A 288,358-nucleotide genomic window follows, 5' to 3' on the forward strand; every position below is an offset into this window, starting at 1 on the left:
ATATATAGAAAATTCTCACCCTCTTGCACGCTTTTATCGTGGATCCCTGAAAAATGTTTGGTGAGAGTCCTGAAAAAGTTTCCCTTATATACAGGCCTTGAGGAGAAGAACAGCAGGTGCATAAAACCCACCTACACACTTCTCCCTGTCTACTGTAAGAAATAAAAGCCTGAATATTGCAGCTGGGGGAGGCCACCACTGTCATCTTCAGGGCACTGGGTAAAACCCATCCCAGCTGGGAAAGTCAGCAGAACAAACGTTTTCCCCTGGAGAGAGCGCAGGAATGCCGTGATGGGATCAGGACTACAGCTGGGGGAGGGAGCAACGAGAAAGTCTTACCCAGGAGTACAGTACTTGCCGGAGACTGACACTTAATCAGAATTAAGATAACGTCCTCCTTGCCTGTCTTGCACCACCGAAATAGCAACGTGTAGAGTATAAAGTAGCAGTGGAATGGCACTAGGATAGCTGTAAGAGCACAGAGACATCCAGTGAGAAGCACAGCACCAAGGGAAGAAGGAAAAGCGAAGGTGGAAAGGCGCTGAGTAAAGCCCTCTGGCAAACCAGCCCGCACAGTACACACAAGGCAGCACTACAGGATTTTGAAAACGATAGGCTCTCCAGCAAGGAGAGTGGGCTGAGAAAGGGGCCAGAGTCTACTGGACAGCGCCAACTCTCCCTTCGCCTGCCAAGGTCGCTCATGAACCTTCTAGGAAGACAAGAATCTGGCCTCCCTGACCTTATGAAAGTATGCTAATCAAATAAGGAGATAAAACGTGCTTTATTGGCCGGGTACTGTGGCTCACGCCTGTAATGGCAGCACTTTGGGAGGCCCAGCCTGGCGGATCACGAGGTCAAGGGATAGAGACCAGCCTGGCCAACATGGTGAAACCCCGTCTCTACTAAAAATACAAAAACTAGCTGGGTGTGGTGGTGCGGGTCTGTAATCCCAGCTACTCTGGAGGCTGAGGCAGGAGAATGGCTTGAACCTGGGAGATGGAGGCTGCAGTGAGCCGAGATCACACCACTGCACTCTAGCCTGGTGACAGAGCGAGACTCCGCCTCAAAAACAAAACAAACAAACAAAAAACAAGCAAACAACAACAACAAACAAATGTGCTTTATTTAACAGCTCCCTAAGTAGCTTGCCGTTGGGACAGAAGGCCTGTGGGTTTCTATTGTTACACTATTGATGTTTGTTTTTCTTTGATGAAACATGATTTTGGTGTCATATTCAAGAACTCTTTCCTTAGCCTAATTTTCTTATTTTTCTAAAGGTTTTATAATTTTGCATTTTACATTTAAGTTTACAATCCATTTTGTGTTAATTTTCATATAAGGAATACGATATTGACTGAGGTTATTTTTTTCATATGAATGTTTCTTTGTTCCAGAATAGTTTGTTAGAAAGAATATCCTTTCTCCATTAAACTGTCTTTGTAACTTTGCCAACAGTCAGTTGACCATATTTGTGTGTGCCTATCTCTGGACTTTCTATTCTGCTATACTCATCTGTGTGTTTATCTATTTGTTAGTACATAAAAGTCTTGATTACTGTATTTTGCTATATAGTAAAGTCCCACAAGTGTTATGGGCATGTCTGTGTGGGAGGTGGACTTGCATAGTGTTACTCAGCACACCATACATGGAGAGGAAAAGTCTCCCAACTTCTAATCTCTTGGCTCCTGCTTTTGTGCTTTTCCTACATCATTTACTCTTCTGTAATTCACCTCATCTATTTTATTTTTCTTTTAATGCTATTTTACTGTGGTAAGAACACTTAACATGACATTCACCTCGTAACAGATTTGTAAATGTACATTATTGCTGATTACAGGTACATTGTTGTACAGCAGCTCTTTGGACCTTATTCTTCCTGCTTACCTGAAACTTACTGCCTGTTGATTAGGAATTCCTTTGTTCTCCCTCCACCCAGCCACCATTCTACTCTGATTATATGAATACAACTATCTTAGATATCCTACAGAAGTGGAATCTTGCAGTATTTTTCTTTCCATGACTAGTTTATTTTACTTAGCATAATGTCTTCAAGTTTCATTCATGTTATTGCATATTTCCATATTTCAGAATCTCCATTTTTTTTTTTTTTCTTGAAATGGAGTTTCGCTCTTGTCGCCCAGGCTGGAGCGCAATGGCATGATCTCGGCTCACTGCAACTTCTGCCACCCAGGTTCAAGCTATTCTCCTGCCTCAGCCTCCCAAGCAGCTGGGATTACAGGCACCCGCTACCATGCCTGGCTAATTTTTTTTTTGTATTTTTAGTAGAGATGGGGGTTTCACAATGTTGGTCAGGCTGATCTAGAACTCCTCACCTCAGGGGATCCACCCGCCTCAGCCTCCCAAAGTGCTGGGATTACAGGTGTGAGCCACTGCACGCGGCCAGAATCTCCATCTTTTACAGGCTGAATTGTATTCCATTGCATGTGTATTACACATGTTCTATATCCATTCATCTGTCAATGGACATTTAGGTTGTCCCCACATCTCTCCTATTGCAGATAGTGCTGTAACGAGCATGGAAGTGCTAACATCTCCTCAGTATCCTGATTTTAATTCTTTTGGGTAAATACTCAGAAGAGGAATTGCTACATCATGTGGTGGTTTTATCTTCATATTTTTGAAAAATCTCTGTACTATTTCCCATAATAGTTGCACCATTTTATATTCCCACCAACAGTGTGCAAGCGTCCCAGTTTCTCCACATTCTTGCCAACACTTGTTGTCTTTTATGTATTTATTAAATTTTTTACGAGCCGTCCTGACAGGTGTGAGAGGATATTTCACAGTGATTTTGACTTTAATTTCCCTGATGACAAGTAACATTGAACATTGTCTCATATACCGCTTGGCCGTTTGCATGTCTTCTTTAGAGAAATGTCTATTCAAGTCATCTCCCCATTTTTTAACTGAGTTATTCATTTTTTGCTATTGAACTATAGGAGTTCCTTACATAATGAGGACATTAACCCCTTATCGGATATGTGATTTGTAAATATTTTCTCCTATTACACAGGTTGCCTTTTTATTCTATTGGTTCCTTTACTGTACAGAAGCTTTTTAGTTTGATACTATCTCACTGGTTTATTTTTGTTTCTATTGTTGATGCTTTTGGCATCATAGCCATGAAATCATTGTCAAGACCAATGTCATGAAGATTTTCTCACTTTCTTTTAGAAGTTTTACAGTTTCAACACTTAAATTTAAGTCTTTAATCCACTTTGAGTTGATTTTGTGTATGATATAAATAGAATGCAGCATTTTATTTCAAATAATCTTTTAAAGAGGATTTTAAAAATCAACAAAAGCCATTTTTCACGACATATGAAACATCTGTAAAATAGTAAGTTAAAGCTAACAAAGAAAGAGAAAACAAATGGCATCAAGTGTTCATCAGCGAAATTTCAGTACATCTGTTTTAATCATTCTGGATAAATAAGAAATAATAACCATTACATAAACATATAAACATTTTCACTATCTTTTCTGTATATGTCAATATCACACCTACACAATTTTTCCTGCTGAATCTACAATACTTTATGGAAATTACTTCACACATAGAAGGGTTTTTTTCCTCACTACCAGATATATCCTTAGCTATTGCACATGTATATGTGTTTCTAATAATTAGAAGTTGACAGAATTAAACACTCAAAGTGCATTTAATCTCATAAGACAATGTAATATTCCAAATGCTAAAGAAACAATATCTTTCTTATGAGAATGAATAATTCAAAACCACAATTCCCAAATTAATATCTAAATTCAGTGCAATCCTAATCATATCAGCAGGATTTCCCATAGATAACTGTTAAGAACAGAATATTTGTGTTTCTTCAAAATTCATATGTTAAAGCCCCAGTTACCAATCTGACTATATTTGGAGATACGGGCTTTATGGGGATACCTAATGTTAAAGGAGATTGTAAGGATGAGGCCCCAATCCAGTAGAATTGCTGTCCTTGGTAGAAGAGATACCACAGAGCTAACTCTCTCTGTCTCTCTACCGTGTGAAGTCACAGTGAGAAGGGGCTTTGCTTTCTGTGAGCCAGGAAGGGAGCCCTCACCAAAAACCAAATCAGATGGCACCTTAATCTTAGACTCTCTCAGAACTGTGAGAAATACATTTCTGTTGTTTAAGCCACCTAGTCTATGGTATTTTGGCTGTGGCTGACTGAGCAGACTAATACAGTATCAATCAGCTATCTCTAACATTTTTTGTTGAAAGGAAAGAACTAGAATAGCCAAAAGAACTTTGATAATGAAGGACAAAATTGGAGGGCTCACACTAACTGATTTTAAGGCTTACTGTAAAGTTACAGTAATGAAGACTGTCATAGTACCGACAAATGGATAAACACAGAAATGAATATAGCAGAATAGAAAGTCTGGAAATAGACAGACACAAATATGATCAACTGACTGTTGACAAAGTTACAAAGACAATTTAATGGAGAAAGGATACTCTTTCTAACAGTTTTGCAACAATGAAACATTCACATGAAAAAATAACGTCAACCAATATCTTATTCTTTATACAAAAATTAATACAAGATGGATTATAAACTTAAGTGTAAAATGAAAAATAATAAAACCTTTAGAAAAATAGAAAAATAAGAAAATTAGGCTAAGGAAAGAGTTCTTGGAAATGACACCAAAATCATGCTTCATCAAAGAAAAATTGATAAATTAGACTTCAACAAAATGAAAAACTTTGTCACGATGAAAAGTCCTGTTAAGAGAATAGAGACATAACCTACAACCTGGAAATAAAATATCCGTTAATTATATATCTGACAAATTTGGTATTTTATTTGGAATGTGTGTGGGAATGTGTGTAAGATCTCAAAACTCAACAATGTTTCAGTTTTTTAAAAAAGGAAAAATGGGTAAAAATTTGAACAGACAAATCATTAAGGAAGATGTGTAGATGGAAAAGAAGCACAGAAAAGACGTTAAACATCAATAATCATTAGTTAAATACAAATTGAAACTACATTGGCACACCATTACACACTTATTAGAATGATTACATTAAAATAAAAATGATACTATCCAATATTCATGGGAATGTGGAGCAATAGAACTCTCCTAAGTTGCTGCTAAGAATTCAAAATGGTACAGTCACTCTGGAAAATAGTTTGGCAGTTTCCTATAAAGTTAAACCATAAACTTACCATATGACCCAGAAATTGCACTCCTATGTATTTACTTTAGAGAAATGAAATTGTGTATTCACATGAAAACTTCCCCCTTGGTTGTATAACAGCAAATTCTTGTCAGAAAACTGGAAATATACCAAATGTTCTTCAATGGGTAAATGGATAAACTGATGTACGTTCATACAACAAAATACAATTCTGCAATTTAAAAAACGTGAATTATGGTTAGACACAATGTCTTAGTCTGTTTCTGCTGCTATAGCAAAATACCTTAAACTAGTTAATTTACAAACAATAGAAATTTATTTCTCACTGTTCTGGAAGGTGGGAATTCCAAGATCAAGGCATCAGCAGATTTGATGTCTGGTGGGTACTGTTCACTACTTCCAACATTGTGCCTTCTTGCTATATCCTCACATGACAGAAGAGGGCAAAAAGGAAAGAGTATTGCGTTCTCACATGGCAGAAGGGATGGAAGGGCAAAAGGCACCAGAACACTCCATTCAAATTCTTTTATGAGAGCACAAATCTATTATGAGGACAAAGCCCTTATGATTTAATCACTTCCTTTAAAAAAAAAAAAAAAAAAAGCCCACCTCTTAATACCATCACCTCGAGGTTTAAATTCCAACATAAAACTTTTAGAGAGATGCATACATTCAAACCAAGGCATGCAACAATCTGGATAAATTTCAAGTGCATTATGCTAAGAAAAAGAAACCATACAAATGATTTCATACTGCGTACTGACATGTATGTGACATTCTGAGGAATAAAACCAACAACAACAAATTTTGGAATGGAGAATAAATCAGTGGTTGCCAGAGGTGAGGGGTGGTTGAAGATGGTTGAAGGACTACAAAGGTATAGTATAGGGGAAGTTTGGGGGAGAAGAGGGAATCATCTTGATTCTGATTAGGTGGTGGTTACCGGACTTGATAAGTTTGTGAAAACACCCAGAACTCTACACACTCAAAAGAAAGTGAATTCTAGTGTGTGTAAATGTTTTTAAACAAATTTTAAAATATACCTTTAAACAAACAACAAAATATCATGAGAATGTTCCTAGTTCTCACCCCTGCCCTGATGCCCCATAGATGGAACACTTGTCTTCATTCTTGCTTCTGTGGACTCTATTCCCACATCACAGCCAAACTAATCTTTTGACAACATCAATCACATTTCACTTCTCTGCTCAAAACCCTCCAAAGGCTCCCCATTTCATTTAGAACAAAATCAGAGTCCTTAAATGGTCTACAAGATCTTTTATGATTTGCTGTACCCCACCCTCCTTCCTATCCTGCAACTTTCCCTTGGAACCATTCTCTTTATTTCCTCTGCCTGGAAATATCTTCCCCAGATATTCACTCCCACCATCCTTTCCTCAGTGATCACTATCTCAATAGGGCCAAACCCCACCACTCTGCTTCATGCTAAAAGTACCCAGTACTCTCAACTCCTCTGCTCAACGTTTCCTTCTTAAAAGTACATGTCGCCTTCCCTTAAACCAACTCATGTACTTCTATGTGTCTTGTTGATTGTCTGCCTTCTCCTAGGAGAACATATAAAATAAACAGGAGGGCAAGGGTCTGTGAATGTTTTTTATTCACTAATGGAATCCAAGTACCTAAAAAAAAAATCTGCCATTGAAAAGGAGCTCTATAAGTATGTGTGGGCTGAATAAATAATTGAACATTGTGAAAACCTATAAAGTTTGCTAGGAACTATAAGGATGTATAAAGTAATCCCTTAAAGACTTGTACAAGCAAAATTATATTTGCCCTATATGACCTGGCGCTTTCACTTAAACAGCCATGGCCTCTTCTAAATGGCAAGATTTAGAATATTTCTATTCTAGGCCCAGCACTGCATAACATCTTAAACAAGTTGTCTTTTCCCTAGGCCTGCGATCTGTTCTATAAAATAAAGTATTTGAAAAAAATCATTTCAAGTTCTGTAGACTTAGTAAAGGTTCATATAGACTTTGTACATTAGATCTACCTCAGAAACCTTTATAAAATACAGATGCCTGCACACTATCTCTAACAACTCTAACTCAGTCAGTCTTTGCAGGGCTTAAGGGTGGATCTATTGACGGGGTTGAGACCCACTGACCCAAAGAACGTGGTTCAGCCATGTTCAAAAGCCATCTTCCAAAAGTGTACGTTAACGTATTCAGGTGCTTACTGTTAAAAGCTAAATGTTGATCACTAAGTTGATCATATTCAGATGTGTTCTGTTGACTTGATCAGTGTCATCAATGCTGCAGACCCTGGGGAGGGATATTAGGAGAGTAGCCATAACTAGACTATGTAAGGGCTTCTTGCCATTTCACTGCTGCCTCTGAGCATACTGGCTCCTTAAGCTGCTAAATAAATATCACATCTCACTTGTTTCTTCTCTATGCCTATATCCTTAAAGTTAAGTAGGGCATTTCCTTATGCCCACACAGGTATATCTTAGTCATTTTCACCTACTCTTAGAAACTGTTCAGGCCAGGCCGGGCGCGGTGGCTCAAGCCTGTAATCCCAGCACTTTGGGAGGCCGAGACGGGCGGATCACGAGGTCAGGAGATCGAGACCATCCTGGCTAACATGGTGAAACCCCATCTCTACTAAAAAATACAAAAAAAACTAGCCGGGCGAGGTGGCGGGCGCCTGTAGTCCCAGCTACTCAGGAGGCTGAGGCAGGAGAATGGCGTGAACCCAGGAGGTGGAGCTTGCAGTGAGCCGAGATCCGGCCACTGCACTCCAGACTGGGCTACAGAGCGAGACTCCGTCTCAAAAAAAAAAAAAAGAAAGAAACTGTTCAGGCCCTGTACAGTAATCCCTTCAAGTTCTATGACTATCATTGAATCTTTGATATGAAACTTCAGAATTCTTACATTCTAGCTCCTCACACCTCTTCCAGAAATCAGAATAAAATCTACTGACTTCTGCCTCTGTTTTGAGACCACATTAAGAGAACAGCACCTGCTGCCCTCTGAAACCTTGAGAAGCTCAAATTCTGACAGCTGCCAACCAGTATGATCAGGCTAATTGCACCACCCCTTTCTGCTCTCAGAATTGGTAGAAGCTAACATATTGGAGAGCAATGCCACAGGGACTATCTGAGAACTTTGCAAAGCTGAGAAACTGGAAAGAAAATTTCAGTCAAACTAATGATTTGAAGAGTTCCATAATGCCCTATTCTCCACTTGTTTTAAAAAAAAAAATAATTCCAACTGTTTATTTTAACATGTAGCACAAAAAGTTGCAACTATCTTCCATTAATTTGTTTGAACCTCATTGCTTAGTTGTTTTGGCAGGTGCAGTGATCATTGCAATTGTGAAACACAAGAATGTTCTATTTTGTTTTGTAAAGTAAGGCTCTGGGTCTCAGTAATCAAAAATTTTTAGGACTTGGAGTGTACATAGACATTTTCCTTGTCTCTTGGTAAGGACTATAATGTGTGACATGTAAATTACAGACTGAACCACTTCCCTACAACTGTACTTTATCTCCTGATAATTTTTTCCTTTCTCTTTTCTTTATTTTTAAATGAAGAAGTATATACTATACCTGTCAGATATCTTGGGAGAAAAACCTCAGTGTCAGTCAGTGATCCGTACTATTATTTGAGATAGTCATGAGGACGCTATGAGGCTTACAGAGAATGGTGGGGAGAAAGTGGGAAGAATACTATGATGCTCAATTCTCAGATTTGTGCTCAACCTCAGAATGGATTGTGAGGTGCAAGTTTTAGCTGGCCAAATCCTACACGTGGAAGAGGGAAACCATCACAAAAAGACAGTGTGCACCAGCTTTCTTTGTACCTGCCAAGCCATCGAGTTCCTCCTTAATTTAGGGCTGATTCAGAAGCTATTCCAATAACCGTTTGTTCCCCCACCTATTGGCCACATTCTTCTTTGCATATCTTGCTTTTTCTGTCTGTAATGAATGTAAATGTTCCCTTTTGAGAAATATGTTCCCCACCAGCCAATCCAAAGTTACCCCGCTGTCTGTAATTTATACTGTACATTACTATCTAAAAGTCTCCCATTTACTCTGCGCCCTCCATCAGAAACTAAGCTCTGGCTGTGCGCAGTGGCTGAGAACTTTGGGAGGGTGAAGTGGGCAGATCACCCGAGGTCAGGAGTTTGAGACCGGCCTGGTCAATATGATGAAACCCCGCATGGTGGTGGGTGCCTGTAATCCCAGCTACTGGGGAGACTGAGGCAGGAGACTCACCTAAACCCGGGAGGCAGAAGTTGCAGTGAGCTGAGATCATGCCATTGCACTCCAGCCTGGGCAATGAGAGCAAAACTCCATAAAAAAGAAAAAGAAAAAGAAAAGAAAGGAAGAAGGGAAGGGAAGGGAAGGGAAGGGAACTAAGCTTTGTGGGCATAGGCAAGGACCTGGCACTCCTGTTATTAATGCCTCCCAGTATGCACTCAGATGAAATAGTACCTGAACCATGGAACACACTCAGTGAGTACTCTGGTCTGAATATTTGTCCCCCTCCTCACCCCTACACACAATTCATATGCTGAAACCCAATCACCAATATAATTAGCATTAGAAAGTGGGGCCTAGGGAGGCAATAAAGTCATTCTTTGTGAATAGAATTAGTGCCCTTATAAAAGAGGTCCCAGAGAGACGCTTTGTCCCTTCCACCAATGTGAGGATGCAGAGAGAAGGTATCATTGTAAATGGAAAGCAGGCCCCCACTAGACACTGTATCTGCCAGCACCTTGATCTTGGACTTCTGTACCACTAGAACTGTGAGAAACAAATGTCTGTCTTTTGTAAGCTACCCGGTCTATGGTATTTTGTTGCAGTCACCCAAATGGAGTAAGACAGTGAGTATTCATTGTTGAATAGCGAAAACATGAATAGACTTTCCTTCACTCCAAGGAAAGGAGTGAAGGAAATCAACAAGTACAATCCTGTAGAATCTCCAAAGCAGAGGGATGTGGGCCCAGAGACAACCTGGGAATCATTGCAAAGCAGGGAACATCTAAGAAACAAGAATCCTGGCATGGATGTGCAATTGAGACATACGGCCTTCCTTCCCTACCCACCATGCTGCCTACCAAAATGGCTGATCATGGTAGGCAGAATAACAGAACCCAAAAGACATTCAGACAGTCATGCTTCAGTCCCCAAAACCTGTGAATATGTTACCTTACGTGAGCAAAGGGGCTTTGGTGATGTGATTAGGTTAAGGATTTTGAGATGAGGTTACCCAGGATCATCCAAGTGGCCCACTCTAATCATGTGAACCATTAAAAGTGGAAGAGTAAGGCAGAAAAGTGGGCCAGAGATATACTGTGTATGAAAGACTTCACCCACTATTGCTGTCTATGAAACTGGAGAAAGAGAGAGGGCTAGGAGCTAAGCAATGGGGCTGACTTTAGAGGCAGGAAGTGGCCACAAGTTTACAGCCAGCAAGAAAACGAGGACCTGGGTCCTACAGCCACAAGGAGCTGAGTTCTGCCAATCACCTGAATGACCAGGAAATGGATTCTTCCCTAGAGCCTCCAAAACAACATAACCTGTTGATACCTTGATTTTAGTGTGATGAGAACAATAATGAACTGACCTCCAGAACTGTAGGATTATAAATTTTATTTTGTTTTAATCCACTACATTTGTGATAATTTGTAATAGTCTGATGAGAACTATAATTAACTGACCTCTAGAAATGTAAGATTATAAATTTTATTTTAAGCCACTAAATTTGTGGTAATTTTTTATAACCGTAATAGAAAATGAATACACTGATCACAAAAGCCTTAGATCAGAAAAATATAGTAGAATGAAATGTAAGTAAAACCAGTGTTCCCATATGGTACAATGTGTATACTTAGCATCTCACCTCACTCTACCCCTCTGCTGCCAAGATTTCTCTTAGGAAAAAAAAAAAAAGAAAGAAAGAAATAGACCTGGATCGTTTAGAGTTCAACTTACAATGGTGTTGATCTTTCAGAGAATTCCAACAAAATGGAGCAGTTCTATTATTATTATAGTCAGGATCGATTTTATTCTATTATTCTATTCAGGATTGATTTTAAAGCACTGAAAGCATTTTAAAATATTGATGATTGTTTCTTTAGCAGCAGTTATGCTGCAACATCTCTTTATTCCACTGTGGCTAAGAGAGGTTTGCATCAGCCTGTGTGTGTGTGTGTGTGTGTGTGTGTGTGTGTGTGTTCCCTTTCTACTTATCTCTAAATTCCCATTGATTATGGGTACTTGGAAGGCAATCATTTTCTTTCTTTAGTGAAGACAGCATAATCTAGAGAAAAATCTTTAAATTTTTGTATAGACCGTGCACTTACTTTATGTAATATTCTAGTTGACCATATAAAAGCAATATTTTCTTTCTGTTTTTTAATTCAATTTTTACTTGAAATTACTGTTGTTTCACATGCAATTGTAAGAAATAAAAAAAGCAAGCTTATATACCCTTTACTCAGTTTACTCCAATGGTAACATGTTGCAAAAGCTATAGTATAATATTACACCTAGGATATTGACATTAATACAGTTAGGATATACAATATTTCCATAACCACAAAGATCTATCAATCATGTTGCCATTTTATATCCATATCCATTTCGCTTCTTCCCCACCCCTCCTTAGTTTCAGCAATCATTAATCTGCTCTCCATTTCTATAATTTTGTTTTCTACAAATGTCATATATATAATATATATACATTTATTATATATTATTATATATTTACATAGTACATGTATATACATATATTATATATTATTATATTTACATTCATATAACCACCTAGATTACTATTTTCACTCAGCGTAATTTTCTGGAGATTCATCCATGTTATTTCATGTATTGATATTTTGTTGTTGTTTTTAATTGCTGAGTAGTATTCCAAGGTATGGCTATACCAAGTTGTTTAACTATTTGCCAGTGAGGGATGTCTTTGTTGTTTCTAGGTTTTGATTATTACAAGTAAAACGGCTATAAACATTGGAGTAAGAATATTTCATGGACAGAAGGCTTAATTTCTCTGTGATAAATGCTCAGGAGTACAACTATGGGGTCGTATTCTTCTAGCATGTTTAGTTTTTTTATGAAATTGCCAAACTACTTCAGAGTGATTTTAATATTTTATATTCTCAGCAGTAATGGATGAGTGGCTCAGTTTTTCCCACAGCTTTTTCAACATTTGGTTGTGGAAATATTTTTAATTTTTGCCATTTTGAAAGGTATAAAATGAAATATTGTCATTCTAACAAGAAACAACACAAAATTAAAACTTACCTAATAGTGATATTGGTCATCTTTTCCTGTGCTTATTTGTCATCTGTAAAACCTCTTCAGTGAAATGTCTGTTTATATCTTTAACTCATGTTCTAGTTGGATTTTTTTTTTTTTACAGGTGAGTTTTGAGAGGCTTTTAAAATATATTCTAGATGCTAGTCTTTTGTCAAGTATTTAATTTCCAGAAGTTTCTTCTTAGTGTGTAGCATAATAATGTCCCAGAAATTTTGATATATTGTATTTTCATCTTCATTGAATTAGATGTGTTTTTTAAATTTTCTTTTTGTTTTTTTTTTTTGAGACGGAGTCTCGCTCTGTCGCCCAGGCTGGAGTGCAGTGGCCGGATCTCAAGCTCCGCCTCCCAGGTTTACGCCATTCTCCTGCCTCAGCCTCCCGAGTAGCTGGGACTACAGGCGCCAGCCACCTCTCCCGGCTAGCTTTTTTTGTATTTTTTAGTAGAGACGGAGTTTCACCGTGTTAGCCAGGATGGTCTCGAACTCCTGACCTCATGATCCGCCCATCTCGGACTCCCCAAGTGCTGGGATTACAGGCTTGAGCCACCGCGCCCAGCCTTAAATTTTCTTTGACCTCTTTAACCTATGGATTATTTAGATGGGTGGTCTTTAGTTTCCAAGTATTTGAATATATTCCTCTTATCTTTCTGTTCTTGATTTCGTTTTTGTTCTCATTGTAGTTGGAGGACACACTGCATATATGATTTCAATTATTTATAATTTATTGATATTTCCTTATTGCGCCCAAATATGGTTTATCTTGGTGTATGTTCAGTGGACACTTGAAAAAAAAAAGTGTATTCTATTTTTAGGTGGCATATTCTATAAATGTCAATTTGATCCTTTTGGGTGATGGTGTTGCTGAGTCTTTCAATTTCTCAATAATTTTCTGACTAGTCATTTTATCAACTGTTGAGAAAAAGTGGTTAAAGTCTTCAGATATAATTTTGGATTCGTCCATTTCTTTTTTTAGTTCTATTATTCTGTTGTTTTGTATGTTTTGCAGCTCTGCTGTTTCTGTGTATACATTTAAAGTTGGTATGTCTACTTGGTAGATTGACCCTCTTGTTATTAAATAATCTCCCTCTCTGTCCCTGGTAATTTTCCTTGCTCTGGGGTCTATTGTATGTATATAAATATAGCCACATATGCTTTCTTTTAAATAATGTTTGCCTAATATATCTTTCATTACACTTTTACTTTTAATCTTCCTATAGGGTTATATTTGAAATGTTTATTACAGAGACCACATAATTGGGTCATATCTTTAATCCACACTGCCAATCTCTGTCTTTAAATTGTTCTATTTAGACCCTTTACATTTAATGTAATCATTGGTACATTAAGCTCAAAATTGACAGGGTTTTATTTTGTTGTTTCTGTTTGTTTTCTCCCTTCTTTGTTTTTGTTTCCTTTTTCCTCCTTTACTATGGATTAATTAAACATTTTTAAAAATTTTTAAATGATAAAAATCATTTAAAATGATTAAAATAAAAAAATTAAAATCAATAAAACCAATTTTATTGATTTAACCTACATTATTTTTGAGCATATCTATGTGCATAGCTTTATAATTTCTATACATGCTATCTATGTGTATACATATGCGTGTATGTATATATATGTATATAAATTTATAGTTTATTGGTGTTGGTCAATTTACCAGTTTGAGTAAAATGTATAAATTTTACTTGTCTTACAACCTTTACCCTTCTCTCTTTAATATAATTGTCTTAAATGTTTTATCTATCTACATTTAGAACCATATCAAAGTCATAATCTTTCCTTTGATTTTCAAATATAGTTTAGGAAACTCAAAAGGAGAAGAAAATTCTGTTGTATCTTTCAAATTTTTCCTACTGTTTTCTTCTTTCCTGATATTCTAAGATGCCTGAAACTGTAAAGACAGTTTCATTGGTGTCTAGACAATTTCCTTTAGTCATTCTTTTAGGAGAGGTCTGCTGGAATCCTATACCATTTTCATCTTCATTTCTAATGAGTATTTTTATTAGACATAAGATTCTGTGTTCATAGTTCTCTTCCTCCACACTTGAAAAATGTTGTCAATTACTTCAGTACTCCATGGCTTCTAGTGGGAAATTCACTGTTTTTGAACTATATTTCCTTTATGGGTAAAGTGATGCTTCTCTCCAACTAATAAAACAATTTGTGTTTTATTGTGGTTACTCTATTTTCACTTCTAAAACCTCCCTTTAGTTTTTCTTTACATCTTCTACTTACATTTGCTTAGATTTTTTAGGAGTCGACTTTCTTTTTTTATTATTTGTTTATATTGCTCATTAAATTATTTTTATCATGTCTGCTTTAAAATCTTTGACAGATACATTTAACATCTCTGTCATTTCCATGTTATTAATAGTATCGATTGATTGTTTTTTGTATGTGGATTTTCATTCAGATCTGGTTTTTAATATGACAAATAATTTTCTATTAAAGCCTGCCTAATTGGGGCATTATGTCAGAACATTCTGAATTTTATTTAAAGATCTGTTTTAGATGGATTCTCTTGACACATCTCCTGTAAGGCAAAGAAAATAAGGGCAGCACTACCTCATCACTACCAAGTGGGGGTAGAAATCTGGGCTCCTCACTTGGCTTTTGTTGACACTTGAAAAACAGGTAGTGGTATTCACTACTGTGAAGCAAGGGTGCGTGGGAGTTTAGGCGACTCACTAGGCCTTCACTGATAAGAGTGGTAGGAGTACCTAGTTCCTGCTTCCCATGCGGCCTTCTGTGATTCGGAGTGGGGAGCAGGGGATACACATAGGGCCTTATTACTTCTGAACTATGGTTTTTGACTCTCCACAACAACTCCCCTGACACTGCCTCAGTGTAGAGTGGAAGTGGGGGAGTGCTCATTACTGCTCTGTCGATATGAAAGTACAAGCTCTATTGATACCAAGGTGAAGAAGTGGTACTGCTACTCCTTGTTAGAACTGAAAGTCCTGGATCCCATGGAACCAGCCCAAATGTCCATCAATCAATGAGTGGATAAAGAAATTGTGTTATATATATATACACACACACACAATGGAATACTACTCAGTCATAAAAAGGAATGAATTAATGGTATTTGCAGGAATTTGGATGAAACAGGAGACCATTATTCTGTGTGAAGTAACTCAGGAATGGAAAACCGAACATATGTTCTCACTTATAAGTGGGAGCTAAGCTGTGAAGACACAAAAGCATAAGAATGATACAATAGACTTTGGGGACTCAGGGGAAAGTGTGGGAGGGAGGTGAGGGATTAAAGAGTGCAAATTGGGTTCAGTGCATACTGCTCAGGTGATGGGTGCACCAAAATCTCACAAATCACCACTGAATAACTTACTCAAGTAACCAAACACCACCTGCTCCCCCAAAAATCTATGGAAATAAAAAACATTTTTTAAAAAGGCTTGGCTCCCTACTTTGCCATCATGCCACCTGCATGTGTGGAATGGGAAGGGGACTTCATTATTTCTGTGTGGATGTGGAAGTTCAAGCTCTTCTTGGCACCATCATGGGGGAAAGGAGACATGAAGAGGAGAGTGCGGCCAGTGTTTGGAGGGGATGAAAGTCCTGGTCCCTACTTAGTTTTCTTTGACACCACCTGGCCCAGGGTACTGACTTACATCCTTAGAGCCTACAGATGGTGAAATGTAGCCTTCCTACTTGGCCTTTGATGGTGTAGTTGAAAAAGGGCCACAGGTTTTTTTCTCATGGTGTTTGGCCACAGGGGAGCTATTATTGTGTGTAAATTTTCTGTCTTGCTAGGCTGCCTCTTTCCTGATCCTGTGGCTAGAAAGAGGAGTCCTTTGTCAAGGCTTTTCCTGTCTCTGCCCCTTGACATTTCTGGGTTGTCATCTTCTTCAGCCGAAGTCTGGGAGAACCTCAGGAACTCATCATTATGCCATGTTTTGAGTCCCAGGATCTCTAAGGGTCTGTATTCTTCTGTCCACCTTTTTCTCATGCCTGTTTTATAGATAACCTCTGGGGGATTTTGTTGTACCTACTAGGAGGAACAGCTAAAAGTACATTGGCTCAACCTTCCCATTTGTGGAAGTCCCAAATTTTATTTTTAATTTGTTTTTTAATTGGAAAAAGAAACAGATTCCACAGCGCCCTCATCTTAGCAGATACTTGCTACTGTCAGTGCCTTTCTTCTTAAGACAACTCTCATTTTTGCTCAGGGAGATAGCCAGCCGGCAACTGGGGAAGTTTGTGACAGCTCTTCCTCCCAGGTTCCGAGTGCTGTCCTCGGAAGGATGGCCGCTCTCTTAGGTTTTGAGATTTCTGTGTGCGCACACGGTTCTAACAGAAGAGAGAGAAGACTAAGTCACAGTTAAGCAAAATGAGTTAAAGAAACGTGAAAACCAAAACCAAGAGAGAAAGTCCAAATAAAGGGAAAAGACTTGGGGTGTCAAAGAGAGCATGGTTCTGAGTGATCGACCATAACGTGATAGACCACAAACAAAAATGAAATCCAGACAGGAAGCCAGAGGAGCGGCTCGCGACCAGTGGGGAGTGTGGGCACTGCTAGGAGTGAGGGCGTGAATGTGGGAAAGTGGGTGATAACTTCAAGGCTCAGATCTGCTGTATGCCAGAGAGAAAGGGAGGGGAGACCGACGGCGGGTGGGGAAAGAGACATTGGGTCTGGAGTCACCTATGTTTCTGGGCACGAATGAGCGGTACAGCAGGATCCTCGAGCACCTGAGACTGGGGCCTGCCCTGCAGGAGGCAGGAGCCAGGCAGAAAAGTGGGAGCGTTGGCCAAGCGCTCCTGCAAGATCAGAGAGGACGGCGGGAGGGGACAGCGGGCGGTCGCAGCGCACAGAGCTTGCCGGCCAGGGAGGAGCGAGTCTCCGTGGGCGCCGCCGCCGCCCCAGCCTGCGCGCCTCTCTCCTGGCGCGCGCCAGTCTGCCACTCTGGGAGCTGGGTCCTAGCACCACAGACTTATCCTTCGCCTGCACTTTCCGTCTTTCTTCTCTAGGCGCCCATCAACAATGGATGGCAACTCCCTGCTCTCTGTACCAAGGTAAGACCCGCTTCTTTCTATGCCCAATATCATGTCGATCAAACTCCGTTCCGCGTTGTGAGTCGCTCACCAACTTGCCCCAGAGTGCTTCGGTTTGCACGGGGCTCCCAGCGAGGAGGCAGGGGTCACTGCACTTGTAAATAAGTCCTGTCCAGCCTCGCTGGAGCTACAGGGGTCCCTGTCAACTGCCCCACAGCGCGCGATGCTGAGTGGGGCCTGTGCACTGGAGTGGGTTGTGCACTGGGTTGGGGGTCAGCCCCGTGCCAGCCTCTAAGGCCCAGGGACGGAGGTCTGCTCTGCCCTGGGTGGAGCCAGGAGCCGGACTTTCCGCCGACACAGCTTGGAGAGGTTTCACACCTTGTGAGGAGCCAGATTCCAAGGTCTAAAACAGGAGGGAACCGGGCTAGAGCAAAGTACCCCGCTTTCCGTCCACCTTGACCTGGGCGGGTGTCTGGGGCTGCTGGGGTGGGGAAGATCGTCCCTCACTCCCGACCGCCACCTAGACTACCCCCAAAGCGAGATCTTAAGGTTGGACAGAAAAGACCTGGATCCCCTGCAGTCCCACCGTCCTCCGCCGCCCCCACACTCCCTGCCAGTCTGCGAGTTCCTTCTTTAACACTTTTGGCTTTTCTCGTCCCCACACCGGGGTAGGTCAGGGACGCCCCCCTAGGGGCTGCCGGGTGCCAGTAACGTGTTTTTTGGGGCGTGTTTCTTTTTCCTGTTTCTTAATGCCCCTGTTTCGCACTCCTTCTAACTCAGTCTTTTGCGAATTTAAGAACCCGAGATTTTTATGTCTTCCCCATAAACGTCTGGGTGAATCGGAGCGGTGGTGCTGCTCCTGCTCCGCCAGTTGGGCAGGTGGCCTTTGCGCTCTTTGCGCTCGCTGGGCGCGGAGCTTTCGCGCCGGGAGCTGAGGATGCTGTTGCTCCCAGGTAGGGGGTGCCCCGGCTGCGGCGCAGCCCCACCTCCCCTCGGCATCGGCTTAGCGTGGCTCTTGGAGCCATCCCTACTCCCTCTTTTCCCCAAGCAAACAGCTAGGTAGCTTCCAGAGGAGAGCACCAGGCCCTAGAATAAACACGTTAAGTTCGGATTCTTGGAGAGCAGTAAAACCCAATATGCACTGGCCAGGGCACACATGTAGTGATACTACATTGCCAAGGAGCCGAGATGCGGTGGGAGGGGAGGTGGGGGTGGCGGAGGAGGAGAGACTGCTTTCCAAAGGTATTGAAGGCTGCCATCTAGAGACTTGAATTTTTTGTATTCCGCGATGAAATAACGCTTTCTCAGTTCCACAGGCACTTCCTCCTTAAGCGTCCCTTCGCCGCGGGGGTAGCAAATGCTTCCGAAAATGCCCGCGGTGGTTTCTGTGCACCCCCCTAAGTAGCTCTTAAGTGAAGTCCCAATCTCCACCCTCCCGATCCCTGCCCCAGCCCAACAGGGTCAAACGACCACCACTAAGTCTTCCCATTTTGCCGATTTTTCTGAACTGAAAAAAAAAATTGCCAGTAATATTTAAGCAAAGGCATTAAGGTGTTTGGAAAGTCATGTAAACTGGAAGCTGACTTTCTCCACCTATCTATTCTACTGTCTAGGGCAAATGGTCATTAGAATTGAAATGGTGAATTGGGTGGTCCTAATAATCTTCCAATAGAGATTTTTGATAACAGATTGATTGCTTTAATCCGGTTTTACAGAACAATATAGCTGTGCCTGAACCCTGACTGTATTTCTGTTCAAATATTGAAACATTTTCTAAATTACTAGAAACCATTGTGCCAGTAATTTATTAATATTATTTCTGTCTCAGTACTATAAAATGACCTTATAAAGAGCAAAGCAACTCCGATGATATTGCTCTGTGTCTTGTAGTAGCCTATTAAAATGTTAATATAGGTTTAATATCAGCTGCAGCAAACTAAGCTTTTTGAACCTGGCTTTTTATTCACCTATTTCCACAAATCAGCGTAGCGATTTCGGGTATTTTCTTAGCATTCTTAATCATGTAAATTAACTCCTACACATGAGTTGATTCAATCCTCTATTTCATTGTATACAAGAAACATCATTTCTTTTCTATAAGACTTAATTGAAAGCCATAGGGATTAGTATGCAAAAAGTAAATTAAAATTTTCAATGGTGTAGACAAATCATGTATTAGTCATGCTACTTGTTCACAAAACATTGCATTTTAAAGAACTGATTATTGACTATTCTACGTAAGCTTTTCGAAGAAAACAACAATGATTAGCAAATATCAAATTGTTACTGGTCAAGGCTTGTGATGTCCAAATCTGAAAACATTTTTGGTATCTAATAAAATTAAGTTGGTGGTTATAAATCATTGTTTCTCTTAAGAATTAGAAAACAATTTAAGACATTCTACTTAATAGAGAAAACAAAATGATTTAATAACATATTGAGTTAGTTAGAGAATATATTTTTATGTTGGCTTTTCCATTTTCTTAGAATTTTCTATTAAACACAAATATAAATAACTGAAATTTCAATCAAGCAATATTCTGTGAAGATTGATGTTAAAACTGAATGTGACTCATATACTTCAGAAACTGTAAAACATGTTTTGTTTTTAAAGGAAATGTTTCGGGTTCTTTGAGTTTAAACTGTATTCCCTTCCTTCTGTGAAAACTCTAATTCATTTTTACTATGAATATTTTCATTTTTAAATGTGCAGTAAGTTATGTGGATTACATCACAGATTTCTTAAAATCACTGATTATCAAAGCTGGAAGGTATCTTCCATAAGGAAACCAAGCTGTGCAGAGATTAAATGTTTCCATGTTAGTTGCATTATAGACCTGGATGCAAGTGTTTTCTGACTAGTAGTCCAATTCAAGAAAAAAAAAAAATTTAAGGGAGATTTTTTTAAATCTAAAAGCTTTGATAGAGGTTCTTTAGTCATCTATTTTATGGAAAATTGATTTGATTTGCTAAGTCACAAAATTAGATATTAGAAAAACAGAAAAAGAATCAAAGGACTTCCATCCAGTCTGTTCTATAGTACACTGTAATACAATGCAGTAGTTTCCCCTTACAAAAAAAAGTCAATTTCACTTTTGTATTGGTAACTAGTGTGTGTATAGTAAGGTGTTATCCACTGTTATCTAATATATTAAATTATTTGATCATCACATCCTTGTGAGTCAATTATGATGGATATTATCATCTCCATTTCCTAGCTGAAAACTCTGAAGCAAAAGGAAATTAAATAAAGCAAATAATTGTATTAAAAATCCATATAAATTGTATGTAGCAGAGCTAGGTCATCCACAAAATTTTTCTGCCTTTAAGTCCAGTTTTCTTTCATGTACTGATTGAAAATCCATACTTTATTTTAAATGGAGGGAAAAATAAATTCTGGTACACAATTTGGACAAACACTGATATCATCAGAACACACGGAGGCAGCCTAAAAGCAAGGAGACCATCTTTTAAAGCCAACAAGTGCTAAAAAATAATCTTTCTTAGCAAACAGAAATAGTTTGTCACCTTGACCATATCTAAGCTTGAATTTGAGTGTTAAGAGAGTTCCTTGCTTTCTAAACATTTGCATTGTTATACTGTATTGCTTTGTTCTTTTTGCTTGGTTTACTGGATTCTACTGTAATAATTAAATGTTTGTATGGCACTTCAAATGATAAGATCAAAACTCATCAAATGTAAACTTTTGAAACAATAATTTCTATTGATTTTCTCCATGTGTCATAATGTATATAGGCTTCCTGTCATTTTGTTTTAACCAATCCAAAGTTTAACATGGACACATTTCACTAAAACTCATCAGAATCTCAAGATGTTACCTCTCAGTATGTTAGTTCCAGGAAAAATAAAATTGATTTTTTAAAATGGAGCAAACAACCCAATACTGTATACTAGACCATAATCTTCCATCACCAAGTTTTTATAGAAAGGTTAACTGATTTTAGATTTACACAAAAGGAGAAATTTAAGAGTACATTTAAATTTCTTTGTCCTATTTATGAAAAACTTTCAGAAAAGATTAATCCATTGCTCTTAAGTTGAGGAACAGGGACAAACATGAAGTGCTGCCTGAAGAGTACACTTTACTTCATTCTCTGTTTTGGAGTGCACACTGTCCTCAAGGCCAGCACTGAGCTGTGGGCACCTTCCCCAAGTCTCAATCTCTTCTCAGGGTAACACTGCCCAAGAGGTACAATTTCCTATAGAGAAAGGAACTGGGAATTAGAAAGTCCTGGTGCCTCAAATTCTGAGAGTCCACTTTGTTGCTGGGTTGTGGATACTTGGTTAAGAGACTGGAATTCTGAAGGCAATTCCCAATAGAAAAAAAAAAAAAGAAGGCTTAAAAGACCAACATTAAAACTACACCTTAGATACTGGCAAGTTTGATGGGCCCTTTACAATCTTCTCATAAATGAATAATTAAGATATATTTTGTTTTACAAGTGGCCTCCTTTGGCTAGTGCTACTCATTTGAATTGTTTCTTGGTGTTACAGAGTTACAGCTACAAATAATGGTAAGGAGGGGAAGAGGAAACAGTGATGAATTATATTTGTTTGTTGATTTGTTGTTGTTGTTGTTTTGTTTTTTGCTTTTGATTTTGTTTTTAAGATGGAGTTTGACTCTTGTTGCCCAGGCTGGAATGCAATGGCTGCATCTCTGCTCACTGCAACCTCCACCTCCCTCCGGGATTCAAGCGATTCTCCAGCCTCAGCCTCCCAAGTAGCTGGGATTACAGGCATGCGCCACCACCCCCGGCTAATTTTGTATTTTTAGTAGAGACGGGGTTTCACCACGTTGATCAGGCTAGTCTCCAACTGATCTCAGGTGATCTGGCCCGCCCCAGCCTCCCGAAGTGCTGGGATTACAAGCGTGAGCTACGCGCCCAGCCCTGTATTTGATATTTGGAGATCTGGTGCTTAGTCCTGTTCTGAAATTAATGGCTGAGAATGTCTGGTCAAGTTACCCGACCTGTTGCTTCTCTGCCTCCTCCTGGTTGTGCTGACCTGTATCTTGGATATATTTATCTTCTATGTCCCTCTTACTTCAGTCTTCTGTAATGCCACAACCTGTATTGTAGCAAGGACTCTCTCTTGGGTATGATATGGATAAATGTCTTACTCTCTTGAAAGAGGCAGGTGAAATCAAGGAATTTAAAAGAACTGAAGCAACACCACCCATCCGAAAGAAAGCTTGTCTTCGAGAATTGGGCTTTAGTGTTTTTAATGTTCCCCCAGAGGTGGGAAGCAGCATTATACTGACAGAAACTCTTTTTGTAAAGAAGACAGCACAGTAATTAAGATCCGGTTCTGTCACATATTAGTGATTGGTTACCCACTCTGGGGTAAAATGCTGACCTACTCTGTGATTTATTTTCATCATCTGGGAAATATGAAAACTACTTCAACCATTTGAAAGGATGTGAGGCTCCAGACAGTATTATGAAGTACAAGAAATAGTCTTTAGCCATTGCTTCCCATCATACTGAATGAATTCTTCTAAACATGATTGTTTCATGACAGATTTTTAAAGTTGATACTGGTCAATAGCTCACATAACTCAGAGATAAAGTTGACTTTATCTAATATTAGCATAGATACCCTTTCTTCCTTTTGGTTTTTTTTTTTTCTATCTTTTTAAAAAAATCTATCTATCTCTTCAAATGTAAGTTGTTTCTTATAAATACAGTATTGTATCTTACCTTTTTATCTCATCTAAAAATCTCTTTTTTTAATTGATATGTTAAGACCATTCACATTTGTTAAGATTGTAGATAGGGATAAATTAGCTAGCTATTTTCTATTTGTGTCATATGTTTTTTATTCTTTTTAAAAATTTCTGCTCTGCTTTGGGTTAAATGAGAATTGTTTTGTGATTCCATTTTACTTTCTTTATTGATTTATTATTTATCTTTTGTTAAAAAGTGTGTGGTTGCTCCAGGATTTAGAAGATGTTTTTTATTAAGCAGAATCTACCTTCAAATTTTAACATACCAGTTCACATCCAGTGTGAGGTTTTTACAAGGGTACATTCTAAATTATCTCCTCTGATCCTTTGTGCTAATATCACCATGTATTTTATTTTTACAAATGTCATGAACACACTATATATTTTGCTTTAAATCACCAGATATTTTTAGAACAATTAGAAATATGAAAAAAAGCCTTCATTTATTCCATTTCTGACATTTTATTTGCATACATCCAAGTTTCTGCCTGGTATTAACATCTCTTCTGTCCAAAGAGCTTCTTGGATCTGTGACTTCATGCCTGTTACTAATTATGAAAAAAAAATTCAGCCATAATTTCTTAAAATGTTTTTCCTATCCTGTTCTGTTTTTTTCCTTTTCCTTCTAGAATTTTAATTGCACATATATTAGAATACAGCTCTTAGATGTTCTCTTCTAATTGTGTTTTTGTTTCCTTTTCTTTTTCTTTTTTTTTCTTTTTTTTCAGATAGGTAATTTTTATTGACCTATCTTTAAGTTCATTGATTCTTTCGTTGGCTGAGTTCATTCTACTGATAAATTTATCAAAGGCATTCTTCATCTGGTTACCATGTTTTACATTTTTAGCATTTCCATTTAGCATTTAGTTTTACCTTATAGTGTTTATCTCTCTGCTGTAACTACTCATGTGAACTCGCATGCTGTCTGCCTTTTCCATCAGAACCATTTCAATTAAACTCATGATTTGTAATTCTCTGCCAAATAGTTCCAACATCTGTGCCATACCTAGGTCTGGTTCTGTTCGTTGCTTCATCCCTTAGAAGTGTTTTTCTTTTTTCCTTGCTTTTTTCATTAGGGCTTGTAATTTTTTGTTGAAAACCAAAAATCTTGTGTAAAATAGTAGTATCTCCAAATGGAAACTGGAAGTCAGCGTTATATTCCCATGTTAAAGATGAGGAACCAAGACTGAGAAATGTTAAACGACTTGTCGAAGGTTACTCATGTATTGAGTGGCAGAGCCAGAACTTGATCTCTAGGATTTCAAACTCAAAGTATAATGTTAACTTCATCACTGTCCCTCTCAGTTTTCTAATGCCAGTCCATTTCCACTCCGGAGTCCTGCAAGACCTTCTCATGCCACATAGCTTTGTTTATTTCAGACATTTTTCACCCCATATTCTAAGAACGTCATTGAAGCATATGAGATGCCTGTCATGATTTTACTATGTAATCTCAAGATATCACTTTCTTTCTGACTGTCTTTTAATTCAGTCTTTCTCAAAATATGGTCTCTGAATCAAAAGCAGCTACAAAGATGGGTGGATGCTATAAGAGGCTTTGATACGCCACAGGAAGCAATGGAAACATAGGGAGTGACAGCCAACAAAGTTTAGCGTGTGAATTAGAAAGTTTGTATCTGTTCCCAATAGAGCTAAGAATTCAGATACTAAAGCCTCTACCTGCACACCAAGCCACATTTCTGCTTGAGATAGAAGAGGTGACATATTCTGCCACATGGTTTAACAGAGTTTTTCTCCAAAAACAATAACAATAACATGCAGACCAATGTGCTTCCTTTTATTCCTTTTAACTACATATTACGGAGTCAAATTATTGAAATAGTGTCTGAACGTGTTAGAGTAGCCATGGTTTTAGAAGTACAAGTTAGTTCAAAAAACATAAAGGTATCGTATTGCTTTTCAATAGCTGCTTTTAAAAATTGTCAGAAAATGAGTGGCTTAAAACAATGCATTTATCATCTCACAGTTCTGTAGGCCAGAAGTCTGACATAGATCTCACTGGGACAAAGTCAAGGTGTGGCCAAGGCTGCATTCCTTTCTGGAGGTTTCGCAGGAGAAATAGTCTCATTGCCTTTTCCAGCTTCTGGAGGCAGTTTATATGGCTTGCTTCATAACCAGCTTTCCCCATCTACAAAGCTAGCGATGGATGGTTGAGTCGTTTTCTTCAATCACACCATCTGACTTCTGGCCTCCTCTTCTGCCTCCCTCCTTCACTTTTAATAAACCTTGTGGGTCACCTAGATAATCCAGTATAATCTTTCTATATTAAGATCGGCTGGCTATTAAACTTAATTCCATCTTGAACTTTGATTTTTCTTTGTCATACAATGTCACATATACTACAAGTTTCAGAAATTAAGATATGGACATCATTGAGGGAGTTCATTATTCAGTCTACCACAGGCATTAATTGAACTAAAAACTGATCATCCTGGCCATCAAATGACACAAGAAATTCTACGAGGATTAATTTCCGTCTTATTTCTTTCTCCTTGTGTCCTTCTTTCTTTATTAAATAAAAGGGAAGAGGGACAAGACTATTTGTTCGTCCTCTGAGATATGTGAGTCATTCAGTGTGCCTGAGCTGAAAGAACTAAAGGTTATTCGAGAACATAAAACCAGACAGATCAGGATGGACCTGGAAACCCTACCAAATTCACTGTTTGGCACATGTTTATTGCAGTGGTCATTAATGCTATTGAGCAAGTTTTCCAATTGTACTCATAAGCATAGGGCAGGATTGTACTGGCTCTTCTCCTTGGTATAAAACATAGTGACATAATACATTTTGACCAATGCAAAGTGCACAGAAGGGATACCTGTCTCTTCCAGTGTAAGTGTTAAAGATCTCATGTGTGACCTGCTGTATTTCGCTTACTTTCTGCCGTGGTGACTAACAGATTTCAGACTGTGGCTGTTCCAACAGCCTGAGTTTCAGAATGAGGTTGAATTGGAGCAGAGCCCCAAACTAGTCCATGATGGACACGTAGCATGAATAAGAAATATGAATAAGTCTTTGTGGTCTTAATCCCCTGGGGTTCTGGAATTGTGTGATATTGCAGCATAACCTAGCCCATCCTGCCTGATCCGGTTACCCTCAGGGTTGAAATGGTAGGTGATCAGATGGACTTTGCATTGGCTTGTGAAGATTTCCAGAGGATCTCACAGAACTCTGTTTTTGCTCTAGACCTCCAAAGACCCTTATCACTACCTAACAACATATAACTGGACGTATTGATACGAGAATGAAGTTGGAAAAAGGGAGAAATGAGTCTCACCTTGAGCAGTTGTGCAAGTAGTCAGGAGGTATGTCCTGTGGACCAGCTCCAGATAATCCCAGATAATCACAATAAATACCATGGCCTGCAGGCTTCTCCTCCTGGGGACATGGAGTGTGAACTGGGAATCATACTTATCTTGTTATCAATTCACACATTGCACATTTCACAGTACACAGGCTGCTGCTATTTAGGGATGGAATGGTGTTGTATCATATATGGTTTTAACTCTTGCAAATACAGTGCGACATGATCATTTTCCTTTTTTTATCTTTCATCTCTCTTTCATCCTCATATGATTAAAAATATAGTAAACTTACATTTAACTTACACATTTATTATATATTATACATTCTTATATAGGATGTACACACACACAACTTTATAAGATTTTTTCACAAAATCCAACATACCATAATTTCTAAGCCTCTTAAGAGATTTTCAAAGGTTATTTTGACTCCAAAAATTTTCAAGATAAACAATGACATTAGATGCTAAACCTCACGTTAGATGCCTCTGTGCTACACAGGGTTGACAAAACACTGATTTTGGTAGCATGTCAACAGAAGTAAGTAAGAACAAGATTCAAAAGTCAATTGTCAGGCAACATTTATTGAGCAGACACTCTCTCCTGACACCTTCAAGACTCTCAATGGAGTAAGAAAGGCCCAGTTCCTGCCCTCCTTACATTAACAGTGTGTGGGTCCAATTGCACAGTGGGTACAGCTGGGGCCACAAATCAAAGGATGTAAAGAGGCATGCTAGAAAGTAGATACCCAGTACACCAGGAAGTTGACACTCATTCCACTCTGAAATTAACTTTTCATTTCTTGAATGATCTCTCGCAAATGAACCAAACTGATCAGTCCTTCTCTTATTTAACTCTTCGGAGCATTCGACATAATTGGCAGGTGACCCCAACTTAAAAATATTTCTTCCTAAGAAGAGACTCACCTATACAATATAGGCAAACTTATAAAAAGGTAAGCTTGGCTTTTTAAATAATAAGTGCTATTCTCTATGCTGGGAAAATGGGAACCCACTGGATATGGGATATTAGAATTACTTGAGTGCAGGTCATCTTTCCCCATCCCCTTCCTTTACAGATGAAGAAACCAAAGTCAAGAAAACTTAAATGAATTACTCAAATCACACAAATATTTAGAAATTAAGCCAAGAATAAAATGATATGCAACAGATTGTACTTAAGACTGCATTGGATTTACTTAAAATAATAATAAATCTCTGAAACAAAACTGGAAGCACTTGAAATTTTCTGGTACAGAAAAACATGTCTGTCAACCATGTCTAAATACCTTCTTTACTTTTCCATAAGAAAAAATAATGTCTATATAATTTCTCACCTCCTTATTTCACTTCAGCTGCCAGAAGTCCTAGAAACAAATTCAAAGCTCAATTATAACAACAGTGTAGAAATTTATGACCTGAATATCTGTGTTCCTTTTAACCATATTGACCTCTTATTATAATTTCTAGTATTCTTCACCCTGAGTTCTAACTTACGTTTTTCTACTTTATTGCATATATCTTTTCTGTTAACTATCACAAATTCCTAGAGAAACAAGATGGAAAGGAGATATACCCCAGTGATATGGTAAGCTTGGTTCTAGAACAATACAATAAAGTAAATATCATAATAAAGTAAGGCACACTTTTTTTTTTTGTATTCCAGGGGATACAAAAGTTATGTGTACTCTATAGCGTCATATATAAAGTGTGCGATCGTATTATGTTTAAAACCACAATGTAGATATCTTAATTTTAAAAAACTGTATTAAAAAACTGGTAATAATCATCTGAACCTTCAGAGAGTTCTGATCATTTTGCTGGTGGCGGGTCTTGCCTTGACATTGATGGTTGCTAACTAATCAGGGTAATTGTTGCTGAAGATTGGGGTGGTTGTGCAAATTTCTTAAAATAAGAAAACAAAAACGCTTGCTCCATGGATTGGCTCTGCTTTTCACGAAAGACTCCTCTGTAGCATACTATGCTGTTTGATAGCATTTTGCCCATAGTAGAACTTCCAAAATTAGAATCAATCCTCACAATCTCTGTCACTGCTTTATCAGTGAAGTTGATGCATTTAGGATACTTTATCAATTAAGTATTCTAAACTGTTTGTGGTCATTTCAACAATATTCACAGCATCTTCACCAGGAGTAGGTTCTATCTGAAAAAAACAATTTATTTGCTCATTCGTAAGAAGCAATTTCTCATTCATTCAAGTTTTATAATGAGATTGCAGCAATTTAGTCATATCTTCAGACTCCATTTTTAATTCTAGTTCTTACTATTTCTATCAAATTTGCAATTACTTTAGCCACTGAAGTCTTGAACCCCTCAATGTCATCCATGAAAGTTGAAATCAGCTTCTTCCAGACTCTCATTAATGTTGATATTTCGGCCTCCTCATGAATCATGAATGTTCATAATAGCATCTGGAATGCTGAATTATTTCCAGAAGATTTTTAAATTTACTTTGCCCAGATTCATCATAGGAATCACTATATATGGCAACTATACCCTTGTAATTTTTTTTAATTTTCAAAAATATGGAATGCTTCAAGAATTTTCATGTCATCCTTGAGCTGGGTCCATGCTAATCTTCTCTGTATCATTCTAATTTTAGTAAACGTGCTGTGTGAGCAAGCGCAAAAGGTACTTTTTAAATCATAAGACTTGAAAATCAAAATCACTCCTTGATCCTTGGGCTACAAAATGTTATGTAAGCAGGAATAAAAACAACGTTAATTTTCTTGTACAACTTCATCAGAGCTCTTGGGTGACCAGGTCCATTGTCAATGAGCAGTAACATTTTGCAAGAAATATTTTTCTAAGCAACAGGTCTCAGTGGGCTTAAAATAAACAGCAAACCATGCTGTAAACAGACGTGCTATCATCCAGGTTTTGTTCCATTTACAGAGCATAGGCAGAGTAGATGTATCATAAACCTTAAGGGCCCTAGGATTTTTGGAATAGTAAATGAGTATTAACTTCCACTTAAAGTCACCAGCTGCATTAGCACTTAAAAAGTGAGTCAGCTTGTCTTCTGAAGCTTTGAAGCCAGGCATTGACTTCTCCTCTCTAGCTATGAAAGTCTTAGATGGCATCTTGTTCTAATGTAAGGATTTTTCATTTACATTGAAAATCTGTTGTTTAGTGAAGCTACCTTCATCAATAATCTTAGCTAAATGTTCTGGATAATTGTCTGCAGCTTCTCCATCAGCATTTGCTGCTTCACTTTGCACTGTTATATATGGAGACAGTTTCTTATCTTAAACCCCATGAACCAACCTCTTCTAGCTTCAAACTTTTCTTCTGCAGCTTCCTCACCTCTTCCAAACTTCATAGAATTGAAGAGAGTGAGGGCCTTGCTCTGGATTAGGCTTTGCCTAAAGGGAATGTTGTGGTTGGCTTGATTGTGTGTTCAGAACACTCAGACTTTCTCCATATCAACAATTAGGCTGTTTCTTTTTCTTATCATTTGTGTATTCCCTAGATTAACACTTTTAATTTCCTTCAAATACTTTTCCCTTTGCATTCACAACGTAGCTAACTGCTTGATGTGGGAGGCCTAGCTTTTGGCCTGTCTCAGCTTTCAATATCTCTTCCTCACTTCATCATAACCAGTTTTAGATGTAAGGTGAGATATGTGTGATTTTCCTTTCATGTGAAGACCTACAGGCCATTTTCGAGTCATTAATTGGCCTGATATCAATATTATTTTGTCTTAAGGAATAGAGAGACCCAAGGAGAGGAATAGAGAAGGGGTAACTTCCAGTCACTGGAGCAGTTAGACCACCATTTGTCAATTAAGTTCACCTTCTTGTATTGCCATGGTGCATGTTGTCCTAAAATAATTACAATAGTGACATCGAAAATCACTAAACAGATCACCATAATAGCTGCAATACTAGTAATGACAAATTTTAAAATATTGCAAGATTTTCAAAATGTGACACAGAGACATTAAGGGAACATGTGCTGTTTGGAAAAATGGTGCCAGTAGGATTACTGGATGCACAATTTCCACAAACCTTCAATTTATAACAGTATCTGCAGAGCACAGTAAAGTGCAGTAAAATTAGGTCTGTCTATATCCATTATTAAATCAATCACTGTATCAATCAATCATTTTCTTTAAAACAACAGAAAAAAATGATTTTCTTGTGGCAAGTTGAAGCTCATAAAAATTATGGTCTATTCATATTTAATTTGACTTTAATCATAAACTATATATAAAAAGTTGTAAGTAGTTTCTTTGAAATTATTAGTGCATTAAAGTAAATAAACTGTTTTTTTTTTTTTTTTTTTTTTTTTGAGACGGAGTCTCGCTCTGTCGCCCAGGCTGGAGTTCAGTGGCCGGATCTCAGCTCACTGCAAGCTCCGCCTCCCAGGTTTACGCCATTCTCCTGCCTCAGCCTCCCGAGTAGCTGGGACTACAGGCGCCCGCAACCTCGCCCGGCTAGTTTTTTGTATTTTTTTAGTAGAGACGGGGTTTCACCATGTTAGCCAGGATGGTCTCGATCTCCTGACCTCGTGATCCGCCCACCTCGGCCTCCCAAAGTGCTGGGATTACAGGCTTGAGCCACCGCGCCCGGCCAATAAACTGTTTTAAAATAAATATATAATAAGATAGAATGCTAAAGTTTTGTTGGATATTTTCCTAAATTATTCATTAAGCATAATATTACATATACATTTTAAATATGTGTGTATGTAAGATATCAGTGTATACTAAAGGTATTAATGTACAAGAATGTCTTTTTCTTTTTTTTTTTTTTTTTTTTTTTTTTTTTTGAGGCGGAGTCTCGCTCTGTCACCCGGACTGGAGTGCAGTGGCCAGATCTCAGCTCACTGCAAACTCCGCCTCCCGGATTTACGCCATTCTCCTGCCTCAGCCTCCGGAGTAGCTGGGACTACAGGCACCCGCCACCTCGCCCGGCTAGTTTTTGTATTTTTAGTAGAGACGGGGTTTCACCGTGTTAGCCAGGATGGTCTCGATCTCCTGACCTCGTGATCCGCCCGTCTCGGCCTCCCAAAGTGCTGGGATTACAGGCTTGAGCCACCGCGCCCGGCCAAGAATGTCTTTTTCAGTTTGTACATTTTATACTTTAGTGTATTTTTCTCAGATATTAAAATGAATTAAATAATATAATAGGAACTTTAAAATATTTAATACTACTTCCAAAGATACTAAGAGAATTGATTATTTCCTTTCTTTATACTTCAGTGTTAATGTAAGTTACATAACATACCTTATTTCTTTTTGTCCTACAAGCCTATAATTTTGAACTAAGAACATAAAAAGAATTCAGTAAATTACTTTTGGTAGACTGCATATAGGATTAGACTTACCCATTTATTTTCACTTGAGTACATAATTCTTCCACTTAATTTACATAGACAAATAAATTAAAGAATTTATCTGGGTAATTCAAACCAAAAATAAAACTCAGATAAAAATAAATTAAGGACTCATGGAAGTCAATTTTCTCTAAGCAAAATCTTGGCCCCACATAATGTGTTCATTGCCTACTCATGGATTTAATATATCCTGAATATTTTTAATTTTTACTTCAATTTTTTAAATAATTGAATCAACAGTGCTTCAAAATAGTGATTAAAAAGGTACATTGACTTCACTTGTGTTAATTATCAGTCGATCGGCAATCTGAGCTGGCATTCTGTTACACTGTTAGTATTTCTATCTTTGCAAAGGTGAAAATTATGTGATGACTTCAAGAGAATCAGCTAATATAGAAAATTAACTGCAGCTTCATCACAGGGATCATTATAAAAGTATCCAAGAAGAGATTCGGCATTCAGAGAACATCCTAACTAGAGAAGTTGTTATCACAACTGATATAGTTTGGATGTATGTCCCCACCCAAGCCTCCTGGTGGGAACTGATTGGATCATGGGGCTGGGTTTTCATGAATGGTTTAGCATCATCTTCTTGGTGCTGTCCTCATGATAGTGAGTTCTTGCAAAATCTGGTTGTGTGAAAGTGTATGGCACCTTCCCCTCTCTCTGTGGATCCCGCTCTCACCATGTGATGTACAAGCTCCCGCATTGCTTTCTGCCATGACTGTAAGCTTCCAGAAACCTCCCTAGAAGCACATTCCAGCTCTATGCTTCCTGTACACCCCACAGAACTGTGAGCCAATTAAACCTGCTTTCTTTATAAGTCACCCAGTCTCAGGTATTTCTTCATAGCAATGCAAGAATGATACAATAACGATAATAACACTCAGCTCTTACAGATCACAGTCATTCATCATGCAGAAGAAATGTGTGAAAATATTAATGATAACTTTTTCCTCAGTATTTTTATTGTGTCAAAGATACTTTCCACAGGATGAATAAGAACATATATAAAGAATGAGGCAGGAAAAGTGAAGATATGATCCAAGTTTTAACCTTGAAACTTAATTATATAGGACTGGTATGGATGATTGAGGCTGGGCAAATATCAGGGGAATAGCTTACTTAACTTATTTGAAAGGAAGAGATAAAACCTAGTGACTTGAATGTAGTCTTCACTATGTGAGGGTACATAAAACCTGGAAAAAGACATGTAAAGTAAATTTACTATAGGGAGGTCTAGGTGTCATACTAAATGGTGAACAAAGTTAATATGTTTGGGCATTTCTCTTTCAAAATGATATAAGGGAAATTAGTTCATTTTGTCAATACTTTTTAAGTAAATATGAATTATGTAATAAACCAATAATGAGTTATGTGTTGATTAATAGATCATAATTTTCCCTTCAAAATTGTATGTAAACATGGCCCTTTGTGTCACAAGATCATAAGCGCCTCATAAACAGCCTTATCAGTTTTGCCAGCACTCCCTTTAATTCTTTGATTCTCGGATCTGTCTCTTTGAGGCACCTATCATGTCATAGCCCTCATGGATTTTCTTTTCTTCTGACATTAACTGTTCTCACTCTGCCAGACTCATTTGGTGGTAGTTTGACATGTGATTAAAGAGTTCTCTAATGTCACTTTCTTCTTTTTTTGGAAATCTTTCATCTTCCTCAAAGTTTGCCATTCTAGTTGATTAGCATTTTACTTAAATAAAAGTCGCAACCTCTTAAAGTATCAACAGGCGACAACCACCAAATATGTTGATGCAATGGACAGAGAGACATTCAAGATAGGTGGGGTGACAACTTTACTAGAAACTAATTGTTAAATGTTCAGTACATTAGCTAATACAACTTTTGCTTTCTTACACAATCTTGTAATTGCAGAAACTGGCTTAACAATAACAAGGACATCTGATCTTTTGGGGGACAATCTGCAATCACTTTAAGTTTATCAGATTTTCTCCATGGAATGACATTGCCAAAAATCATTTTTATTTTCACAAAGGTTATCTGTAGAGGAGTGAGTTAGCTCACTAAGCAATGCAGGTGCAATTGAATATTTCAAAAACTCAATTCTCTAAGAAATGTTCTAATGAGGTTAATATTACAGAGGTCTTTATGTTTCCAAAATACCTTACAATTATTATTCTATTTTTAATGCACTGGTAGTTATTTCAACTGAATGTATGAAAGGCACCAAATGGTGTTCCAGGAAGAAAGTAGGCCCTTGATAAATATCAATACCCTTCTCTTCCCTTTGGATAAGACCACAGTGTTTCAAAGTCTAAAAGACAACACATAGATCAATTGGATTAGAACTGTGTAGTGGGACTTCTAACAGTGTTTGAAGTGGCCAGAACTTTGGGGAGATGGATACATGTCTAGTCTCTCAGAGTTACCGAGTCACTCATTGACCCCTATAGTGGGTTCCAAATGCCTGTGAGGTGGATGAAAAAAAATGCTGCCACAGAAACAAGTCTCTTTACAGAGAGTTAAGGTCTAATGTAAAATAGATATAAGCCTTGGCGAAAAAGAATCCATTCATTCTTTTATTTATTCAGTACTCATGTTGATCCTTTATTATATATCGGATAAAATCAGCTGATATGCAATAATGAACACAAGTAGCGTCCGCCCCCTTCTCATGGAGCTTTGGTACCAATGGAGAGAAAGACAACGACATCAGCGGACATATAGCAAATTGAAAGTGTGCACCAAGGAAAAAGAACATGGTCTTTAAGAACATATGACAATGAACAAGACTTAAGCAGGAGAGCAAGGCAGATTCTCATGAGGAAGAGTGCTCTGGCAGCGAGACCGGCAGTTGGAAGAGTCCAGAGGCAGGAGAGCAATTGAGCATTTAAAGAGCTCTAGGTGTGTGCCTGAAGTACAGGAAATGAGGAAGAGACGAGTGACAATGAGACCTGAAAGGTAGGGGCCAGAATAGGTTAAGCCTTGGGGATCTTTGGGTATTCCTCCTAAAATCAATGGGATGTCATTGATGGTTTTCAGCATAGAGGTGGCTGGAAGCCCTAATTCATGTAAAGGTTGTAGCCCAGTGTGTGGCATATTGTAAATGCTTCATAAACAGAAAATGTTTCTATTGTAATAATCACTGTTGAAACTATAATTTCAATACCACAATCTTTGGGTGCTGTATTAGTCAGGGCTTTCCAGAAGGACAGCATTAATAGGACATATGTATACGTGAAAGGGAGTTTATTAGGGAGAACTGACTCACACCATCACAAGGCGAAGTCCCATGATAGGCCATCTGCAAGCTGAGGAAGAAAGAAGCTGGTAGTGACTCAGTCAAAGTCTGAAAATCTACAGACCAGGGAAGCCAACAATGCAGCCTTCAGCCTGTGGTTGAAGGCCCAAGAGGCCCTGGCAAACCATTGGTGTAAGTCCAAGAGTCCAAAGGCTGAAGAACCTGCAGTCTGATGTCCAAAGGCAGAAGGAAGCATCCAGCCCGCGAGAAAGAAGGAAACTAGAAGACTCAGCAAGCAAAGTAATCCCATCTTCTGCCTGCTTTGTTTTTGCTATGCTGGCAAGCCAAATGGATGGTGCCCACCCACACTGGGAGTGGGTCTTCCTCTTCCAGTCCACTGACCCAAATGTCAATCCCCTCTGGCAACACCCTCACAGGTACACCCAAGAACAATACTCTATTAGCCATCCAGGCATCTTTCAATCCAATCAAGTTGACAGCTAGTATTAACCGTCACAGGGGCATTCCTGGGGAGAGCTAAGATTACAAGATCACCAGAAAAGTGTTATTCAGAAGTGGCAACTGTCGTTAAGATGGCATTTTAAAAGCATCTTATTGAGTTTCAAGGACGTCTGGAAACAGTCATCCATCAGGTTGATCATATGTCATGCAAATAAGAAGGCAACCCAGAGTATCCCAAAGGGCTTCTTCATAATACTCGTTGCTATATTACCATGTTCTCAACTGCACATAGCAAGGGAGGTGGAAAGACTGCCTACACCTACAAACACCCATGCTGACCTGTGCACATTATAAATAGGTACGATAGATCCTCTTCAGTATTATGGAGGAAAAGAGGAAGAGGGATAAAATAAGGAGTAAAAGAGAGAGAATATGTAGATGGGATGAGGAGGAGGAGCCAGTAGTAGGTCACTTAGTACCTTAGTCTGCATCTTGCATAATGAGCATCAAAGCTGTTGCAATTCAGTCAAAAATTTTTTCTCCCTAACATTTGATATGTGTACATTAAATAATACATAAATAAAATAAATTTCTTTATTATAATTAGATCTCTCTCTCTCTCTCTCTCTCTCTCTCTCTTTATCTCTCTCTCTCTCTCTCTCTCTCACACACACACACACACACACACACACACACACATCTCTCTGTCTCCCTGGATCCCCATGCTACTCAGTTGACTTAATAATTGCAGTCATTCACTGGGGTACTGCAAAAATCTAAAACCTACCAGAAAAACATTGGGTGGTACTGGTAATCTCCAGCCTGTCATTGTTGCTGCTGATATCCAGTTGCTCATTGATATGCAATCGCTTTCTGCTTGCTTTAAAAGTGGGATAGCAAGATTTTGTCTGAGAGTCCCAGTGCTTCATGATTCTGTTTCTGTGGCTATAACAAAGCCCTTCCTCCCAGTTTTGCTATGTAGTCATGGCACTGGCTTTAAAAAGGGCTTTGTGGCTGGGCGCGTGACTCACACCTGTAATCACAGCACTTTGGGAGGCTGAGGCAGGTGGATCACCTAAGGTCAGGAGTTTGAGACCAGCCTGATCAACTTGGTGAAACACCATCTCTACTAAAAATACAAAAATTAGCCAGGCGTGGTGGCGCATGCTTGTAATCCCAGCTACTCGGGAGGCTGAGGCAGGAGAATCACTTGAACCCGGGAGGTGAAGGTTGCAGTGAGCCAAGATCGTGCCATTGCACTCCAGCCCAGGTAACAAGAGTGAAACTCTGTCTAAAAAAAAAGAAGGGCTTTGTTTCCTCTCCTTGTGTATTCTGCCAACCTCTGTGTCCCTCCCATCCTGTTACCTCTCAAAGTCATGTTAACATAGCAATATATAATGTATGTGTGCTACATAATCTCTGTTGTCAGTATTAACAACTAGTTTCACTGAACTCTTTTCATTGTATATTGACAACTTGAATAGCTGCATGAATATAATTTAGTAAAAATGTCCAAACCACTGATCTTGTTCAAGCTTAACTAAGATAAAGCTTACCAATCAGTAATTAAGGGGAAGGATCCACTTGATTTGACCAATTAGAACACTTCGAATATGAGACATTTCCACAAAATATTACTTATATCAGAATTGATACCTGAAATGTAACTATTAAGAAATTCTCTAATTTAGCCCTTTTGATTCTAAAATGCAGATATAAAAAGGCAGAAAGCATCTGAAGAGTTTCTAATTCTGGAGATCAACCTGTTTCTCCAACCTCTTTTATTTGAAAGGAAAGCACACGGAAGCAGCAAACCTCAGCCTCTGAAGGGGCCCAACTCCTGACTCTACATGGCTCAAGGGTTATTTCTTAGCAAAGAATATGTATAGCTTACAACCAACATATATCAAAAATAAAAACAAAGCAAATTCCTGATAATTGGGAAATACCTTCTATTTTCTATTGACTCCTTCCTCGGGGCCATGATTTTTTTGTTAATAAATCGTACTTCTGAAGGAATATGAACTTGAACGATGCTCTGATTCAATAACACAATAGATAGAAAGCCTAGGAATATTTCTGAATATAGTACTGGAAATCCTGTAGCCAAGGTATTTCAACTGATTACTGCATACTTAATAGGACGTACAAGCTTGGAGTCCAAGGTGGCAAAAACAAACCAAACATTTCAATCAAGGGCAATTTGTAAGAGTGGATTAGATGTAATGTGGATTTGTACTTCTAAGCAGACATCTATTTTATTTTATTTTATTTTATTTTGTTTTATTTTAAGTTCCAAGATGCATGTGCAGCATGTTCAAGTTTGTTACACAGGTAAACGTGCGTCATGGTGGTTTGCTGCACCTATCAACCCACCACCTAGGTATTAAGCCCAGCATGCATTAGCTATTTTTCCTGATGCTCTCCCTCCCCACAGCCCTCTGATAGTGTGTATTTTTTCCCTCCTGTGTCCACGTGTTCTCATTGTTAAGCTCCCACTTTTAAGCGAGGTTATGCAGTGTTTGGTTTTCTGTTTCCTGAGCAAATATCTTATGAACCTTTTTTCTTCACTGATGGCTGACACTCATGTAGCAAATGAAAATTCAGCCATTACATTATGAGTAAAATATCATTGTTTCTAGATTGGGCCAACTCAGTAGCCTCCCACTTACATCTACTCTGAACACCTCAAAGGTCTCATATGAGCTCACCCTGTCTTCCTATCCAGGCTTTTCCTGACTTTCACATTCTCTCACTGTCTATGCAGTAGCTAGACTGACTTACATTTAGTCATTCCTGCCTACTGGGTCTCTTCACCTAGATAATTCCTATTCATCCTTTATAACCCAGATGCCCAGTGAAGCTTTCCCTGGACTTCCTTTACTAAGTCAAATCCCTGCTAAGTATCAGTGCCTCACAGTTAATGGAAGTCATACATTTGTACTTGTTTACGTGATTATTTGTTTAACACCTGCCTTATTCACTCACTGTGAGCTTGTTGAAAGCAAGGTTCATCTAAGTTTTGTCACTCTTGTATCTACAGTGTCTCATCGCATTTGACACAACGTCAGACCTGACAAATGTTTGTTAGACAAATAAATGAAACATAAATGTTATCTGGGCCAAGTTTACCTGTGAGCACAGAGAACTTAGATGCCAATATCTTATTTGGAAGGCCAAGAAAGTCAGTATAAGGCAAGGGGCGGGCCGGGCGCGGTGGCTCAAGCCTGTAATCCCAGCACTTTGGGAGGCCGAGACGGGCGGATCACGAGGTCAGGAGATCGAGACCATCCTGGCTAACACGGTGAAACCCCGTCTCTACTAAAAATACAAAAACTAGCCGGGCGAGGTGGCGGGCGCCTGTAGTCCCAGCTACTCGGGAGGCTGAGGCAGGAGAATGGCGTAAAACCCGGGAGGCGGAGCTTGCAGTGAGCTGAGATCTGGCCACTGCACTCCAGTCCGGGCGACAGAGCGAGACTCCACCTCAAAAAAAAAAAAAAAAAGGCAAGGGGCACTGAGTCCAGAGCACTGAAAATAAGCATTTATTAACTCACAAATTGCAGAGGTTTAAAATATCTTGAAAAAGTACACCTAAAAGCAGTCATTGTCCCATCAAGTATCTTTGATTGGTGATATGATTCAACTGTGTCCCCACCCAAATCTCATCTTGAATTGTAGTTCCCATAATCCCCACATGTCATGGGCGGGATCTGGTGGGAGGTAATTAAATCATGGGGGCGGTTACCCCGATGCTGCTGTTCTTGTGATAGTGAGTGAGTTCTCACAAGGTCTGACGGTTTTATAAGGGGCTTTTTCTTCTTTGCTCGGCACTTCTCCATCCTGCCATCATGTGAAGAAGGTCGTGTTTCCTTCGCCTTCTGCCGTGATTGTAAGTTTCCTGAGGACTTCTTCAGTAATTTGGAACTGTGAGTCAATTAAACCTCTTTCCTTTATAAATTACCCAGTCTCAGGCAGTTCTTTACAGCACTGTGAGAACAGACTAATACAATGGGTATATAAAAGTTTACCCCTAACCAAATAAATACATTATTTAAGATATTTAAGATATATATTTAAGACATTGTAAGATACTCATATACCTAGCTAAAGAACATTTAAACTTTATAATCATGGGGAAGACGAACATGAGCCATGATTGGTACAATATTCCACCTCCCTTGCTTTCATGCCAGGTTCCACTGACAGCATCAATTCTCAGGTTCATTAAAAACACCAAATTAAGCTGAATTTCCTCCACTCTAATTTGTATTTTGGCTGGTTTCTGTCTTCTTCAAAGTGATAGAGGTTTTTCTGTTAAAGACCTTGTTTGGCAGCTGAGGGTAGGGAATGTCAGGTTCCCTTGACTTCCTCTCCAAATGAACAAGAAGCTCCTGGCTCCAGACTCCTAGCCCCAGACCAGATTCCTAGTAGCAGTCAAGAAACCACAGACTGGTCTGGAGGGAGATTGCAAAGACACCCTTACATAAAAATTAGTTCCACAGACATAGTGCTGATGACACAGAGGTCAGATACATAGCTCTCTGTGGTTAGAAACTACAGCAGAGAGGAAGGGAAGGGCTTGATGATTGAAGCCCCCTGTAGTCTATAGAAGATGATCTTAATATGTCCCTCAATTTGGCCAAACTTCACATAGCTTCCTGACTCTGGGCACAGACCTCCATTTCCTTACAGCAATTTCTTTAGAAAATGTGTAATTGTAAGTTATTTCTTTAACCTTTTGTGACATAAATCCTTTTAAAAGCCTCTTTTCAATTTTATAACCCAGGAATGTCTTTCTTTAAGGATCCGGGAGCCAACTCCTTGAAATGCAAACATGCAGGGAGATGGCACCCCATCTCCCAGTTTCTGCGGGAGAGTAGGAGCCTAACTTCTGTGGGTGCATTGTTTCCAGTTGTAGTTTTACAAGCTCCTCCTCTCATGAAGATATGAGAAAGTTTACTTTTCCTTTAGATAAGACCAGTTAGCAAACACAGATGGCCTATGGTTTTCATTCCCACCCCCAACCCTGCTCTTAAAAACTCCCCTAATCTTTGTTTAAGCAGAAATGAGTTCTGTTTCCCATTTAAGAAATGGAGTTCTCCTCCATTGCAATAGCCTCAAATAAAGTCTTTCTTATCTATTTAACTTTGGTGGAATTTTTGCCTTCACACCATATTTAGGAACCTGGACTGTGTCTGAGTTAGGAGAGGCAGGGTGGGACAGCAGGGGAGAGCTCAGACTGGGAAGCGGATGGACCCTACAGTCCAGACTGGAACCCTGACTCCACCACTGCCTATTCATAAATGACTTCATCCCTCAGTCTTGGTTTCTTCATCTCTGCCACGTAAGGAGGGACTGAATCCATTCAGTGATATTAAGAACAGAAAGAAGGGAGTGGAATGCAAGACATATTTGAACAGCAAAATTGGAAGTATTTGGTACTTGACTGCGGTGAGGGAAAAGAGATTCTAGGGTAAATTCAATTTTTCTTTAGTTTAGATAATTTGGGCTCATTGTAATGCCAAAAACTGAGCAGCAAAGTCCTAGGGAAAGGCAGAGCAGGCTGAAATAAGTTGCATTTGAAATAGACATGAAATATATAGATGTGGACATCCAATAGGCCATTGGGTATTCAAATCTGAAGCTCAGGGGAAAGATCTGCAGTGAGAATATAAATGTAGACTGAAAATCTTAGAGGGATGAGATCACTTGGGTGAATTGGTTAAGAAGAGCTCTCACTTTTTCATTCCCAATTCTATTCTTCTTGAATTTTGAAACTTTTTCTATTTTTCTTATTTTCCCAGTGGGCCCCAAGTTCACACATAGAATTGACCACAAAATTCGGTGTCTCAGACTTTGACCTTTCATACTCCCAAGGACATAACTTCAGCTTATCTCTGGTTCTTCCCACTTCTGGCTACTTTAACCACTTCCAGACTGGAGCTGGGATGTAACTGCTCTCTTGGCACTACTGTAAGTGGTAAAAATCACATCGACTATGCTAAAAAAAGAAATAAGCAAATTACAATTACAATTATCTTACATATGTGTATTTTATTTTCACACAGCCTCTCTGGTCTTAAAAAGAGCAAAGTGGGTAAAGAATGCAGATAGTGGACAATTTGGGCAATAAATTGGAGCTGTTTGAATGTATGGTCAACATTGAACAGAATGCCGATGAATTTCACTGAATAATGGCTCAGTTCTCCATGCTGCTTTGCTTGAGTGCACAGTCATGGAAGAAATGAATCTGTGTGTTGTCCATTCTGCTGCATACTTCTTGACCTTTTCCAATTGTGTCAGTCACAGTGAGCTTCATTAAGCTTGACATGCTGTTATGCCCCTGGCATTTCCACATTGGTATCATGCATTCTGCAGCAGGCTAATAACCATGGCTTAATAAAAAGTAAAACTATCGAAAACTCAGTGCCTTGTTTTCTTGGTGACATTTATTTTTTTCTTTTAAGACTTATAATTATCCAACGTAAACAAAACAACTACTACACCTCTGTGGCCACCTAAACAGTCTGAAAATATTTTGGCCTCTGTGTTTTACTTCTAAAACTCTCCAATGAAGGCATTCCCTGCAATTGTGAAACAGACTCATGTACTACCCATTAGCTTTCCTCCATAAGCTTCCCCTCAAAACGACACCTCCTTTACCCCCAATCTCATAAACCAAGGTAGTAGAAGTGCCTGCAATGAAACAAATAGACTCAGAATCCCTCTGAAAGAAAAGTCTATTAAAAAAACAACTAAAAAGGAGGAGTAACAGATGTTCTGTTGCTCATTATTCAGCGCTCCGTTCCATTATTATTAATTGGATCCTGCTTCTTTCTTTTTGGAGGCTGTGAGTAGAAAACTTTGGAATATTCAGATATACATTCAATCTTTCCAATTACTGAATTTTTATTTCCGTGATATTCAATATACAGCTCTCTGAAAACATGTAATTTCCTTTTGGTGCTGTGTAGGCAGTATTTTGTAATGGAAAAATCCCAAGTCACAAAATCGAAAGACCTGGGTTTTAAGATCATATTCTATGACCTACTGTGTGACTTTGGCAAAATTAGTTGACTACACTGAATGTGTATATTAATGTTTCCTGACCTGATTCTTACTATTTGTGTACAAAGAAAACTATCAGCTTATGCGAAAATATTTACTTTATAAGATATATAAACTTTATAAGATATATAATATTCAAATGTTATTTTCCTTAATATCTTGCATATTTTACTTTTATTTATTTTACTGCTTTTCTGTCTCTCTTCTCCAGTACAACATAAAGTCGATGAAGGTAGGGATGTTTGTCTGCTTTATTTACTGCTGTATCTTGAGCTGCTTGCACAGTGCTTGCTGCCCAGTAGCTTTATTAATCTGTTCTCAAGCTGCTAATAAAGACACACCTAAGCCTGGGTAATTTATGAAGGAAAGAGGTTTAATTGACTCACAGTTCCACATGGCTGGGGAGGCCTCACAATCATGGCAGAAGGCAAAGAGGAGCAAAGCCATGTCTTACATGGTGACAGGCACGTGCAAGGGACCTCCCCTGTATAAAGCCATCAGACCTCATGAGACTTAGTTGCTATCATGAGAACAGTACAGAAAAGACGCACTCTCATGATTCAATTACCTCTCATGGGGTCCCTCCCACAACACATGGGGATTATGGGAGTTACAAATCAAGATTAGATTTGGATGGGGACACAGCCAAACCGTATCAGCAGCTATTTGTTGAAAGAATAAAAGAATGAACATGTGCACAGATTCCTACTTGGTTTTATAATTGCTTAGAAAGGATTATGTTCTTTCTGATTGTTGTACTTTTAAGTTGCTTGTGGAACTGTTAGCAAGCCATAAGAAAGTCATCCCATTTTGATTGAGTGTTTCAGGAGAAATGAAATGCTTGTGTATTTATAGATACTTCGCCTTAGAAAATGAGGAGCTCAGAAGTAAATTTGAATCAGTGACAAGAAGGCCCGGGACGTACAACCATGACGATTTATTGTTGCACTGGTAATTTTGCTTAAAGCAATAAACTTCATTCCACCTACAATGGAGAAGAATTGGGCCAGTACATTAGGAACACTAATAAAAATAAAGCATCCTCTCGGTTCCTACGGCTATTCTATCACAATTGGAATGTAACTACATGTGAAACATATGTCGGATTTGGGGGGCAATTATAATGTAAACACTAAAAGTATATATAAAAGATCTTATTACAAAGTAGGTTTTAAGGGAAAAATAAAAGAGTCTTGTTCTCTTAGTTGTCACATCTTAGCTTAAATCCTTCACAAGGGAAGACATTTCTAACCACAACGCTCTTCTATATAGGACACATTCAGTTCCACTCTGCCTGGAAGCTGGCTCATAAACTGGATGACCTGCTGAGCTTTCTCCCTGAGCCACAACAAACGATAGCTCCTTAATTTTGAGGTTTTGCTTTATCCTCTTTGCCTGCATCACATAGAAGCTCTCTTGCCTGTTTGCAACTACAATTTGCAACAAATATTACATTTATTGGATTTCTCTCAGAGATATATGTATAGCACTTTTGGACATTTTAGTAATAAAAGAATCATTGTTTTAAAGTACTAAGACATCTGGAAGTCTCTTTACATGATCACCGAAGTTGGACTTGCTCACTTTTTGCTCTTAGTTCACTTTTCTCAGTGGCATCTAATGAGGCAACAGAATAAACCTGCTATGCCAATGGCTATATTGTCCTAATAATGACGAAACACCTCATCTGCTCAGCCTCAAGAAAATTTCATGCTCTGCTTCCTCCATAAAAGATGAAATGTGGTTTCCAGGAACAAGTCAACAAGGTTTCTTGAACCTTGACTATTTGGAAATATATGGAGTTATAAAACTTGAAACACATACTTATATCTTATTTGGTTTACAGTCTTTTTAGTGAGTAAACTTTTTCTTTTCTGTGATTTATATGAGGGCATAATGCTTAAGGTTGCCATTAATAATAGTTGCATATAGGTTATGGCTATTTAATTATCTCCGTTTCAATTATTTTATTACTTGTTACTTTATTAATGATCTACCTTTAGAAAGCAAATAATTCTTACTCCATGAACTGTTGTCTCACCCCCCCCCAAAAAAAATGCACAATGGTAACTGCTGAATGAATAAAAAGGGTAATCATTGTTATTCATTAAAGAGACATACTGGTACCATCTCAGGTCTTGATTTCATCTTCTGAAAGAAAATGAATTGGGCAAAGGTAGAGCTAAGAACTAAATAAGAAAACTTTCAGTGAAACCACAATAATTGAGATTAACTTGGATGAAAAAGTATAATTAAACACCTTGCTAATGCCTAATGGTACTTGGGAAATGCATTGTAATTGGAAATATAACTTACACAAAAAGGAGGAATGTTGCTATACAATGTTTTAAAAATGACTTTCTTAGGTGAGTTAAATAATAACCTTTGTGAATGGGTAATGGGCTTAAAATAGTTTATTTACAAATTATACAAAAATATAATTTAATAAGTAATATTGATTATTCTAATTTCTAAAACGCTGCCCAAATTAAAACTACCATTTTTAACTAAATTTTTTTTCTTCAAATATGAAAACTAAGGGTCATCCTATAAAATCTCTCTAATATTCTTTACAAGTTAGGAATGTTTTAAATGTTGATTTGACTCACATACTTTTTCTCACGAAATGGAAAATGCAGGTATATTTTCCACTTGTAAGCACAATGTCTTTAAATATTATAGCTTCGGACTTACATGAAGACTTGCATATTGTCTGTCGTTTTATTAACTATTTATTTATTTTTGGTTGAGTGAATTTATGTGAGAAAAGAGAAAGTAGATGGTTGATTCTATTTTTCATTTTTGCATCTCATTCTAAAACCTGATCATTTTTAAGTTGCTTTTTTAACTGAGCGAGAGTGAGGAGTCATCAAAGATTGACATCCTATTTGCCATCCCTCTGTATCCAACTACTTCTGATACTTTCTGGGAAGCTTTTCAGGCAATAGGCCACTTCTTTCTAATTTAGTCTTTTCTGCTCACAAATATTATTAAGTCTCTCTTATGCTATCCACATTTTTCTTTAAGCCCGCTGGTGCTATCCTTCTCTGTGTTTTTCCCAACACTGTCAGATAAATGTTAAATGCCTGTGAATTTCTGTTTCAGAAATGTGACAAAATTATTCATCAGTCCTCTTGCTGAAAATGACTAAAATTGCAAAAAAAAAAAAAATTAACATTTTAAAAGTATTGAAAAGTTGATAAGAAAATAAGGAATTACTGGCTAAATATCATCAGACCACCAAAGACAAACAGAAAATCTTAAATATCAGCCAGAATAAAAGATACGTTACCTTTTAAAAAAATAATTAGACTGATACTTGACTTCACCAAAACAACCATGGAATTCCAAAGATAATAAAGTGATACTTTCAAGATGCTGAAGGAAAATAATCACAGTTTAGGATTCCATATCAGTGAAGAGATCTTGCAAGAATAACTAAAGATATTTTTATATAGACAAAAACTGAGAAAGTTACTTCGCACTGAAGAATATTACACAGGATTTACTTCAAGCCAAAGAAAGACAATCTCAGATATGATATCTGAAATACAAAAAGAAATAAAGAATGAAGAAAGTTTTAAATATTCAGCTAATCTAAGCAAATAATGATTATATAAAACAATATTAATACTAACCTATGGGGTCAAAAATAATAAAAATGTAGGCAATAATGTAAGTTAGTAGAGTGCATTCGTCCATTTTCACACTGCTGATAAAGACATACCTGAGACTGGGTAATTTATAAAGAAAAAGAGATTTAATTGACTCACAGTTCCACGTGGCTGGGGAGGCCTCACAATCATGGTGGAAGGTGAAAGGCACATCTTACGTGGCAGCAGACAAGAGAGAATGAGAGCCAAGTGAAAGGGGAAATCCCTTATAAAACCATCAGATCTCGTGAGACTTACTACCACGAGAACAGTTATAGGGGGAACTCCCTCCGTGATTCAATTATCTTCCACTGGGTCCCTCCCAGAGACATGGGAATTATGGGAGCTACAATTCAAGATAAGATTTGGGTGGGGACACAGCCAAACCATATCAGGGGAGTTAAAGTGTTCTAAGATCCTTGTATTTACCAGGAGGAGGATAAAAATGTTAATTAGATTTAGAACATTATAAGTATACATGTTATATTTTTAGGATAACTACTAAAAGAAAAAAAAAGAAGGTATAACTTCCACACTAGGCCAAAAAATAACAAAACTTGACTAATGCAACTGAAGAAAGAATATAAAGAAGAGATGGGATCATATGAAAGCAGACATTAAATGGACCCAAATATATCAGCAGTTACATTAACAATAAATGAACTAAATGCTGCAAATAAAATGCAAAGATTATCAAGTGGATTTTTTTAAAAAATTAAACAAAGTAAGAGATATTTGAAATGATGAAATACTAATAAGTATGGAAAAATATATATCATCCAATGGCTAACCAAAGAAAACATGCAGCTGGGCAAAAGGAACTTTAAAACAGAAAGACATTGCTAGAGATAAAGTATAATGATAAAGACCTACATTGCCAGCAAGATATGCTATTTTAAGTTTCTATTTGCCTAATAAAATTGCCTCAAAAATAAAACAGCAAAATCAAACAGAATTACAAGAAGAAATTATTCAAAAATTTATTAAGAACTTTAAAGATTTGTATATCACAACCAGCTTAACTTAATGTACCTATATGGAATACTACAACCAAAACCTTCAGAAAGTATATAACATTTATAGAAATTGGACATGCATAGTGGAGAGTAAAGCAATTCTCGACAAATACCAAAGATTAGTGTCATGTAAAACATGTTATCTGAGTACAATACAATTCAGCTAGAAATAAAGACAAATTGAAAATTTCTAAATGAATAAAAAATTTAAAATACCCTTTCACTAGTATACAGAGCTACAAAACTGTAATGAAAAGTAGAAAGTGATTTGAATTTAAAAATAATAAAAATTCCACATTTCAAAACCTGTAGAATGAAGATAAAGCCATTTTAAGAGAAAACATATAGCCTTAAAAGTGTCCTTTTAAAAAAATAAATAAAAGGCTAAATATAATACTAAATATAATAAGTATCTATCCTCTGAGATTTTAAAAACAACAACTAAATAACTCCAAAGAAAGTAAAGAAAGGACAAGATATAAAGACCTGAAATTAATACAGGAAAAAATAACCAACCTTGCAACAGAGTGAGATCCCATCACTACAAAAAAAATTTTTTAAACTACCTATGCATGGTGGTGCTTACCTGTAGTGTCAGCTACTGGGAGGCTGAAGTATGAGGATCTCTTGAGCCAAGGTGATCGAGGCTGTGATGAGCCATGATGGCACCACTGCACTCCAGCCTGGGGGACAGAATGAGACCCTGTCTCCAAAAAAAGCAACGTAGACTATGAAGAATAAATGAATCAAAAGTTGGTTCTTTGAAAATGCAAATCAAATTGACAAATGCCTAGTATCCTTAATTTTAAAAGAGGAGTAGAAGCTCATAAAACAATGACAAAAATGAAAAAAAAAGTAAACATCATTATAGATATTACAGACAAAAGTATTATTAATAATATAATATTAAAATGCTATGTTGATACATAAAAATAAGGTTTAGATAAAACAGGCAATTTTGAGTACAAATATAACTTACTAAACTAACTCAAGAAGAAGTGGAAACCACGAATAGTCTATAGACATTAATTTGATTCTGTGATCAAAAACCTTCCAACAGAAAATTTCTACTCCCAGATAGCTTTGCAGGAGAATTCTGCTAAATATTTGATAAATAGGTAATTCCAATAGTATATAAATTATCCCAGCAAGTAGAAAAAGAGAAATATCCTGAATTAACTTGACAGGGGAACAAAAGAAATATAGCAAGTCTCATTCATGATCAGAGGAATAGATGCCCAACCAAAATATCAGAAAGTCAGGTTCCACCACATATGAAAAAGATAATATTATTATAAAACTCAGTTTATCTCAGGAATTCAAGCCTGGTTTAACTTTAGAAAATCAACTATTATAATCAATCAAATTAACAAATAAAATTAAAGCACTAGAAAACCACAAATAGACAAGAACTTCCTTAACTAAAACAGTATCCACAGAAACCTAGAGCAAGCATAATACATGGTGGCATAAGTTTAAGGATTTTTGCATTACTCTGTTCCACATTTCCTGAAGGTCCTAGCCCAAGCAGGAAAGCAAAAATGAGAAACAAACAGTAAAACATTTAGAAAGGAAGGTACCAAAACTCTGAGCATTTCCAGTTTATTTGATTGTATACATAGAAAATCAAAAATAATCTACAGAAAAATTATCCATTATTAGCCTGAATAAATAAATTTAGGATGTTTGCTGAATATAAATCAGAAAATTTACGTAAATAGTATTTTTTCAGATGAGTCACAAACAAAAAAGGAAACCATTTATAATGCTATCAATAAATATGAAATTTCTAGGAGTAAAGCTAAAACAAGCATGCAAGACCTTTCCAGAGAGAATTATAAATGGCTTAGATTGGAGATCCTCTTCTGTGACTACAGATGGTTGCTCCTTCATCCCTGATGGTCTCTTCCCCAATCCCTCCACACAAGGCAGGTATCCTGCCTTTATGTCTCTGATATTTTACTACCTTAGTTATTCTCTGGCATTCTCATTTACACAGTAAAATTATGTTGAATTTAATGATGTACCAGTGACTATCAGGCAATGAGATGCCAAGATAATTTTGCTGACTACATCTTATTCACTTCTTGCTTCTATATACATTGATATTGATTTTTTTCATAATTATAATGACTTTCTAGCTTTTGAGATTTGAAGTAATATCCTATTGATATGCATGATTTGCATTGCAAAAAAAGAACTAAAGCATGCCTTACAGGTAAGCATTGTGTAGAGACTTAGTTAAAGTAAACAAATCATACAAAAAAGCTGAAATCAATGCTCATAAACTATACGGTCCTACAATTCTCTCTATTAGAATATTAAGCCTGAGAAACACGAAGTGTGATTCTTACCCAGATATTCGTAAAACAAATTGGAAAGCCCTGAAAGTTTTATCCAAATGATGTAAATTACCTTTTTAATGCATCAATTATATAAATCTCAATCACAGACACAAATCCAGCATATTACCCAAGACAGATGTTATCTGGAAATACACCTGCAAACTTTTAACTCTTTCCTGAGTTTTAACAAAATTATTACATCCTCACCATCTAGCTACTTGTGTTCTTTGTAAAACAGCCTGCTGAGATCTGCATCTTTCCTCTTAAATCACACTAAAACTTCTGTTTCTTTTTTTCCCCCTACCCTCTCCTCTCTTGCTTCCTCTCCAAATCTGCTGGTGTTTGTAACTCCCTTATTGTGGTTGTGGTCCTCTCCGTCAACCATGTGGGTAGTTGAACAAAACTCACCTACCTGCCTCTCTGCTACCTTGCCCACCAGGAGACACTCCCAGGAATCCAGGTTGGTTGAGGGGTGTGGGGTCCAGGGGATTATAAAGCCAGCTCATGATCAGGGTCTCCTCTTCCATTCCAGCATCCCATGAGCCCTCTGGGATCCCAGGTCTCAGGTTTTGACTCTGCCCTTGCAAGCTTCCTTGTTTAGGGTTCTTCAGCCAGACAGTAAGCTATGCTGCACACCTTACCTCTTCTTTACCATCAAATGTTACCCATTCTGTGCCCAATTCCCCATCCTGCTACCTTCTTCTTGCTTAGATGACTGTAAGAAATTAGGGATTTCAGCATAAGACTAGACAGGTGGCAGACAATTTTAGTTAGGCAGAGCATTTCCATTCCTCGAATGTCAAAAGGAGGATGGTTTTCTACTTGCATGGAAACCCAGGACTGGCAGTGTGTTTGGGGATACCCCTCAATGACCCAAGTATCCCTCTTCTCTCAACAAGAGTAACCATACAACCCGGTGCAGCCAGCGAGGCGGCTTCTTGTGCAAAGCCTCACTCGTGTCTGCATTGCTCTTCTCTGGGCTCCAGTATCTCAATGAAACCAGAGGACCCCGAAGAAAAACAGTTCTAAAGACAGTTAGCATGGGACAAAAGCATGTTGTATTCTGTGAGGACAACAGGGCATCCAGGAAAGAGCACAGGCTGGAGTCAGTTTTGTCTAGGTTTGGATTCCAAATTAAGCCTCTTGATTAACTGTGCAACTGAGTAAATGCCAAGCTTGAGTCTCAGTCTCCTTAGAAATATAATAGGGGAATAGCACCTCCCCTCCTGTGATACTGTGAGGTTTTAAAGTGGCAAATATAAAAATCCTGTCACAATGACTAGGGCAAAATAGGTGCTCTAAAAAGTATGTTTATTACCATCGACTGAAGTTATCTATTGGGGCCCGTGCCGGGGGTGGTGGAGAATGAACAGACACAAAAGACAAAGACAAACAGAGAACATGGCGGCCGCGCCTAGAGCCTCCACCTCACTTTATTTATACTCCATAAATCCCACGTCAGCAAAAATAACACAATGCAAAACAAACTTTCTGCACCCAGATATAACCTTCTGCTTAGTTCCTTGTCTCTAAGTTCTTTCTTATTTTGTCTGCCTTCTTGGCGCCTACTAGAGCTCATTAAAAGTTCAACTAGAGATACTGTCCTTGACTACTGGAGTTCATTGAAAGTGCAACTAGCTAGAGATACTGTCCTTGAGCCTTATCTATTCTTAGCATATTATTTTCAATGGCCCCTGCATTTCCCCCTTTTTTGTTTTGCCTCAATCTTAGAAAGGTAGCCCATACTTATTCTTGTTTTTTCCTTTGTTTTTGGATGCTACAGAGGGAGCATCGGGTTACCAGGAGAAGTAGACTTTATCCAAGCGCCCAAAGCAATATACTTCCAGAGATTGTAGAAATCCATGTTTTCATCTGGGTCCATGGATTAAGAGCAGCAAGGCGTTGACCCAGCTCCTGCATAGTAGCTGCTCTGGACAATACATGTAGTTGTTGTCAAAATGCTTCGGAAATGTTTTGAGTGAGTTCTTGGATGTCCAAACTAATATTTTTATGACCTATTAATAATCTTCGGATTTCGGTCCAATTCTGAGAAACATTAAAAGGCACAGGTGTTACGCAAAATTGAGTGGAGTTCCAATCACATTGCAATGTTATTCGAGCACTGAGGACAGTGAGCTGATCTCCAAGCCACGTTAAGGCTTGTTCCACGTTGTCCAATCTTTCAGCAAGTTGGGAGTCAATGTTCCGTTGTTGCAGCCACAACCGGTGAGATTGTTCGTGCCATTGCTGTACAATTCAGCATTTTGTATGCTTTGATGTAGCGCGAGCCCTGCCACAGCTGCAGTGGAGGCAATGGCAACAAGGCTCATCACCAAGGCAATTATAAGTCCAAGGGCACAACGGGTCCGCTGAAGGGAAGTCCAAATATGAGTCTCAAGAGGTGATGCCCCCCACGGTCGCGTAAGGTTGACAGGTAGCCAAATTTCCTTACGAGCCCTGAGGATATAAATATCCCCCGTAAAACTGCGCCACCAGGAATGATTGAGGCAAGACAAAAATGTACACGTATCTTTACAATTAACAATCCCCGTATCATTATCCCATGTTAAATTCCCTGCTAACAATAGGTAAGGCTTTCGGACACAAGCAATAATATATCGGGAAACATTCCGATGTAATTGAATATGAAAGGGGTTATTCGGGTTAGAAAGATTAAGGGACATATTCCCCACAAAAGTACTAATGGCATCACCTGCAGCTAATAACTTGCAAAGATGACTTTGTACTTGTAAAGAGTATCTAAGATGAGGCATAGGTGGCGACAAGCCTCCTTCACGCCATACCAAAGTTTCATTACCGTCAGCAGCAATACTTTTATTTACCCGGTGCCACTTCAAAGGTATGTGACTAAATTTTGTTTGAAAATCACCGTGCACACTCCAATCAATTACTTGCAGCCCATTATATTCTAATAAAATCCGGGGCTTAGTTCCCCGACAATGTTGCCACTCCAATACCTCAATATTAGGGGAAACCTCTGGAACAGGACAAAAAGGTAAGGAACTAGGAATAGTCTCATTAATATATACAGTATGATTATGATGAAAACTTCTAGTTACAATAATAACAGTATTGGCAGCCACATGGCTATGATTATAGTGAACAGCCCAAGCTTCATGCGATTTCCGGAGACAGTGAGGACTATTTGCCATGCAAATCGGAAGTCCTTCCACTCCAAATTGGTATGTGCTGTTTATTATTCCCGTTTCCTGTTCTATGTTGTCCTTGTCCATATAGGGGGACGGCATCCAAGTAGTGTCATTGGTGAAAACCTTAACTTCCGCCTCCCCCCAGGTGACTCCCTGATACAAGGGTGGAAAGGGAATATAAGTCCAATATTCATACAAAGCCTCACTAAGGGAATAAGTCCCCCACTGAGGCACATCCAACAAAGGAAGAGATGCATGCTGAATCCAGTTTTCTTTTCAACAGGGTTTCAATCGCCTTGTAGGAAACCACTCAGGTCCGCTCCCTGTAAGGACAAGAGCATAGCCCCGTCCCTGTTTTAGAACTTGCCCCTGTGCATACTTACCTTCTTCATTAGGATACCAAACCTTTAAATTGTCGGCGGGGACTATCGCTGAGGGAGGTGAGGAAAGATGAGTTACGGCAGCAGAGTCCTGCAATTGTCTCCATTGATTCAAAAAATTTAAGGTAAATAAAACCTTTAAAATCTGATTTCTGGGGGACTCATTTCCGCCTTTTTTGTTTTAGCAGTTGAGTTTTTAAGGTTAATTTTGCACGCTCAATGATGGCTTGACCTTGACTGTTGCCCGGGATACCGGTGAGATGTTGAATATTATATTGCTGTAAGAAAACTTGTAACTTACTAGAAACATAGGCAGGGGCATTATCAGTTTTAAGTATTAGAGGAATGCCCATGATGGGGAAACAAGCTAAGAGATGAGTAATAACAGAATCAGCTTTTTCAGATGGCAAAGGAGTTGCCCATTGAAAATGAGAGAGAGTATCAATGGTATGATGAACATACTTTAATCGTCCAAAAGAAGGGACGTGTGTGACGTCCATTTGCCAAATCTGATTAACTTGAGTACCTCGTGGATTAACCCCAGGATGAAAAGATGGAATGCTCAAAGGAGCACAAGAAGGACAAGCTCGAATAAGAGAACGAGCTTGTTTACGAGTTAAATGAAATCGTCGTTGAAGGCCAGAACTATTAGTGTGATGTAGAGCATGTTCTTGTTCTGCAGCCTGTAGGTGGCCAATTAAAAGCGAATCAATCTGAGCATTACCATGAACTAACGGTCCAGGAAGTTGAGAATGAGAACGAAGATGAGTGATGAATAAAGGAGCTCGATGTTGGCTCAAAGTAGAAGACAACAAAGAAAAGAGTTTTTGAAGAGAAGAAGTAGCACAAAGAGGTAGAGTGGCTTGAGAAATATAAGAAGTAACATACACGGCGTATTGAGAATCACTAACAATGTTACAACCGGTGGAAGGGAAATCAAGTAAGACCATGAGAATAGCAAACAGTTCTCCCTGTTGCACCGAGGGATAAGGATAAACTGTAACTCGAGATTGATGAACACTCCAATATCCAGCTTTACCATTGCTACTAGCATCAGTAAAAAAGGTAGGGCCTTGAACAGGAAATAAAGATATTGGTGAGAAAGGCAACACAGAATGCTGTCTAAAAAATGAAAAGAGCGGAGACTTAGGATATTGGGTAGAAAATTGTCCGACAAATGAGGCACAAGCAACTTGCCAAGAATCAGAAGTGGCAAGAAGATAAGCAATCTGACTATGAGTGAATTGAGAGATAATGAAGGAAGGATTTCCTCCCCAGAGTTGTCGACAGCGATGCCGTCCTTTGATGATCAATTTAGCTAAACGATCAATATAAGTAGTCAAGCGTTTAGATGTTTTGTTGGATAAAAAAATCCATTCTAACGGCTGATTTGTTTGATGAATCATACCTGTAGGAGAATGTAAAGTATGAAATAAACAAAAGGAAAGGGGAACGTCGGGAAGGATATAATGTAGATGGGCCTTTTGAAGTTGTTCTTCTACAAGCTGGAGTTCCTGTAAAGCCAAAGGAGTTAAATGATGTGAGCTGTCCAAGTGACTGTCTCCTTCTAGAATAGAAAAAAGATGTTGTAACTGATATGTTGGTATTCCTAAAACAGCATCCAATTAATATCTCCTAAAAGCTTTTGAAAGTCATTTAATGTTTTTAAATGATCGCGTCGAATTTGAATCTTTTGGGGTCGAATATTTTGCGCTCCCAAGGTATAACCTAAATATTGAATAGGAAAATCTATTTGAATTTTTTCTGGGGCAATATTAAGTGAGTATAAAGAGAGCTGCGTTGGTAAGGATGTAAAAGCATCTTGCTGCTCTTTTTTGGTGGGTGCGGCAAGAAGAATGTCATCCATATAATGATATAAAAGAACAGAAGGATGACATTTTCGAACAGGATTCAGAGCTCGATGGACAAATTCTTGACACAAGGTAGGGCTGTTTAACATTCCTTGAGGTAAAACCTTCCACTGATATCGAGAAAGTGGCTGAAAATTATTAAAAACAGGGACAGAAAAGGCAAAACGCTCACAATCTTTTTGATCTAGAGGAATAGAAAAAAAAATCTTTTAAATCAATAACCATAAGTAACCAATCTTGAGGAATCATAGAAGGGTTAGGAAGGCCAGGTTGTAAGGATCCCATGGGTTGAATACATGCATTAATAGCAGGAAGATCTGTCAATAGTCTCCATTTACCGTTTTTTTGTTTGTTTGTTTGTTTGTTTTTGTTAATCACAAAGACAAGGGAATTCCATGGAGAAGTACTAGGTTCTATATGACCTAGGGATAATTGTTCCTGAACCAAGTTTTCCAAGGCCTCAAGCTTCTCACGTGTTAAAGGCCACTGTTCAACCCATACAGGAATATTAGTTTTCCATGTCAAGGGAAGGGCTTGAGGCTGCTGAACAGTGGCTACATGTTTAAAGATTTTTCAAGGGGATTGTAGCCCATGCGGAACATCATATTCTTGGCAGAATTAGAGACATGAGGAATAGAAACAAAAGCTCCAAATTGTTGCAATAAATCTCACCCCCATAAATTTAGGGCAATAGGAACAATATAAAACTGAACTTGGGCCACTTGACCATCCGGCCCTCGGCAATTTAAGGATTGAGAACTTTGATACACCTCAGAGGCGGAACCTAATCCTGTAAGAGAAACAGCAACAGGCTGTTTAGGCCACTGCAAAGGCCATTGATCAGAGGCAATAATGGAAACGTCAGCTCCAGTGTCGACCAAGCCCTGAAAAATTTGTCCCTCTACTTCGAGGGGAAACAAGGGTTTTTGTTGAGTTACTAAAGTTTCCCAAAAAATATGTTTACCCGTGCTTCCAAAACCTCCGGTTCTTTCTTGCCTCCGTGAAGGAAACTGAAAATAGGGTAGTACAAGGAGTTGTGCAATTCGCTGCCCCTCTTTCAGGGATATAGGTTTATGAGCCTGAGCCACAATTTGAATTTCCCCTTTATAATCAGAATCTATAACACCCAAATGAACTTGTAAACCCTGTAAAATGCTACTACTGTGTCCTATAAGCAATCCAACAGTATGTGGAGGTAATGGCCCAAAAACACCTGTAGCCAATTTAACAACTCCCATTTCTGGGGTGAGTTCAACAGCCTGTAAAATCACCACATCAGCAGCGGCGCTACCGGAAGTAGCAGAGAAAAGCTGAGCTAATGAAAATTGGGGGTTAACATTGGCTGACTGGCCTGCTGATGCTGGACCCCTGAGCTGACTGGAAATTGCAAATGAAGAGGGCTTGTATTGTTGTTGGGGCCCCAAGCTGAAGGGCCCCTCTGCAAGTTTCCGATCCGGAGGTGAGAGAATTACCGTTTTTGTCCACTTTAGAGTGACATTCATTAGTCCAGTGTCGCCCTTTGCCCAACGACGACAGGCTCAGTAGGAAGCTTTTTAAATTCTACTTTGGAGGAGTCACTCCTATTAGATAACTTACGGCACTCCTTTTTAAAATGACCGGTCTTTCCACATTGGAAGCAAACTCCCTTTTTTCCCATGAATGCCTTAGATAAAGTTCCAGCAAACAACTGAGCGTTGTAGGGAGCCCCTCTCACTCCTGCACAGGCTCTAATAAAATCTTCTATTTGTAAGTTTCCAGCAGCCTTTAGAGGACGCAACAACCTCTGACATTCCTGATTAGCATTCTCAAAAGCTAGTGTGGTTACCAGGATTTGGCCTGCAGCCCCACTACCCACAGTCTTTATTACAGCATCTTGGAGCCGAGCCACAAAGTCAGGATAAGGTTTGTTTGCGCCCTGCAAAATCTTAACAAAAGACAAGGCAGTTTTTCCTGATGGTTCTACTTTACACCAAGCCCTTAAAAAAAGTGCTTTAACTTGTGATAATGCCACGTCCTCAAGTCCAGATTGAGCCGCTACGGTAGCAAACTGACCAGTGCCTGTTAATTGCTCCTCTGTAGGTCCTGGAGGATTTCTACCGGCATTGCGGCGGGCCTGCTCTTTGGCATCTTCCAGCCACCAACTGCGTAGCTGAAGCCACTGAGAGCAGTCCAAAACAGCCTTCCCCAAAGTCTCCCAATCAAGAGGCAAAAACAAATTCTCAGAGGAGAAAGAATCTAGAACCCCCATGACAAAAGGAGATTGAGGGCCATAATTAGCAACAGCTGCCTTCATTTCTTTAAGAAATTTAAATTGAAGAACATTATACTGCACATTTATACCCCCTTGAGGAAATTGGTCATTAGGACCAAAAGGTTGCCTAATAATGGGGAACAATTGTAGAGGATCCTCATCCTCTTGAGAATCCAATACCTTAATTACAGCTTTGGCAGTAGAAGCAGGAACAGCAAAAACTGTGCCTGAACGAGGCAGCATTTCCACCTGCGGTGGCCGTGGCGGTGGGGGAAAACTGTCCTCCTCCTCCGCCTTAGGTACTGATGGGGGTGGATGAACCACGGGAAAAGTAAAAACAGGAGTGGGTGGAGGAGAAGGTTGGGGGGGAGATAACTGCAATTGTAAAATTTGTTGTAACAATTGAACAACCAGCTGAAGCTCCTTTTGAATTTCTGATTCCTTTTCATGAGACACATTATCACACAAAGGACCTTCTCCTTCAGTTACAGAATTATCTAAAGGAGGGGAAACGGCTATCGGAGACTTCAAAGACTCCTCATCCCCGCCTTCTCCCTTTTCAGAATCTGTCTCTAAGAGCGCCAAAGCCTGAGTAATAGAAGCACAAAAGGCCCACAAAGGTGCTGACATTACATCGCTGCGCTAATGCGCTTGATGAAGGGTCTTAACAACCTGTTGCCACTCTCGCTTATTTAATTGTACTTCAGTTTGATATTGAAACCAAGAGCAATGTTGTTCCACATGAGCAAACAATTTCCGCAAAGTTCTCTCTTTTGCATCAACCCTAATCGAAAGTAGAAGCCCTTGTAATAATCTTAAATATTCTGAGGCCAAGGAACTGGAATTCCCCATAATGAAAGCTTAAGAAGGTTCCCCTTAACAATTCCCGGGTTTTACCCGCTCCTAGGGGGTTCCCCTTCTTGTTCCCCACTACTCACCCTGTGCACCCTGCTTGCTGCGCCACTTATTGGGGCCCGTGCCGGGGGTGGTGGAGAATGAACAGACACAAAAGACAAAGACAAACAGAGAACATGGCGGCCGCGCCTAGAGCCTCCGCCTCACTTTATTTATACTCCATAAATCCCACGTCAGCAGAAATAACACAATGCAAAACAAACTTTCTGCACCCAGATATAACCTTCTGCTTAGTTCCTTGTCTCTAAGTTCTTTTTCATTTTGTCTGACTTCTTGGCGCCTACTAGAGCCCATTAAAAGTTCAACTAGAGATACTGTCCTTGACTACTGGAGTTCATTGAAAGTGCAACTAGCTAGAGATACTGTCCTTGAGCCTTATCTATTCTTAGCATATTATTTTCAATGGCCCCTGCATTATCTCCCTTTGGTAACAACAAATCTTGTAAAGTGAATCGTATGATTCCCACTTAACAGATGAGGCACCTGAAGCTCAGGGAGATTAAGGAATTTTCCCAAGGTCAAACTCATAGAAGTGACAGTTGGGACCCAAGTGCCAGTCTTCTGACTTCTGCATAGTATCTTCACCACACCTTATGGCATAAGAAATTTTCAAACTTTGACATATTTATATCAACTGCCAGTCTTCTCAGGTGGCATATAAATTTAATGTGTAGATACTGTTAGACATTGCCTCATTAATTCTACTGGTTTTAAATATTGCAATTATAAACCACATGCATCTTGTATTGATTTTTAAAAAACAGAAAATATGAGATTTCCACTCATGGTTTATATGTATGATTTCTACTTATCTGATAGATTCACTAACACTGGTATCTCAGGACTATAGACTCTCACAGACAAAAGCATGGAGTTATAATTAAAAGATCATCTTTTTTAACTTACTTAAAGATAAATCACATGACTTTTTAAATGGTACCATTATTGACCCTACCACATTTATGGAGCACTGACTAATTAATTGTCAGGCATTGCACTAAGTATATTGTGGAGTTCAATAGTGAATCAGATATTCTTTTCATCTCAAGAACTAAATAACAAATTTAGAAATAAAATATGTCAATTTCAACTCCACTTAAATTGGAAAATCCCCCTTCCTTCAATCTAAAATGCAAATGTGCCTTAAGATGGAGATTGGTACATATTAACATTGAGGGGTGAAGATATATTTACTGAATTTTATTTTTATAGATATTGTCTCCAAGAGGAAGAAAAAATCCAATTCTTTGTCAGATGTATAAGTAGCTTACTGGCACTATTCACAATAGCAAAGACATGGAATCAACCTAAATGCCCATCAAAGACTGGTTAAAGAAAATGTGGTACATATACACCATTGAATATTATGCAGTCATTAACAAACAACAAGGTCGTGTCTTTTGTGGGAACACGGGTGGAACTGGAGGCTATTATCCTTAGCAAACTAATACAGGAACAGAAACAAAATACTGCATGTTCTCACTTATCAAAGATGAGAACACACGGACACAAAGACGGAAACAACAGCCAATGGTGTTAATTTGAGGGTGGAGGAGGAAGAGGAGCAGTAAAAATTAACTGTTGGGTACTGGGCTTACTTCCTGGGTGATGAAATAATCTGTACACAAACTCCCACAAGTTTACCTATGTGACAACCTTCACATGTACCCGCAAACCTAAAATAAAAGTTAAAATCATGTAAGTAGCTTGCTAGAGGATTTTTAGGACAGTGAAAATACTCTCACTCTGTTTAATACTATAATGACAGATATATGTGTCACTTTTCCAAATCTATAGAATATGAACCATGGGTATTGGGTGATTATCATGTGTCAATAGGGATTCGTCCGTTGTAACAAATGCACCACTGTGGTTGGGGGTATTGACACTGGAGGAGGTTGTGTGTGCAGGAGCAGGGGGTACATGGGAACTCTCTGGACCTTCCTGTTAAATTTGCTGTGAACCTAAAACTGCTCTAAACATAGTTTTGAAAAAAAAAAAAAAAAAAGAAAACCAAACAATTTCACTAATGCAAAAGGCAAAAACAAAAGCAAAAAAATCTGAGGGAAGAAAACCTAAGATGAAAAATATGTCTGGGATGTTTGTTATCCAGGGGTCATGTAATTACATATTCTCCAGGCCAATGATTGTAATGAAAAGGAGTAGGCTCACAAGCCACACTTTAGAGGGGTCCTAAGTTCGCCAATTACTGCCCAGTGTAGCCCCGTTGACCACATTTTCCAGAGAAGACAGAAACTCAGTCTTTGGTAGGTACATTCTTTCAGTTTTCAATTGTTGGCAGCTAATTTAAAATATTTACTACTGTGCAGGCCAACATGGCTCCCCTTTCTCAGTTCTGTTTATACTCTCGTTGCTAAATGTTTTTGATATAAAACTGTCTCTATTTTAAGTTTACTGTATTTTTATTTATAATTTTTTAATATCTAACAAGCTGTACTTTTTAAAGTCCTAAAAGGAAAATGCATTCATGATGGGAATTAAGTTACCTAAATTAAGTGGAAATAATCTACAATTGTAATAATAGAAACTCAAGGTACATTCTGAAGAGCCATTCACTGAATCCTAACATGCCTGCCAAAATGAGAGCCAAAATCGTCCAGGCAAAGTTATCCTCCCAGCCCTTTGTTAAGGAATATTCTTTAATCCCATTTCAACATACTGAGTGTTCAGTTCTTCTTTAACAATTTTTCTACAGGGTTTGGATATTTTTAAAATACTCCCAATAATATATACTAACTGTATAGAAACTATAGAAAGGGACGATCAATCCACTAAAGGGCTCACGTGGTGGTGGGCACCTGTAAACCCAGCTACTAGGGAGGCTGACACAGAAGAATTGCTTGAACCTGGGAGGTGGAGGTTGCAGTGAACTGAGATCGTGCCACTGCACTCCAGCCTGGGTGACACAGTGACACTCCACCTCAAAAATAAAAATAAAAATAAAAATTAAAAATTAAAAAAAATTTTTGAAAAAAAATAGAAATGACCTGAATGGACTTGTATTTTTATCATCATTATTATCATTTTAGAGACTGGGCCCAGTCCTGTCGCCCAGGTTGGGGTTCAGTAGTACGATCATGGCTCACTGCGGCCTCAAACTCCTGGGCCCATGTAATCCTCACACCTCTGCCTCAGAGTAGCTGGGACCATGCCATGAGGCTCAGCTTTTGTGTGTGTGTGTGTGTGTATATATATATGTGTGTGTGTGTATGTGTGTGTGCATGTGTGTGTGTGTACATATTTTATATGTACATATATTTAATATGTATGTATTTTTATTCATGGAGACAGGGTCTCATTATGTTGCCAGGCTGGTCTTGAACTCCTGGCCTCAAGCTATCCTCCTGCCTTGGCCTCCCAAAGCACTGAGATTATAGGCATGAGCCACTGCACCTGGCCCAGTCTTTTATTTTAAAATAATACACCCATGTCAATAGCTACACAGTGTAATATTTTACACTCAACTGTGTTCATTTAACATGGGAACATTTTCCCATGACATTTTTTAGGGCAAAGAGGCATCATCTTCATGTCTGTATACTAACCTTAACAATTTACTTATTGGGGAATGTATGTCTAATTTTTTGGTTTTTTTCTATTAAGAATAATGAATTGAATATCTCAGTGTGTAAGTCTTTCGTTTGGTGTCTATCATCTAAAATAGATTCCTCATGGAAAGCATTGCTAACAGGCATGCATGGATAAGAGTTGTGGAAAGTATGGACAGGCTGTTTTAAAAAATGTCCTATGAATGTGCATTCCCAGAAGCAATACGCAAAGCAACACTCTTTTTTTAACTTTTATTTTAGGTTAGGGGGTACCTAACCTAAAATTAAGTTAGGTTTGTTATATAGATAAACTGGGGGGCTTGTTGTACAGATTATTTCATCACTCAGATATTAAGCGCAGTACTCGGTAGCTATTTTTCCTCGTCCTCTCCCTCCTCCCACCCTCCACCCTCCAAAATGCCCCAGTGTGTGTTGTCCTCATCTAGGTGTCCATATGTTCTCGTCATTTAGCTCCCACTTACAAGTGCTAAGATGCAGTATTTGGTTTTCTGTTCCTGCGTTAGTTTGCTAAGGATAATAGCCTCCAGCTCCATCCATGTTCCCACAAAAACACATGATCTTATTCTTTTTTTCTGGCTGCATAATATTCCAGTAACATTGTTTTGATTAACAGAATACTATATGTTTTCTTAATTTCAGAGAGCAACAAAATTCATTCCTTCACTTATTTATCAACAAAGATTTCTTAAAATGTACACTCTGCAAAACAGTCCCTGCGCACGTCTGAATGGTGTACACTCATGCTCTTCACATGCAACTACGTTTCTTCTTGCTCCTCTTTTACTCCCCTTCACTTCATTATACCATTTTTGTTTTTTGTTTTTTTGTTTTGTTTTGTTTTGTTTTGTTTTGTTTGAGATAGAGTATTGCTCTGTTGCCAGGCTGGAGTGCAGTGGGACGATCTCGGCTCACTGCAAGCTCTGCCTCCAGGGTTCATGCCGTTCTCCTGCTTTAGCCTCCCGAGTAGCTGGGACTACAGGCACCCACCACCACACCTGGCTATTTTTTTTTTTTTTTTTTTGGTATGTTTTAGTAGAGACGGGGTTTCACTGTATTAGCCAGGATGGTCTCAATCTCCTGACCTCATGATCCACCCACCTCGACCTCCCAAAGTGCTGGGATTACAGGCGTGAGCCACCGCGCCCGGTCCGTTATACCATTTTCATATGACTGACTTTAAATGTAAATGATCAACATGAACGTCTCAAGCCAGAGTTCATGTCCAACCTTCAGTAACATTTCCTTAATTCAATTCCATTTGGTGGCGTTTGTGATAAGTGAAGCAGAGCCTCCACAGAACCGTAACTCCCGGAATCCCTAGAAGGAATAATTTGCCAATCAAATTGAGAAGGCAAACAGAAAAAGAAAAAAATACATTAAATACAAATAGTTATATACATTTAATGTAATCATTAATTTTTTGCCAATAAAACTAACATTTTAGCAATACAACTACTTTTCTCTAGAAACACTTTTAATTCATGTTTTTCACTAATATCAGATTAGTCTTCTGTAAGCTTTAGAGCTTTGCTTTAATGATCTCAATATTTTCCCATGATAATTGATGTAAAACTTCGCATGAACAGGTTGCATCTTTGTATAGTCTTAGAATAATTGATTAAATTCTATGTTGTCTTGGATTTTTAAAAAAGCCTTTGTTATTCTTCATTTTATAATATAATGATAATAGTTAAGAGTCAGCAGAAGAATAGAAATTTCTCATTGTATATATTCTGGAATCCTAGTTCTAAGAAAAGTGTCGCTATAATAAATATTTATGCAATCTATTCAAAAACGTGCATATATTAATGTTGAATATCCAAATGTGCTGAAAACCTATCAAGGAGACTCTTAAGAGTGAATAGATTTACAGGGCTTAATGTGGTATTATTTCTCAGTTTCGTGTTAAGTGCTTACCTGTGCTAGGTGCTACATGACTCCTCTACAGGAAGTAACACCATAAACCACCACAACAGTCTCATTACAAAGCCTCTGTTATCTGCGTTTTACAGGTGAGAAAACTAAGGTTTAGAGCGGGTTGAGTAACAGATCCAACTCCATCTCTCTAGTAACTAGTAGAAATAGAACTTGCCCTTAGATTCTTGAATGCCAGCACACTAGGAACTGGCTTTATTTAGACTCATTTAGATGACATGGTCACAGAAGCAAAGAATTAAAAGGAGTGTTAGAGATCACAGTGGAAAATAACATGGTGTTGACAGCAGCAACTGAAATCTTAGATCTGTTATTTGGCAGCAATATAATCTTGTCGTATTAGGCTGTTCTTTTGCTATAAAGAAATACCCGAGACTGGGAAATTTATCAAAAGAGAGGTTTAATTGGCTCATGGTTCTGCAGGCTGTATAAGAAGCATAACACTGGCATCGGCTTCTGGGGAGGCCTCTGGAAGCTTCCAATCATGATGGGAGACAAAGAGGGAGTGGGCATGTCCCATGGCAAAAGCAGAAGAGAGTGAGAGGGAGGTGCCACCCACTTTTAAACAGCCAGGTCTCAGGAGAAGTCACTCACTATTACAAGGATGGCACCAAGGAAATGGTGCTAAGCCATTCATGAGAAATCCACCCCCATGATCCAATCACTTCCCACCATGCCTCACTTCTAATACTGGGGATTATAATTCAACATGAGATTTGGGAGGGGACACATATCAAAACTATATCACTTGGATTACATGTTAACCTCATCAATCCTCAGTTTCTCGTCTATAAAATGGGTATAATAAAATTAGTATGTAAAGCACACTCTAGAGTGCTCAGTACCTGCTATGTATTAAATGAGGGTAAATTCTGTTAGAAGTCATATAAAGAAGATTATATATCAGAGTAAGGCACCTGCCCAAGTGGTTTGATGGAAGAACACAGGAATATGAAGCAAGTATGGTAACAAACATTCTGAGTGTACCTGAACTACGGTCTAGATTTAGCAGAATGCAGTGATACACATAGTGTGCTTTGACTATCTGAAAAATAGATACCTATTTTTTTTTTAGAAATAAATAACTCTAGGCCGGGTGCAGTGGCTCACGCCTGTAATCCCAACACTTTGAGAGGCCAAAGCGGGCGCATCACCTGAGATCAGGAGATTGAGACCAGCCTGGCCAACATGGGGAAACCCCATGTTTCAATACAAAATACAAAAATTAGCTGGGCATGGTGGTGGGTGCCTGTGATATCAGCTACTTGGGAGGCTGAGTCAGGAGAATCGCTTTGAACCCAGGAGGTGGAGGTTGCAGTGAGCTGAGGTCACGCCACTGCACTCCAAGAGCCTAGGCAAAAGAGCGAGACTCTGTCTCAAAAGAAAGAAGGAAGGAAAGGAAAGGAAGGGAGGGGAGGGGAGGGGAGGGGAGGAGAGGAGGGAGGGAGGGAGGGAGGGAGGAGAGGAGGAATGGAGGAAGGAAGGAAGGAAGGAAGGAAGGAGGGAGGGAGGGAGGGAGGAAGGAAGGGAGGAAGGAAATAAAGAACTCTAGGGATAAATATTTCTATAGTAACCATCTAGTGGTATTCATGTAAAAATATGCACATATTCATGCAAAATTAACTTAGCAGCAGGAATGTGTACTTTCTATCTTACATTAGAATAATGTTTTTATACACATTATTTGTAGGACACACGTTTTGAAAAAATTCCCCCATAGCCTTCATTAAAAATGAAAGAGAAAAGAGAAAAAGGCTAAGTCATCATGCTCACTTGATTGATCCTTTTTCAGAATGAGGGATTATAGTTGGGGTCTTGGGAAAGCCTGAGATTGTGAAAGAGCTTTTAAAGATATAAAACTAGTAAATCTGCACAGTGATCAAACCATAGGAAATAACTTGTTATTGTCTCCTTAATGAGAGATAATATATCAATTTACAAAGCACAGATTGTTCAGTAGGTGTTATTTATATTGTTATATGATCTCCAATAACTTTCTGTTTGGAAGTACAGCTGTTTTCTTCCATTAGGAAGTTTACCATTTGATTGCCTTTTCTACTATAATCCAGATATTTTATATAGTAGCTGCTTAAGAAGAGATTTCACATTTTACTGCATATATCTGATAGACAGCATTGCCTAAATTAAAAAAGTATTAATTGAACAATATTCAACATAATGTTTTAGAGAAAACATTATACTGGCTATTGTTGAGAAAAGATTTCAGAACTGAAAATAGGGAATTTATCTGCTGTTGATTTTTACAAATTACATTGCAAATGAAATAACAATACTAAATAGTGTCTTTGTTTTTCATCTTCTTTTAATAATCAAGACTGAACTAGAGGATAGTTAAATTTGAAGCCATTCTTTCTTCTAAGAATAGGACACTTGTTTTATGATTAATAATGAATGACCTGTTTTATTTTGTTTATTGCCACTTACCAATACCTCAAAAAGTGAAACCCACACTCAGGTCTGCAACAACATTTTCACCAATCTGAAGACAAAAACTGTAATAAAATTTTCTCACCCATCTTTTCTTGAAAAGAAATCCTGGATAATTATTCCTGGATAATACATCACAGTTTCTCGCTACACTGTTACAAAGCCCTTTATTTGAAGAATCGTGGTTAAAACAGAAATATAAAGGGTTTTCTTGAAGTTTATTTGGGAAAATTAAAGGTTGGGCCCTTTATAACATCATTACTGCCTTGGTTATTTTTATTTTACTGGTCTAGGAGATTAAGAAGGCTGGGATTTATTTTCCAGCTATGGAGCCACCTTTAAGTATTGAAACAGGACATACAATGATAGCTTCTAAATATTTTCAAGGTTTGATAATGGTTTCCTATGACACATTTTCTAAAATCCTACAGAATAAATGATGATTTTGTAGGTCTTTCAGCTACCAATGAGTTGGTGACATATTTAATTTGAATGAATGACATGACATGTCCGACCTAGGAAAGAAAGAAAAAACATAAACTTCTTATCTAGGAAATGAAACCAGAAACATGTGCACAGCAGTAAATGAAAAATTTTGCACTGGATGCATATTTACATTGGTAAAACAGATGTTATGCAAGCTATTGCAGTAGGAGAGAGAGCTGTCAGTGCAGAACTGAGGTTAACTCCTAATACAGCAGGGACTAGTGGGTATTTATACCCCACAGGCAGAGTGAAGGGGTGAGTGGACAGAAAATTACTAAGAAGGGATGTCAACAGTAGGGGATTCCAGCCAGGAGCTGTGGCTCACGCCTGAAATCCCAGCACTTTGGGAGGCCAAGGTGGTTGGATCACAAGGTCAGGAGTTCGAGACCAGCCTGACCAACATGGTGAAACCCTGCCTCTACTAAAAATACAAAAAAAAAAAAAAAAATTAGCCGGACACAGTGGTGTGTGCCTGTAGGACAGGAGAATCACTTGAACCTAAGAGGCAGAAATTGCAGTGAGCAGAGATCACGCCACTGCACTCCAGCCTGGGTGACAGAGTGACACTCTGTCTCAAAAAAAAGCAAAAAACAAAAACCACACAGTAGGGGATTTTTGCTAAACTGTCCTAACAGGCTGCTTAGTAGACAGGCCAAGGACTTTGTTATCAAAAGTGGGCAGATGAGGAAGTTGATCAGATATTTGGATGTGAGAATTCTTTCTAAACATCCAAGTCTAAGTCATAGCAGGATTCTTCTCTACAACTGGCTCAGAGGCCAAGGTCCAGGCTTAGCTGAGAAGATGTCTCAAAGGAGCTTGAGGAAAGTTTGGTTAAGAAAAGAGTCTTTGTCAAGACTGGATAGAAGAGGAAGATAGAAGACACTAACCCCTCACGTGATGTTTTAAACAAGTCAGTTTTTGAAAAATTGACCTAAACTTCTGGGCTTCATGTAACAGGTAAATTACTTTGGATGAGGGTAAAATAAGAACATTCACTTGAGAGAATCTTCATTTTGAACTGTTTAAAATCTGCTTGAATATTTTAAAATCCTCTCAATTTTTGGTTGTCATATGTTGTTAAATTGATTTTAATGACAACAACTCAATTCCTTGCTCAAGATCTCTTCTGGTAGCTCTGAGTTTTACTTTTTTTCTGGTGTTGAGATTAAAGGATTTCATATGAAGCTCAAGAGCAGATATTCCTAATAGGGTTGAGACAATCAAATGAATTATAATTACTACATTTTACCAAGAGGATTCTTTAAGGAGGGAGAAGACAAGAGCCAATCTTATCTTTAAGAAATCTGTTAAAATGGTTTAACTTTACCCTGTGTTTACTTGACATTTTAGCAAGCATAACAGCAGAATCTCTTTTCATTAGAACTATCCTGGGAAATTCTTTAAATTATCTTCTCAGATGTGGCTTATCTCACCATCTGTCAGTACTGCAGAAAATTTAACACTCAATTCAAACGCTTGTTTGTGCCTAATCTTTTGAGGTTAATCAGGATGCCCAGAAAGATAAGAACAAACAACCTCAGTACGAGCTTGTTGGGCATCTCCCACTGACTGGCACTGTCCTGTGTCCTAAGTGATCCCCTGCCCTTTTAGAACATACAGCCTAAAGTGGAAAGAGACAAATATTACAAAATTATGTGGCTTTTGGACAAGTGCTAAAGCAAGATATGGCTCAGAGTGCTGTTGGAATACACAAGAAGAGTGTCTCTCTCACTTCCTGAGTTGGAGTGGGGTGGGAATATGTGGGTGGGAACGAGGCAGGAGTGTAAGTGTGTTTGTGTGTGCGTGGGGGTATGTGGGAGAGGAGAAGTGGCCTCCTTGGCAAGGGGAAGGGAGAAGGGAGGTGCCAGAGGTAATTTATAAGCTGAGACCCAAAGGATAGAGTAGGATTTATCAAGAAGGGAAGGTGAGGACTAGGTAGAATATTCCTAACCGAAGTAATATCATGAGGCTATTACACCCAGGCCTCTTTATCTATGTTTGCCCAATCGCTTTTACTCTGATCTATTTTTCTCAGTATCACAATGATGTCCCACAGCAAATGGAATGTGAATTCAATTGAATATGTTATATAAGCATTTCTCAAACGCTAATGGATGTATAAATTACCTAAGTTTAATGTCAATATGCAGATTCTGATTCAGTAGTTCTGAGTTTCTGGGTGTCCAACAAGCTCCCAAGTGACACCAGTGCTGCTGGTCCATGGACCAAACTTTGCAACGCAATGTATGGACAACTCAGTTTCCAGTAACTGAATACAACTCTCTCTAGGGAAATAACTGGATATTCCCTAGGCTATTTTCACTATTAATGTGACCTACTTAATCATATTGCATGAGTCACTGCAGTGGTAGCAATACGGTGGCAACATAGCATCTCATTTATTAATATATGAAACTGTTCTATAAAGAAAGCTGCTTTATAGAAATCTGGTTTAACATCACTACTTCAAATTCGGCTTCATACCTTCTTTCCCGTCTTTATCTACATCCTCATTGAAACACACTTCACAGTTTCAGCAGGAAACCAGTTTGAAAGGTCGTGTTTAATAAATATTGTCAACACTTGTCAAAATCAAAGGAAAATGTCCCAGGGAAGAATTTGCCTCCTTACCCATTAGGAGCAAGTTATAAAGCTGTCCCGTCTCTTGACAGCAATTCGTTTAATGTCAATTTCAGCTCATTTTAATACATGCATGAGTTTCATATCACTGCCATCTCTGCCTCATCCTGTGACAGCAAATGTTCTGCTTCTCTAAAGATCAAGGACAGCATTATTGTAAATACTCTAAAAATTCTCTCTCCATCCAAAAGGTATGGGAACAGATTGGGCCATGTTGTAAAGTCACCTATCGGAAATGCACACCTACATCAGGTGCTTTAAAACATAAGCCTACCTACATTTTCTTTGATATTAGGCATCATTAAAACGATATACAATGTGTTTCAGAAGATGCATTTGTTTTAAATGTGGGTGCAGTGGAGCTGCATTACACTCGTCATCTAATAATGCATTAATTTTTGCCCCACCATGTGACTCAACTACCTCATTTAATACTCACAACAATGAACAAATATATATGTGCATATATATAGTTAAATTTATTTGTTAATGCTATACAGGCTTAACATTAGAACAAATGGCATCAGCCTTGCAGGCAAGCAAAAAAACTTTCTAATTCCCTTCCATACCTTCGTTTTCAACTAGGATTTTACAGTCATCTTAGAGGCAGAAAAACTTTCATACCAAGATATCTGTGGGTAGACTTGTCATTACTTCCTCCTATTAGATGAGCTCAGCAGTTCTTAAACTTTTGAGTGCATAAAAAGTACTGTAGCAGGTTGTCTATCTAAAGCTATAAATAAAAGTGCTTTACGGGCAAATATGTAATTTTCAAGGCTGACCTTTTAGTTTTCTCTATTTTTACATTACCCCAAATTTGGACCTAACTATCTCTTCCCAAGTTAGATGTGATTTCCTTCCAGAGTGACCAGAGGCTGTTGAAGTGCTTTTTTGCTTTTTGTTTGTTTGTTTTGTTTTGTTTTGTTTTGTTTTTTGTTTTTGAGACGGAGTTTTGCTCTTGTTGCCCAGGCTGGAGAGCAATGGCGCGATCTTGGCCCACCACAACCTCTGCCTCCCAGATTGAAGCGATTCTCCTGCCTCAGCCTCCTGAGTAGCTGGGATTACAGGCATACACCACCATGCCCAGCTAATTTTGTACTTTTAGTAGAGACGGGTTTCTCCATGTTGGTCAGGCTGGTCTTGAACTCCTGATCTCAGGTGATCTGCCCGCCTCGGCCTCCCAAAGTGCTGGAATTACAGGTGTGAGCCTCTGCGCCCGGACTCAAAGTGATCTTTCTACAATGTTTCATATCTGGAAGGAGCAGCCTGAGGTCTGTGCCAGCCTTACTTCTCACTTTGCCCATTTCCTACTCCTGCCATCTCTAGCCTCTAAAAATCACAGGAGATGTCTTAGCACTGGCAGTAAGTCTAGGGATGGCCTACATGGAATAGATCTACTAGCCCATCAAAGCTGCCTGGAGGACACAGTAGCAATAGGACACAGAGCTGTGGGACCCTATGTCCTGTCTCCCTGAACTGTACACAGGGCCTTGGCTGGCTCCTAGTAGGAGTCATATAACTTGACTTAGAAGTCAAGTTTTTATAGATCAAAATTAGCTTGGTGCATGGCCTTATCGTCCACATGTAAACTATTTGGACCCTAACAGTAATAGCCGTTTGGCCTTTTGGTAAAAGCCAAACTGTCCTGTGGACAAGAAAGCATTCAGAGAGATGTCCACGCTTGGGTTTGAAGTAAATGGCAGCCTAAAAAGTTATAGGCCCACATTGTAGGAAACCTGTAAAGACAGGGGCTGAAAACTAGGTCATCTCTGATATTTTGCCAGGTGACTTCCAGAGCTGTGAGGGAACCACAGACTTTAGTCCAAACATGTCATTTATAAATGATGAGACTAAGACTCAGAAAGGCTATGTGGCAGAATAGGTCGAGATTGGCAGCCAGGAAATGTAGCTAATTTCTTTTTCTTGCTTTCTTCCTCTCTTTCTTTCCTTCTTTCTTTCTTTCCTTCCTTCCTTCTTCCCTTTCTCCCTTCCTCCTTCCCTCCCTCCTTCCCTTCCTTCCTTCTTTCCTTCCTTCCTTTCTTCCTTCTTTTTTCTCTCTCCCTCCCTCCTTCCTTCTGTCTTTCTCCCTCCCTCCTGCCTTCCTTCCTTTCTCTTCCTTCCTTTTCTCCCTCCCTCCCTCTCTCTCTTTCTTTCTCTTTCTTCCTTCCTTCCTTTTTATCTTCTTTCTCTCTTTCTCTTTTTCTTTCCTTCCTTCCTCCCTTCCTTCTTTCCTTCCTTCTTTTTTTTATCTTTCCTCAGCTAAGCAAAGATAATATGGATGTTATCCTTTCACGTACATTAGGTTCACTCTAGCCCTCAAGTGACAATTGCTCAAAAAGTAATATATAAAAAATTCTAACAAAACAGATTTTATTTTAATTACTCTGTGCAGATTTTGCCTGAATCTATGATTTGTTACACAGCACAGTCAGTAGTCATTTTTTAAAATGTCATTCCATAATAATGGAAATGCCAAAAGGCTACACTAATGCCCTGTTTGACTTACGGCTAATTGAAAATTGATTAATTTAGTGCTTGAAACATGAGAGTTATAGGTTAGTTAGAAATAAATTGTTTGTTTAACTGATCTTTTATTTGGCACTTGTTTTAAGAGAAAACATCTACCTTTTGCACTGAAAATTTTATACAGAACTATCAGATCGTATTCCAAAAGTATATGTTAATGAATTGTACATTGTTCTGTGTGGACAACAACAACAAAAATTAAACATACAGACTTAAGCTATCAGTACATTTTAAAAGTCCAAATTATTATATTTTTAGAAAAAAATATTTAGAAATGCATATAACATTTAGAGAGTTTTTATATTTAAATGAGGTTCAATTTTGAGTTTCTAGTCATATTATTTAAAAAATTTGATAATAATTTTCATTTTTATCACGTCTTGAAAACATAAAAGCAATTTTTTTATTTTTTATTTATTTATTTATTTTGTTTGTTTGTTTGTTGTTTGTTTTTTGAGACACAGTCTCACTCTCTTGCCCAGGCTGGAGTACAGTGGCACCATCTTGGACTGCAACCTCCACCTCCTGGGTTCAAGCTCTTCTCCTGCCTCAGCCTCCCAAGTAGCTGGGACTACAGGTGTGCGCCACCAAGCCCCGCTAATTTTTTGTATTTTAAGAGAGATGGGGGCTTCACCGTGTTGCCCAGGTTGGTCTCAAACTCCTGAGCTCAGGCAATCCACCCACCTCAGCCTCCCAAAGTTCTGGGATTACAGGTGTGAGCCACCACACCCAGCATTGTTTTGTTTTGTTTTGTTTTGTTTTGTTTTGTTTTGTTTTGCTTTGAGACAGGGTCTCACTCTGTCACTCAGGCTGGAGTGCAGTAGCATGATCTCAGCTCACAGAGAGCTCCACCACCCAGATTCAAACAATTCTCATACCTCAGCCTCCTGAATAGCTGGGATTACAGGCACATGCCACCACGCCTGGCTAATTTTTTTGTATTTTTAGTAGCAACAGGGTTTCACTGTGTTGGCCAGGCAGGTCTCAAACTCCAGATCTCAAATGATCCGCCTGCCTCAGCTTCCCAAAGTGCTGGGATTACAGGCGTGAGCCACTGTGCTCAGCCAATTTTAAATATTTTAAAAATGTTAATACAACTCTGTGTGTAGTCAAGCCCATCAAGATTTGACAGAGCTGGCAAGGAGGCAGGGGATGTAGGTCTATACTTTGGAGACAGAGAATTTGAGGAGCTATCTCCAGCCACAGAGATGATAAAGAGATTACTTGCATTTTCTAAAGTTTACACTTTTTTTTTAATGGCACTATACTGAGTCCAAATTAAAATTATATTTTACCTCCACTTTAAAAAATAAAATGACTATTTGTTATGTGTTGATGTTTTCAGAGCTGGATTAATGTGACAATTGAGAAAAATGTATTTGGGTTTTATAACCACTTGCTTAAAAAAAGATGCTAACAAGGCTAGTAGTCAGACAGATGCAATTACGTCCTTCAAAGCACTGTGGAAGGCATTGGGTTGCAGTTTTACAGTCACAGTAGGATCATCTATAGTGGTTCCACCAATTATAAAAGTGTATGCAACAAAGAAATATCCATTTCAGCAATGGGATTTGCAGTGTTTAATGCAATCTGAAAAGATGATTTTTGATACACCACATTGTGATTTATTCTTTATTTCTAAATATAGAGATGACTCACTGGAATGTGTTTTTGTGTTTTGGGTCACAAACAGCAACTTGGAGTCATCACGGATGTATGACATTTTGGGACCGCAGCAGGGCAGAGGCTGTGGCAGCTCAGGAGGCGGCTCGGGGAACTCCATCACTGCCTGCAAGAAGGTAACCTTGGCTTATGCCACTTTGTTCTTGACTGTTGAACTTGAACACTCATTTAATTGGAAATTTTAAGCTCTCTTCCTAAAGTAGGAACAACAATAAAAACAAACAACAAAATGATCCACAGTTAGCTTTCCCAAGTAAGCCTTGATAACATTAAATTTTTAATTTATGGAAATGATGAGAAAATTCAGGCATAGAAAATTATAAGCCTCCACTGCCTTACTACCTCAACCCAAGACTTTTCTCCAGTACTCCTTCTTAAACTTGGCCATGAATGACAGGTTCTTGCATCTCCTTTCAGAAAAATGTTCATGGGTTTTGAACGAGTCACCATATTATATTAAGTTACCAAATCTGTATCTAAGAAAATTTTAGGGCTGTTTTGCTTTTGATATTTCCATAAAACAAAGGGTATGCTGGGATTCTTTTACTAAGAAAAACAGAATTGTATTTTCTAGAACATAGACTTAAGAGCTGATTAAAAAAAAATTATGCTCTAAGATACTTGCAAGAACCCTTGAACAACATAAAATCATAGAATCTGACGACCTCATTTTTCCAGCCAATCAGCACTAAGGCCCCAAAACTTGAAGTAAAATGCCCACAATCCTAGTTCCCCATCTAATGCTTTTGTCACTATTTGATGCTGAATTCCAGGGTAGTATATGTTTTTTCTCATCCCAATTCAGAAGCAATCACACTGAGTTATTTCATTTATTGCAAAAATATTAAATTATAAAAAAGTTATAGATGTAAATTAACACAAATTCTGTTACTAAGCATATTGTTTATGTGTATGTATTGTGTATATATGTAATATACATTATATACATGCATATATATACACATATATGTATGTGTGTATATATATATACCCAGTTAAGCAGCATTAATAATTCTCTGCTTTGTGACTTTTGTATAAGTTTTTAGTTTTCAAGTATTAGAGAAATGAACAAATATCTGTACTAAAAATATACTTATAACAGAAAGGTAGCATTAAATATAATTTTACAAAAGTATTTCCATACATTCATTCATAACCAAATGTGAAAAACTTTCTAATTAATTAAGGATTCTTATTAGTACATGTTGTATGATCTATTATTCTTTCTCCTCTTATAAATTCCTGCAAAGGTATTGGTGCTATAAATTCCACTTTTTGATGAAGGAAACTAATGCACTGTAATTCAAAATGATTTCAAGTTATTCATAAAAGAGCTAATAGTTTATAAATTGATTTATAAAAGAGGTCTCCAAGCCTTAGGTATACTCTGTTGAACTCTGTAACTCCAAATTATAAATGCTTCATCATAATCTGTACCTTTTACAGGGGTAAATAACTTTTAGCTTATTCTAATTTTTTAAAATACATATATGTTTACCGATACAAGGTTGCGTGGTATTTAAAAGAATTGAATCCAGACTGCCTGAATTTAACAGCCAGTTGCATCATTACTTGTGTGATCTTGAGCAAATGACTTTACTTCATGTCTCAATTTCCTCATGTGAAAAATGAAGAAAATAGTATTATCTATTTTGCAAGATTGAAGCGAGGACTCAATGAATTAATAGATGTGAAATGTTTACAGCAGTCCCTGGCACACTTCATGCACTCAAAATAAAGATCTCTATCACTAATATTACTCTACAGAAGAATATTATCAGCAAGCATACAGTCACAGAAAATAATTCCGTACAGGTATTACCATTCCTAGAGAGTTAGGGATTTATGATCTGTTATCTCAGCTACAGTTATTTCCCTGGAAAATAGGTGGTCACATTTATTTCTTTAAAAAAAAAAAAAAATCCCATCTAGAAGCTACTGAACTGAAAGGGCTGTTTGGGCCTCGATGTCTACTCAAAAAATTAAAACTGGTGCTGGGTGTGGTGGCTCACGCCTGTAATCCCAGCACTTTGGGAGTCCGAGGCGGGTGGATCACCTGAGGTCAGGAAATCGAGACCAGCCTCAGCAATATGGTGAAACCCCGACTCTATTAAAATACAAAAGTTAGCTGGGTGTGGTGGCAGGTGACTATAGTCCCAGCTACTCGGGAGGCTGAGACAAGAGAATTGCTTGAACCCGGGAGGCAGAGGTTGCAGTGAGCCAAGATCATGCCACTGCACTCCAGCCTGGGCTGCAGAGCAATAGTCTGTCTCAAAAAAAAATAAAAATAAAAATAAAAACTAATCTTTAATTCTAAATGACTTCATTAGCATATATATTTTGCGTGTGTATACATATGTATAAACGTGTAATGTATACATCAATGTATACATTTACAAATAAGAATGTAAAATTTTAACATAATCTGACTCATTTCACAATTATTTCTAGAATAACTATTGGGAAATTTAACATATTAAATTGTCTTTTCTACAGATCACAAATGATCAAATATAGGCAATTTTGTATGGCCCAACCTAAATACATTCAAAACTCTGTTAGATCTTGGAGAGAAATACAAAGATAGATCATAAATGACCCTCATCCTTAATGAATTCACAGCATGGTTTGGGATATAATACTGGTTTCTCTTGTAAAAAGTCAAATAATAATTCATAAGTTAAACTATTATGCAAGATAACAACAGACATGCCTTATTTTACTCTACTTCACATTATTGGACTTAGCAGGTACTGCATCTTTTACAAAATGAAGGTTTGTGTCAATCCTGCATCCAGCAAGTCCATTGGTGCCACTTTTCCAACAGAACATGCTCACTTAGTGACGCTGTGTCACATTTTGGTAATTCTCTCAGTATTTCAAACTTTTCGTTATTATATCTGTTGTGGTGATCTGTTACCAATGGTCTTCGACGTTACTATGGTAATTGTTTTGGAAGCCATGAACTGCACCCAAATAAGATGATGAACTTAATCAATAAATGTGTGTGCTCCGACTGCTCCAAGGAAAAGACATCTTATTAGAGGCTAATGAAGTCGGTAACTTTAAGTGATGGCCAATGCTCATTTACTATTCCAAAAATCCTAGGGCCCCTATGTACTATGCTAAATCTACTACCTGGGTTCTATAAATGGAACAACAAAGCCTAGATTACAGCACATCTGTTTACAGCATGGTTTACTGAATATTTTAAGCCCCCTGTTAAAGCCTTCTGCTCAGAAAAAAAAGAAGATTCCTATCAAAATATATTGCTGTTTATTGACAATGAATCTGGTCATTTGAGATCTCTGGTGGAGACATACATGGAAATTAATAATGTTTTCATGCCTGCTAACACAACCCATTCTGCAGCCCATGAATCAAGGAGTAATTTTGATTTTCAAGTGTTAATGTTTAAGAACTGCATTTAATAAGGCTATAACTGTCATAGATAATAATTCCTTTGATGGATCTGGGCAAAGTAGATAGAAAGTCTTCTAGAAAGGATTTACCATTCTAGATGCTATTAAGAACGTTTATGATTCATGGGAGAATGTCAAAATATTAACATAAACATGAGTTTGAAAGTTGATCCCAACTCTCACGAATGACTGAAGGGTTCAATACACGTAGTTGAAATAACAAGAAAACTAGAATTGGAAGTAGAGCCTGAAGAATGACTGAATTGCTGCAATCTTCTGATAAATCTTGAAGGAATGAGGAATTACTTCTTATGGAAAGAAAGTAGTTTCTTGATATGGACTCTACTCCTGGGGAAGATGCTGTGAAAGTTTTTGAAACGACAACAAAAGATTCAGAATATTACATAAACTTAATTGATAACACAGCAGCAGATTTTGAGAGGACTAACTCCAATTTTGAAAGTTCTCCTGTGGGTAAAATGCTATTGAATAGCAAGCACTGCATGCTCCAGAGAAGTCTTTGGTGAACACAGAGTTCATCAATGTGGCAACATTCATTGTTGTCTTATTTTAAGAAATTGCAACAGCTACTGTAAGGTAACCTTCAGTGTCCACCACCTTGATCAATTAGTAGCCATCAACCTGGAGGAGAACAGCAAATTCTTTTGTTCACCAGCAAAAGAATTACAACTCACTGAAGGCTCAAATAATTGCTAGCATTTTTTTAGCTACAAAGTATTTTTAATTAAGCTACATACTTCTTTGGTTATAATGCTATTTCACACTTAATAGACTATAGTATAATATAGATATAACTTTTATATGCATTGGGAAACCAAAAGTTTTGTGAGTCCCTTTATTGTGACATTGGCTCTGTTGTGGGGGTCTGCGACTGAATCCACAATATCTCTGAGATGTGCCTATGTAAATCAGTGAAAAACAGGTTTTGTTTTCATTAAAAGCTAAGAGCCAAGATCATCCTTAGATTTGCAATAGACATCAGCAAGTTCAGCAGAAAGTACTCAGAAGGATGATCAAGATTTGAATTGAGAAAGAGAATATACACCCAAACTTGGAAAGGGCCGCTACAAATGAATGAAGAAGTCAGTACCTTTCCTGGTCATATGTTTTTTAATATGTATAGCACATTTCTTTCATTTCAAATATTCTGTCAAGCTTACCTAAAAATTGCATTGAAAAGACAGTTTAGTAACCGTATATGCCACATGTCACACACTGTGAGGTTCCCATTGCTTACCTTCTCTTCAAAAGAGTAGTTCACCAATGTTTTCTTCTTCTTTGTATCCAGAACAAAAGCACCCAATAAAAAGTCATTTAATATTGAATGGTTTTATGCCATTATTAATTATTTTATTATTAAATAATACTGCAAGCTAATTCTTTAAAATCTTGTTAATCACAGATTACAGAACAGAGAAAGTGAAGGTCCATGTGTTAAATGCCCATGCAATGTATGTTCTGTACAAAAAAGGCAAAAAGAACAAGGACAGTTACATCTGAGAAGTAGCAAGGCTGTCCTGATAAATCACCACTCTTCACAGTCAATCAACCTTCACTGAGAGTACCATGGATAATTGAAATCTATTGGTAATTCCTCAAACTCATTTCATGCAATCATGTCATCTTTTTCCTCATCAAATCTTTTTATCAGAACTGACATATTGCTAAATTAACTGGTGGAAGCAATAAAACAAGGGTCCACAAGATAATGCATTACTTGGATAATCAGCCTCCGAAAAAATTGCAAATTGACTGAATTTTTTTCATATGTTTCATAATAAATCTCTAAGGGTTTCAGGAATCCTACCCAGACACAATTGCTTGTGTTCCTCAAATTTCCTCTGTAGTATTAGAGAAATATGATCCCTGGAAGCTGCAGCTCTGAAAAAGCCATAGCATCAGGAATGAGACTTTGGTGTGCTTATTCGAAGGAGGAACTCTTCAATATATGTTTCTGGTAGTGAGAGATGGCCTTTCCCCAGAGCTAAGATGACCATACCATACAGTGACAATTTTCATGCATTGTCCTCGTATTTTGTTAATAGACCCCCGTTTGCTCTCATAAGTGCTTTGGTATGCAAAATAACTTATATGGTCATCCCATCTCTGGCTTCGGAATTATCTTTTCTCTCCCTCTCTCTTTTTTAAGATCTAAGCAAGTTAGATAAATTCACACTGAGGTTTTAGTGATTGCTTAATGGAGTGGTGACAAATAAATTATGTTTGCTACTACTATTACCCTCTCCCTTAACTGGCATTGCTAATTGAGCCCGTTGAACCTGGACACGACCTCAGAATTCTACTTATTACAAAGCTCTAAACAAACACTTTCAATCCATCCAAGTTGGAAAGTGAGCTAACCTCTATGTCACGCTAATTAATGTGCACCGAGACACAGGGCCGTTTTAACGTATGCAACATGATTTCCCACAATAATGCATTTAAAATGATATAATTACAAAATACTACAAGAAAAAATGGAAAAGAGCTACTGGGTAGGAAGCCCTAAAGTTCTCCCCCTAGAATCCCTTGAATTGTATTTAACAGAAGCATTGCCTGATGCCCCCATCTCATACAACCACTCCTTCTTTGTTGTTGTTGTTGTTGTTGTTGTTGTTGTTGTTGTTGAGGCATATCAACACCAGGCTGGTGTGCCGTGGCGTGATCTCAGCTCACTGCAACCTCCGCTTCCTGGGTTCAAGCGTTTCTCCTGCCTCAGCCTCCCAAGTTACTGGGATTACGGGTGTACGCCATGACACCCAGCTAATTCTTTTTGTATTTTTAGTAGAGATGTGGTTTCACCATGTTGGTCTCGAACTCCTGACCTCAAACAGGCCTCCCGCCTCAGCCTCCCAAAGTGCTGGGATTACAGGCATGAACCACCGTGCTCAGCCCAACCACTCCTCCTTATAAGACAAATACAACCACCATTGCTAAACCAAATCTTAGGGATTTTACACTAAACAAGCTAAATGATTATAAGTGTCATTCTTTTATATTTATTTAAAACTAGGTGAAAATTCTTCCTAGTCCCTTTATAATAAATAAAAAACTGTTATCTCCACGGCAGCAGTGGGATGTTGCGTATCAAACCTGGACTTGGAATTGAGAGACCTGAATTAGATACCGGGTTTCTCTTCTTACTGTATGTGCTTAGGCCGGTGATGTAACCTGTCTGACTCAGATTCTCTAAGGTTAGTGTGATACTTACATACAAAAAGATTTGTGTACCCCCTTGGCACATAGTTGATGCTCAATGAATATTAGTTCATTCTAAATAAATCATCTTTTAGATAAGGGAAATCTTTATTTAAATGAAATTTTAAAACAGATGTAAATGTAGCATGCAATGTGTCTCCATTATATTGAGTATCTGTTAGATTTCCCTTTCCTCTGAAAGCATTATATTCAATGTAATATTTCCACAACAGCTGGCATTTTCAATCTGTGCTTTACTTAGACTGAAGGTTTGCTATTTGGGATATAGTGGAACCAAGTCTCTGAATAGGATTCCTGTGAGGAAAAACTTGTCGGAGAAAAATCAACACCTGGAATATCCTTCTCTTTTCATGGCATGTTAATTAAATCCGCCTTAAACTTGGACTTATCAAAGGCGGCAGACTGAAAACACTTCAGGTTCCCAGAGGCAGAGTTTGATCTTAATATGACATCTGAACAGCTTTTTGAAGTTTCAAGAGCGTTCTTGACCATGGTCCCCCGCACCCCCGCTTTAAACTGACTTAAATTTGCTGTCAACAGTGGCAAAGATATATCTGAAGAATGACAGAATGGGTGTCCCTGGATGTTTCATTTTATTCTGCAAAATACACTTTCATCTAAGCACATATCTTTTTGATAAGATGTAATTAACGAAAGCAATTTAATTAATGTGTTCAGGCACAGGCATACAAATCGGAAGGCTTTTTCACAGTCTGAGCCATATCTCTGGAGACATTTTTATTAGTCAGAATTTTATTGCTCTTGGACAAGAGCCCCAATAATACTTCTGAGAAGCTACGAAGTACTTTCACTGTGTTTCAAAGCTAGATATTCACATGATGGAAAATAGACATAACATTCTGTATTTGTAGAAGCTGTTTCTCTCAAATAAGCAAGGACCTTACGAATAAGTAAATAAAATTAAAGAAAAATCAGCATTATTGAGCTTATTCACATCGCTATAGAAGGAAGACACAAGAATTTCCCCCTGGAGTATAAACCACTTTAAAGTCTCAAACACTCTCTTCTGATCTAGCAGCCTGTCAGTGGTCTTCAGACTGGTTTCTGACACCAGAGAATGGCCTAGCCAATTTTTGCAAAACAGTTACATGTCCTGTTTTATCACTATTCTGCAAGAGTAATCAGAAGCATTGAAGAAACAGGGATATTTTTAAGACAAGAAATAGAGAATTATCCTACTAAAAGCAGCATTTAAAGAAAGCTAATGTGATCATTTTCAAGAGAATTCCTCAAAACAAAGATAGCTTGCAATCTGGGCTGCCAGGAGGGGAATACTGGGTGGGGATGGGGATAGCGGAGGGGAGGGGAGGTGAAACCAGTGTATGGGGTAGTGGATGGAGAGAAAAAGAAACCTGGGTGAGATCCATTTGGCAGTCAAGATCAGAAGGACTCTTTGACCGTAAGGGCTGAACAGGAGAATGACTACTTAGGCTAAGATATTTATGAGTGGTGGTACATCCAAGACCACCGCGAAGGGGACACTGGGAGACAGAGAGGAGAAGAAGCCATGAGTTTTGATTCAGCCCAGTTGCATCGAAAGAGCCAGCCACATTTCCTCTGGAGGCAGTTTCATTCACCATCTAGGGAAACTTCTGTATGCCCCGAGCCACATCAACATCAGGGTTGTACTGAGGACAGAATGCAAGTAATAAAAGCTTTGATTAAGGGCTCATTTTCTCTTCCTTCAGCAAAAGCAGGTCAAGACCGGCTTCTCTCGCCTTAAAGGCAACCAGGTCCACACAGAAACCAAGAGGTGGGGCTGCCTGTGTTGCATGGAGAGCTCATCCTCTGGAAAGTATCAATGTGGTGACCCTAGGTGGGAAAATTTTAAGCCATCAGTTATGGCTTGTTTTGCAGTTTGAATACAATTCAGTTTCTTATTCTGAAGTCAGTCTGTTTGAGGACTTCTCTTCCGGACTCTGAACTCTACCCATTTCTCGTTGCCTCCAGCAATTTTTTCTGTACAGTGGTGACAGTCCAACATGCCAGCCTTGTTCTGTTCTCTACAGCTCAGTTCCTTGAGCATCCTTTTCACTGTGTGTGAAGAGCCCCTGGAAGGAACCTGCATGCTTTTACTTTTTTCCTTAAAAAAAAAAAAAAAAAAGAAGATCAAAAAGGAGGACTCTGAAAACTTAAAATAGCTTAGAACATTTTGTGGAGTTGAGGCTAATGCTGTACTGCTGGAACTAGGTAAGTGATCTGTTTTTCTGAATTCCTGTGGTCATTACCCCAAGCCTTCTGTATTTTATGTATTAAATATCTCTCCAGAAATACAACGGGTTTACATTGAATATGTCTAATCTGGCATTACAAATTCTCCTTTCTATCTTTGGGTACTTAAAAAAAGACTAGCCAGCCTGCTCCCTATCACTGGCCTCAAGGCCTCTCCTGTTTTCTTTCAGTCCCTCCTGTAAGAAAAGTTCCCAGCACAGTAGCCTGGGGTACACACTACATTCCCCACGTGTCCTCATAGCATCCATCTTTTTCATATCGTGCCAGACTCACCCTTCTGATTAAAGTGCCAGTTTTCAGTCCTGCCAGTGTCAAAGTGGGAAGGAATAACATGGCTCAGATAAATTGGAACACGTCTCTACAAGGGACCTTGTGACTCATGATCCTTTACAGTGAGCCCTCTCCTTTCCACCCTTACATTCACTAGGCACATCTCTGCCTCTTGAGAAGGGAACTCACTCTGAAAGACTCATATCAGGACTCATACTCTCCAGGATGGAAAGCATCCAAGAAACACTTGTATCCCTTCACAGGTTATGGGCCCATCTGCATGCAGTTGTTTCTTGTAGCTTTTTCCCAAGAAGAGGAGAGTCAGAGAAAAGAGAACTATCCCTTTTTTACTTTATTTTATCATTTTATTTTGTCTTGCTTTGTCACCCAGCCTGGAGTGCAGTAGTGTGATCATGGCTTGCTGTGGCCTCAAACTCCTGGGCTCAAGTGATCCTCCCACCTCAGCCTCCTGAGTAGCTCAGACTATAGGTGCAAGGCACCATGCCTGGCTAATTTTTTGTTTTTATTATTTTGTAGAGACAGGGTTTCACAATATTGCCCATGTTGGTCTTGAACTCCTGGCCTTAAGTCATCCTCCTGCCTCAGCCTCTCAAAGTGCTGAGATTACAGACAGGAGTCACTGCAGCCAGCCATGTTACTTATATTTTAATTGCCACAGTCCAAAGGCATGCACCAATACTCAAGAGATACATGGCCATCAAATTCATTGTCCCTTTGTCTAGTGGCAAATTCTGCACTACCTATACTTTGCATACCAACACAAAATAATCCAAAGTCCATGGAAGGCTTTCATGCACTTCATATATTTTCCTACATGTGTGTTTCTTCCTATATTTTCCTTCTCTTAGCATTAAAATCACATTCCCTTCACTGATAGTATAAGTATTATAGCATTATGCTGACTCTAAATAACAATTAATCGGCTGTCCTCTATTTATGTGTCTAACTTGATTCTGCTTAAACCATTGCTGCTCATTCATAAATTATACTATATTTGCATTTCCTGAGTGTATCTGTTTTTGTAACTCTTGCATTTTATACTTGAGACTCAAACTCAGTTACTGCATTCATGTGGATAAAGCTCTGATCAACTTTCAAAGCCTTCTTCAGCCAGCTGACATCTGTGTGATATGACAGAGGTAGTGTGGCTGGATACTTCTTTTTCAGTCATCATCAGTTCCCAAGCTCTAACTCCTCCTCTGTACTCTTATTCTTTTGACAACATTAAGATACAGTGTAGCACCCAGAATACCAGTAATTGAGTGGCACAAGAAAAATAGAGAGATATCTGAGACTGTACAGAAGCCATGCAGGTCATTTCTTGCCATCTTAGGATCCATCCTGGCCCAGGATAACATACAAAGTCTCTAAGTTACATATATGGGAACATAAATTTCAAAGAAAGGGGGGCTTTTGTTCATAAAGCATCTCCATTTTGTGCTCAAATTGCATCCTTATGTGATATTTGTCAGAGATAAATGCTCCATAAAATAGTGTAATCCATATTTATTATCAGAAACAAACTTAGACCAGGTATGTATTGCAGAAAGCATTTCATAGAGAAGGACTCTCGTACTAGAAAAACACAATTAATTTATCTGAAGGTCATTCATTTGTATGTTTATCATGAGATGACAATTTTACCTTTTCTCTTCTCTGGTAGTCTTCCCTCCTACCCACCTTTACAGTAAAGGGAGAGAATGAATGGTAGGCTCACTAATAACCATTTCCTTTCCAACTCTTCCAACAAATCATACCTTTGATCTGGTAAATTCTCCTTGATAACAGAGAATCATTTTGTTCCAAGAGCTAAAAGAATGCCATTATTTTACGATACTTTAAAAATAACCAGTTACAAAATTTCTAAATTTTATTAGGTGTCAATGGTATGAATGTCATGAATACTTTACATCCAACCAAACAGAATTATAGAATATGTTGTATGAATAATAAAACAATGATATTCATACTTTGGAAACCATTTCTCCTTTTTGTCAAAGGAGGCTAATGCACAAGGACTCAGGCAGTCATCCAATAAAATCATCGTTCAGAGAAAAATGTTATCCTAATATTTAATTAAACCTTCTGAGAAATGGAAACTAACTCACTGAGTTTCTGATGCCAATTTTTTTCTTCCATGCAATAATTTTATTTCAATTTTCTTTTATTGTTTCTTCTTAGTAGTTCAGTGTGCTTTAAATAGGCATTACACAGTTGCCCGATGAAATAATGGGAAAGTATTTCTATTCCAGAGTGGAAAACAAAAGACTATAGAATTCTCAGAAAGTTTGCTATGGCATAAGCTAGATCAGCATAAAGTTAAATGTATACAATTAAATGAAACCTCCTGACTTCTAGTCCAGCATGAGTGTGTATGTGTGTGTGTGTACTAGGCTTTTTAACTATTATAAAATATTTAAGTCAGCAATTAAGCATTAATTAAGCCAGTGACTAAACTTTGCAAAATTCTACTAAAAAAGTTTTGTAGACTTTTATAGTGCTTCAAAACATTAGAGAGCATCTGGCCCAGCTCAGCAATGAATTTCTTTTCATTGAAGGATAAAAGATTCTTTCCCACTACTGGGAACCTAAATTTCCCATCACTTCCTCCACCACTCATTCTGCACCAGACATTTACTATCCTTCAAACACACCATGCATACTCCTTCTATGAACCTTTGCTGTCCCTAGTAATCTCTGCCTGGGAGGCTGCTCTGCCCTCAGATGGGAGTGTGGCTGGCTTCTCACTTCATTCAGATCTCTACTCTATGTCATCCTTAGAAAGGCCTGCCAAGACATACTTTCCAAATAGCATCCCTTATTTCCTTATCCCTTTGTCTGGCTTTATTTACTTTCATAGTAGTTTTCATTATCTGACATATATGCTTATTTATAATTTATGCGATTATGATGTGTCCTCCTACAACAGAATGAAAAGGAAAATGGTTTTTTGTTGGTGTTGTCATTCTTGTTTTGTTCACCGGTGCTCCAATTAAACAGTGCCTAGTACAGAGAGCAGGCGCTCAACAAGTAGTTGATTGAAAGACGAATGAAAACTTAATATGGATGGCATTATCCTTGTTTCATAATAGCATTCCAAAGCTAACATTAAATATAGAGTCTAATTAATACTTTTGAATATGATACGAGCCAATATGGAATCCAGGCTTAATTTTTATTTTAAAAGTATCTTGAAAAGAAAAAAGATATCTTAAAATGGAAAGGAAAACAAACCACAAAGAAATACCACTATGCACCTGTTAGAATTACTAAAATAAATTTAAAAGCAAAAATGGACAACACTGAGTACTGACAAGGATACGGGACAAGTTGGACTCTCATACCTTGCTGGTGGAAATGGAAAATGGTAAACCCACTTTAAAGGACATTTTTTCAGTTTCTTATAAAGTTACCATATGACTTAGTAATTTCATTCTTGGGTACTTACCCGAGAAAAGCAAAACCTTAAATTTAAACATAAACCTGTAGGCAAATGTTTATAGCAACTTTATTTATATTTGCCCCAAACTGAAACAACCCAATTTCTTTCAGCTAGTGAATGGCTTTAAAAATAACTCTGTGTATCTCCATAGAATGGAATGCTGCTCAGCAACAAAAGAAAGCAAACACTACTCATGCACATGGTAATATAGATGAATCTCAAACTCATTATGCTAAGAGAAAGAAACAGGTCATAAAAGGCTACATATTATACGACTCCATCTGCATAACATTTTAGAAAAGGCAACATTTTAGGGATACAAATCAAATGAATAAATTAGAATGAAGCTGTAATATTGTCTAGGGATATAAATCAGATCAAAAAATTGGAATAAAGCCAAACTATTGTCTTTTTATCTCTTAATATGTCACAATTTTTTCCCTTCATATGTCACAATTTTTCACTTACTCATGTCCTCTTTTCAATGCACCAATAAAATTTTGCAATTTTCTTTATTCACCTTCTACAGAAAAAAAAAAAGGAAAGGAAAGAAATCATATCAGTTGTTGCCAGGGGCTGGGACTTAGGATACATTTAATTACAAGGAGAAGGAGGGATTTGAGGAAGGTGATGAAACTCTTTTATATCTTGATTCGGTTGCTGGTTATACAACCACATGTGCATTTTTCAAAACTCATAGAACTTTACACACAAAAGGTGAATTCTATAGGAAGGCAATATCTCTATCAAGAAAATGTTACCAGGAGTAAAGATGTCATATTTTGCCAAGTAAATAGATCGAAGTGTCTTAGTACTTGCCTTCATTCCAGTCATCTCTTCTCTATCTTTACCATTCACCATTCAAATCCAATGAACCACTCACATCGCAGTCTTCTTGTGTAAGAAAATGTAACTGAGTGCCTTAGAAAGAGTCTCGAACTGCAACAGGAGCCTGGAGAGTCTCCTCTGAGTGATGCCCATGCCTCTTCCAATGGATTTCTCTGGCTCCCTTTATTTTACCGCTCCTCTTGCTTTTTCTCTCCACATCTCCAGCACACATTTATTAATACTTTGTGTCTCATTTGAAAGTTAGCATCACACTGTCTAAAGTTATCATCAAGTATAGAGTCTAACAAATGCACTTAAGGGATATTGATAAGAGATTTTGCTGTCAAACAGCAAGCAGCTGTTCTGTACCAATGGTATGTAGGGAGAAAAGTGTTGGACACAAATTGAATACGTATATATTTATATAATACTCATGTATACTGGGAAGCGTGCACCTTCCAATATTCTGAGGAAGAAATTTTGTTTGTATTACAAAAACTTCACAAGAACAGAGAAATATTTATATGGGGCAGGCTGTTTCAGTTATATCTTGAGGGTTGGGGAAGAACATTGATGAAAACTTCAGGGGGCAGGTGGAATGATGTGAAAAAAAATGTATGCATCATAAAGGCTATGTGGTAGAGCTGTTTATTAAACTCATGGATTATAGCAGAGTATTTATGGAGGGAGATAATCTGAGACAAAGCCTAGGAAACTCTAAGTTGGGCAAAATGCAGTATCTTAAACATTGGAGTTTAGTCACTGTTTATCAAAAGATTAACAGGAGAGAGCTGAATTAGAATCTGTTCTTTCTTGAATGCTAATTGTTTGGCAAAAAGCCCATAAAAATTTGGGCTCACCCATAGCAAATATTGTCCTTCTGTCTTGTTTTGCAAAACCCAGCTTAGTTTCTGACAGGATTAGAAGGTCCTCAGTCGTATTTATTGGATCAGTTAGTCAATTGCGGTCAAAGTCTTATGAGAGAATTATATAACATTAGTAATAATATTAATAATAACAATAGCTACTCTTCGTGAGCACTTGAAGTAATCAGATAGCATGTGCATTCATTATTTCTAATGTCTGCAAAAGATTCCTCATTGTGAGTAGAAGTACCACCCTCATTTTGTAGGTGGGAAAACTGAGACTCAGAAGTTAAGTGACTTGCCTTAGGTTGAACAGGTCATTAACGGAAAAACTGGAATTTGAAAGCAGATTTGTCTTCAAAGCTTACATTTGTATTCTTTATTTTGGTTTTAGTGAGCTAGATGGATTTCAGAGATAAGGAAGATAGAGAGATGAGAGAATTACAATATGAATACATAGGACCTTTGTGTGTGTCCAGCCTTCCATAACTCCCGTCTCAAGTATCACCTCTGTTTTAGTTTGTTAGAGCTGCTATCACAAAATATGCTAAACTGTGTAATTTGCAAACAACAGGAATTTATTGCTCACAGTTCTAGAGGCTGGAAAGTCCAAGATCAAGGTGAGAGCAAATTCAATGTTTGATGAAGACTCATTCTCTATAGATGGTGCCTTTTTGCCATGTCCTCACATGAGAGAAGGGCAAAAAGCTTTCAAGCCTTTTTTTATAAGGGCACTAATTTAATGCATGAGGGCAGAGCCCTTTTAACCTAATTACCTCCCAAAGGCCTTACCTCTTAATGTCAACACATTGGGGATTTGATTTTAACCTATGAGTTGATGGGGTGGGGTGGGGAGAGAGGAGGACACATTCATTCGGACCGTAACAATCCCCATCCCTTTTATTCCCTATCACGGCACTGTGTTTATTTCTTCATGATAGCCACCACAGTGTATAATTAAGTGTGTACTTCAATGCTCCTTTATTTTCTGTTTGGCTCCCAAGCCAGATTTTAAGTTCCATAAATATGGAGACCAGATACGTATTACTCACTGTTGTATTACCTGGAGAGTAATCCATGGTGTGCACTAAAAAATTGCTATTTTTTAAGTAATTGAAAGAACTTAAGTGACTGCTAATTGTTAAGTAATTTGCTCTCCAAATTAAACTTTGGAAAGCAGACTATAAGACAGGAAATAGATAAAGAGATGTTCCAGATAGCACCGAATTTTCAAGCAAGGGTAACTGGGAGAATTGTCCTGACATCAACTGCAAATAGGGAAGTCAGGAAGTCAGGTTTCTCTTAGGCACTGGAAGAGGGGAAGGAGGGAGTTTGTGTGTAGACATGAATAGTCCAAGGTGACAGCAAGAAATCCAAAAGTAATAATTAACAGGAGTGCAAAAAGTCAAGCTCTACAGAAAGGTTAAACCTGGAGCTATGGATCAGCGAGTCATCCCTCCAGGTTGTAATTAATTCCCTGAGACTCCATGAATGCTAAGGAGATAAGGAAAATGATTGATGGGAGTAGAAAGACCAACACACTGATGACCAAACTATAAGGAATACTTATATTTACCACACCTGGGGAGGAAAAACTAGCTGAAAAGAGACGCATGTCTTCTCCACCTGCCCTGATACATCCAGACAACACAGATCCACCTTTCAATGCTCTGGTCAAGGGCAAAGCCCTTTGCCATCCCTTCCCCCAGGGAGAACTGACCAGTCCATCCTTGGTGATAGCTGACCTGGATTGTCATTGATCAAAGCACCAGAATTTCTTTATCACAGTCAGAGTGTTTGTTCTTCCTCTAGTAGAGTTATCCCTCTTAATATTCTCAGTGCCAACATCAAAAGAGCTCAGTGAGCATTGGTTGACTGATACTGACTGAAGGAGAGTAGAGAAGCAGGAGGAGAAAAATGACGATGGCACATCACGAATAAATAAAAGAAGAGGAATTGTCAAATGTTGTGAAGAGGCCAAGAAAATGTTTGATGAAACAGATATTGTCTAAATTTTCCTGCATTCCTGATACTAATAGCAACCATGTGTCAATTGCATACTCTGTCGAGGCTAGCCCTTTACAAGCATTTTCTCATTTGATGCTTAGAATAAACTTCTGAAATGTCTGTAATTATCTTCACGTAATAGATGTAAACACTAAGTCCCACAGAAGTTAAATGACTTGCCCAAGCTCATTCAACAAGATGAAATGGGATTTAATATCAGTTCTGCCCCCAAACCTCTGTGACTAACCACCGGTCACTGTCTTCTCCAATTTAAATTACTTAAAAAATATTAAGACAGTGCTCAGTGATGTTTGGGACTGTGTCCAGGTTACTAAGAGTCTATTTCTCCCTCTCTGTCTAATCAATACTAAATATCTTCAACTTGGTTCTCTATATAAAAAGAAACATAACTGTAATGTAGAGCAAAAGGATCTTCCTAACCTTATTTACTGCACTCATGAAATTTTAAAAGAAAATGTGCCATTATTATTTCAAATTCGTGAACACACAAAACATTCGTTATTAGCTCTTCATCTAAAATAAGTAAGTCCGTAACTAAAAACAGCAGATAAATAAAGGAGCCGTTGAGAGCCTGGTGAGTTTTTCTCCTTTCGTTCTCAGAAAGCAACTTTCTCAGCAGGGAGACTATACTCATAAAGCCTCAAAATCACTGAATTCTCAAGTACATATTCTTTCTTCAAGCGTTCTTCTTTTCCTTATCATTTGTCTAAGCCATGAAACTAAAAGCTTTTCACAGGCTAAAATTGCTTAACATATGATGCTAAGTGGTTTACTGAAGTCCGCATTTTTATTCTCTCTTGCTTATTTGGCTCTCAATGTATACTATTTGAGAAAGGGAGAAGGAGGAGGAGCAAAAGGGGAAGGGAGGAGGAGAATTACATGATGGTTGGTATAGAAGTGGCCTTTAGATCATTTGCTTTGATTGTTTACCAAAGGCAAAGGGAGGCCAGGAGCTAGTGGACTTAACTACACAGTTAACAAGGAGTCAGGACTGGAATTCAAACCTCCTGAACACACCTGAGCTCAGAGAGAGAAAGCAAGATATGGGTAAATGTATAGACTGGGATAGGGTAGAATCTGAAAATGAGAAACTATATAATTTCAATGGAACACTGCCTTAGTGGAGACTCTAATGTCTGGGAACCTGACTGAAATTCTAGTTCTGCAAAAACTAGATAAATTCTTGATCCCTCCAAGCCTGGGCAAAGGAAATAGTAACTATTATGATAGCTAATGCTTATCGGGCACTTAGGATGCACCAGGCACTGTTTTAAGAACCTTATCTATGTTAGCCTTGAGAATTTACCTCACAAGCCTAGAGATTTAATTCAGCCAATAGTGTGGTTTAGGGCATTAGCCCAGACAGTTCTCAATAAATGTACAATTATTTGGTCAATAATTAAAAATATAAATATTTAATAATGAATCATCTAAATGTTAATGAAATTTATGGAAAAATGTTTAATTATTGATATAATCAGATGAACTAATTTTTAATGATGATAAAATTAAAATTTTAAAGTTACATTTATGTGGCGAATGAATATTCTCACCAAACAAAGAAGCTCTCCTCCAAACATTTCTTCTTAAGCACGGAAAGATTTAGGTTTTATTTTAAATTCCAGTTCCTTATTTTGCTATTTCTGTTTCTTCTAAAGCAAAGATGTGCTTTAGGAAAGATCCACAGTATCCCAGGGAAATGGAAGAGTCAAATAAGAAATCTTCCTAAAATTTTTCATTGAATGAGCAGATCCCTAAAGCACTTGACATTTTCCTCACTTCTAGGATAGGACAGAGCAAGGTCTTTGTATATTTTTAGTTATTTATTTTTAAAATAGGTTCAAAAGAATTAATACCTTTGAAATATCTGCCGAGGACTTGGCAGATTAATCTGTCTGTGCACATTCCTCTGTTAGAGAAGTTAAATGCAGGTGAAATCCCACAGGTAGCCAGCTCTTCTCCCAACTAGCCTCATCTTCAGACAGCCCCTTTCATAGCTCTGGAGTCTTCGCAGTGCGAGGTTTCAGAATGATGACTTTTGGCAAGTCCCCCTCTGCCTGCCTGTGTTTCACCAGGAAAATGTACCCATCCAGCCCACCAATTTTCTGAAACCACCAAGTGAATTGTGTTTGCACTCTGTCCCCTTCCTAAGGCCAATACTGATAAGTGACAGTTGCTTTACTCTGTTGACATACTTTGTTGTAACCATGGTATTATGTGTCCTAAATATATCAGAATGTAGACAAGGGGCAGGATATAATTCTGAGTAGTGAGCTCTAGAATGACTGAGAAGTGATTCTTAGTCAGAATATTTGTTAAACTGCATTGTAAGGCATTATGAACTAGGATGCTCATTTGACGTCTGTGTTTTACACTTGATCTTAGCCAAAAGGCCGAGAAGCGATGATGCCTGTATTTTAAATCTTTTTTTTTTTTTTTTTTTTTTTGAAACGGAGTCTCACTCTGTCGCCCAGGCTGGAGCGCAGTGGCCAGATCTCAGCTCACTGCAAACTCCGCCTCCCGGGTTCACGCCATTCTCCTGCCTCAGCCTCCCGAGTAGCTGGGACTACAGGCGCCCGCCACCTCGCCCGGCTAGTTTTTTGTATTTTTTAGTAGAGACGGGGTTTCTCCGTGTTAGCCAGGATGGTCTCGATCTCCTGACCTCGTGATCCACCCGTCTCGGCCTCCCAAAGTGCTGGGATTACAGGCTTGAGCCACCACGCCCGGCCCTGTATTTTAAATCTTTAATATTCTTATGCACAGAGTTAACGAGTGCTTTATAGTTGGGTGTTCCAAGATCTAGGGATCACAGAAAGGCAAGGAGCAGAAGAAGCATGATAACATCGGTTGGCTTAAAGATAACTCAGTTAGGTGTAAAAGCATGCTTTCCTTTGAGACATTAAAATACTGATAATACTTGCCAAGTAGATTAACTACATTATGTAATTTACATCACAAAAAGTTTCCTGTCTTTCGAGAAAACTGTCACCCCAGAATTTCATTCATAGAAAACTAACTTTAAAATGGAAGTCCATAAGAAAATGTAGTTTTATTTACAAAAAAAATAGGTGCAGATAAGTTTTTGGAAACCTACTCCAAATCATACCCATTTGTATGGGTACATAAGACAGCCCTGTTCAGTAATTTCACATCCAAAGTCAGGCTCTGAACAACTTGGGACAGAAATTCAAATCTCTCTGAGACTCAAGGTCTTGATTTTCAACCTGAAAATTTCTGTAAAGATTCGTATCCTTCAAATAATTCCTACCTCATAGCATTGCAAAAAAGATTAAGTGAAAAAGTAAAAATATATATATGTGAAAATTTTAGCACAACTTCAACATATTCTAAGCATACAAAAATAGTAGCTGTAACTATTAATACTACAAAATGCATAACTAAAATTACACCTTAGACCAGAATACTTGCTAAAGAAAATCTGCCATCACACATCTGAAATATTTTCAGTCCTCTCATTTCAGACAGAAGGCATCCAAAGTTCTATTATCCTTTCAGCCACCTTCAAATAGTAACAGTAAAAACCAAGTTCTGAGAGAATAACTTACCATTTCCATGGTACAGTGTTTCACATATATCAACTCCCTGAATACCCTCAGTGATCCCACCAGTTGAGTAGTATCCATATTCACAGCTATGGAAACTGAAACTCAGGGTTTAAGTCATCTCTTTGAGGTCATCCTTCTACTAATGACCAAGTTAGTATTGCCACTCAGTTAGACCACTAATGTCGCTGCTCTTAAACTCTATTCCATGCTGGAAATAAAAGGGAAAGGCATTTGAATGGTATAAAGGGAATGTGGAGTTACAGCCTTTTTCTGCTTTAAATAAAGTTCATCTGGATCAATGGTTCTCAATGTTTTTTTTAACTCAAAATTCTTTTGCACTCTAAGAAAAATATTAGGGACCTCAAGAAACTCTTGTGTATATAGATTATACTTATTGCTAATTTCCATGTTACAAATTAAAGCTAAGAAAAATTTTTATTCGTTTTATTTTCTAATAATAAAACAGAATTTAAACTAAATAAGAATTTATTATTTGACAAAATAATTTTAAAATAATAACACACTATCTTCTATAGCATACTTTTATGAAAAATATTTGTTTTCCAAAACCAAACAAAACCCTTTAGCGAGAAGAGGTGATTTCAACTCACATGTTTGCAAATCTCCTTAATGTCTGACTTGATACAAGACAGTTGAGCTGTCCTAGCTGCCTCTGCATGCAGTCTGTTGTGCTATCACACATCACGTAGCCTATGGAAAACTCCACGGAATATATACAAGACAACAAGAACAAAAAGAACAAATAACATCTTAGTATTATTATCGAAGTAGTCTGACTGCTGCACTCTCTGAAAGATTTCAGAGACCCTGAGAGGTCCCAGCCCACCCTTTAAGAACCAGTTTAGGTAAAATATTTAAGAGAACTGAAGAAGCTCCCTAGCCAATGTCGGTCTGCAGTAATAATCCAAGTTTATCATTTAACTACTTGCTCATCCACAAAGGGTCTCTTTGTACTGTTCTGGGAAAGAATGATGAAAATGTATTAACGAAAATTCATCATTAATATAATAAATGATATTATTTTAATATATAATTATATTTTATATTATTATTATAAATTATAATAACATTTATCATTAATACATTTTCATTATTTAGGATGAATAATATTACTTATGTAAAATGTGTCAGAATTAGATTTACTTAACTGTATTCAGGGACCAAAAGTAATGTATTTCTATCTTCACAGAAAAAGAGAAGACAATCTTTGTTGTACGAATGAAATGTAATTGAAGTACCAATCTATTTTAGTGTCATTAACCAAACTGATTAAATCTGTTACATTGCTTAAGTGAAAGTAGTAGTCAAGTATTACCAGACATATCCCCTAATAAAACAGAGGGTAGAGGGTACCAGAAAAGCACTGGGAATCTTTAAAAAGATAAAGAAAATGTTATACAATATTTGGCTTTTTTTTTTTTTTTTCTGAGACAGAGTTTCACTCTTGTTGCCCAAGCTGGAGTGCAATGGTGCGATCTCAGCTCACTGCAACCTCCGCTTACTGGGTTCAAGTGATTCTCCTGCCGCAGTCTCTCCAGTAGCTGGGATTACAGGGGCACGCCACCACACCTGGCTAACTTTTTGTATGGTTAGTAGAAACGAGGTCTCACCATGTTAGCCAGGCTGGTCTCGAACTCCTGACCTCAGGTGATCCACCTGCCTTGGCATCCCAAAGTGCTGGGATTACAGGTGTGAGCCACCACGGCCAGCCAATAATTGGAGACATTAGCAGTTATTTATAATATTTCATCTTCAAAATATCTCAGCTCCAAAATATGCTTGTTCTTCCTTGCTTTAAGAATCCAAGCCCAGAATTAAGATATTTGTAAGTCATATTTGGTTTTGTTAATTCATGTGTTCCAATTATTTTTGCCATACCATCCTATTTCAAAATAGCAAATGGTATTTAATGCAATTTGTTTCTTAGTTATCTCTAACAACTTTTAAATTTAACATAGTACCTTAGGTGTTCTAGAAAAATTGTACACTAGTCAAAGCGATGTTAGCAGAACTAAATAAGTGATGAATCAATATTACATCAAAGGAAAAAACCCCACATTTTGTTAATTGGAAATATTTATGGAGTGTGAAAGAACATTAGCACTAAATGAAATTTGACCCCCATCGCCCATAGAGCCATACCCCCAAAAACAATCATTTGATCGCAAATTATGCAAAAGCTACACATTTGACATTTCCAGGTGTTGAATTTGATGAGAGAACATCCATGTTAACATTAATGTATTTCTCTCCAGCTAATTCTAGGTTGGATATTTTATCCATTTTAGATGTGCTATCATCCTGCAAGTTTTTTTATCTAACACCCGGAAGCTCTGAGGAAAAGAAAACACCTACAGGTTTTTTTATAAGAAAAAAAAAAAAAAAAAAGAGCTTAGATAGAAAGCATTGCCGAATAAGCACTGAGTTTTTCTGGGTTCCCCCAGGTTCTTCGCAGCAACAGCCTACTGGAGTCAACAGACTACTGGTTGCAGAATCAGAGGATGCCCTGCCAAATTGGTTTTATAGAAGACAAGTCTGAAAACTGTGCTTCTGTAAGTATACAAAATTCTTGGGATGTTGTGTGATAAAGCAGGGAAACGGGCACAGGTACCCATGTTTAGGACCAAAAGTTTCATAATTCGTTAAATACCAAGTAGAGAAAATATTCCTTTGAAAATACATAACTGTTTTATATGGACTGTTAACAAAATAGCATGTAGATCTAATGCTTCTACCCCCATTTTGCTCATTTTAACAGGTAAAGTTATCTAATAGAAAAAATGTTTATATATTCAAAAATGACTAAGGAAAAGATTCAGAAATAGAATTGTATGATGAGAAGTAAAAAGCCATTCAACAACTCTCTTGTATTCTTTTCAGTATATTTTACATCACCTGCTAGTAGATATTTTCTAATATGAAAAGTGTCTACAAATGTTCCATCATTCTTATATGTTACAGTCATTATTTGAAAACCTTGATAAAAACTTTTCAACCTAAAAAGTAAACAGGTATACATTTTAATATATTGAAGCTGAGCCTTACATACAAAACTTTCTTTTTCAAGGGAAAAGATATTCTTCCAGATAAACAATATACTTCTTTTAGCTTGGAATGTGATTAGACATTGTTGTAGAATATGTTCCTTCCTATAGGTTAGAGAAAGCTATATGTTTCATTTTGATTGAAATCACCTAGCTCTAATGGGGTCATGATTACAGAGATTGGGGGGGAGTGTTTCCAAAGAGGAGAAAAATGTAATTCGCATGACTAAATTGAGAACATCAGCTCCGAGCTATTCCTGGAGGCAAGTTGCATGCCAGCATTTCTGTTAAAAGAAACAAAAAAGGAAGCTGAATATGGGATAGGGAGGCTTTTTATATATAATGAGCAGAACTAAAGAACCAGAACTGGCAGACAGAGGATATTAAACATTTCACACTGTACAAGAAATGCAGAGTCCATTCAATAGATTTAAGTCAATCCCTTTGTTTAGGCAAAGGTTTATGATTCTGCTACTTTAAGTGCTTTTGATACCTTGTGCAGAAAATTAGTTGCTGGCTAGGATTCTTTGGGGAAAACACACAGAATTAAGTGTCAAAATTTTAAGTGATATCTTCTTTGCAAATTCAGTTCTGAGATGAGTTGGAAAATTCAGGCATTTGTGGACACAGATCTCTAGTTACACAGCTATAAATTGTAAAATGGAGAGGAAGAGCTATCAGCAGACACACTTTGGTCAAAGTTGTCATTTGAACAGCTCCTAATAAAAAGTCTCTCAGGAGAACTCACTAAAGTTGAGGCACTAAAACTTGTGCAGTTAAAGGCAAAGAGTATACGTTAGGAGTCTGGATTTCAGAGCTACAATTAGAATGCTAACTTTACATTTTTAGTTCCTTTATAGTGTCAGATGGTATCAGTGTGGTTAAGCTGATTCATCCCGCCTGTATGATTCACCCTATTCCTTCCAAAATGGGAAAAACCTATGCACAAGTAAGAGGTGTATTGGAAGATTCATTTGCTCCCAATAGTTTGTAATAATTGAAATTTCCACAAAAATGAAAACTTGACTTTAAAAAGTTGAACTCATAAAAGTAGAGAGTAGAATGGTGGTTGCCAGGGGCTGAGATAATGGATTCAGGGAAGGTTGAGAAGATATTAGTCAAAGGATACAAAATTTCATTTAGATGGAAGGGATAAGTTTAAGAAGTCTATGGCAGAACATGGTGACTATAGCTAGTAGCAATGCATTGTATTTTTGAAAAATGCCAAAAGAATGGATTTTAAGGGTTCTCAACCAAAAAAATGATAACTATGTGAGTTAATGCATATGTTCATTAGTTCAGTTTAGCCATTCCAGAATGTATATACTGTATATTTCAAAATAGCTTGTTGTATACAATAAGGATATTCAATTTTATTTGTCAATTTAAAACTTAAAATAAAACCTTTTTAAAAGTATCCAGGACTCTAAACCTAAAGGAAATCTCAGGGTCACTGTGAAAAACTAACCCTAATCTCTCACAAGTGTCCTATAGTTACTTTTCTTAATTTCCAAATCCCCTGTCTTTCTGGCCTGGCACATATTTCTAGGATGAGTAGAAGAAACTTGTATGTCCAGAGGTGCACATTCCTGAAGAGAAATTATTACCTACAGAAGAAATAGAAGTAAACCATAGAGGTGATGGACTAGGACAAGGAATTCATGAGCAAAATAGCTACCCAGAAGCAGTGACCAAAGTCATCAAGGAATAAGGACTTAATTCCTTTTCAAAACCAGTTCTCCACATCAGCATGCAAATGAAAGTATAATTTAAAGAGGGAAAATAGATTACATTTTAATATAATATTCTCATTAAAGTTTAATTTTAAGAATAGTTTTATAAAATCATCCCAAACTTAAATGTCTTTACATATAATCACAAGAGAATCTGAGGAACTTATAGCAATTCAGTTATTATTGCTTTGTAACCTGTAACCTGTTCATAACTCTGGGGAGACCCAACTCCAAGTTATTCTTGCTTCTTTAACTTATTTAATCCTGGCCAAAATTAGTAGCCCACATTTTCATATCCAGTTGTGATTGGTTTGGTATTCACTGTAATGAACTTCTGGTGTTTAGATGTGTGGTTTCTTTGATCTCGGTATGTCAGTGGTAGCAAAGTTTCCTGAATTCAAGATTTCCACATAATATTTTTATTGAGGGACAATCTCAGACTTGGAAAATATTCAGGGTGTTGTATGCATATTTCAGTACCCCTGTTTGTTCTCAAGCATCAAATGATGAGTTACAGTCATTTCTTCAGTGGGAAACTGCACTCATTTCATAGTTAACATAAGAAGTCTTAGTGAAGAGCAGTTTGGAGCAGCTAGAAATATGATGGGCATGTGGAACAGAAACCACTATCCAGGAAGTCTGGCTCAGAAGCCCCCTGAAGACATCTTCAATAGTTTTTCAAAAGGTATCTGTATTAGTCTGTTTACATGCTGCTGATAAAGAAATACCCAAGACTCGGTAATTTATAAAGAAAAAGAGGTTTAATGAACTCACAGTTCCACGTGGCTGGGGAGGCCTCACAATCATGGTGGAAAGCAAAAGGCACAACTTATATGGTGGCAGGCAAGAGAAAATGAGAGCCAAGCAAAAGGGGAAATCCCTTATAAATACCTCAGCTCTCGTGAGACTTATCCACCACCACAGGAAGAGTATGGGGGAAACCACCACCATGATTCAGTTATCTCCCACTGGGTCCCTCCCACAACACATGGGAATTATGGGAGCTGCAATTCAAGATGAGATTTGGGTGGGGACAGAGACGAACCATATCAGTATCAAATATAAAAACTGTGCTTATGTGTTTCTAATTAAAGTCTCCTATCAAACAATATAATTTTATTTCTTTTTCTAATTTGCTATTCTGAAAAAATATTTTCATATACTAACCTTCATGGCATTTTTTAAACCTCATTATTTAAAAGAAAGGAAATGAGGAGTAGGATAGTGGAATTGGAAGCCAATCTCCAAAACCCAAGAGCTGAGACATCATCTTGATAGAGGTCCTTCACATAAGAGGTAGGAATTGGACTTGTCAGTACCCAACCTTTTTTTTTTTTTTAATTAAAAGTTAAATTAGGCCAGGCATTGTGGCTCACGCCAATAATCACAGCACTTTGGGAAGCTGAGGCAGGAGAATTTCTTAAGGCCAGGAGTTCAAGAGCAGCCTAGGCGACATAGTGAGATCCCATCTCTACAAAAAATTTAAAAATTAGCTGAGCATGGTGGTGCATGTCTGTAGTCCCAGCTCCTCAAGAGGCTGAGGCAGAAGGATTACTTGAGCTCAGGAGTTTAAGGCTGAAATTAGATATGATCCCACAACTGCAATCCAGTTGGGGTAACAGAGTGTGACTCTGTTTCAAAAAAAACAAAAAAAAAAGCTAAATTAGTTCTACAAAAACCTTCTACTGCTTTTTTTCATTTACAATAATTTAATTTTTGACTTTTCAGAAAACATCTTTTGCTTTAATACTTCATTAACATTAAGTTGACCATTCACATTATTTCTATTCAGAGTTACTGTCAGGATCTTTTTGTACTGATTATTTGAAGACTGCCAGCTATCATCCTCCAAACAAATTATACCTTTATTTCTACCATGCACTTTAATTGATGAATGACAGTTTTTAAAAATGTGTTGTATTTCCCTTAAATTTGTAAATAAGCACATAAAGCCCTCAAGCAGCCTTCAGCATTCCTCACATGATATTGCAAAACTGAGATGTTTTATAGCTGCTCTGTGAGTCTTCTATGCTAATGCAATCCAGTGGGAACAATGACAAAATGATATCTCAGATAATTCGTATTTTATATGATTTTTTCAAATATACCTGAGCCCTATTTGACAAACACCACAGTTGATAAGTTGTTCTGTGGAAGAATCTAGACTCACATGATCAAAAAACATATTAATATTATAATATACTATAATTATAATAATTATATATTATATCCTAATTATAATGATGTAATATATATTTTATTAGAATAATTATATATAATATAATAATTATACATACTATATAACATAATAATTATAGAACTTTGAAAGGACATTTTAAATTACCTAGTGCAGGTAGTTACCAAGTTTTCAAGGAGCCTGTAGTGTTTTCTTCTTTAAAAATCAAGTTTCAAAATTATTACTTCTTTAATTTTAGACTTACTGAAAAATTGCAAGAGGAGTGCAAAGGATCCCCAGAATCCTTAATTTTTTTTTCTTTTTTTTTTGAGACAGAGTCTTGTTCTGTCACCCAGGCTGGAGTACAGTGGTGCAATTTTGGCTCACAGCAACCTCGGCCTCCCAAGTTCAAGCAATACTCCTGCCTCAGACTCCCGAGCAGCTGGGACTACAGGCGCACTCCACCACACCCAGCTAATTTTTTTGTAGTTTTAGTAGAGAAGCGGTTTCACTATGTTGGCCAGGCTGGTCTCGAACTCGTGACTCACCCACTTGGCCTCCCAAAGTGCTAGGATTACAGGCGTGAGCCACCACGCCTGGACAGAGTCCTCAAATTTTAACATTTTTCCACATTTTCTTTATCCTTTTCTCTGCATATATATGCATCTGTGTAAATGTATATAGATAAATTTTTTTATGGAAAATCTTGAGAATGAATTGCAGACACGATGTCCCTTTATTTCTTTTTTTTTTTTTTTAATACTTTAAGTTCTAGGGTACATGTGCACAACGTGCAGGTTTGTTACATATGTATACATGTGCCATGTTGGTGTGCTGCACCCATTAACTCGTCATTTACATCAGGTATGTCTCCTAATGCTATCCCTCCCCCCTACTCCCTCCTGACAACAGGACCCGGTGTGTGATGTTCCCCTTCCTGTGTCCAAGTGATCTCATTGTTCAATTCCCACCTATGAGTGAGAACATGCAGTATTTGTTTTTCTGTTCTTGTGATAGTTTGCTGAGAATGATGGTTTCCAGCTGCATCCATGTCCCTACAAAGGACATGAACTCATCCTTTTTTATGGCTGCATAGTATTCCATGGTGTATATGTGCCACACTTTCTTAATCCAGTCTGTCACTGATGGACATTTGGGTTGATTCCAAGTCTTTGCTATTGTGAATAGTGCTGCAATAAACATACGTGTGCATGTGTCTTTATAGCAGCATGACTTATAATCCTTTGGGTATATACCTAGTAATGGGATGGCTGGGTCAAATGGTATTTCTAGTTCTAGATCCTTGAGGAATCACCACACAGTTTTCCACAATGGTTGAACTAGTTTACAGTCCCACCAACAGTGTAAAAGTGTTCCTATATCTCCACATCCTCTCCAGCACCTGTTGTTTCCTGATTTTTTTAATGATTGCCATTCTAACTGGTGTGAGATGGTATCTCATTGTGGTTTTGATTTGCATTTCTCTGATGGCGAGTGATGATGAGCATTTTTTCATGAATCTGTTGGCTATATAAATGTCTTCTTTTAAGAAGTGTCTATTCATATCCTTTGCCCACTTTTTGATGGGGTTGTTTGTTTTTTCTTGTAAATTTGATTGAGTTATTTATAGGTTCTGGATATTAGCCCTTTGTCAGATGAGTAGATTGCAAAAATTTTCTCCTATTCTGTAGGTTGCCTGTTCACTCTGATGGTAGTTTCTTTTGCTGTGCAGAAGCTCTTTAGTTTAATTAGATCCCATTTGTCAATTTTGGCTTTTGTTGCTGTTGCTTTTGGTGTTTTAGACATGAAGTCCTTGCCCATGCCTATGTCCTGAATGGTATTACCTAGGTTTTCTTCTAGGGTTTTTATGGTTTTAGGTCTAACATTTAAGTCTCTAATCCATCTTGAATTAGTTCTCATATAAGGAGTAAGGAAAGGATCCAGTTTCAGCTTTCTATTTATGGCTAGCCAATTTTCCCAGCACCATTTATTAAATAGGGAATCCTTTCCCCATTTCTTGTTTTTGTCAGATTTGTCAAAGATCAGATGGCTGTAGATGTGTGGTATTATTTCTGAGGACTCTGTTCTGTTCCGTTGGTCTATATCTCTGTTTTGGTGCCAGTACCATGCTGTCTTGGTTACTGTAGCTTTGTAGTATAGTTTGAAGTCAGGCAGCATGATGCCTCCAGCTTTGTTCTTCTGGCTTAGGATTGTCTAGGCAATGTGGGGTCTTTTTTGGTTCCATATGAACTTTAAAGCAGTTTTTTCCAATTCTGTGAAGGAACTCATTGGCAGCTTAATGGGGATGGCATTGAATCTATAAATTACCTTGGGCAGTATGGCCATTTTCAAAATATTGATTCTTCCTATCCATGAGCATGGTATGTTCTTCCATTTGTTTGTGTCCTCTTTTATTTCACTGAGCAGTGGTTTGTAGTTCTCCTTGACGAGGTCTTTTACATCTGTTGTAAGTTGGGTTCCTAGGTATTTTATTCTCTTTGAAGCTATTGTGAATGGGAGTTCATTCATGATTTGGGTCTCTGTTTGTCTGTTACTGGTGTAGAAGAATGCTTGTGATTTTTGCACATTAATTTTGTATCCTGAGACTTTGCTGAAGTTGCTTATCAGCTTAAGGAGATTTTGGACTGAGATGATGGGGTTTTCTAAGTATACAATCACAATCATGTCATCTGCAAATGGGGACAATTTGACTTCTTCATTTCCTAACTGAATACCCTTGATTTCTTTCTCTTGCCTGATTGCCCCACCCAGAACTTCCAAGACTATGTTGAATAGGAGTGGTGAGAGAGGGCATCCCTATCTTGTGCCAGTTTTCAAAGGGAATGCTTCCAGTTTTTGCCCATTCAGAATGATATTGTCTGTGGGTTGGTCATAAATAGCTCTTATTATTTTGGGATTCATTCCATCAATACCGAACTTATTGAGAGTTTTTAGCATGAAGAGCTGTTGAATTTTGTCAAAGGCCTTTTCTGCATCTATTGAGATAATCATGTGGTTTTTGTCTTTGGTTCTGTTTAGATGCTGGATTACGTTTATTGATTTGCGTATATTGAACCAGCCTTGCATCCCAGGGATGAAGCCCACTTGATCATGGTGGATAAGCTTTTTGATGTGCTGCTGGATTCAGTTTCCCAGTATTTTATTGAGGATTTTTGCATCGATGTCCATCAGGGATATTGGTCTAAAATTCTCTTTTTTTGTTGTATCTCTGTCAGGCTTTGGTATCAGGATGATGTTGGCCTCGTAAAATGAGTTAGGGAGGATTCTCTCTTTTTCTGTTGATTGGAATAGTTTCAGAAGGAATGGTACCAACTCCTCCTTGTACCTCTGGTACAAGGTACCTCTGGTAGAATTCGGCTATGAATCCATCTGGTCCTGGACTTTTTTTGGTTGGTAGGCTATTTATTGCCTCAATTTCAGAGCCTGCTATTGATCTATTCAGGGATTCAACTTCTTCCTGGTTTAGTCTTGGGAGAGTATAAGTGTCCAGGAAATTATTCATTTCTTCTAGGTTTTCTAGTTTATTTCCGTAGAGGTGTTTATAGTATTCTCTGATGTTAGTTTGTATTTCTGTGGGGTCAGTGGTGATATCCCCATTATCATTTTTTATTGCATCTATTTGATTCTTCTCTCTTTTCTTCTTTATTAATCTTGCTAGAGGTCTATCAATTTTGTTGATCTTTTCAAAAAACCAGCTCCTGGATTCATTGATTTTTTGGAGGGTTTTTTGTGTCTCTATCTCCTTCAGTTCTGCTCTGATCTTAGTTATTTCTTGCCTTCTGCTAGCTTTTGAATGTGTTTGCTCTTGCCTCTCTAGTTCTTTTAATTGTGATGTTAGGGTGTCGATTTTAGATCTTTCCTGCTTTCTCTTGTGGACATTTAGTATTATAAATTTCCCTCTACACACTGCTTTAAGTGTGTCCCAGAGATTCTGGTGTGCTGTATCTTTGTTCTCATTGGTTTCAAAGAACATCTTTATTTCTGCCTTCATTTCATTATGTACCCAGTAGTCATTCAGGAGCAGGTTGTTCAGTTTCCATGTAGTGGAGCGGTTTTGATTGAGTTTCTTAGTCCTGAGTTCTAGTTTGATTGCACTGTGGTCTGAGAGACAGTTTGTTATAATTTCTGTTCTTGTACATTTGCTGAAGAGTGCTTTACTTTCAACTATGTGGTCAATTTTGGAATAAGTGCGATGTGGTGCTGAGAAGAATGTATATTCTGTTGATTTGGGATGGAGAGTTCTGTAGATGTCTATTAGGTCTGCTTGATGCAGAGTTGAGTTCAATTCCTGGTTATCCTTGTTAACTTTCTGTCTCGTTGATCTGTCTAATGTTGACAGTGGGATGTTAAAGTCTCCCATTATTATTGTATGGGAGTCTAAGTCTCTTTGTTAGTCTCTAAAGACTTGTTTTATGAATCTGGGTGCTCCTGTATTGGGTGTATATATATTTAGGATAATTAGGTCTTCCTGTTGAATTGATCCCTTTACCATTATGTAATGGCCTTCTTTGTCTCTTTTGATCTTTGATGGTTTAAAGTCTGTTTTATCAGAGACTAGGATTGCAACCCCTGCTTTTTTTTGTTTTCCATTTGCTTGGTAGATCTTCCTCCATCCCTTTATTTTGAGCCTATGTGTGTCTCTGCATGTGAGATGGGTCTCCTGAATACAGCAAAGTGATGGGTCTTGACTCTTTACCCAATTTGCCAGTATGTATCTTTTAATTGGACCATTTAGTCCACTTACATTTAAGGTTAATATTGTTATGTGTGAACTTGATCCTGTCATTATGATATTAGCTGGTTATTTTGCTCGTTAGTTGATGCAGTTTCTTCCTAGCATCGATGGACTTTACATTTTGACATGTTTTTGCAATGACTGGTACCGGTTGTTCCTTTCCATGTTTAGTGCTTCCTTCAGGATCTCTTGTACAGCAGGCCTGGTGGTGACAAAATCTCTAAGCATTTGCTTGTCTGTAAAGGATTTTATTTCTCCTTCATTTGTGAAACTTAGTTTGGCTGGATATGAAATTCTGCGTTGAAAATTATTTTCTTTAACAATGCTGAATATTGGCCCCCACTGTCCTCTGGCTTGGAGAGTTTCTGCCAAGAGATCTGCTGTTAGTCTGATGGGCTTCCCTTTGGGGGTAACCCGACCTTTCTCTCTAGCTGCTCTTAACATTTTTTCCTTCATTTCAACTTTGGTGAATCTGACAATTACGTGTCTTGAAGTTGCTCTTCTTGAGAAGTATCTTTGTGGCATTCTCTTTATTTCCTGAATTTGAAAGTTGGCCTGCCTTACTGGGTTGGAGAAGTTCTCCTGGATGATATCCTGCAGAGTGTTTTCCAACTTGGTTCCATTTTCCCCATCACTTTCAGTCACACCAATCAGACATAGATTTGGTCTTTTCACATAATCCCACATTTCTTGGAGAAGTGTAGAGAAAAAAGAGTAAAAAGAAATGAACAATGTCCCTTTATTTCTACACACTTCAGTGTGGAACATAAATACATAAAACCAGGATTGAACCCTGACCCACAGGAATCTTAGTTCAGGCTCTTAGTTCAGTACCCACTGCACCCGTTGTACAGTGGGTACTGAATTAATTATTTGAATATTTATTTAACAATATTTAAGGAGGAGCTGAATGCTATCTACAGAAAAGATAGATGACTTCTGCTAATGGCAGAAGTCATCCAGTCTCTGAGCAAAATAAAGGTCCTATATTCCTCTGGACCCACTCACTTTAGGAAGCAGTTTCAGCATCAAGAGTTACCTGAGCAAGCAGCAGGCTGTGGAGGGCAGTGAGAGGCAGCTCTCAGCCGCTGCCATTCAGGGCTTCTTCCTGCCAACTTCAGCCAGTAACACACTCTGAGAGAGACCCTTGGATAAGTTCTGTTTCTTCCATTTTAACATATTTTCAGGGATTTTCGTGCCCATCCCCCTTAGGTGAGTGCAGAAGGAACCTACTGGGGAGGCTTGCTTCTTAATCCAGCTTTAAAGAAAACAGATAAAGCAAGGCAACTGAGTGAAGCAGAACGGGAAACCCCAAGCCTATCTGGGTAGCCTCCCCTGTGCGGCAGTTCCTGGGGCACCTTAGGAAATCCAGCAGGCCCGGAGGAAACTTTTTTACTTTCAGTCAAATGAAATTTCTACTAAACTTTATCAAGCCTCTTGAAGACAATGAATTAGGTTTCTTTGGTGGATTGAAGGAAAAGCATGTTGGTCAAGAAAAGAGTCACTCATCACAGCAGCCAGGTGACTCAACATCCATGAAGGTTGTGTGGAAGAAACAGAAACCAAGAAAAGTGAAATATGAAACTGAAGTGCAGTGGCTCACACCTGTACTTGTAGCACTTTGGGAGGCCGGGGTAGAAGAATCACTTGAGCCCAGGAGTTCGAGGCCAGTCTGGGCAAAAGAAACGAGTCCCCCATCTTTACAAAATATTTTAAAAATTACTTGGATGTGGTGGCAAGCACCTGTAGTCCCAGCTATTTGTGAGGTTGGGGTGGGAGATCACTGTAGCCCAGGAGTTCGAGGCGGCAGTCAGCTATGATCACACCATTGCACTCCAGCAGGGGTAACAGAGTGAGACCCTTTTCAAAACAAACAAACAAACAAAAAAATAAGGAACTTTTAGTAAACAACTTGAAGGCTAAACTTGAAGTGAATTGCCAAATAATGCAGCATTAATTTAGAGTATATTCAGTAAATATGGTATGGAGTGCAGGCTTTAGACTTACTCCATACATTTATCAACATCTTGGATCCTGAAACTATTAAAGAAAAAGTTTTCACAAATTTACTTGTACTTAAATGTACTCCGAATTAGATCTTATGCTGTAGGTAGAATTCTACAGAGTAAAAATTAAGATCATTGACTTTATTTTACTTGCTCAAATAATTACAATATGTAACAATTAGGTAAGCAGAGCGAGACTTCCAATAATTAATAGTATGAAAAGTAATTTATAGTGAAATATAGGTGATTGTTTATATGACTAATATCATGCAACTGCAGAAACCAATTTTAAAATGTCTATACTTCAGTAAATAACATAAACATAATTTAAAAACCAAATGACAATTGTGTTTTTAAAAAGGCAAGCAATGTATTTGACAAACTCAAGTATTAATCTCAATAAGTAATGAGTTTCTGTAACATGATATGAAAAAATGAAAATTCCAGTAGCAAAGTTTTCAAAAGCCATATGTAAAGGTACAACTGTTAGCATACACATGAGAAAAATAAGCTTCTCTGGTAATCAAAGAGATGCAACTATAACTATTAGACCATTTATTCTGAGTAAGTTGCTCAAGAGCTTTGAAATTATTACACCCAATATTAGTGTAACCAGAGTACAGAGGACACTCAGCAACTGACAGGGGGAGTATAAATTGATAAAGTTGTACAACCTTTCTGGAGGATAATTTCGTAATGTGTTCTACTCAAAGCATTTAAAATGTATGACTATTTATCCACTTCTAAGGATATATTTTAAAGAAATGACCAGAGTTGCATGCAGACTGGTATAAAATATGGTTATGGTACAAAATGGTATATCTAAGCAAACAGAATAGTTCAATTTAGAACCTGGGTCTGGAGTCAGACCACTGGTTTGAACCCCATAGCCTCCCCTTTCCAGCTATGTAGTTTTGAGTGAGTTTAGTCTTTCTCTGCCTCAGGTTCCTTATCTGCAAAATAGAGATAATAATTGTATTTACCTCATAGATTCAAGGATTAAGTGTGTTATCACTTTTAAAATGCTAGAACAGTGCCTACACGCAGTGAACATCAGATAAGTATTCAATATACTTAACAACAGGTGATGGCAAGACTTAAGAGAGAATTTACACGCCCAGCAGTATAGGAATGATGAAATAAACTTTGGACATCTACATCATGAAGACTCATGCATCCTTCATAAACCAGATTTGCAAGAAATAATTAAACACATGGAAATTAAGGCCAACAATGTAACTGTATATAAAAAGTAGGCTACAAAATTGTACATGTATGTTAAACAGCATACATTAATGAATTACATGAAGAAAAGAAAGAAATCAGGAATAACTACAATGATTTTGGCTTGAGTTCCTGGGTGTATGGAAGCTCCTAGTGTACGGAAGGGGAAGACTAAGGAGGGGAACTATGGGCTGAAGCTAGAAAGTGGGGATGATGCTGGATGTCCTTTAGTCATTCAAATGGAGAAGTCAAGAGAATAGTTGAGTGTTAAGCTGGAGTTATTGGCAATATCAGGGCAAGAGATAGACATTTGAGGGTCTTCAGAGTGACCATCAGAAAGTAAAGATCAGCCAACACGGGAGAGTGTGTAGATAGAGAAAGCAGCTTGTGCTGAATTCCGGGCCACTCTCATTAAAAGTGCTTGGCCATTCTCTCAGAGAGACAATGAAGAGCTGGTGCCAATCCTGCTGAAACTGCTCCAAAAAATAAAGGAGAAGGGACTCTCCCCTAACTCTTTCTGTGTAGCCAGCAATACTCTGATACCAAAATCTGGCAAACACACAACAACAACAAACTACATGCCAATATTGCTGATGAACATACATGCAAAAAAAAACCCAACAAAATATTAGCAAACTGAATCCAACAGCACATCAAAAAGTTGATTCACTGCTATCAAGTAGGCTTTAATTTTAAGATGCAGGGCTGGTTGAACATATACAAATCAACTAATGTGATTCACCGCATAAACAGAATTAAAAACAAAAATCATACTATCATCACATAGATGCAGAAAAAGCTTTCCATAAAATCCAACATCCCTTCCTGATAAAAACCCTCAACAAACTAGGCATCAAAGGAACATACCTCAAAATAACAAGAGCCATCTCTGACAAAGCCTCAGTCAACATTATACTTAAAGAACAAAAGCTGGAAGCGTTCCCCTTAAGAACTGGAACAAGACAAGGATGCCCACTCTCACTACTCCTCTGGTACTGGACCTAACCAAAGCAATCGGGCAAGAGAAAGAAAGAAAAGGCCTCCAGATAGTAAAAAAAAAAAAAAAAGAAGAAGTCAAACTATCTTTCTTCACTGATGATATGATTCTATACCTAAAAAATTCTAAAGACTCCACAAAAAGTCTCCTAGAGCTGATAAACAACTTTAATAAAGTTTTAGGATATAAAATCAATGTATAAAAATCAGTAGCATTTCTATACACCAATAACACTCAAGGTGAGAACCAAATAAAGAACACAACATACACACACACACACACACACACCACACACACACACACACACACACACATCCATCTTAGGAGTACATATAACTTTGGAGGTGAAAGATCTCTACGAGAAGAACTACATATTACTGCTGAAAGAAATCATAGATGACACAAACAAATGTGAAAATCATCCTGTGTTCATGGATTGAAAGAATCAATACCATTAAAATGGCCATACTGCCCAAAGCAGTCTATAGATTTAATGCTACTATCAAATTATCAATGTCACTTTTCACACAATTAGAAAAAACTATTATAAAATTCATATGGAACCAAAAAAGAGCCTGAATAGGCAGAGCAATTCTAAGCAAAAACAACAAAGCTGGAAGCATTATATTAACCAACTCCAAACTCTATTACAAGGCCACAGTAATCAAAACAGGATGATACTGGTAGAAAAACAGACACATAGACCAATGGAATACAATAGAGAACCCAGAAATAAAGCTGTACCTCTACCACCTCTGGTCTTCAACAAAGTTAAAAACAACAAGCAATGAGTAAAGGACTTCGTATTCAATAAATGGTGCAGGATAACTGAGTAGCCATATGCAGAAGAAAGAAACCAGACCCCTACATTTCACCATATATACAAAGTAATTGGGTATATACACAAAGGAATATAAATCACTCTATTGAAAAGACATCTGTACTCATCTCTTCATCACAGCACTATTCACAATATCAAAGATCTGGAATCAAACCAGATACCCATCACTGGTGGACTGGGTAAAGAAAATGTGGTGTATATACACCACGGAATACTTCACAGCTATAAAAGGAATAAAATCATGTTCTTTGCAGATATAGATATAACTGGAGGCCTTTGTCCTGAGCTAACTACCACCTGTTCTCACTTAGAAGTGGGAGCTAAACATTGGGTACACATGGACACAAAGATGGGAACAACAGACACTGGAGACTGCTAGAGATGGAGTGTGGGAAGGGGTAACACTTGGAAAACTACCTATCAGGTACTATGCTCAATACCTGGGTCATGGGATTATTCTCACACCAAATCTCAATGACACACAATATACCCGTGTAACAGACCTTCACATGTACCCACTAAGCCTAAAATACAAGTTGGAAAAAAAAAAAAAACAAATGATGCATTTCACCAAAATAAAAAGAAAGTGCTCAGGCAATAATCTACATGTCCCAGGGTCCCCAAAATAGCAAGAGATGATTATTTTAGTATGTAAGCCTTATTTCAAATATATAATGAAATGTTTTATATATCTGGACATTTTTGCCAATAAAAATACAATTAGATGAATAAATCGAAGTATATTTTTAAAACTTGGGTTTTTATACCATTTCTCAACTATTTTTAAAATCATTTTGACAAAAGAGTACATTATTAAAATAGCTCAGAATAGCTTCAAGTTTCAAATTTTATGCAATTCCTGCGATGACAGCAATTATCCTCTGAGGGGAAAACCTGTCAATCAAGAAAAACAATAATAAACAATGTTTCTCATTAAAATACCTTTAAACTTCAAGGATACTGACTACATAATTTTCTATTTCTCTTCAGTAAAATTATTTGTTTGGATTAACATGTCTGTCTTAATCAGTTCTTCCAAAATCTTAGAAAAACTAGTTAGAAGCGATAGCTTAAAAAAGAGAAACACTTAGATTCTCAGGGTAAATTTTTAAAATAGAAGTAATTAAAGATGGATCTGACCAGTGACACCCCCAGGATGTATGTTTTTCTTAGCTTAGAGACTCCAGAGTATTATTTCTTTCTTTTGTAAAAATAAGACAAGCTCACTCTAGAGGTTTGTTAGGAAACGAGAAAGTGCTAAAAGCAGAAGCAAAATTTCTGTCTTTGCAAACTTACATATTGCACTTCTTTATAGACCAGAGACAGCTTTCATTTTATATTCCAGACAACACCCAGCAGCACCACAGCATCTATCATGTTGTTGGACACACACACACACACATAGTTGACCCCTGAACAACATGGGTTTGTGAACAGATCCACTTACGAGCGGATTTCTTGCAACCAAACTCAGATGGAAAATAAAGTATTCACGGGATGCGGTTGTCGTATGGGCAAGCTCCTCCAGGGCCAACTGTGGGACTTGAATATGCAGGAGATACTGGCGTGCTCAAGGGTGGGGAGTGGGGCTTGCGGGAGTGGTGGTTTTGTTCTGGAACCGATCTCCAACGTACACTGAGGGACTTGTATATATTTCTGGTGAAACTGTGATTCTGATAAGCAAGCAGTTTACCTCATGAAAACTCAACCAAGAGAGTGATCCAAAAGATAAAAATTAATCCAGTAGGTATATTTGCACCCAAGTATCCAATTCAAAGTCCTCTATATCTGCCCTCTTCACACTTTGTCTCCTGATTAGCCCTCACTCCCGATCACTGCCCCTTTCCAAGTTTCATTCGAATGCTTGCCATTCTTCAAACATCTATGTTCCTTTGCTCATGTTTTACTCGTCTGAAGTCCCCTGGTACCCACTGGCTGCCCCATAAGTTCTTGCTGATGTTTTCAATCCACTCATGTTCATGCAAAATTTTTAAACATTACTTAACACTTTAAAGCATTTCTTCTTCAGGACAATTCAGTGAGAAACATACTAAATTTTTAAATTCAGATTAACTCCTGGAAACTTACTGAAATTTCCTGCACTTACTTTCTTGGGAACTGACAGCTGGTTTCTCAATTACTTGAATATCATGCTCCTTCAAAATTGCTCTGTCATAAAAGAGAACAAATGGTCATCATTGTTAATGAAAGTGCTATTCACCACTGCACTCTTATATTCTTGCATTAGTTCTCCATCCTATAAATACTTATGTTTCTCCAACTGCCCTTTTAAAAGCAATTAACAAAACAAAGAATATTTTTCTTTACCTTCACTCCCTGTCAAACTGCCACTGTGTCCCTTCTTCTTTTACTACCAAATTAAAAAAAAAAAATACAAAGTATACTACCTCTGCTCTCTAGCTTATGTTTCTTATCATTTTGCTGAAATTTCTCTTGTTAGTGTCACCAAATCTACTGACATGTTTTCACCGCTTATATTACTTAGCTCTTGGTAGAACTGAACTCACACCCCCACACAGCTTCTGAAAATTAGCTATTTTCTCCATGGCTTTAAAAGCACTAGTCTCTCTTTATTCTTCTTCTACCTTTGGGATCATTACTTTTTCATCTCCATGCTGAACTTCTGCTTTCTCCACCAGGCGCTTTAATGTGATGTTTCCCAAAGATCTTCCCAAAAGCCTGGTTGCTTCTCGCTCACTGCCCTCGCTCCATATCCCCAGTTTCAGCCATGGCTATTTATTCATAACCACCATCTCTGGACTGTAGACTTGATGCCCAGGTGCCTATTAGGTACTCCCATCTGCACATGGCCAAAATGTCCTACTTCAACATGGCTAAAGGTAAATGTCCACAAATATGTTCTGTCTTTCAGATTTCCCATTTCTATTGACAGATTTGGAACCTACACGTCTTTCCTATCTATAATCCTGAGAAATACCCCTTCTCCCTCACCCTTCGTCATAAATTGATGATCGCTGTTTTGGTTTTGCAATTCTGGCTCTGTCGTTTCAGCCTCAGCGTCACTCTTTCATTGCTGAAAGCCCACCTGTTTCTTGTCAATATTTAAAATGCAAAAATCAAAAGCAAACACAGAAAAAAAGCAAAAAGACCCCAGCAGCATTGAAAAGTCACTGGTATCTATTTCTCCCGAAATCCTCTGCAGCACCTAATTCCGAGATGTATTTTAAGGTTACCATGAATAACTGCATTCCTAGTTCCCAACTGCCACCCTCAGCATCACGTAATTCCTCCAGGGGCTGCTGAGTCAATCCAGTATCTAATTCAAGACCATGGCTCTTACTTTTTAATTGAACTGGATATTAATTCCAAAGGAGCTGATTCATCATCTTCATCCTAATTTTTTAAATGGCATGCAAAATGCCAGGCCAATGAAAAACACTTTGACATTGGCACATTTTGATATTGGAAACACTCTTACAATAATCATCTGTCAGATCCTAGTGATAGGACCAAAATAAAATACTGACTGGTGAATGTATTTACACCATATGCTAAACAAATAGAATGTACAAGTGTTTCTCTATTCTGCCAAACTAAATGACTAAGCTTCTATTTGTGAAATCGCAGACCCCAAGAGCTGTGATAAACCTGAGAAGATATATTGCCCATTCTACTCATTTTTCAGGTGAGAAAACAAAACAGCAACGAAGAAAAGAGATTTCTCAAGGCCACAGAGTAAATTAGTAGTAAAGCCAGGCCTGAAGCTTAAATCCACTAGCTCTTAGCAGTGAAGACATCACTTTTAAAATATTCCAGTTGGTTCTCCACTCCAAATATTATAATTTTAAGAAAATGTTTCATAAGGTACAATTTATTCATTATAGGATTATCATGTATATCTGAGGCTTAAGATATTTACATTATTAATCCATGCTGAAAACCTAAAATTAGTATTATACAAAAGTACCTAGATATTTAGATTTTTGGTTATTCTCAATACACTCAAGATTGTCACACGTTTGTATCAATTTTAGAACATTTTTATTACTTCAAAAGAAACTCCACTTTGCTTAGTCATCACATCATCACTTCCTAAGCATACCATCTACCTTAGGCCCAGGCAACTGCTAATCTACTTCTTGTCCCAGTAGATTTGTCTATTTTTCTTTTTTTTTTTTTTTTTGATACAGAGTCTCACCCTGTCGCCCAGGCTGGAGTGTGATGGTGTTATCTTGGCTCACTGCAACCTCCGCCTCCTGGGTTCAAACGATTCTCCTGCCTCAGCCTCTTAAGTAGCTGGCATTACAGGCACCCGCCACCACTCCCAGCTAATTTTTGTATTTTTAGTAGAGACAGGGTTTCACCATGTTGGCCAGGCTGGTCTCAAAATCCTGACATAGTGGTCCACCTGCCTCAGCCTCCCAAAGTGCTGGGATTACAGGCGTGAGCCACCACACCTGGCTGTTTTCTCTTTCCATAAATGTGTTTACTCACAAAAATTGAATCATACAATATGTGGCCTGTTGGGTCTGGATTCTTTCACTTAGCCTGTTTCCAAGGTGATTCATGTCATATTATGTATCCATATTGTATTTCTTTTTATTGCTAAGTACTATTGCATTGTGTGGGTTTTATTTATTCATAAGTTGAGGAAGGTTTGCATTGTTTCTACTTTTTGACTGTTACGAATAATACTGTTATAAACATTTACATACAAGTTTTGTGTGGAGATATAATTTTATCATTCTTTGGTATAAACCCAGAAGTAGAATTGCTGGATCATGCTACTATTTTGATCTCCATTTTTTATTTTAAAGTTTATTTTGTTTGATATTAGTGTAGTCACTCTAGCTTTCTAATTATTGCTTTTTGCATGTTTTTTATTTTTAATCTGTATTTACTTTCAACCTATTTATTTCCTTCAAACTCTACTGTGCCTTTTATTCACACCACATAATAGGATATTGCTTTTTATCCAGTATTATAAACTCTGACTTTTGACTGGACTGTTTAATCCAGCTGCATGTTACCACTATTTTTAATATAGATGAATTACAGCTGCCATATGTTTTAGTTTGTTCTTCTGTCATTATAAAGGAATACCTGAGACTGGAAAATTTATCAAGAAGAGAGATTTAATTGGCTTACAGTTCTGCAGGCTAAATAGGAAGCATGGTGCTGGCATCTGCCCAGCTTCAGGTGAGGCCTCAGGTAGCTTACAATCATGGCAGAAGGCAAAGAGGGAGCCAGCACACCGCATGATAAGAGAGAGAACAAGGTGGGAGGTGGGGGTGATCACCCTTTAAAAAAAAAAAAAGATCTCATATGAACTGAGTGAGAACTCACTCATCTTCAATGAGTTGGTGCTAAGCCATTGATGAAGAATCTGCCCCAAACCAAAACACCTCTCACAACACCCTACCTCCAACATTGGGAATTACATTTCAACATGAGATTTGGAAGGGATAAACATCCAAACTATATCATTCTGCCCCTAGCCCCCAAAATCTCATATCCTTCTCACATTGAAAAATGCAATCATCACCTCCCAATAGTCCCCAAAAGTCTCAACTCATTTCAGCATCAACTCGAAGTCCAGTGTCCAAAGTCTCTTCTGAGACTCAAGGCCAAGTTGTTTCCAGCTATTAGCCTGTAAAATCAAAAACAAGTTATTTACTTCCAAGATACAATGGAGGTACAGGCGTTGGGTAAACATTCCTATGTCAAAAAGGAGAAATTGGCCAAAAAAGGGGTAATAGGCCCCATGTAAGTCTGAATCCCAGCAGGGCAGGCATTAAGTCTTAAGGTTCCAACATAATCCTTGATTTTATGTCCTGCATCCTGCTGCAAGGGGTGGGCTCTTATGACCTTTGGCAGCTCCACTACTGTGGCTTTGCAGGGTGCAGTCCCCATGGCTGATATCACAGGTTATAGTTGAGTGCCTGCAGTTTTTCCATGCTGAGGTTACAAGATGCTGGTGACTCTGCCATTCTTGGGTCTGGAGGACAGCAACCCCCTTCCCACAGTTCCATTAGGCAGTTCCTTGGTGGGGACTCTGTAGAGTGACTTCAATCCCACATTTCCCTTCAGCACTTCCCAAGTAGTTTCTCTGGTGGCTTCTGTTAAGGCCTTCTACCTCTAGGCACTCAGGCTTTCCCAAACATCCTCTGGAATCTTGGTGGAAGTTGGCAACCCTCCTTCACTGTTGCATTGCATTCTGTGCACCTGCAGGCTTAACACAACATGGAAGCTGCCAAGGCTTACAGCAGCTTACATTCTCCGAAGCGGCAACCAGAGATGTACCTGGGGCCCTTTGATCCGTGGCTGGAGGAAAGAGGCAGGGATGTAGGGAGCAGTGTCCTAAGGCTGAGCAGGGTGTGGTGCCCTGTACCTGGCCCCTGAGAGCTTTCTTTCCTCTTAGGCCTCTGGGCCTGTGGTGGGAGGGGCTTCCTCAAAGATTTCTAAATTGGCTTCAAGGCATTTTTTCCTTGAATATTAGCATTTTACTTCCTTTTTATCATGCTAATCTCTTTAGCAGGTGGTTCCTCCACAGCCTGCTTGGATTCTTTGTGTACCACTGGGCCAGGCTGCAAATTTTCCAAACTTTTATGCTCTGCTTCCCTTTTAAATATGAGTTTCAACTTTAAGTCATTCCCTTGCCCCTGCATCTAACTGTAGGCTGTTAGAAGCAGTCATGCTGCAACTTGAACACTTCGCTCCTTAGAAATTTCTTCTGTCAGATACCCTACATCATCACTCTTAAGTTCATACTTTCACAAATCCCTAGAGCATGGACACAATGCAGCCAAGTTCTTTGCTAGGGCATAACAAGGGTGACCTTTGCTCCATTTCCCAGTAACTTTCTTATTTGCATCTGAGGCCTCCTTGGCCTGGGCTTCTCTGTCCGTATTTCTGTCAGTATTTTGGTCACAACCACTCAACAATTTTCTAAGAACTTCCACACTTTCCAAACTCATTTTCCTGTCTTCTTCTGAGCCCTCTCAATTTTTCCCACTTGTCCCCATTACCCAGTTCCAAAAATGCTTCCACATTTTCAAGTATCTTTATAGCAATGCCCCACTCCTCAGTGCCAATTTTCTGTGTCAGTCCATTTGTGTTGCCATGAAAGAATACTTGATACTGGGTAATTTATAAAGAAGAGAGGTTTTAATTGGATCATATTTCTGTAGGCTGTACAAGAAGCATGGCCCTGGTATATGCTCAGCTTCTGGTGAGGCCTTAAGAAGCTTACAATCATGGCAGAAGGTAAAAGGGAGCCAGTGCATCACATGGCGAGAGAGAAGAGGGAGTTGCCATACTCTTCTAAACAACCAGGTCTTATATAAACTAACTGAGAACTCACTCATCACTAAGCAGATGGTGCTAAGCCATTCACGAGGGATCCACCTCCATGACCCAAACACCTCCCACAAGGTTCCATCTCCAACATTGGAAATTACATTTCATCATGAGATTTGGAGAGGATAAACATCCAAACTATATTGTCTTAGTACTTCTTATTTTTAATATGTCTCTTATTATGTTTGTTCCTCTACTCCTGCTTAACTTCTTTCTTTTGTATGAAGTGAATATTTTCTAGTGTAACGTTTTAGTTTCTAGAGCAATTTTTACTGTATTTTTAAAATATTTTCTTAGTGGTTGCTGTAATACTTACCATTTACAATTTAACACCCCAGAATACATGGTATACATAACACGTTAGATGTATACCAACTTAATTCTAGAAAGATAGAAATGTTACTTCTAGTTTATGTGTTTTTAATGTTATTAATACTACATCTATATATATTCCTAATTCAACAGTACATTATTATAATTTTATGCCTATTAAAGAATCCAAGAAAAGAATAGAGAGGAAGTATATATTTATTTTTTTTTATATTTACAATTTGCAGGTCTCTTTCATTTTTCTTGTGATTTTATTTTACCTGGTCTCATTTTCTTCACTGCAATACAACTCAGTTCTATCCCCTTTCTTTGCAATGTGTTTGTCAAATGTATTACATTTCTATATGTTAAAGGTCTAAGAATACAACTTATGCATATTCTTTTTAAGAAATTGCTTTTGAATCAGCTAAGAAAAGAACAACTATTCATTTTTCAGCAAGTTTGTAGTTTTTAGATATTATTTCTTTCAAATATTTACTGTTCCTCTCTCTCCTCTCTCTCTGATATTCCCATTGTATGTAGTTGGTGAACTTAAAGTGTGCCACATTTCTCAAAGTCTCTGTTCATTCTATTTTCTCTCTGTTTTACAGGTTGCATATCCCTATCAATCTCTCTTTTAAGTTCACTGATTATTTCTTCTTCCAGTTCAAATCTACTGTTGAGCTCTCCTATTAAACTTTTCATTTAATTATACTTTTCAATTCCAGAATTTTCATATGGCTCTTTTAAATAATTTCTCTCTTCTTATTTATATATTGCTAATCTGATGGAACATTGCCCTCATACTTACCTTTGTTTCTTTAAGTACCATTTCCTTTAGTTCTTTGAACATATTTGTAGCAACTATTTTGAAGTCTTTGTCTGTTAAAGCTGACATCTCACAGTCAGCTTCTGTGGCCTGCTATTTTTTCTTGTATATGGGCCACATGTTCCTGTTTCTTCGCATGTCTCATTTTTTTTTTTTTTTTTGGTTGAAAACTGGACATTTTAGATAACATATTGTCTTTATCCAACAACTCTTGGTACTGACTCCATTCCCTTCTCTTTAGGGCTTGTTTTGTTGTTCCTTAATTTTTCATTTGCTTTGTAATTTGGCTAGGTTATTTTAGTGAAGCCTTTGGTATCATTCCTCAAAGGACATAGCCTTGAAACTTTGTACAGCCACCTAGGATGGCACTGGTCCTAGCATGGGTCTCTTTGACTGTGTCTTTCCTCCATCTTTCTTTTTGCCTGCCTAGTCCATTTGGTATTACAACACTGAATGCTTGACCTCACTATTTACCTGGTGATTGTGCTATCATTGTTTTCAACAATGCCCTGGGGTATAAATGCTCAGCAGTCTGATCCAATTAAATTTCAGCAGAGGTTACTTTTGGAGCTAGCCTTTGAGTTTTGTTCTGAACCCCTGAGGGCTCTTCTTAAGATGTCTCATTCCCTGGTTCTCTCTAGGGCACTAGCTGGCCAATGGTTTAGCGTGCTGCTCTTAATTAACTGGGGCTATTGTTTTTGAGAGAATCCTTAGGCTTGAACTTTCCCAGACTCAGTTTCAAATACACTTAGTTCCTTGAGGAGAGCTTCAGAGATCTCTTTCACAGACTATCTTTCCTCCTGGGCAAACTCCCTGAACCACTGCTCTGGGAACGAGGTAGACTGGTATCCTCTGGTATCCAGTTTGACTCTCTTAGTGTCAAACCTCTTCCCTCGAGCAAATTTGAGTGAGGGTGGTCCTGGCATTCTTACCCCAACATATCTGGGGTGGTACCTCAATCTTATGGGTAGGACCTAGATGAAAAAAAGGAGTCCCCCAGCTTCTTGGCTTCACTCACTAAGGATTTAGTATCTTCAATTTGAAGTTAAAAGGGATGAGAAATGTGAGTAGCCTCTGCTTCCCAGCAAGATAGAGTAATTCTTGATTGGGAGTTGAGGGGAGAGAATGCACCATCTTCTTAGATGCCCAAATGGAGCTTCTGTCAAGTTGTGCTGGGAAGAGGGGAGGCAAGGGAAAGAAGGGAGTGGGTTGTGGTTTAACTTTCACAGACTCTCTCTTCTAGCGGAGATTTAGTCGATTTTCTTGAGTAAATATTTCTTCATTTTCTATATGCCCTTAGTGAAATTTATAGATATTATAATATTTGTTTTCATAATTTTTTGCCAATTTTTTTGTTTCACTGGGAAGCTGGTCCTCAGAGCTCTTCACACTGTTACTGCAGACCTGAAACTCACTACTTTCTCCATGTCCAGTTCTTTTCACTGTATATTACATGCCTGGCCTTTGGAGATGTTTGAGTTTACAACTGAGGGAGGGTTTGTAAATATAGAGTAACCAGTTTCATGTCTTATGTGAGAGGTAGTGTCATATCCTTTAGCATTTAGCCTCCTTGAGGGTATGGCTGGCCTCTCTCATGAAAGTTAAGGCACCTAATGTCAATGAGGAAGAGCATCTCATTTTTGCATAAAGTTAACAAGTGAATATTTGTGAAAAGAGGCAAGACTTTTCTCACCAAAGAAAAAAAAATCAGGGTTCCTTATAATACATGGAGTCCAACTTCAAAAGATGTTTTTGTTAGTCTTATTCTGAAAACCTGTAACGGAGGTCACTTAATGTACAGAGCAGCCATTAAAAGCCTTTTTCAACAGCATTGATTGTTTAACTTTAAAAATGCAATTTCAAGATAAGCCCATGAAATAAATTGTTTGTAAAATGTTGCCCTTAATATGACATGTGTTGACTTGTAATATAATTGTCAGCTAAAAGCTACATAGACATGAAAGGAGAATTGTCAAAGGGTGGTAAATGTTGCACAACTAAAATTGAGTCATTCTCTGTAGTACCAACTGGACAGAAGACCAAATTGTCTATTGATGCCATTCATTTTTTCCAACATAATCATGTTATTGGCCTACAAGAGAGCTTAGTCCTATATCCTTGAAGTCATCAGAACGTTTACCTATTTTCAACCAGATATCCATGGATAAATATATCTGTATCAAGTAAAATTTACTGCAATTTAGTCTAATAACAATGATAAGTCATGTGAGGTAGGTACAGGCAAACAAAAATAAACATGATATTAAAGTTAACAGTGATATTTATTACCACAAATTCCCAAGTGACTTTACTATGTGAGCTCAAAATTTTAAGACCCTTTCCAAATGCTTATTCATTGTTCTCAACAGTACAGTATTGGAATAAAGGGATATTTTGCTTAATTAATGAGAAGAGCGTGATTTTTCTGCCTTTACATATATACATTTTACATTGACCTTCAGCGTAGTATTCTGATAACTCAGCAGATCTCTGCTGTTCTGGCACTTAGTCTGTGAAAACACATTCTGTTGAATTACCTAAGAGACAAAAGAACTAGAGGTGTATTTTTGGTTTATCTCAGTAACAGCAAAAGAAATTCATCAATCAATGCCACAAGCTTCAAACCACTCTTATGACAACTCAATTTTATTGACTATTTTTCTTCCTTTGGTAAGTTTGCCTGCAAAGATGCATTTTTTTCTCTGTTCAAGCCAGCCCTTTCTCATTCTTCACCTAAGCAGAGATCCCTTTGATCTAAAGAACAAGGAAAGGCAAAAAAACTGGACCCAAGCCTTGTTCATGTGCCTGAAAACAAAAGGGGAAATTAATTTGCTTAGGGAAAGTTCACTTGGGTTTTTAGCATATGAAAGCACTTCTCAAAATGAATCAATAGTGAACATTTCAGAAATGGCCTAAAACAAAGCTCCACAGGACATTTAAGATGATACAAAATTAATGGATTCCTGTGGTGCACGAAAATTTACATCGCATCATTTGTTTGAAAACAAAACAAAACTTATACCAATGTATAATAAACAATATTTCTATATAAATGTATAAAAACATGAAGTGAATGGATCTATTTTCTTAGTTTGTTAATAATTATAGGAAAAATTTATGCAGCCTTTAGACTTAGCAGTTTTCAGTTGTGCAGAGAATACCTTTCGGTTTGTAGTCATGCTCTACTGTTGATATAATCATTATTGACTATAGTAATATTTGCACTATAACATTTTTAAATACTAATTATTAATGTCAGGAGGCCATTATGAACATGCACTGCCTATGAAAGATGAAATGGGCTTGGATTTGCCAGTCATTCCTTTGAGAGGCAGATGGCAGAAGTTTTTTAAACACCATTGCATTCTATAAGCCTCCTCTAGTAGGGCATCATTTCTTTCTTTTTTTTTTTTTTCTTTTTTTTTACTTTAAGTTCTGGGCAGTACATATGCAGAACGTGCAGATTTGTTACATAGGTATACGTGTGCCATGGCAGTTTGCTGCACCTATCAACCCATCATCTGGGTTTTAAACCCTGCATCTAGTAGCTATTTGTCCTAATACTCTCCCTCCCCTTGCCCTGCACCTCCCGACAGAACCCAGTGCATGTTGTTCCCCTGCCTGTGTCTATGTGTTCTCATTGTTCAACTCCCACTTATGAGTGAGAACGTGTGGTGTTTGGTTTTCTGTTCCTGTGTTAGTTTGCTGAGAATGATGGCTTCCAGCTTCATCCATGTCCCTGCAAAGGACGTGATCTCATTTTTTTTTTCATGGCTGCATAGTATTCCATGGTGTATATGTGCCACATTTTCTTTATCCAGTCTATCACTGATGGGCATTTGGGTGGGTTCCAAGTCTTTGCTATTGTAAATAGTGCTGCAATAAACATATGTGTCTATGTGTCTTTATAGTAGAATGATTTATAATCCTTTGGGTACATATTCAGTAATGGGATTGCTGGGTCAGATGGTGTTTCTGGTTCTAGATCCTAGATGACCATCAAAAAGTGGGCAAAGGATATGAACAGATACTTGTCAAGAGAAGACATTTATGCAGCCAAAAAAATATTTAAAAAAACACCGCTCATCAACACCGGTCATTAGAGAAATGCAAATCAAAATCACAAGGAGATACCATCTCACGCCAGTCAGAATGGCGATTATTAAAAAGCCAGGAAACGTAGATGCTGGCGAGGCTATGGAGAAATAGGAACACTTTTACCCTGTTAGTGGGAATATAAATTAATTCAACCATTCTGGCATCATTTCTTAAGGTGGCAAGACACTGCCCATTGTTTTACTCAGGCTTAGAAATGTGTAGGAAGAGCGAAAGGAGGTAATATACCCCATCCATTGCTTGCTTTTTTTCTTTCCTATTTTGTTTTTCAGTAAGCTTTCTTGGGTTGAAAGGTTTATTTTTTCTATGAGGAAATAACTTTCCTGTATTAACAAGTGAAATAGTGAATAGATAATCTGTACTGAGAAGTTCTGTGTGAGGTAATGAGCTTCCTAATAAAGAAAGTGTTCAAACAGAGGTAGAGTGAACACAGAGCCATGATATCACAGAGGTGACTCCCACATCTAGTGGAAGGTGGTGCAGTAAATGACTTCTGTGGGATCTTCCACTCCTAATTTGTATGACTTCATGAATCATTTCAAAAAAAAAAAGTTGATATTTACTTAATACTTCTGGTCTGCCAGAATATCTCCTAAGCACATTAGGTGGATTCATTCATTCCGACAGCATCTCTGAGGGGTAAGGAGTATTATTTTCTCCTGAGAAGGCTACCTTGAATGCTACAACTGAGTCACACAGCTAGTAAATAGTGGAGCCAAGAATAATCCACCCAGGAGTCCAGTGTCCGAGGCTTTCCTGCACTGTCTTCACTCTATTTATACCCATTTCTAGCCCAATGACTTAGTGGTGACTGAACAATATGCTTGTTCCTTTTTATACAAAGACAGAGAATCCCTTAATTATATAAGTGACTGTTTAGTGATTTCACAAATATACATGCTTTTTATTGCTACCATTTTAGATGCCTTCCTGAGAATTTTTCTGCCTACTTATCACCTGTTAATAACAACAGCTTTATCCACTTACGTAATGCTTTAGTTCACAAAGTACTTTGACTAACATTTCTCCCTGAGTTTCTACAGAAACCCCATGAAGTAACTGGAATACATACTGTAAGTGAAGAAATGTACATGGTTGTTGAAAGGTTAAATGCTTGTCCAGGATTATAAAGCGATGGAATCTGAGCCTGAACTCAGGTCTTCCAGTTACAAATGCCAAGCAATCTCCTACCGGCCATGTCACCTGCCAACTAATGGACTAATTGGGAAAATGAAATCTTATGATTTCATATCCTTGATTTTTTAGAAAAGCAGTTGGCAAAATACAGTCCTTGAACCAAACCCGGGCCACTGCCTGTTTTGTAAATAGAGTATTTTTTTTTTAATTGGTAAATAAAAGTTGTACTTATTCATCATATACAACATGCTGTTTTGATATATGTCTACATTGTAGAAAGGCTAAATTAGGCTATTAATATACACGTTACCTCACATTGTTGTTGTTGTTGTTGTTTTAGCAATGAGAACACTTGAAATTTACTTTCTTAGCAATTTTCAAGAATACGACACATTGTTATTAACTACAGTCATCATCTTCTACAGTAGATTTCTTGAACTTATTCCTTCTTTGTAACTGAAATTTTGTGTCCTTTGACCAACATCTTCTCAACCCCACCCTCGTCCTCAGCCCCTGGTAACCACCATTCCAATCTCTACTTACATAAATTTAACTTTTTAAAACTCTACACATCAGTGAAATTAAGTGGTGTTTGTCTTTCTATGCCTGGCTTATTTATACTTAATATCCTCCAGGTTCATCCATGTTGCCCCAAATGAGAGGATTTCGTTCTTTCTTTAAGGATAAGTAGTATTCCATTGAGTATATACACCACATATTCTTTATCCGTTCATTCATTGATAGACATTTAGGGTAGTTCCATTTCTTGGCTATCATGAGTAATACTGTAATAAACATGGAATTGCAGGTATCTCTTCGACGTACTTATTTCATATCCTTTGAATTGTAAACAAAAAGTATATGAAACAGATCTCCATCAGTTTACAAATTTATTTTGACAAGGTTAAGGACATGCCTAGAAGAACATGGAATCAAAGAAACCGTCTGTGGTCTGTGCCTTTCTCCAAAGATGATTTTGAGGGCTTCAATATTTAAAGGGGAAAAGCAGGCTGGAGGGGAAAGAGAGAGGGTACAGTAATCCACATGTTGCAGGAGAAAAGAGGGAATAGTCAATTGTATATTTCTTGCACTCAGCACCTTACACAAGATGAGGTGAACACAGAGTAGCTATCTATGGAAATATATAACCTTTTCTCTGTAGCTGTCGGCTTAGGAACAAAAGGAAAGGCAACTTCTTGCATGACTCAGCTTTCAGCTTAATATTTTTTTTCCTTTTGGCAGACTGAAATAGGGTCCTGAGTTTTTATTTTCCTTTCTGGGGATACATACCCAGTCGTAAGATTTTTGGATGATATGGTAATTCTATTTTTAATTTTTTGAGGAACCTCCGTACTGTTTCCATAATAGCTGTACATTGCCAACAACTGTGTACAAGGGTTCTAATTTCTCCACATCCTCTCTAACACTTGCTATCTTTTGTCTTTTTGATAATAGCCATTCTAACTGGTATGAGATGATATATCATTGGAGTTTTATTTTATTTTATTATTTTATTTTATTTTGAGACGGAGTTTCACTCTTGTTGACCAGGCTAGAGTGCAATGGCATGCTCATGTCTCACTGCAACCTCTACCTCCCTCAAGTGATTCTCCTGCCTTAGCCTCCTGAGTAGCTGGGATTACAGGTACAGATACACCAACATGCCCAGCTAATTTTTTGTATTTTTAGTAGAGATGGGGTTTCGCCATGTTGGCCAGGCTGGTCTCGAACTCTTGACCTCAGGTGATCCACCCACCTCGGCCTCCCAAAGTGCTGGGACTATAGACGTGAGCCACCACGCCTGGTCATCGTTGTAATTTTAATACATTTCTCTGATTATTAAGAATGTTAAGCATTTTTTGTTTATATAACAGCCATTTGTATGTCTTATTTTGACAAATGTCTATTTATATTATTTGTCAATTTTTAAATTGGGTTATTTGTTTTCTTACTATTGAGTTGAGTTCTTCATATGTTTTGGGTATTAACCCCATTAGACGCAAGGTTCGCAGATATGTTCTCCCATCCTATGTGTTGCCTCTTCACTCTGTTGATTTTTTCCTTTTCTGTGCGGAAGCTTTTTAGTTTGATGTAATTCTATGTCTATTTTTGCTTTTGTTACCTATGCTCTTGGGTTCATATTAAAAAAAAAATCATTGTTACTTCAAGTAACAATGATTTTGTTTACTTCAAGTAATTTTACAGTTTTAGGTCTTCCATTTTAATCATTTTGAGTTTAGTTTTGTCTACGGTGTGAAATAAGGGTCTAATTTCATTCTTCTGCCTACGGATATGCGCATGTTGCGGTTTGAGGGAGGCCTTGCTGCTAGTGTTCAGGGGCTGGCTGGCCTGTGCCTGAATCACCTGGCAGGTAGGCCTTGAGCCTGGGTCCATAGGGATGGGCCAGAGGCCAGGATCCACTGGGGTGAACCTGATGATTAGGTTTGTGCGGATAGGTTTGGAGCCTGGGTGCACGAAGATGGGCCTGCCACCTATATTCAAGGGGACTTGCTGAACCCTAGGTCCACAGGGGCTGACCGGGAGCTGGTGGGCCTTGAGCCTGAGTCTGCAGGGGCTGGTCAGGCACTGGAATGGCTCTGACATATACATCCACTGGGGTAGGCCTAGAGCTTGAGTTCACAAAGGCTGGCCCAGTGATGGGAAAGGCCTGGAGCTTGAGTCCCTGGGGATAGGTCTAGGCCTAGAGCCTGGATCTTGCAGGAATGGTCTTGGAACTTCAGTCCACCGGGTCCAGCCTGCTGCTAGGGTCTACTGGAGCAAACCTGAAGCCTGGGTTCATAGGGGCCAGCCTAGCGCTATGGGCCAGGGATCCCCAACCCCAGAGCCATGGACCCATATCAATTGGTGGCCTGTTAGGAACCAGGCCATACAACAGGAGGTGAGTGGCAGATGAGCAAGCATTACCACCTTAGCTCTGCCTCCTGTCAGATCAGCAACACCATTCAATTCTTAGAGGAGCACAAACCCTATCATAAACTGCATATGCGAGGGATCTAGATTGCGCACTCTTTATGAGAATCTAATGCCTGATGATTTGAGGTGGAACAGTTTCATCCTGAAACCATTGCCCACCCCACCCCTAAGCCCCATCTCCCCTTGACCTTCCATGAAAAAATTATTTTTCACAAAACCAGTCCCTGGTGCCAAAAAGGTTGGGGATCACCGCTGTGGCCATTAGGGTCAGTCTGGCAGTGCAGAGGCCCAAACACCGAGTCTGTGACATAGGCCTAAAGCCTGGGGGGCTAGGGGATCCTGCCGGGTTCTGGAGGCTCCCTGGAGGCTCCGTTCATGGGTACTAGCCTAGAGTCTGGGGCTGTGGGGGTTTTACTTGGAGGGGCCTGGTTTTGAGGTCTGAGGCAAAGGCTGGTGCTCACTTCCCTCATATTCTCCTACTCAGTGGGTATCTCTGCCTACTCTATGCTGCCTGGAGTTGGGTGATGTGAGTAATGTCACACTGTCCTTCCTACACTGTTCCATATGTCTTTTCTTATTTCTTTGCTACACGGGGATGCTGTAATCTCTCACCTGGTCTCCACAGCTCTTGTGAAGGTATTTTTGTGTGTGGAAAGTTGTTTGACTGGATGTTTCTGTAGGCGTAAGAGTGCTAAAGAGTCCTATTCCACCATCTTGTTGGCATCTGTTTGTTAATAAAGTTTTATTGAGACACATTCACACCACTCATTTACTTATTGTCTATGATTCCTACACCACCACCACGGAAGAATTGAGTAAATGCACCAGAAACCTTATGGTATACATGTTTAACATACTTACTACATGGCCCCTTACAGAAAAAAGTCTTCCAACATCTCCAACACGTATTCTAGAGCAAATAGCCAACACTTTGAAAGATAAATGCTACTTCTCTGTGTTGATGGTTTGGTATGGACAAGCCCAAGACTATTCCTGCTATACCTGAGGGATCTCTCAGGTCCTTTTTACATCAAATGTTTGAAGTACTTCACTCACAATCACAGAGACTTTAATTGGCTGGTCTCTTTTATTAGTCCATTTTCATGCTGCTGATACAGACATACCTGAGACTGGATAATTTATGCAGGAAAAAGGGTCTATTGGACTTACAGTACCAGTGGCTGGGGAGGCCTCATAATCATGGCAGAAGGCAAGGAGGAGCAAGTCACATCTTATGTGGATGGCAGCAGGCAAAGAGACCTTGTTCAGGGAAACTCCCATTTTTAAAACCATCAGATCTTGTGAGACTCATTCACTGTCATAAGAACAGTGCAGGAAAGACCTGCCCCCATAATTCAATCACCTCCCACTGGGTTCCTCCCACAACATGTGGGAATTGTAGGAGTTACAATTCAAGATGAGATTTGGGTGGGGACACAGCCAAACTATATCATTCTGCCCCTGGTCCCTCCCAAATCTCATGTCTTCACATTTCAAAACCAATCATGCCTTCCCAACAGTCCCCCAAAACCTTAACTCGTTTCAGCACTAACTCAAAAGTCCACAGTCCGAAGTCTCATCTGAGACAGGACAAATCCCCTCCACCTATGAGCCTGTAAAATCAAAAGCAAGTTAGTTACTACCTAGATACAATGAGTGTACAGCCATTGGGTAAATACAGTCATTCCAAACAGGAGATATTGGCCAGAACAAACGGGCTACAGGCCCCATGCAAGTCTGAAATCCAGCAGGGCAGTCAAATCTTCACGTTCCAATATGGTCTCCTTTGACTCCATGTCTCACATCCAGGTCACACTGATACAAGAGGTGGGTTCCTATGGTCTTGGGCAGCTCTTCCCTTGTGACTTTGCAGGGTACAGCCTCCCTCCTGGCTGCTTTCACGGGCTGGCGTTGAGTGTCTGCGGCTTTTCCAGGTGCACAGTGCAAGCTGTCCATGGATGGTGGGGTCTGAAAGATGGTGGCCCTCTTCTCACAGCTCCACTAGGTGGTGTCCCAGTAGGGACTCTGTGTATGTGGGTTGGGGGGGGCTCTGACCCCACATTTCTCTTCTACACTGCCCTTGCAGAGGTTCTCCATGAGGACCTCACCTCTACAGCAAACATACATCTGAAATCTAAGCGGAGGTTCCCAAACCTCAATTCTTGACTTCTGTGCACTCTGCAGACTCAACACCATGTGGAAACTGCCAAGGCTTGACGCTTGCACCCTCTGAAGCAACGACCTGAGCTCTACATTGGCCCCTTTCAGCCGCAGCTAGAGCAGCTGGGATGCAGGGCACCAAGTCCCTAGGCTACGCATAGCATTGGGACCCTGGGCCAGTCCCACAAAACCGCCTTTTCCTTTTAGGCCTCAGGGTCTCTAATAGGAGGGGCTGCTGAATAGGTCTCCGACATGCCCGGTAAAGAGTTTCCCCATTGTCTTGGTAATTAACATTTGGCTCCTTGTTACTTATGCAAATTTCTGCAGCCAGCTGGATTTCTTCTCAAAAAATGAGATTTTCTTTTCTATCTCATTGTCAGGCTGCGAATTTTCCAAACTTTTATGCTCCATTTCTCTTTTGACACTGAATGCCTTTAACAATACCCAAGTCACCTCTTCAATGCTTTGCTGCTTAGACATTTCTTCCACCAGATACCCTAAATCATCTCCCTCAAGTTCAAAGTTCCACAGATCTCTAGGGCAGGAACTCCAGTCTCTTTGCTAAAATAAAACAAGAGTCACCTTTGCTCCAATTCCCAACAAGTTCCTCATCTCCATCTGAAACCACCTCAGCCTGAATTTCATTGTATCATTATCAGCATTTTGGTCAAAGCCATTCAACAAGTCTCTATGGAGTTCCAAACTTTCCCACATTTTCCTGTCTTTTTCTGGGCCTTCCAAACTTTTCCAACCTCTGCCTGTTACCCAGTTCCAAAGTCGCTTCCACATTCTCAGATATCTTTTCAGCAGCACTTCACTCTACTGGTACCAATTTACTGTATTAATCCGTATTCACACTGCTGACAAAGACATACCCAAGACTGGGTAATTTATACAGGCAAAAGGGTTTATTGAACTTACAGTTCCAGTGGTAGGGGAGGCCTCACAATCATGGCAGAAGGCAAGGAGAAGCAAGTCACATCTTATGCGGATGGCAGCAGGCAAAGAGGGCTTGTGCAGGGAAATTCCCATTTTTAGAATTATCAGACATGGTGAGACTCATTCACTATCACGAGAACATGCAGGAAAGACCTGCCCCCATCATTCAATCACCTCCCACTGTGTTCCTCCCACAACACGAGGGAATTGTGGGAGTTACAATTCATGATGAGATTTGGGTGAGGACACAGCCAAACCGTATCATCTCTTCTTCCCATTACTTAAATGTATGATTTGTTTTTAAATTTTTATCAAAACAACCTTTTCATAACAATTTTGTGAATATCCTCCTATTGTAGTTTCACTTTAGTAAAGGCTTTCTTTCCTTCCTCTATTAGCTTCTTCTAATTTAACTACTCAAAGTGTCCTAAGAAATTACACGTTTTGCAGTATTTCCACGTGACTTACATCTGAGAATGAGACAGAAATATTGCTTTTTCTTTTTCTTCTGAAGAGTAATCTGACATCATTTTCAAGAATGATACTGGTTCCTGCATAAATCTAGCTTTTTTTTTCTCTAAGCTGTAATTACTAACAGTATTTTTAGTCCTATAAGCCCTAATTTGCCATCCGATTTTACTGTAGGCTGTTAGTTACAACCTACTAGAAATTTCAAAAGCTACTCGAAAGATTTGATGCATGGTTTGCAATTCTGAGAAAGGACCAAACACTAATCAGCCTTTGGAAAAGAGAAAAAGCATGCCCTTGATAAGTCAAAGAGGGGGCAAACAGAGTATATATATCTGGGCCTCAGATTTCAGGATATGAGTTAACAGGGGCAGGTACACATACACCTGAGCCTAACTAAGGTGTTACTCATTTTGAGAAACAGACACATCTGTGTATACCAAAAAACAATGTGCTCAAACGTTACTACATTTGTGGCACAACAGAAATAATGCAGTTATTATAAAAACTCTCTTATCTGTGAGGTTCATTTTGGGGATGATATTCTATAATTTGTATTTATTTCCATAATCATTTTCTTCCTGCTTTAATAGGCATTGTGCTACTCCCTGGAGCTACCATGGTGACTAAGATAAACATACTCTCTGCCTTCTCAGAACCAAAATTTTCTTGGCTTGGAATAGAATGCCCTCTTCCTCCTCCTCTTCTTCTTCTTTTTTTTTTTTTTTTAAATAACATTGGGTATCTTATGCTGTACTGAGACTTGATTGGCAGAAATACATGTTGTCAAGTAATGAGGGTGTGAGGAAGAAGGATTGGGGGAAAGCAGAGAGAAAGAAGGAGAGAGAGAGAAGGAAGAAAAGAAGATAAGGAAGGAAGAAATTTAAAAAGGAATGAAGATGAAAGGAAGGAGGGCAGAAGGGAAGGGGAATAGAAAAGCAGACTCAAAGGAAATAAAAGAGTTACAAACTATGAAGGGTGTACTTCAGACGACTTCAAATAATTTAGGATTAATTTTCTTGTGGACTGATATGGTTTGGCTGTGTGTCCCCACCCAAATCCTACCTTGAATTGTAATAATCCCCACTTGTCAAGGGTGGGGCCAGGTGGAGTTAATTGAATCGTGGGGGTGTTTTCCTCCATTCTGTTCTCGTGATAGTGAGTGGTTCTCATGAGATCTGATTTTTATAAGAGTCTGGCATCTCTCCTGCTGGCACTCATTCTCTCTTGCTGCTGCCGTGTAAGACGTGTCTTGCTTCCCCTTCCCCTTCCACCATAATTGTGAGGCCTCCTCAGTCATGTGGAACTGTGAGTCAATTAAACCTCTTTCCTTTATAAATTACCTAGTCTCGGGTATATCTTTATTAGCAGTGTGAAAACAGACTAATACATGGGCATTAATATAAAGTACAGATCATGGATCTGGAATTATGTCAGTTTACAACCATTATATATTTTGTGTACGTGAACACACTTTTTAATCACAGTATATGCTTACAGTAATGTTTTGCACTGCAAACACTTCTTTTTAAATTATCAAAAATACAATTTGCCTTAATGCAGACAATTACTTGGAGTACATTATAGAAACTTTGACCTTGAGGTTAAGTCTGCAGCAGTTTATCCTTATCCACCTATATGGTGACTTTTGAGAACTGAATGTTGAACCTGCTTCAATTTGTTGTTTTCTACATTGTCTCTAATATTTAACACAGTGATTCTCTCCTAATTATTGATAGGTCATTGGGAGGTTTTCTTTGGTCCTCCTCATGACACTGTAATACAGTTAAGCTCAGATCCAAAATTGTTGATTTTATGCTTTAAAAAAAGATTTTAAGTGATGATGGAAGTAAATGTAACGTTAATCAAAATCACCTGCAGAGGGGCTGATGCTTGTAAATTGTCAATCCATGTGGTTCTAAGGGCAGCAGGTTTGTCTGTTTGCAAATAAAGTGGAGTGACCATTTAACAGTGGTCTAAGGGTTAACCAGAACATTCTGCTTTGAAAGTCTGTGATTATTGATGTGTTGATTTTATTTGGAAAGGGTTGTAGCACAGTTTAAAATTTGAGCAATACATTCAGACACAAAGATTCCTGAAGTGTCAGGTTCTGTTTATGTCAGAGTCTTTTAGCACTTCCTGAGAGGCAGGCAGTACATTCAGGATGAATTTTTTTCAAGACTACCCACTAAATACTCCTGGCAGAATCAAGTTGGAAAGATTCCTCCATCTTCTATCCCCTACCTAACACCCACACACTTGCACATATCCATATAATTTTTCTAGACCATTTCTGCCTAGTGTATTTTCAGGCAGGCAGTGTTTTTTAGTGACCTCAGAGCTCTTTGGCCCTGACTTTATCAAGTATCTGGAATTGTATGAACCAACACTCATTCAATTTGAAGCACTTATCCCAATTCTGTAATTCATGTGTGGCGTTCCATGCCAGACCAGCACCCTCTTCACATCATCAGGAGGGAAAGAACATTTGATCTGCCACTAATGAGCTGTTAGATTTGGGGTCAATTATTCTGCCCCTCTCAGCTAATTTCCTCATCTGTAAAATAAACTGCTTTGACTGAATGTTTTCAAAGTTTCTTTCCATCTCTGAAAGTCTATGATTCTCTGATTATCTGTTCCAGTTAGTATGGCTGAACAACAAATTAACCCAAAATTTAGTAGCATAAAACAACCTCTCATTATGCGCACACATTTTGTGGATCAGGAATTCGGTCAGGGAACAAGGCAGGTGGCTTGTTCCTACTTCACACTGTCTGAAACTCAGCTAGAAGACTCAAAGCCTGGTTCCACAGGGCATCAGCTGTGTTGGCTGGAAAGCCAAGGGCTGAACCAACTGGAAGTTTGCTCATTCACATGTCTGACACCTGGGCTGGAAAACTGAGACTTCAAATAGCTGGACATCCCCAGGCATCTCTCCCTGTCTCTTTGTGGCCTCTTCAAGTGTTCTTTCCGCCACTGCATCTTCAGTGGAGCCAGACTTCATACATGGTGGCTCAGGATTCCCAAGGTACATGTTCCAAGAGCCAGCTAGAAGCTATGTTACATTTTATGGCCTATCTTCAGAAGTCACTAGGGTTATGTACAGTATAGACACAGCCCACTCAGAGAAAAGGGGAAGGAACCCTGAACACACCTCTTGATGGACACATGTCAACAGTACATTGTAAAACATGGATTTGGGGTGATATATACTGGGGTCTTCACCTCTGGAAAATGCAGTGTCACATCATGCAGAAGTAGCTTCTCAATGTGTTTGGTCTAAAATTAATAAAACTAATCTTCCATGATTCCCACCTTCTTGAATTTTTAGTTTAAAAAAGTTATGACACTAGATAAAAACATGATTAGTAGACACTTACAGTAGACAATTATAGTAACTGCTTATATAATGAACTGGCTCATGTGATTCTAGAGACTGAGAAGTTTCATGATCTGCAGGCCATAGACCCAGGAAAGCCAGTAGTGTAATTCAAAGGCCTGAGAGCTGATGACATAGATTCCAGTTCAAGTGTGAAGACATGAGAACAAGGAGTGATAAAAAGTAGATCAATGTCTCAGCTCTTCAGTTTCAGTCAGAGAACAAATTCAACCTTCCTCCACCTTTTTATTCTATTAGGGTCCTCAATGAATTACATAATGCCCACCCACATTGAGGAGGCCAGTCTGCACTGCTCAGTCCCCTAATTCAAAGGCTAATCTCTTCCAGAAGCACTTCACAGACACAGATAGGTTCTGTAGAAGGCAGTCATCCAGAAATAATGTTTAACCAGCTATCTGGGCATCCAGTGGCCCAGTTAAGTTGACATATAAAACCAACCATCACACTGCTGTTGGAGATTCTTTAGCTAATTGGCATATGAAACCCCTTCCTGACATTACAAAAAATAAAAATAAATTAAATAAAAGAGGTTGAATCGCTTGATACATACCATAGATAGAGGTCTGTAGTTGCAGTTGCCTACCACTCCAAGGTAAATAAATCCAGGGTAAGGACCATTATAAAAAAGAAAGAAAAGGAAATTTCTTTTTTTTTTTTTTTTAAGTTCTAGAGTACATGTGCACAACGTGCAGGTTTGTTACATATGTATACATGTGCCTTGTTGGTGTGCTGCACCCATTAACTCGTCATTTACATTAGGTATATCTCCTAATGCTATCCCTCCCTCCCCTCCCCACAATAGGACCTGGTGTGTGATGCTCCCCTTCCTCTGTCCAAGTGATCTCATTGTTCAATTCCCACCTATGAGTGAGAACATGTGGTATATGGTTTTCTGTTCTTGCGATAGTTTGCTGAGAATGATGATTTCCAGCTTCATTCATATCCCTACAAAGGATACGAACTCATCCTTTTTATGGCTGCATAGTATTCCATGGTGTATATGTGCCACACTTTCTTAATCCAGTCTGTCACTGATGGACATTTCGGTTGATTCCAAGTCTTTGCTATTGTGAATAGTGCCGCAATAAACATATGTGTGCATGTGTCTTTATAGCAGCATGTCCTATAATCCTTTGGGTATATCCCCAGTAATGGGATGGCTGGGTCAAATGGTATTTCTAGTTCTAGATCCTTGAGGAATCGCCACACTGTTTTCCACAATGGTTGAACTAGTTTACAGTCCCACCAACAGTGTAAAAGTGTTCCTGTTTCTCCACATCCTCTCCACACCTGTTGTTTCCTGATTTTTTAATGATTGCCATTCTAACTGGTGTGAGATGGTATCTCATTGTGGTTTTGATTTGCATTTCTCTGATGGTGAGTGATGATGAGCATTTTTTCATGAATCTGTTGGCTATATGAATGTCTTCTTTTGAGAAGTGTCTGTTCATATCCTTTGCCCACTTTTTGATGGGGCTGTTTGTTTTTTTCTTGTAAATTTGATTGAGTTCTTTATAGGTCCTGGATATTAGCCCTTTGTCAGATGAGTAGATTGCAAAAATTTTCTCCCATTCTGTAGGTTGCCTGTTCACTCTGATGGTAGTTTCTTTTGCTGTGCAGAAGCTCTTTATTAGCTGGTTATTTTGCTCGCTGGTTGATGCAGTTTCTTCCTAGCATCCATGGACTTTACATTTTGACATGTTTTTGCAATGACTGGTACCGGTTGTTCCTTTCCACGTTTAGTGCTTCCTTCAGGATCTCTTGTAGGACAGGCCTGGTGGTGACAAAATCTCTAAGCATTTGCTTGTCTGTAAAGGATTTTATTTCTCCTTCACTTATGAAACTTAGTTTGGCTGCATATGAAATTCTGGGTTGAAAATTCTTTTCTTTAACAATGCTGAATATTGGCCCCCACTCTTCTCTGGCTTGGAGAGTTTCTGCCAAGAGATCTGCTGTTAGTCTGATGGGCTTCCCTTTGGGGGTAACCCGATCTTTCTCTCTGGCTGCCCTTAACATTTTTTCCTTTATTTCAACTTTGGTGAATCTGACCATTATGTGTCTTAGAGTTGCTCTTCTCGAGGAGTATCTTTGTGGCATTCTCTATATTTCCTGAATTTGGATGTTGGCCTGCCTTACTAGGTTGGGGAAGTTCTCCTGGATGATATCCTGCAGAGTGTTTTCCAACTTGGTTCAATTTTCCTTGTCACTTTCAGTCACACCAATCAGATGTAGATTTGGTCTTTTCACATAATCCCATACTTCTTGGAGGTTTTGTTCATTTCTTTTTACTCTTTTTTTCTCTACGCTTCTCTTCTTGCTTCATTTCATTCATTTGATCTTCAATCACTGATACTCTTTCTTCCAGTTGATCGAGTTGGTTACTGAAGCTTGTGCATTTGTCATGTATTTATCATGTTATGGTTTTCATCTCTATCAGTTCTTTTAAGGTCTTCTCTGCATTGATTGTTTTAGTTATCCATTCATCCGTTCTTTTTTCAAGGTTTTTAGTTTCTTTGCATTGGTTACATAGTTCCTCCCTTAGCTCTGAGAAGTTTGGTCGACTGAAGCCTTCTTCTCTCAACTTGTCAAAGTCATTCTCCGTCCAGCTTTATTCTGTTGCTGGCAATAGCTGCGTTCCTTTGGAGGGGGAGATGCGCTCTGATTTTTTGAATTTCCAGCTTTTCTGCACTGCTTTTTCTCCGTCTTTGTGGTTTTGTCTGCCTTTGGTCTTTGATGATGGTGATGTATTGATGGGCTTTTGGTGTGGGTGTCCTTTCTGTTTGTTAGTTTTCCTTCTAACAGTCAGGACCCTCAGCTGCAGGTCTGTTGGAGTTTGCTTGAGGTCCACTCCAGACCCTGTTTGCCGAGGTAACAGCAGCGGAGGCTGCAGAAGATAGAATATTGCTGCACAGTGAGTGTTGCTGTCTGATTCTTGCTCTGGAGGCTTCGTCTCAGGGGTGTACTCCACCGTGTGAGGTGTGAGGTGTGGGTCTGCACCTAGTGGGGGATGTCTCCCAGTTAGGCTGCTCAGGGGTCAGGGACCCACTTGAGCAGGCAGTCTGTCCATTCTCAGATCTCAACCTCCGCGCTGGGAGATCCACTGCTCTCTTCAAAGCTATCAGACAGGGGCATTTACCTCTGCCGAGGTTTCTGCTGCTTTTTGTTTAGCTATGCCCTGTCCCCAGAGGAGGAGTCTACAGGGGGAGGCTGGCCTCCTTGAGCTGCAGTGGGCTCCACCCAATTCGAGCTTCTGGGTGGCTTTGTTTACCCACTTAAGCCTCAGCAATGGTTGGCGCCCCTCCCCCAGCCTTGCTGCTGCTTTGCAGTTAGATCTCAGACTGCTGTGCTAGCAATGAGGGAGGCTCCGTGGGTGTGGGACCCTCTGGGCCAGGTGTGGGATATAATCTCCTGGTGTGCCGTTTGCTAAGACCCTTGGTAAAGTGCAGTATTTGGGTGGGAGTTACCCGATTTTCCAGGTGTTGTGTGTCTCAGTTTCCCTTGGCTAGGAAAAGGGATTCCCTTCCCACTTGCACTTCCCAGGTGAGGTGATGCCTCCACCTGCTTCAGCTCTCACTAGTCGGGCTATACCAGCTGACCAGCACTGATTGTCCAGCACTCCCCAGTGAGATGAACCTGGTACCTCAGTTGAAAATGGAGAAATCACCCATCTTCTGTGTCACTCATGCTGGGAAGTGGAGGTTGGAGCTATTCCTATTCAGCCATCTTGGGTACCAATCTAGAAAAGGAAATTTCTGAAGCCATCACTGCAGCTATGCCACCAGACCAAAAAAAAAAAAAAAAAACCTTGCACTTTTTTTGAAATATCTCTTTATTTCGTATTGAAAATGCAACTTTTATAAGAAAGGCATACTACAGACTGATATGACTCCAGAAAAAGTGAAGTCATTATATGACAACTTAAAGCAAAGGGAAGGCAAAGGGTGTAAAGCTGGAGAACTTAATGCCAGCAAAAATGGTTTGAGAATTTTGGACAGAGGTTTGTGTTTAAAAATGTCAAGATAACAGAAGAAGCAGTTCCTGCAGACCAAGAAGCAGCTGACAAGTTCTCAGATACCATTAAGAAAATCATTGACAAAAAATATCTGCATGAACAGGTTTTTAATATAGATGGAAGTGCCCTATTTTGGGGGAAAAGATGTCACAAAGGGTATTTATTAGTAAGGAAAAGAAGCCAGCACCAAGATTTAAGGCAGGAAGGGATAGGCAAACTACTCTTTCATGCAAGTGCAGTCAGGTTTCTGACCAGGACTACCCATACTACAAAGAAGCTGCTAACCCCTAAGCCTTGAAGGATAAAAAGGAGACACCAGCAGTGGGGTGCAGTGGCTGACGCCTGTAATCCCAGCACTTTGGGAGGCTGAGGCGGGCAGATCACAAAGTCAGGAGATCGAGACCATCCTGGCTAACATGGTGAAACCCCATCTCTACTAAAAATACAAAAAAAATTAGTCGGGCATTGTGGCGGGTGCCCGTAGTCCCAGCTACTCGGGAGGCTGAGGCAGGAGAATGGCGTGAACCCAGGAGGCGGAGCTTGCAGTGGGCCGAGATTGCGCCACTGGACTCCAGCCTGGGCGACAGAGCAAGATCCCATCTCAAAAAAAAAAAAAAAATTAGACACCAGCTTCCGGTCTTTTGTTTGTACAAGAAGAAGGTGTAGACAATGAGATCCCTTCTTCTGGATGAATTTCATCAATTAATCTTTCATAATTAATTGATGAAATCCTGAAATCATCATGTACCTTGCCAGTAACGGACAATATCAACTCTTTTGATATTGAACAATGCCCAGGGCCACTCAGAACCCCATGAGTTCAACAGCGAAGGAATCAAAGTGGTCTATTTGCTCCGAAACATAATGTCTCTAACTCAGTTTGTAAATCAGGGTATCATAAGGACCTTGGAGGTTCACTACACATAGGATGCTATGGAAAGGATTGTCAATGCTGTGGAAGATAATCCTGATAAAAAGAACATCATGAAAATCAGGAATGATTGCACCATTGAAGATGCCGTCCTTGTAATTGAAAAAGCTGTAAAAGCCATCGAGCCCAAAGATGACTTGACAGAGATGAGTGGTTCTGAACCAGTGCCAGATGATGAGAAAGAAGATGTATTATGAAAGAAACAGTGCCAGAAAACAAATTGACATTAGACAATCTGGCAGGAGGGTTCCTATTCTTCAAGACTGCTCTTGACTTCTTTTATGACCTGGACCCCTCTAGGATGGAGGCACTGAGACTAAGACAGACTGTGGAAGAAGAATTGGTATCATTTCAAAACATTTTTACAGAAATGAAAAAGCGAATAAGTCAGACAGAATTTACTGTGCATTTCCACAAAGTTACACCAACTATGCCTGCTCCTCCTGCCTCCCCTTCTGCCTCCTCTACCTTGTCCACCTTTAATGCCCTTGAGACAGCAGGACCAACACTTCCTCTTCCTCCTCCTCCTCAGCCTATTTGACATGAAGATGACAATTATGTCTCTAGCTTATTTTATTATATGAATAATTATATAATATATATAACATAAAAATATGTGTCAATCCCCTGTTTATGTTATCAGTAAGGCTTTTAGTTAACAGTAAGCTATCAGTAGTTAAGTTTCAGGAGAGTCACAAGTTTTATGTGGATTTTTTACTGCACAGGGGTTGACATCCCTAACCCACATTGTTCAAGGGCCAACTGTACTTCCTTTCGAAGTTGAAATGGACAGATAAGTCCCCCTTTTCCAGCTAGCACATAGGCATCTGACCTAAGCTTGTCCAATCACATGTTCCTGATCCCAGCTGCCACACAGTGAGGTGGGGGCAACACAAAACTTACTCTGTGTTGGCAACACCATGATGCACTGAATGGCAGTAACGCAAGTCACAACTACCAGTGTGACAATGGCAGTAGGACCTAATCAGAGTCTTCCGATGGCCTACCCACATTTGATCCAGCCATTTATAATAGCTTCTTGTGGCTCCTATTTTCCAAGCTTGGTTCCTCAGGCTTCCCTCATCTGGTTCTATGTTACCCACTATCTGTGCATTAAATTTATTTGCTGTTAGTGTTAGCCAGAGTTCATTTCAGTTGTTTACAAACAAGAACCTTGATGGTTCTAGTAATTAAAAAAAAAAAAAAACTTCTTTTAAATAAAGAGGCCTGTACAGTGGCTCACACTTGTAGTCCCAGTACTTTGAGAGACTGAAGCAGAAAGATCTCTTGAGTCCAGGGGTTCAAGACCAGCCTGAGCAACAGAGTGAGACGCCATCTCAAAAAAAAGGAAAAAGGAAAAAAGAAAAAGAAAAAAAAAGAAATTTAGAAATTTAGTAAATGTCAATAGGACACTTTCTATATACGAGGTACAATGCAAGGAGTGGACAAACTAATGATAAATAGAAGTCAGAATATTTCTGGAAAGTGGCTTCGGGAGTCCTACATCAAGTCTTTGCCCAGTTTTTGTTGTTGTTGTTGTTGTTGTTATTGTTTTGAGACAGAGTTTCGCTCTCGTTGTCCAAGCTAGAGTGCAATGGCCTGATCTTGGCTCACTGCAACCTCCGCCTCCCGGGTTAAAGCGATTCTCCCACATCAGCCTCCCGAGTAGCTGGGATTATAGGCACCCGCCACCACACTCAGCTAATTTTTGTATTTTTAGTAGAGACGGGGTTTTGCCATGTTAGCCAGGCTGGTCTTGAACTCCTGACCTCAAGTGATCCACCCGCCTCGGCCTCCCAAAGTGCTGGGATCTTTACCCAATTTTAACCCCAGCCCAACTGCCTCTTTTGGGAGAGGGAGACACAGGGGACTGGCCAGGCTTGGACAGTAGAAAACACCTAGAAAAACTTACTCACCACACAAAAGTGGATCCTTAAAACTGAAAACCATTATTTTAAAACTAAATATTTCAGGAGATGAGTTGCATGAAGGGCATTTACTATGGAGATTCAATTTTGTAGTCTGGGAGCTACAACAAAAGAAATAGTTCCAACCTCTAACTTTAGAAAATAAAAGCACACAAAAACTGAAAGATAGACCCAGGACATTTAACATGAGAATGACAGAAACTTCAGAAAGAGAAAAGGAAACCATGAAGGGGAAAACAATAATTAAATAATTTAAAAGGAAATGTTTACCTGAACTTAAAAAAAAAAAGAAAGAAAGACACCTCAGTCTCTAGATTGAAATGGTTCTCCAAGTTATAGAAAAGATTAATGAAAGATGAAATGGAAAACTAAGCTTATGTAGCCTGAAATCTTTTAAGAAAAAGAAACCAACTCAGAGATTCATGTGCTTCATCAAAAAAGTATTATCCAATTTTAAGCTGCTTGCGATAAAAGCAAAAGTGTTAAAAACTTATGACCATGTATTACTGACATAGATGCAAGGGAAAAGATACTATGACGTATTACTAGTGGATATTTGAATTGTTCCAACCTATTTAGATATAAAACCCAAATATTTGTTACAATTTAAATAATAGATGTGCCTGTCAATGGAGATATCCCACTTTTGGCATTGAACTCATAAAAGTAACTGAAAATGAGAATATACGTGTAGCCTTCTTCATAGTGACAACAATAACAACAACAAAAAATTGATATAAACTTTTCATTTAAGCAGGACTAAGCAAATTGATTCCATTAATAAGCCAATGGCTGGATAAATTATGCAACCTCAGCCCATGGAATAAGATGCAGTCCTTACAAAGAATGCATTAGACCTATATTACTATGCTTGGAAGAATTTCCAAAGTATATTGTTGAATTATAAAAGTCAAATATAAAGAAAGATATATTATATAATGTCATTTTTAAAAAGCAAACAATGCCCAAATCTCCCATATATATGTACACACACACACACACACACACACACACAGAATATACATTATATGGTAAGTTCTTCCCTTAAGAAAGAGGTATGGGAGGAGCAAGGATTTTAAATGGAAACAACAGGGAAAGGAACAAGAGGAACTAATTAAAAGAAAAAGAACTAAAACTGTACTTTTTCTCAGCCTATCCCCCCCTAAAAAAACACTCTTACAGGTTGCAAATGGAAAACCCAGCACAGTATAACCCCATTTATTGAAAATTATACTGTTTATATGCAAAATTAGAAAAAATATGGGTGTCCATGTGAAAAAGTATGTTGTACCATATATAATAAAATTATATTATTGCAAAGCAATTTAATAAAATTTTTAATCTGTGGATATACGTATATAGATAGATAGATGGTATAGATACATAGACACATATATAGAGAGAGAGGTTTTGAGAAAGGTATGAAAGGATACACATCAGGCTGTTAAAACTAATTATCACATGGGTATGGGTATTGAACAGAGGAGAAGGTCAGAGGGGGCAGAGATGATCAGCTTTGCTTTTATGTATATTTTACTGGGTTTTGCTTCTAATATTACAATGAGTATATTATTTGAAAAAAAATTTTTTAATAAATCCAATAAAGCTAGATAACCCAGAGCCTACATAGCTGATTGTTGTATTTATATTTTTATTATTTTAAAAAAATATATTTTGAAAGATTTTAATTTTTAATTTTTTTTTTTTTTTTTTTTTTTTTTTTTTGAGAAGGAGTCTCGCTGTGTCGCCCAGGCTGGAGTGCAGTGGCGTGATCTCGGCTCACTGCAAGCTTCGCCTCCCGGGTTCCCGCCATTCTCCTGCCTCAGCCTCCGAGTAGCTGGGACTATGGGCGCCCGCCACCGCGCCCGGCTAGTTTTTTGTATTTTTAGTAGAGACGGGGTTTCACCGTGTTAGCCAGGAGGGTCTCGATCTCCTGACCTCGTGATCCACCCGCCTCAGCCTCCCAAAGTGCTGGGATTACAGGCTTGAGCCACCGCACCCGGCAATTTTTAATTATTATAGATACACATTAGTTGTACATATTTATGGTATACATGTGGTATTTATACAAGCATACAATGTGTAATAGTCAAATCAGGGTAATTGTGTTATCCATCACCTCAAACATTATCATATCTTGATGTGAAGAACATTCCAATTCCATTCCTTTTGTTATTTTGAAACATATTACTAACTATAGTCATCCTATCGTGCTACCAAACAGTAGATCTTATTCCTTCTCTAATTGTATTTTTGTGCTTATTAACCATCTCTTCTTTATCACCCCTTCCGCTCTACCCTCCCCATTCCCTAGAAACCATTATCCTACTCTCTATCTCCATTAATTTAATTTTTTTAGCTCCCACATATAAGTGAAAACATATGGTATTTGTCTTTTTGTGCCTGGCTTATTTCACTTAATACGATGTCCCACAATTCCATCCATGTTGATGCAAATGACAGGATTTCATTCTTTTTATGGCTCAATAATACTCCACTGTGCATATATGCCACATTTCCTTTATGCATTTATTGATGGACACTTCAGTGGATTTTGTACCTTGGCTAATGTGAATAGTGCTGCAATAAACCTGTAAACACACATCTCTCTTCTATATACTGATTTCTTTTCTTTTGGGTGTGTACCCAGCAGTGGGATTGCTGGATCATATGGTCATTCTATTTTTAGTTTTTTGAGGAACTCCTATACTGTTTTCCATAGTGGCTATACTGATTTACATCCCCACCAATAGTGTATGATGGCTCCCCCCTTACTCCACATCCTCACCAGCCTTTGTTATTGCTTGTCCTTGGATAAAAGCAATTTCAACTGGGATATATCTCACTGTAGTTTTGATTTTTACTTCTCTAATGATTAGTGATGTTAAGCATTTTCTTCATATACCTATTGGTTATTCGTTATTAATCCCTTATCAGATAGGTAGTTTGAGAATATTTTCTCCATATTGTGGAGGCATCTCTTCACTTTGTTAATTATTTCCTTTTGTTCTGCAAAAGTTTTTTAGCTTAATGAGATTCCATTTGTTCATTTTCGCTTTAGTTGCCTGTGCTTTCGAGGTCTTACTCAGGAAATCTTTGTCCAGATCAATGTCCTAGAGTGTTTCTCCAATGTTTCCTTCTAAGATTTTCATACTTTCCCGTCTTAGATTTAAGTCTTCAATCCATTTTGATTTTATTTTTGTATGTAGTGAGAGATAGGGGTCTAGTTTTATTATTCTGCATATGGATATCCAATCTTCTCAGCACCATTTATTGAAGAGACTCTCCTTTCCCCAGTGTTCATACTTAGCACCTTTGTTGAAAACAAGTTGACTGCAAATGGTCAGTGTATCTGTTTTTAGATCACTATCATGCTGTTTTGGTTACTATAGCTTTGTTGTGTAATTTGAAGTCAGGTAATATGATGTCTCCAGTTTTGTTCTTTTGGTTCAGGATGGCTTTTGTTCTTCTGGATCTTTTGTGGTTCCAAATAAATTTTAAGGTTTTGTTTTTTGTTTTTTGTTTTTTTTTCTATTTCTGTGAAGAATGTCAGTATTTCAACAGGGATTGCTTTGAGTTTGTAGATTGCCTTGGGTAGTATGGACATTTTAGCAATATTGATTCGTCCTATTCAAGAACATGAACTGGCTTTTTATTTTTGGTGTGTCCTTTATAATTTCTTTCATTAATGTTTTATAGTTTCATTGTTGAGATCTTTCACTTCTTTGGTTAAGTTTATTCCTCGGTATTTAATTTTATTTGTAGCTATTGTAAATGGGATTCCTTTCTTAACTTCTCTTTCAGATTGTTCACTGTTGGCATATAGAAATGCTACTGATTTTTGTGTGTTGATTTGTATCCTGCAACTTTACTGAATTTATCAATTCTGATAGTTTTTGATGGAGTCTTTAGGTTTTTATAAATGTAAGATCACATCATCGGCAAACAAGAATAACTACTTTTCCTTTCCAGTTTGGATACCCTTGATTTATTTTTCTTTTCTGGTTGCTTTGGCTAGGACTTTTTTAAAATTTTCAATCCATGTTTGATTGAATACGTGATAGGGACCCACAGACACAGAGGACCAACTGTATACTTAGTAACTTATCTTTAGTGATTATGCATGTATATTTGTAAGCAATTCATATAAAACTCTGATTATGCCCTGGATCAGTGTCCTTTTTTCTTTTAGCAGCAGAACTCTTTCCTAAAAGAAATCTTACCTGACCCTGCTCAATATAAAAAAGAGAAAACAGAGACAGGCATAAGTGCTTATTTGAAAGCTGAGGGCCCTGATTGGAATCAAAATCACTCACAGCTCTAAACCAGAGGCCCCTAGTTACATGACAGATGTCTGAATGAAGATCTGTCTCTCTGATCTTGTTGCTGATGGCTGGCTGTTTCTGGTTCAGCCCTCCAGAGACCCTATCAATTTATAAGTCAAGATGATCATAATAGAGAATATGAAATGAAGTACCTTCCTCTTCAGATTCCTAGCTCAGTGTATGTAGCCTATATTGAATTTTATGTTGTGTAAACTGTTAGCTTGGTATTGAACTTTTATTAGTTTTCTTTCATTGCATACTTTTTAAAAAATAGATCCATTTATGTTGCAATTGAGAGCACCCATCAATGTTTTTAGCAGTTATCAGAGAGTCAATAGATTTCAAATAATTGAGACTTCTGCAGTGTTCAGACAGAAGATGCAAATGTTCCTGTCATTTCTCAGTTCTTTTTTTCTTCTGTGCTGAAGCAGAGAAGTAGAATGGCCTTCGGCTCTGATGTCACCATGCAACAACAACACAAAAAACCAAGGTTATTGAGTCTTTCAAAATATATTCTTGTGGTCTGCACTATTTTAGTCACATCGATGGAGCTGAATTTTCAAACTAGGTGAGGAAAGACAATTCTGGATCTGTTTTACATTAAGGAACAAACATAATGAAAGAGTATGCATGAATAAAGAAATGAAGAGAAGGTTAACAAACTGGATAGTACATCAAAAATACATTTAGAGTTTCCAAAGTATTACCCTTCCATTTACTAGCCTAGTTTAAATGAACGCTAAAAACAACAGGCACATTTGAAGAGATTACGAGATCCCATAAGTTTGTGCTGTAATGAAAATTTATCGTGGAAGAATGCATATTCCTTTTGCTCCAAACAGCTCTACTAGCTGAGAAAAGTGTTCCCTTTTGCATGCAAACTGAAATGAGCATGATTTGTCACTGTTGAGCAATATGCAACCAAGAAGCTTTGTGCTCATTACAGCCCTGGGCTCTGGCTCCACTGCCCCCACACAGCCAGGGGCTCAGGGGACTCTGGCTGTTCTCTCTGGAAGGTGAAGGGGAACTTTGCATCTGCAGATTCTAACAGCTTGACTGTGAAAGGGGACAGAGGGTAATTGAATAACCTTTTTAAAGGAGGATAAACTTCAAATAGGCACAAATTACCATTTTCTAGAAAATGAATTACCTTGTGTCAAGGTAAGACCCAAGGGAGAGAGAGACAAGGCTGGAAGGTACAAAAAGAATATGACCTGTGGCTGACGATGAAGTCAGATGTTCATGGGCACTGGGATCATAATTCTTTCAAGTTTCAGAATACAGGCTTATTTCAACAGTAGAATGAACCACGTTGTGCTGGAAAATCTTTTGGAGACAAAATACAGGGAAGACATAAAAAAATGTAAAAGAACCATTTGGGCTTCTCTGACACTTATTCCATTGTATAATTATTGGAAAAAAATAACTGAACCTCTCTTCTTCTTTCTGGTAACTCTACAGGGTTTTGCTTGGTTCTTAGTCTCTAAGGACATAATTAAATTCCACCATGAACCATGTCCTTCAAAGCAAAACGACAGCCCCCCTACCCACAGAATAAAGGATGCCATTTAAAGCTTCATCCCACTGCTCCTTAGTTTTTCTCACTCGTATTGTTCTGACAGAAAGTTTTTGCACAGCTGCACCATCATCACCTAGTACCATCACCTAGTTGACTCACGATAATTTTGTTGAGTGCAGGCAGAGTAGTCATCTTGATAGCCTGGGGCTGGTTTGCTCAGTGGAGGATTCATCCTAAGTGTCCTGAGGCAGCCTTGCCACAGACCCAAAAGGCAGCCTTCCCTCAAATCAATGCACTGTCTCTCTCTCTAGAAAATGATTCTGGTGACCCTACCATTCTTCCATGACTAAAAAATTAATGGTGCTGGCTGGAGTTCCACAGCCCACACTTTGCACAACCATCAGCAGTAGTAGCCTTAATCAGCAATCACAGACTCAAAAGCCCAAGGGGACCAGGCACAATGAAATGGCTAGAAAATGACTATCAAAAATAGAATTTGAACCCATTTCTTCTTTTAGAGATTACTCTCAGTGCCCCCTTTTATAGCCAAACTTTTTGAAATAGTTTAGACTTGCCGTCTCCACTGCAGCAACTAAACCCACTGCAATTAAGCTTCAGCTCTCAGAAGTCCATAGATACTGCTCTTCACCAAGTTTATCAAGAACCAACAGACTTTTTTTCAGTCCTTGCCTTACTTGACCTCATGGCAATGCTAGTACCTCCTTTCTGTCAAGGACTGCGAAGGATCTGATATTTTGCTCTACTTTCAAGCTAATAAACTAGTCTGTGGCTGTTTCATGTGTGTTGGAAAAAGACATGAGACTCTTGAGTCAGAGTAAAAGGACCCGAGGACTCTATTACTCACAGTACACAGTAGCCTGAGAGTTAGCTTGGTTGTGTTGGTTTCCCTTGCCTCCCAAAAAGCACAGTAGTGACAGAGCTGGTTCCCAGGTATATGCCACACTCACAGTTGAGTTGGCACCACAGCCAGGAAATCCTGAGCTTGGAGAATTCACTGTATTTACAGCAAGCCATAAACGACCATGCTTTTTGTTTGGGAAGGTGGGAAAATATCCCATCCTTCAAGGTTACTTGCTGCAAACACCATGCTGAGAAATGGCCCTGAGAAGAAGCAGTCAAGATGTGAAATTTTTGGCAGACCCAAAGCCATCCAGTGATGCTCAAGGCTCATAGCAGTTTGCCCCTTTCCACAATGTCTTTCTTCACCTACTGTAGTGCCACACGTTCCTGGTTTTCTGGCAACTTCTGTGGCTACCTGTGTTATCAGTTCTCTTACTCTGCCTTTATGTCACCATTTAAAGAGTCCTGCATTAGCCCCTCCTCTCTTCCTTAAATACTCTTTCTTTTTGTTGTTGTTGTTGTTGAGACGGAGTCTCGCTCCCTCGCCCGGGCTGGAGTGCAGAGGCCGGATCTCAGCTCACTGCAAGCTCCGCCTCCCAGGTTCACGCCATTCTCCTGCCTCAGCCTCCCGAGTAGCTGGGACTACAGGCGCCCGCCACCTCGCCTGGCTAGTTTTTTGTATTTTTAGTAGAGACGGGGTTTCACCGTGTTAGCCAGGATGGTCTCGATCTCCTGACCTCGTGATCCGCCCGTCTCGGCCTCCCAAAGTGCTGGGATTACAGGCTTGAGCCACCGCGCCCGGCCTTAAATACTCTTTCACATCAAGATTTCAAGCTTTAATTAGAATCTCTATCAGGAAATATAAACCCAGATACCAACAGGGTCAAGAAAGGTAATATAAATGACTGATACACCCCAGGAATAAAGCTAGAACTGCCAAAAATATAATCCTCAGCTGTTATTTTTACTAAACAGAAGTGAAAATACTTAACATAATACAAACGTGTGATACTGAAAATAACATTTTCAAATCAAATATTTGAAATTATAGACTCTAAAAAATAAAAATATCACATTATTAAATGGTTACATTGTAAGTTACTGACACTTGATCTGAAAGTTTTTATTCTACACCCGATGTTAATGGCAGGTTTAATATTTCTTTTTACAATGTGCAATAAATACCAAGTTATGGCATGATTCCTCTGCCTGGTTGTGATGTTTACTTTTACTACTTTCCATTATGGAAACAGCTGGTCCCAAACACAAGAACTGCCAAGCCTGAGTATGTTTTTTTATTTAGGGTAGCTATGCCTAGGAGAGTGATAGAATTCTGATATTCCAATGTTATCATTTTTAGATTCTACTACTTATGATTCTGAATTTAAGTAATCTCTATTGGTAGTTCGTTCTTCCCAATTTAAATATTAAGAGAGAAATTGAACTGAGTAATATCAACTAATTTTACTTGAAGTTTAACATGGACCAGGGTGATCCTGTTAAAGATGAGCCTTCAAAACCGTCATATGGAGAATTTAGATCAGTTTCATTTGGGTAACTAATATTAGCATTTAAAGATTGACCAATTTATTTCTCCCCAAATGACATCTCAAAATACATAATTTCAGGATGAATGGACCACTGAAATAATGCATTCCTATAACTATTCAGTAGTTAGACCGGTCATACTGGCAATTAAAGTGGTCAAATCATTAATGTAATCTTTGCAACCACAGATGCATGAATAAGTCAGTGTCTTTCAACAGCTAAAACTCTCTGCAACACTTTGTCGTAACAAAGCCACCTAAATTCTGTGTAGTGCTTCACTTCCAGTTTATTCAGCAATATCATCTTGATGAAAGTTATAGGAGCACGGTGAGCTCATAGAGTTCATTGCTATATTCATAATATTGTCCAGTTACAACTTTTTAACAAAACAGATAAGAACAAAAACTAGTTCATAATGTGCTACATGAACTAAAATTCTACATTGTTGCAAAACGTTGCCACCGTATAGTTTCTTAGTAAATCAGACTTTAACACCAACCATAGCAACAACACTGTGTCTTACTAATTTGACCAGTCTACCATAAACTATTCACCCTGTCTCATTATGCAAAATAAGTCATTTCATGATATTATGCAATCAGAAGTGTTATATCCAAAAGTTCCTGGGTTAAATCAAAGTTGACATCAACACCAAAAACAAATATAATTAACTAGGCAGTACTAGAATGGCAGATAGGTAGGTAGATAGACAGATAGGTAGGTAGGTAGGTTAGGTAGGTAGGTTAGGTAGGTAGGTTAGGTAGGTAGGTAGGTAGGTAGATAGATAGATAGATAGATAGATATAAATCTATGCTTTCATCAGATGCCATAAATAACTTTTCCATGTAAATTAAACAGTAAAATCTTAGCACCAACTTAACATGCCAAGCAACAGTATTCCCAGCTAGAACTTTATTTGTAAAGCTTGTTTCTGTTCAGAACACATAATTTCTGCTGTATTCAATAGACTTTAATAAACCTGCCATCTGTAAAAAGCAATTGACCAACCAAGTTATTTTCTCTAATGCATAACTAATTCCCTAATGCATAACTAATTCTGCAACAGCACCAGTTATTTTACTCACATCCAAAACAAATGCTTATAAATTTCAGTTCTGGCCGGGCGCGGTGGCTCAAGCCTGTAATCCCAGCACTTTGGGAGGCTGAGGCGGGCAGATCACGAAGTCAGGAGATCGAGACCATCCTGGCTAATATGGTGAAACCCCGTCTCTACTAAAAATACAAAAAAATTAGCCAGCCTTGGTGGCGGGTGCCTGTAGTCCCAGCTACTCGGGAGGCTGAGGCAGGAGAATGGCCTGAACCCGGGAGGCGGAGCTTGCAGTCAGCCGAGATCGCGCCACTGAACTCCAGCCTGGGCGACAGAGCAAGACTCCATCTCAAAAAAATAAAAATAAAAATTTCAGTTCTTTTTTAAGAACACCAGTTGATTCATTATGCTTCTTTTCTTTATACCTGTATGGTTCTTCAAGATGGATTATTTCTAATATTATTTTATGATTTTGTTTCTTTTAAATACAGACAGACTTTGCATATTCAATATGTGGATCCGGGTCTTACTTTCACAAGGAAATAGGCTCTCTACCATTTTTCTTAAAATACACAGCTTTTACATTTTATTGTTTTTCCATTTTTAATAGAGACATGGTATGGAGACATATTTCTCTATTATTAAAAAAATGACTGTTCAAGAACAATGACAGAGCATTTGCCATGAGACTTCAGTGTGCAAGATGTGATAGGAAATGGTGGAGACTGGGGGAACAGAGGAGCACATGCGACATTAAAGAGGTCAGGAGAGGCCGGGCATGATGGCTCATGCCTGTAATCCCAGCACTTTGACAGACTGAGGTGGGTGGATCACCTGACGTCAGGAGTTCAAGACCAGCCTGGCTGACATGGTGAAACCCCATCTCTACTAAAAACACAAAAATAGCCAGGTGTGGTGGCATGCCCCTGTAGTCCCAGCTACTTGGGAGGCTGAGGCAGGAGAATCATTTGAACCCAGGAGGTGGAGGTTGCAGTGAGAAGAGATTAAAAAAAAAAAAAAAAAGAGGTCAGGGGAGTGGTTGCCCTACAGAAATGCAAGCTCATTGTCCCCAGAGTCATTTTTGTTTTTTGGGTTTTCTTCAGCCAAAAATCTGGGTTTCTTTATACGAAATCATCCAATTGTTTCATATTAGCTTGATTTCGTTTAAAGCATAACCTATTCCACACTAAATGTATTTCCAAGTTGGTTAACAGCTAATTTTAAACTGAGGGTACCAGTTTGTAACCTCTGAGAGGAATAGGGTGATATTCCTTATCTCACAGGCTAATAAGGCCAGAATCTGGATTCAGTTGCTAGAAGAGCTCTTAGTCTTTAAATGAAAAGAGTTTTATTTTGTTTTGGTTTTGGTTTTTTAACGGCCACAGCTAATGTTATTTTCAAAATATATATACATATGTGTGTATGTATATTATATATTAATATATAAATATATATATAATATATTTATATGTGTGTATATATAGTATATATTTATATATGTATATATATAATATATATATATATATATTTATATATATAATATATATATATATATAATATATATATATATATATTTCCTGGATATTCAGAGTATAAATACCCCAGCCCAAATATTATAGCCATTGTCAAGCAAAAATCTTTTTTGAATTCTTTATCGTAAAGTCTATTTACCCAGTAATGGATAAAATGGAGAATTCAACTAATAATGATCAATAATAATAATGATAAGGGCAGGTGCAGTAGCTCAGGCCTGTAATCCTAGTACTTTAGGAGGCCAAGACAGGCAGATTATTTGAGATCAGGAGTTCAAGACCAGCCCAGCCAGCATGGTGAAATCCCATCTCTACTAAAAATACATACAAAATTAGCTGGGCATGGTGGCATGCCTGTAGTTCCAGCTACTCAGGAGGCTGAGGCAGGAGAGTCACTTGAACCCCGGAGGCAGAGGTTGCAGTGAGTCGAGATCATGCCACTGCACACTCCAACCTGGGTGACAGAGCAAGACTCCCTCTCAAAAAAATAAAAAATAAATAAAATAAAATAATTATAATAATGATAGTAAAGTGAATTGACTTAAGTTCTTATCCCTGATCCTACCATCCATCGTGTACACTTGTCTAGAACCAACAGAGCACACCTGCTGTTATTATCCCCAATTCCTAAGCTATGCTGTGGAGGCAGTTTAACACTAAGAAAAGAAAACCCACACATATTACATGTGGAGCACACATATGGAAATTTATTAGTTCAAAGCATCCCAAAGGTTCCAAGTTTGGCCCCAAATCCAGTGAGAGTCATGGAGCCTTTGTCACCAGCTTTGGCTTGTGTTCTCCTCTTAGAGATGAAGCCATCGCTTTCCCCTTTCAAGGGCTGCTCTTCCTCAATCACCTATTTCCATGGTCCTTTCTCAGTCACCCATTATATTCACAGAGCTTTCTGAGAACTTTGCTTCTTCCCAAGAAAAACTTCACGTCTCCCCGTTTCTCTGGGGAACGCCTCTTCCAGACTCTGCCTCTCCATGTCAGCCCCTCATCAGGCTCTTTGTGGCTTTCTCCAAACCACTGTTTGAGCCCAACATTAGATGCCTCATGGAATGAACATTCCTTAACAAACATCATGGATTTGACTGCAAATATATCAGAGCCTTGAAGTAAATATCACTTTCCTATCACTAAGTCATGGTTACAAAGAAAAACACCCTTGTTTGGCTACAGAAAAAGACATGCTAAAAAGGTATCCAATTATTAGTCAAATTAAAAACACTGCAACCATTTGAGACTAGGTTCTTTCACTCAGCAAAATTGATTTGTCCACTTTAAACCAAATGAAAAAATCTGTTTTCTCATTTCCAAGTAGTGGTTCTTTCACTGCTTACTTATTGCAGTCATGCAAAAAAGAACCCGTGGGATTATTCTTTTTAAACTTAAATATGAGTTTTGTCACTGACCCCATAATTTCACAAACCAAGAGTGAATTCCCAGCGTGAGTGAAAAGAAATGTTGCTTTTTTTGCTTTATGTTTAATAATTTCCCATTAAACAGTTTTTCCAGGAAAAAAAGCCATGAACTCGGTATTGAATACAGAATTTATTCAGTCTATTCTACACAAACAAGCAGTAGACATATCCCTTCTAGCCTATTTAATCTGTTCATTTGCTTTTCAGACTCTTTCTCATAGAAAAGGCATGGTGATATAGTGGTTAAAAGAACAGACCGTAGCATCAGAATTGTCTTCAAACTTTTAGTTCTACTGTTCATTGATTTTGTGGCTGTGGGAAATGAATTAATTTCTCTGCCCTTCAATGTCCTCATCTATATATAAGTACAAGGTCAGGGTCAAGCTTATTGGGTTGTTATGAGGATTAAGTGAGCCAAGGTATGTACAAGCACTTAGCACAGAGCACGATAAATTGTGAAGCCTATTACTGCTGTTGCTATAAATACTCAACACAGATGGCACTAAGATAAGCCAACCAAACTCACTGAAGGAAAGAATCCTATGTTCTACATCTTTGTATTTCCTGTAACACCTAGCAGAGTGCCTTCTATATCTGTAAACATTAGTCTTTATTGGTAAGATAAAATATACCATCACTTCCTTATAGTAGCATCTGAGTGAATGCTTTTTGCTGTATTTAAGTTTCATGTTACCTAAAAACAAGAATTGGAGGATAAAGTGGCGAAGAAACCAAATTCTCCTAGTCCACTTTAAGATTCTGTTTTTCAGAGAAAAAATTATCTTTCTTTCCCTCCCTCTCTCCTGGTATAGCAGCCTTTGCAGTCACTGGCTGGCATATTCAGCCAACACATGCAGTATCCTCTGCAAGACCATGACTGCAGCTTAGCTTCACTACCTGTAGAAATCAATATAGTAAATGTTTACAGAGAGTCCTTTTTTTACAAGTACATTTAAAAAGTTACAAAAGTGAGTAAGGTAGGGAGTGAAAAATGTTATAGGCACTCTGGTAAACGGTTACGATAGCTTCTTAGAAGCTGAATATGTACTTAGCATACAACCCAGCAATCCCACTCCTAGGTATTTAATCGAGTGGAATGAAAATTTATGCTCATGCAAACACCTGCATGCAATGGCTAGAGAAATGAGTGAATGGATAAACAAGCCATGGTGCTTCCAGACAGTAGAATTCCACACATCACTAAAGGGGAATAAACAACTGATACACACAACATTAATACACCTCAAATGCATTTTTCTGGGTGAAAGAACCCAGTATTAAAATAGTCACCTACCATACAATCCCACTTATATGGCATTCTGGAAAAAACAAAACTATAGGAACAGGGAAAGGATAGTGAATGCTGGGGTTAAGTGGGGAGAGGGTCTGCCTATAAAAGGCAAGCATCAGAGAATTCTTGAGAGTGTCAGTATTGGTCTGTATACTGTGGTGGTTACAAGAATCTATACAAGTGTAAAACCTCAGAGAACTGTTTACCCAGAAAGGTGAGCTATGCTACATGTAAATTCAAAATGGAATAAAACGTTATAAGTGAATAAGCAGATTCTTCTATTTGGGAATTTATGAACTACTTTTAAAAGACTCTTCTATGTATTGCCACAGTGCTACATAGGAACTCTTTAAAAGAATGCTAAGGGGAGCACAAAATGCTAGGAAATCTGTGTGTGTAGGTATTAAAGAAGTTAGCACATTGGTTAACATCTTAATGCGTATTCTGGTTAGCGAACGGGGAGTGGGGCACAGGTAACAGATCCATCCAGCAGCGTTAACAGCGTGATCAGAGGTGCAGAGGAAAAGAAAACCCCGGGCATGTTCAGGAAACACTGTTGGTCTGGTTTGGCTACAATTTAAGGTGCAGGGTTCACAAGCAGAGTACAGTAAAACGCTAATGCCTATCTTGATTGGAAGTGATGGGGATTCAATTTCATCCTGTGCGCTATAATGCATGTATAATGGCATAATGAACGTGAGGGTTAAAAAATACAAACTAACATAATGTGTGTATAATGAGACAATGTACGTATGAGCATTTAGCGTGCAGAGTGACTTTGCTAAGTTTTCTCTAGACGTTACCAAAAAAATGGAAGCTTGACAGGCTGGGAGATGCAGGATGCAGAATGAGCTAGAATGGGGTAGCTGGAGTGGTGGATGTCCACTGGAGGCTTTTGTTTCTGGTCACAGAATGAAGTTCTGAATTAAGCAGTCGGCAGGAACAGAAAAGAAATGCAGTCCTATCTCAGCAACTCGGTAGATGTACGAGGAACTGAGACTAAATAAGACCAATTATTAATGGAATGTTGGGGATGGGGATAGGAGTAGAGTGGAGGGAAAAGAAACTGCCCACGCAATTATGTCACCCTTCCTAGGGAAAGCAAGTACCACCAGATCATGTCACTATTCATCATAACAAAGCTCCGAACCAAATAGGAGCTTCCAACCAATGGGGCCTTTCTTCTCATTGGCTTCCTGTTGCTTCCAAGATAAAGACACGCTCTTCAAAATTTCCTTGCATGAAGTTTCCCAGCAAAATGTGAAACCTGTTCATCCCACTGGCCTCAATATCCACCATCCTTCTGCTCAATCCCTACACTCAACCATTCTTTCTTTCAGTTTCTTAAATGCACTATGCTCCCTCTTGCCACAAAGCCTTGGCAAATGCTATTTGTTCCTCACCCGGAATCCTCTCTCCACCTTATGGGCTTCCCATGCATTTCCCAGTCCTTGCCCCCACCTTGCCTCCAAGACCCTCAAACCTGTGCTCAAACTTCCCTCTCCTCTGTTTTGAGTTCAGTGTTCTTTGGAACACACACCCCCTAAATGCTACGGACTCTCCCTTGCAGTTGTGATTCCTCAGTTATTGCTAGCATTAGGCATTCAGATATTTTCCCAAGTGATGAATAAAACACCTCATAAGTTTTGAGATGCAGATAACCGTGTAGAAACAGAGAACTCCAGGAAAGGACAGAGTTTTGTTTCACATTTGAATATTTTATTGCCTACTTTCCTCAATAAAAATATAATCAGTTCAATGATATTATGTCAAGGTATTTTCAGTTCATAATAGATAAGAGTTACATGAATACAAATAACTATTTAACAATCATTAGCTAAAGTATGATTTAAAGTATCTGATTTTAATACCATGCTTTTTAAAGATATTATAGAATACTTCTAGAGGACATCACAACATTTTCTTCATTCATGGTATAGAAGAGAACTTTAAAGAAAGAAGTGAGGGATAATGTCAAGTCAGGTTTTGCTTTCGGCCATGCCTCGCTTCCTTATTGTGCAGTGGCATTTGAGAGTGCATGCTTAAGTTGTCAAATGCAGATATTTAATGCAATGTTCTCAGTCCATTGAACAAGTCAGATGTGCCTTTTTTGAGCACTGGTGATTCATGATTTTCTTCCTTTCCCAAACGTGGAGACCATCCAGGCTACTCTCAGGAACACTGGTAGGCCAACCCACTTTAAATTATGCCTGAATATATACATGTGCAATCATCCAAAAAAGAAAAGATGTCTTCCCAATACAAGCTGCAATATAAAGGTAATTCTCTCTATCCATACGTTAAAGTTTTCTGATAATTGGTTTGAAAGCACATTTGCCAATACTCTATAGACAAACTTTTATTGACTGCATTTACTCCCTGCGGAAGTGTGATTTCCTCTGGCTCATGCTCATACATTATGTAATACTTCCTGGAGAGCAAAGATACATTTTTTTTTATTGCTCATTTACTTTATCCCCTTGTTCAGATTTTGAACTGAAAAAGAAACACTTAAGAACCTCTCAAGTTGGAAAGAGTGAGTATTGCTAGCTCAGTGCCTAGAGAAAGCAGGTACCTCCAGGTTATGGCATGACTTCATTGTAACATAGTTCCTAACCAAAGAGGACAAGAAGGGATGGTCCAAAACACACAGACATAGGCCAAAATGGGACATTTGATATGGCCACTTCAATATCGCTACATGTTCCTCTGTGACCTGGCCATTCTTCATTTAACACTTAATTACAGATCATCATGGCACCGTGACTTTGATAGGTGCTGGGCACATAGTGACAGACCATGGCCACTCTCTTCATGAGTCCACCTTCTAGATGAGAAAAAGCAGGAAATAATTAAGCAACATTTACATAAATTGCGATAATGGTGATGAAGGAGAGGCGCAAGCTGCTGTGAGAGACAATAGTAGCAGAGTGATTTGGAAAGGTTACTTTGAGGAGACAGCACTTAAGAGGAGGTCCAGAAGATGAGAAGGAATGTATGCACCAACGTTTCTAAACTTCATCCCATCATTGAAGATGGAGTGAGCTCTGTTGTGCACAACGTAAAAATCCATCCTGATAGCAGCATCGGAACTGTCTCATCAAACTGGCATTGGCCATGTCTCACCCCTGGGATCTCTGGATTGCTGGAGACAGTAGCAGCAATATGCCCAACGAAACTGGAGGAGCAATCTGGAATCCTGGTGTCTTGAAGATTCATGCTTAAGTTCTTAAAAATACTGTTGGAATTTGCAGGAGGAGGTTTGCCATTAAGCACAGCTTTCATGGGAGTAGTAGATTTTAGATGGCAGCCTCAGCTGCCATCACTGGGAATCCCAATGCCATCCGCTGTCATCAGTATGCAATAGCACTCTCTAAGAAAGAGGTCTGCAGCTCCCCTTAACCTCTGAGCTGGAACTCTCACTTGAGAATCTGTTGTCACCACTATTAATACTTTCCATAGTCATGGTGAGTGCAGGGAGGAGCAAGAATCTCCAGGGTTCCATCAGAAGCAGCTGTTAGTTTTTGGAGTCTCCCCCACCAGACACTTCATGGCTTAGGGATTCCTCTACAGATATAAGAGAAGTAATGGCATGAACCAAGGACCTGGGAATGAACCTTCCCTGGTGATGGGGAGGAAGGTGATGATGCTGTTAATTACTTGGCATTTCATACTCATACTATCATTTTGCTTTGTTTTCCATTTAGTTTTAATATGCTCATTATCTGTTACTCTTATTACTCTACCATTTATTTATCCCCTTTCTTATCTTCTCCATTTCTCTCTCCTCATTGACGTGGTCATTCTAGGAAAAAAATAGGCTTAAATTTGCTTTATTTTCAATCCTCTTCTATCTGTCCCTTGATCCTACAATCTTACAAACCCCTTTATTTTTCTTTTTTTTAGCAGAGTTTCCCTCTTTTTGCACGAGCTGGAGTGCAATGGCATGATCTCGGCTCACTGCAATCTCTGCCTCCCGGGTTCAAGTGATTCTCCTGCCTCCGCCTCCTGAGTAGCTGGGATTACAGGCATGCACCACCAAACTTGGTTGATTTTTTTGTATTTTTAGTAGAAACAGGGTTTCACCGTGTTAGCCAGGCTGATCTTGAACTCCTGACCTCAGGCCATCTGCCCGCCTCAGCCTCCCAAAGTGCTGAGAATACAGGCAAACTGCTTTTTATATCATAAGTTTTCACTCCATCTAGAATAGAGTGGTAAGATGTCACTATACTAATTAACCCTCCCAACTCTCCCTACACGCAATCAATCTTGGGCAAGACATTTAATATTTCAAAGCCTCCATTCGCTTTTCTATCAGCAGATAAGCTTTTAACTCCGAATACACATCAGAGTCACCTGCGACCTTTTCCAAGGTGCTCTCATGCCCAAGTCCCACTTTTAGAAGTTCTGATTGTGGAGGTTAGTGAAACAAATGTGTGTATTTTATCATTCGCCCTGGAGAATTCTGAATCTCCTCTCTTCCCTTCCTCAGTTGAGGACAACTAAATTATTTACTCCCTAAAGTTATCTGATTACAAGTCTGTAATTAAGTGATTCATTGACAAACTTCTCAAAATGCTATTCTATACTTCTATTCTATGCTATTCTACACTTTCTCCTGGCAACTCCTCAACCCATTGCAATGTCTCTTGCCCAAACCCTACAATTTTCTTAAATTTTGCTTTTCCATTATCATCTACATGCATTCTCCCACCAGAGAAAATACCCTACCCTCACCCTCACATGTATTTTATCTAAAGGGAAATATTATTATCTAAACAATTCAGGATTTTTTAAAACGCATAGAACTTTTTGACCACTCTTCCCTTTCTCGCACCACATGATAATCAAATCCTTTCCAGGCTGTCTCTGAAAGGCCTGCTTACTCCCGTCTGTTCTATTCCCTTGGCCACGTCTACTGCCTATATCCAGTGATTTTCTTTGTACTCTTCTTTCCCCATCACTGCCAAGACAATCACTTCAATGCAATAAATGAGGGAAAATGTTTCAGCTTGAGAGCTGGCACCAGAATTCCATTCTGAAGAAATCTTGTCTTTGATGGAAAGAAATGTTTGAGGTGATGCATTAAACACAGATGATTAAATACATTAATTTATCTCTGTTCCCTCCTGAAACCACACTTAAAATAGAACAAACGATGTATAAAGCCACAAAAGACAAAGGAAATGGGACAATGGATGAGAGAGATGAAATTTTCAGAAAATGGAAACCAAACGTATTGTAGCAGAGATAAGAATGCTAAATACATTACAAGACTTCAGAGGGAAATGCCAAGTCATTTCACATCTAAAAATCCAGGAAATAACTAATAATTTGAAAACAGGTTTTAGAATTAGTGAAATAGCAGGCACATAACAGGGACTCAACCAGTAGTTTTTCAATAAATCAGAGGGACTAAAGGTTTATTCCACAGTAACACTAGTTGGCATCAGAGAGAAAGGTAGGGGACATTATAGGCCTGAAAATGAGTTTATGTGAACATCTATCCACTAAGACACTCCCCCCAGCCCCATGTGTACCACCAAGATCCAAGAATGCTGTAAGCCAGACTTTAACACCCATGCCCAGGCAATACATTAAAGAATTCCTCTCTGGAGAAACAGATTGGTTGCAGGAAGTACAACTTACACATTGTAGACTAAATGCTTGCATTTCAATGAAATTAACATGCTAAAGCCCTGTTGCATTTCTTTTTTTTTTTTTTTTTTTGAGGCGGAGTCTCGCTCTGTCCTCCGGACTGGAGTGCAGTGGCCGGATCTCAGCTCACTGCAAGCTCCGTCTCCCAGGTTTACGCCATTCTCCTGCCTCAACCTCCTGAGTAGCTGGGACTACAGGCGCCCGCCATCTCGCCCGGCTAGTTTTTGTATTTTTAGTAGAGACGGGGTTTCACCGTGTTAGCCAGGATGGTCTCGATCTCCTGACCTCGTGATCCGCCCGTCTCGGCCTCCCAAAGTGCTGGGATTACAGGCTTGAGCCACCGCACCCGGCCAGCCCTGTTGCATTTCAATGAGATTAACATGCTAAAGCCCTAATCTCAACATGACTGTATTTGGAAATAGGGCCTACTGCTTCTCAGCGTTTTGACTAAGATCAAGAGCAGAGATGGGGCTTTGAGAGGTGATAAAGGTTAAACGAGGTTATGAGTATGGGGTCCTGATGTTACAGGGAGGGTACCCTTATGAAAAGAAGAAGAGGCACCAGGGGGAAGAGACACAAGAACTCTCATTCCACCATGTGAGAACACAGCAAGGAGATGGCTGTCTACGAGTCAGAAAGACAGCCCTCAGCAGGAATCAAGTCAGCAGGCACCCTGATCTAGGATGTCTAGCCTCCACAACAATGAGAAAATAAATTTCTGTTGCTCAAGCCGTCCATCTAATATATTGTATATGGCAGCCTGAACAGATTAGCTCTTACTATGCAAACTAATAGTAAGAAGTCTTCTAAGGATATGACTGGGTCCCATCCAATCAACCTAGAGAGAAATCCATTAGTTAACAGGCACCACTCAGGGGCCTCCAATCTGTTTATCATTCTTAAATGTAAGTGTATAACAAAGGACAGAGTTTTTAAACTCTCTAACATAAAAGGAATAAAACAAAATATCAAGACCCCAAAGAAAGAAAGAAAAAGAAAAATTTTAGGGAAAAAAGTAACCTCTCCACAAATAAATATCTAGAATGTTTATCATTCTTAAAAAGTGTGGATGGGAGACAACTTTAGGTATTGCTTATTTGAAAAGAGTCTTAGTCTAACCCTCACCTTTGATTGATAGGTTGACTAGTATAGACCTCCAGGTTGCAAAAATTATTTTGCTCAAAATTCAATGATACTTCTCTGATGTCTTTTGGCTTCCAGCACTGCTTTTGAACAGTGTTATATTGTTCTGATTCTTTTTGTTTGCTTGTGTGGCTGTTGTTTAAACTGGAAACCATGACAATCATCTCTTTATCCCTGGTATTCTAGAATTTCATGATGTTAAGAATTAGCATTGACCTATTTTGTGAACTCTTTGAAGCAAAACTTTTCAGATCTGAAATATTTTCTTATGTTTTAATCATGCTGTCCCCTCCATTTCCAATGTTCTAACTCTACCATTGCCAACATAAATTAGATTGGATGTTGGATTTCTTGAATTGGTCTTCAGATTTTTTATTATTTCCTCATCTTTTTTTTTTCTTTTTTTTTTTTTTTCATTTTTGTTCTTTTTGGAAAATCCCCCTTGACTTTATCTTCCAATACTTCCATTAAATTTTACATTTTTGGCTCTCATAATCTTCAAATCCACACCCCCTTTTATTATATTGAAGCAGAAAATAGAGAAAAATACCCATTGAAGCTCGCTTTTGTTGGGTGAGAATTGGTATGGTCTAAAGGTTTGTGTCACTCCAAAATTCAGATGTCAAAATAATCTCCAGGGCCGTGGAGATAGAAGGTGGGGCGTTTGGGGGATGATTCAGGTCATGAAGGCTGAACTCTTATGAATAGGATTTGTGCCCATACAAAAGAGGCCTAAGGGTGCTGCTAGGTGAGTAGGTGAGGATAAAGCAAGAAGGTATTTATGAGGACCAGGCCCTCGTCAGACAGGAAATCTGCCAGTGTCCTGATTTTGGACTTCCCAACCTTCAGAACTTTGAGAAATATTATTTAAATATTATTTTATTTAAATATTACCCAGTGTGGCCGGGCGCAGTGGCTCACGCCTGTAATCCCAGCACTTTGGGAGGCCGAGGCGGGCGGATCACGAGGTCAAGAGATCGAGACCATCCTGGCTAACATGGTGAAACCCTGTTCTCTACTAAAAGTACAAAAAATTAGCCAGGTATGGTGGCGGGCGCCTGTAGTCCCAGCTACACGGAGGCTGAGGCAGGAGAATGGCATGAACCCGGGAGGCGGAGCTTGCAGTGAGCCGAGATCACGCCATTGCACTCCAGCCCGGGCGACAAAGCGAGACTCCGTCTAAATAAATAAATAAATAAATAAATATTACCCAGTGTAAGGTATTGTGTTATAGCAGCCTCAACAGACTAAGAATCAACCATTGGATTTTAATAATAGCAGTAGACGGCAGTGTACTTCACCTGGGTCTTCAGGTTGTTTTACAGTGGGGTCAGGGGAGCAGCTTACCTACGCTGGGCAGGCATTTCTGGGTCTGGGGGTTCTGTGTGTCTTCCAACCCCATTTGATCCAGTGGTCTAGCCTCAGGGCATGTTCTTATCAGGGCAATGGCAGGCATAGGCACAAAGAGGACGAGTCCACCACACAGGCACATTTCAAATTCTTGCTTGCATTTCACTGACTAACATCCCCTTCACCAAAGCAAGTCATGCAGCCAAACTCAAAGTTAAGGGGCAGAAAAGTAGATTTTTTTCCCTATGGATATAGAAAAGAATGAGTATTGAATGAACAATAAGTCAATCTGCTGCATAAGACAAAAATTAAATCAATAAAAACAAGTTTTAAGTAAAGGAAATACTACAATATACAATGTGGTCCCTACTGAATAATAATTACCTGACAACAACAAGGCAAACAGTAAATATTGATTTGCCCAAAATTGTGATATAACAATTTCGAGGGGAGGCAGAGAAAGTGGAGTGGGTGGCCAGGTGCAGTGGCTCATGCCTAGAGTCCCAGCACTTTGAGAGGCCGAGCTGGAGGATTGCTTGGGCCCAAGAGTTCAAAACCAGCCTGGGCAACATAGCAAAACCCTGTCTCTACAAAATATACAAAAATGAGCCTGGTGTGTTGGTGGCATCTGTAGTCCCATCTACTAGGGAGGCTAAGGTGGGAGGATCACCTGAGCCCAGGAAGTTGAGGCTGCAGTAAGCCAAGATTATACTACAGCACTCCAGCCTGGGCAACAGATCGAGACCCTGTCTCAAAAAAAAAAAAAAAAAAAAAGTGGGGTGGGTGAATGTAAAAGTCTGATTAAAAAGTAGAAGTATACACTTAGATCACTTAGAAGAAATAAGACCTGGTGTTCAATAGATCAGTATGGTGACTAGAGTTAACAATCAGTTCTATATTTCAAAATAGCTAGAGGAGAAGTCAAATGTTTCTAGCCTAAAGAAAATATAAATATTGAAGATGATAGATATTTCAGTTACCTTGATTTAATTATATTAATGTATCAAATTATCACATGTACCCTAAACACAGGTACATCTAATATGTATCAGTAAAAATAAATTTTTAACAAATCCACCATTGATGATTCCATCTGCATATGGCAAAAATTAAATCAGTAAGAACAAATTGTAGGTAAAGGAAATATTGTGAATAGTGCTGCCATGAACATACAAGTGCATGTGTCTTTGTGGCAGAATGACTTATTTTCCTTTGGGTTTATACTCAGCAGTGGGATTGATGGGTCAAATGGTAGTTTTAAATTATTTGAGAAACCTCCAAACTGCTTTTCACAGTGGCTGAATTAATGTATTTTCCCACCAACAGTTTATAAGTGTTCCTTTTCTCCAAACCCTAACATCCAGTATTTTTTTGGCCTTTTAATAATAGCTATTCTGACTAGTGTGAGGTGGTATCTCATTGTGGTTTTGATTTGCATGTCTCTGAAGATTAGTAATGTTGATCATTTCTTCATATGTTTGTGAGCCACTTGTACGTGTTTTTTTTTTTTTTTTTTTTTTTTTGAGAAGTGTCTGTTCACATCCTTTGCCCACTTTTTAATGGGGTTATTTGTTTTTTCTTGTTGAGTTGTTGCAGTTTCTTATAGATATTGAATGTCAGACCTTTGTTGGATGTTGGAGTTTGTGAAGATTTTCTCCCATTCTGTAGGTTGTCTGTTTACCCTGGATAAAGAAAATGTGGTACATATATACCATGGAATGCTATGCAGCCATAAAAAACAATGAAGTTATATTTTTTGCAGGAACATGGGTGCAACTGGAGGTCATTATCCTATGTGAATTAAGGCAGGAACATAAAACCAAATACTGCTTTTTCTCACTTACAGGTGAGAGCTAAACATTGGGTACATATGGACATAAAAAATGGGAAGATCTGGGGACTGTTAGAGCAGGGAGAGAGCGGGGAGTCCAAGGGCTGCAAAAGCTACCTATTAGGTCTTATGCTCACGATAGGATCATTCATACCCCAAACCTCAGCGTCATGCATTAAGCCCATGTAAGAAGCCCGGGCACACATGCACTCCTTAAATCTGAAATAAAAGCTAAAATTATTATAAATAAATACATAAATAATTTGAAGTGCTGAAAACCTCATTGTTTATAATGCGGCAGTGTCTAACATTTGTGATCAATAAACAAGAGTATACTGGAAGAAAGAGCAGTTAGTTTGGGAAGGGAATCACACTAGAAGGGGTGGGGCAGAAGATTTTAAATAACACAGATTTTTTAAAGTTAATTATGTTTAAACATACATTGATAATTGTTTGGAGAAGTAACAATAACACAGCAAAATTATTTACTGAGCACTTCCTGTGTTTTAGACTTTGTGTTTAAACCCTTCCAAAAATCCTATGAGATAGGTACTGTTGTTTTCCCCATTTTATGGGCAAGGATATGGAGCCTCCTAGTGGTTGCATAATTTACAAAACTAATAGGAGCAGAGCTGGGAATGGAGCTGGGTTCTCGAGCACCGTCCCACACTCCCTCTCCTGGCCTGGGTTGGTGTCAGTGCAATCGCATGTCGCTTAAAGACAGGAATGCATCCTGAGAATTGAGTCATTAGGTGATTTTGTCATTTTGCAAACATAGAGTGTGCTTACACATATCTATAAGAAACGGCAACACTTCAACAAGAAAAACAACCCCATTAAAAAGTGGGCAAAGGATCTGAACAGACACTTCTAAAAACACACACACAATTGGCCCACAAACATATGAAGAAATGAACATTACTCATCCTCATAGCCTACTACACACCTAGGCCATATGCTGTAGCCCATCGTTCCTAGGCTGCAAACCTGTATAGCAAGTTACTGTTCTGAATACTGTCCGCATGTAACACAGTGGTAAGTATTTGTAAGTCTAAAGATACCTGAACATTAAAAAAAATTACAGTAAAAGTACAGTATTGTAATTTTATGGGAACACAGTCATATATGCGTTCTGTCATTGACAGAAATGTCACTATGAGGTACATGACTGTACTTCAGCAAAGAAACAGTTCTACATGATGAAGAGAATTTAGAGGTCAAGGACTAGGCGGGAGGGTGTCGGTGAGACATGAGGTGGAGGTGAAGGAATAAAGAGCAAAGGGTGATGGTAAATAGGTCAATATTCCCCACCCATCTGCACCCCCACTCTTTCACCAAAAGGTGTTCAGATACCCTGCTAAACTCAAAGGCTTGATATGAACGATTTATTTTTCTGTGTAAACCAAAGAAGTGACTGAGTTTTACATCAGGGTTGATCTCCTGCAAGCAAGCTAACCTTGTAGGAATATTTTGAGGGTGCTCCAATTTCGTGGCAGCAAACTGAAGAATTAAAGGTAATCAAAACGGATTTCAAGGAGCATGGAGTCCCCTTCAGCCCTGATGGACAGTTAGGCAAAAATAAGATACAACTTTTTTCTCCTCCTCACGGTCTTTAGAAATAAATCTTCTGTCACTCCCCAGTATTTAAAACAGAAAGCACAGAATCTTATCAATACAATGGAATCTTCACCTATACCAACTTTCTCTCCCAGTGTACTCTCCTTTCCACTTTGAATCCTAGATTAACTCATTCAAAAACCCCCTGGTCTTTCTGAATTTCCATATCTTAGAGCCCACCCATTTTCATTTGTCCAGATTTCAGTATCAATTTTGTTTGTACCTCTGTTGTAGCACTCACTGGAGTCTGTCTTCATTTACAGCTGTCTGATTTCAAGTTTCAGATCATCAGACTAGTTTAGCCCACCAAACTGCAAGGAACCATGACCATCTCGTTCATCTCATTGCTGCATGCCGCACCTAGCTGTGTGAGCATAGAGGGGCTGTTGTCACGTGTTCTTTAAAGGGATAAGTGAGTAAGTAGAGTGAGTGAATGAATGAATGGACACAACTTAATGAATGAAGTAGCTGGGGGACTTGGCATGTTTTGCTTAACTTATTTGTAATTCAGTTTCTTTACAGATAACATGAGAGCGTTGAACCAGTAATTTTATTTATTTTATCTACTTATTTATTTGAGATAGAGTTTTGCTCTTGTTGCCCAGGCTGGAATGCAATGGCACAATCTCGGCTCCCTGCAACCTCTGCCTCCCAGGTTCAAGTGATTCTCGTGCCTCAACCTCCCAAGTAGCTGGGATTATAGGCACCCGCCGCCACCACGCCCAGCTAATTTTTGTATTTTTAGTAGAGACAGGGTTTCACCATGTTGACCAGGCTGATCTCGAACTCCTGACCTCAAGTGATCTGCCCACTTTGGCCTCCCGAACTGCTGAAATTACAGGCATGAGCCACTGCGCCCGGCCTAAACCAGATAATTTTTTAAGTCACTTCTTGCTCTCAGATTCTGTGGTTTTACACTGAAATAAAAACACAAGAAACACATTTTCCTACATATACTCACTTATATTTTGGAGAGTTATTCCACTTTTGTTTGCTGTCTCATTCATGTACTGATAGCGAAATTTAAAAATGTATTTGGCAAGAGCTATTTGAAGCTCAAGAATATTTTTTATGCTTTTATTCTGCTTTCAAGTGGGAAAATGTTAACTAGATGTAGATGTGAAATCATGATGAGGTTGGGGAATGACAAAAGGATAAACTTCAATGCTCAGCTGCCCTTGCCCAGGTAGTGCTGTCACTCCTTGCCCAAGGAGGGGGTCTTTTTGAGATTTTTCTGAAGGCTACGAAGAGATCGTTCACATCCCCTTCAGTTACCTCCTGGAATTCTAAGTCTCAGACAGGAAAATATAATGATATTACAATGAATTTTTCTTTGTTCTTTTTGTTGTTGTTGTTGTTGTTGTTTCTGTATATGCTAAAGCCAGATTAATGGGTGCTTCAGGGAATAAAGTCAGAAACATTGAAATATGAAAGAAACAAACGAAAACCCAGCTCCCTAGCCTGTAGCTGTCAGTGATTTTTGGTAGCATTAAAGAATATGAAGTGTTGGCAAGCTTTTCGAATCGCCTATTTATTTTTAATACTTGGTTTAACAACTGGAATTTAAGTGCAAAATTTATTCGCCACAACTTAACAGCCTGAGCTCGCTTAAGCTACTGCTTACATCATAGAGGCCATTTTTCTAAAAGTCATTGCCTAAAACAAGTGAAGTTCAAGGGAGTAAATTAGACAAAGAATACAGATATCAGGATATGCATCATTTTTACCAACAGAGACCACAAAAGAGAATAACAGCAGTATTCAGCATGCAGAAAAGTCTTTTGAAACATGGATTTTTATTTTTAGTTTATTTTGAAATATTTAATGAACACACAAAAATTATATGTATTCAGGGTATACAACATTTTGATTTGACACATGTATACATTATGTACTGATTACTGCAATCTAATTTTCACAGCCATCACCACTCCTAATTACCATCTGTTTGTGTGTGCACGTGTTTGTGTGTGTGTGTGTGTGGTGAGGGCAATTAAAATCTTCTCTCTTATCAAAATTCAAGTAAACAATACAGTACTATTAAATATAGTCGCCATGCTGCACATTAGATTTCCAGAACTGATTCATGTTAAAACTGAAAGTTTATACCCTTTGACCAATTTCTCCCCATTTTTCTCATCCCCCAGCCCCATGCAATCACCATTCTACTCTCTGCTTCTGTGAGTTTGGCTTTTTTAGATTTCACATATAAGTGAGATAATACAATACTTATCTTTCTGTGCCTGGCTTATTTCATCTAGCATAATGTCCTCCAGATTCTATTTTAATAACTAATTAGCATCATTGTCAAAGGAAACAAATATGAAAGACTAGTGGTTATCCTACTCACTATAATAGATGTTCCCTCTCATATTTTGCTTTGTTTTTCTCTAATTGTTTTTTCTATGTATTTATTCATTATGTGTCAACTATAGTTCGCAGAATTCCATTTTTCAAAGGCTTGAATTTAACGGTCACTTTTTTGAAAAGTAAGTTACCTCTCAACACTTGGCAGCCTGTTAGAAGATTTAAGTGAATGAGTCTCTAAAGCGTCCAGTCTATAGGCATAGTGATTCAGATACATGCCTTGGGCTAAAGTTTTCATATGCAAACCTGGAGCGGGCCAAATAGAGTGGTTCTTAGAGTACCCGTGAAACTAAGAACCACTTGATGTCTTTTATTAATATAGATATTCAATCCGGATAATTCTGTTAAAAAAAAGAAGTACTTTTCCTGCATTTGCAGCTATATTTTAGGACTAAGTCCTCTGAACATTTTTCTGCTTCCCTATGTAGAGTCACTCAAGTTGTGCCTTTAGTAATTGCTATTGAGTTGTTGGGATTTTTAATACATTTCACCTATAGCAATGAGATTGCAGCATTAGTTAATTATTAAAGATGCACCAAGTGTTTGCTCAGTTATACCTGAGGCTTCTTGGAGAGGTAAAGTTTGGAGTTATTTAGTAGTTTAGTTGTCAAACATATGAGAGAGGAAAGTTAGATGTTTAGTTTAGATAAAGTGTTTGCATTTTAAAATTAAGTTCACTATCACTTATTCTCCATGATTCTAAGTATATGAATTGTCTTTTATCTATTCTAAAATAATTGAGCTATCCAGATTACAAACATGACTTTCTACTTTTTCATATTTTCTCTGTGCAAATGTGTACGACTTTCAGAAGAGGGAGAAAGCAACCACTAGATGTTATTATGTTTTATTACTTTAAAGGTGAAAAAGTCTTTAATGGAAGCTTAGTGGAAGAGTTAAAACACAAAATTCTACAAAATTGTAAAGCATGCAATATTGATATTCAATTTATCATGTCTATGGCATTTTTTCTTACACTATAATCAAAGTTAGGTTGTCTCGTTGTACCTGAGGAAGACTTTTGTTAATTATTTGATTAGGTTTTTAACATCAATGAAAACTACATCCTCGGCCAGGAACAGTGGCTCACACCTGTAATCACAGCACTTTGGGAGGCCAAGATGGGTGGATCACTTGAGGTCAGGAGTTCAGAACTAGCCTGACCAACGTGGTGAAACCTTGTCTCTACTAAAATTACAAAAATTAGCCAGGCATGGTGGCACATGCCTGGAGTCCCACCTACTCAGGAGTCTGAGGCAGGACAATTGCTTGAACTTGGCAGGTGGAAGTTATAGTGGGCGGAGATCGTGCCACTGCATTCCAGCCTGAGCGACGAAGTGAGACTCCATCTCAAACAAAACAAAACAAAAGAGTGTATCCTCAATTAACTCTTCTAAACGTTTAAAACAAAACTAACCTATATATCCTTTCATACATTGTGTCAAGAAATTGAAATTATACCTTGGATTCAAGTGTTTGATCTACACATAAAAGCTGGCATTTGCTCATTCTGATCCAACATCTTTTTCTCTAATAATAAATGATCTGTTGTCTGCAGGTCTATAAGTTCTCTCAGCATTATTCATATTTGAAATTTAATCAGTAATAATGACTAGGGAATGCTTGATATTTTTAACCTGCCTATATTTCCGTTTTAAATTGCAGTCTTTTTGTAATTTCATGTATGTCGTTGGATACCCATTGCAACGACAATAGGTATGAAATGATGAATAGGCTAGAAATGATGAATATACTAAAAGTTTATTGAACTAAAAGTTATTCCTTGCAATCATTCCGTGGTATTATAACACATGATGACAAGCAGTACCCATAATGCTGGCATCCATTTATATCCATTAAGTCGCAAACGCCTCTGGGAACAAGAGGGAAGTCATTTCTCAATTAAATGTTCCATAGCCCTGAAAAACAAAATAACATTCTGTTCTTATATATAAGTAATAAAGGTTTAGAAAAGGCAATTTAATGTCTTAGGTCAGTAGATAATGTTTATGTAATTAAACAGAAATAAATACTTATGCCAAGTAAATAGAATTTGGGTGGCAGAAAAAAATAATTACAGTCAAGGAGCCAAATTTTAATTGTTTTATGTTCTCAGAAATGGCTGTTCTTATAGTCTATCTCAGTCACCAAAAAACTACATATTATATTATTCTATTTATATTAAATTTCCAGAACAAAGAAATCTATAGAAATATAAAGTAGATTAATAGTTGCCTAGAACTGGAAAGAGGGTATTTGGGGGAAGTGGAGAATGACTGCTAATGGATATAGCTTCTTTTAGAAATAATGAATATACTAAAAGTTATTGAATCACACACTTCAAATGGATATGTCATATGGTATGTAAATTAGATCTGAATAAAGCAAGTCTTTAAAATATAAATACATAATGATAGTAAGAATTGATAAATAATTGGGTAAATATCCCCAGGCCCCAACCCAAGAGATTTTGATGAAATAGTTGTGGTTCAGAGCCCAGGAACATGCAAGTATAAGAACTCTGTCCAGATGATTCTGATGTGCCATGCAGGCAGGTTAAATGTTCTTACTCACAGAGCCAGGTGGTCTTCAGACCTAAATGCAGCTCCTTCCAGGAGTAAGCCAGTACCTGTGATGCTCCATTGGTGGTTTGTTTGCACGATTGCTTGTTTTTTGTTGTTGTTTTTGTTTGTTTGTTTGTTTTCTTTTTCTTCTGCTCTCTCCTACTTAGGTCCTTTTAATTTCCACTTTCACTTTCTTCTCTCTTTTCCGGGAAATAAGAGTAGTCCTCATAGTTCTGGTTCAGCCTTTTTGACTGCCGACTAGTAGAAGATGACTAGCTGCTCTGTTTCTAAGACTCACCTGACAATTCACAAGCCACAGGATTTGGCTCCCATCTCCTTTTCTCACAACAGCATGGGAGCTGAGAGCAGAGCCAGCATCTGCACATCCCCTCCCACGGCCAGTGTCTTCCGCTCCACATTACCACCTAGATTCATTCAGCAAATCTGCACTGTATTACATAGAGTAATACAATTACTCTAAGCCAAGGTTATACCCTCTAGTGATCATAAGATTTCAGAGAATGCAGAACTGTTTTCTTCTTCTTCTTGTTTTTTTTTTTTGAGACAGAGTCTCACTCTGTCACCCAGGCTGGAGTGCAGTGACACTATCTCTGCTTACTGCAACCTCCTCCGCCTCCTGGGTACAAGCGATTCTCCTGCCTCAGCCTGCTGAGTAGCTGGGATTACAGGCATGCGCCACTATGCCCGGCTAATTTTTGTATTTTTCGTAGAGACAGGCTTTTGCCATGTTGGCCAGGCTGGCCTCGAACTCCTGAACTCATGTGATCCACCTGCCTCGGTCTCCCAAAGTGCTGGGATTATAGGTGTTAACCACTGTGCCCAGCCCAGAACCGTCTTCTAAACAAATACTTGGATAATCCTGATTTAATTTTCCTAAGGGCCCTTGGAAATAAAAATGATTATCCCTGAGAAAAGAAATTAGTGCCTAGAATATCTGCCTTAAACTTAGTGTCTAGTGTTGGCATGTAGTGGAATTCCACAAAAAATTGCTGATTGATGGAAAACAGAGAATAGCCATGCTAGAGAAACTGCCAGTGACTGATAAAACACAAGAAAGCTATTCCTAAAAAATCATAGGAAAACATCTTACGGTACTGTGTATTTTTAATATGCTAATTTTCTTTTTTTTTGTAGTTTTTTTTTTTTTTATTATACTTTAAGTTCTAGGGTACATGTGCATAACGTGCAGGTTTGTTACATATGTATACTTATGCCATGTTGGTGTGCTGCACCCATCAACTCGTCAGCACCCATCAATTCATTATTTATATCATGTATAACTCCCCAATGCAATCCCTCCCTCCTCCCCCCTCCCCATGATAGGCCCCAGTGTGTGATGTTCCCCTTCCCGAGTCCAAGTGATCTCATTGTTCAGTTCCCACCTATGAGTGAGAACATGCGGTGTTTGGTTTTCTGTTCTTGTGATAGTTTGCTAAGAATGATGGTTTCCAGCTGCATCCATGTCCCTACAAAGGACGCAAACTCATCCTTTTTTATGGCTGCATAGTATTCCATGGTGTATATGTGCCACATTTTCTTAATCCAGTCTGTCACAGATGGACATTTGGGTTGATTCCAAGTCTTTGCTATTGTGAATAGTGCCGCAATAAACATACGTGTGCATGTGTCTTTGTAGTAGAATAATTTATAATCCTTTGGGTATATACCCAGTAGTGGATGGCTGGGTCATATGGTACATCTAGTTCTAGATCCTTGAGGAATTGCCATACTGCTTTCCATAATGGTTGAACTAGTTTACAATCCCACCAACAGTGTAAAAGTGTTCCTATTTCTCCACATCCTCTCCAACACCTGTTGGTTCCTGACTTCTTAATGATTGCCATTCTAACTGGTGTGAGATGGTATCTCATTGTGGTTTTGATTTGCATTTCTCTGATGGCCAGTGATGATGAGCATTTTTTCATGTGTCTGTTGGCTGTATGGATGTCTTCTTTTGAGAAATGTCTGTTCATATCCTTTGCCCACTTTTTGATGGGGTTGTTTGTTTTTTTTTTTGTATATTTGCTTGAGTTCTTTGTAGATTCTGGATATTAGCCCTTTGTCAGATGAGTAGATTGCAAAAATTTTCTCCCATTCTGTAGGTTGCCTGTTCACTCTGATGGTAGTTTCTTTTGCTGTGCAGAAGCTCTTTAGTTTAATTAGATCCCATTTGTCAATTTTGGCTTTTGCTGCCGTTGCTTTTGCTGTTTTAGACATGAAGTCCTTGCCCTAGCCTATGTCCTGAATGGTACTACCTAGATTTTCTTCTAGGGTTTTTATGGTATTAGGTCTAACATTTAAGTCTCTAATCCAGCTTGAATTAATCTTCATATAAGGCGTAAGGAAAGGATCCAGTTTCAGCTTTCTACTTATGGCTAGCCAATTTTCCCAGCACCATTTATTAAATAGGGAATCCTTTCCCCATTTCTTGTTTCTCTCAGGTTTGTCAAAGATCAGATGGCTGTAGATGTGTGGTATTATTTCTGAGGACTCTGTTCTGTTCCATTGGTCTATATCTCTGTTTTGGTACCAGTACCATGCTGCTTTGGTTACTGTAGCCTTGTAGTATAGTTTGAAGTCAGGTAGCGTGATGCCTCCAGCTTTGTCCTTTTGACTTAGGATTGTTTTGGCAATGTGGGCTCTTTTTTGGTTCCATATGAACTTAAAAGCAGTTTTTTCCAATTCTGTGAAGAAACTCATTGGTAGCTTGATGGGGATGGCATTGAATCTATAAATCACCTTGGGCAGTATGGCCATTTTCACGATATTGATTCTTCCTATTCATGAGCATGGTATGTTCTTCCATTTGTTTGTGTCCTCTTTGATTTCACTGAGCAGTGGTTTGTAGTTCTCCTTGAAGAGGTCCTTTACATCCCTTGTAAGTTGGATTCCTAGGTATTTTATTCTCTTTGAAGCAATTGTGAATGGGAGTTCATTCCTGATTTGGCTCTCTGTTGTCTGTTACTGGTGTATAAGAATGCTTGTGATTTTTGCACATTAATTTTGTATCCTGAGACTTTGCTGAAGTTGCTTATCAGCTTAAGGAGATTTTGGGCTGAGACGATGGGGTTTTCTAAATATACAATCATGTCATCTGCAAACAGGGACAATTTAACTTCTTCTTTTCCTAACTGGATACCCTTTATTTCTTTCTCTTGCCTGATTGCCCTAGCCAGAACTTCCAACACTATGTTGAATAGGAGTGGTGAGAGAGGGCATCCCTGTCTTGTGCCAATTTTCAAAGGGAATTTTTCCAGTTTTTGCCCATTCAGTATGATATTAGCTGTGGGTTTGTCATAAATAGCTCTTATTATTTTGAGGTACGTTCCATCAGTACTGAATTTATTGAGTGTTTTTAGCATGAAGGACTGTTGAATTTTGTCAAAAGCCTTTTCTGCATCTATTGAGATAATCATGTGGTTCTTGTCTTTGGTTCTGTTTAGATGCTGGATTACGTTTATTGATTTGCGAATGTTGAACCAGCCTTGCATCCCAGAGATGAAGCCCACTTGATCATGGTGGATAAGCTTTTTGATGTGCTGCTGGATCCGGTTTGCCAGTATTTTATTGAGGATTTTTGCATCGATGTTGATCAGGGATATTGGTCTAAAATTCTCTTTTTTTGTTGTGTCTCTGCCAGGCTTTGGTATCAGGATGATGTTGGCCTCATAAAATGAGTTAGGGAGGATTCCCTCTTTTTCTATTGATTGGAATAGTTTCAGAAGGAATGGTACCAGTTCCTCCTTGTACCTCTGGTAGAATTCAGCTGTGAATCCATCTAGTCCTGGACTTTTTTTGGTGGGTAGGCTATTAATTGTTGCCTCAATTTCAGAGCCTGCTATTGGTCTATTCAGGGATTCAACTTCTTCCTGCTTTAGTCTTGGGAGAGTGTAAGTGTCCAGGAAATTATCCATTTCTTCTAGATTTTCTAGTTGATTTGCATAGAGGCGTTTATAGTATTCTCTGATGGTTGTTTGTATTTCTGTGGGGTCGGTGGTGATATCCCCTTTATCATTTTTTATTGTGTCTATTTGATTCCTCTCTTTTTCTTCTTTATTAGTCTTGCTAGCGGTCTGTCAATTTTGTTGATCTTTTCAAAAAACCAACTCCTGGATTCATTGATTTTTTGGAGGGTTTTTTGTGTCTCTATCTCCTTCAGTTCTGCTCTGATCTTAGTTATTTCTTGCCTTCTGCTAGCTTTTGAATGTGTTTGCTCTTGTCTCTCTAGTTCTTTTAATTGTGATGTTAGAGTGTCAATTTTAGATCTTTCCAGCTTTCTCTTGTGGGCATTTAGTGCTATAAATTTCCCTCTACACACTGCTTTAAATGTGTCCCAGAGATTCTGGTATGTTGTATCTTTGTTCTCACTGGTTTCAAAGAGCATCTTTATTTCTGCCTTCATTTCGTTATGTACCCAGTAGTCATTCAGGAGCAGGTTGTTCAGTTTCCATGTAGTGGAGCGGTTTTGATTGAGTTTCTTAGTCCTGAGTTCTAGTTTGATTGCACTGTGGTCTGAGAGACAGTTTGTTATAATTTCTGTTCTTTTACATTTGCTGAGGAGTGCTTTACTTCCAATTATGTGGTCAATTTTGGAATAAGTGTGATGTGGTGCTGAGAAGAATGTATATTCTGTTGATTTGGGGTGGAGAGTTCTGTAGATGTCTATTAGGTCTGCTTGGTGCAGAGATGAGTTCAATTCCTGGATATCCTTGTTAACTTTCTGTCTCGTTGATCTGTCTAATGTTGACAGTGGAGTGTTGAAGTCTCCCATTATTATTGTATGGGAGTCTAAGTCTCTTTGTAAGTCTCTAAGGACTTGCTTTATGAATCTGGGTGCTCCTGTATTGGGTGCATATATATTTAGGATAGTTAGCTCTTCCTGTTGAATTGATCCCTTTACCATTATGTAATGGCCTTCTTTGTCTCTTTTGATCTTTGATGGTTTAAAGTCTGTTTTATCAGAGACTAGGATTGCAACCCCTGCTTTTTTTTGTTCTCTATTTGCTTGGTAGATCTTCCTCCATCCCTTTATTTTGAGCCTATGTGTGTCTCTGCATGTGAGATGGGTCTCCTGAATACAGCAGACTGATGGGTCTTGACTCTTTATCCAGTTTGCCAGTCTGTGTCTTTTAGTTGGAGCATTTAGTCCATTTACATTTAAGGTTAATATTGTTATGTGTGAACTTGATCCTGTCATTATGATATTAACTGGTTATTTTGCTCGTTAGTTGATGCAGTTTCTTCCTAGCCTCGATGGTCTTTACATTTTGGCATGTTTTTGCAATGGCTGGTAGCGGTTGTTCCTTTCCATGTTTAGTGCTTCCTTCAGGGTCTCTTGTAAGACAGGCCTGGTGGTGACAAAATCTCTAAGCATTTGCTTATCTGTAAAGGATTTTATTTCTCCTTCACTTATGAAACTTAGTTTGGCTGGATATGAAATTCTGGGTTGAAAATTCTTTTCTTTAAGAACGTTGAATATTGGCCCCCACTGTCTTCTGGCTTGTAGAGTTTCTGCCGAGAGATCTGCTGTTAGTCTGATGGGCTTCCCTTTGTGGGTAACCCGACCTTTCTCTCTGGCTGCCCTTAAGATTTTTTCCTTCATTTCAACTTTGGTGAATCTGGCAATTATGTGTCTTGGAGTTGCTCTTCTGGAGGAGTATCTTTGTGGCGTTCTCTGTATTTCCTGAATTTGAATGTTGGCCTGCCCTACTAGGTTGGGGAAGTTCTCCTGGATGATATCCTGAAGAGTGTTTTCCAAGTTGGTTCCATTTTCCCCCTCACTTTCAGGCACCCCAATCAGACGTAGATTTGGTCTTTTTACATAATCCCATACTTCTTGCAGGCTTTGTTCATTTCTTTTTCTTGTTTTTTCTTTTGGTTTCTCTTCTCTCTTCATTTCATTCATTTGATCCTCAATCGCTGATACTCTTTCTTCCAGTTGATCGAGTCAGTTACTGAAGCTTGTGCATTTGTCACGTATTTCTTGTGTCATGGTTTTCATCTCTGTCATTTCGTTTATGATCTTCTCTGCATTAATTAGTCTAGCTGTCAATTCTTCCACTCTTTTTTCAAGATTTTTAGTTTCTTTGCGCTGGGTACGTAATTCCTCCTTTAGCTCTGAGAAGTTTGATGGACTGAAGCCTTCTTCTCTCATCTCGTCAAAGTCATTCTCTGACCAGCTTTGATCCGTTGCTGGCGATGGGCTGCGCTCCTTTGCAGGGGGAGAAGCGCTCTTATTTTTTGAATTTCCAGCTTTTCTGCCCTGCTTTTTCCCCATCTTTGTGGTTTTATCTGTCTCTGGTCTCTGATGATGGTGACGTACTGATGGGGTTTTGGTATAGGTGTCCTTCCTGTTTGATAGTTTTCCTTCTGACAGTCAGGACCCTCAGCTATAGGTCTGTTGGAGATTGCTTGAGGTCCACTCCAGACCCTGTTTGCCTGGGTATCAGCAGCAGAGGTTGCAGAAGATAGAATATTGCTGAACAGCGAGTGTACCTGTCTGATTCTTCCTTTGGAAGCTTCCTCTCAGGGGTGTACTCCACCCTGTGAGGTGTGGGGTGTCAGACTGCCCCTAGTGGGGGATGTCTCCCAGCTAGGCTACTCAGGGGTCAGGGACCCACCTGAGCAGGCAGTCTGTCCGTTCTCAGATCTCAACCTCCGCGTTGGGAGATCCACAGCTCTCCCCAAAGCTGTCAGACAGAATCGTTTGCGTCTGCACAGGCCCCCGCTGCTTCCCCTATTGGTCTTCAGCTGTGCGCTGTCCCCAGAGTTGGAGTCTACAGAGACAGGCAGGCTTCCTTGAGCTGCTGTGAGCTCCACCCAGTTCGAGCTTCCCAGCGGCTTTGTTTACCTACTTAAGCCTCAGCAATGGCGGGCGCCCCTCCCCCAGCCTCGCTGCTGCCTTGCGGATAGATCGCCGCAGACTGCTGTGTTAGCAATGAGGGAGGCGCCGTGGGCGTGGGACCCTCCCGGCCAGGTGTGGGATATATTCTCCTGGTGTGCCTGTTTGCTTAAAGCGCAGTATTGGGGTGGGAGTTACGCAGCAGCTGACCAGCACCGATTTTCCGGCACTCCCTAGTGAGATGACCCCAGTACCTCAGTTGAAAATGCAGAAATCACCGGTCTTCTGTGTCACTTGCGCTGGGAGTTGGAGACTGGAGCTGTTCCTATTCGGCCATCTTCCTAGTGTCAATATGCTAATTTTCTATTACCACTTTATTTTTATATAACCCAGAGCACATTTTTGCAAGCAGGTGAAGTGTAGAAACACATTTTTCTACTGATTCTTTAGTTTTCATCTGGTCCAAATAATTACTCAGGGCCTACTTTCAAGAGGGAAACACTTGCTAGTAACAGATCTTTAAAATGGAAATCTAAAACAAATATAATGTGTTACATATCTAGTAAAAGTACATCAGACATTACATGTAAGTGTATCCTCTTGAGTCAAATGAAAAGTCTAAGACAATAAACACTACATTTTTATGGCAAAATAGCTAATTATCTTGAGTGTATACTTATTTTTTAATTTTATTTTTTAAGCTATCAATAAAATTGACTTCAGGTATGTTTAGTTAGAAGACCTCTAGTATTTTAGGTATTTGTACTCCTTTTACTGTATCTCTTATCACAAACTGTTTGAGGAGCTTCCCCCAGAATTATAATTCAGCATTATTTTTAATGTTGACAATAAAAAAAGGAGAGAAGCTGGACAGTCTTAAATGTCAATAAAACTTTATATTTCATTTTGTGTAATTGTTGTAATCACTTCAAAGCAATGACTGGATATAAATGCAGTATTTTCCCAAACAGTCAAATGTGTTCCAGAATGACCACAGCATGGTGGCATAATACCATTGATGAAAAAAATTTCCTACAGTCCTAGGCAGAAAAAATGTTATATTCTTTAGAAGGTAATTTTGGTCCAGGGTCCTGAATCTAGCAGAAGCCTTTTGGTTAGAAAAAGAAAGGCGGTAATGTTTTCTTTGGATGCTTTGTGAAATCAGCATTTTGAGGCCATCAAATTAAGAGATGCTGTCATATCCCACATGGCCAGATGGCTGCATTTTTAGAAGCTGCTTAAAAGAAGGAATTGCTTTTCTTCTAAGAAAAACTGTAAGTATGTATTTGGTCATATTCAACATTCAAATATCTAGATTTTAAGGCAATTCGACATCATTCTGTGGGTTAATATTTTCTGAAAAGGTTTTCTTAATAGATGTTAGCTAACTTTAGGAAAAATGAAAAAAATTCAAGCAGAGGAAATCAAAGGACTCAGCTCCTAGCCTAAAACCTTGATGTCATCTGACCTCTGACACAGTGATTTGCCCCTAGTGGATGCAGAATACAATGACATTTCTTAATGATTGCATTTCACTATCAGAATAGTCTAAAATGTTGACTAAAATTAATACATGAAAACATAAAACTGCACTTATAATATGGTTTTCATCCCAACAATTGTCATCATCAGTTGTTTCTACGTGTTTTCAATTCAAAAAGTCAAACCCATTTTTATCTGATATAAAAGCACTGATTTCATCTGACTTTATTTGTATCAAATAAAACTATTTAGGAAATACAGTTGCCTCAAAAAAGTTTCTGTGAATTACAATCCACTTAAAAATTACTTGTTTTGTATTGAATACTAGATTTTCATGTCAACCTCTTCCGCACATCAGTTTTTCACAAAGATATGTTTTATATCACCAGTTAACAAAATTTCACAATAAAATTTTAGTGTTATAAATGCCTACATGGAGCTTCATTTATGAAAAGAGATTCATAAATAAGAGTAATCACTGAGATTACTTGGCTAATAACCCATGATACTAAAAAAAAGCAGTATATTTCCTATAGATATTCAAATTTTTTATTATATATAAGTAGTTTTGAGGAATATTTTATTAGGTTATATAAAAGTCAAAATCATAAGGTGGCGTCATCTTCTCAGTGACATTTATTCCTGCAATGTCTTGTTTAAAAACCATAATAATGATAGAAGAGCAGCATTTGAGTGTAAAAGATAGAGTACAACCACAAGATTAGCTCTGTTAAGAAAGCAAGAGAAGAAGTGCTTGTATGCTTTTGGGATGATGTGTGTTTCCATCTGCTTCAGCTGAGTATGTCTGCAGATGGTCTCAGTAAGGATATGTGCACAAATACACAAAAGAAATGTATTTTATGTGAAGAGAAAGGAGCTGCCATTCCAAGAAAAATGTTAGCACCTTTTATGTGTCTTTATTACACTTATGATTCTCAACATTTTGTCTTCTATTTTTTAGCAAATCCTTCTTTGTGAGAAAAAGAAGCTAATCTAAGTACTGGAAATAGGAGCCAATAGCTGGGTTATTCGCTCATTTAATTCTTCTGTAGCTTCTCTACCTTTACGGGAAGAAAACTGTTTATTGACTACACTGGAATTCATTCTATAAATAAGGGAAATGATTATTACAAATGTCCCTTTCTCTTGTACACCTGTCACCTGCACTCACCAACAAGAATTTGTTGAGCATCTGCCAGATGCTTGGCACCATGCTGAGCCCTGGGATTCGAGTGATGGACAGGGCCTGCCCTCATGAACTAACAGGTTGTGAAGGCTGCAGGAAAATGAACCACTTCTATGTTCAAGAAAAAAGAATAATTATGTAAAAATACATACTGAAAAAAATCCTTTCCTAGGTCATGTGGCATATTTGGATTTGCTCATGCAGGCATTTTACAGATAATGCAAAAGCATCACAGTACTTATGCCTTATTCTCCATTGGCTGGTGGCTCCAGCATGCAGCCCTAGCCTCCGCACCGACAGGATTCTCTCCAGCTCATGGAACTGTAATGTAGAATCTTCTAGGCTTTATCATTTTAGTCACACATAACATTCACTCTAACTGCTCCTGCAAAAAAACAAAATAAATAAAAACTTTATTTCAGGTTGCTACTACCAAAAGTTTCCTCCTGTAATAACACTGTAAACATGTTCATGATTGACCCAGTTCTCCCAACTCCCTTCTCCAGCACACACGGCCCATGAAGTTTCTGTCACTTTAAGGACATGTCCTGCCTTCAGACAGATCATAACTCCCAAGAGCAAGAACAATGCCTTGTATTTGTCTTCTCAGCACCCGGGATTGACACCATGCACTTTGGAGACATTCAATCTCCTCATCAAACATTCAGCCTCCTCATCAAAGCCTCCTAATCCAGGCTCACCACTCCCCAGCTCTACTAGACAGAGCCTGGTCCTATATTCTCCTTGGACTTCAGCATTAGTGGTCGCTTAAATCTCAATAGCCCCAGTTTGTAGAGATTGAAAATTTGCTAAGAGCAATCCAGTCACAGGGTCCATTTCATCAAGAAGTGGATTTACTGTAAAACTATCAAAATTTAGGTTTCAGGGCTGTTAATATGCATAGGCCCCAGTTTCAAGGCCCTTGGGACAGGGCCTATCAATGTATTCACATGGCTATGCGTTTTTGTAAAATAGTCAAAGTAAGATATTTTAATTTTGATTGTCTCTTTCCATTTCGACTCCTACTACCTCTTACCTCCCCCCATACTGAGAGTCATTGGAGTGACCACAGGTGTTATTGGGCTCTGGCTTAAGGAAAATTGAGGGGGTTGTGTTTACATGATATATTTATGTGGCTTGATATCACTTTCATATACAGTTAAGTGATTGCTAGCCATCCACATATAGCAATGACTTCCAGGAATGCTTCTACCATCAAGAATGGTTACCCAGCCAGACACTGCAACACGAATGTGCCAGGTTAGGGATAGTGTGAGCATGTCCTACAGTTTCCAATACCAAAAATATGTAGGCAGTGAGAGAAAACAAGGTTTACATGCCAGAAGCTACTCTGTGTAAAATTCTTCCAGTCATCAGACATGTAAAACTGAAGTGCAAAGTTGGGTCCTCATTGAGGCCTAGTCAAGCAGAAATTTCCTCTTGGTGGGCATTCATTTGATAGTACAGCACTGAAAATCAGAAATGCATGATGCATTTTTTTCGTGGAAATCACACAAAAGAGAATCAATCCAAATTATGTCTTTAGAGTATGAAACTGTGAAGGTAGTACAAAGAGTGAGTATGCCTATAACAACTCATATATGAAACGAACTGTATAGCAGTTTCCCACTGAATTTGACAATAAGCTGAAAAACATTTTCAATACAAATTTGGAAGTTAAAAAATCAGTCAACCATATTAGAGGAAAACTGGCTTATTTTTCTAGTTTCTCTAGAGAAGACAATGTTTCAATATTGCTTTCACATGAAGAAGTGACCAAAGAGTATTTAGTCAAAAATGTAAAAAAAAAAAAAAAAAAACCTATTATGGAGGTGCATTGGGCAGTCGATTAGATATCATATTTCTGGCAGTTTTTATGTTTTTAGTATTTGCCAGCCCTTTTAAGTTCTAGCTTTCTTGTGATTCCTTTTTTCCTTCTAAATAAGTAAATAATCACTCTCACACCTAATTTAGAATATTCCTTTTCTTTCTTTTTCTTTTTTTTTTTTCATGAGATGGAGTCTTGCTCTGTTGCCAGGCTGGAGTGCAGTGGCATGATCTTGGCTCACTGCAACCTCTGCCTCCCAGCTTTAAGCGATTCTACTGCCTCAGCCTCTGGAGTAGCTGGGATTACAGGCGCACGCCACCAAGCCTGGCTAATCTTTATATTATTTGTAGAGATGGGGTTTCTCTACCTGTTGACCAGGATAGTCTCGATCTCTTGACCTCATGATCCACCCGCGTTGGCCTCTCAGAGTGCTGGGATTACAGGTGTGAGCCACCACAATCGACCGTTATTCCATTTCTTAAAGAAGGCCTCACATTGCATGCACATCAGGCCCTAAGAAGCCTGGATCATCCCCTACTATCAAGATATTGAAAGATGTGCATAAGAAGTGTAAGCAAGAAGTCGGTTTGTGTCTTGCTTTGTTTTTATCTTGGTTCAGCTAGCAAATGTGGAGAGTGTCCTTCAGGTGTAGGCAGAGTTTCATTTAGTAGCCTAGAATGGGTGAAAAGAGAGTTCATCCTCAGAGAACTAAAGAAAAGATTGGAGGGCAGACAAATTGTTACTATAAATGCCTTTCTTTGCTTTCTGGTCTCTGCTTTGCCCTCTCCCACTGTGATGCAGGATAATAAAAGCTTTGTCATGCCCAGGGGCAAGGTAATGGGCCTTTCTTTAAGGTGAATGGAAAAATCTTCTCATCAATTCAATACCTCCAGTCCCAGTTGCATGTTATTAAAAGTCCCCGAGCACTGTGGATATTGAACTAGTTTTCCAAGGGCAAAGTTTCAATTATTATATGAATATTCTCAAACTTCCCTAGATCATGAACTGCTTCTGAGCTCCATCTTCTATTTATGCTTCCATTTGCACTGTCTGCAAAGAGACTCGTGCCAATTTCTTCCTGTTTTTCCATCTTATTAACCCAGAGTAAAAAAAAACTTCTGATGAGAGTGTGGGTCATTTTATGCCCTTTCTTCTCCCTAATGCCCATCAAGTTATCGGGAGCATTCGGGGTCCCTGACTTCCCACAACACAAGTTATTCTTAACAGGCAGATTTAAGTACAACCCTAGGGTTGCCCTTCAAGGATCTCGTGAGTCCATGAAACTTGAAGCAATCTCTTATTCTTTGGGACTAAAGCAGACGTGATCTTTATACTTCTGTTTCAGTTTTTAAGATCTTTCTCAAAACCTTTCCATTTTTTTAACCTCAAAAAGAAAAAAGATAGACTAAGAAACCATGACCCTAAAAAGTAACTAAGATCAGAAATCCCCATATATTTGCAGGCATCTGAAAGTTCAAATGTCTAACTAAATTCCAGGTAATTAATGTTCTCAGTTTTGTATCATCAAATCAACTTGTTAGAAATAAAAACCTTTGGATGATTTTTAGCAAAGTATTAAAGAACTTCATTTGCATCTTCTCATGTAGCACAAACCTAACTAGACCTAATTACCGACACTTCCCTTCCTCTAGGCCTGCCTGCAATCAGATTCTCTTATTGCCTGTTGCTTGACAGCGTGTTACACCTTCTCACCTCAAAGTATTAATCATGCTGTCTGTCCAACCCACTAGTGATGGCCCCCATCCATTCCCTATCCAACAAAAGTCTTTTTATCCTTCAAACATATAGCTAACCTCTTTGAAAACTTTAACTTTCTTTTCTCCAACCTCATCTGAATGCTCATAGTAGTTCTCTAACTATGTGATATGTTTGAGATTTAAATTACAGGCATAAGTCACTTACTGTTGGGGACATGTTATGAGAAATGCATCATTTGGTGATTTTGTCACTGTTTGAACATCATAGACTGTACTTACACAAGTCTAGATGGCATAGCCTACTGTACCCCTAGGTTATATGGTATAACCTATTACTCCTAGGCTATAAACCTGGACAGATGTTTCTGTCCTAAATACCACAGGCAACTGAAACACAATCATTAAATATTTGTATATCTAAACATATATAAACATAGAAAAGGTAAAAACAGTAAAAATATGGTATTATGATCTTAAAGGACCACTGTTGTATATGTGATCAGTTCTTGACCAAAATATTGTTCATTATGCAGCATATGACTTTATAACAATGTTTCATTGTTGTTCAGATTTATTGTTTAATATTATGGCTATTGTTTTTAGACTAACCCATTCAGACATTTATCCAAGATGGCTAGCAAAGAGGCAAATTGTATAACAAGGTAAAATAAAGTAAAATGAACTAAAACAATGTGGCAAAGAGGAGTTCTGGTTTATTATGCACTATATAAAAAGTGGGTGGAGAAAAGGAGCAAAAATGAGAAGTGGAAAGGAGAAAATAGAGAAAAGTATTTATTGCAATTACAAACAGCCTTAGAGCATGAAAAGTTATTTTTCCTATTTCATGAGAATTGATAACACCTTATAAACTTGAAGATTTTGTTGTAACTGTTCTATTCGCTCTAATACAAGCAGACTTTTTTAGTATGTTGGGCCATAAAAGGAAGATGGCATTTGTTGTAACCAGTGGGAAGCTGAGTAGGGTGCTGGAGAGCTATTTAGAGGCTCAAAAGTGAAATGACTATTTCTTTTTTTCTTTTTTTTCTTTTTTTTTTTTTTTTTTTTGCGATGCAGTCTCACTCTGTCGCCAGGCTGGAGTGGGCACGATCTCGGTTCACTGCAACCTCCACCTCCCGGGTTCAAGCAATTCTCCTGCCTCAGCCTCCCGAGTAGCTGGGACTACAGGCGTGTGCCACCACGCCCGGCTAATTTTTGTACTTTTAGTAGAGACAGTGTTTCACCATGTTGGCCAGGATAGTCTCGATCTCTTGACCTTGTGATCCACCCACCTTGGCCTCCTAAAGTGCTGGGATTACAGGCATAAGCCACCACGCCCTCCCTGAAATGACTATTTCTATGACAAACTGTCTAAGATGTGGAAGATTCCCAAAGCATTTGCCCCAGCTGATTCCGGCTTGCTTTCTTCTAAAAAGACAGTCAAGTTTTGACTTTAATGTACTATTTTTGCCCTCTTTCCCAGGTCTGCTTTGTGAATCTTGATGTGAACAAGGATGAATGCAGCACAGAGCACCTGCAACAGGTAACATTTGAAACTCAAGCTGTCCAGGAGGTGATTACAAGGACTATTCAACTTGATTTCATCTGTAAATAATGCACATTTTGTAGGAGACTCTTTGGTTAGATAGTTTCATTACAGTCCATTTCCCCGACCCTTTCCCTAGCACTTACCCTCTACAGTTTGCCCTTTTTACGTTTGTGAAACTTGCTTTCCCATGTGATTTGTTTTATGCGACCACCAGAGCAGGTGCCAGAGAAAAGGCAAGTAGGCAAGGTAAAAAGAAACTTTATTAGCTAGCCAATGTGAAGGAAGAAAGGGCGAAGTTCACCGGTCTCTGGCAGTGGAGGCCAAGGAAGTCACTCCGGCATTCTCGGGCGAGATTCCTGGGTCCGCATATGAGGAAGGGGCCAAGGAAGTTCGTGCCGCGCGCCTGCCGGGAGCGGCTTTTCTGTCTTGGGCCTGGGAGTGGGAGGGCGGTGGGCGGGTCGAGGGCTGTGTGGTGGGCGTGGTCAGGTAGGTTTAGGTTTCCTCGGTCAGATGTCATGCTGCGCCTGCGCAGCTGACCTGTGCCTTTCCCGGGCGCGGGAAAGTTGGTGATGAAGAACCCGGAAGTACGCCATCTTAGTCACCTTTGTTCTTTGTTTCCCTCTCCCTCCGTCCAGACAGTCCAACCTTTTATTGATTATGATGACTAGGGGCGTTGTTGTCTGTCTGGCTGCTTCCTGCTGTCAGGGGGCATTGTCATGAGGGTCCATGGTTGGCACCTGGAGGTAGGGATGTAAGAGCATCTGGTTGAAGGCGACATGGGTGATCTCTTGAACTTTGGCTTGGAGAAATTTGATTAAGATGGGGGCAAAACATAGGATAAGACAGAGAATTAGTATAGGGATGAGGAATGGGAGCATCTGTTGCATTACGGGTAATAACCATATAGGTGGACCCGGGGTTAAGGGAGTGTTGTAGTTCTTTAGTTCTGTTTTAATCCGGTTTAGGGTTTGAATATTAGTGTCAACTAGACCTGATTTGTTTATGTAATAGCAACATTCTTCTCCTAAGAAAAGACATGTTCCTCCTTTTTCTGCTGTGAGAAGATCTAGTGCTCTTCTGTTTTGTACTGCCACCTGAGCCACTGAAGTGATTTGACGTTGTAAAGAGGCTAGACTTTCAGCCGACGCCTCTATAGCTTCTTGAATTTGGGCAGTTAGAGATCGGGTAGATTGTACAGAGTAGGCAAGAGCCCCAGTTCCAAGTCCTGATGCCACTAAGGAGGAGACTAGGGAAATCCTGATGACTAAGGGAAGGAAGATGGCCCGTTTTGGGAGACTATTAGGAGGAGAGTTAAATTGTAAGGTGAGTTCAGCTACTTCTGCTTTGCTATATAGGGTTAAACTGGGTACTAAGGACACTGGGACGCAGAGGGATTGGCTGATGGATGTGTGGTTAAGGACCTTGAAGAGGGTTTTATTATACCAGAAATAACCTCCAATGGGGGGCCGTCTGGATCTTATTGGGTGGTTGGGTGTACTTACACCAGGAGGAGTTTGGGGCAGAGTAGCAGAAAGGGAGGATTGGATTTTTTGGGGTTTTGGTATAGTGGAACTTGGAGCAAAAACGGTTTTTGGGAGGTGCTTGTAGAGCCAGTTGTAGCCTTGAAAGCAGTTGGTAAAGGGACTGCCACTAAGGGGGCTTCTTTAAGGGCTGCACAGAGGAAACAGTGGGAGAGATGTGTTATGTTAGCTGCCCGTGTTAAGTTTAACCCTTGACGGACTAGCTTTAACCATGAGAAGGGGTCTTTGTTGGAGGAGTGTAGTTGATCTTGTGTGGAGGAGTGTAGTTGATCTTGTAGGGAGGAGTGTAGTTGATCTTGTATGGAGGAGTGTAGTTGATCTTGTATGGAGGAGTGTAGTTGATCTTGTAGGGCCTGTTCTTGTGATAGTATGGCTAAGGTTAAATTTTGTAGGTGTTTTATATTTTTAGGGAGGGAGTTTTCCTGTTGGACTAGTGTCCTTTTGATCAAGAGGGTGGCAGTTGGATATGAAGCTGACCACCTAGCATAGAGTCCTCCTTTTACTCCATCCGCCCATCGGGGGTCCCATGGGTCTTGGATATTTAGTTGATATTGATAGGGTACAGACTGCACGTGCTGGGTGAAGAAGTGATCACCCTCATGTACATAGTGGATTTTACAATATTGATAGGGGCATCCTAGGTTTGTTTCTTGCCAGTAGTTTTTACAATTATATTCTGTTTGGTCATATAGAAAGCAGAGAAACGGGTTAGGCCATCTATCTTTGCGAGAAGCGAGGGTGAAATTTATGGTGAGGAGGGACTGACAGCCTTGGGGTGGGCAGTCTGCAGTGCCTTGTAGCTGTGAATGTTGCTTGTTGTTCTCTGACCAAGTTTCAATTATAGAGAATCTCCATACAAAAGTCGGGTTAGTAATGGAGATTGGAGTGCAAGAGAGAAATAGTAATATAAGTATAAAATAAGACTTCATCTTGAGTGTAATCACAGAGTACACCTTGCCACTGGAGATGTTCTATAAAGGTGAGTAAGCGGGAAAACCACTGTGATGGGCTATGATCTGGGGGCAAGTAGGGATCTGGGGTAATATACTGGAATTCTGTTATGTTTATATAGAGTATGGTGAGAAATTGGGATAAGCGTAAGAGGTCAGGGAACATGTGGTAGTCAAGGGAGTTTGGTGAGTTTGAGGCAGGTAGGGGCAAGTCTAGTAGATATCCACTGATTGTCTTCTGTGGGGGCTTTCTTTAGTTGTGATACGTGGACCCAGTGCGTGTGTCCTAGAAGTTTGGCTGCTGTGTATGTGGATAGGAGGACAGTATATGGGCCTTTCCACCTGGGCTGAAGATCTTTGGCTTGGATATTTTTTAAATATACTTGGTCCCCTGGGCTAAGAGAGAGATGTGGCTTACAGGTGTCTGTTGGAGGGGGGTGTGCTAGTTTGGCATGTTGTCTTAGGAGTTGTCTTAAGAGGGTTAGGTATGGAAGATAATTTGCTAGCGGGGAGGAAAGGGTGGGTAACTGCTGGAGGGTGAGGGGCCGGCCGTAGACTAGTTCGAACGGACTGAGGCCTGTCGGACTCCATGGGGCTGCTCGCAGCCGGGTTAGGGCCAGGGGAAGAAGACTTACCCACGATTGTTGAGTTTCGAGGGAGAGTTTGGTGAGTTGCTGCTTCATGAGCCCGTTGGCCCTCTCTATTTTACCGGAGGACTGAGGTCTATAAGGGATGTGGAGTTTCCAGGTAATGTGTAGGAGGGTCGCCACCTGCTGGACTACTTTGGAGATGAACACTGGGCCGTTGTCAGACTGGAGAGTGAGTGGGAGGCCAAACCTAGGAATAATGTGTTCAGTAAGTGTGGAAGCAACTATATTGGCAGTTTCTCCCGTAGTAGGATAGGCTTCTATCCATCCTGAGAAGGTATCAACGAAGGTCAAGAGATATTTGAATTTCTTATGTTTTGGCATGTGGGTAAAGTCAATCTGCCAATCTTCGCCTGATTGGTGCCCTCTGAGTTGATGGCTTGGATGGGGGTTGCACAGTGCGCCTTGAGGGTTTGACTTGAGGCATGTGGAGCACTGTTGGTTGATTATAATTAGGTGTTTCATGAGTGTGGGGCAGTGAACGAGGGGGCTTAGGAGGTTATATAGAGCTTTGGGTCCTATGTGTAGGGAATTATGTATGTCTTTTAGAATGGTGTGGAGTTGAGTTTTAGGAATAACTAATTTATTATTGAGGTAAATCCAATTGTCTGTGGCTAGTTTGGCTGTTGAATCTTGTAATAGTTTGGTCTTTTCTTCTTGGGTATAATTAGGGGTATATTGAGGAGAAAGAAAACAAACAGAAGGAAGTGTGGGAGTGGAGAATCCGGCAGCTGATTTGGCAGTGGTGTCAGCAAAATTATTGCCAGCTGCCACCGGGTTAGATGGAGTCTGATGACCTTTACAGTGTATGATGGCTGCTCTGGAAGGCGCTGATAAAGCATCTAGCAGTTTGAGTATTTGTTTTTTGTTGACTATAGGGGTGCCACTGGTGGTTAGGAACCCTCTCTCTTTCCAGATGACAGAATGGGTGTGTGCAATCAAGAAGGCATACTTAGAGTCTGTGTATATGTTTACCGTTTTTCCTCTGGATAGGAGGAGAGCCCTAGTTAGTGCGATAAGTTCTGCCTGCTGTGATGTTGTTCCCTGTGGTAAAGGCTTAGCTTCTAGGACAGTAGAAGATGTAACTACCACGTATCCTGCCTGTCTGTTTCCTTGAGAATTTATAAAGGAACTGCCATCTACAAATAGGGTTAACTGTGAGCCTTCTAAGGGCTGGTCATGTAAATGTAAGTGACTAGGTGTTTGGGCCTCTAAAAGTTCTGGACAGGAGTGTTCAGCATGAGGTTGCTTGAGAGGGTCAGGAAGTAAGGTTGCTGGATTTAGAGAGGAACAGACTCCTAGGGCAATGGTGGAGTCTTCTATGAACAAGAGGTGAAAGAGTTGGAGTCTGGACGGGGTTAAATGGCTAATACTTTTGTGGGCAATGAGATCTTGAAGGCGATGAGTAGAGAAGACTGTTAGGTTACAACCTCTAATGAGTTTCTTTGCTTCCTGGGTTAGGCAGGCTGCTGTTGCTAGGGCCCGAAGGCAGGGCTGCCATCCTTGTACGGTGGGATCTAGTTGTTTAGATAAATATGCCACGGGGCGGTAGGTGGTGCCTATAGGTTGGGCTAAAAGGCCAACAGCAACTTTTTGTCTTTCATCCGTGAAAAGCTGGAAGGGACATTGGAAGTCTGGGAGTGAGAGAGTAGGGTGTGAGAGAAGGCAGTTTTTTAAGTAAGCGAAATGTTTATAGATTAACTTCGGGTTAGACAAAGGTCCTTGGGGAGTCTCCTTAACAGCTGCATATAGAGGTTTAGCTAAGAGTTCGAAATTAGGGATCCAGTGTCTGAAAAACCCCACTAGGCCTAGGAAGGATTGGATTTCCTTAGTGTCTTGGGGAGGAGAAAGATTTTGTATTAGAGTTAAACAGACTGTGGAAAGTGAGCGCGTCATAGGAGTGATTTCAATACCTAAATATATAACACATTGTTGTGAGAGTTAAGCTTTGTGTTTGGATACTCGGTAACCTTTGGATCCTAGATGATTAAGGAGGATTGCAGTGTCTAAAAGAGAGTCCTGCCTCATGGGACTACAGAGTAAAAGGTCATCTACGTATTGGAGAATTTCACTATTGGTAAGAGGACAGGAGGCTAAGTCCTTTGCTAGGGCCTGCCCAAAGAAATGGGGGCTGTCTTGGAACCCTTGGGGAAGCACTGTCCATGTCAGTTGGGTGGAGGTATGGGTGTCTGGGTCTTCCCATGTAAAAGCAGAGAGAAACTGACAATCTGGATGTAAGGGAATAGAGACAAGTGCATCTTTTAGATCTAGCACAGTAAAGTGTGTTGTGTTAGGTGGGATGACAGAAAGAAGGGTATAAGGATTGGGGACTACTGGATGGGTGGGGCAAACAGCCTCGTTGATAAGACGAAGATCTTGCACTAACCGGAAAGTTCCATCCACCTTCTTTACAGGTAGGATTGGGGTGCTGCAGGGAGAATGAGTGGGGATGAGGATGTGTTGGCTGAGTAACCTGGTAATGATTGGTTTTAGTCCACGTAGGTGTTATGGAGAGAGAGAAAACTGGGCGAGTTGGAAACTGAGATGGGTTTCTAAGTTTTATAAGTATTGGTGGATGATGTTCTGCCACGACAGGAGTGGAGGTGTCCCACACTTGGGGGTCTACCGGAATGGGGAAATCAGGGAAAGGGTTAGTAGGCTTGTTGGAGTCATTTGAGTTAGTCAATACTAGAAGCAGATGGCAGGTGGGGTGGGGGGCGCTAGTAGGAAAGGAGATACAGGCTTTCAGTTGACTTAAGACATCTCGGCCTAGTAGAGGAGTGGGGCATGAGGGGATGATGAGAAACAAGGGCGCAAAATAGTTGTTGGCCAGGCAGCAATTAAGAGGTGGAGTTTTCCAAGGGCTGGACAGGGAGCCATTGACTCCTACAACAGAAATATTGGAGGGAAGGCTAGGCCCTTCGAAAGACGGCAAAACAGAGTAGGTAGCCCCGCTGTCGATTAAAACATTAATTGTCTTACCCGCTACCAGGAGTTACCCGCGGCTCGGCGAGGGTGATGGGAGTCTCCGAGTCCCGGCACCTTCAGTCGTCGTCCAGATGTAAGAGCTGGAAGGAGCTCCCAGGGTCCTGAGAAGGGACATCATGTTGAGGCGCCATGCCCGTTTTCAGGGTGGGGCAGTCTGACTTCCAGTGCCTTTCTTCCTGGCATGCTGGACAAGGAGTTGTTGGCAGATGAGGGTTAGGACACTTTGTAGCCCAGTGTCCAGCTACTCCACACTTGTAGCACGGCCACATTGGCCTAGGCGGCTGGGGACTCTGGGGACACTTATCAGCCCAATGCCCTGGGTCACCGCATTTATAGCAAGCCCCTTTTGCTGTCTTTGAACCTCTGGGGGTTTTGCTCTCCAGTTTTGGGTTAAGGTTAGGTTGCAAAGCAGCAACTAAGGCTTGAATCTGGAGCTGTACCTTCTGCTTTAGGCGGGCCTGTCATTGGGCCTCAGCCATTTCCTCTCTGGAGTTATAGACCTTGAAGGCCGACTTGACTAGATCTTGAATAGGAGTTTGGGGTCCATCCTCTGCCTTTTGGAGTTTTTTCCGAATATCTGAGGCCGATTGTGAAATAAAATATGATGCTAGAATAGTGGCCCCGGCTGGGGAAGCTGGGTCTAACCAAGTGTATTGAGTTAATGCTTCAGTTAGCCTGTTTAGAAATGTGGCCGGATTTTCATCTGGACCTTGAATAATTTCTTTTAGTTTATTAAAATTTACTACCTTATTTGAGGCCGCCTGCATACCGGCCAGAAGACATTGAGTCATCATATCTCATCTTCGGCGGCCTGGCTGGCCCATTTGATAGTCCCAGTCTGGGTCTATAGAGGGGACTGCTTGTTCCCCTACTGGGAAGGTGGGGTCTGTTAAGTGTAGTTGGTTGGCATGCTGCCTGGCGGCCGCTAGGATGCACTCTTGCTCCTCAGGGTTTAGAGTAGAGGTAAGAATAACATGGAGATCATGCCAGGTTAAATCGTAGGCCTGGCAAAGGTACTTAAATTCTTTGGTGTAAATTGCAGGATTGGCAGAAAAATCTCCTAAACATTTTTCAATTTTTGAAAGATCTGCTAGTGAGAAGGGAACATGAACTCTAATCATGCCCTGTGTTCTGGCCACCTCACGCAAGGGTGCTAAGACCGCAGGGGGGTTGTTGGATAGGGTGGGAGTAGGAGTGGGGGTAGTTAGGCAATCTTTAGAGCAGGTATGGGCAGATATAGGCGAACTAAGGTGACCAGGCGGAAGTGCCGAGGGGTTGGAGGGAGGTGCAGCCTCAACAATGGTGGGAGGGACCGAGGAGGAGGGCGGAACAACAGCGGGAGCGGAAGGGGAAGGTGGAGTCAAGAGGGAAGGTGGGGCCGGAGCGGAAGGGGGAGGTGGAGTATACGGCAGGAGTGGAAAGGAGGGAGGGGAAGTAAGGTCTTCCGGCAGGTCAGACAGGAAGGATGACTCCTCCTTTTCGGACTTTGTTAGGCCTGCGTCCTTAGACAGCATGACTTGGACCAAGGAACACTGGCTACACAAGTCCAGATGAGAACACAAGGCCCAAAATCCTTGTATATAGTTAATTTCAGACCACTTGCCTAAGCGTCAGCAGAAATTACTGAGGTCGATTAAAATGTTATGGTCTAGAGTGCTTTCAGGCGGCCATTGAGACTGGTTGTCTAATTTATATTGTGGTCACGCCACAGTGGAGAGGAACACCAGTTGCTTTCACCTAAGATCTTGTTCTAATTGTAAAGTTTTGAGATTTTTTAGAAGACACCCTAAAGGGGAGTCTCTAGGTATTTTGGATTGGAGGTTTCCCATTGCCTTCCTTTCACCTATAGGCGGAAATGGAAACCGAACTCTACCTGGCTACAAAGTGTCCTTTGGAGCCAGTAGAGAGTGGTGGGAGGCTCCTGGAGCCAGAATGGAGATTACCTCCAGGCAGACGTCTCCGTCCTGGACGTGTCTCACACGGACTGGAATGGAGTTCCTTTGGGCAGACGTCTCTACCTTTGGGAACTCTCCTGTGGGTCACCTGGTGACCAAAAAAAAAACGGTGGGCCTGCGCAGGACTTCTGGCCAAGGAATATGAGAGGGAGGCAAAAGATACTCACCCCTAGGAGACTTGGAGGTGTGGAAAGCGAAGTTCAGGTCCTGGTCCATCCGTGGCATGGAAGGAGGAGGCTCCTCGGGCCCTGGGGGGCCCTGAGGAGGGGTCTCCTCCCGGGTTTTGGCACCAACTGATTTGTTTTATGCGACCACCAGAGCAGGCGCCAGAGAAAAGGCAAGTAGGCAAGGTAAAAAGAAACTTTATTAGCTAGCCAATGTGAAGGAAGAAAGGGCAAAGTTCACCGGTCTCCGGCAGTGGAGGCCGAGGAAGTCGCTCCAGCGTTCTCGGGTGAGGTTCCTGGGTCCGCATATGAGGAGGGGGCCGAGGAAGTTTGCCCCGCGTGCCTGCTGGGAGCGGCTTTTATGTCTTGGGCCTGGGAGTGGGAGGGCAGTAGGCGGGATGCGGGCGGGTCGAGGGCTATGTGGTGGGCGCGGTCAGGTAGTTTTCGGTTTCCTCGGTCGGATGTCATGCTGCACCTGCGCAGCTGACCTGTGCCTTTCCTGGGTGCGGGAAAGTTGGTGATGAAGAACCCGGAAGTACGCCATCTTAGTCACCTTTGTTCTTTGTTTCCCTCTCCCTCCGTCCAGACACCATGTAGGCAGAACTGTCCAAGCAGGCACACATCCTCTTGCCCATCAGTGCCTTAAAATGGCTATTTGTAGATGACTTTTCCAAGACCTGCTAATACCAGCCAACCCTCCCCTCTGTCTCTCAGATTTGCTTCTTGCTGCTGCTTTCATCAAATGCTTCATCTGTATCCACGGCTTGAACTTTTTGCATCCTGTTGCAGCTAAATTCCCCAAGCACATCCAAGGCCATGAGGGCCCTGATGTACATGCTTGACAGTATGCAAAGACTTGAAGATCTATTCAATCCTCTGGAACTAGAGCCTGCTGATACAATGGGAATAATTAAGTGCTGTAATAAGGTTGCCATTCCATGCCAACAGCTGACAATGGTTTGAATTTACCATTTGGTGTAATACTGTTTAATGTATAACAGCACACGATTTGCCACTTGATTTTCACCGAACAGTAGACCTGCAATTACTCGGTTATTGACAGTTATTCCCATATTGACAATGCTGTACTTCAAGCTTCTCAAACCCAGTTTCCCACACCACTAATTTATTACACATTTTCACTGAGCCCCAAATATCATCATCTGTATAGTACTATGGGATTTTCAAAAGAAATTGCACACACAATTTTATTTGATAGAATCATGGTGCAGAGTCCATCAGAGAGATAGCAGGGAGGGCCAAAGCAAGTTGGCATCTAAGAGTAGCGTGTTTGAAGAGTTTATGCGAGTGATTTGAAATAATCGTCTGTTATGGCTAAGAGCATACCTTGGCCCTGATTTAGCTACATGAACTGAGCAAGTTACTCATCTCTGGGCCTGAGGCTGCTTGTGTATAACATGAAAGGAATAATGGTACCTAATCCATATAGGATTGTTGTGAAGATTAAATGTAGTTGGATTTAACCTATATACAGGCTCTAGCATAGTGCTTAGTACATAGAGTAAAATCAATGCTAGTCACATTATAATTATTATTGAAAATTAGAACAGGAGATACATTAGTCCATTTCGCGCTGCTGATAAACACATACCGATACTGGGCAATTTACATAAGAAAGAAGTTTACTGGACTCATAAGAAAGAGGTTTATTGAACTTACAATTCAACATGGCTGGGGAGGCCTCACAATCATGGTGGAAGGCAAGGAGGAGCAAGTCACATCTTATGTGGAAGGCAGCAGGCAAAGAGAGAGCTTGTGCAGAAAACAATCCTGCTTTTTAAAACCGTCAGATCTCATGAGACCTGTTCACTATCACGAGATCAATGTGGGAGAGACTCGCCCCCATGATTCAATCATCTCCCACCAGGTCCCTCCCACAACACGTGGGAATTATAGCATTTACAAGATAAGATTTGGATGGGGTAACAGAGCCAAGCCATATCAGAAGATTATTAGTAAAAAAAAAAAAAAAAAAAAAAATCTTTTATGCAAGGTCTTTAAAGGGAAAATTTTTCCAAGTTACCGTTTATACCTGTGGTAGGATAGTAATTACTATCATATAATGTTTACTTTATGTTTACTTTGTAAAATATTTAGTTTCGTAAAATTTAGAACTAGAGAGTTTTTAAAGCTTATATTTTCTCTTTCAATCTAAACTTGCATGCTTCCATTTTATAAAATTTCTTCTAGTAAGAATCTTAGTAGATCAAGCAATCTATAGTATGAGCAGTTGGGAGTATTATTTCCAAAGGTAAAGTAGTTTGTGAGTAGTATTTGGTGAAAAGAAATCAGCTAAACTAATAAAGATTCTTGCTTTACAGAAACTGGTCAACGTTTCACCAGATCTTCCAAAACTTATCAGTTCCATGAATGTCCAACAACCAAAAGAAAATGAAATTGTCGTCCTAAGTGGATTAGCCTCTGGAAATCTCCAGGCAGATTTTGAAGTTTCACAGGTAAGACGTAAGTTCTTGATAAGCCATTCACTTAAATCTATAGTTAGCTCAGCACAGATCAGTGTAACCCCCAAATAAACGCTACACATAAACTTCTGTAACATAGGAATCAAAGTGTCTTTATATTTGAGAAAAGTCTGCATTTATGTTTCTCTTAAATACTACCACTTAGAGTTTGACAGAGCTTGTATTACATCAACTCCTAATTTCTATTGTCTTCTCAAATTCCTAAGTTGTATTTGAACTAGAACAGATAGAGTAGGCATTGGTTACTTAGCTTGGTTTTCTACAAATCTACTGGAAAAACGAAAACAGAACTGTCTCCTCTTTTAGGAGCAGTACCAAAATTCTATTTCAGAATCCCACAGTATCATCTTTCAGATGTTATGTATTCCTTAGGAGGTACCAAACTAGCCAAGCTAGTAAATCCAGAATGGCAGCTTCAAGGATGGAAAGAGAGTGACTTAGGCCCAACGAATAAAATATCCCTCCTCCAAAACAAATGTTATTAAAAATAAAGCAGTAACTAAAATACTACTATTATCATTCAGTACCCTTATGTGCACTCCTACTATATAAATCACTATAACATTATTTAAAGATGTGTAAGTAAAATTGTTTAATTAATTTACGAGAAAAATGCACATAAAGTATGTTACAGTGATATGTAACAGCTCCAGATTAAAATGATGAGCATTTGTTTTCCACAAATTGTTCTTCCTTGGGTTTTAATTTTGTTGTCCATTTTTAAAGTCTTCTTTTATCCTCCAACCCTTCAAAATATCAAAAAGCCCCAAAGTCTTCAAATTTCAAGAAACATAATACAATGTGATAAATCAATTAATAAAGGAGAAGGCTTTATTTCCAGGTAATCAGATCTCCCTGACTTTGTAGCTACTAACAAGGTTTGTATCCTATAAATTTTACATGAATCCTAGGTAATCTGTGGCTTGTTAATAAATTGTATATTATGTCATTGAGAGTGAAGACTTTATTCCCATTTTCTTTTTAGAATTCACATACTTTTTAAAAGCTGCCTCTGCATTATAGAACAATTTTCCTAGCTTTTGGTAAGTATAGGTATTACTGAGAAATTCCGGCTTTCTTTCAATATCTCTATGAAAATTGGTATTGACATTAATTGGACTTGACCTTGAGTTTAACTTACTAGACCCTGATTAATCCCAGTTAGATTCTTAATTAAACATGGCAGAAAATTAGCTTAAATAAAAAGAGAACATATTGTTTCATGTAACCAGAAAAACCCAGGAGTAGATTAAAGACTTAAAACCAATGTCATCAAGACATGGATTTTTCTCTTGTGGCCTCTTTCCATTGGCCCCATTATCAGACAAGCTCCTCCCACAAGGAAGCAATATCCCTTTGGGTTCAAGTCAGGAAAGTGTGAATGGAACGTCATTTCCAGGTGGTGTTCAGCAAAAGCCTCATTGCATCCTATTGGCTCTCAAATGTCACATGTCCATCTCTGAACCAATCACTATGACCTAAGGAATGCATCCTTCAGATTGGCCAGGCTTGAGTCACATGATCACCTCTGGAGCTGGAGGTGAATCAACTCCATGTGAATCACTTGGACTCTGGTGAGGTTGACTGACTGATAGTATAGTGTGCCCTTCTCCCCAGGGCAATTGTCTGATTCATGTTTGCACCTCCTTGCATAATTTGCATACAATAGGCACTCGGAAAATACCGGGTAAGTTTCAGTTTAGTGTAGTGTGTCTAAACTCAGTGGAAAGAAAATTAAGCCAACTTCACTTACTCTACAACAGCAGTTCCTCTCCATTTGGGGGATCACAGATACTTTGTGAATTCAATAAAAGCTATAGACCAGTGGGTCTCAAATGCTAATACATGTACCCATTGCCAACAGATTCCTTGGAAACGCAGATTCTGATTGAGTAGATCTGGGTTGAGGCCTGAGAGTAAATATATCCAACAAGCTCCCAGGCGATGCCATGGCTGCAGGTCCATACTCACACTTAGAAAATCCAGGCAATGGACCACCTTCTTTGAAAAATAGACCTAATCACATATGCATACAGGAGAATTCTATTTTTGAGCTCCCAGGGGATTCCTGAACACCTTGGAAGAAGGATTGAATTTTTCATTTTATAATCATCTCTCCTAGAATTATTGGAATCTTTTATTACTATTCCAATGGCAATAAATAATATGAATAGTGAAAATGTGTAGTGGAGAATGAGGATATGGTTTGTAACCCTAGAACTGAACAGAATTAAGAGGTCTAACTAGTACATGATTCTATAATTTGGGCCTCTTTATCACTGTTCTTACCATACGCTGGTCTTTTAGAGATAATTAGTTCACTTCCTATGGATTTCATTTAATTTCATGTTGACTGCTTCTTCAGATAAGCAATACAAATTATAGAATCTAACTGTAGTTGATAGAACACTTACTGTACATCTGTAGTACTAGTAGAGGTTTTACTGAGTATCTTCAAGACAGAGAAAGATACTGGTCTGAGAAACTGGAACTCAATTTAATCAAGAGAGGTAACCAAGACAGCGTTGACATTCCCTTCAGCTTGACCAAAATTTGGACAGGCTCCTTCCTGACTCTAGACCCTGACTTCCCTTTTCTTAGAACATTTAATCTAGAAAATTTATAACTGTAAATTCCTCTGCCTTTTTGAGATGTAAATCTTTTTGTAAAAGCCTCTTGCCAGCTTTATACCCAGAAATGTCTTTCTCAAGGACCTGGGAGCTGTCTCATTGAAATGTAATCATCAAGGAAGGTAGTTCCCTTAATGTGCCCAGTCTTTATGGGAGCGTAAGAACCTAACTTCAGTGGGCATCTTGCTCCAGGTTGTAAAACTACCTCCTGTCAAAAAGATACAAGAAAGTTTACTGTTTCTCTGGGTAAAGCCAATGATCAAACACAGATGACCTAAGATCTGCCCCATCACTCTAGCCCTTAAAAACCCTATTGCCTTTTGTTCAGTGGAGTGTAGTCCAGCTTAATTCTGGCCTCTCTTCCCTATTTTAATAGCCTTGAATAAAAACTTCCTTGCCTGTTTAACTTTGCCCAGTTCAATTTTTGCTTTGACCAAGGGAAACTAAAATATGTGATACAGCCGATCTATTCTCCCCCAAGTCAGGCTTTCTGCTAGGTACCTTGTGTTCCCAAACATCACTTGAATTTTTTTGAAGCAGTTTATTAATATAATCCCAGAAGACATTTCACATATTTTAAAAGTGCCCACTCCTGTTAACAGGGGAGCTTGGTGGAAAAGGAAAGGTCAGAAATAGTCTTTTATTTTCCCTTTTGAATAAATGCCTTCTTTTCTCTCCACTTTTAGTGCCCTTGGCTGCCAGATATCTGCTTGGTCCAATGTGCAAGAGGGAACAGACCAAACAGTACCAATTGCATCATCTTTGAAATAAACAAATTTCTGATTGGTCTGGAACTGGTGCAGGAGCGACAGCTCCACCTGGAAACAAACATCTTAAAACTGGAGGATGACACGAACTGTTCCTTATCCTCAATCGAGGAAGACTTTCTCACTGCTTCTGAGCACTTGGAGGAGGAGAGCGAGGTGGATGAATCTAGGAACGGTGAGAACTTTCCAATTAGTGCCTCTTGAAATTAGTCCCCATATAAAAATGTCTGGGTGGGATTTGAGAAAAGTTCCAGGCCACATCCGTTTGGCTGACACATCACAATCTTTTTTTTTTTTTTTTTTTTTTTTTTTTGAGACGGAGTCTCGCTGTGTCGCCCAGGCTGGAGTGCAGTGGCGCGATCTCGGCTCACTGCAAGCTCCGCCTCCCGGGTTCCCGCCATTCTCCCGCCTCAGCCTCCGAGTAGCTGGGACTACAGGCGCCCGCCACCGCGCCCGGCTAGTTTTTTGTATTTTTAGTAGAGACGGGGTTTCACCGTGTTAGCCAGGAGGGTCTCGATCTCCTGACCTCGTGATCCGCCCGCCTCGGCCTCCCAAAGTGCTGGGATTACAGGCTTGAGCCACCGCGCCCGGCCCATCACAATCTTTACTTGCTGAATTTTAAGGAAGGAAGGAAGGAGAATATGAGAACACTGGTGAAGATGCTGACAAATACACTTAGCAGACTTAATGGTTGGATGGATCCAGACTCCCAAATGATGCCTTAGGGATGCTGAAGGGAATTTGTGTACTTTAAAGGTAAATCCTCCTGCCTGCCAAGAGATGGAGGCTATCACTGGGAGGAAAGTTAACTTCCCTAAGACTTCCGTAAAAGCCATATATTAGTTGGATCCAAGTTGGACCAGACTGGGCTTGAATCCCAGCGCTGCCACATTGAGGCTGTGAGATCTGGCACCAGTTATCTAATCTTTCTGAGCCTAGTTTCTTTGTCTAATTTGGGAGTACAATCATGCCTGTAGCTAATGATTTTTGTGAAGACAGAAAGAGATAATCCAGGAAAGTGTTTAGCACTCATTTCTTCAGCTCTTTCTGTTGACCCATTCGCAGAGCTCAATGAACAATGTGTTCCTCCTCCCCACTTTTAGCCACAGAGGAAGGGGTACCCCAGATGTTATTGCCACTGTCTCTGGGACAAGTCTCATGCAAACTTTAGAACAAATCTTTGCAACAAGTCCCACTACTGAGCTTGCTGTAAACATCCTCCCTTCTCTTTTTGTACCCAATGGGAAGCTCTAAGACACACCTGTCTGGGTTGCTTTCCCCTGAAGAATGGTGGCAACCCTCAACCCTCAAACACTTCCTACTTGCATTTGTATCCCACATGGAAAGCCATTTTTTTGGATGGCATTCTATCATGAAACGTGAAAGCCTTTTCAGATTCATTTTTCTTTTCTGAAGAAACCATTCAAAATGTTATTCTTGAAGGGGGAAAAAAAGTTGATGCTTTATTTTTATTTATTTATTTATTTATTTATTTTTATTATACTTTAAGTTCTAGGGTACATGTGCACAACATGCAGGTTTGTTACATGTGTATACATGTGCCATGTTGGTGTGCTGCACCCATTAACTCGTCATTTACATTAGGTATATCTCCTAATGCTATCCCTCCCCCCTCCCCCCGCCCACAACAAGCCCCGGTGTGTGATGTTCCCCACCCTGCGTCCAAGTGTTCTCATTGTTCAATTCCCACCTATGAGTGAGAACATGCGGTATTTGGTTTTCTGTCCTTGTGATAGTTTGCTCAGAATGATGGTTTCCAGCTTCATCCATGACCCTACAAAGGATATGAACTCATCCTTTTTATGGTTGCATAGTATTCCATGGTGTATATGTGCCACATTTTCTTAATCCAGTCTATCATCGATGGACATTTGGGTTAGTTCCAAGTCTTTGCTATTGTGAATAGTGCTGCAATAAACATACGTGTGTATGTGTCCTTATTGATGCTTTACTTTTAGAACGTAATTATTACTTAAAACTTATGGTAACCTGCTATCCAAAAAGTAATAGTGCCTCTCATTTTCTCCTCACTAGGTTATGAAAATATAAATATCTCAGCCAATGTTTTGGAAAGTAAACAGCTAAAGGGAGCCACCCAGGAGGAATGGAATTACAACAAGGAAAAGTGGCGTTATGCTTTGGAAGACAAATACGTCAACAAATATCCCACACCATTGATTAAAACAGAACGATCTCCAGAAAACCTAACAAAGAACACAGCCCTGCAGAGTCTAGATCCCTCAGCCAAGCCATCACAGTGGAAAAATGAAGCTGTAGGGAATAAGAGAGAAGCCACCCATTATTATTATTCAGAAGATTTTAAAGGTCAAATGGAAAAATCACAGGCACTGTATATTCCAAAAGATGCTTATTTCTCCATGATGGATAAAGATGTACCTTCTGCATGTGCTGTGGCTGAGCAGAGAAGCAACCTAAACCCAGGAGATCACGAAGACACAAGAAATGCTCTCCCTCCTGTACAAGATGGAGAAGTCACCACTGGCAAGTATGCTACAAATTTAGCAGAATCCGTGCTGCAGGATGCGTTTATTAGATTATCTCAGTCTCAGCCCACATTACCCCAGGAATCTGCAGTCAGTGTTTCTGTAGGAAGTTCTCTGCTTCCCAGTTGCTATTCCACAAAAGATACAGTGGTTTCTCGGTCATGGAATGAGCTCCCCAAAATCGTCGTTGTTCAGAGTCCAGATGGCAGCAATGCTGCCCCCGAGCCAGGCATCTCCTCATGGCCTGAGATGGAAGCCTCTGTTGAAACCTCAAGTCTCCTCTCTGGAGAGAACCCCAGCAGACAACCCCAGAGTGCTCTAGAAGTGGCGTTAGCTTGTGCAGCCACTGTGATTGGAACCATTTCCAGTCCACAGGCCACAGAAAGACTCAAAATGGAGCAAGTGGACTCAAACTTTCCACTAGGGGGCAGTGGTGCACTGCAAACGCAAGCACCCCAAGGACTCAAGGAACCTTCCATCAATGAATACTCCTTTCCATCTGCTTTGTGTGGCATGACCAGGTGGCCAGTGCCGTGGCTGTCTGTGGTCTAGGTGAAAGAGAGGAGATGACATGCTCAGTGGCTCCAAGTGGTGGCCTCTCGCCTGCAGCTGAGGCTTCTGAAGCCATGCCCCCACTTTGTAGTTTAGCAAGCATGGAGCTTGGCAAGGAAGCCATTGCTGAGGGATTGCTCAAGGAGGCTGCTCTGGTTTTAACAAGGCCTAATACCTACAGTAGTATTGCAGACTTCTTGGACTCCATGAACAGGAGAATCATGGAAACTGCTTCAAAGTCTCAGACCCTGTGCTCAGAAAATGTCCTCAGGAATGAACTGGCACATACCTTGTCCAATGTTATCCTGAGGCATTCCATTGATGAAGTTCACCACAAAAATATGATAATTGACCCCAATGACAACAGGCATTCATCTGAAATTCTGGACACCTTAATGGAAAGTACAAATCAACTGCTTTTCGATGTGATATGCTTCACGTTCAAGAAGATGAGTCATATTGTACGGCTTGGTGAATGTCCTGCTGTCCTTTCTAAGGAGACCATCAGAAGGAGGGAGACAGAACCTGGCTGCCAGCCATCTGATCCGGGTGCTAGTCTAGCTTGGACAAAAGCCACTGAATCCTCCAGCAGCTCTCCACTTAGCAATTCACACAACACGAATCTTGTCATCAACAATCTTGTGGATGGCATGTATTCAAAACAAAACAATGGTGGAGTGAGGCCAGGCCTCTTCAAGAACCCCAGGCTGCAGTCAGAATTATCACATAGTCACAGAGTGCCCGATTCTTCGACTGCTACAACATCCCCCAAGGAAATATATCTGAAAGGAACAGCAGGAGAGGATGCAAAAAGCCCTCATCACAGTGAGAATGAATGCAGAGTCTCTTCCGAAGCACAAAGGTCCCCGACGGTTGGCCATTCCAGAAGCGGTTCCCAGGAGGCTGAGGACAGTATCCACCCAAACACCCAAGAAAAGTACAACTCTGCCACATCTTGCATCAACGAAGTTCAAGTCAACCTGTCCGTGTTAGGGGATGACTTGCTGCTTCCTGCTCAATCCATACTTCAAACAAAGCATCCAGACATCTACTGCATTACAGACTTTGCGGAAGAATTAGCAGACACGGTCGTCTCCATGGCAACTGAAATTGCAGCGATTTGCCTTGACAACTCCAGTGGAAAACAACCCTGGTTTTGTGCATGGAAAAGAGGGAGTGAGTTTCTGATGACACCCAATGTACCCTGCCGATCCTTGAAGAGGAAGAAAGAGAGCCATGGGAGCGGGGCCACTGTGAGGAAACACAAGCCGCCCCGGCTCAGTGAGATCAAGAGGAAGACGGATGAGCACCCTGAGCTTAAAGAGAAACTGATGAACAGGGTTGTGGATGAGTCCATGAACCTTGAGGATGTCCCAGATTCTGTCAACCTTTTTGCCAATGAAGTGGCAGGCAAGATCATGAACCTATCGGAGTTCTCTATGGTGGACGGCATGTGGCAGGCGCAGGGCTATCCCCGGAATCGGTTACTGAGTGGTGACAGGTGGAGCCGGCTGAAGACCTCCAGCTGTGAAAGCATTCCTGAGGAAGATTCCGAGGCCAGGGCCTATGTCAACAGCCTGGGCTTAATGAGCACACTGAGCCAGCCAGTCAGCAGGGCCAGCTCTGTCTCCAAACAGTCGAGCTGTGAGAGCATCACCGAGGAGTTTTCCAGGTTCATGGTGAACCAGATGGAAAATGAAGGGAGAGGATTTGAGTTACTGCTGGATTACTATGCTGGCAAGAACGCCAGCAGCATTCTGAGCTCAGCCATGCAACAGGCATGCCGGAAAAGTGACCACCTCAGTGTGAGGCCAAACTGTCCCTCTAAGCAGTCCAGCACAGAGAGCATCACTGAGGAGTTCTACAGGTACATGCTGAGGGACATCGAAAGAGACAGCAGAGAAAGCACCTCCTCCAGACGGAGCAGCCAGGATTGGACAGCCGGCCTGCTGTCTCCTTCTCTGCGATCCCCGGTGTGCCACAGACAGTCGTCCATGCCAGACAGCAGATCCCCATGCTCCAGGCTGACAGTGAATGTACCCATCAAAGCCAACTCTTTAGATGGCTTTGCTCAGAACTGCCCACAGGATTTCCTAAGCGTGCAGCCGGTCAGTAGCGCGTCCTCATCCGGTCTCTGCAAATCTGACTCTTGCTTGTATCGGAGAGGTAGGACTGATCACATCACGAACATGTTAATTCATGAAACGTGGGCGAGCTCCATTGAGGCCCTCATGCGCAAGAACAAAATCATTGTGGATGATGCAGGGGAAGCCGACACTGAGCCTGTTTCTGGTGGCTCTCCCTCACAAGCAGAGACGTGTGCAAATAGATTAGCTGCCAGCAGGATGTGCAGTGGGCCAACTCTGCTTGTTCAGGAGTCTCTCGATTGCCCAAGGAAAGACTCTGTTACCGAATGTAAACAGCCCCCAGTGTCATCTTTGAGCAAAACTGCTTCTCTTACAAACTACAACCCTTTAGATTCTAAAAAGGAAACTTCCTCGTGTCAGGACACTGTAGCAATAAACCACAAAAGACTATCACTTTGCTCAAGGGAAGTGCCTTTGATTCAGATTGAAACAGATCAGCGAGAAGCCTGTGCTGGGGAACCTGAACCCTTCCTTTCCAAAAGCAGCCCCCCAGAGGAAGCAGAAGAGCATTCAAATGACAAAAACATCCCAGATGTGGTGAGAGGTGGAGACACAGCCGTGAGCACTTGTCAAATCCATAGGTGAGTGAATCGTCTCTTAGACTACATAGAGTGCATGTGGTGGAGTTTGCATCTTAATCAGTGTTTAGTCTAAATTTTAGACATAAAGGATTTGATTGGTGCAAGAACTAAATTTTCAAAACCAAAAATAATGACCTCCTAGGTTAAGATGCATTTATGGTAGAGAGTTGAAAGTAAACGTCTTCTTAAAATCTCCAAAGCAAATTAAACTCATCTATATAACCAAAGAATTAAGATATAATTCCCCCCATTAAAATTAATCTCCTGTGGTTTCCTACCTTTTAAAATTCATTCATGGCAATTTTTAAGCAAATAATAATCTTAATAATATATGATGCAATAATATTAATCATAAATGATGCAACTTATTCATTTGAAAACAGTTAAATTTAAATAAATATTAGCATTGGCATTTGACATTAAATATTTTGGCATCATTTTTCTCTCCTCTCCTTTTTCTTCTCCATAGAGTCTCTCCTTTCAAGTTTTGCTTTCTCTTTTTGTTTTTTGTCTTTTTCTAAAGATCTTGCCAAGGACACTGTGTCCCACAAGGGCTGGCCCTTTAGATGCCTGGTATAATTCTGGCAGTGTAAATGCAAAGCAACACTGAAGTATTGTTATTTAAACAGCTCTTTTCCAGAAAATTATGACGTAGTTGACAATCCATTTTGAATTTGACACAAGGTAATAATTTCTCTGAGGCTGCTTAAAGAACTCTCCATTCCTTTTACAACTTATATTTTCTGTAGAAAATTTGTAAGATCCTTGAATATGAGACCATTGTATCATTTCTTTAGCTTTGGTTTGTAGTTAAACAAAACAGGACAACAAAAAAGGAAGCTAGTGGCCTTGGAAAACCTGAGTTGGAGAAGTCTTTTCAGAGCCATATGCCTATATTGTTTATGATTTACCAAAAGCCCGTGATTTTTAAATGTTTAGTGGCAATCAACAAGTTGAACACAACCTTCATCAAATTTCAGCAGCTCTCTGAAAGTCTTTGATACTTTTCTACTTCCACCAGGGAAGGAGAAGGGATTCATCCTCAGGTACCACCAGTGCTGCCCATTAGAGGGCATCATTACTGGTGTGGTTATGGTTGAGTGTATTTGGTACAGAGTGTCTAAGTGGATTTAAATATTTCTTTTTCAGCCAATCAGTACTAAGAACTTAATTTTCCAATCAGATGAAACCCTGGAAGAATAAGGAGAAAGGATGAAAACATAAAAGCAAAGAACACAAAGCTAAATCAAATGACGTAGGCAGAGCTAACCAAGAAGACACATTTTTATACATCAGTAGTTCTCCAGCTATAGACAATATGTATCAAAGCATTTTATCTAGGTGATATGGAGAATTACAAATTTTTTAAAGTGATCAGAGTTAAACAAACAAATTAGCTCATGTGTAATTCTTTAGAATTACCTTAACCTGAAATACAAGAAAAAGGAAAACCCTTCTTATAGAATCTAGATGCCTGACTTGGAGTCTTCTTTAACACAGATATCTTAAACCCAGCTGAGATTTTTAACCAAAGAATGACTAGTTAGGGAACGTTCATGAAACAGTAGTTCAACAAGATTTGTGGTTGTAGGCTGAGATCAAATAGCAATTGTCCCTGAAGTTGAACAAAATTCGTTATACAATTGTGAATTAAATGTCACTGATATTATCCTTAAAATAGGATATTTTGGAAATATGTATGAAGTCCCCAAATGGCTTAGGTTTGTATTACATAGAATGGCCCAAGAATATACCCTTTCAAATCATGATTTCTGGTTTGGTTTTCCACTAATAAAACAAAAAGGAATGTGGAGTCATCCACCCTAGAAATTCAAGACCTACATCTGCTTCCAAAACATAAGGACTAAATATTGAAAATGTTTTTCTTTGCGGAACAATATAAAGAATTATTAAGAACATGGATTTCACTAACCTTGTAACTATGCAACCTTGAGCAACTTCTCTGTTTACCAAAGTTTACTCACCTATAGGTGGGAATAATAATTATCTTCTAAGAGGATCTTTAAGGTTTTATTAAGGAAATGCACATAAATCTCTCAACTCAGGGCCTCGCCTATTGTCATAAATGCTTGCTTTTTGGTTGTTGTCATTGCTGTTTGGGGTTAGGGTACATGATTGCCCTTATTCCAGGAATTTTTTTTCCAAAAGAAATATCTTAAAGGCCTGGTGCAGTGACTCATGCCTGTAATCTCAGCACTTTGGGAGGCTGAGGCAGGTGGATCACGAGGTCAGGAGTTCAAGACCAGCCTGGTCAAGATGATGAAACCCTGTCTCTATTCAAAATACAAAAATTAGCCATGTGTGGTGGCAAGAACCTGTAATCCCAGCTACTCAGGAGGTTGAGGCAGAGAATTGCTTGAACCTGGGAGGTGGAGGTTGCAGTGAGCCGAGATCATGCCACTGCACTCCAGCCTGGGTGACAGGGCAAGACTCTGTCTCGAAAAAAAAAAAAAAAGAAAAGAAAAGAAAAAGGAAAAAAAAAGAAAAAGGAATATCTTATAAACATTACGAGAATTTTATTAAAACAAGAGAATTTCCAGATTTTGCTAGAGGGAAAATTAACCATATTTAGATTATTACATTTTCTAAGCTCAGAGATGTTATAGAATTTCATTAGTCAAAATAGCTAAGTACAAAACTGTCTTCTCCGTGAAGCAGTTCTTCTCCCTTACACACAAACAAGGTAAGTGGCATATGGACTCTTAATTTTGTTTGGAGATGGGGAGGCGTCATGTCCTGAAAATAATTTTAGGCTACTTTCTTTAGGCATGTTTTCATGATTCTTACTTTAAAAAATGTTATTTACGCTCAATATGCTAAAATAAAAATCACTTCCTTACATTTTTGATAAAGGAATAACAACTTCAGAATTTATTGGACTTTTTGATAAGTTGAGACCACAAAGTATAAACAACAAACTGAGAATTCTGGACATTCATATGCTGTATGTACTTACTGACATCATCTTATGTTTTAGAAACATATTTTAGGTTGTGTATCTATTTATATTTGCTTCAAGAAAAAAAAATTATTCATCCAACAAATATTTGAGTGCTTACTCTGACCAGCAATTGGCCTTGGGGCTGAAAACACAGAAGAAAATAGAAAGACTTGGTATCTACTCTCATAGTTCTTACACACGAGTGGGAGAGACAGGGAGAGTACATAGGAAAACCTTTTGAAAAAATATTATTGTACAGTGTGATGAGAGAAAAAAATAAAAAGTAATGTGGTAGCAAATAACTGGTAGGGAAAGTGGATACTTAGATAGGATGTTGGCATTTGAGATGAGACCTGCAGGAAGAGAAGGTGCCAGCCGTGGGAAGAACGAGAGTGATAGACTTGCATTTTAAGCATTGTGGTGATCTAGCCAGCCTGAAAAATGTTCCCACTGTGAGTCACCTAGAGATCCTGGATTAAGTATAATAAACATCCTTTTATGTACGAAGCTGATTTTTTTTTTTTTTTAAAGAAAGACAAGCAAATAAGCTTTAGTGATCTATTGCCCAGAATGGTGAATGTAATCAATAACAATGCATTGTATATTCTCTTTTTTTTTTTTTTTTTTGAGATAGAGTCTCACTCTGTCACCCAGACTGGAGTGCTGTGGTGCAACCACGGCTCACCGCAGCCCCAACCTCCTGGGCACAAGCAATCCTCCCACCTCAGCCTTTCAAGCAGCTGGGACTGTAGGTGTGCACCACCATGCCTGCTCAATTTTTTAACTTTTTGTGGAGATGGAGATCTCACTCTGTTACCCAGGCTGGTCTCAGACTCCTGGGCTCAAGTGATCCTGCCACCTCAGCCTCCCGAAGTGCTGGTATTACAGGTGTGAGCCACTGTGCCCGGCCTGTATATTTCAAAACTGTTAAAAGATTAGATATTAAATGCTTTCACCACAACAAAATATAAGTATGTGAGGTGCTAGATTTGTTAATTAGTGTGACTTAATCATTCCACAAGGTAAAACTATATGAAAACATCACAGTATATGCCATATAATAGATACAATTACTGTCAATTTAAAAAATTGACAAGCAGGTGTGGTATATTCCCCATGGATTTGGCTGTTTGGCACCACCGTCTAAAACAGCAGCCCCTAAGAGCCCTTATCTGGAGAGATGGAAGCAGAATGCTGTCTGCCATTTATGATTTACCCTCATTTCTATATCCTCAGGAATTATTTTATTTACCCTTATTTGCAAGGCTAATCTTAACAATAGTAATTACAAAAATTTCAGAGGTTAAAAAAAAAGAATTTGAAAAGGTAGTAAATGAAAGCTGACTCTGCTTGCCTTTGAGGGCATCTACCAGTCTCTGTAGCCTAAAAATTCATTTTCTAAAGGCTAGTGGAAACCAGGAAATGAGGGTCCACGAGTGGTGAAGACTTGGAACTGAGCCAGACTTCCACATCCTCAAGGGTTACAACCTCAGTAATAGTGTGAACTATGGAAAAAGTTCACCCACCAGAAGAGTGAACTGATTTAAAAAAAAAAAAGTGTCTTTCGGGGTTCCAGCTCTGGGTACGAGGAGAAAGCAATCCCCTGGAGAATTTATAACCACAGCTTACCCTAATGTGATTTTGCCATTCTAATTTGCATTATACTTGTGGTCCAGGAAATCCCAAGCTGGTGAGTTACCTTAAAGCAATGTCAGGTTAACAACCCTGTGAGAGCTTGGCAGAGACAAAAATAAAATCTCTGGAGAGTTAAGCCGAGTCTTAAAGGATTTCAACAAATAAAACTCCATCAAATATGAGCTCAGAGTCTTAAACTGAGAGACACACAAGGAATCAAGGCACTGTAAGAAAGACTCAGCACAAACATGAAGAGGCAGAATTAGCCCCATCAAAGTTCTCAGACACTGGAATTATTAAATACAGAATGTAAAGTACTTATGTTTAATATTTGGAAAAAATGAGACATACAAAATAGGAGCAAGAAAGAAACCACCATCAGAATAGAATAAGGTAGATATAAAATCAATCAAATACTACTACAATGATGAAAAGTATAATAATTGAAATCAAAAACCACTAGATAGAAAAACATATGAATTGTTGAAATCAAAACCACAATGGCATACCTGCAGAGAGAACTTTAAAGATAAATGTGAAAGAACTTCTGTTTCTATTCACAATGAAGTTATTGAAACTCAACTTGCCCTCCATCCATGAATAATTTTTTCTCTTGAGATGGAGTCTTGCCCTGTCACCCAGGCAGGAGTGCGGTGGTGCGACCTCGGCTCACTGCAATCTCTGCCTCCCAGTTGCAAGCCATTCTCCTGCCTCAGCCTCCCATGTAGCCGGGATTACAGGCACATACCAATGCCACCACACCCGGCTAATTTTTCTTTTGTATTTTTAGTAGAGATGGGGTTTCACCATGTTGGCCAGGCTGGTCTCGAACTCCTGACCTCAAGTGATCCACCTGCCTCTGCCTCCCAAAATGCTGGGATTGCAGGCATGAACCACTGTGCCTGGCCCATCCATGAATAATTTTTTAATGGGCAGAATTAAACAACTGTTTTCATACATTGTATGACAAACAGCACATTGAGCAAAGGGAAACAAACATGATTAGCCCTATAGTTGCCCTCACTTTCTATCTGGATTGCCTTTTCAGTGCAAAGAGGGAAATCCTGAGCAGAGTTCAGTGGGCACAATGAGGTGAGGAGACACAGACTAGAGGGAGATATGCAGAGAAAGAAGAGGAACCTGCACAGGAAGCCCCTCGACCTGTTGCTGAGCAGTGAGGCATGCATGCATAGGTACAGCCCCATGACGCTAGAGAGTTGTAAGCTGAACAATGCCACAAGCTCACATAGTACTAGAAGATGTTTAGTCCCAACTAGCCAGAGTGAAGAATCCATGTTACATACACACAGTACTTAGTAGAGACCCTAAAAATATCACATCATAGAATTAAGGGTAAACTACCCCTAAAAATAAAGGCTAATCTACACTTGTTCTAACAAAACTTAAAAGCAAACATCAAAAAGATCAAGCTGAACTGAAACTAATTTAATCTAGAATAAAGTTCAACATTGTTTAAAGAAAAGATGACGAAATCTAGTACTCCACAACATAAACTTGCAATGTAACATCCAAGCAAAAAAATGCTACACAAAGAAGTAAAATATCACTCATAATAAGGAGTATAATCATCAAAAGAAACTTATCCAGAAATTACAGAGAAGATGAAATTAGCAGACAAGGACTTAAATATCTCTTATAAATATGCTGAAAGATTTAAAGGTACACATGAATATAAGATTTGATGGAAGTTATAAACTCACAAATTAAGAAATATAATGAACTCTAAGCACGATCAACAGAAGAAAATCACATCAAGGCACATGATAATCAAATTATTAAAAACAAATCATAAAGAAATGTCTTAAAAGCAGCCCAGAGAAAAAAAAATTATGTACTAAGGAGCACAAATAAAAACTGTAGATGTTTTATCAGAAACAATGTAAGATAAAAGACAAAGCATGACAACTATACTACGCTGAAGGAGAAAAAAAACTGTCAGCCTAGTATATTTTATCCAGCAAAAATTCCTTCAAAAATAAAGGCTATTCATTAATAGGAAGATTCAATATTGTCAAGATGTCAGTTCTTCACAACTGAATCTATAGATTCATTGCAATCCCAATCAAAATTCCAGCAAATTATTTTGCAGATATCAACAAACTAATTCCAAAGTTTATATGGAGACCAAAAGACCAAGAATATTGAACACAAGATTGAAGAGGAAGAACAAAGTCAGAGAATTGAGACTACCTGACATGATGATTTACTGTACAGCTATAGTAATCAAGATAGTGTGGTATTGGCAAAAGAATTGATAATCAATGGAACAGAACAGAGAGCCCAATAATAGACACCCACAAATACAGTCAATGGATCTTTGACAAAGAAACAAAGGCAATATATTGAAGAAAAGATAGTCTTTTCAACAAACAGTACAGAAACAACTGGACATTTACATACCAAAGAAAATGAATCTAGACACAGACATTACACCCTTTGCAAAAAATAACACGAATGGATCACAGACCTAAATGTAAACACAAAGTTATATAACTCCTGGAATGGCCGGGTACAGTGGCTCAAGCCTGTAATTCCAGCACTTTAGAAGGCCAAGGCGGGTGAATCACCTGAGGTCAGGAGTTTGAGACAGCCCAGTCAACATGGTGAAATGCTGTCTCTACTAAAAATACAAAAATTAGTTGGGTGTGGTGGTGCGCCTATAATCCCAGCTACTCAGGAGGCTGAGACAGGAGAATCTCTTGAACCTGGGAGGTGGAGGTTGCAGTGAGCTAAGATCACACCACTGCACTCCAGCCTGGGTGACAAAGCAAGACTCTGTCTCAGAAAAAAAAAAAAAAAACTCCTAGAAGATAATGTAGGAGACAAATCTAGATGGATCATGGGTATGGCAATGACGTTTTAGGTACAGCAAAGGCACAATCTATAAAAGAAAGGCTTGATAAAATAGACTTTATTAAAATTAAAAACTTTTGCTCTGTGAAAGACACTGACAAGAGAATGAGAAGACAAGCCACAGATTGGGAGAAAATATTTCTAAATACATATCTAATAAAAGACTATTACCCGAAATCTACAAAGAACTCTTAAACTCAACAACATAAAGATAAACTGATTTAAAAATGAGCGATGTCATGGAGATTTTTGCTATGTTTTCTTCTAGTAGTTTTATAGTTTTAGTCCTTACATTTAAGTATTTAATCCATTTTTAGTTGATTTTTATGTAAGAGGTGAGAAAAGGGTCCATTTTTAGTCTTCTGTATGTGGATATCCAGTTTTTCCACACCATTTATTGAAGAGACTATCCTTTCTTCTGTGTTTTTGGCACCTTTGTGAAAAATCAGTTGATCATAGATATGTTGGCTTATTTCTGGACTCTCTATCCTATATCATGGGTCAATGTGTCTGTTTTTATGCCATTACCATCCTGTTTTAATTATTATTGCTTTGTAGTATATTTTGAAATCAGGAAATTCTGCCATTTGTGACAACATGAATGAACCTAGAGGATTTTATGTTAAATGAAACACGCCAAACACAGAGAGACAAATACAGTCTGATCTCACTTACATATGGAATCTTAAAAAGTCAAACTCATAGAAGGAGAGAGTAAAATTATGATTTCCAGAGGCTGGGGACTGGCGGAGGTGGACAGAGAAAGGAAGATTCTTGTCAATAGGTAAAAAGCTACAGTTAGACAGAAAGAACATGTACTGGTGCTCTATTGCACAGAAAGGTGACTACAGCTAATAATAACATATCATATATCTCAAAATAGCTAAAAGAGAAGGTTTTAAATGTTCTCATCAAAAACGAATAATAAATATTTGGCATGATGGATATTCTTATTACCCTGATTTAATCATTCCACAGTGTATACATATATCAAATTATCATATTTTATCCCATACATAGATACAATTATTATTTGTCCATTAAAGATAATACAAAACTTGAAAAATGATCAAGAGACCTGAAGAGACACTTCACCAAAGAACATGTACAGATAGCATATAAGCATATAGAAAGATGCTCAACATTATGTCATTAGGGACTTGCAAATCAATACAATCAGATACCACCACATACGTATTAGAACCCCAAAATTCAAAATACTGACAAAACCAGACGCTGGCAAAGATGTGGAGCAACAGAAACTCATTCATTGCTGATTGGAATGCAAAATGAAGCAGCCACTTTTGAAGACATTTGGGGAGTGTTTTACAAAACTGGATACTCTTAGCATACAACCCAGCAATCCTGCTCCTTGCTATTTACCCAAATACGTTGAACACTTATGCCCATATAAAAACCTGCACACAGATGTTAATAGTAGCTTTAGTTAGAATTGCCAAAACTTAGAAGCACCCAGGGATTCTTCAGTAGGTAAACGGATAAACTGTGGTACATCCAAACAATAGAATTTTATTCAGCCCTAACAAAAAAGAACTGTCAAGCCATGAAAAGATACAGAGGAATCTTAAATGCTTAAATGCATATTATTAAATGTTGTCAATTTTTTTTTTTTTTTTTTTTTTTTTTGAGATGGAGTCTCACTCTGTCTCCCAGGCTGGAGTTCAGTGGCGCCATCTTGACTCACTGCAACCTCCGCCTTGTGGGTTCAAGCGATTCTCCTACCTCAGCCTCCCAGGTAACTGGGACTACAGGCGCCCACCACCATGCCCAGCTAAGTTTTTGTATATTTAGTAGAGACAGGGTTTCACCATGTTAGCCAGGATGGTCTCCATCTCCTGACCTCGTGATCCACCCGCCTCAGCCTCCCAAAGTGCTGGGACTACAGGCATGAACCACCGCGCCTGGCCAAATAATTTTTGTACTTTTGGTAGAGATGGGGTTTCGCCATGTTGGCCAGGTTGGTCTGGATCTCCTGACTTCAGGTGATCTGCCCGCCTTGGCCTCCCAAAGTGCTGGAATTACAGGTGTGAGCCACCACACCTGGCCAAATGTTGCCAATCTTAAGATGCTACATGCTATATAATTCCAACTATATGATATTCTGAAAAAGGCAAAACTATGGAGACAATAAAAAGATCAGTGGTTGTCAGAGGTTAGAGGGCAGGAAGGATGAATAGGTAGAGCACAGAGGATTTTTAGGGCACTGAACTTATGCTGTATGATATTAGTCATTATACATTTGTTTATGCCTATAGAACATACAACATCAAGAGTGAACCCTGGCCGGGTACGGTAGCTCATGCCTGTAATCCCAGCACTTTGGGAGGCCGAGGCGGGTGGATCACAAGGTCAGGAGATCAAGACTAGGGTGAAACCTCGTCTCCACAAAAAAAAAAAAAAAAGCCGGGCGTGGTAGTGGGCACCTGTAGTCCCAGCTGCTCAGGAGACTGAGGCAGGAGAATGGCGTGAACCCGGAAGGTGGAGCTTGCAGTGAGTTGAGATTGCGCCACTGCACTCCAGCCTGGGCAACAAAGCAAGACTCCGTCTCAAAAAAAAAAAAAGAGTGAACCCTAATGGAAATTACAGGCTAGATGGTCTCTAAAATCTCTGCCAACTCAGAGATTAGATTCTATAGTGGACTTTGATATGACATAGTCTTCTGAATCTCTGTGGATGACATGTAAGATAAGAAGGAAGCCATCTGCATGCATCTGCACAATACCTCTGTGCATTATTCACAAATGAGCAGAACTATACATTTCTCTCAAAAGAAAATGAAAACTAGTGTTATGGATAATGATTATTCATTCTGAATTCCTAGTTATGTGATATGGAACGTGAGATTTACTTTAAATAGAGCATGAAATTAAGATAAAGTAAAATACACTAACAGACTCATTTTTTAATAAGGATGTTGGATGTCAATCACTGAGATTTAACTTCTTTAGTAAGAAAAAGCCTGGAATAAATGTTTCTAATAACAGGAGATTCTAAGTTAGTAAGAATTGGTCCAGGAAATGACTTTTTTTTTTTTTTTTTTTTGAGACGGAGTCTCGCTCTGCCGCCCAGGCTGGAGTGCTGTGGCCAGATCTCAGCTCACTGCAAGCTCCGCCTCCCGGGTTCACGCCATTCTCCTGCCTCAGCCTCCCGAGTAGCTGGGACTACAGGCGTCCGCCACCTCGCCCGGCTAATTTTTTTGTATTTTTTAGTAGAGACGGGGTTTCACCGTGTTAGCCAGGATGGTCTCGATCTCCTGACCTCGTGATCCGCCCGTCTCGGCCTCCCAAATGACTTTTTAACTAGGAAAGTGAATGGTTTGGGAACCTTCTCCTTTGTATCTGGTCCTTGGCTCATTTGCACTGTGTTGGGAATATGTGTATTACTTCCATTTGTCATCAATGAACTTTTCTTTCATTTGAATTTAAGTCCACGCTGCCTCTTTGGCTGCACCTTTCTCCTCCTTCTCCCTTGCACGATTTGGAAAAATCTCAATATTTCAAAAAGGAAAAAACAAGCAAGGACCTTCTTTCACAAAGTGTTAGCAGCATAGCCTACTAGAAATAACCACACCTCAATGCCAAACCTACCCAGAATGCTGTGAGAAGGACTGTCAGGAGGAAACATCCAAAACCTTTTGTAAAATTCCTTGGGTGACAAGTTCACACACCAAAAAGGAGATTTTTAATCACACTCAAAAAGTTATGCATTTGAAACTCTGCTCTCTATATGAGAACTTTTTTAAATTTTTAAAATATAACCATTCTCAGAGAAGGGATAACAGTACTAATTCTAAGATTGAGGAAAATTATATAGACCTTTCTGTAGCCAATTTTTTACTTTCAGTGAAAGAGGCCACCTGTCTTAGGTTGTATTCCCCGGGAACAGACTCTGAGAGGGAGAATTGCAGGCAGATAATTTGTCAGGGAGTTCTCTGCAGAAATATGTGCATACACATGTAAGGAAGTGAGAAAGGCAAGATTGGCCAAGAGGAGAGGTCCTCCCCAAATGTGTTTGCAACTGAGGCCTTGGCACATCCTGCAGGAAACCCTGAAGATGGGATGGTCTGTCAGTTTTGATGCAAATGGAAGCAAGGAGTGGGCTTTTGTATCTCTGTATTAGCCAGACATTAGGATCCTCACTGGGAAAGGGTCTAACCTTGGCAAGGCAAGTCCTTCACTGAGGGTAATGCCCAGTGTGTAGAGTCAGCAGCCTGTGTTCTCCACAGTCAGGGTACCATGGCCTGGAGTAAAGCATTCCAGCATCTACTAGATCAAGTGACTCTATTTTTATTGTCAATAGCAAAATATGCTGTTGTTTTTGTTTGTAGTCATTTATGTCTGTTAATGTCAAAAACATAAATACTGTTAGTTTTTTATGGCCCTGTAAATAGTCTGCAGACAAATTTCCATGAGCATATTTACATTTCTGTACACTCAGTTTCCTGAGCAAAGGGCACTGATACCTGAATTAAAGGGTGATTGTATATTAACCCTAAAGGCCAGGCATGGTGGTTCATGCCTGTAATCCCAGCATTTTGGGAGGCCCAGGAGTGCAGATCACTTGAGTTCGAGACCAGCCTGGCCAACATGGCAAAACCCATCTCTACTAAAAGTAAAAAAATTAGCCAGGCGTGGTGATACATGCCTGTAATCCCAGCTACTTGGGAGGCTGAGGCAGGGGAATTGCTTATATCTGGGAGGCGGAGGTTGCAGCGAGCCGAGATCACGCTACTGCACTTCAGCCTGGGCAACAGAGCAAGACTTTGTCTCAAACAAACAAACAAACAAAAAACAACTATTAGCTTGCAAGTAGTGCAACATCTCAGATCTTTCACAGTTTACTGTGGCTCTACTTATAAAACTAGATACTTTTAGCAATAACATATTCATCCGAAGAACAGTTTATGTCTTCACAGCTCTGTTCTTAAAATACAAAAAAGTGCAAAAATTCTTAATGAATATTATATACACAAATAACTGTATGTATGAGAATGTGAGTCAAGAAGCTTTCCATTTCACCAAAAAGAAAGGAAAACAAATAGATTACTTCAACCATTCAAGGGAGAGAGCTCCAGCTAAGGAGATTAAGAAATGCCTTGGGGAGGTAGGAGTCTTGGCTGAGGCTTGAGGAGTAGTGAGAAGCAAAGATCAAAAAAGCATGTTATTAGACTTATGATTCTTTAAAAAAGCATATTGTTAGACTTAATGAATTATATAATTTATTAATAAGGAGGATACTTATGGATACTTATATACAGGCACTAAGCTAAATGCATTAAATGAATTTTTTTCTAATTTATATCTTCCAAAAACCTTTATGAGATGTTATTACTTTTCTTGGAGAAATTTATTAACTTACCTAAGTTGAACAGGTGACAAGTCGTGGAACAGGAATTTATAGCAGTTGGATGGCAGAAAGTATGCTCAAACTTGTTGATCAGACCAAACTAGTTGGTCAGAGGACTCAACTAGGCAAAGGCTGGGAGGCAAGAAATCCCTGCATTTTTGAAAAACAGTAGATAGTTTTGTTTGTTTAGTAGTGATTAGGGTTGAAGCACATGAAACTTGGTAAGCAGGGGAAGGCCATGACGGATAGAGTTTGGCTTCAGGAAGTTCCTGAAGGCTCCTCATGAGAGCAACCAACGATATGCTTTAGGAACTTTAATCTGGCACCAGGGTTAAGAAGGTTTTGAAAGTGGATGACTAGTTGAGGCACAACCGTTGGAAGGCTGGTGCAATATAGTCCTGGCAAGCACAAGTGGTGCAATGCCCACGGATCTCAAAACTCAAGGTCTAAATGTCTAGTACCAACCCCTGTTTCAGGATAAGCCCTCCAATCTCACTGGGCTTCTGGATCTTCATCTACAGGAAGTCTTCCTTCGGAATCTGGAATTCTAGCAATTTAGAAAGACAAATTGAAATATTATGTTGGTGCAATAGTAATTGAGGGTTGTGCCATTAAAATTGCAAAAACCGCCATTACTTTTGCACCAATCTAATAATTTCGTGAACACGGAGACAGGGATGAGTAAGTAAAAGATACTTTAGAGTTGGAACTGAATGAACATAGAAATGTATTGAATGTAAAGGGCAAAGAGAAGAAATTGGAAGACTGCAAGATTTTAAGCCTAGGCACTGAGAAAAGTCAATGGAAATAAGAAGCCCGGGAAGAGGGTGGGAAGGCAATTAGAATTCATTTTAGATGTATTGATTTTGAGATGTTAATGAGCTATGCAGAAGACCCACTGATAAAAGAGCCCCAGAATCTAGAAGAAGGGTCCTGACTGGCATCCAGACTTGGAAGCTATTTTCATAGACAGGCAAGTAGATGAGATTGCTTAGGAACCGACTGTGGAAAGGAGGACAGGAAATCAATCAGAGTCAGCTATAGCTACACTTAAAGGAAAAACAGAGAACTGGGTTCCAGGCAAGAAGGGATCAGAGAGACAGAAATTCACAGGAGGCCAGGGAGGAGAAGTTTCTAGAACAAAGGCCTGTCAGATCAAGGGTTAGATGCTCTGGGGAGCTCCTTGGTCTAAAAATTCAAGTGCTCAAAAGAGTGGTGCTGATATAAGTCAGGGGTTTCAGAGGGATGAGATGGGGTAAAACACAGCACAAAATACAGTGCAAGTGCAAAATACAGAGGATATGTATATCAAAATATAGAAGCATCTTGCTTTTTACCAAGTCAGTGCAAAATGACTTGGTAAAAATCACCAGAAATGGGGCAGGTATTTTTCTAATGATCCTCTTGCATTAGAATCAACCAGGAGTGATGGATGAAAATGCAGATTTGTGGGCCTCCTTCCAGAAACACTGAGTCATAATCTCTGGGGTGAATGCTTTGTGTATCTTCTTTTTAAACACCATTGTCCCTCGATAATTCTTTTGTGTGTAGGCCAGGCTACATACATTCAACCTGTGTTTCAAATGATTGGAGGGAGTCAGTAGACAGAGATTAATAGAAGAGATGGAAAAACTGGCTGATGAGGAGTAATCCTGAAAAAGGCAAATGGTACCTGGAGAACCAGCAGAAGGATCAGCTCAGGGAGACTCTGCCTGTGTCCAGTGACATCCTGTTTATTGGGACTCTACAAAGTGGCTCTGTGAAGTTTCTGTGTGTGTGTGTGTGTGTGTGTGCTGCCTCTCTTGGTAATAATATCCTGCCCCCTACAGTGACAGCCTTGATGCCAGAGATATACCACAGACTGAAGCCTCCACAGAAGCCAGAGCCTCCGACGAGTCCCCCAACCCTCCAAGCAGCAGTGAGGAGAGCACGGGCAGCTGGACCCAGCTTGCCAATGAGGAGGACAACCCAGATGACACAAGTAGCTTTCTGCAGCTCAGTGAGCGATCCATGAGGTACCTGCTCTTCCCTTGACTTCTGAGGGAAATTGGTCTCAACACAGATTCTAAAAAATGTGCTTTAATGGTTCTCTGCAAAGGGTCTCTAATAAAGAAAGGAGGAGAGAACAAAAAAAGGAAAGTTCCCACTATGTCAAGGTGCCTGCCTATCATGATTTGTGTGCTGAGAGGTATCTTAACATCCAGTTATGGCTTAAATTTCACTGGCCATGATTAAGAATGAGCTGTGTTCCCTTCCCTGCAAGCCCCAGCTAGTACATTCTGTGATAACAACCGAAAATTTTTTTCAATGGTGGGCTGCTTTTACACCTGGTGTGTTTGATGCTCTGTCTCTGGTTCATTTGTATTTCAGATGCAACACAGGCTGGGTTTACACCAGGCAAGTGTTTCCACACTGTGTTCTATTGTTTGGCCTGTTTCTCCCTCCATCTCCCCTGCCTCTGTATTGTTCCTCCCACAAAGCCAGAGAGGAGATTAGGAGACATCAGATCTGGAAGGGCTCAAGCCAATCAGGAGACATTAACTAAAAACTATTCCCCGTTGAGGTGGAACCTCTAAAAGACTCCCTGTGTTTCTGCCCAAAATCTCATTTGATACTGGACCGCAGGCTTTGCACAGAGGTCGACTGGAAAATGGGATCAGCATCTGGGTGTATGTATGACTCTTGGAAAGTTTTATTTCTGGGAGTTTAGTCTGTTTAGACTTAACATTTCACAATGCTAAAAGGTTTGTCAAAACTTCTAAAACTAGTGGAAAGTATTACAAGATAGAAACAAAAAGCAAAGAGAACTCGAATCTTTGGACTCAACAGTAAGGTTTACAGGGTTGATTACCTCCAGTGCAATTTTGAATCATCAGGTTTCAGTATGTGAATATATCTGGTGTCCCCCTCAAAAGCTAAGACAAGAATTTAAAATTGAAGGCATCCAGTTGATATTTTCTACTCTTAGAGTACCATCTACTCTTGGTATATTCCAGAGAAAACTGTCCCACTACACGATGCACCACCACTCACCCTTTGAAAGCCTTGCTTGAAAGAGACGTAACTGGAAACAGAGAAGGTGTGAGGAGACTGAGTGGCTTGGTAAAATTGGATATATTTCATTTCACAAGCACAAACAGAGCCTAAAAATTGGCTCAACTTTGCTGTGTTTCAATCAGTAAGTTCCAGGCTAGTAACTAGACCATATGTTGATTGTGTAGCCTATGAAAATGATGCAATCTGGGTCCTCCTTCTCTACAATAAAAAAGGTACCAGGTGTTGCACTTTCTTGAAGATTGTAAGATAAAGGACCAATAAAACATTGACATTGCCCAGCTTTGTACTTGGGGTTCTGTAGTCTCATAGGAAAATAACAAGCCAGATGCTTAGCCTATGAAATCCTACGGAATGTCCCTGAGAAAATCCCCCAAATGGCAAAGGGAGAACATGAGTCCACTGGTTTCTGTCAAAACTGGTTTCTGCCAGCCCATGTTTTCAGAAGTTCCTTCATCTCTGCAGGTGTCCCCAGCAGCAAGAAATCTCTTGCCAATAGATAAATATCTTCACCGTAACTAGAATGAAGAAATGAGGCATACTGATTGTTATCCCCTGGATGTGATCTACCAGTTGTGATACCACTCCAAATAGTAGTATCACAACTTAGTATTTTTCACAAATTATTAGTAGTATTATTAGTATCTGCTGAGCCTGTTAGGCTTATGTCTCATTATGATTTCTCTTAATTTGGTCAGAAATAAATATTAATTGAGGTGTCCTAGGCACAAAGCGATATTCTTCTGGGGACCAAAGGAAGGAGCTTGTACAACAATGGAACATCACTGTCAGCAGCATGTTAGAGGCTGGAGATGGGCATTAATATGTAAACTTTTGCTTTGTCAGCAATGGCAACAGTAGTGCCACTAGCAGTCTTGGCATTATGGACCTGGACATTTATCAGGAAAGCATGCCATCTTCTCCCATGATTAAGTAAGTAGCCACTGAGATGCAGTGATTGTGAGACCACTACTCCAATTCCATCTGGCAATCCATTTTGATCATTCAGGGTGTGCCCAACCACTGACCTCATCGTGTGTGTACTGCTGTGGTTCCATGTCACTGGAGCAAGAATTCAAGCCTGGAATAGGCCCTGCCCTGCCACCACCTGCTTTCTGGGTTTCAAATCTGCCCTCTGTGGAATAATTATTTCAGATAAAACTTATCAATGTAATCTGAAGTGTATGTCATTTTACCTACCTAGAAACAGAAGCAAAAATCCCTTTAAATTATACCAGGCCAACTAAAGAAGACTATTCAATAGTCTTCACTATGAAACATCATCACTTCAATATAATCAAATGTGAATGGCTTTTCCTTTACATGTAGAAACCTGGGATTATCACTACTAAATGTGTTTAATATTAAATGGTTGTCACGATGGATATGTGTCATTCTCACCCAGTGCCTATGCTCTCCACAATATGGGGACTTCCTTAAGACCAAAGGAAAAAAGGACTTAGAGAAGGACGAGTACTTCTAGGAAGTACATGCATCCTAAAATATGGCGCAGAAAGACAGGGCAACATGAGGTCAGGAGTACTTCTAGAATATGTGGTTATTCTGGAAAATTAAAATGATTGAAATCTATTTTTGACCATTGTGATTTAGCTTATGATTTGGAGATTTCTGAAATTTCAGAACAACGATAAATAAGTGTAGGCTAAAGTTGCTCCCTGACCTATTTTCTCCATCACTATCTATAACTACAGCACATTTATTTCACCATTTAACCAGGTGTGTTCCTCAGTGATTGAGGGTGACGGTGCATCCTTTGTTGCTCCACACAGCCATTATTCAGTGGAGATGAACATACACATTATCTTGTTTTTTTGTTTTGTTTTGTTTTGTTTTAAGGAGAAACCAAAAATCAAAACAAACAAACAAAAACTACCTTGGGGTAAATTTATTTTTCTCTTTCAGGAAACATTTATTTAGCTACTTTTCCCAACTTTCTCTGCAGTATGAGCCTATGAGCCTATGACCCCAGGGAAAATCTGTATTCTGAGAAAGCCAAGAAATCACCTCCATGGTCAGCATCCAAAACAGCAGAAACTGTGCCTCCCATCTGTCATACCCCCAATGTCACTTGCATAGAGATCTAGAAGAAAATCTAGATCCTTGAAAAATTAACATTTCTGCAAATAAATACGTATGAATGAAAGAATTACTATACCCTTTCTCTTAACATCAGGAACGCAGTGGAATTTTTCAGCCATATCTTAGCAGTAACAGAATGAGAGAATTGCCTATCATCAAACAACACATTTTTAAGGGCTCCTGTACTCCAATTTCTAGACACGACAAAAATATAGGACAACTACAGGCTTCCCAGGATAGCCACTTCCTTTCAGCTGCTGGCCATATGTTCTTACTTTAGAAACATTTATCAAGTCCTCCCACTACGTGCAAGGCTCTGTAATAAGTACACACCATATGAAAACACCTCCGATATTGAACTCTACCATATCTAATGAAATACTTCAGTTATGAGTCCCTCATTCTAAACCACCCAGCCTACTACACTTCCCCAATAAAAAGAAAAAGAAAAATTTTAATTGAGATATTTTTCTGTCAAATGTAAGTTCTGCAGTTTGTTGGTTGTCTTTTTTCTTTTCTTTTCTTTCTTTTTTTTTTTTTTTTTTTTTTGAGACAGAGTCTTGCTCTGTCGCCCAGGCTGGAGTCCAGTGGTGCGATCTCGGCTCACTGCAAGCTCCGCCTCCTGGGTTCACGCCATTCTCCTGCCTCAGCCTCGCAAGTAGCTAAGACTACAGGCACCCGCCACCATGCCTGGCTAATTTTTTATATTTTCGGTAGAGACGGGGTTTCACCATGTTAGCCAGGATGGTCTCGATCTCCTGACCTTGTGATCCGCCCACCTCAGCCTCCCAAAGTGCTGGGATTACAGGCATGAGCCACCACGCCTGGCCAGTTGTCTTTTTTATTTCAGATCAAAGAACCATATACCTGTAAAATTATTTTTTAAATAAAATAAAAGCTATGTTGCTATTGTAGTATAGAAAAAAAAACAGTGACAAGATGGGAACATATGATTCATTAACATGAAAGTAAAATGCAGAAGAATCAATCTCCAAATCAGAACAGTTACCCACAAAATCTCTTTGATTGTTTAAACCTGTGAAGGTTTATGGTAAGGAGGTTGAAGAGAAGAGAAGGATGCATCTCTCAGTCTCCCACACCAGCTATCCTAACTAAAGTAACGAGTTATCTGGCCTGTTGTTGTTGGAGGAGGACATTTATTGCAGACCCAGTGATCCTACATAATAGCCACATTGGTATTTTCCCAGCATTACTCCACTCTACAAAAACAATAAATCCAGAATGAACCTCAGAAGCCTTTAGATCAGTAAGACCCATCGCCTCATCTTTCATTTACAGCTTATTCTTCTAAACATTACCAATCACATACTGTTGTTTTCTCCCAAAGTGAATTACTAGAAGAAAAGGAGATTCTTAAAGGACAGTCAGAAAGCATAGAGGGTAAGCCACCTTCCCATACTTTTGACACACAATTGCCTGGGCTCTCCCTTTGGAAAGAGGGATAAGGCTGTGGTTGTGTCTGTGCCCAGCGCCTGCATCTGGACTGCCCACGGGAACAGCCAGCGCCCAGAGGAGCCTGCTGGTGATCAACTTTGACCTGGAGCCAGAGTGTCCGGATGCCGAGCTCCGAGCCACCCTGCAGTGGATAGCTGCCTCCGAACTTGGGATTCCCATCATCTACTTTAAGAAGTCTCAGGAAAACAGAATTGAAAAGGTATCATGTTCCAGGTTTGGGTATCAATGAAGCTTTGTGTTTTTATCACCACTGGAAACTCAGTAAATGCTCAGTTAACCTATTTCCATTTGAATTATTTGATGCTGACTGTTCTTGACCTTAAAATTGTAGCTAGAACGTTGAAAAATCTTCCACCTGTGTAAATATAATATAATTAGCATTTCTTTGATCCTGACTTTGTCTTGGCTGGTAGGTGGTTGTGAGAAAAGCAAATTGGGGGGTTGGGAACTTTTTTAGAGTCTCTTAGTTTTTGGTGTTTTCTTACTCTGGGACAAACTTCTTCATAGCACTCCTTTAAATAAAAGAAAGAAAGAAGAACCTGATACACAGCAGAAAGCAAAGTGAAGCCACACTGACATCTAAAACAGGCCAAGAGAAGGCATTTTTAATTCCCTTCCAAACAGATTTGCATTAGGAAGACTTTTTATTTATTATTCTCCACCTACCAGAAATATAAAGCTAGGCAAGGGATCCTTGGCCAACATCAAAATTCATAGTAACTCTCACTCTAATTCTACATCTGTAACTGTGGTAGAATCTTAGCTATGAAGAGTAAGGCATGAATCTGTCTGCCAATGTCTTCAAGCTCAATTTTCCATAGTTTAAAAGTAGACTCGTTTTAAAAGATTTCAAATTAATAATAACATATTAGTTTTCTATTGCTGTGTAACAAACTGCCACACATTTACCAGCTTAAAACAGCACTCAGCTCCGTAGGTGTGAAGTTAGGGTGAGTTCCATTGTAATCTTTGCTTTAGGTTTTACAAGGCGAAAATTAAGGCATGAGCCTGAGTAGGCACTTATCCAGAAGTTCCAGGGATGAGAAGGAGTCCAAGCTCATTCAGGTTGTTGTGCTAACTCAGTTTCAGGTGGTTGTAGGAATGAGGTCCTGTTTCCCTGCTGGCTGTCAGCAGAGGGCCACTCTCAGCTCCCAGAGCCACCCACATTCCCTGTCACATGGCTCCTTTATGTCCTTTTGGTATCAATCTCTCTGATACCTCAGCCACCTGCCAGAAAAAGCTCTGTCTTTAAAGAGTTTGTGTGATTAGGCCAGGTGCGGTGGCTCATGCCTGTAATCCCAGCCGTTTGGGAGGCCGAAGTGGGCAGATCACCTGAGGTCAGGAGTTCAAGACCAGCCTGCAACATGGTGAAACCACATCTGTACTTTAAAAAAAAAAAAAAAAAAATAGCCGGGCATGATGGCAGGCACCTGTAATCCTAGCTACTCAAGAGGCTGAGACAGGAGAATTGCTAGAACCCAGGAGGTGGAGGTAACAGTGAGCCAAGATTCCACCACTGCACTCCATCCTGGCATCCTGGTGGCAGAGTGAGACTTGAGACTTTGTCTCAAAAAAAAAAAAAAAAAAAAGTGTGATTAAATTATAATCACCTGATTTCTGATTAACTCAAAGGTAACTGATAAATCCTTTTTGCCATGTAAGGTAGCGTAATAAGGGTATGATATCTCATCCTATTCATAGTCCCAGGGATTAGGGTGAAAAACCTTGAGTACTGTTTTAGGATCCTGCCTATCAAGCCACCGGGTAGGATTTTCATGTCTTGTTGTCACAAGGTGCCTCCATGTGCCTCATCCTACTTGCTTCTCAACAAGCCTGTGACAAAACAGAACAGATATTATTGTCCTTTTTTGACTAAGGAGCAAATCGGGTACATGAACAATTTCCCAGGCCAAGTCCCTGCACTCTGCTTTCTCCATAAAATACTTCTCAGTAGTTCTTTATTTTAAAAGGACCTTTCTCAAGTTAAATCCTTGGGCTTACAATTTGGATTTTTTTTTAACTGTGTAATTGCATTTTAATTATCTGTGCCAAAATCTAGCAGCCTGAAATGAAATGTTCTTTACCTTCTTGCCCCTGCTTATGGTAGTTAGAACAGCTTCTCTATTTCTGCATCACGAGTCCATGGAATTGACTACAGGAAAAATTGAAAAGGAGATCTAATTCATTGTTCATACCCTCTCTCACTTCAACCTTTTTCCAACTGGTAATTAATACGTCCTTTCATGCCTATGCCTGCCTGCTGTTATACCCAAAATTATTCTAGGCACCTTCCTATACTTGTCATACTTTCATTTACAAGGTGTTGAGTGGTTCACTATTTGATAAATTCTCCTCCGACCTTACCACTCAGCTGCAAAGGGTGCAATAAAAAAAACATAATCATGGCTGGGCACGGTGGCTCAAGCCTGAAATCCCAGCACTTTGGGAGGCCGAGATGGGCGGATCACGAGGTCAGGAGATCGAGACCATCCTGGCTAACACGGTGAAACCCTGTCTCTACTAAAAAAATACAAAAACCTAGCCGGGCGAGGTGGTGGGCGCCTGTAGTCGCAGCTACTCGGGAGGCTGAGGCAGGAGAATGGCGTGAACCCGGGAGGCGGAGCTTGCAGTGAGCTGAGATCCAGCCACTGCACTCCAGCCTGGGCGACAGAGCGAGACTCTGTCTCAAAAAAAAAAAAAAAAAAAACCATAATCACATGTGAGCCTTCCCCCATGCCATACACTGTCCCAAAGACCCTCTGCTACATTCTCAGGAATGCATTCCCAGGCTCATGGGAAAATGAAAGATGAGCTGGTTCCAGCTCTATCGCCTGCTACTTACTGAGTAAGAGTATGACGTGGTAGATTTTCAGGTGGTACCTTAATGGAATAGATGTTTGTACAATGTATCTTCTTGAAGAAACAATGTATCTTCTTGAAGAAACATTGTATCTTCTTGAAGAAACCATGTATCTTCTTGAAGAAACATTGTATCTTCTTGAAGGAACAATGTATCTTCTTGAAGGAACAATGTATCTTCTTGAAGAAACAATGTTATATGAATATATGTCTCAGAAATCCCCAGTCGGTGCAAGAGTAAGAGGTGTCTCACAAACACCTGGGTTACATAAATCATGCCCTGACTTGGTATTTGTTTATCCCAACCTGATTTTCAATTCTCAAAGAGAATACTTGTTTTTGGATATAAATATTTTTCTGAGAAAATAGACATTCCGCTAATGTTATTAAGAAGGATATTAAATGATATTTCACTCATTCAATTAGCACCAGCTCAAGAACTTTAATTCTAAATAATGTAATTTTAGGAATAAAATCTTCTAATTTTTTTTGAGTCATCTAAGATTCTCTCCAAAGTCCATTGTATCATTCTATGCCTTTGCATCCTCATAACTTAGTTCCCACTTATGAGTGAGAACATACAGTGTTAGGTTTTCCACTCCTGAGTTACTTCACTTAGAATAATAGTCTCCAATTTGATGGTATTGACTTTTGACTTAACTTTGCAAATACGAAGACAAAAAAACTACAGTTAAGGTTATCAGTTTCAAAGAAACTCATCGCAAAGGAAGGGGAAAATTCGGAAGAATTCGATACTGAGGCGCTTCATCTGTAATCATAAGAAAGTGCCTTGAACTGATTTCTTTAGTCAGATTTAGTGCGTGTTAGAGTCACGTAGGGAGGTTTTACAAACTCCAACGCTCCAACCAATTAGATCAGAATCTTCTCCGGCGATGCTGCCCAGGCATCAGGGTTTTGTAAAGGTGTCTGGGGTTCCAGGGTGCAGCCAAGGCTAAGGCTGGTAGCTCTATGGGCCTTAATTGCAGGAGCAATATAATAACCAACTCTCTTATGCTTAATGCAATCTAATTCTGCCTTGGAGGAAAAGGATGTAGTTGCTTTCAGAAACCTAAGTTGAATGTTTTCAAAAAATTATACAACTTGCAACAACTCCCATAGATTTCATGATACAATTTTGTAAACAATCTAATTTATTAAATGCACCTGAGAATATAAAAACTATCTCCTATGTGATTCTTTTCTTCAAATGAGTCTACAGATGATAGAATGTAAATTCTTCTAGTTTCCTAAGACAAAACATTTGAAATGCCAACTATGATTTAAGGGAAGGGAACCTCATTATTACTGATTGTGAAATAGCAGAAAATGAAATATTTTCATTTTTATTTTTCAATACCATTGAAAGAAAAACTCAGATCCTGACATGCTAAAGCTGATTGTGAAAATACCCAGGCAATAGCATGAACAGGCACAATGAGAGCTCTAGGAATCGCTGCTAAATAGGACGTGGTTTTAAAATTTCAGCCCAGTAAAGAGCTAGAAGGCCGGCGCGGTGGCTCAAGCCTGTAATCCCAGCACTTTGGGAGGCCGAGACGGGCGGATCACGAGGTCAGGAGATCGAGACCATCCTGGCTAACACGGTGAAACCTCGTCTCTACTAAAAAATACAAAAACTAGCCGGGCGAGGTGGCAGGCGCCTGTAGTCCCAGCTACTCGGGAGGCTGAGGCAGGAGAATGGCGTAAATCTGGGAGGCGGAGCTTGCAGTGAGCTGAGATCCGGCCACTGCACTTCAGCCGGGGCGACAGAGCGAGACTCCGCCTCAAAAAAAAAAAAAAAAAAAAAGAACTAGAATGTCCTTTTCTGACTTCTTCGCAATCTTTTTTCATTCTTACCTTTTTTTAATGGAAGAAAAGAAAACATGAGATCTTCTTGCTCATCAGCCCCAAAGATGTTTCCAGGTCTCAATATCCAAGATTAAGTCATCACAGCCTCAGAAAACGCTCTATTTAGTGGGACCAGACCATTGTTAAATGCCACTTTTTTGGGATATCAGCCTGGACTTAGAAATCATGACAGATTCCAGCTTGTGACCACACCACAAACTCTATGCAGAGTGGCCTAGCTGGTGGATTATTTTGACAAGTTTGGAGAGACTCTCCTTCACAGGCCCCAAATAGATGGAAAGAAGCTGGTGTTAGGGCTTCTGGAAAGGTAGAAGGCAGGGAGAATTCTGGGAAAATATTGGCATCTGCTCCAAAGCTTTGATTCTTCCCCCACCCAGATAATGACTCAGAGATAAAGGCTGGGGATAAGGTGGTGGTCCTGTGAGCCACGGTTTACAGAAAGGAGCCGAGGCAAATGTCATGTTTCCATCGATGGAATCTTTTCAGACTTGCTAAGTGAAAGGAGGCACCAAGACTACTGGGGATGCTTTAGGGAAATCTCGAGAAACAAATCAACAACCTGTGAGCCTCTCCCAGTGAGACCTCAGAAACTCAATGTCCCCACCTTCTGGTCTAGGAGCTCTGCTTTCTAGATTCCCAGTAAGAGCTGGAGAGTGAGGAAAAGCCTGCTTAGTGGAATCATACAAAAGCTGTCATTTTAGCCTTTCTCCCCTTTATTCCCTTCAAGACCACTATTCCAAAGCCACATGTCATCATCCCTTTGTTGAATCAAAATCGTGGCTTGGATCTTACATACACTCTTAGATAATAAGTAACAGCTCACAAAATTATTTTTATGTATCTCCATAAATCACTAATAGCTGCTTGAAATGTTTCCCCTTCCCAAAAGTATTTTCATCGTTAGCAAAGCCTTTACCTAAAGGGTTTGCACTCTGTTCCTAAAATGTCAAGAATCAGATGGACAAGAAGCTCAGAAGGGTGGTGAGAGGTCCCAGGCAATGAATACTTTCTTTTAAATTTTTTTTCTTTCTTTCCTTTTTTTTTTTTTTTTTTTTTTTTTTTTTTTTTTTTTTTGAGATGGAGTCTCACTCTGTCACCCAGGCTGAAGTGCAGTGGTGAGATCTCGGCTCACTGCAACTTCTTCCTCCCAGGTTCAAGCGATTCTCCTGCCTCAGCCTCCTGAGCAGCTGTGATTACAGGTGCACGCCACCACACCCGTTTAATTTTTGTATTTTTAGTAGAGATGGGGTTTTCATCACATTGGTCAGGTTGGTCTCAAACTCCTGAACTCGTGATCAACCCGCCTCAGCCTCCCAAAGTGCTGGGATTACAGGCGTGAGCCACTGCACCCAGCCTCTCTGAAATTCTAGCACTGAGACTGATGGGAGTGAATGAGCTGGCTCACCATGGCTGCTACCATGAGCATGAAGCAGCCCCACATCTCACCCCCACAACATATATGCCCACTCAGTCACCACGTGATAAGAAACATGCCCCATGACCAGCTTTTATTTTGCCACATGCCCACCACTCTCCCACTCCAGGCTCTGTTCAGCCTTTTCCTAGCTCTATAACCTGCAATCATTTTCGAGGAGCACTCTTGCAGTAGAAAATTATTGAGCAACAGCCTCAAGAGATGCATGTTTAAATTATATATGTGAAAATACATTACCCAAAACTCAAGACTGAATACTTAGTGAAAGTTCATCCTCAATGATGCTAAATGTTTATCCATATTCCAAACAGTCTTCTTGAGATCTTTGAATGTACTTGACTGACGCTTGGTCTTGCATCCCTTCTGTCATTCAGCAAATATTCATGGAGCACCTACTATGTGCAGGCATGAGATATGAAAAGATGGCTAAGATGTTGTCCTTCTGCTGGGAGATCACTGTCTGTGGTTACCATCTGCCTTCCATCTGTCTCCCTTTTCACAACATCCTAAAACTCTTTAAGACAATGTTTATGTTTCCAGGTATTAAAAATTAAGGATGTCATTTTCCAGCCTAGGAAATTGGTTTATTTTGATTCAGCCAATACAAGCCAAATGAGTACAATAAAGTACTGATTACTGTCACTGTGCAAATGTTTGGTACCATCACAGCTGGGAGAAGAAACATCATTTAACAGCAGATCTTTATGAGACAACTTCTCAGTAATTGAAATGAATTAACATACTCAAACTGGAAAGAAATTAGCATTCCAGTCCCTGGCTGATCTTTTAAGTCTGAGCAAACAAATACCAAAAAAAAAAAAAAGAAAAGAAATTTAATTTTTAAAAATCCTAGGGAAAAAAAAAATCAAAGAACTAGTAACTGAACCACAATCCTCATCTTTTTAGCAAATAAGTCTCTCTTCCTCATAAAACTGCCAAATTTCCAGCCTATTTTTTTCTCCTAGTGCTCCAAGTAAATATCAAGAACATAGAATTTACTTATCCATATTCCAAACAGTCTTCTTGAGATCTTTGAATATATTTGACTCACACTTGGTCTTGCATCCCTTCTGTTGTTCAGCAAATATGCATGGAGCACCTACTATGTGCAGGCACATAGTTCTTCTGCCACCAAAATGCAGAAAGTTACGGTGGTAGAAAGAGCATTGGATGGAAGCGTTAGAAGACCATGATCCTACTGACAACTTTTCATCTTTCAAGCTCACATCTTTTTCATTGCAAATGCTCACATCATAGAGTTGTGACAGAACTGAATGAGATTCCACATGTTAAAATATTTCCTGTAGTTCCTAGCTTTCATTACATGTTTCCTCAAGAAAGTACCTAAGGAGTTAGAGAGTTCTTCACACTGGACTTCATCAGTTCCATGAAGAGGACCACTTATAATTATTTCCCCATTTTTCCTCCCTTCAAGCCCTCAGTTTCACTTGCAGTCCAGACTTTCTTCTCTAGGTTGTGGCCGATAGAACTGGTACCAATAACCAGGTGACAAATCTAAGGGGTTTCCTCTATCTTTCCTGATCCTGTGGCTGTGGAAAGCCAGAATTTCCTGATCCTTCATCTTAGCCTGGAGGGTGAGGGAGGCTTCTCAGGATGGACTGAGAAACCAACAGGTGGTCCTGCTTCAAAGTTTACCACTTGATTTATTTGGCCTAAATTTACATACCCAATGAGATCTTATTTGTGACAGAAATAGAAGGGACTGGGAGCTGTAATACAGTCCTATTACAGAAAGTCTAACCCAGAAAAAAGCAGACCTGAGAAAACACTAAATATCTAAAAGACTGGCTCTTAAAAAAAAAAAAGAATTAGTCTCATTCCACCTAATCCTCTGCAATCAGTGAATGGCAAACTGCTGTGAAAAAAAAAAAAATCAGTTGATGAAGCTTGGTAATAATCTGGAATCTTTAAAAAGACAATAGATTATCCTGGAAAACAGTCTTCTGACACTAGAGACATTTAAATAGGGACTGGAGAGCCATTGGCTTTGTGAGGGTGGTTGAATGAGGTGGCTTTCAGGACCCTCTATGCTCTGTGAGCCCTAACTCTCTGTTTTATTTTAGTTTCTAGATGTCGTGCAGCTGGTTCATCAGAAGTCCTGGAAAGTGGGTGATATCTTCCATGCAGTTGTCCAGTACTGCAAAATGTATGAGGAGCAGAAGGATGGGAAACTGAGTCTCTTTGACTGGCTCTTGGAACTGGGATAAGGCAGTCTGCCCTATTGAGCATTCCTTCCCTTTATTCAGCTTAGATTACAGTGGTTTGTTCTAAATGCTCTAAACGTTCTCAAAACATCACATCACATTAGCAGAGCTATAAAACAAAAATCTGCTACTCAAATCCACTGCATACAGAATAAATCGGAGGAAAAGCAAAATATAGGTCTGTTCAAATTCATACAACTTGTGAGTGAGTTCCAAAGACCTTGGATTAGAAGGGCTGGACCAAGAGAAATTTCAATGGGGCCCAAATTAGAAGGCTTATAATGAGACCCAGTCTCCAGGAAAACAACGCTCACATATGTTTAATCATATAAAATGATTTGTAATGTCTCTAATTAACAAACTCAGTGGTCAAAATAATTTTTAAAAGTATTCTGTAACCGATATTTTACTTTTTCTGATTATGTTAAGGGGCTGCCAGCCCAGGGAAATACTTAAGATATGGGTGAGAAATCCCCAGGCTTTTATACAAAAGATTTCCACTTTCAAACCAATGTCAGTGGACATTGATAAAAGGATAGCAGCGTCCTCTACTGAGGTGATTTCCTTTATTCCCTACAGCCCACTGATAAATATCCCACTTCTCCCAAATAGTGTCTGGGCTCCCAGCTAAGCAGAAAACTAGTGTCAATTGGCATTCAACTGAAGAAGAGGAAAATAAAAGATTGTCTTGTTTCCATCCCTGTATTACTTGGGTAACATGATCACATAATTCTTATCCTAAAAGAAAGCTCTCATAAAAAAAAAAAAAAAAAGTCTTTTCAGATAAAATCTGCTTGTGTCTCGAATAATATGACATACAAACTTCTACTTTATTTTATTGTAAATTATAAAGAGATTATTGTCTTAAATAATATATTGAGTTAGCTTCGAGCTTCCTAACTTATGAAGAGAGTGTTGTCTAAAGTCACATATTGACATTGAGCTCATGGTTGGTTTCATCACGTGTATGTTGGTAGCTGTACAGCAGACACGCCACTCCAATGACATTTATGACAGAAGCAGGGTAATGGTCTTGTATTTGACATGATCAGTTAGGATCATAGACTTTCCCTGACTCGTGGATATTAACCTTGAATTGGGGGAAAAGAAGATTTTGTCACATTGTAGTTATTTTAATAACAGAGATTTACTCTTTTGAAAAATAAAGGTATCTAATGTCCCTTAATAAGTCTTCTTTCCTTCCAAATAATGACCTACACGGATTTTATTTTCTTGATCAAAGAGGTGTTTATTAAGGATTTCTGGATATACTATACTTTTACTCTATTTTTCAAGATCACAAAGTAATTTTAAATGTCAGCAGGTTCTCATACATGAATGCTGGCCTCACCTACTCTACCAGCCACTTTTTGAAATGCAAAGAAAGCTCCCTTGTAAGCCATCCTTCCTTCCCCACTCCCATCCTAGGATAGTTGCCCAGTGCTCAGTAGGCATTTATTATTGAAATAGTCCAAATTTAGGTTATTATGCTTAATTTGACACATTAAGCAAATGCCCAGTTTTAAAATATATCCATCAATTCATGCTGAAATGTGCTTCCTTGTGCTATCAAATGGACTAGAATACACTTATTTTTAAAACAATCCCAGAATATTGTGTGTAGACTTTTGTTGTGCTCGAATAAACGTTTACTTATCTTACAAAGCACAAATACTGGATTGTAACCATGTGATGAAGTTATCTATGTTGTACCTCACATTGCAAATTAATCAATAAATCTCTGTTGTCAGATTGTCAATTATTTTTTCTGCAAGAGCTTTAAGCACCTCATAGGAAAAACAGTCACGGTACAATTGGATAAAGGCCTGTATATTCCTTAGAAAAAGTTTTGTTGTCCTACTAACATTTATTGGAAAACGTAAATGTTCTTGGCTTCATTTGTTAAAATCAGTAATATTCATGGAAATCAGTTTCTCAAACTTGGCACTATTGACATTTGGGAGCACATCACTCTTTGTTGCAAAGGGTTATCCTGAATATTGTGACATGTTTAGCAACATCCCTGGCCTCTACCCACTAGATGCTAGTAACCACCCCCTCACAGTTACGATAACCAAAAATATTCCCAGCCTTGCCAAATGTCCCCTGGAGGCCAAAGTCATCACTGGTTGAGGACCACTGTTGTCAAGAATGCATTGAAGGACCAGGCCTTAGTCTCTATGAGGTCTTAAAGGAGGAGGTGCCTTCAGCCATCTAGGGAATCCCCATAAGAAGCCTGAAAACCGGGTATTTCCCTACCCAAGACCCATAGAGTGTGGCTTTTGCCTTAAATCTGGGGAATAGGAGAAAGAGGCACAAGACAGACAAGGAGTCTAGAAACCTGGGGATAAACCAACCTAGACTCAACTAAACTCAAAGTAAATTCATCAGGGTTAGAGGTAAGTGAATGATGTTCTTTGAATTCATGAAATAAACTATTAGAGTATATGCAAATAGAACGTTGAGAATCATGGGCACTTTGTTTTATTCACTAATAAGGAGGCATGAACATGCTTTGAATTCTGCAGTCAGCCAGGGGATATTGTTAAATAAAAACAAACTCTGTACATTAGCAAAGAGAGGCTTTATTTACACCGATTATGGCAAGTGGGGTTGGGGGACTCTTTCAGTGGAGAATGGAACTATTGCAATAACAAGAATGCTCCAACCACAAGATCTGCAAATGTGTTAAGGGTTAGGCAAAAAGGAGTTTTTTGTTTGTTTTGTTAGAAAGAGATGTAAATAAGGCTAGAATGAACCAGGCATGGGGAATGGGATGGACAGGGTGAGCCAGTGAGGTGGCATGATCACAGTAGATTAGAGAATGTTTTATCCCGGGATCAGCCTGGTCTCAGGAAGGGGCCTCTTCGGGAAGGGCTATATGCTGGATCATACTGAGAAGGGGCCAACATTCAGGAACCAAGGAAAGGAGAGAAGCTTAACTAAAGTTTAGTTACAAGCGCTTGTTCCAGTTCGTCAGTGGGTACAGTTTGACTAATTCTTTATGAGATAATAAGAATTTGGAGGGTCTGTGTCTGGCCTTGTTAGAAGTAAACCAGAGAGTGACCCACGAGTCTTAAGTCATCCGCAGAAAGATGATTCCTTGCACTAAGCTATTTCTGGAACATACTGGTTGGGGGAATTTCCCTAACCATGGCTGTTTACTAGCATCTCAGTTGTCCATATCAAAGACTCAGCAGATAGTCCTTAGGAAACCATTGTCCTTGACATCTTGGGACACATTGTCTTCCTTTCACAGTGTAAGTGCATGTCCCTTCATTTAAAGAACATTTTCCTTGGAACTATTGAGCGTTGGGTACCATGCTAGACAGTTGGAATGAAGAGCTGAATTACGCGGCACGGCACTTAGGAGTTCACAGACTATAGGGGAAATGTACACATCAAAGTCTAACAGAACAACATAATAATGGCTATAATGCAACTCTATACGGACTGGCAAGGCAGGGAACCCTGGGAAATATTCATTGCTACATGGTGGAGAGAATATTTGTGCTCAGCTTTTGGGGTATGAGGGAGTCATTTAATAAGTAGGGAGAAGAGACCCCAAACTGCAGAAGAGAGGGCATTCAGAGCAGAAGGATCATGAGCAGCAGTCTGGATATGCAGCCTGAGACACAGCTGGAAATTTGATGCAATCATAACACAGCTATGAGCTGAGGGAGGCACCAGGTGCGAAGCTGGGAATAGAAATCAAAGCCGCATTTTAAGAGGCTTTCCATCTGTGCGAAGGAGTCCAAAATATATTCTTTTTTATCCCCCCATAGAGACAGGGTCTTGCTATGTTGCCCAAGCTGGTCTTAAACACCTGGCTTCAAGCAATCCTCCTGCCTTAGCCTCCCAAAGTGCTGAGACTACAAGCATAAGCCACTCTATTTGTCCCAAAATGTATTATTTGAGCATGAATCCTTTTAATCAAAGGAGATGGAAAATCAGAGGTACATGTAAGAAAAATTATATATAATTTTTGAATTATATATAATATGAATGAATGTGTGTGAATTGTATAAATGATATGAATTAATGAATGTTTGAATTATATCTAATATGAATGGCTGTATATAATTTTTGATTATATACAATATGAATGAATACATGTGTGGGCCACTGAGTTCTAGCTTTCATTTGACATAATGCCATGGAAGACAGCTTTGTTCATGGGCATATTCACGGTAGAGGGGTTCCCTCACAGTTCTACGACTTGTTCTTCTCATACAGCACTCTGCACCAGGTGTCTCCAAGACCGACCTCAGACGGAAGGATCCGTCTGATATGCTAGAAGGATATGCTGGAAGGATCCACAGGATTCAGAAGCCATGTTTCCACAGTTATGATGTATCACAGCAAAAATGGATGCATTAAGCTCAGCAAGGGGAAAGGGCACATAGAGCAAAGTCCAAGAGAAATAAACGCAAGCTTCCGGGTGTCCCTTCCCAGTCGAGTTGCGCAGGATGCACTTAACTCTCCAATAATGATACATGACAACACAGGCAAAGTGTCGCCAACCAGGGAAGCCTTAGTGTCCAGGTTTGGTGCTGGAGGTCAGCCATGTAGGCTTGCAGCATCCACCGGACTGACCTCAGCTACTCATGCTCCAGCCTCCACTACACACCAAAAATGGATGTTTATGATACATCCTGTTATTAGAGTAAATTATGTGGTCAAAGTGGTATAGCATGGCCCAAGGCCTCAGGCATACAAAACACTCTTACCAGGCAGAACATTCCCAAGGCTGAGTGCTTAGCTCTTAGGAACCAGCCAAAAGTCAGTCCTGGAAATAGACCTCTTTGGGGAATGTGCAGGGTTGGAACAACCCAGGCATCATGAGTTAACCCTTTCCTGCACAAGCAGTTATCACCATCTGCCTTTTAGCATGGTACATTGTGTACAGGTGGTCTCCGTTGCTGATTGTGAATCCCTGGAGGATGAAACCACATTTTACTCATCTATGAATTCCGCCATGGTCCCTAGCACAATAGCAGATGTTATGTAGACCTGGAAAACGAATAGGCCTTGGGGAACTGAGGCCTTGGTTTATATCTGATAAAGTTCAGCCATTAATTCTAAAACTACAGTTTTATTTTTATGCTCTTCTTAGCTTATTAGAGACTGCTACCTGGCATATAAATCTGCTCAGAATTTCTTATGAAATTAATTTTGGATTCAGGCAAGTGAAGTGTTCTACAAACATTTGCGTGTTATTGGAATTGTATAAGAATGTTTGACCTAAAATATTTTAATACCACAAAACTGAGAATATTTTAGGGGTATTAGAATGAATTTCAGTGATATTCAGGACATTGCCAGCAGAACTTGGAGCCAATTGAGTGCAGGCAGGTTCAAATGAAATGAACAGAGGAAGGAAAACATCCTTTGAGCCTCCCTTGCTCCCAGCAAAACTTGTTTGTGCACAAACAAACAAAATGTTAATCCATCTTTATTGTTGCAGAGATCCTTTCACCAACTAAATTTTTCCCGAATAATTCCTTCAAAAATGCCCTCTCAAAAGTCTTCTAATTTCCCATTCTTCCTTTCAGTGTTCACAGCTCCTTTCTGCAAAAAGGAAAGGGAAGGCCTTCTGTTCCTTGGAGATTGTCTTCCATTAAACAACTATCAACATGTTTTTATCTCTTTTTGGAAGATTCCCACCACTTTGTTGAACTCCATCCCATTACTATACCCTTCATTCTGTCAGTTTCTGGTCCAGAACCTGGCAGGGACTCCTGATTTTACAATGATGCTCTGAGCACGCAAAACCCAGGTGCAAAGATTGTTTTATGGCAAATTGTGATGTCCTTGGGCTGAGTATCTGGCCCAAATATTTATATGCACACAACCTGTCTCTCTGTTAGCTTGTCATAAACAACAGCATGCGGGACAGATAAAGCAGAAACAAGAGTTTCTGTTCTTACAAAGGAAGGTAGAATTAATGGCTCTTTGTTGAGACAGCATAAAGGTGGATGAAACCAAGACAGCCTCTAGCTTTAAGTGCCGTGGATCCTTCTCCAGGCCCGTGTGTGACATTTGTGAAGGATACTCTTGCCGACTATTTCAAGCAACTGGACACAATTATTTTAAACCTAACAATATTTGTAGTAATCAGGGCAATAGACCACATGTTGACCTTTTAGGAAATGCACAGAAATGCCAAAAAAACACCACCTCATTGAATTAGATCAGTCATTACCCTCTGTATTTTTGACAGCAGAATCTTATTTTAAATTTTCATTGCAGGGTTATAGTATTGGAGAGTTCTAGGCTCTCCAATATGTTACCAGATGTTTTTGATACTTCATTTTTAATCTATGTTTTAATATAACAAGTAAAGTGTGTGAATAATCTGATACATGAGACCATTTCTAACTGAACATTTTGTACACTGCTGTCTGCCAGAGAGCTGATACCAAGGAAGGAGCAAAACAATGGTCTGGGGTGTGGTCAGCCACGTGAAGGTTAGAAGAGGCTTGTTCCTAAACACCCAGGAACAGTTTGTTTCTGTTTTCTAAATGCCTGGAGCAAAAGGCAGAGAAATCAAATTTTGAATAATTATTCCCAAAGAGGTCAGGAAAACTCTGAGAGTGTTGAGTGAGACAAAGAAAAAAATGTAGCTACAATTCTTAACATTTTTATGGCATAGGCTTTTTTTAGTCCTTTCTCATGCCGCTAAAAGGACATACCTGAGACTACGTAATTTATAAAGGAAAGTAGTTTGACTCACAGTTCCACAGGGGTGGGGAGGCCTCAAGAAACTTACAATCACGGTGGAAAGGGAAGCAAACCGACCTTCTTCATATGGCGGCAGCAAGGAGACGTGCAGAGCGAAGCTGGGGTGGGGACAAGCCCCTTATAAAACCATCAGATCTCGTGAGAACTCACGTACTATCATGAGAACAGCACGGAGGTCACTGCCCCCATGATTCAATTACCTCCCACCAGGTCCCTCTTACAACACATGGGGATTATGGGAGCTATAATTCAAGATGATTTGGGTGAGGACACAGCCAAACCATATCGAGGCTCTTTTGAAAACCTGAGAAAAGCTGCAAATACACAAAATTTAGGGGTTATTGGTAGAACTTCAGGGAGCTGTTCAAGCCTTCTACATAACTCAGTTCTAGTTTCTAAATAGTAGGGCTCATGTCTTCTTCATTTGCTTTCACCTTCCAGATCCTACCTCTGGTTCCTATCCTCAATTCTTGTTTGTTTGAAGAAACCCTACCCTCATTTATGAGGAAGGCAGATCAAAAAAGTCAGATTCTGACCAGAATGAATGCTATTTTAAAGGTTTTTGGTTTTTTGTATGTGTGGAACATGTTCTCACCAAGATCATTACAGAAATGCAAATTAAAACCACAATGAGACATCACCAGTCAGAATGGCTATTATTAAAAAGTCAGGGCGGGCATTGTGGCTCATACCTGTAATCCCAGCACTTTGGGAGGCTGGGGCAGGCAGATCACTCGAAGTCAGGAATTCAAGACCAACCTGGCCAACACAGTGAAACCTTGGTTCTACTAAAAATACAAAAATTAGCTGAGTGTGGTGGAACGTGCCTGAAATTCCAGCTACTTGGGAGTCTGAGGCAGGAGAATTGCTTGAACTCAGGAGACAAAGGTTGCAGTGAGCCGAGATTGCGCCACTACACTCTAGACTGGGTGACAGAGTGAGACTCCATCTCAAAAAAAAAAAAAAAAAAAGAGGTCAGAAAATAATAGACGCTGGCAAGGTTGTGGAGAAAAACTCATTCCGTTCATTAGCCACTCATTCCACCAATACTTATTCAACACCAAGCATGCTAAGCACTGTTCTAGATGATGCAAAGAAATGCAAGAAGAGAAAATCAAACACCACATGTTCTCACTCATAGGTGGGAACTGAACAATGAGATCACTCGGACTCGGGAAGGGGAACATCACACACTGGGGCCTATCATGAGGAGGGGGGAGGAGGGAGGGATTGCATTGAGGAGGTATACATGATATAAATGATGAATTGATGGGTGCTGACGAGTTGATGGGTGCAGCACACCAACAGGGCATAAGTATACATATGTAACAAACCTGCACGTTATGCACATGTACCCTAAAACTTAAAGTATAATAAAAAAATAAATAAATAAATAAAAAAGAAATGCAATGGAGAACAGAGAGTGTTTTTGACATTTGAGAATTTTCACTCTAGTAAAGGATATAAATGATGAGCTGTAACAAAAATATATTAATAATATATAAAACTTAGTTGGGCATATAGCATCAATAAAAAATGCTGGGAAAAAAACTTTAATTTAAAAGCAGAGTAAGGGTTAAAGGGTAGTGAAAAGTGTTCATTAGGACACACCTCCCCTCAGTGGTTCCAAGGGCCTTTTAGTAAATTTGAAAGTTCTTGAAGAAGTCCAAGAGTGTCACTTGAGATGGCCCCTGAGGACTGACTCGCTAGTCAATCTTAGCGTGTGATTGCTGGTACCAAGTAAAGAGGTGGTGAGAAAGCCAGCTATTACCTGCACTTCATCAACTGAGAGGGTCTGTGCTTGCTTGTTATAACCGTGAGAACAATGCTGGGAGCGGGGATGAAAGAGTAAACTATATATCAAAGGACAGTAGTGTACACGGAGACAACACATCTCTATTCTTTGGACAGTTTTTCCTCTCAGCCCCATGTCTCTTTGGTGACATATTTTTCCCACCCTCATTCTCTCCTGACGTTTTCCAGCTGTCTTCAGCTCTTTCTGTCCCCACATGCTGCATTTGTTTGCCCTGCGCTGCCACATGGGTGGGTGACACAGAAGTGCAGGTTGCCTGAGTCATGGGGTCTCACCCTTCAGAATGTCAAGGGCAACACCACCATCGCTGGAACTCCCCTGACTGATGAATAAACAACATTTGAAAATAAACAAATTTGGCCAGGCACAGTGGCTCACATCTGTAGTCCCAGCACTTTGGGAGGCCAAGGCAGGTGGATCACCTGAGGTCAGGAGTTCAAGATAAGCCTGGCCAACATGGTAAAACCCCGTCTCTACTAAAAATACAAAAATTAGCTGGGCATGGTGGTGGGTGCCTATAATCCCAGCTACTGGGGAGGCTGAGGCAGGAGAATTGCTTGAACCCGGGAGGCAGAGGTTGCAGTGAGCCAAGTCCATGCCATTGCACTCCAACCTGGGCAACAAGAGTAAAACTGCATCTCAAAAAACTAGTAATGAATAAATAAATTTATTCATGGAAGAAAATGACGTTTCCTGACTCAGCATGGAGGTTTTGGCCAGCCCTTCAGTTAAGATAGCGACATCCACTAATGAGTATCTCACAGAAGTCCCAGAAGGGTCAACTTCTAATAGTTCTGGAAAAGCAGGACAGCCTTGACAAGAGGCTCCCCGATGCTAATTAGTCGGTGTTTTATTAATGATTTCTTCCTCTGCGCTCCTTGCTCAGGTCCATGTACTTCATTGAATGTGGGGGGAAAATTGAATGTAACTTTATAGGTAAGCAAATCAAGATGCAGAGATTTGAGAGGACCCAAGCAAGGAAGCAGAGACAGCAACAAGTAGCATTTATGTGAGCACTTGCTCCGTGTTCCAGACACTATTTGAAGTGCCGTACATGTATTGACTGATTTACTCTCCGCCATAGCTAACTGAAGTAGGTTATCACCTCGTTATTGAAAAACTTGGGGCACAAAGAGAATAAGTGGCTTGCTTAAGGTCACAGAGCCAGAACCAGGCAGAGCAGGATTGATCTCAGGCAGATCAGTCTCTGAGGCTGCACTCTTAACTTCTGCTGCAAGGTTGTTAATTGGCACAAGTTGGAGGCATGAGAAGCAAGGGAGGTCAGAGGACAGACAATGCAGAGAGAAAAAGAAGCAGAGTCACAACCCACAAATCATTCTTTCTCGATTGTACTATGTATTTTCTCAGCCACCATGACTCTTCTAAAATAAGAAGAGAGAGCAGTGAATAAAACTGTGTTACTTACTTGACATTGAGCACAATTAAGGCAGGGAAAGTGGAGCTGACGGCTATTTATACAGTTGGGTTGACTGTTTGAGAGCACTCCTAGGGAAGGAGCCTGTACTTCTAGACCATTCATATAAGCTGCCTCCAGGCAAACACTGCATTTAACTGCAACATGTAAAGATGCCCTCAATCTGGAAGAACACCAGGTTATGTTATCCAAAACTTTTTAAAATTTAAAATAAATGTTTCTTCTTAAGGCACCAAAAAAAAAAAAAAAAAAAACTGTTTAGCTTCCCTCATAATGCTTTTAGAAGTATTTTTAAAATGTTATATTATATTTAACCTTTAAAATGCTATATTATATTAAACACTCAATGAATAATGCTGTGCCATTCATCTGTTCAAAATGGAAAATTAAGCAGCAAACCAAAAAGCAGAATTGTTCAGTGAATTGCAGAGGAAGCGTGCACGAGCCAAATACGCAGCACGGGAAGAATGAACAAATCCTAAACACACTGGGAGATGAATTTCAAATTCCCTTTTTAGAACTTGACTCCAGGAGGCAGCGAGAAAAGAGAAAAAGTAACAGGAGGTTATTTTTCAAAGTAACAAATACCAACGTGAATTCATTACACGTCTAGGAGTTACAGGAATCTTCCCTTCAGACAGGCCAATGGAAAGAGGGTATGAACAACATCACCACAGTACACAGACCTGTTGGTCACTGTTGGTCACTAATTACACACTGAAAATGACAACCGTCCTGTCCCAATCTGGGCATTGATAGTGACTGTGAGTAGTGGAGGGGATCTTTGGCATGAAGCAATCCAAAGAAAATTGGTTACACTGCCAAGGGCCACATGGGTCATTGCCAAAATGAAAGCAGATGATTGTCACATACGGTGACGCCATGTGGTAGAGGCTTTTGGTCCCCTAGTCAGCAGCATGCCTTCTCTCTCTCCTTTTTACCTTTTTTTTTTTTTTTTTTTTTTTTGGTAGGCATCCACCTTCCTGAACATAACCTATAGAAGCTGACGCCATCCCAGCTCCCAGCGTGGATACAGGCTGGACTGAGCCCAGCAGAGTCTTCCCTTACCAGAGCATTTAGCCCAGAAATAGACATGGGACCTAAATTGTCCCAATCTGAAGGGAAGGAATCACACAGAAGGCTCTAGCTCTTTCTCCCTCTCTCTGTCTTTGTCTCTATTTCTTTCACTCTTTCTCTCTTTCTCTTTGTTTCTCTCTCTTTCTCTCTTTCCCCTCTTGCTCCAACTCCCTGGGAATAGTGAACAAAAAATCATTTCCTCGGCAGACAGCTTGCAAATGTAAATGGTTTATTAAACAACTCAAATTATGTGAGGCAGACAAAAATATGATGCATTTTTAAATTTTGCCAACTATGAGGCCAGTCGTATTCTGTTAAATCTCTTTTCTGCTGTTCTATTATGAATCTATGGTAGATCCCATATCTTCCAGTCACTTGCATTATTAAAATTCCAGTCAGTCTAATCCTATTTATAGACTTGGCTTTGGCACGCAGCTTATCATGGTTGTCTGCCTTTCCTAAGCACCTGGCTGGCTTTGGCCTGAGGAGCTCGAAATAGGAAGAGGGGCAGTGTCTGTGATTCTGTTCTTCTGCCTTCTCTAGTTATATTTCCACTAGTAGTGGGCACTGGGGAGCCAGAAGAGAAATAGAGCAAATTTTTCTTTCTTTATCTGGAAGTGCAACTGCAATTCTCTGATAGCCATGATTGCTTCCCTAGTTAATACAATTGCTGGCAATGTTCTCCTCGGGACAGAAAGCTAAACGTCTCCCATCTCATGAATATGTGTGTGAATTGCGTGGAGGCCCCTGTGGGATCACTTCTTTACCATTTCTCTGATGTGGGAGACACAACCCCAACTCGAGCTTTACCCCTTCTCCCTGTAGCTGATGACCCTGCAACCCCATTTCCCATTCCCCCCAGTACCCAATGGGCAGCCCTCATGGGCAGGATACCCACAAAACTTCTCAAGCACAGTGTGATGGTTAATTTTACGTGTCAGTTTGACTGGGTTAAGGGATACGCAGCTAGGAAAAACATTACATCTCATGAGTCTGCCACAGTGTTTCTGGAAAAGATATACATTGTAATCAGCAGACTGCATAATGAATATCCACCTCACCGATGTGGGCAGGCATCACCCAATCCATTGAGGACCTAAATAGAACAAAAAGGTGAAGGAAGGGAAAGATATCCATCTTCTTGAAATCACCTATGCAAAATTATGACAGACAAATCTGACATAGCTGACTGTATCTTGCTTCTGACCACCCAGCTGTCCTTGGTCATTCTTGGTCTTAGGCCCAGCTGACTTTGGGAGGAATTTATAGTATAACTTTGAAGCAGGAATAATAAAGTCCCTCCCTAAAAAAAAAAATTTACCTCCCTTTTCCAGGGCTGAAATCACCTTTATTTTCATTTTTTATGTACTTATTTTTCAGACAGAGACCCAATCTCTCACCCAGGCCAGAGTACACTGGCGTCATCACACCGAACTGCAGCCTTGATCTCCTGGGCTCAAGCAATTCTCCCACCTCAGCCTCCTAAGTAGCTGGGACTACAGATGTGTGCCACCATGACTGGCTTTTTTTTTCTTTTTGTAGAGACAGGGTCCTACTGTGTTGCCCGGGTTGGTCTTGAACTCTAAGGCTCAAGTGGTCCCTGTTGCCTTGGCCTCCCAAAGTGCTGGGATTACAGGTGTGAGCCAACATGCCTGTTCTGAATTGCTTTTGTAAGACTGTGAAAGAGCACAAGATTAGCTTTATGGAAGGGGCATGAATTCTGCTAAACTATAGGCATAGTTTCTATAGTCTTAGGAGTCGTGTGGCTCTGCTCACATGATTTGTAACTTCCCCAGTTGCTCCTATAGATAACATCACTATTGTAAAATCTAAGATTGACTTTTTGAGATATTTTTTAGACTGATTCCATCACCACCAGGCCTGCCTTACAAAAGCTCATGAAGGAAGCACTAAACATGGAAAGGAACAACCAGTACCAGCCACTGCAAAAACATGCCAAATTGTAAAGACTATTGACGCTAGGAAGAAACTGCACCAACTAATGGGCAAAATAACCAGCTAACATCATAATGACAGGATCAGATTCACAAATAACAATATTAACCTTAAATGTAAATGGGCTAAAAGACAGAGATTAAAAGACAATTAAAAGACAGAGACTGGCAAATTGGATAAAGAGTCAAGACCCATCAGTGTGCTGTATTCAGGAGACCCATCTCACATGCAAAGACACACATAGGCTCAAAATAAAGGGATGGAGGAAGATCTACCAAAGCAAATGGGGAACATAAAAAAGCAGGGGTTGCAATACTAGTCTCTGATAAAACACTTTAAACCATCAAAGATCAAAAGAGACAAAGAAGGACATTACATAACGGTAAAGGGATCAATTCAACAGGAAGAGCTAACTATCCTAAATATATATGAACCCAATACAGGAGAATCCAGATTCATAAAGCAAGTCCTTAGAGACTTACAAAGAGACTTAGACTCCCATACAATAATAATGGGAGACTTCAACACTCCACTGTCAACATTAGACAGATCAACGAGACAGAAAGTTAACAAGGATATCCAGGACTTGAACTCAGCTCTGCATCAAGTGGACCTAATAGACATTTACAGAACTCTCCACCCCAAATCAACAGAATATACATTCTTATCAGCACCACATCACACTTATTCCAAAATGGGCCACATAGTTGAAAGTAAAGCACTCCTCAGCAAATGTAAAACAACAGAAATCTTAACAAACTGTCTCTCAGATCACAGTATAATCAAATTAGAACTCAGGATTAAGAAACTTTCTCAAAACCACACAACTACATGGAAATTGAACAACCTGCTCCTGAATGACTACTGGGCACATAACGAAATGAAGGCAAAAATAAAGATGTTCTTTGAAACCAATGAGAACAAACACACAACGTACCAGAATCTCTGGGACATATTTAAAGCAGTGTGTAAAGGGAAATTATAGCACTAAATGCCCACAACAGAAAGCAGGAAAGATCTAAAATTGACAACCTAACATCACAATTAAAAGAACTAGAGAAGCAAGAGCAAACAAATTCAAAGCTAGCAGAATGCAAGAAATAACTAAAATCAGAGCAGAACTGAAGGAGCTAGAGACACAAAAAAAACCCTTCAAAAAATCAATGAATCCAGGAGATAGTTTTTTTTAAAGATCAACAAAATTGATAGACCAATAGCAAGACTAATAAGGAAGAAAAAGAGAAGAATCAAATAGACACAACAAAAAATGATAAAGGGGATATCACCACCGATCCCACAGAAATACAAACTACCATCAGAGAATACTATAAACACCTCTACGCAAATCAACTAGAAAATCTAGAAGAAATGGATAAATTCCTGGACACATACATCCTTCCAAGACTAAACCGGGAAGAATTTGAATCTCTGAATAGACCAATAACAGGCTCTGAAATTAAGGCAATAATTAATAGCCTACCAACCAAAAAAAGTCCAGGACCAGATGGATTCACAGACGATTTCTACCAGAAGTACAAAGATGAGCTGGTACCATTCCTTCTGAAACGATTCCAATCAATAGAAAAAGAGGGAATCCTCCCTAACTCATTTTATGAGGCCAGCATCATCCTGATACCAAAGCCTGGCAGAGACACAACAAAAAAACAGAATTTTAGACCAATATCACTGACGAACATCAATGCAAAAATCTTCAATCAAATACTGGCAAACTGAATCCAGCAGCACATCAAAAAGCTTATCTACCACGATCAAGTCAGCTTCATCTCTGGGATGTAAGGCTGGTTCAACATATGCAAATCAATAAACATAACCCATCACATAAACAGAACCAAAGACAAAAGCCACATGATTATCTCAATAGATGCAGAAAACGTCTTTGACAAAATTCAACAGCCCTTCATGCTAAAAAGTCTCAATAAACTAGGTATTCATGGAACGTAGCTCAAAATAATAAGAACTATTTATGACAAACCCACAGCCAATATCATACTGAATGAGCAAAAACTGGAAGAATTCTCTTTGAAAACCAGCACAAGACAAGGATGCCCTCTCTCACCACTACTAGTCAACATAGAAGTTCTGGCCAAGGCAATCAGGCAAGAGAAAGAAATAAAGGGTATTCAATTCGAAAAGAGGAAGTCGAATTGTCCCTGTTTGCAGATGACATGATTGTATATTTAGAAAACCTCATCGTCTCAGTCCAAAATCTCCTTAAGCTGATAAGCAACTTCAGCAAAGTCTCAGGATACAAAATCAATGTGCAAAAATCACAAGCATTCCTATACAACAATAACAGGCAAACAGACAGCCAAATCATGAGTAAACTCCCATTCACAATTGCTACAAAGAGAAAAAAATACCTAGGAATCCAACTTACAAGGGATATGAAGGACCTCTTCAAGGAGAACTACAAAACACTGCTCAATTAAATAAAAGAGGACACAAATAAATGGAAGAACATTCCATGCTCATGGATAGGAAGACTCAATATCGTGAAAATGGCCATACTGCCCAAGGTCATTTATAGATTCAATGCCATCCCCATCAAGCTACCAATTACTTTCTTTACAGAATTGGCAAAAACTACTTTAAAGTTCATATGGAACCAAAAAAGAACCCACATTGCCAAGACAATCCTAAGCCAAAAGAACAAAGCTGGAGGCATCACACTACCTAACTTTATACTACAGACTACAGTAACCAAAACAGCATGGCACTGGTACCAAAACAGAGATATAGACCAATGGAACAGAACAGAGGCCTCAGAAATAACACCACCCATCTACAGCCATCTGATCTTTGACAAACCTGACAAAAACAAGAAATGGGGAAAGGATCCCCTATTTAATAAATGGTGCTGGGAAAACCGGCTAGCCATATGTATAAAGCTGAAACTGGATCCCTTACTTACACCTTATACAAAAATTAATTCAAGATAGATTAAAGACTTAAATGTTAGACCTAAAACCATAAAAACTTTAGAAGAAAACCTAGACAATACCATTCAGGACATAGGCATGTGCAAGGACTTCATGACTAAAACACCAAAAGCAATGGCAACAAAAGCCAAAACTGACAAATGGGATCTAATTAAACTAAAGAGCTTCTGCACAGCAAAAGAAACTACATCAGAGTGAACAGGCAACCTACAGAATGGGAGAAAATTTTGGCAATCTACTCATCTGACAAAGGGCTAATATCCAGAATCTACAAAGAACTTAAACAAATTTACAAGAAAAAAACAAACAACCCCATCAAAAAGTGGGCAAAGGATATGAACAGACACTTCTCAAAAGAAGATATTTATGCAGCCAACAGACACGTGAAAAAATGCTCATCATCACTGGCCATCAGAGAAATGCAAATCAAAACCACAATGAAATACCATCTCATGCCGGTTAGAATGGCAATCATTCAAAAGTCAGGAAATAACAGATGCTGGAGAGGATATGGAGAAATAGGAATACTTTTACACTGTTGGTGGGAGTGTAAATTAGTTCAACCATTGTGAAAGACAATGTGGCCATTCCTCAAGGATCTAGAACTAGAAACACCATTTGACCCAGAGATCCCATTACTGGGTATAGACACAAAGGATCATAAATCATGCTATTATAAAGACACATGCACACGTATGATTGTTGTGGCACTATTCACAATAGCAAAGACTTGGAACCAATCAAAATGTCCATCAGTGATAGACTGGATTAGGAAAATGTGGCACATATACACCATAAAATACTATGCAGCCATAAAAAAGGATGAGTTCATGTTCTTTGCAGGGACATGGATGCAGCTGGAAACCATCATTCTCAGCAAACCATGACAAGGACAGAAAACCAAACACTGCATGTTCTCACTCATAGGTGGGAATTGAACAGTGAGAACACTTGGACACAGGGCAGGGAACATCACACACCGGGGCCTGTCATGGGGTGGGGGAAAGGGGGAGGGATAGCATTAGGAGATATACCTAATATAAATGACGAGTTAATTGGTGCAGCAAACCAACATGGCACATGTATATCTATGTAACAAACCTGCACGTTGTGCACATGTACCCTAGAACTTAAAGTATAATAAATAAAAAAGAAAAGAAAATTAGCTCAGAGCAGTCTGAGCTACAATGAGGTATGAAAAATGTATCAGGCCCAGAGTGGCATCAGTATGAGACTTGAATCTCGACCTCCTCCACATACACATGTATGCCTAGGGTCAATTGTTTAAAGGCATTTTGCTGTTTATTGTCTTAGAGTTGCATAAAGTGACCCTCACCCATTATCTTCGTGTTCCTGAAATTTGTAATACAAAGAACAATGTATAGCCAATCAATAGTTTATGTTATTTTAATGAATCAATGTGAGAACTGTGCCCTATTTATTCCTTTAGAAACCCACTTATAACTGCTGTTAATTGGACAATATATTCAAGGCAATTTGAATCTGTTTCTCCTGTGTTGTGGTCCTCAAATTTGGCCCAAAAAACCCTCTAATTATATTAATTTTGCCTCAGTTTCTTTCTTAGGTCAACAGGATCAATGTTCAGAGAAGACTGTCAATGGTCAGAGAAACAGTGACAACCATGACACAGAGTATTTCAAAATTGGCTAGATAAGTAGAACATTATTCTTTTCTTCCTGCCTGCCTTTCGCTCCAACCTATTGGAGAAATTTGAAACCAAGAAAACAGCACAGCTGCCTAATCAGCAAGCCCCAGGGCAAAATGAAAATGTAGAGCCCCTTTTTCTAAAATTATTAAGAATTTCAAGATGACAACAGCAGAGCATTAAACCAAGTGCATGATTTTACAAAGTGTAGGTGGCTACACAGGCTGCTCACCCATGAAGCCTGCGGAACAGTAAAGGAATAGATTAAAACCATGCCCTCTTCTCCTCATAGTTCCTTCAGGCCATAATCAAGCCTGAGTGATAAGAGGAGGCAATAAGACAGGTATTTAAAATTAGTTTGGAAAAGTAACTGAATAACAATTAAATACTTTTATGTTTGTAGCCTGCAGAGTTCATATTGCTTAATAAACCCAATTATAAATGAGTAAAATCAATTTGAGGACAATATCTACATTTAGAAAATGCAACTTGTGATAACATTTTTATATAAGTTATCAGCTCATCTACAAACTACAAGGAAGACAAGAAAGAACAAAATGCCTTTAAACAATTGCCCCTGGGCATGAGTGTGTATGTGGAAGGGGTCAAGACTGAAAATTGGGGAAAGGTGCCACTGAGAAAAATTACAGAGGGTAAGTTCTAAACCCCTCAACTTATCCTACTCAGAGCTGCCCTGTGTCTACGTATATAAAATCATAAAAGTCTTCATTGTTGTTTTATCAGTAGAAATATATATATACACACACATATATACATATATATCAGTATCATTAGCTACTCTAACAAATGAACCTCAAAGCAATGTAAGTTGATTTATCCCTCACTTATCAGTTCAGTGAGGTAACTTTTTGAATTCAATGGAAATGATGTTACACAGTTCTGGCTGTGGCCTGCAAAAGGCCTGCCAGTCTCTTGGGGAAAACGAGCAGCAATGTAAGCATTGTTAGCACTAGGGAAATGTATCCGAGTCATGGGGCACCAAAGTATGTTAGCTGCGGTGAATCTGACCGGGTCTGCAGCAACCTTAATTCTTGCCATCACAGAAGAAAGAATTTGACCAAGGGGCATAGAGCAGAGTGAGAGACCGAGGCAAGTTTTAAAGCAGGAGTGAAGGTGTATTAAAAAGCTTTAGAGCAGGAATCAAAGGGAGTAAAGTACTCTTGGAACTGGGCCAAGCAGGCAACTTGAGAGATCAAGGGCATGGTTTGAACTTTGACTTGCAATTTACACATTGGCTTGTGTCTAGGGGGTTGCCTCTCTTCTCCCCTGACTCTCCCCTTAGGACGGGCTGTCCACAGGCACAGTGGCCTCCTAGCACTTGGGAGGGACCTGGTGCACAGTGTTTGCTGAAGTGCACACAAGATCGCTGGAGGCGTTTTTCCCTTACCAGTCAAGTTACCAGTTAAACTCCGCCATTTTGTCTCTTAGTGCATATGCTTGCTCCTACTCACCCATTTCCTGAGATCTTATCTGGAAGCTGCTGATCATCAGTTTCCAGTGTTTCTATCTATTGGGAGACTACCTTTCCCTGGCACCGGCTGTGACCCAATGATTATTTTAGAGAGGCAGTTTAACGACCACCTGACTATCACCCGATGGTTGCCTGACTTCCTTTGGAGTTGTTGAGTGGGGGCAGGAGGGCTGTCTCCTACCCTGCTTATGTCTGGCTACCTGCTGTAACAGTATCACTATCTTGAGACCACCATACCATGAGGAAGCCCAAGCTGGGCATGTGAAAAAAGAGGTCATGGGGAGGAGCACCGAGGTGACAAATATGGGAGGGACTCATTCTTGTATCTTCCATCCCAGTCCAGCCCAGTTGTCAGCTGAATGCTGCCAACACAGTGACCCAGCTGATGCCACATGGAGCAGAAGAACTAATCAGCTGAGCCTTGCTCAAATTCCTGATCCACCAAATCATGAGGAAAAAATAAATGGTGCTATTTAAAGTCACTAAGTTTGGGGGTAATATAGTTTGTTACCTAGCCATTGATAACCAAATCACAGTTATCCATAAAGAATGAAAAATATTTAATAAATGAAAAATATTTAATAAAATGTAAATATTTTCAGTTAAATATATAAATTGTTAATTTAACAGTTAAATACATAAATTCAGTTAGATTATATATTTAGGTAAATTTAGTTAAAATGTTATAAACTATAACGAAACACTATATTTATAATATATACCATATTGTACAAAAATAAATCATGCTATTTAATGCTCCTACAATTGATAAATAAAAAAAAATCTCCAAAGTAAGTGGACAGAAGATAATAATGACAATTAATAAATAGTCTCTACTAAAAAATACAAAAAATTAGCCGGGCGAGGTGGCGGGCGCCTGTAGTCCCAGCTACTCGGGAGGCTGAGGCAGGAGAATGGCGTGAACCCGGGAGGCGGAGTTTGCAGTGAGCTGAGATCTGGCCACTGCACTCCAGCTTGGGCGACAGAGTGAGACTCCATCTCAAAAATAAATAAATAAATAAATAAATGTGAAAGTAAAAAACCAAAAAACATATGGAAAAATTATGTGCTTCTTCAGCCATCAGGAAAATGCAAATGAAAATAAAACTAAGATATGATTAGCAACAATTTAAATCATTGATAACATTCAGTACTGGCAAAGGTGGAGGGAAACAGGTATTCTCATGCAATGCTGATGGAAATGCAGAATGCTAAAGCTTTGGGGGACATTTTTGGCAGCATTATTAAGATATGTACACAGATAACTTTATAACTCTTATAGAAAGTTACATTTAACCAATTAAGAACCATCTGGCCTGGTTGGCAGTGCTGGACTTACTTCCGCAACCCAAGCCAAGAAGCTGAGTTTGAAGACAAATAAAAAGGTAATTTATGAATTAGGCCAGAGAAACATGAAGCTGCCATCTGCCTTGCTCTCGTCACATACACATTCTGAGACAAAGATTAGGCATAAATAGAGTTACAGTGAGATAGTTTGAGGGGTCAGTGGGGAATAATGACTGTTAGAGTTTATGTAGACTGTGCCTGAAAGCCCAAGTCAGATGTAGGAAATCAGAAATGGAAGAGGTATAGTGAAGATCATTCTTAGCAAAAGAAAGACTGTAGGCCACAGTAGGGGGACTCAAAGCTGAGACAATATAGGACACAGAGCGTGGGAGAATGGAGGGACTCATGATTCAGAAGTGCTTGGAGTCAAAATGTAGAAGGCCTTGAACAAACAACTAAGAATGTAGGATCCATCCATACAATGCAGTGTTTTATTCACACTTGTGTGGTTTTTTGTTTTGCTTTGCTTTGTATATGTGTTTTGATAATTTTCATTTTTGAAACTATAGTATTCAATTAAAAATTATAGTTGACTCAAATAACACAGGTTCAAATAACACAGGGGTCCACTTACATGTGGACCTATGCAAAAAAAATTGGAAAATATATTTATTTTGGAGTTTTGTGGCAATTTGAAAAAGCATGCAGACAAACTGCATAGCCTAGAAATATTGACCTAATTAAGAAGTCAGGTATGTTATGAATGCATAAAGTATATATAAATAATAGTTTGTTATATCATTTGTTACCATAAAATATACACAAACCTATTATTACAAAATTTATCAAAACTTATGCACACAGATTGTACATGATGTCATTCACCGTCAAGAAAAATGTAAACAAACATAAAGATGCAGTATTGAATCATAACTGCATAAAAATAACTGTAGTATTTATTGTGCTACCATAGCAATTTTGTGTTCACCTCCTGTTGTTATTGAGATAGCTCAAGTGTTGCATGTAGCCTCTTAAAAAGCCATGTGATGCCAATCATCTCTGTGTGAGCAGTTCATCTCTCCAGCAAATTGCATATCACAGTAAAAAATTATCTCTCTTAGATTTTTCATTGTGTTTAATTCAGTACTGTAAACCCTCACTAACAGCATGGGACCAATATAAAGTGCCACTAATGATGCTGGAAGTGGCTGTAAAAATTAGAGAAAAGTCATGACATTACAGGAAAAAGTTGAAGTTCTTGATATGTATCATAGATGGTGGTTTACAACTGGTTTCCCACTATTTCAGACAGACAATTCATCTTATAAACAGATTGCATAAATGTATTGTATCAAAAAATATGAAACAATACTGTAAATGTATTTTATCTTATAATTTTCTTTTTATTTAATTTTTAAAGAACAGATTTATTTCTTACAGTTCTAAAAGCTGGGAAGTCTCCTTATGATTTTCTTATAACATTCTCTTTTCCCTAGCTTACTTTATTATGAGAATACAGTGTATAATACATATACTGTGCAAAATAGGTGTTAATAGACCATGTTATTGTTAGGCTTCTGGTCAACAGTAGGTTATTAGTAAAGTTTTTGGGGAATCATAAATTATACACAGATTTTTGACTGTCCTGGGGGTCAGCACTGGTGACTTCTGAATTATTCAAGGGTCAGTTATACAATGAAAATAGGTAATGTGTATTTTTCATTATTCTAGTATTCTGGGTATAGACAAACTATTGCCATAATTCCAGCTACATAGCGTAGCTTAATATATGATGTGGGTTCTGTGATTCAAATTGTACTTTGATAAATGAGAAGCTCTAGTGATGTCTGCTTTATTTTATTTATTTTTTGAGACAGAGTGTCACTCTGTCACCCAGGCTGGAGTACAGTGGCACAATCTCAGTTCACTGCAACATCTACCTCCTAGGCTCAAGTGATGCTCCTGCCTCAGCCTCCCAAGTAGCTGGGACCACAGTCTTGCACTACCATACCCAGCTAATTTTTCTATATTTGGAAGAGATGGGGTTTGCCATGTTGCCCAGGCTAGTCTCAAAGCCCTGGTCTCAAGCAGTCCACCTGCCTCGGCCTCCCACAAGTGCTAGGGACTACAAGTGTAAGCAACCGCACCTGGCTGACATCTGCTTTACTGATGACAGGAGAGAGCACCTGCCAAAGGAGGGCTGGACTTGGGGTAAGGAAGCGTGACCTTTATTCTCATGTGTCACTGACCATCTGTGTATGTTTGAGAAAATTATTGACCTTCCCGAGCCTCAGTTTATCCTTCTGTAAAGGGGGTATCAGTATACCTCAATTACAGGGTTGTTGTAAGTAAACAATATAACAACATTCACAAACACACTTTGTAAGCATCAAAGTGCAGAGCCAATGTGATTCCTGAACCCTTGACTCTATTTTGAAAAGGTCACCCTAAATGATGTCTGCTTAGAAAAATGACATATTAGTCTACAGAGACAGAGTTAAAAACAGGCTGAAGTATTTATAAAACTAGTTTTCACTTGGGTAAAGCATATTTTTGACAGGTAATTTTCCGGGGAAGCTTTCAAGTGTCAAGTTCATGGACCCACGAATAGAGTCTATAATTGAGGGTAGTCAACGTTAGCTTGAAGCAGAGTTACTAAGATCTTAGAGAGCATAAATAAGGTTTTTAAGAATTAAGTCTTTATATAATACGTTTGCATTGCACCCTCTCATTCTCTGTATTTTTCCAGAGAATATTTGTGAGATTTCTCCTATCTCAGCTCCATAAGAATACAGGTCTCTGGTTTATTTTGGAAAAGTGTTATTAATGAAATAATTAGGTAATCTCCTTTCAGTGTGACATAATTATAGTCTGGTTCCTGTGATTTCAGTGGCCAAGGATATTAGATATTATTTACTCCAGTCATAACAGTTCCTTGCCATTTTCCCCCAGATGATTGATGGTCTTGCAGAACCTTACATAAGCTGTTTGCTCTGCCTGGCGTACACCTTCTCCTATCATGGACACTTGAATGTGACTCTTCTCACATCTGTTTGTCCCATCCCAATGACTCCTAATTTTCATCTATGTATCTGCTTGCTTAAGAGGGAAATTAATGGCTTTGCAGCCTATAGGGGTTGATATGTACCTAGGTCAAACCAGTCACTGCATTCTATTTCTTTGGCCAAGAGGTTGATTTAAGAGTTAACATATGACCAAATCTAGAGGGTTGGGCTAGATTTTGTTGACTATTGTGGTCTAATTAAATTGATTGGTCAGGATAAATGGGCTTTTTTCTTTATTTTTATTTTCCATTTTTCTAACTTGTTCACTAAGTATTTGTGGCATTTCACATGGTTCTATTGAATTAGGGTTTCCTGGGACTAAAATGTATTTCTTTCTAAATATTGAGAAGATCATTCTGACCATCTGTTTATATAGTTCAACTAATATTGGAGCTCAACAGTTAAAGTGATTAAAAGTCTCTCCAAGAAGTCTTGGTATTTTGCTGCAGAATGAAATTTGCATAAGCCAGGGATTTCTCCTCTAGTAACTGGTAGCTCCATAAATCTATTAAAACAGGTGTTCAATAAAGCACCATGAAAATCATATCAGACAACTTGGTTAAGTTATTGCAGTAATTCATGCTACTCAGGAGGTTTGTCCTTAGTGTGCATACAGCTTTTCCTGGTTTTGATAAGGTGATTTTTTTATTTTTATTTTATTTAGTGAGGGAGTCTCACCATGTTGCTCAGGCTGATCTTGAACTCCTGGGTTCAAATGATCCACATGCCTCAGCCTCCCAAAGTGCTGACATTACAGGTGTGAGCCACTGTGCCCAGCTCAAGGTGATTTTTTTTTAATGCAGCTAATTTTTTGACACTTATCCCATTCACTAGTGTCTATGTCCGCTAAGCTTGAATTTAGGTGGGGTTCTGACTTCTTCACACAAAAATGTTTGGTTGAAATGAGGCAATGTGTCTCCTAAGGCTAGGCCATCAAACACAGTGCATCTTCTGCCTGTTGCTCTTGGGTGTTCACCATGAAGGAATCCATCTGCCATGTTTAAAAATGAAACAAAACAGATCAACCTGAAACTACCATGTTAGAGAAACCAAGTAGGCATTCCTGTTGACAATCCTAGCGAGCCTATCTTTCAAGTCATCCATCCCACTCGCACATGCCATTGAGCAGAGATAAACTATCCCTGCTCTGTCTTATCTAAATTCCTAACCCACCCAGAATTTGTTAGCATAAGGTTGTTGTTTTGTGCCGTTATGTTTTCAGTGGTGTCTTATGCCACATAGTAACAGTAATATTTGCCTTTATTCCTCTTCAAGCATAGATTGCAAGATTTTTCTTGGATATGTTTCAGCTACTATGTGAGTAGGTATGCTATTTTAAAATTATACATAGCATTTAATAAACGTTTTGAATCTGTGGGTAGTTTCTTAAATAGTTCCGAAAAATTCTCAGCCATTTCTGTACCTTCTCACTCTCTCCTTTCTTTCTATGTCTCCAGTTAAGCATGGCAGATTTTTCCACTGTGTTTCATCCACTCTTCTAGTATCACTCCATGCTAGATAATTTCTTCTGACCATTTACCAGTTCACACGTTCTCTCTTCAGCTTAGCCTGCTGTTAAACTCATCAATTGTGTCTAAATTTCAGTTACTGTTTTTCAGTTGTAGAAGCTCTATTTGGTTCTTTTAAAAATCTATTACATCACTTTTTATTATAGTTCCCTATTCACTAAATACATTTCCAAGTATAGATTTTTTTTTTAGATAGTCTCCCTTTGTTGCCCAAGCTAAAGTGCAGTGGCACGATCTCAGCACACTGCAGCCTCTGAATAGCTGAGACTACAGGTGTGCGCCACCATACCCAGCTAATTTTTGTATTTTCAGTACAAACAGGGTTTCACCATGTTGGGCAGGCTGGTCTCGAACTCCTGACCTCAAGTGATCTGCCTGCCTCAGCCTCCCAAAGTGCTGAGATTACAGATGTGAGTCATGGAGGCTGAACCCAAGTTTAGATATTTTAAATATTTCTTCAAATAAGCATAGTCAGTTGTCTTTTGGTTTGTATCTAATAATTTGTTGATCTAAAGTCTATTGCTGTGGCCTGTTGTTTTGCTGGACCTCATTCATGTCCCCTAGGTTCTCTGAGCATCTAGTATCTCTGGCAGCATGTTAGATATCTACTTTAAAAACTATGTATGTAAGTAATTTTAGTCCTGTGACAATGAAACCATTCCCTTGTGGCAATTTTTGTTTGCTTCTGCCAGGCACATGAGAAATCTTTCAGTCTGAGACTTCCTTAAGATCATTTTGTATTTTATCCAGTTCATTTCAGTTGTTTCATTGGAGGTTTTGTTCAAACTACCTAGCTCATCATTACCTAATAAGTTCAGGGCATGGTAGACTACTAAGAATCATAAGCTCTTAAACTTTGGCATGCATACGAATTACTTTGGTGTTAACTAGTGGAATTGTCAACAGTAGTTCAGATTCCAATTCAGTAAGCCTGGAGTAATAACCAAATTTCTGTATTTCTAACAAGCTCCTAGATGAAGGAAATGCTAAACTTTGAATAGGAAGAAGGCAGATACATTGTAAAGATGGATAGGAATATTAAATGAGAGTTGTGGAAATTCAAACATATGCCAACTTAATTGTGTAAAACAATATGGTGCCCCAAATCAAATATGTTGAAACCTTTCCTTTGCAATACATTAGATATCTACGTACCTGGATACCTAGTTCTAATATACTAGATATCTAAAACCTAGATACCAAGGCACCTAGAGATTGAAGCATGTCTGAGAGTACCTGACGCAATGTTGAGGTTTTAGTGGAGATGATTTGCAAGGAGTGAGGAATTTATAGAGGATAGTAAAATACTTGCTCCTTACTCTAACTCTCACAAACAGGTAGTTAAGCCCTGAAGAGGGCAGGTTGTAGATAAAACCTGAAGGAGCTACGTTCATCTTTCATGAGACACAGAAGTATAAGGAAAAGGCCACTTATCATCAGGCCTTGCAGCTTTGGAAACTCTGGAAAACCTACCCTTTAGCTATTCCCAGTAACTGATACCAAATACTAAGGAGGCATTAAAAAATACTAGTTGCAGCTGGGCATGGTGTCTCATGCCTGTAATTCCAGCACTTTGGGAGGCCGAGGCGGGTGGATCACTTGAGTTTAAGAGTTCGAGACCAGCCTGGCTAACACGGTAAAACCCCATCTCTACTAAAAATACAAAAAATTAGCTGGGTGTGATGATGCTTGTCTATAATCCCAGCTACTCCAGACACTGAGACAGGAGAATTGCTTTAACCCATGAGGCGGAGGTTGCAGTGAGCCAAGATCATGCCACTGCACTCCAGCTTGGGTAACAGAGTGAGACTCTGTGTCTCAAAAAAAAAAAGAAAGAAAGAGAAAAGAAAAGAAAGAAAAAGAAAAAACACACATGCAAGCAAATACTGGCTGCTATGACTCTTAGTGGTGAATCAAAAAGGAAAAAAAAAGTAAAAATACCAGGTGAATGAATCATTTGCAGAGTGTATTTGTCAGTTTTCCCACTGCTGATAAAGACATACCTGAGACTGGGAAGATAAAGAGGTTTTAATGGACTTACAGTTCCATGTGGCTGGAGAGATTTCACAATCATGGCAGAAGGTGAAAGGCACATCTCACATGGCAGCACACAAGAGAAGAGAAATCTTGTGCAGGGAAACTCCCTTTTTAAAACCATCAGACCTCATGAGACTTATTCACTATTACAAGAATAGCATGGAAAAGACCAGTCCCTATGACTCAATTACCTCCCACTCGGCCCCTCCCACAACATGTGGGAATTGTGGGAGTACAATTCAAGATGAGATTTGGGTGGGGACACAGAGCCAAACCATATCACAGAGTGAGTGGTATTTCCCGGATTCAGTCCAAGGACATAGTCAAGGCAGTCTACAACTAAACATCTTAACTAAACTCTGCATTGACATGAAACATCTCCAGGGGTCCCCGGAAATCATTAGGAGAGATTTTAAATTGAGGTCCTTCAGAATACAAGTGAAGAAGGCAGTGGAATTTGAGAAATTGTTATTAATATTGACCTTATTTGAACCCAGGAAATGAAGAAGCCTGGGGATTAACAATGAACTGTAAGCAATTAGTCTATCAGACACCATCAAGGCACTGTGCTCTTAACAAGTCTAACCAATGTTTGCAGCAGATATAAAGAGCATGAAACCTTGACCCTACCCTCAAGAAGTTATAAGATTAAGAAGAAAAAAGGTATTGAACACTAAAAATCTATGGATATAGACAGAACTATAGATATAGATATCTCATTTTTGGCATCTCAAGGCCATCTATATTACATTTCAACGTGAGGGGTGATTCTTAACTAGTGGAGGTAGTATAGTATATTGGAAAGTATACAAGATTTTAAAGCAGATATTTTAGGGTTCAAATCTGTGCTCTGTCATCACTAGTTGTGTTATTTAGTGTTGGTTAGCTAGGTTCTTAAATTCCAGAGAGTTTGCGAAGTTTTAAAGTGATAACTTTTGGCTGGGCACGGTGGCTCAAGCCTGTAATCCCAGCACTTTGGGAGGCCGAGGCGGGCGGATCACGAGGTCAGGAGATCGAGACCATCCTGGCTAAAACAGTGAAACCCCATCTCTACTAAAAAAAAAGTACAAAAAACTAGCCGGGCGAGGTGGCGGGCGCCTGTAGTCCCAGCTACTCAGGAGGCTGAGGCAGGAGAATGGCGTGAACCCGGGAGGCGGAGCTTGCAGTGAGCTGAGATCTGGCCACTGCACTCCAGCTTGGGGGACACAGCGAGACTCCGTCTCAAAAAAAAAAAAAAAAAAGTGATAACTTTTACAAACCATTTGCCACATATTAGACATTTAATGACAAATGTAAATACCTTTACTTCTCCCTTTCCTCAGTGTATTAGCCTGTTTTCATGCTGCTGATAAAGACATACTCAAGACTGGGCAATTTACAAAAAAAGAGGTGTAATTGGACTTACAGTTTCATGTGGTTGGGGAAGCCTCGATCATGGTGGAAGGCAAGGAGGAGCAAGTCACATCTTACATGGATGGCAGCAGGCAAAGAGAGAAAACTTGTGCAGGAGAAGTTCTCTTTTTAAAACCATCAGATCTCATGAGACTTATTCACTATCATGTGTATAAGTGGGAAGGACTTGCTCCCATGATTCAGTTACCTCCCACCAGGACCCTCCCACAACACGTGGGAATTCAAGATGAGATTTTGGTGGGGACACAGACAAACCATATCACTCAGAATCAAAAACTTAAAAAGATGTTTAAATTCTAAGTTTTCTCCAATTAGGATTGTGATGACAGAAGATCTGGACTATTTTGAGGAGACATGCTCTGAAAAATCAACATCACTATTGCATAAGAAATTAAAGCAATAGAAATGTAAGTCCTCTTACTTCTCTTCACTCCATTTTTAGAAAACCAATGCAACCAGCCAGGAGCATTGATTTGTTTGGTCACACCATTCCAAAGTTGTAGCAAAACAGACCTAGATAATTAACTAATAAATTTTGTTCTAATTTAAGAAAAAAGGAAAAAGATAATTCTCTCCTATTCTCAAAGTAGATTATTCTCAGATTATTTTTTTAAAAGCAGATGTAGGGGGTACAAGTGCAGGTTTCTTACATGCATATATTGTGTAGTGATGGAGTCTGGACTTTTAGTGTACCTGTCACCCCAGTAGTGAACATTGTACCCAATAGGTAATTTTTCAACCCTAACCTCCCTCCTGCTAAATCTTTTTTAATATAAATGTGGTAAGCATAAATGATAAATTGTTGTTATTTAGAAAAGACATAAATGCTAAAATGCAAATGTAATGCTCTCCTATATTTTCACCCTGACAAGTTCAGACATATTTACTAATAATTACTTGTGAAAATATGCTCCACAAAGCATATCTTCCTAGAACTACAGTGCACTTATTTATCCCAGCAGTAACCACATGCTGGTGCTTACCTAGCATCACTGGAAATGAGTATTCAGCATCAACATGGTAAGTTTCAAATTGGAATCCACTTTAGGTAATGAAAGGTCCATTTTCATACTGCAATAAAGAACTGCCCAAGACTGGGTAATTTATAAAGGCAAGAGGTTTAACTGACTCACAGTTCAGCATGGCTGGATAGGTTCCAGGAAACTTACAATCATGGCAAAAGGCAAAAAAGAAAGCAAGGGACCTTCACGAGGCAGCAGAAAGGGGTGCTGAGCTAAGAGGGGGAGAGCTGATTAGAAAACCATCAGATTTCATAAGAACTCACTATCAGAGAACAGCATGGGGGAAACCACTCCCCTGAGATTTGGGTGGGGCCACAAAGCCTAATCATATAATTCCACCTGTCCCTGGACCCTCCCAAATCTCATGTCCCTTTCACATTTCAAAACCAATCATGCCTTCCCAAGAGTCCTCCAAAGGTTTTTTCATTTTGTTTTGGTTTTTTTTTTTTTTTTTTTTGAGATGGAATCTTGCTCTGTTGCCCAGGCTAGAGTGCAGTGGCATGATCTTGGCTCACTGCAACATTTGCCTCCTAGCTGCAAGTGATTCTCCTGCCTCAGCCTCCCAAACAGCTGGGATTACAGGCATGCACCACCATGCCCAGCTAATTTTTTGTATTTTTGTAGGGATGGGGTTTCACCATCTTGGCTAGGCTTGTCTCGATTCCTGACCTCAAGTAATCTGCCTGCCTTGGCCTCCCAAAGTGCTGGGATTACAGGCATGACCCACCACACCTGGTCTCAAAGTCTTAATTCATTCCAGCATTAACACAAAAGTCCAAGTCCAAAGTCTCATCTAAGATAAGTCAAGTCTCTTCCACCTATGAGTCTGTAAACTCAAAAGCAAGTTAGTTACCTCCTAGATACAATGGGGCTACAGGCATTGGGTAAATACAGCTGTTCCAAATGGGACAAATTGACCAAAACAAAGGGGCTACAGGCAAGTCTGAAATCCAGTGGGGTAGTCAAATGTTAAAGCTCTGAAATGATCTCCTTTGACTCCACATCTCACTTCGAGGTCACACTGATGCCAGAGGTGGGCTCCCATAGCCTTGGGCAGCTCCACCCCTGTGGCTTTGCAGGGTATAGCTTTCACAGGCTGGCATTCAGTGTCTGTGGCTTTTCCAAGTGCACAGTGCAAGCTGTCAGTGGATCTACCATCTGGGGTCTGAAGGATGGTGGCCTTCTTCTCACAGCTCCACTAGGCAGTGTCCCAGTGGGGATTCTGTGTGTGGGCCCACACCCCACATTTCCCTTCCACACTGCCCTAGCAGAGGTTCTCCATGAGGGCTCCACCCCTGCAGCACACCTCTGAAACCACAGCCTGAGCTGTACCTTGGACCCTTTTAGCCATGACTAAAGTAGCTGGGATACTGGGTGACAAGTCACTAGGCTGCACAGAGTAGGGGGGCCCTGGGCCCCCACCCATAAAACCATTTTTTTCCTTCTAGCCCTCCAGGCCTGTGATGGGAGGCACTACTACCAAGCTCTCTGACATACCCTGGAGACATTTTCCCATTGTCTTGGCAATTAACATTTGGCTCCTCCTTACTTATGCAAATTTCTACAGCAGGCTTGAATTTCTCCTCAGAAAATGGGTTTTTCTTTTGTACTTCATTGTCAGGCTGCAAATTTTCTGAACGTTTATGCTCTGCTTCCCTTTTAAACAAAGATATGGTTTTCCAAACCATATCTTTGTGAATAAATAAAGCTGAATGCTCTTAACAGCATCCAAATCACTTCTTGAATGTTTTGCTGCTCAGAAATTTCTTCCACCAGATACCTTAAATCATCTCTCTCAAGTTCAAAGTTCCACAGATCTCTAGGGTGGGGGCAAAATGCCACCAGTCACTTTGCTGAAGCATAGCAAGAGTGACCTTTACTTCAGTTCCCAACAAGTCCCTCATCTCCATCTGAGATCACTTCAGCATAGATTTCATTGTCCATATCATCATCAGCATTTTGGTCAAAGCCATTCAGTGTGTTTCTAGGAGGTTCCAAACTTTCCCACATCTTCCTGTCTACTTCTAGCCCTCCAAACTGTTCCAACCTCTGCCTGTTACCCAGTTCCAAAGTTGCTTCCACATTTTGGAGTATCCTTACCGTGGCACCCCATTACCTCAGAACCAATTTACTGTGTTAGTCTGTTTTTACACTGATATAAAGAACTGCCTGAGACTGGATAATTTATAAAGGAAAAAGGTTTATGGACTTACAGTTAAGCATGGCTGGGGAGGCCTCCGGAAACTTACAATCATGACAGAAGGCAAAGAAGAAGCAAGGCACCTCCTTCACAAGGTGTCAGGAAGGAGAAGTGCCAAGCAAAGGCCGGGGGGGCAGAGCCTGTTATAAAACCATCAGATCTCGTGAGAACTCACTCACTATCATTAGAACAGCATGGGAGAAACCACCCCCATGATTCAATAACCTCCACCTGGTCTCTCCCTTGACATATGGGGACTGTGGGGGTTATCAGGATTACAATTCAAGATGAGATTTGGGTGGGGACACAAAGCTTAACCATATTATACACTTTCAAATTAGCCTTCCTAAATGTCCTCAATTAATTAAATCTGAACTCTTAATGTTTTATATGTCAGAAATTATTAATGTGAGGGCTTGGGAAAAGGGTATTTATAAGAGATACTCAGTTGGGCATACAAACATTGACATCCCCAGAATTTCCGTATAGTAGGAGCAGCTTAGTAGGAAAAAGCTGTTCTTGAAATGAAACATGCTGACTTTATGAGTCTTTTATGTTTACCTAAAAGAGCTTTAAGCAATCCATTGCTGAAGGAAGAAAACTTTAACCTTCCCCTGATTGCAATCCCTTGGTGCTCACAGGTCTGCAAATATATTTTCTTTCATGGAAAACAACAGGCCCTTATGAGAGTACTTATTCAGTAGTCGTTTCAACTCGCATCACTTGTTTCAGTGAAGGAGAAAAACATGGTAGAGTTGAAGTCTGACATTTGAAGATTCTTTTCTGGCAATAAAAGGGAAAGTGTGATTTGTGTGTGCCTCTTATCCAGATCTCAGTATGAATGAAGAGAGAAACTCTAAAGATAGTTAGACCCAGACAAAAGAAGTATAGAAGTGTTAACTTTTTTTTTTTTTTTGAGACAGAGCCTCGCTCGGTTGCCCAGGCTGGAGTACTGTGGCATGATCTCGGCTCACTGCAACCTCCACCTCCTGAGTTCAAGTGATTCTCCTGCCTCAGCCTCCCAGTAGCTGGGATTATAGGCACCTGCCACCACGCCCAGCTAACTTTTTTCTTTTTTAATTTTTAGTAGAGATGGGGTTTCACCATGTTGGCCCGGCTGGTCTCAAACTCCTGACCTCAAATGATTTGCCCACCTCAGCCTCCCAAAGTGCTGGGATTACAGGTGTGCACCACTGCACCTGGCTAGAAGTGTTAACTTTTATAATTCCACATAAAATATCCTTTAAGTACACTGTAAGTATAGCTTAATGCTTGCAAGGGGAATTTGGCTGCCTGACTGAGCTTTAACTTGAATGCCACTTTCTTAAACAAGCTCTTATTAAGTTTCACTGTACTCAAGCATCCTGGGAACACCAAATATAAACAAGGTCCCTGCTCCACCGAAAAGCATTCTTGTAAACAAAAACTATAATACACAGAGACCAATCAAATGGCTCATCTGTTAAGTACTAAAGAAACTCTTTTTAATTTCTTTTATTCTCTTTGATCATGTTCAATTTTATAATTAGATGGTATGGGGGGGTGTGCAAGTTTGACGTTTCCTATGAAGATGTGCTAGCTCTTGATTTAAAAGGGTCCATTTAGAATTACGGCAGAAGCATAAATAATATAGTACCTGAATCCGTTGCTTCAAGCTGGAAACTTTCATCAGAAGACTCAAGCACAAAGAATAAATTTCTAGCAGGGTTCTGTCAAAGCTCATTGTTCAGAATAGGCTGTATCTGAAAATGCTGTTATTCATCTGTCTTTATTACCTTAAAACTAAAGACTTTCACCCAGATAAAATTATACCTTTCCTGCTGGTTGATCTTTTAATAATATACAGATGTCTAAAGATTTATCAAAAGGAATTGCTGAAGTAATTTAGGGCAGTTTCCTTTGAGAAATGCATTTCCACCATTATTTTGCCATTGTGTTTTTGATAGAGCAAAACATGAAAATTATATTTAAGATTCAAAACTTTATATTTGTTAAGCTAATTATCTAAAAGGAAAACAAGACACCTCAGATTTGAAATTTATTTTGAATTACACTAAGTCTCTCCTTGGCACATTTCCAAAATTATTAAATCATAAAATTTTTTTTTTTTTTTTTTTTTTTTTTTTTTTTTTTTTTTTTTTGAGACGGAGTCTCGCTCTGTCGCCCAGGCTGGAGCGCAGTGGCCGGATCTCAGCTCACTGCAAGCTCCGCCTCCCGGGTTTACGCCATTCTCCTGCCTCAGCCTCCCGAGTAGCTGGGACTACAGGCGCCCGCCACCTCGCCCGGCTAGTTTTTTTGTATTTTTAGTAGAGACGGGGTTTCACCGTGTTAGCCAGGATGGTCTCGATCTCCTGACCTCGTGATCCGCCCGTCTCGGCCTCCCAAAGTGCTGGGATTACAGGCTTGAGCCACCGCGCCCGGCCAAATCATAAAATTTTAGAGTTGGAAGAGACATGAGCAAAGCCAAAAAATATGGTCAGTCCTAGGTTCATATATTTCCTATAACATTTCAATGGTCTTGGCTTAAGTGGTTTTCAGGTGATACAATTTCAGAAATCACAAAGCTGAATTACAGCAAAAGAGAGTATATCAAATTCATGTTGCAGGAGTTAATGGAGGAGTTAAAGAGCCCTTCAATCTTCCTTTTCTTTGAAGAGGTGTAGAAACAAAATTCACTCAAGGTGAAACAAGTTAAGATTCAAACGTTATTTTTCAAGCTACAAATAAGTAATGGATAAAATTAGGAATCATTGAACAAATATTTGAGTGTCTTTCACAGAAAGACCCTTGGGTGATATGTCCAAGGCCCTGGACTAGCAAGGAGGCTAGCCTGGCAGTCAATCAATTAGAATCAGTATGACCCACCTTTGCAAAGACTGTAATGAGAGAAAGTTAGCACGGCTGACTCTGTCTTACTTCTACCCTTGCAAGCTGGCTGTCCTCACTCATCCCTGTGTGTAGGGTGTAGGCCACGCTAACCACGGAAAGAAGTTAGTTTATAATTTAATTTTGAAGCAAGGATGATAATAGTCCCTCCCTAAACCTAATCCCTCCTTACTAATGAAAAGCTATAAGATTAGGATTATTGGAGGGGCCTGAATTTTGCTAAAATGTCAGTGTAGTTTTCTTTTTCTTTCTTTATTTTTCTCCTCTTTTTTTTTTTTTTTTTTTTTTTTTTTTGGTAAGAGATGGGGTCTCGTTAGGTTTCCCAGGCTGGTCTTGAACTCTTGGGCTCAATTGATCCTGCTGCCTCAGCCACCCAACATGCTGGGATTACAAGCATGAGCCCTCATGCCCGGTCAGGCATAGTTTCTATAATCCCTTATCGCTCAGGAGTCATGGCCAGAGGTCACAAGATTTGTGACTTCCTCAATTGCTCCTATAGATAACATCACTATTACGAACTTAAAGTTAGGCTTTTGAGATGTTTTTCAGATTTTTGCAGTCTGGCAACTGATTGATCCCACCCAGACCTGTGACTCGTGACTCAGCTGGTACTGTGCCCGCCTCTACCCAGAGGCAGACTCAGTACACAAGGACCATTTTCCATACCCCAATAATTTCACCACCAACCAATCAGCAGCACCCATTCCCTAGCCCCTTACCCACCAAATCATAAAAGCCTAGCCTCTGAGTTCTCAGGGAGACTGATTTGAGTAATAAATCCAGCCTTTCTGCTTGACCAGCCTTAAGTTAATTAAACTTTTTTTTTTTGAGGCAGAGTCTCACTTTGTCACCCAGGCCGGAGTTCAGTGGCACGATCTCAGCTCACTGCAACCTCTGCTTCCTGGGTTCAAGCAATTCTTCTGACTCAGCCTCCTAAGTAGCTGGGACTACAGGCACGTGCCACCACACCTGGCTAATTTTTGTATTTTTAGTAGAGACGAGGTTTCACCATATTGGCCAGGCTGGTCTCGATCTCCTGACCTTGTGATCTACCCACCTTGACCTCCCAAAGTGCTGGGATTACAGGCATGCATGAGCCACTGCACCTGGCCTAAACTCTTTCTTTACTGCAATCACACTGTATCAGGTGATGACAAATATGCCCATAAAGTATAAGACTTACAAGCTAGGTAGAGGAAAAGCAAATGCTATTCACTGCCCTGACCTTGGCCATTGCCTTGATGTGGCTAGAGTTTACAGCTGTAAATACATGTGACTGCATTATGCAGAAGCAGTATTTTATCTTCTATATCCATGCTGTCCAAAATAGTGGCCACTGGTGACATATGGTTATTGAGTACCCACAATGTGGCTGGTGTGACTAAAGAACCGACATTTTCACTTTATTAATTTGATGTTAATCATACTGAGTTGACACAAGAATTAACAAATTTACTTAACTCGAATAAATGTAGTTTTGAAACAGATGCTTTTGCTTTAAAGTCTAATCAATTCTGGCTGGGTGCAGTGGCTCACACCTGTAATCCCAGCACTTTGGGAGACCAAGGTGTGTAGATCACTTGAGGTCAAGAGTTCAAGATCAGCCTGACCAATATGGAGAAACCCCATCTCTACTGAAAATATGAAAATTAGCCAGGCGTGGTGATGGGCACCTGTAATCCCAGGTACTTGGAGGTTGAGGCAGGAGAATAGCTTGAACCTGGGAGGTGGAGATTTCAGTGAGGCAAGATCACACCACTGTACTCCAGCCTGGGTGACAGAGTGAGACTCTGTCTCAAAAAAAAAAAAAAAAATCAATTCTTCTAAAAAAGATATACCAGACCTGTCAATGTGGGTGTGACTATTAAAGAAAAATGATTATTTGGTACCCAGCTTAGTTATTAAACAATTTTTACAATATGGTTGGAACAACTTGGATCACAATCTAATTTTTCAACCGGGGATTTTATAAAACGTAAATACAAACGGTGTTTCCAGTGAAAATTTAGTGTCTGAATACATATGAGTCGGTCCTCATTTTCTCTCTACTATAAAAATGTTCTCATTCTAATTTGTCTCAGGAAGGAGGGTTTCTGGTGAGTTTGTCCTGTGGAAGTCTCTGTCAAGTGAACCTTCCTTTTGAGGTGGTGACACCTGAACAGCTGGGGTTGGGAAGTGCAGAAGCTTGTCAGGTCACTGGCAAGATTCTTGAGAAGGCTTGACCTCGGGACAGCCTGTCCTTCCCTTTCTAGTCAAGTCACCATTCTCCAGAGCTATGCAGATCTGGGGATGCAGGGACAGCACTAGCCAGTGGTATGTATCTGACCCCGGGAGCAATCCAGGAACCACATTACTGACTCACGACAGAACTTATCTGGGTTTGTTGGTGTGTATCTGACCTGGGGAGCAATCCAGGAACCACATTACTAACTCACAACAGAACTTATCTGGGTTTGTTGCAAAATGATTTTTTTTTAATCTATAGAAAATAGAATGATTTGTCTCCTTCCTGAAACTTATTGTGATATTTTTGAATAATGTGTTCACTGTTCTTCCCAAGGTGGGTCAGTTTTATGTGTCTACTTGGTGAGGCTATCATTCCCAGTTATTCAAACACTCCGAAAGTTCTATTTGCTTTTTTATTGAGTGTAAATGAGAAAAGTCTGAAAACATGAGTGAGGATCAATGAGTAGCTGGAGTATCTGTGGTGTCAAGGGAGCTACTCTTCAGTGGCACTATCATTGTGGTTGAGGTCACCTTGGATCTCACAGCTATAGGTATGGGGATCCCAGCTCTGCTCTTCCACTCCCAGAGGTAACAAATCTGCAGAGCTATAGACTTGCAGACTCAGTATGCTGAGATGCACCTGCATGGAGAGAAAAATACAATACACATACACACACGTGCATGAACACACACAATGATGCATAATCTCCAACAGTGAAGAAAATGTGGTACCATAGTTGCCCCTTATCCACAATTTCACTTTCTGTAGTTTTGTTACTCAAGGTCAAATGTGGTCCAAAAATAATTAGTAAAAAGTTCCAGACATAAACAATGTATATATTTTTAATTGCTTTCCATTCTGAGTAGCATGATGAAATCTTATGCCATCCCACTCTGTCCCATTTGGGAAGTGAATCATCCCTTTGACCTGCACGTGGCTATAGACACTACCTGCCCTCAGTCACTTAGTAGCTGAGGGAAAAGAAAGATCACATTCACATAATTTTTATTACAGTATATTGTGATAGCTGTTCTAACTGTTCTATTTTATTATTAATTATCATTGTTAGTCTCATACAGTGCCTAATTTATAAATTAAACTTCATCATAGACATGCATGTACAGAAAAAACATAGTATATATAGGGCTCAATGTTATATATATAGGTTTCAGGCATCCACTGGTGATTGGAACATATCCTGTAAGGATAAGAGAGAGATAACTTAATGTGGATTCCTGAATATCTAGTAAGTTCTCACGCTATGACAGTTATTGGGGGAAGTGCAGAAATAGAAAGCCAAACAGACTAGATATTACTAATGTTCATCAATATCTAATTTTCTTCAACTTCCATGTACTCAAAGGATTACATTCTCTCCACCTATTTTATAGAGACAGGGTCCCACTCTGTTGCCCAGATTGGATTACAGTGGCACAATCATAGCTCACTGCAGGCTCAAACTCCTGTGCCCATGTAATCCTCACCCTTCAGCCTCCTGAATAGCTGAGACTACAGGCACATGCCACCTGCCTAACTAAACTAATTCTTTTTTTTGTTTGTTTGTTTTAGTAGAGACAGGGTCTCACTATGTTGCCCAGACTGGTCTTGAACTCCTGGACTCAAGTGATCCTACCACCTTGACATCCCAAAGTTTTGGGATTACAGGCATGAGCCACTGTGTGCAGCCCTTTCCCCCTTTTTTTTGAAGTTACGTATGGTCAGGTGACCAAAAAAACTGAACAGAAGTGTCATGTGTCAGTTGTCAATTCTGAACTCTACAACCTCTCTTCCCTTGTCTCAGTGATCCTGAGACCATATGCTGATGTGGAGCGGCACATGAGTCATCCACAGAGAACTGGTGCCCTGAAGTGTCACCTAGAGTCACAGCAGACTTACTTTACAGAAGTGAGAAATAAACTTCTGTTTTATTAATCATCTAAGAATTGAGAGGGGAGCGATTTGTGTATTTTGTGTTTGTTTGTTTGTTTCTATAGCACAACATTGCCTATCCTAATGAATGTCTAAGAAACACATAGTACCTGCCCTCCATGTGCTTACAGTCTAGGAAGATGATATCAAGTGTCTCCATGGCTTTGATAACATACATTTATTTTTACTGAAATAATTAGTTACTTCCAACTTATGAAGGCATTTATTTCCAAAGATGATGGAATGATCATTTCATTATCAAAACATGTATAAAACAGGAAAACCAAAAAATTCAAATATACTTAGAGCATTTATTCTCAACCTTGGCTATCTCAGAATCACCTGGGGAACATTTTCAAAATACCAAGGTCAGGGCCTTAATTGTCAGAGATTCTGATTTAATTGGTCCACAGTGGAGCGTAGGCATTGGTATTTTTCTAAGTTCTCTAGTTTCATTTTCAATGACTTTAATAATTGCATTAAGCTCCTGGGATAAGTCTTTTAAGTTGTCTTAATATTAAACATTAAATTAAAAATTAAATTTAACTTTAGTTAGCTTCCAGTTATCCAAAGGAAAGTAGAAATACATTTCTCAACTGACAGGTGACTGAAAAAAAATGGCAGATAGGAGGCAAGACTAAATTGCAGCTCCCACTCTAGATGGACAGAGCAGAATGTGGAGACTAGCATTGTGGACTTTTGCTCCAAAAACTACTGCAGGAATACACCAGAAAAGCTGAGAGAATCCACAGACCCTTTGAAGGAAGTAGATTGCTCCTGCAGGACCCAAGAGACAGCTCAAATACTGTGCTAGTATCCACAGCTGAGAGAACTGAACACAGTTCACCTCACAGGACTCTATGCAGACACCCCCCAGTACCAGCCCAGAGCCTGGTAGCCCTGCTTGCTGGCTAGATTCAGAAAAGAAATAACAGTCACTACAGTTTTGCTCTCAGGAAGCCACATCCCTAGGAAAAGGGGGAGAGTATTACATCAAGGGAGTACCCCGTGGCACAAAGGAGTCTGAACAGCAGCCTTGAGCTCCAGATCTCCCCTCTGACATAGCCTATCTGAATGAGAAGGAACCAGGGAAACAATTCTGGTAATACGACAAAAGAAGGTCCTTTAACACCCCAAAAAGTCACACTAGCTCACCACCAATCCTAAATATATATACACCTAAGACTGGATCCAAACCAAGAAGAAAACTCTGAATCACCAGAAAAAGAACTCAGAAGGTCAATTATTAAGCTATTCAAGCAGGCACCAGAGAAAGGTGAAGTCCAATGTAAGGAAATCAAATAAATGATACAAGATATGAGGGGAGAAATCTTCAGTGAAAGAGATAGCACAAATAAAAAACAATCACAACTTCAGGAAATAAAGGACACACCTTAGAGAAATGCAAAATGTACTGGAGAGTCTCAGCAATAGAATTGAACAAGCAGAAGAGAGAACTTCAGAGCTCAAAGACAAGGTTTTTGAAATAACCCAATCCAACAAAGACAAGAAAAAATAATTTTAAAAATGAAGAAACCCCCAAGAAGTTTGGGACTATGTTAAATGACCAAATCTGGTAATAATTGGCATTCCTGAGAGAGATCAGCATTCCTGAGGAAATTTAAAAGTTTGGAAAACATATTTGGGGGAATAATCAAAAAAACTTTCCCCAGCCTTGCTAGAGCTCTAGACATCCAAACATAAGAAGCTCAAAGAACACAGGGGAAATTCATCACAAAAAGATCATTGCCTAGGCACATTGTCATCAGGTTATCTAAAGTCAAGACAAAGGAAAGAATCTTAAGAACTATGAGGCAAAGCATCAGGTAACCTATAAAGGAAAACCTATCTGATTAACAGCAGATTTCTCAGCAGAAACCCTACAAGCTAGAAGGGACTGGGGCCCTATCTTCAGTCTCCTTTAACAAAAACAATCATCAGCCAATGATTTTGTATCCAGTAAAACTAAGCTTCATAAATGAAGGAAAGATACAGTCTTTTTCAGACAAATGCTGAGAGAATTCACCACTACCAAGCCACCACTACAAGAACTGCTAAAAGGAGCTCTAAATCTTGAAACAAAATCTGGAAGCACATGAAAACAGAACCTCTTTAAAGCATGAATCTCACAGGACCTATAAAACAAAAATACAATAAATAAACAACAACAAAAAACAAGACATTCAAGTAACAAATAACATGATGAATGGAATAGTACCTCACATCTCAACACTAATGTTGAATGTAAATGACCTAAATGTGCCACTTACAAAACACAGAATTGCTCAATGGATAAGAATTCACCAACTAAGTATCTGCTGCCTTCAAGAGACTCATCTAATACATAAAGATTCAAATAAACTTAAGGTAAAAGGGTGAAAAGAAGACATTAATGAAAATGGACACCAAAAGCGAGCAGAAGTAACTATTTTTATGTCAGACAAAACAAACTTTAAAGCAACAGCAGTTAAAAAGGACAAAGAGGGCCACTATACAATGAAAAAAGGCCTTGTCCCACAGGAGAATATCACAGTCCTAAATATACATTGCACCTAAGACTGGAGCTCCCAAATTTATAAAACAATTTCTACTAGACTTAAGAAATGAGATAGTGCTTGGTGTGATGGCTCATGCCTGTAATCCCAGCACTTTGGGAGGCCAAGGTGGGTGGATCACCTAATGTCAGGAGTTCGAGATCAGCCTGACCAATATGGAGAAACCCTGTCTCTACTAAAAATACAAAATTAGCCAGATGTGGTGGTGCATGCCTGTAATCCCAGCTACTCAGAAGACTGAGGCAGGAGAATCACTTGAACCTGGAAGGTGGAGTTTGCAGTGAGCCGAGATCATGCCATTGTGCTCCAGCCTGGGTGATAAGAGTGAAACTCTATCTCAAAAAAAAAAAAAAAGAAATGAGATAGCAACACAATAATGGTGGGGAACTTCAAGACCACACCAACAGCACTAGACAGGTCATCAAGACACAAAGTCAATAAAAAAACAATAGATTTACACTATACCCTAGAATAAATGAACTTAACAGATATTTACAGAACCTTCTACCCAACAATCTCAGAATGCACATCCTATTCATTAGTGCATGGAACTTTCTCCAAGATAGACCATAGGATAGGCCACAAGACAAGTTAATAAATTTAAGAAAATTGAAATTATATCAAGTACTCTGTCACACAACAGTGGAATAAAATTGGAAATCAACTCTAAAAAAACCTTCAAAGCCACACAAAGAAGAGCTATGCAATGAAGAATTGGTACAAATCCTATTAATACTATTCCACAAGATACAGAAAGAGGGAACCCTCCCCAATTCATTCTATGAAGACAGTATCACTCTATTACCAAAACCAGGAAAGGACATAAGCAAAAAAGAAAACTACAGACCTATATCCCTGATGAACATAGAGGGAAATATCCTTAACAAAATACTAGCTAAGCAAATCCAACAGCATATCAAAAAGATAATCCGCTGGTGGAGCAAGATGGCCGAATAGGAAAAGCTCCAGTCTCCAGCTCCCAGCACGAGCAACACAGAAGACAGGTGATTTCTGCATTTTCAACTGAGGTACTGGGTACATATCACTAGGGAGTGCCGGACAATCGTTGCTGCTCAGCTGTTGCAGCCCGATCAGTGAGAGCTGAAGCAGGGCGAGGCATCACCTCCCTTGGGAAGCGCAAGGGGGAAGGGAATCCCTTTTCCTAGCCAGGGGAACTGAGACACACAACACCTGGAAATCGGGTAACTCCCACCCCAATACTGAGCTTTGCCAAGGGTCTTAGCAAACGGGCACACCAGGAGATTATATCCCACACCTGGCTGGGAGGGTCCCACGCCCATGGAGCCTCCCTCACTGCTAGCACAGCAGTCTGCGATCTAACAGCAAGACAGCAGCAAGGCTGGGAGAGGGGCATCCGCCATTGCTGAGGCTTAAGTAGGTAAACAAAGCCGCTGGGAAGCTCGAACTAGGTGGACCTCACAGCAGCTCAAAGAGGCCTGCCTGGCACAGCTAAACAACAACAACAACCAAAAAAAAAAAAAAAAAAAAAAAGCAGCAGAAACCTCTGCAGACGCAAACGACTCTGTCTGACAGCTTTAAAGAGAGCAGTGGATCTCCCAACACGGAGGTTGAGATCTGAGAACGGACAGACTGCCTGCTCAAGTGGGTCCCTGATCCCTGAGTAGCATAACTGGGAGACATCCCCCACCAGGGGCACCGACACCCCACACCTCACACGGTGGAGTACACCCCTGAGAGGAAGCTTCCAAAGGAAGAATCAGACAGGTACACTCGCTGTTCAGCAATATTCTATCTTCTACAGCCTCTGCTGCTGACACCCAGGCAAACAGGGTCTGGAGTGGACCTCAAGCAATCTCCAACAGACCTACAGCTGAGGGTCCTGACTGTTAGAAGGAAAACTAACAAACAGGAAGGACACCCACACCAAAACCCCATCAGTACGTCACCATCATCAAAGACCAGAGGCAGATAAAACCACAAAGATGGGGAAAAAGCAGGGCAGAAAAGCTGGAAATTCAAAAAATAAGAGTGCATCTCCCCCTCCAAAGGAAAGCAGCTCATCGCCAGCAACGGATCAAAGCTGGACGGAGAATGACTTTGACGAGATGAGAGAAGAAGGCTTCAGTCCATCAAACTTCTCAGAGCTAAAGGAGGAATTACGTACCCAGCGCAAAGAAACTAAAAATCTTGAAAAAAGAGTGGAAGAATTGATAACTAGAATAGTTAATGCAGAGAAGGCCATAAACGAAATGACAGAGATGAAAACCATGACACGAGAAATGCATGACAAATCCACAAGCTTCAGTAACCGACTCAATCAACTGGAAGAAAGACTATCAGCGATTGAGGATCAAATGAATGAAATGAAGTGTGAAGAGAAACCAAAAGAAAAAAGAAGAAAAAGAAATGAACAAAGCCTGCAAGAAGTATGGGATTATGTAAAAAGACCAAATTTACGTCTGATTGGGGTGCCTGAAAGTGAGGGGAAAAAGGGAACCAACTTGGAAAACACTCTTCAGGATATCATCCAGGAGAACTTCCCCAACCTAGTAGGACAGGCCAACATTCAAATTCAGGAAATACAGAGAACACCACAAAGATACTCCTCGAGAAGAGCAACTCCAAGACACATAATTACCAGATTCACCAAAGTTGAAATGAAGGAAAAAATCTTAAGGGCAGCCAGAGAGAAAGGTCAGGTTACCCACAAAGGGAAGCCCATCAGACTAACAGCAGATCTCTCAGCAGAAACTATACAAGCCAGAGGACAGTGGGGGCCAATATTCAACATTCTTAAAGAAAAGAATTTTAAACCCAGATTTTCATATCCAGCCAAACTAAGTTTCATAAGTGAAGGAGAAATAAAATCCTTTACAGATAAGCAAATGCTTAGAGATTTTGTCACCACCAGGCCTGCCTTAACAAGAGACCCTGAAGGAAGCCCTAAACATGGAAAGGAACAACCGGTACCAGCCATTGCAAAAACATGCCAAAATGTAAAGACCATCAAGGCTAGGGAGAAACTGCATCAACTAACGAGCAAAACAACCAGTGAATATCATAATGGCAGGATCAAGTTCACACATAACAATATTAACCTTAAATGTTAATGGACTAAATGCTCCAATTAAAAGACAGAGACTGGCAAACTGGATCAAGAGTCAAGACCCATCAGTCTGCTGTATTCAGGAGACCCATCTCACATGCGGAGACATACATAGGCTCAAAATAAAGCGATGGAGGAAGATCTACCAAAGCAAATGGAGAATAAAAAACAGCAGGGGTTGCAATACTAGTCTCTGATAAAACACTTTAAACCAACAATGATCAAAAGAGACAAAGAAGGCCATTACATAATGGTAAAGGGATCAATTCAACAGGAAGAGCTAACTCTCCTAAATATATATGCACCCAATACAGGAGCACCCAGATTCATAAAGCAAGTCCTTAGAGACTTACAAAGAGACCTAGACTCCCATACAATAATAATGGGAGACTTCAACAGCCCACTGTCAACATTAGACAGATCAACGAGACAGAAAGTTAACAAGGATATCCAGGAATTGAACTCATCTCTGCAGCAAGCAGACCTAATAGACATCTACAGAACTCTCCACCCCAAATCATCAGAATATACATTCTTCTCAGCACCACATCGCACTTATTCCAAAATTGACCACATAATTGGAAGTAAAGCACTCCCCAGCAAATGTACAAGAACAGAAATTATAACAAACTGTCTCTCAGACCACAGTGCAATCAAACTAGAACTCAGGATTAAGAAACTCAATCAAAACCGCTCAACTACATAGAAACTGAATAACCTGCTCCTGAATGACTACTGGGTACATAACGAAATGAAGGCAGAAATAAAGATGTTCTTTGAAACTAATGAGAACAAAGATACAACATACCAGAATCTCTGGGACACATTTAAAGCAGTGTGTAGAGGGAAATTTATAGCACTAAATGCCCACAAGAGAAAGCTGGAAAGGTCTAAAATTGACACTCTAACATCACAGTTAAAAGAACTAGAGAAGCAAGAGCAAACACATTCAAAAGCTAGCAGAAGGCAAGAAATAACTAAGATCAGAGCAGAACTGAAGGAGATAGAGACACAAAAAAACCCTCCAAAAAAATCAATGAATCCAGGAGTTGGTTTTTTGAAAAGATCAACAAAATTGATAGACTACTAGCAAGATGAATAAAGAAGAAAAGAAAGAAGAATCAAATAGATGCAATAAAAAATGACAAAGGGGATATCACCACCGACCCCACAGAAATACAAACTACCATCAGAGAATACTATAAACATCTCTACGCAAATCAACTAGAAAATCTAGAAGAAATGGATAATTTCCTGGACACATACACTCTCCTAAGATTAAACCAGGAAGAAGCTGAATCTCTGAATAGATCAATAGCAGGCTCTGAAATTGAGGCAATAATTAATAGCCTACCAACCAAAAAAAGTCCAGGACCAGATGGATTCACAGCTGAATTCTACCAGAGGTACAAGGAGGAGCTGGTACCATTCCTTCTGAAACTATTCCAATCAATAGAAAAAGAGAGAATCCTCCCTAACTCATTTTATGAGGCCAACATCATCCTGATACCAAAGCCTGGCAGAGACACAACAAAAAAAGAGAATTTTAGACCAATATCCCTGATCAACATCGATGCAAAAATCCTCAATAAAATACTGGCAAACCGGATCCAGCAGCACATCAAAAAGCTTATCCACCATGATCAAGTGGGTCAAGTGGGCTTCATCCCTGGGATGCAAGGCTGGTTCAACATTCGCAAATCAATAAATGTAATCCAGCATATAAACAGAACCAAAGACAAAAACCACATGATTATCTCAATAGATGCAGAAAAGGTCTTTGACAAAATTCAACAGCCCTTCATGCTAAAAACGTTCAATAAATTCGGTATTGATGGAACGTATCTCAAAATAATAAGAGCTATTTATGACAAACCCACAGCCAAGAGCTATTTATGACAAACCCACAGCCAATATCATACTGAATGGGCAAAAACCGGAAAAATTCCCTTTGAAAACTGGAACAAGACAGGGATGCCCTCTCTCACCACTCCTATTCAACATAGTGCTGGAAGTTCTGGCTAGGGCAATCAGGCAAGAGAAAGAAATCAAGGGTATTGAATTAGGAAAAGGAGAAGTCAAATTGTCCCTGTTTGCAGATGACATGATTGTATATTTAGAAAACCCCATTATATCAGTCCAAAATCTCCTTAAGCTGAGAAGCAACTTCAGCAAAGTCTCAGGATACAAAAAAAAATGTGCAAAAATCACAAGCATTCTTATACACCAGTAACAGTCAACCAGAGAGCCAAATCATGAATGAACTTCCATTCACAATTGCTTCAAAGAGAATAAAATATCTAGGAATCCAACTTACAAGGGATGTAAAGGACCTCTTCAAGGAGAACTACAAACCACTGCTCAGTGAAATAAAAGAGGACAAAACAAATGGAAGAACATACCATGCTCATGGATAGGAAGAATCAATATCGTGAAAATGGCCATACTGCCCAAGGTCATTTATAGATTCAATGCCATCCCCATCAAGCTACCAATGAGTTTCTTCACAGAATTGGCAAAAACTACTTTAAAGTTCATATGGAACCAAAAAAGAGCCCGCATTGCCAAGACAATCCTCAGCCAAAAGAACAAAGCTGGAGGCATCACGCTACCTGACTTCAAACTATACTACAAGGCTACAGTAACCAAAACAGCATGGTACTGGTACCAAAACAGAGATATAGACCAATGGAACAGAACAGAGCCCTCAGAAATAATACCACACAGCTACGGCCATCTGATCTTTGACAAACCTGAGAAAAACAAGAAATGGGGAAAGGATTCCCTATTTAATAAATGGTGCTGGGAAAATTGGCTAGCCATAAGTAGAAAGCTGAAACTGGATCCTTTCCTTACTCCTTATACAAAAATTAATTCAAGATGGATTAGAGACTTAAATGTTAGACCTAATACCATAAAAATCCTAGAAGAAAATCTAAGGAATACCATTCAGGACACAGGCATGGGCAAGGACTTCATGTCTAAAACACCAAAAGCAACGGCAACAGAAGCAAAATTGACAAATGAGATCTAATTAAACTAAAGAGCTTCTGCACAACAAAAGAGACTACCATCAGAGTGAACAGGCAACCCACAGAGTGGGAGAAAATTTTTGCAATCTACTCATCTGACAAAGGGCTAATATCTAGAACCTACAAAGAACTCAAACAAATTTACAAGAAAAAAACAAACAACCCCATCAAAAAGTGGGGAAAGGATATGAACAGACATTTGTCAAAAGAAGACATTCATACAGCCAACAGACACATGAAAAAATGCTCATCATCACTGGTCATCAGAGAAATGCAAATCAAAACCACAATGAGATACCATCTCACACCAGTTAGAATGGCAATCATTAAAAAGTCAGGAAACAACAGATGCTGGAGAGGACGCGGAGAAATAGGAACACTTTTACACTGTTGGTGGGATTGTAAACCAGTTCAACCATTATGGAAAACAGTATGGCAATTCCTCAAGGATCTAGAACTAGATGTACCATATGACCCAGCCATCCCATTACTGGGTGTATACTCAAAGGATTATAAATCATGCTGCTATAAAGACACATGCACATGTATGTTTATTGCGGCACTATTCACAATAGCAAAGACTTGGAATCAACCCAAATGTCCATCAGTGACAGACTGGATTAAGAAAATGTGGCACATATACAGCATGGAATATTATGCAGCCATAAAAAAGGATGAGTTTGTGTACTTTGTAGGGACATGGATGCAGCTGGAAACCATCATTCTCAGCAAACTATCACAAGAACAGAAAACCAAACACTGCATGTTCTCACTCATAGGTGGGAACTGAACAATGAGATCACTTGGACGCGGGAAGGGGAACATCACACACTGGGGCCTATCATGGGGAGTGGGAAGCGGGAGCGATTGCACTGGGAGTTATACCTGATGTAAATGATGAGTTGATGGGTGGCGACGAGTTGATGGGTGCAGCACACCAACATGGCACAAGTATACATATGTAACAAATCTACACGTTATGCACATGTACCCTAGAACTTAAAGTATAATAATAATAAAATAAAATGGATTTCTACAAACAAACAACAAAAAGATAATCCACTATGATTAAGTGGGTTTCTTACCAGGGATGCAGTGTAATAAATTTAATACACCACATGTACAGAATTAAAACTAAAACTCACATGATCATCTTGATAGATGCAGAAAAATATTTGATGAAATCCAGCATCCTTTAATGGTTAAAACCCTCAGCAAAATCAGCATACAAGGGACATACCTCTGTAATGTATAATATAATAAAATCCATCTATGACAAACCCACAGCAAACATAATATTGAACGGGGGAAAGTTGAAAACATTCCCTCTGAGAACTGATACAAGGCGAGGCTGTCCACTCTCACCACTTCTATTCAACATAGCACTGGAAGTCCTAGCGAGAGCCAACAGACAAGAGAAAGAAGTAAAGGGTATTCATATCGGTAAAGAGGAAGTCAAACTGTCACTGTTTCCTGATGATATGATTGTATACTTAGAAAACCCTAAAGACATCTCCAAAAAGCTCCCAGAACTGATAAAACTAATTCATCAAGTTTCATAAAACTAATTCATCAAAATTAATGTATGTAAATCAGTAGCTCTGCTATATACCAACAGTGACCAAGCTGAGAACGAAATCAAGAACTCAATCTCTTTTACAATAGCTGCAAAAAAAAAAAAAAAAAAAAAAATACTTTGGAATATACCTAATCAACGAGGTGAAAGACCTCCACAAGGAAAACTACAAAACATGGCTGAAATAAATCATGGACAACACAAGCAAATGAAAACACATCCCATGCTCATGGATGGGTAGAATCAATATTGTGAAAATGACCATACTGCCAAAAGCAGTCTACCAATTCAATGCAATTCCCATCAAAATACCACCATCATTCTTCACAGAACTAGAAAAAACATCCTAAAAATTCATATGGAACCAAAATGAGCCTGCATAGCCAAAACAAGACTTACAAAAAGAACAAATCTGGAGGCATCACATTAACTGATTTCAAACTATACTATAAGCCCATAGTCACCAAACAGCGTGGCACTGATATAATAGTAGGCACATAGACCAGTGGAACAGAATAGAAAACCCAGAAATAAACCCAAATACTTATAGCCAACTGATCTTTGATAAAGCAAGCAAAAACATAAAGTGGGGAAAGGACACCATATTCAACAAATGATGCTGGAATAATTAGCAAGACACACGTAGAAGAATGAAACTAGATTCTTGTCACTCACCTTATACAAAAATCAACTCAAGACACATGAAGAACTTAAATCTAAGACCTGAAACAATAAAAATTACAGAAGGTAACATCGGAAAAATCCTTCTAGACATTGGCTTAGGCAGAGACTTCATGACCAAGAACCAAAAAGTAAGTGCAACAAAAACAAAGATAAATAGGTGGGACTTAATTAAAGAGCTTCTGCACAGCAAAAGGAGCAGTCAGCATAGTGAACAGACAACCCACACAATGGGAGAAAATCTTCACAATCTACACATCCAAAAAAGAACTAATACCCAGAATCAACAAGGAACTCAAACAAATTAGCAAGAAAAAACACAAACAGTTCCATCAAAAAGTGGGCTAAGGACATGGATAAACAATTCTCAAAAGAAGATATACAAACAGCCAAGAAACATATGAAGAAATGCTCAACATCACTAACGATCAGGGAAATGCAAATCAAAACCACAATAAAATACCACCTTACTCCTACAAGAATGGCCGTAATCAAAAAATTAAAAAAATAATAGATGTTAGCGTGGATGCGGTTAAAATGGAACACTTCTACACTGCTGTTGGGAATGTAAACTAGTACAACCATTATGGAAAACAATGTGGAGATCCCTTAAAGAATTAAAAGTAGAACTACCATTTGACCCAGCAATCCCCCTATGTCTATCCAGAGGAAAAGAAGTCATTACTTGCACACTCATGTTTATAGCACACAATTTGCAATTGCAAAAATATGGAACCAGCCCAAATGCCCATCAGTCAACAAGTGGATAAAGAAATTGTGCTATATATACAATGGAATACTACTCAGTAATAAAATGAAGTGAATTAATGGCATTTGCAGCAACCTGGATGGAACTGGAGACTACTATTCTAAGTGAAGTAACTCAGGAATGGAAAACCAAATATCATGTGTTCTCACTGATATGTGGGAGCTAAGCTATAAGGACACAAATGCATAAGAATGATACAATGGGCTTTGGGGAAAGTGTGGGAGGGGGTGAGTGATAAAAGACTACAAATTGGGTTTAGTGTCTACTGCTCAGGTGATGAGTGCACCCAAATCTCACACATCACCACTAAAGAACTTATGCCACCGAACACCACCTGCTTCCCCAAAACCTATGGAAATAAAAAATTTTAAAAAACAAATAAAAGCATAATAAATGAATTTTTAAAAGAAATGCATTTCTCTTTCCTGAAACATATCATGATTTTTTAAATAATTTTTAAAATATTTCTCCCTGTGATGGTCAGTTGTGTGTCAACCTGGCTAAACTACAGTCCCCAGTTATTCAATCAAACACTAATCTATGTGTTGCTATGAAGGTATTTTGCTTTAATTTTTGGTAAAGATAGGGTCTTGTTATGTTGCCCAGGCTGGTCTCCAACTCTTGGGTTCAAGCATTTCTCCCACCTTGGCCTCCCAAAATGTTGTGATTATAGGCGTGAGCCACTGTACTGGGTCTTATGAAGGTATTTTGTAGAGGTGATTAAAATCCATAATCAACTGACTTTAGGTAACGGCAATTATCTTATATAGTCTGAATGGCCCTGATTCACTCAGCTGAAAGACCTAAAGAGAATAATAAAAGCTTCTCAGGAGAATGAAATATTCCTCTTGTGGACAAAAGTTTCAGCTGACACTTATCCTGATGGCCTTCCCTAAGAATTTCAGACTTGTCCAGTCAGCCTCACAAGCCTGGAAGACAATTCCTTACAGTAAATCTCTTTATGTTTTCTACTGACTCCGTTCATTGTCTGAACCTCGACTGATATACTCCACCACCCTCAATAAATTGTAAACCGTGAGGGAGAGGTGTCTGTCTTCCTTTTTATGAATCCCAGTACCTAGCAACATGCCTGGCCCATAACAGGCACCCAGTGAACATCAACACAAACAAGGCTACTCTGTGATCATGATGTGGGCCAAGACAAAAGACAAAACAAAACAAATCACCATACAGCCATCTGAACAGATAGAACGTGACCATTGTCCAAGCCACAAAATGACTAAACAGCCCCCTCTCCTGGCTGGTATGAGAGATAGCTGCTCCTTTACCAATTACAACTTTAACCTGGCTCTAGTTTGCTTTCTCTATGGATAATTTTATGAAGATCCCCAATAATATAAAATTATTCTCACTTCCTGAGAGTATTCCATCTAGAGCAAAGAGCAAAGCTGGAAGGAAGGAAGGAAGGAAGGAAGGAAGGAAGGAAGGAAGGAAGGAAGGAAAGAAGAAGGAAGAAGAGAGGGAGGCAGGGAGGGAGGGAGGAAGGGAAGGGAAGGGAAGGGAAGGAGGAACAATCTGGTTGAAGAGGTAAAACATGCAACATAAAGGGTGGGCCTTGAGCCACAATGAATGCTATTGGAATTCAGCATAAGGAATAAGCACATCTGGCCATGGAGATCAGGGAAGATTTATAATATGACCTGGGGTTAAAGGATAGAGAGTGGGGGAACAAAAGTGTAGAGATTAGAAAGGACATATCTGGACACATCGTACAAAATAAACTAAACAAAGAATTCATGTGAGCAAGTGAGGAAAAACAAGTGTGGAAGAATAGATCATGACCAGATTTTGCACAATTAAATGCAGAACTTCATTCTTTCAGCCAGTTGTTTCTTGCTGTTTATCTATTTAACTATCTCTCTATCTCAAGATTCAAAATTTTTTTCTTCAAATGCATTTTACTTGGAGGCTAAAATCAAAGACGAAAACCAAGTGTTTTTATGGCACTCCTCTGGCTAAAGTACAATGTGGAAGACAGGATTCAGTGTACTCAGCTCCTCACTCACTGAGCTTTAAAAAAATACGTGAGGCTCCATAAAGCTGAGTTTGAAATTCAATGCCATATTAGTGTTCATTCATTCATGTATTTACTCCATCAATCAATCAATTAATTCACTATTTAGAGAACTCTAACATGCCACATTTCGGAGAAGCTCCAAGTAAGAAGAGAAGCTTTGTCTCCTGGTGGTGGGACCAGACTGAAAAGGGACAAGAACACTGCTGAGGTTGCAGGTCTTTCTGGACATGACTGAGGTCCAGCAGCAGCCTCCAGGTTCTATGAGGCTTGTTCCAAAGACAATGAGTCCCTGACAGAGAGGCAGACTGTTCTGAACACCGTGGATGTATACTAGCCAGACTTTTCCTGACCTCATCTCTCCATGAACTTGTACCACAACCCTGGGGAGGAGTTAAAAACAAAGTGTTCCATCATAAACATCTCGGTGAAACACTGGGGCAGCAGCAAAGCTGCTTTACAGTCCACACAGCAAACTGCTAAAGCAGTGCTAAAAGGGACTTGAGGTGGAATAGATTTTTTAAATGGAATATGAGAAAATGATATCTATCCTAACAGGAAAAGGTGATGATCCCAGAGATAGAAGTACTTGTCACTTCACCCGCATCCTGTCTTGGAAAAAGCAGGATGTTTGACAAATCCAAAGAGTCCCAAGGAGAATTCAAAGTCTACTTGCCTGGGCCTTCTTGCAAGACTTTCCATTTTTCCCCAACCTCCTTATTTCCAATGGCCTAGGCTCTTTCTAGCCAACGATCTTCCCATCACCCAGCAGGGCTTCAGCTCAGAACACTCTCTAAAAGATACCTAGTCTCCTCTTTTCTTGGTGGTTAGTCTTCTCATATTGTGTCTTTATTCGTGGAATAGCCCATTCCTCACAAGGAACCAACAGACCTGTGCTCTCTGGCACTTTCAACTCTGAACTCCTGTCCTTTGTCCTGATCTCCTTGTAAACCCCCAGCCCAGGGCCAGTGTTAGGTTGTGCCTTCTCCACACCAGTGCTGCACAGCCTAGCCCAATCAGAATGCTGATCGCTACAGTTACTCCATCACCTCCAACTTTGGCTGCACCTCTGATGCTGCCCATCAGCCCTTTATGATTCTCTTCAGTGACTATTCTCCCCACACACACACACAAAAATACCAATGTCCATCTCCATCTTTAAACACCTCATTCTCAGCAGACATCACCAGAAAGCAAAGTCATCAGGCATTAATTATTCAGGTCTTGGTGTTGCTACTGGGCTGATACTCAGAGCCAGGTCTCGGTGTTTTCCAGTTGAACACAACTTCACAGAACATCGACATAAACAAGGCTACTCTGTGATCATGGTGGAGATCAAGACCAAAAGCAAGACCATGCTAGAGTCATGTCTGAATGGACAGAAGGTGAGCATTGTCCAAGCCACAAAAAGGATGAAACAACCCCCTCTTGGCTGATATGAGTGACAGCTGCTCCTTTACCAATTACATTAGCCTTGCTCTAGTCTGCTATCCCTATGCATAATTTATGAGGTACCCCATCATGCAGAATTATCCTCACCTCCTGATAGCATCCAATATAGAGCAAAGAGAGAAGTCCCTAAACCTAACCTAACACAAGCTCACATCCTATAATAAATCATCTCTAAAATTCTCTGAGACATTCCATGGTTTCCCAGGGAGTGCATTTTCTCTGCAAGGCATCATCAACCAAATTCGTTCAACTATAGTCCTGTTCCTGTTGGTGTTCAGCTGAGGATATTGACAAGAGTGATAAGAAAAAAGATTGTTTTCATTGGGTTCCATACTAAGTAATTTACACGTGTTATCCATTTTATCCTTTGGTGATAGTGAGGATTTGTACCCATTGTAGCCATGGAAACACTAACACTGAATCAAATAAAAAGCCATCCAAGTCACAGATCCAGCGTAAAGGATAGAGGGATTCAGGAGTCTGGCTCCTGAATGAAATAATGTATACAGTGGCCCATTTCCAAGACAAAGTGCCTTGAATCGGCTTAGGCCAGCAAACTACAGAAGAAACAGAGTATACTAGGCCCCTGCTTGGATAGCCGATGCCTGCTTGTCAGCCTCCCCCTCACCCCACCAACTTAGTTGCCAAACCAAAGAAGTTTAGTCTAAGATGAAAGTTTACTAGCCTGCAAAATAGTTTGTTTTATCTGTTATCAGCCTGCCCAGCTACTTAGGTCATAAATCAAATACTTGAAGAGCCCCTGAGCTAACTAGGATTGCAATGTATTGTGGGCTGCAACAAAATGCAGCAAAACGACCCTGAAAAAAAAAAAAACACCTGAAGCCCCTACACAACAATTAATAGGTGACATCCGGGAAGATTGTGACCCCATAGTACTCAGCCTACGAGGAACCAGGGGAGGGACCTGCACTCTAGGGGTTAAATTGCTTGTGGAAACTGTGCTGGGTGTGCCTGCCTATCAGACACCTGATCTTGCAAGATCCTCATTAAAAGTCTCCTGGCACCTGTGAGCTGATCCTAATCTTCATTTCTGGCCTCACCTCCGGATCTCTGAGTCCATCCTTTGGGTTTGGATGAGTGAGTG

General features: G+C 39.4%; 1 protein-coding gene and 1 non-coding gene across 2 annotated transcripts; one reads left to right on the forward strand and one right to left on the reverse strand.

The window, feature by feature from the left end:
- Nucleotides 1-17,133: 17,133 nt before the first annotated feature.
- On the forward strand, nucleotides 17,134-235,075 carry SPHKAP (SPHK1 interactor, AKAP domain containing). Its single transcript, XM_033229965.1, is given in 13 exon segments — nucleotides 17,134-17,515; nucleotides 73,596-73,701; nucleotides 95,987-96,094; nucleotides 185,458-185,517; nucleotides 196,111-196,245; nucleotides 199,589-199,844; nucleotides 201,725-202,708; nucleotides 202,711-205,474; nucleotides 220,142-220,327; nucleotides 222,213-222,299; nucleotides 224,815-224,867; nucleotides 224,957-225,141; nucleotides 233,187-235,075. Coding segments are annotated over 13 exon segments (5,100 nt in total). The 5' UTR covers nucleotides 17,134-17,483; the 3' UTR covers nucleotides 233,331-235,075.
- LOC117095583 lies at nucleotides 29,107-29,213 on the reverse strand. Its single transcript, XR_004442100.1, has one exon. It is a non-coding gene; the product is annotated as a U6 spliceosomal RNA (small nuclear RNA).
- Nucleotides 235,076-288,358: the final 53,283 nt, after the last annotated feature.

The sequence above is a fragment of the Trachypithecus francoisi genome, unplaced genomic scaffold (genome assembly GCF_009764315.1).
Source record: "Trachypithecus francoisi isolate TF-2019V2 unplaced genomic scaffold, Tfra_2.0 Lachesis_group13, whole genome shotgun sequence".
NCBI classification, from domain to species: Eukaryota; Metazoa; Chordata; class Mammalia; order Primates; family Cercopithecidae; genus Trachypithecus; species Trachypithecus francoisi.